We start from the raw sequence: 282,117 nt of genomic DNA, 5'->3' as shown, positions 1-282,117 counted from the left end.
TTTCCTGCTCCTATGAAACATGCTCTAACCTCTCATTTTCTAATAAAGTGTTAAACCTTGGAGCAGCCCACGCTGGCCTCAGAGCTGGAGAGGAGCTTCAGCTCAGCTGAGGAGCTGCTTGCCGCAGGCTGGAGGGCACCGCTACAGGTCAACATGCCTCTGATGAATCTGACCCGGCCAGGACGAGAAGCTCCCACGCCACAGATCCCATCGTCAGTGTGGCCCCACCACACAGCCCATGCTCCTGTCATGTGTGGTGGGCTGAACACCAATTGGCCACAACAACCCCAAGCAGTGCTATAGGCTGGGGACTGAGTGGCTGGAGAGCAGCCAGGAGGAAAGGGACCTGGGGGTACTGATAGATAGTAGCTGAAGATGAGCCAGCAGTGTGCCCAGGTGGGCAGCAGAGCCAATGGCATCCTGGCCTGCATCAGGAACAGTGTGGCCAGCCGGACAAGGGAGGTTATTCTGCCCCTGTACTCAGCACTGGTCAGGCCACACCTTGAGTGCTGTGTCCAGTTCTGGGCCCCTCAATTCAAGAAAGATGTTGAGGTGCTGGAACATGTCCAGAGAAGGGCAACAAAGCTGGTGAGGGGCCTGGAGCACAAATCCTATGAGGAGAGGTTGAGGGAGCTGGGGGTGTTTAGCCTGGAGAAGAGGAGGCTCAGGGGTGATCTTATTACTGTCTACAACTACCTGAAGGGGCATTGTAGCCAGGTGGGGAGTGGCCTCTTCTCCCAGGTAACCAGCAATAGAACAAGGGGACACAGTCTCAAGTTGTGCCAGGGTAGGTATAGGCTGGATGTTAGGAAGAAGTTCTTCACAGAGAGAGTGATTGGCATTGGAATGGGCTGCCCAGGGAGGTGGTGGAGGCACCGTCCCTGGGGGTCTTCAAGAAAAGACTGGATGGGGCACTTAGTGCCATGGTCTAGTTGATTGGTTAGGGCTGGGTGACAGGTTGGACTGGATGATCTTGGAGGTCTCTTCCAACCTGGTTGATTCTATGATTCTATGGAGCTGCAGGGACCCTGAAAGCCCACCGGCAGCACAGCATCCATCATCATCATCGTGATGTTGAGCAGGGTTCTTTCCAGTGGTCTGGCATCACCCCTGCTATCCACAGCCTCTCCCTGCTCTGTGCAGGGCCTTAAGAGAGGCTGATGGAGCATGAAGGGTGGCTGGGTGGCTGGATCATCTGCTGCTGGTCTCGTCACAGCAATGGAAGTGGCCACAACACCAAGTTTCCAGTGGCTGAGCCGCTCAGTGAGTTACGACAAGGTTCTGTGCCGTGGTAATATGATTTTTTCAATATATTCTGTTTGGATTGGCAGGTTGGACTCACTCTTTCTCAACTGACTGATAAAGCACTAGACAGGGGATTAGTCCGCTTGGAAGTTAAAGAAAGAGGTAATTTGGGTTGTTTATAGCCTGCAGGGGTAGAATCAAAATGTACAATACTGAGAGAGTCAAAACTTGCACAGTGTGCGGCACAGCTATAACTCAGAGCAAGTATCAGACATTGCAGTCCCGTGAAATGCATTCCCGTGACAAAAGGCTGGGGAGGCAGAAAGAATGAGAGGAATGAATCTGTTCGTGGGACAAATACTGTAATGAAGATAGGAAATGCCAAGAAAATTAACTCCTGCCTGGGCTGGTTTTGGCACCGGACTGTGCGGCCCCAAAAGCCTCACCTCTGCACCGCGGGTGGGATCGGCAATGACCGAGGCTCGGGTGACGCTGCCCGGTGATGTGCAGGGGCAGCCCCCTAGCCTGACCTTGGCTCCCCTGCGTTCAAGGAACCACAGCTAGCCCTCGACTGGGTTTTGCTGGAATTTTCATAGCTATTAAATCGAATTGCCAAGATAGAGTTATAAAATGATAATTGTAAGCTTGCTGGGGTAAGCGGCCGCCTCTTTCTGTGATTATCTCTGATTATTAAATGAGCAGCTGCCTCCAAATATGTTTGCAACAACCGAATTCCATGAGTGCATGGGCTTCAATATTCATGCCCCTCCCACCCCACCCCGATCCGCGGCACAGACTTTTCAGACTTTGTTCAGTGCAGCTTTGGAAGTCAGTCTCTCCTGGCAATCTCAATCAACGCCCTTCCGCGCTCCACACTCCGTCACCAGGGCTGGCAGCGAGTGGAGGTGTGCCAGCCCCGCTCCGGCGCCTGCCCGCGGCACAGCCTGGCAGCGGGCGCAGACGTCAGGGCTGTCACTCCCAGGCTTTGCCCCGCTCTCGTTGGTGGCTCTGACAGCCTCTCTCCACGCAGCACTAACGAAATGTGACACTCCGCAGTCTGCTCGGTTTAGCTTTGCCACTACATTGTGCAGCCATGCCAAGCAGCTGAGAGAGGACCTGCCCTTCTCAGGCGCTGAAATACGGCTAAGAGTCGAGCTCAGAGCCACGAAGATGCTGAAGGCAGTGGAACATCTCCCTTCTGAGGACAGGCTGAGGGAGCTGGGACTCTTCAGCTTGGAGAAGAGGAGCCTGAGCAGTAACCTTAGTTAGGTCTACATAGATGTGAGCGGCAGTGTCGGGTTCTGCTCAGTGATGTCCAGTGACAGGACAAGAGGCAATGGGTGCCAGCAGGAGCAGAGGGGGTTCCATGGGAACATAAAGAAAAGCTTTGACTGTGAAGGTGACAATCCTGGAGCAGGCTGCCCAGAGAGGTCATGGAATCTCCTTCTCTGGAGACATCCCAAACCTGCCTGGATGGAAGTTCCTGTGTGACTTTCTCTAGGTGATCCTCCCCTGGCAGGGGGGTTGGACTGGATGATCTTTCCAAGTCCCTTCCAAGCCCTGACACTCTTTGTTTCTGGGATTCTGTGAAGGCTGCCCAGCACAGCAGCCAGTAAGCAGCCACGCATGGCTGCATCAAGGGGCAGCCCATGGGCAGCTCTGCAACCATCCTTTCATCCCTAATTCCATTTCCCTGCTTGCACAGAAGGTGTCCTTCCCTTGTTGCCAGCCTGAGTAATGGGTGGAAGAGTTAGGAGCACGTCAAGACTGCAGACATGGTGGCACAGACAACTACTGGATAGACAGCAGCAAGTGACCACCACCCTGGGACTCAGGCACATATAAGAGGACACTGAGCATCCTCCACATGGCCTCTGCCCACTCCCATCCCTGCTGGACAGCAGCAGAGAAATCACACGTGGCCAAAGCTGTGCCAGGATTTGTCTTTGCATGCAACAAATGCCCCACGCCCTGCCAAGGTCTGCAAGAACATCAAATGGAGTTTTTGTGCTCCAATTTCCTTATACTCCTCTGAGCAAGCTGCATTGTCACTGACTGGCAGAACATTTAATAGCATTCATGGCATGATACAGATTGTTAAAAAAGAAATACCCAGGAGCACAAGCAAGCACCCAGGAGCAGCTATTTCACCCAGTGCTACTCAAGTGCAGTGGAGTTCAATGCTCTGGAGTTCACCCGGGGGGCTCCGAGCCTCCCTGGAAGTGCTCAGTCTCTGGAGTCTGGCAGAAAGTGCCTGCCCTTGGGAATGTGCTGGGATTTCCATGCTTACTGGAGAGAAAGAGCTGCTGCTGGGGAAGAGGAAGGACTCCCCGGGTGTATTCTCAGGTACCTGCTACGTAAATAGTGGGAGGTGATGCCTGAGCTCTCCTGGAACCACCCTGCCTCCTGAGGGAGGGAATGCATGCAGCTGCTCAGGGGGCCCAGAGAGCTGAGCCTGGTTTGGGACACTCTCTGGCTGCAGTCTTCCTCCTCCTTACAGGTACCTCTCTTAGCAAGCAATCACCACTGAAAATAAAAGTCTTGTAAAAGCTTTTATTAAAGATCCAAGAAAAGAAGAAGAGAGAAATCTGTTAAAGTATTTGAAATGTAAAGCAGGGCTTTCATTTTATCAGCAGCCCTGATTCCTTTTGTCTCTTCCTGCACAGAGGTTCCACAAGAATACACACAGTTTGACAGACCTTCAGATGATATTAAAGAAGACAACATCTGATTGTGGGGGAAAAGAAACAGTTCAGCTGTGACAGGCTCAAGCTGTTGGACTCTGACCTGAGGCTTTGTAGAACCAGGTGGACAAATGCCAGTACAAAGGAAAGAGAAAGGGTCCCAGCACCATGCTGCAGCCTCTGGCAGAGAGAGACAAATCCATCCCAACCTCCTCTAGAGCCTGCCTCGGCCCCATCCTGTCACTCACCCACCCACGGCAGAGCCTGCACCAGCCCAACGCCCAGTGCTCCTCACTCCTCACCCTTCACCCCACTCAGGCAGGTCCACACAAGGCTGTCCCAGCTCACCATGGTGGCAGTGGGGAGGAATGGAGAGAGGGACACACATTGCCTGCTGCTGCATCCAGACCAGGGCATAGCCATGCTGCCAAGACAAGCAGCAGCCAGAGCCCTCTGCTCCCAAACCTCCAGCTCCTCGCAAGGTGACCTGAGCAGAAGAGCTGGGACTCAAGCAGCCTGTCCCAGCAGAGCCCTGGAGTTTGTGCTGGAGTCAGAAGGGATAAGAGGAACCCAGCACCCCGTGTGACCAAATCACTGGCCATGAAATGGCCCTTGCCAGTGGGGCCAGGCCACCCTTTCTGGCAGATCATGGCAGTGCCACAAGATGGTCGCTGTCAGAATCATTTGAGAGGCAGTTCGTGATGAACTGGGCACAGGAATGGGCACCTGCTGCTGATTGCTGGGCTCTGCTTTTTTTCAGGCATCACCTAAGGGAATTTCCAAAGATCCACATGGAAATTGATCCCTGCATGCCAGTCATCTTGGGAGAAACCAGACCTTCTCCTCAGCCCACACATCACTGCTCTCAGCCCTGTGTCCCTGCTGCCTTCCAGCCTGTGTCACAGCCGTGTGGAAGGGAAACCACCAGCACTGCGGGGGCAAGCTCCCTGCCCTGTGAGCTGTAGTTCTGCAGAGACACTGCTCCCTTGGAGCTGGGTGCACAGAAAGAGGCACCACAAACACTCTCTTGCTGCTGCTCTAACGAGAAGCGATAGATTAAAAAGCTAGTTAAAAATTCATCCAAGAGAGGCAGAGTTTCCCAAGCATATCAGAGTTAATATTTATAAAGGGGATTGTTGCTCAGTCTCAATTATCCTAAAAGCTTGGCACAATTGATGCCTTGGAGAAACCACGAACACAGGCATGTCAGGGGAAAACCATTCCCTGTGACCGCTAACAAAATGCAATCAGATCTGCAACATGTGGAGCCAATTGATTCCCAACAAGTTATACAATGTAAACAAATGATTGATTCTCAGCTCCTTTTATTTCTGAGCAAGCAGCCAGAAATTTCTCCAAGTAGTGGAGCAGGTAAGGCTGGTGGTAAACAAGGGCTGCAGAGGGGCAGCGTGCAGTCCTTTCATCAACCCAGGAACAGCAGGAGCTTTGATTTCTTTTTCCCCCAGCCCCTTAAGCAGCCACTAAATAATCAACAACCCCCTGATCACGCCAAGTCTTGCTGTTGCCAGTGGTCACGTCGGAGCAGCTTCTGCCTTCAGCGAGAGTCAGGAGTTTTTTATTGCTTTTGCATTTTGCCTCCTCGAATGTCTCCAGCCTTCCCCTGCTTTACCCGAGACAGATGAGAGGGGAATATCTCCGAAAGCTTTATCACCTCTCTCTGTCAGCGCTGGCTCAGTCAGCAGAGCGCTGGTGTGTGTCTGCGCCGGCAGTGCGGAGCTGCTCAGATCCTCCTGGCTCCCGGTGAAACCAATAAGCTCTACTCCACTGCACCCCACCCACTCCCACCCCCTGCCCCCCGCCTGTGCCGGATCAAATCTCAGCCCATGGTCCACAGACTGCCAATACCAGCACACATCTCTGGGTATCCCTGGGGCTGGGGAACGGTGATGGGCACTCCAGGAGCTGCAGCTGATAGTGCAGCACCCACACTGATAGGGCTGTGGCACTGGGGTGCCAGCCACTGGCACATCTCACCTCCCAGCCCAGCCACCTTACCAGCACCACAGGGATCTGAGGACACGGATGCTGTCACTGTGTGCATGGCCATGGACTGGCTCTTGCAAAGGCCAAGCAGATTCTCCACACACCCCATAGTGACATCTGCACAACACAGCCCCACCAGCCAAGCGCCACAGTGCAGTAACTGCTCTTGGCACAGGCCTGTCTGCACAGCTATGCCCATCATGTCTGGTGTGCACCTCCCACTGCTGCCCCTGGCTCTGCCCAGGTGCCTCATCCCCACACAAGTACCCAGGGGCAGAACTGGCCCATCCTGTCCAGCCAGTCCTTCTCTCTGCTGAACCGAGGGGCTGAGGGCATTTTGTTCTTCCAAGGACACCACCAAACTTGTGCTGGGACTTGAGTGGATCTGAACTGGGTCCTTCCCTGTACCAACAGCTGTCTCTTCTCAAAGGCCTCTGGGGTGGTCATTTGTAGACACACACATACACCCCCCACCATGGGGATCCCCAGAGTTACAGGTCTCCCCAGCGAGGGGTGTCTGTGGTGGCACACAGCCACTGCAGGGGGCTGAGCGCCTGCAGCATGTCTGGCACAATTCCCTGCATGTGGGCACAAACTCATCCTAAAACACAAACAAGGAGGAGGCAGCAGAGTCATCGCTCATGTGGGTGCTGAGAGACTCCTGCAGGGGGAGACGCTCAGCAAGGGCCAGGGGTATTTCTGTTTAAAATGCTCTTTTAAAAGCAGATTAAAACTTGCTGTGAAAGCAACCACCAACAGCTGCGATCTCACAGCAAAGGCTTTCCTGTCGCATTCCAAAGCTGCCCTGCTCCCGCTGTAACATCAGCACAATTCTTCTCTTTTACTTCAGGCTTGCAAGATATTTGTGTTTCAACTAATTTCAGAGGGCTCAGCTGTTTGGTTTTACTTCCTCCTTGTGCATTAATTGTATGTGCTGTGTCCAGTGCTGAGCCTTTCCTGCCACGCAATTTGTACAGCATAATTAACCATGTAGAAACCATAATACATTGTGTTGGGAAGAGTTGCATCCAGTTAATCTAATTGACTAATAACATGTTTTCATTTAGCAGCACGTACTGTATTTCCAGTGATTGAATTAATGTCATGTTAACGGCTGCTTTTTGCAACAACATTTGGCATAAATTGCATTAAAAATTGATGTTCGTACAAATGTATTTTGAATACAGCTCAGCGTGTGGCCTGGGAAAACACTCCTGGTGTTTATTAAATCAGCTCACTTTGCAAGTGCACTCCGAGGAGCAGCCCTGCTACCGCCCTGCCCTGGCTGCTGGCGGGGTTGGGCTGGGATCCCGTGGAGCACTGCTAACCGCCGGGCTCCAAACCTCCACACACACACCCCCGCTGCACAACAGCCCTCTCTGCTCCCCTGGGCTGGCAGCGCCGGGTTACAGCTTCCCTGCCTGGGCTCCGGGAACAGGGTTTGAATGGAATCCCTGATGATGGAAAGCCCTGTTGGGGAAGGGCAGCCCTGGAGGCACAGTTAGCAAAGTTCCTCGGGGATCTCCTGCTGCTGAGCTCCTCTTGCCTGCCTACCTTTCCCCTGTAGCGGTGAGGACAGGATGAAAAGGGGCTGCACAGCCTTCCTGCCACCCACCCGTACTGCACACGGGCCCGGGCATGCAGCTCGAACCCGTACAGACCGAGTCCCTCTCAACAGCTTCCCATCTCGGGAGGAGGGAGGAGAGCTCAGCGGTGGACCACGGTCAGGGGCCATCGGCACCTGAATCTGCTGCCCCGAGCACAAGGAAGGAGCTCGAAGCTCTGCCTCGCACTCAGGGTGGGTCCAGAAGCTGTGGCGGTGGCGGAGAAAGCAATTAGGACCGAGATAGGCTGCTCTCAGTGGAGTCTCCAGCAGGGGCTGCAGTGGATGCAGGCTGGCTCCCCTGCTATTCACGGGCATCTACGGTCCCCATCCGCAGCCCAAGCCAAAAGCAAAACTACGGAGCAGAGAGGCAAAAGGTAGGTTGGCGGCACCACAGCCCAGCACAGCCTGGAGCTCTCTGGAGCCCACTGGAAAGGGCAGCTGACTGTCAGGAGGGACATACCCGTCACAGCATCACCTGTGCTACCCCAACAGAAGCAGGGGCAGATAAAGGCAGCTCTCTGCTGAGAGGCATAACCACCCCACACAGCCTCACCCACCCCATCCTCAGCCCCAGCGCATCCTGGCTGAGAGGCAGACCCCCCCCCCCCCACCTCCCCAGCCGGCACTCCCCCCAGCAGCAGCCTGCCGAGATGCCTGGGGTCTGGGGGATCTTATGTGTGCATTTCAAAGGCACTTAAATAAAAACCCATCTCCTCAGGCTGGAGCACAGGCTGCGTGCAGGAGAGACAGGCGGAGCTCCCCCGGCTCCCGTCAGAGCCCTCTGGCTGACACGTGAGGATCCCACTCGGCAGTGGGGCTGTGGGCTGCCTCCCACCTCTCCCGCACACATGCACACCCCATGCTCCCCCTTCTTCCTCCTCACAGTGCTTCAGGAGTTCCTTTCTCTCTGCAGTGAATAAATAAGCAGAGCAGGGTTTGATTCTGCCTGGCAAAGCTGCTGCTCTGAGGGCTGCCCGCAACCCTGAGCAGCCTTCTGGCTCTGCCAGCGCTGTGCTTTGTTGCTGGAGAGGGAAGCAATGGCTTGGGAAACTCAAGGTGCAGAGTGGAGCCTGCCAAGGAAGATGATGAGTCCCCACTGGCTTTTTCCTTTGCGGCTTAAATGTATCTAGCATGTCCTGGGCTTCATTATTTACAGGTTGTGTCTCTCCTAATTCCTTTGGCAGGTGCCGGGCCAGTGATAGGAATGTGCTAACCTGTGCAAGACCCGAAAGGTGGCACAAACACAAAGCTAAAGACCTTTTCAGATCCATGTCCCCTCCCTCTGTCCCTCCCTCTACCTTCTACACAGAATCATCTGCAGCACACATATTTGAGACTGTGCTGGTGCCAGTCCCCTCCTCAGGCTGTTGTTACCTGCTGAATGGTGGTGAGGTTTCTGCCCTTGTCATCATCAGAGTGTCTCCTCCTGGGTCACCCCAGCACCCAGCTGTGCACTTCACTCTGCTGCCCCAGCTCATGTCATTTCACCTCTGCTGGACATGCCACCCAGCTCCTCTGTGGGACCTGAGCTGCCAGGGATAAACAGATCAGACATCACTCCCCTGTCTCACAGGGTCAGAGGTTGTTGCAAGTGGGATCAGGAGCGCCTAAGGCATAATGCTGGTCTGCCAACGGATAAGGAGAGCCTTGGGAGTTCCTCTCCCCCCTTTCCCTGCCCTGCTGCTCCTGGCAGACTGATAACAGGTGTTCACACATCTCACCTCCACTCACCCCCCAGATCTTTCTTCACTAATTATCTATGTGCTGTCACCAATAGATGTGGGCAAAGAAGGTGATGTCAGCACTGGGAGTCTGGCCAAGGAGGAGGAGCTCCAAGCACCTCAGAGTCAGAAGAGTGCCCTAAGAGCCAACACATGAACTTCAGATCTCTACAGTGCTGCCAGGGGACTTACTCTAGTGACTGCTCATTAGCTCCTTGGGTGAACACCCCTGAACACAGCCTGCACAGGGGACATTCCGGAGCTTCCAGCCGGCTACAGCGAGCACCACCAGCTTTAGTCCCACAGCAGCCACAGCCTACACGGCAGCTACAAAGCGCTGCCTGCAGCACACGTGCTGCTGCTTCCAGCGCTGCCTGCACACAGTGAGGGAAGGAGGAATCCTACCGATCACGTCCGGACCAGCAGAGACGCAGGGAGAAAGGCAATGCCAAACTGCCAGGCAGAGAACAGCTTTTGCCTCAGTGGGCACAACTGCTGCAAGCAGCCCTCAGTCGAATGGGGAGCCAGCAGCAAGCAAGGAGGCAGAGTCTGGGTGATGCCACCAGCTAGGAATTCTTCTCCCTGAGCATGCTGCAAACAGCCAGTCTCAGGGGGTTGTTCCCCCCGAAAACTGGCACAAGCAGGGCTGGCAGCCCCAACTCTCTGGCACGCGCCACATTCGTCCCCTGTGTGTCACTGCAATCGGCATCCCCCTGAAAGCACTGGGAAACAAAAGCATGCCCAGAAAAGGACTTAAATCACAGAACCATGCAGCAATTAAAAGTCATGTTCATAGCAGAGTCATTAGTGCTAATTCTCACACTCTTTACATAGGAGCAGCACGTAATAATCACTCCCAATTAAGCCGTGCTTCTCCAAGGTGCATTAACCACTTCTAGCCATCCGATTAATTGGGCCCATCTCTGCTGCACGGTGCACTTTCCTCACTCCAGAGGGAGACCAGACAGTTAATGAAGGTCTTGCTGTGGTTCCAGTGCAGGAGCACAGCGCTGCCAACGCTGACACTCAGGTGCCCACTGGCTGCAGGCTGTGGGCTTGGGCACAGCGCATGGCAAAGATGCTCTGCAGCCCAGCACGCGTCTGCACCCAGGAGAAGGAGCTGCTGCAGGCTTGTACATTTCACAGCATCAAACTCTCCAGAGGACGTGGCCTCCAAGCACAGCACTGCCATCCAGTTTTACCAGCTTCCTGAGACTTCACTCCCACCCCCTGCAATCTTCCACTCCACTCTGCAGAGGATAACAGTGCCCAGGGCCCAAATTGGAGCTGCTGGAACCCACATCTCTTCTTCACCATGAGTGCTGCAGCAACTTTGGCCAGCCCTTTCTTCTGCTCTGCTAATGCTTGCTGTGATGGGGACACTGGCCAGTGGCCCAGACCCTACATCAGTGTGACCTGGTCCTGCTGCTCCCCTCCTGCCAGGATACAGCAAGTACCTCAGCTCTGCTGTCAGCAGCAGCTGTGGTGGAGGAAACTGCACAGGGCTCACCTGCTGCCATAGCCTGGGGTAAGGGTTTATTTACTGAAAAGGGATGAATGGTGCCATGCAAATCTTTGAGGCACTCCATCCTTCAGATTCCTCTTGGAAGAAGTGAAGGCCCCTCCCGTGCAGGAGAGGAGACACCAGTGCAGAAGAGCAGCAGTAGAGGGACAGCACAGCAATTGGGACATCTAGATGTGTGCATGGTAGTCAAAAGTGTGTTTGCAGACAGCAGAGACACAATGGCAGCTGCACACAGGATGGAGCCGCAAGGTGCGTTCCCAACAAGAGGTAAGGAGAGACCTTAATGATAGCCGTTTGCTGAGCCTGGGGCTTTGTAACGGAGGACAATGATTCAGTGAGTGCTGTCGCTTCACTGTGACTGCAATTCCTCTGTGGGAGCAACCACCTGGACACCCACTGGGGATTAAAGTAATTCCCTTGTGACAGGAGAATTTCTAAGTGCACCCAGCTGAGCAATGTCTGTGTGGACTCCTGGGAGCTGGGATAGCAAACAGTAAGACTGGGTGGATACTGGAACCTCAGCAGGGTCTCCACACCAGAACGCGTTGGAATGGGGTGGAACGATAGAGACAAAGCCTGTTCCAGAGAGGTAGAGGCCTTTTCCAGGATCCTGTCTGAGGAGCCTGTCTGCTCTGCACCAAAGGGAAGGTGGTGGGGAGGCAGAGGGACACGTGTGGTTGTGTTTCTGCAAGCCCATGCCCGTGTTGAAGGGAGGGAAGCACTCTCATACATCCTCTCCACAGGCACAGATGATGTAGCCTCAGGAGCACGCAGTTATCAAAATGTTATAAATTGGTGCCTTTTAAACAGCCTGGTAATTTGCTAGTCCATTACAGAAGGAGTTGTAGGACACAAGGAGCACGGTATGAAGAATTATCCCTCCTGCGTCACTGCTGACCTCCACAGTGGAGGTGATCTCAAACTGCTCCATTATGTCAGACTGCCCTGAGCACGCAGCCGCCTGTCATCGCTCCTCTGTGTGTCACCGTGCCCCAGGAAACACCGCACGCTCCTGACAGCTCCCTCACTGGGGACATTTGCTGGAGAGATGCCATTCACCATCATGTCAGCGTGACCCAGGGTCACCAGGAGATTGGTCCCAGCAGGGAAACCCCCGTGGCTCTGCAGCCACCCCTGCTTCAGTAACCCAGGTGTTTCTGTAGTCATTGCTGTGAGCTCAGCCAGTTAATTTTAGCCCAGCAGTTTCCTTCTAAGAATTCCTCAGGCTTGGACACCACCCCTTTCTGTGTCCCATAGTGTTTCCAGTGTTGAGCCCTGCCTGTGCAGCAGCCAGCAGGAAGGTATCTGCTCTGCCACCAGTGCTCTCCAGCAGGACATGTTCCTCTGTGGCTGGAGTGCAGGTAGCTGAGCCTCCTGGCTAACTCCCTGTCCAGACATTTCTGACAGTCCTCCATTGCAGCCCTGTCACCATCCATCTCCATGATGCCCAAACTCTACTGTTTCAGTGTCAAAGCAAAATACAGGCTTTCCACACAGTCCATAGCTTTTGTCCAGGTAAAATATAGTCTGTGATACAAACCATCTTCAGTCTCTTTCTCCTGAAGGCTTCTTGAAATCCTGCAGGTATTGAGGACAGGAATATAAAACTTCCCTCTTTTTTCTGCTAATGAAGAAATACACATCAGAGGTCTCCTTTCCCAAGGTCCAAGGCAAATTTCCTTAGAGGGAGCTTCCTAAGCCAGGAAAGATGCACAAACTCTTTGCAGTACCACCTCCATCAGCCCAGAATAGGGCTGCAGGCAGCAGGTAAGGATGGAGCCAGCTACAGTGGCATCTCCCAGGACTTCTGCAAATGAGGCAACATCCCGTGGGTGGTCTCAGCCTTGGGATGAGTCGAGCCATCAGTAGCCTGTGACTACAACAGTCTTCACACATGGTCATAGAAAACAGGCAAACGAAATCCTCCTATCTCCCAGAGCAGCACTCCCCCTTCTTTGCTGTGTCTGCTCCTGGGACCTCTGAGCTCTGTCCTGTACCCTTTCAGGAGACACTTTATATCCCAGCTGGACCAAAAGCCAGGGAGCAACCCCTCACTTGGACCCCCTAAGTGGCCACAGATCCTTCACGCTGCAGAGACTACCCTGGTTTGTGCCATTAAAGGCCACTTCCCATAGCCAAGGCTGCAGGCAAAACTCTCCTAACCCCAAGGTCCAGCCAGCAAGGCTGTTGTTTATCATCTCAGTTTGGAAGGAAGCAGCTCCAGGTCTACACAGCTCACGCCAGGAGAATTATGTCTGCTACACTGGGTTTGCGCAAGGCAAAGGGATATTTCTCCTAACCCATGTTTAATTTCTGCACATAAATCCCTCTGAACTTAAACTTCCCATTTATTTTACGGGCTTAGATATTTCCTCATGAGTTGCAAGCAGAATCCATGTCCTGGCACACACATAAAAGCAAATGCAGAAGGAATGTGTCCCAGCAATATATGCATCATCCCTGGAGATAAATCTCTTCTCACTGGGGAGGAAACCCTCAAGGCTCACACACACAGCAGCTATTCATTTCCCACAAAATATATACATTTCAGGACAAAAATAAACATGTAACTACTGGGAGCGTTACTCTCAGGCTCTCTGTACAGCAGGCAAGGTGACAATTGGCAAGTGGTAGGAAACCAGCTTGCAACTCAGTAACAAACAGCTTATTAAATCCACACCAACACCCAGCACCTGGGGAACAGGCAGCACCCTGGGAACGCGCTGCACTCTGCTCCGTCAGGCACAAACGTGAGCTGCTGCTGCTGCTGCTGCACTGCTCTGGGAAATCACGAAACAGCAAAAGTCCGGAGGGACATCAGCGAGGGGCTGGGGCGACTGGCACAGCCTGGCAGCAGAGTCTCTGCAAGCCGCGTTCCCCACGCATCCGCTCTCCTCTCAGGGATGGACCCCACGGACCCATCGTGGGGACTGTCAGGGTCTCTGACGGCGCAGGACGGCCAAGAGCAGGGCCAGCGCTCCCTGCTTTGCTGCCTCCACACCCACATCTCTGGCAGGAAACACTGTCAGGAGCTCTGTGGGATCGTGAATATGAATTGCTTTGACCTCACTTAGTCTGATATAGTGGAGTATTAAATCTCTATTTTTCAAGCATTAAGCCTGCGTAATAGAAGGATGCTGCGAGCAATTTGCAGTAAGATGAAGGGATATTACTGTCCTGGGAGACAGACAATCCAACCACATCCACAAATTGATAACAGAGATAGTGGCTTAGGTTCATGCTAGCTATTAATTAAGGGCATGTTTTATGTGGAAGACAATACCAGCTTACACAGGCAGGTACTTGTTGGCCTTCCCCTTCCCGCAGTGAGCGGCATCCCTGGAGCTGGAGCGCAGCCAGGTGGGTTAGCGCACACCTCGCTGAACCTCAGCTCACAGGCTCACATCTGAATCTCTGACAGGCAAAATTAATTTCTCAAGCCTTTAGCACAGCAGCTTGAGAGCTGCTGCTCTGCCACTCAGGAGCGCTGCCGGAGCTGCTGCCGCAGGGAGCAGAGCGCCAGACCCTTCTTGCAGGGACAGCAAAGGCTTGGCCAGAGCAAAGTGACTGTGCTGGGAGCTCACACGTCTCTGGCTGCTAATGAGCAGCTAACCATGTCCCAGGCTCTTCCTTTGCCTCAGAACTCACTGCTTCATTATCTGGCTGATCCTCAGCTCTCAGGCAAAGAAATCCAAACATGGGTTTCCTTCCCTCTTGCCTCTTCTTCTCATCTCTGCTGCTGACAGCTTCCCACTCAGCCAAGGGCTGCGATCTCTCTCCCACTCAATGCCCTCCGCAGGCTTTCACTGCCCATCCCCTGCAGTGGGACTCTCAACACATCCATTAATCGACTTGGGCTGATTACAGGGCCACTAACTCCCGTCCTAACTACCAACAGAATATTACCCTTTTAGAACCTCTTTCTTCTCACCCTGGAATTTATCACCAAGCCTGCCTGATGCCCTGAAAGCTGCCCCTCACACTGGTGTGACATACCCACTGCTGCTCCTGCTTCTCTCAACTAAATCTCTCCCAGGTCTCACCTCAGTTGTCTGAGCAGCACCAGCCCATGAAGGGGACACTTGCCCTCAGGGACCCAGCAGCTGCCCACGGCACATCACAAGGTGAAGCAACACAGAGGAACACATCCAGAGGGCAAGAGCCAGGAGGCAGTGTGTGCGGTGGCTCCCGGGAGCAAGAACACCAGCTGGTACCGCTGGGTCTATCTGGCTGATGGAGCCACAGCACACAGCAGACCCGGAGCACTGCAACATCAACATGCCAAAGTCCTCTGATGGAGGGTGTCTGCCCTGTGGTGCGTTGCCCAAAAAGTTGCATAGAGCCAAATAATGCACAGGGCAGCAGCAGAAGTGGGTACAGAATATTACAGGAAATGGCATAAAAGTCCTGAGTGACAAATCATTTAAAGCATCCTTCTTATGGACAGGCACCTACAGAGAGCTGAGGCAAATAAATCAATGGGGTAGGCTAGGGAGACAGAAGAGATTTATTCTTTTCCAGATGGGATCAGAGAACAGCTGGATAATTGATGAAGTGATGAGGACAGATGGCTTCAGAGGGCAAGCTCCTGTTGACACTGCTGCCCACACCAAAGCCCCTCTATTGGGCCCTCCATTCAGGTTTACAAAGGCTTGAGGGGTCCAGGGTGAAGAGCAATGCCAAAGCTGTGGACAGTGCAGGTCATTGTGAAACCTGCAGAAAACAGTCCCACTATGTTTTTCTCTGTTTTAAAGATGATGATGTGATGTAGGTACTGAGAGACAGAGGCTTCAGACAGACCTAGGATATGTCCCTGCCTTGAACAGGATGGGATTTGCTATGTGCATAGGTCCCTCACTGAGCAGAGGCAAGGACAGTAAGGCAGGATCTGGCAGCAAGCTTCTGAAGAACAGCCTGCTCCATGGTGAGGAATAGTAAACTGACAGAGAAAAGGGAAAAGAAAGGACAGACTGGAAGTCAGGGCCCAGAAAACGAAAGGAGCATCCTTTGGTGTCAGTAGAGCACACATCTGCAGCCCGCAGCCCACATCTGGCTGCAGACTCACCCCATCTGCAGTGCCTCCATTAAAAGCCTGTGCAGGCCTGTCTGTGAAGCCAAGACTCACCCCGAGATGGCAATGGTCACCAGCCCAGCAAGTGTAGGAGCTCTGTGCTCCTGCAGGCTCCACAGCTGTGCCCACCCCCTCGCTGCTCTTTGAAGACAGTGCCTGAGCTGCTCCTTGGCACACTGCGGATGGCAGCGTCCCAGGCTGCCTGCTGCAAGCTCAGCTGCGCATCTGATCTTGGGTGAGGAATTTCTCTTTATACCAAACTGTCTATTCAAGTCATAAAAATAGGCTTCTTTTCCTTCTGTAAGTGCAACACTTTTCATATTTTTACTTCCAGCTGTCTAGATAGTATTTCACTTTTTTCATTTCTAGTGCTCGGTCTCAGTTATTTAATGTGAATTTCTAGGGCACGGTGCCCTTAGCAGACATCAGAGCAATATAACACAAGAAATCAGATATACACTGTTCCAGGAGAAGGCAGGAACAAAAAGACAAACTAGGTTGTTAATACATATGGTGCTTTTGATTCATGGAATACAGAAAATTGTATTTGATTATATCTGTAATGGATCCTCGTAACTTTAGATTAGGGTTACGCTGATGGCCCAACTAATGGACAGTTTATTGCAGCAAAAGATTTCATCCTCTCATATTTTTTTTCCCTGGTATCAATTACTTTGAATGTTTCAGTGTCTCATTTCTCTGGATGTTTATTGCTTGATTTTCCTTTCTAACACCCCTACACACACCCAATGCAGCTGGTGTTCCTCTGCTAAGCTGCAGGAACTACAGTTTGTGTGTGCTCCTAGAGTCCAGAAGCTTTCACCATCCACCAGCTGCACGGGTCAGAAGATGCTCATTTGTGGGTTGCAGTTACTGAAGTCATCACAGCATGTAAAGCCATGAGGTAATGGAGTCAAGGCTCTCTTAGCAGACATGTGCATGCTATCGGGGTGTGTGTGAATAATAAATGAAAAGGCTTCTTAAATTAACCTGTCTAAAAAAGGAACACACAGGACTGCTGCCTGTGAGACTAACAGCAAATGTGACGTGAAAAGAGACTGGGAGTAAAGATGGTTTGGTGGAAAGCATCTTATTTTCAGTCAACTTACATAGAATCATTAAATTATCACTCTCTGAAACAGTGCAGAAGGACCTCAAAGGAAACGCTTGTGTGCCACTGAAGAGCTTAGGAGCTTGTGGTGGCACCAGAGATGTCACCTATTGATGTGAGGGCGGGGGGCAGAGAGGCTGGTGGATCTGTTTTTCCCTTTTTTACTTCCCTGGCTGTAACCACATCTGAAATCCTCTCTAGGAAAAGCAAACCCAACGATCTTGCAGAGAAAATCACCACCTGTATCACATGTTAAATACCAGCCAAGCTGCTTGACACCAGTGATTTGGGGATGATCTCTGAATATATTTGCTTTATTGAAGCATGCTCTGCCTTGCTCCAGGTTGGGTACCTGCCAGTCCAGGAGTGCCATGACATCAGTCTCCCTGAAGAGCAATGACCCCCAGTTAGGAACACATTGAGTTTAGAGGACACTTGTCAGGGCTGCTGGCTGGCACATGTCAGAAGGCAGCACATTTCATGGAGTGCCCATCAGTGAGGACTACTTTTGTTTCACCTGCAGCTAAACTCTTTAATTTCTCCAGGGCAGAGGATGAAGAGACTTCATCCCTGACGTGCTCTACTGTCACAGCCCTTATTTCTTGGAGAATGAGAAGAACCTGGCAGCAAGGGACACAAGATACCTCTCCAGCAGGACAAGGCTGCACCCTGCCCACAGGAAGAGGTGGCTTTGATGGCAAGACTGGATCACCACATCCCGCTCCTGCGCTGCCCTGCAGCCTTTCACCCCATGCTTTGGTGGAGACCCACTCAGCATTGCAGGCACAAGGATCCAGACTGACCACAACAGCTTCCCCGGGCACACAGCGGGGCCAGGGGATGTCTCTCACCGGGAGGAATAGCAGCAGCCTCACGGCAGGCCACTCACACGGGGGAAACCCCTGGGACCCAGGAATGTGGCACTGCCTCGCCCTCAGCTCAGGCACACTCAGGCACACACGGGCTGCATGTTATTGCTACTCCAAGAAGAGAGCTGGATCCACTTATTTTTTTCATTAAAATGCAAATTAATTTAATAAAATGTGGAATTGTAAATTAATGAAGCACTTAAAAATTCTACATAATACAAGGCTAATACTTACTCTGTAGAATCTCCTCCAGTTAATATAACCACTAACTCTCCTGAGCGGGACCAGCCTGGCAGCTCCACCGATCTAAACCAGCCCCTCTGACCGGGGATGGGATCAGAGCTCCTGCAGCCGGTACGCTGCCTTTCTACAGCTCCCCAGCCCCAGGGGCAGTGAGAAGCCTGCCTGCCCCATCACGGATGAGTGCAGATGCAGGGACATTTCTCTTCCCTTTAAAACAGCAACGGACCCCTGCCATTGACTGCACCCCGACAGCTCACACGCAGGCTCTGGGGGTTCCTGCCCCGAGCAAAGCTCCAGCCTTGAAGTGCCCTCCCACGATGTTCTGCAGCAACAGCATCGCAGCTGCCTCCAGGCACCGAGTTCCCGTGCAGGCTTTGGGCACAGAGTGTGGAGCCACTAAGATATTTTTCTTTATAGTCTAATGCAAAGTGCCAGATTAGGGTATCGACTCCGAACCCCAAGCGTCCTGCCTGCAGGCGGGGGGGGCTGTCCCTAGTGAAGGGCTGGCAGCCAGCCCCACCTTGTCGTGCGTGCAGACAGATGAGCCGCTGCACATCCTCCTGGCAGCAGCTGGATTCAGAGCAACCCAGTCCCCCTCTCTCCCCTCCATCCTCAACGTCGTGTCCCTTAGTTGCAGAGTAAGAGAAGACAGAGAGGAGAAAGTGCTTTGCCCAAGGCTGGCAGAAGTCAAATATTGCTTAGATGCTACCTTCAGGGCAAATCTGGCTCAAGGAAACAAAAGGTGACCTTGACTGCCCAGGTGTAAGGCTGGTTCTCAGCACCTTCCCTTTCTAACTCATACTTCTATGGAAACACTGCAGAAAACCAATCCTTAGAAAAAATCATCTTTCAAATAAAGCAGAGGCAGCCACACACCGAGAAGATGTTGGGCAAAGTGAGTATCCAACAGGTTCAATCCTTCCTGACTTGCAGGTCCACATCTGAGATCATCACCTTCTGCTATTTTATAACAAAAGAAGAGAAAAGGCAATTCCAAGAACAACTCAGTTCATCCTAAAGGATCCTAAGCAGGTCAGGTAGACCACATCAAAACATTGCCCTTCCCTCCCCGATAGCTATAAAGGCTGTCCGGGCAGACAGCTTTACAGAGATGTGGCAGCAGTACCAGCCCAGAGCGAGGTGACATGAATCCTCCAGCTCACCTCTCTGCCCATACCACATTCCCACACCTCAGCCTTTCCACTTTGGACCTCCTGGTCACACACAGAGACCCATGGCTGCATCCACAGGCCCACAGCCACATGTGGAGCTCCATGGCCACGGGTGCTGCTCTGTGACCACACGTGGAGTCCTGTAACCACGCATGGAGCCCTGTGGCCATATGTGGAGCCACATGGCACCCCCAGGTCACAGCACACAAAGCCCCACTGGACCTATGGAATCTCCCTGCTGACCAGTGCTGTACTCAGCACTGGCCAGGCCACACCTTGAGTACTGTGTCCAGTTCTGGGTGCCTCATTCCAAGAGAGATGTTGAGGTACTGGAACACATGCAGAGAAAGGCAACGAAGCTGGTGAGGGGCCTGGAGCACAGCCTTAAGAGGAGAGGCTGAGGGAGCTGGGGGTGTGCAGCCTGCAGAAGAGGAGGCTCAGGGCAGACCTCATTGCTGCCTACAACTACCTGAAGTGAAGCTGTAGCCAGGTGGGGGTTGGTCTCTTCTCCCAGGTAACCAGCAACAGAACAAGGGGACACAGTCTCAAGATGTGCCAGGGGAGGTATAGGCTGGATGTTAGGAGGAAGTTCTTCACAGAGAGGGTGATTGGCATTGGAATGGGCTGCCCAGGGAGGTGGTGGAGTCATCGTCCCTGGAGGTGTTCAGAAAAGACTGGATGAGGCATTTAGTACCATGGTCTAGTTGATTGGGCTGGGTGCTAGGTTGGACTGGATGATCTTGGAGGTCTCTTCCAACCTGGTTGATTCTATGATTCTATGTGGTTTAGAAGCATAAATACCTTTGCAATCATATAACTCTATGTATCTGTACCTAAAACTACCGAAGGATGAACTGTGAAATAACTGCCCACCCAGAGGCAGAGATAAGGAAACAACGACTCTTACAGAGACCCTGAGAGCCAGAGACATCAAGATAAGGAAGCAAAGACACCTAGGGAGACCCTGAAACTGGCCAGAACCGACCCAGCAGTTTGGGCTCAGTGATAAACTATACAGCTCAGCACATTTTGCAACCGAGAAGGCAGCACAAGGAAGGCTGTCACCTTCACCCCTAGGAGCCCAGAGAACACCACCAGGGTAGAACCGTAAGGAGAAGTACTTTGTCTATGTATAATCTTTCCCTGGACCTTTCATGACTATGTAACAGACAACAACATACAAACGGCAAGGCTGGGACCCGGGGTGTGCACGTTCTTGGGCAGAGAGATGCCCTGTGCCCCAGCACGCTTAACAAACATACCTGCTTTATAACCTTTTGGGTTCTGAGGGGTTTGCTCCCTATGCCACTGCCACTCAGGGACCTACCTGCCAGGCTCCTTTTCCTCTGCCCACTCAACAGGGACCTTGGACCAGGCTGGCTCAGCGCCGGTGCTAATCACCTGCCACACTCATTTATTGCCATGTATACAGCACTGCCAGGAACATTATCCCTTAAATAAAGCTCACCCACCCTATTATTGTAATGTCAACTCTGAACCTCTCAGATAAGCCCTGCAGACAATTTATAATTACACAGAAGTAGCTCTTGTACACTGCACCGAGGGGCCATCAGGAGAGGATTTTGGTCTTTCACAGAGCTGGTGCTTGACAGGTCTTTTTGCTGTTATTTCATCTTGACAGCTTCTTGCCACCCAGCCCCTCCTGTGGCTCCGCACTCCAGCTTCGCTGTGATCTCAGGTGAAGAGAGCACATAATGGGCAATAATTGTGGGCGATTACTGTTTACTTGTTAACTTTGCCTGGCAGTTCTGATGGATGCAGGCCCTGGCATTTTCCCTTTATGCCCTGCAGCACCGAGGGTGAACTGGTGCTTAATTCAAAGGCTGAAATCTAGGGGAAAAAAGCAAGACGACGAAACCCATCATTAAATTTCTCTTAGTGGCTATGTGCATAATTCATCCAAACACCATCAAATATAAATGGCCTTGTGCCAGGACCAGCAGTGCAGGCACTGCAGATCTGGCCTGCTCAGGATCAGCAGCTGAGACCTAGCTCAAACTGCTCCTGAGTGGGACAGCAGCCCCCAGCCTCTGCCCAGTGGGGCTGGCAACAAGACTGAGGCTGCCGTCAGCACCAAAAAGAGGAAAGTGGTCGATTTCAAAGCCCAATCAATATTTACATACAAAGGAGTGGTGAGACATGGAGGGAGAGAGGCAGCAGGTGGGCAGGATGAGCAGAGCAGACAGGGTGAGCAGGCAAGGTCCTGCTCGCAGAGCCCTGTGCTACAGCAGGAGCCCGACCCAGACGATGGATCTCCTCCCTTGATGGTCTCTGCTCCCATCGCAAAGCCAGTCCTCATCCCTTGATGATCTCTGCTTCCATCCCAAAGCCACCCACTCACACTGATTCAGTATTCACTGACTGGGCTTTTCCCCTCAGTTTTCTAACAGCATTTGTCCAGTTCAGGAAACCCAAACATCTTCCTGCTCCCTGCTAGTGCGTGAGCTCCGGGAGCCCAATGGATCAGCTCACACGCAGCACCCATGTGCAAGGACCCATCCCCTTTTCACACACACAGATGTTCACTCACAGTGGTTCAGCAAATGCCTGCAACAAGTTGGGCAGAAAGTTGGGCAGGAAGTTGTGGTTTGAGTTTGGGTTTTTTTTTTCTCCCCAGTTATTTGAAAAACACCAACTTATTTAATAAATCACAGCAAGTTGTTTTGCAGGAGTATCCTTTGAACCATTAGATATTATTGTGAATGCCAATTTTTCTTCCCACCTTATGGCAGGATAAAGATACCCCACTCAATTTTCATCAAAAGCACATGAAAGCAATCAAGGCTCCCGTAGTTTCTATGGAAATAAGGGATGCAAATTGGGATTGCGTGGTGCCTTTTTTCTTGAATTTATCCATAAAAATGCAAATACTCTTCAACAGATACTGAAATATTTGCCTTGTTCTAGGGGAGACAAAATAGAGAGACGAGGCTCTTTTGTCCACTGGCTCTCCTGGCAAAGAGATTTGACAGCTCACAGAGCACAAGCCTGTGGAAGCTGAACCGGCCCCATCAGAGAGGAACGAGGGGCAGAGCTGGCTCCGGCAGCCCCAAGGGCTGCAGCTGGGTCCGTGCAGGGCCCTCAGACGCTAGTGTTAGAACGGAGTTTTCCCTGCCCTTCCCCACAACACAACCTGCCCCATCCACGAGGATCGTGCAGATCTCTGCCCACAACACAAGAACTTGCCAGCCACGCTGGTGCTGAGTTAAAAGTGCAATGTCACCTCTCTGGCATGGAACACAGATGAGCAAAAAGGAGCAGCACAAACAAATCGCATTGGAGATGCACCTGCTTTGCTTTCCTGCCAGCCACTTGAGAAGAGTGCACAATGGAGGATCTCCTGCTCCTCTGCTAGGTCTCATCTTGTCCTGCAGCAGGGACTGATCAAAACCCAGCAGCAGGAGGTTTAATTAATTCCCTTTCAAACCGAAGGATACAGAATAGTTAATGCTAGCAGAGGTCTCTGGGTTATTCCCTGAGGTGCTCTCCCACGCTCTCCTCTTTCTCTGCGAGCTCGATGATGTGCTTCTCACAGCACTTGCCTATAAATAATCAAACAGCTCCAGGAAATGCTGATCCACAGCTCAGCCCCTTGCCCCCAGCAGGGTCCAGGTGCCAAGTGTTGCAGCTCCACTGCCATCAGGAGCCCTCACAGGAGCTGGAGCTCATCCCTGGTGCTCAGTCTGCTTGCAGTCTTAGGGAAACTGAAAAGGTCAAGGAGTGGCATTTTGGATCACTCTTGCTTGCCAGAATGAATGACAAACCCTGGCAACTCACCTAGTGAAACTCTGAGCGTGAATTAGAGCATGCTGCAGCTGCACAGTTATAAACTTGCCATTAATTAATTGTGCTGTCACTGTACGCACCTGAGAACAACAGCTAGATCAGAGAGCTGAGCAGAGATCAAAATGATTAGTAGATCACTTTACTTACAGTTGAAAGCACCAATTAGACACAGCAAAGACGTAGTAGGGCTCAGCTGCTTCCACTAACAGCTCTGGAAGAGACAAGTCACTCGATAGACTGGGAAGCCTGATGTTTGCAGAGGACAGAGAGGAATTGTGATGGTCTGGCTATCAATTTCTCCTCCAAGGGTGCTGAACCCCTCTCTGTGCCTGTTACGCCCTCAGCAGCGTTCACACCTCAGGCTGAAATGAGCTGGATGAGTCCCATTTGCCTGTTTGGCTTTGCAGACCCAAAGGATTTGCTGAAGGAGGGCCTGAGAGTCCCAGGAGAACCTGGAGCAGAAGCCGAGCTGCCTGGTCACTGATGGTGGCTACCTCCTGCCCATCACCTGCCTGCTGGGGCCCGTGGTGGCAGTGTATGGAGCTCCTGCCTGCAGAGGCACCATGCCACCTGCTGCACAGAGATTTCCCAGAGCTTGTGTCCAGCCTGTGCCCAAATCTGTCAGTGGCACTGACACCAGTGCCCAAGCAGTCTGTTCTCCAGTAACTATTTCCCAGAGTGGACAAGGTGTTGGGGTCCTTGAAATGCAGCAGCTTCCACTCCTGCATTACCAGGCACCATCACAAGCTGCTGCAAGCTGACTTAGCCAAGCACAGCTGAATTTATGGTGCTGATTTATTATTTTCTCTGAAGTTATTGGGGAAATACATTCCAGCTGCACCTTGGAAGGCTCCAGAAGGGACCTGTCCTTCTCTCTAGACAGCCTCTGCCTTCCATCAGCAGGCATGAAGCAGCAAAGCACTGGGGAGTGCTGTGGGGGGTTTAGGTTTCCAGTTGTGGATTGTTGTCTTTGGGAGAGAAGTGCTGCAGCTGAACCCAACAGAGGAACTGCTCACTGATTCCTGGCATACAATAAACTGGATGCTATGTTTGTGATTATGAACAGTGGCTCTGGAACTGGTCTGTGTCATCACAGAGCTCCAGATTCAGACCATGCACTAATGTCAGGCTGAGGGACACTGGCCCTGCCAGAGCCAGTGCTGTGAGCCCCTCACATTCCCTGCACTCCTCCCAAGCACCCAGCCAAAGAATCTGCTCTCAAAAAGAAGGCTATACTGGACTCACAGTATCACAGTATCATCAGGGTTGGAAGAGACCTCACAGATCATCAAGTCCAACCCTTTACCACAGAGCTCAAGGCTAGACCATGACTCCAATGACAGTACAGGACAGAAGGCACCAGGAAGAGAGGCCCAAGGAGGTGATGTGTCCCAAGGAATGGGTTCAGAGCAGGTAGAGCTGCCAACCCTAGCCAGGGATGATTCCCACTCTCTGGTGAGACAATGGCACAGATCCTGGGGAAGGCACCGGAGCACTGAGGCCAGACACTAGCTGCTGTACACGTAGTTGGTGTCCTTCCTTAGAGCTACTTCAGCAGTGAGCCTTGTCTCCATTGTCTCCTGTTTGCCACATTGTTTAATTTCTCTTTTTAATTGAGTCAGACATTGTTTAATTTCTCTGTTTAATTGGCTCAGACAGAGAGGCTGCAGGCAATGTCATTCTCACATCATCCCTCAGAACCATCGCGGGCGTGAGGGTGACATTATTGGTCATATGCAGCCAAGTTCTGCAGCATCCCTACAGACCCACACCCAGCTGGGACCGAAGAGGCAGGAGCAGAGGCAGACATAAATCACAGATGTTTTCAGGACAAAGGCTATTAGCAGGGTGCCATCCTGGCTTGTACAGGAACCGCTTTCATTTAACACCCATGCCGAGGAGTGAGACAGCAGGTGGAATGAGAATTCAGCACAGCATACAGATGACACCACTATTTACATCATTTAAATCCAGAAGTGCCTGAAGGGACCTTCTGAGGCATCTCACAAAGTGAGGTGAAAACAGGTAAAGAGAGAGCCACAAAATCATGCCACAAGCCTGCAAGTCTCAGAGCAGCACTGCAAGGTCTGTCTCTGCCCCATGGTCCTCTGCATTGATACAGATTCAGCAGACACTTGAAAAGATGCTGAGCAAATGCTCCTTTGTGCTTTTAAATGTCTCACACCTCACCTGCCCTGTGTTTGTTCAGTCCCATGAATTACTTGACCAGATGTATTTGTCTCTCTAGGTTCAACAGGTACAGTACAACAGCCATGTCCATCAAGCACAGCTTGACAGACCTTAGTGCTTTGGAAAGTTCTTTTCCACACTGTTTTGAGGTGGATGCTGGACAGAACTGGAATGCCTAGAGGTGGAAAAAAGCAAGTTCAGAGAAAATGCAAGTTCAGAGTTTCCCTGGAGAGTTGCCAAGTGTTTGGAGATCTGCAGCACTGCTTGTGGAAAAGATTTGTAATAGCTTTGACCTCCGTGGGACCTGTGCAGTCTCCTTTCTGATAAAAGTGTAGGCAGAAAAGTTCTGGAGGAGAGCTGAAGATGACACCAACGCTCTGCAGGCTGCTGAGGGAATTGCAGAGAGCTCTTCGTGTCCCAGTATTGCTCCAAAGTTAAGGCCGTTAACAAAGCTGCCACGGGGAGGTGGCAGTTTATAATAGGGCAGGGCAAATAATTTCTGGTCAGGAGGCAATATAAATATTTGTTAGTGCAGATGAGTTATAAATAAGTCATTCAAAGCGACAAAATTAATCAGACAATCCATCTGACAAATAAGTGTCTGACCAGCTCTGCCTGAACCACTGTGGCCAACCAGGTACTCCAAGAAGAATCCCAGAAGCTTATGGAAAGACGTATTAATTTGCCTTGGGATAAGCAGGTACAGAGAGAAGTGACCAGATTACAAACTGTCTGGCTCCAGGCTCCAGAAGCTGCCAGAGTGAAGGCAGCCCCAGGCAAAGCAAGAGCAGCTGTGGTCCAGCACAGCCACACACAGGTGGCCTTAGAACAGCTCATCACCTGGCACCTGCAGAGCTGGGTGGTGCCCCACAGCAGGCACTGGCAAGCAGACCCAGGACCTTCTGCCAGCCACGGGGACTGAGATCAGCCAGAGGACTTGCATCCCTTTCAAACTATGCCAGACTAACCTGGTCTGGGGGCTATTTATTCCCCACAGCACCAGCGAGCGTGTGCCAGTCTCACTGCTCTGTGTACATTGCCTCTCATCTGTATGCAGCACGTCACCAGAACGTGGAGAAGAAAATAGCCCCTGAAAATAAAAGTATGAGAGATAGGAGGAGACACAAGCCATGAAGAAAGCAAACAGCTCCCTGCCTGTGCTCTGGCTCCCAGCACCGCTGTCACTCCCACACCCTCTGCACAGCTCTTAGTGGGTTTGGACTCATCAATGTTCAGAAACATTAATATAACCTGCTCTGAGATGTGCACATATTATCCATACTGAAATGTAAAAGAGGCAAAAAGCAGCATTTTTTGGGTGATTTCCCCCCCCCCCCCTTTTGTGCATTTTAGCTCAGAACAATCTAATATAAACCCCACAGTGCTTGCCCCCAGTAGCTTCACTGGCAGCCTGCTATTATTTTTACAGTCTGGTCTCAAGGGATATAAAGGGCACCACATCATGCTCAGCAGTGAGGAATCACAGAGCTTTTCTGTTAGGTGATTCCAGAACGAGAAGCATCATCCCAGATCGCTGAAGTAAATGTCTTTCTCACCCCTTCCCCATGAGCATAGGGCAAAGCAAGAACACAGCTTAGTAAGTGGGACAATGAAGATCCCCCCCAACACACAAGGATGAGGCTCCTCCATCAGAAAGCCTCTTTGCTGAACCAGAGCAGCTGGAGGACCTGTAAATGCCAGGCATGGGGAACGGAGCCACAGCAATGGGGGCAACCTGTTGTGGGAGTGTTACATGTCACACAGGGAGGTGGTGAGCATCCCTGGAGATGCTCAAGGCCAGGTTGGATGAGGCTCTGGCCAGCCTGATCTAGGGTAGGGTGTCCCTGCCCATGGTAGGGGGGTTGGAACTAGATGACCCTTGTGGTCTCTTCCAACCCTGACTGATTTTATGATTCTATGATGGTGGTTAGATTGCAGGCTGGTAGGACCTAGATCCTCATGGCATTGGTGGGTAAGGTGAGCATTGCTGCTGGAGCACTGCAGGACCATAAGACCACGACATTATCACCAAAATACGAGCATTTCCCAGAGGCTACTGCCCCCAGGCAAGGCAGACTCCCAGTGGGGTGACAGCTGGCACCCATTTTGGAGGAGAAGGCCCCATGGCCCTTACAGCCAGCAGATTCCTGCCAAAGAGGGGTGCTGGAAACGGGTCCTGATGTTCATATTTCACACCTCTGGCACCTTTATCAGAAACATTAACTCCAGCAACTCCTCTTGGGCTGAGAGGTCGGCAAGGAAGCGAGGATCCCTTGACAAGAAAAGATGCTAATGCCTCATTTGCATATTTTGGAGGGGAAGCTCCCTATGAAATCACAGAAGAGCAATTTTCCTGCAGTCTCCAAATCCCCAGCCACTTCCAGCTGATGCAAATAAAATCTTGTTATTCAGCTTACAACAGAAGACTCCAACACCTCCCTCTGGGACTGGAGGATTATCTGAAGCCAGGAGGAGAAACTGGCAGGTCAAACTTCCCCTCATATCCAACAATTTCATGGTTTGATTTTTATCAAGAAGGAGTTTTAATGTCACAAACAAAACAGCAACAACCCTGCCAATAAGCATGGTCCCCACAGCTCCCGTGAGAGGGCATGCAGGTGATGATGGAGCTGGGAAAAGATGGCTAATGGCAGTGCTGGGGAGGACCAGAGGTGTGACCCCATCCAGAGGGGACCCTCCACAGCCAGACTCCCTCAGCCAGGGCTGCACCAGGCGCCCAGAAGCTTAGCACAGGCTAGATCTGTAGGCAAGGGTGCTGCTGTGCCCTGGGGTCCTCTCTGGCTGCCAGGGCTGGTCCAGGCTGGCATTCAGTGGAATTTTCCGGGCTGCTGTGAATGTTTTCTACTCTGTCAACCTTTTATTTAAATGACATCTGGCTGCTGTGGTAAAAGTACAATATTGAAAATCAATAAGTGGAAAGTGTTTGAAAGCCAATCTAAATCAAATATTACAATGTACTGAAGTTAATCATCTGAAATTAACCTTATAACTGCTTGAATCACTCTAATCTATAAGGAAGATCAATACAGGCATAGCAGACCCTGCTCCAAGCTGCTGTCGCTACCAGCTGACCATGCAAATGGAAAATAATAGCCACTGGATGTTTATTGCTGCTTATTATAGGTTAGCACTTTGCATGGGGCCGAGATGGTCAGACAAGGATTCCCCGAGGAAACTTGGCCACGAGACACAGGCAAAGGCTGCCACGCCAGAGAGGCTCTGCAGCAGCAAAGCCCCCAGGTCACTCCGGTGGCAGTTGATTCGGGAGCACCCACCGGAGCCATGGGCGACTAACAGCCTGTTTCATGAGGAGAATTGATTGTCCCTGCATGAAACAGCTGCTTGAGCACCGGCAGCCTGCAGGCTGCGCCCTTTCAGGCTCAGTTCCAGGCTGCACCCAAGGAGTCCTGGCATCCTGCTGGCCAGCAGAACCAGCTCTGGGCACCAGACACAGACACACAAGTCCCCACCAGCATTAGCAGCACTGCAGGCACCGTGCCCACATCAATCCACCCAGCTGTACCTCGGGCTGTCTGTACTGCAACATGCCATGCATGTGTCCCAGACCACATCACAGCAGTGGTACTAAACAACCACCACTGATGGGGCAATGGTGCCTCCCAGGGAAGTCCTCCTGACTGAGGCACTGCTGGCTGCATCCTTCTCCCAACAAGCAAGTAGCCCCAAAGCCCAAGGTGTTACTAACCCACTCTGCCAGGAGATGCAGCCCAGCAGCAAGGGGCACAGAGCTGCCACCACCACTCTGTCTGCCACATCTGCAAAGTGGCCATCAGCACAGCAGCTGCTAGAAGGCTCTGGGATGTGACAGTGATAAGTGCTTTGATAGCAGATAGAATCTATAAATAACAACAGCTTCTCTCAAAAAACCTCATTTTAAAATAATGAAGACATTTCCTAAAGTGACAAGTGTCTCCAATGTTGATAGTAAAAGCTGGGGGAGGCTCTTTTTGAAGTCTCAGGAACAGATGCAAGGAATGAGATCTCAGCAGCAACCTGCACAGCCTCCAGAGCCCAGGGTTAGTCAGAGCCAAGCAAAGTGCTCACAGGCCTTTCCAGATGCTCCTCGTGGGCCCCAAATTCAAAGATGGATGAAGGTTCATGAGCAGATGCCGTTGCCCAGGGACACTTTGAACTGGTCCTGCCTGTGCAAGAAGCCACACTTGTCTCTCACTGGCAGATCTCCCCATGCACACCAGCAACCCCAATGTCAAAATATTTTCTGCATTACAGTGAAAGGAGAAACAGTGCCAGTTTCCCAGCTGCCAGTCTGAATCCTAGAATCAACCAGGTTGGAAGAGACCTCCAAGATCATCCAGTCCAACCTAGCACCCAGCCCTAGCCAGTCAACTAGACCATGGCACTAAGTGCCTCATCCAGGCTTTTCTTGAACACCTCCAGGGATGATGACTCCACCACCTCCCTGGGCAGCCCATTCCAATGGCAAATCACTCTCTCTGGGAAGAACTTCCTCCTCTTACCAATTCCTCACCCAGGCCAGACCAGGAGAGTGCAATACCTGCACAGTTTCACCAGCATCAGCAGGATCTCAGTGACCAACTCCAATTCCAGAGTGCTTCTTCCAACAAGGTGGTTGCCAGGACATCTATTTGGTGGTGGATAAGATACAGCAAAGGGAAGGTACCGCTGGCCAGGGCTGGTGGCACCAAACACCTCATTTCCTCTTAGATAGGGTGAAGCGGGAAGGAAAGAGGAATTTTGATTCATCTCCTGGGTGCAGGACTCAAGGCTGGGCTCAGGGTGGCTTTGCTTCTTCTTTTCAGTCTCCTAAAGCTTGTGAGAGCAGTGCTTTGACTTTAGAGGGATGGGGCCTGCATGACAGTTGATGACCCTATCCCTTCCAGGCTGCTGGCACAGCCGCACAACAGCCAAGTGACACAGTCTGGGCCAGATTATCACTACTCCAGGGGCAGACAGTGCTCAGAGGAGTCAGCCTGTACCAGAGATGCCCAAGTCTCACATTTGTTAAGAGTCTTGGAGGAAAGCAGTGGGGACAGACAGACCTCAGCAGCAGGTATGTCCCCTGCACAGCCATGCAGCCTGCAGCAGCAGCAGCTCCCCTTCTACTCACAATTAGCCTTTCACTCGACCTCTGTTTCTACAGCTTTCCCTGCCTTTCATCTCAGGGTGTTAAGTGATATGCTGCCCCAGCAAGAGGCAGGAGTACCACCAGTATGGCACTGGGCAGAAGCCAAGCCAGAAGCAAACACACCTGCTGGGCAGCTGGAGATGATGTTAGAAGCAGCAGGTTGCCACAGAGTGGTTAAGATCAACCCTTTAATGCTGGAGCCATGTTTTAATGAGTTCACTGTAATATAGATATCTCCCAGGCTCCTGTGCAAAGGTCTTGTCCTCACTCAAGGGGGCACAGAGATGTGCAAAAATTGCTTCATTTTTAATACCTTAAGCTGAAAGGGGTTTAAGTATCTGGGAGTTTTCTCAGTGCTTAAGGATCTCTTCTTTCTTTAGATTACCAGGAGGAACAGCATTTCCAGATCAATACTCAGAATTTGCAAACCCTTCTCCAGGTGAGGAGGTGGCAGCAGAACTCAGCTCTCCAGGGATCACCACCAGCAGAAGATTTCAGTCCCAGCTGCAGCAGGGGCAGCCCAAAGCTCTCCACTGCACTGACTCCTGGTATTGGCATTACAACTTATTTGAGACTTTGAGCAAGTGGCTGTGTTTATCTGAGTGTGGGTAGAGCACAGAGCAGCCAGGACAGAAGATCTGTGCCTGCTGAAGCCTCGAGTTCCTACCACAGCACAAGGAGTGCAGGGAGAAAAAGAGTCAGAGAAGTGGCAAACATTAACAGCCAGAGCTGTCCCAGCCGCAGCTCATGGGAGGGAGCCTTTGGGCTAGAAGCAAGGGTGCCACAGCCTGCAGGAGGGTTTTGTTGCTGTGATCCTGGCTTTGACCCACAGCATATCCTTCTCAGACCCTCAGCAAAGGGAACTGGGATAAACCCCCCCCCGGAGCCGGCACTGCGTTGAGCTCCTCATCGCCCACAGAAGCCCCAGTGTCTCCCCTGACCTGCGGAGAAGGGTTAGGCTGGGCAGCCTTTCCTCCAGCACAGCCCAGCGACTCAGAGGCAATGCAGAGATGAACTGGGCGTGCCAGCGATCACACACAGTTGTAAAACAGAAGGCAGGCTGCTGCCCAATGTCACTAAAACCATTTACTGCCTGGTGGAGGGGACACTCGTCCCATTAAGAAACCAAAAGACATTCCGGCTTTCTTCAGCCTCAGGGCTTGGAAGCATGAAGCATTTACTGCCTAATTAAATTTTAATATACTGGCAGAGCACAGCTCTTCTCGTGAATCTGCACTGGCCAGTGTGCCAGATTGCACAGAAAAGGAGCAGGCTGGCACTGCCTGAGGCCACCGGTGCCTGCTCCCAGCTGGCACGGCAGGTCCCCAGTGCAGCACCACGGGGACGCAGCGGCAGCCCCAGCTTCAGCTCCCCAGAGCTGCAGTTTGCTTCCTCACATGTCTGAGCCACCCAGGGAGTTCAAATCTCTCCACAAAAAACAATGCAACGAAGAAGAAAAAACCCCAAGGCACCAGCAGTGTGATGCTAGAGGAGAAGACAGAGACTGTGGCACTGGCCCGCTGCCTGCACGCACACGCAGTTCTGCACTTGAGGTTGTTATTTATTCTTCACACTTGCTAACAGGCTACATCTGAAGCCAAGTAGCTTTTCTCTTCCTAGCAGTGCTGCTCTTTTTCACTTGTTAACTGAGGAATCCCAGGGCTTCTCTGTTTGTTTTTAAGGGGCAGATGGCTGCCAGAAGGGCTACCCCTGCTCCAGGGAGAGGTTGACACCTTTCGCTGGCTTGCAACGTCCTGGGCACATGGTGGGCATTGCTCTTTTCATGCTCCCTTTTCTGCCCCAGCAACATCTGCTATGCAGCATGTGGTCTTCCTGATCCATGACCCTGACCCACAGACCTGGAGTGGTCTCTTGCCTGTCCATGCTTTGTCAGGCCAGAGCTCTGCTCAGGGCTGAGCCTTCCTAAGAAAACCTGCTCCTGCCTCTCCTAGTGTCTGCCCTGCTGCTCCACACACCAGGACACAAAGGGAGAGCCCTATGGGCAAGCTTACTGCTCCTGGCTCCCCTTCTTACTTCTGCCACAACCCCAGCCCATATCAAAATGCCCTTGACTCCTTGTGGAGATCAGGAGCCAAGTGCCATCCCAGCCTGGATGCAGCCCACTGCACTGACATGCCATGGCAAGCACATTGCTGAAGGCATCAAAGGGCCAGTGCCCTCAGCTGTTATTTCCTTGGTCAAAAGATACCTGAGAAGCACTCTGGTGAGAGCAGCCCCTGACAGGTAGCCAGGACCAGGGGCAGACTCTGGTGCTAAAAGCACTGTTTTTCAGATGGGTGACTCACATGTTTTCATTGTGCCACAGCTCTCCCACCATGAAGCTGCTTGCAAGAAACGTTCACACAAGCCTTCCAGAGCACTGTGCTGAAATAGGGTGCTGTCAAAACAGCAGATATTTGTGCAGCTGCCACAAGGAGCTGTTATTATTGTGTTTTTCTTTAACAGAGAGACAAGTGTGCACAGACTGCAGCAATTGGCTGTGGAGGTATTAAGAAGCAAGAGGGAGCTGGGAAAGAACGATGGCCCAAGGCTGCCACAGACTCTAGACAGAAACAAGGGGCTGGGTTTCAGGTTTGAAGCAGAGCTAAGCCAGAGCATTCCTGGTAGCCAGGCCACAGTGCCATTGGGAATGCCTGGCTCTGAATGCAGCAGGTTGCTGTGCTGAGGTACAGACATCCTAGTCCTGCATCTCCCAAACACTGGACACTGCTTCATTTAAGCACATCCATCCCTCTATCCCCCTTCCTGGCCTGCTTGGGGCTCTGCAGGCACAGCCACCAGCCCGGGAGCTTAGGCTGGATGATGGAGAAAGCCTGCTCCACGCAAAGGCATCAGCCATACATCCAGCCCCAGAAAAACACCTGTTGGGAATGCTGGAAGTGAAGCAGAGCTTGCAGTGGCCACTGCTCTCTCACAGGCAGACATAGACATGCATACACAGGCACACACATGTACATACACATGCACACAGACACATGCACAGAGGCACACACACGTATGCACGCGCACAGATGCACATGCACAGACACACATGCATGCACACACACAGAGGCACACAGACACACATGCACAGACAGAGGCACACAGACATAAACAGTCACACATGCACACAGACACACACAGAGGCATACACACAGACACACCCACACATGTCACATGCACACACACAGACACACACAGAATGCCAGGTAACTGAGTAGCAGGATTTCAGTCCAGCCAGGGAGCAGCCAGTGTTGGATCAATATTTTCCACAACAGCCACTTCCATGTGATAAATGCACTTATGGGGAAGAAGAACAAATTAACCTTCTGGTGCAGATGGCAGCTACTGCCAAGGAAAAAAAAAAAATAAAGATAGCTCAATTCAGCAGGGAAGGGCCACGGCCAGGGATTCCTATGAAACTGACCATATGAGGCAGCACTGATGAGAATCAGTCCCAGCAGTGCTCACCACTATGCCCCGGGCAGCTGAAACCAAGCCTGTCACTGGCAGGGTCACCTGTGTCCCAGTAGCAGGAGCAGCTGAGCCAGCAGATAATAAATGTACTTGGGGCAGCTGATGGATGAAGACAAGGCAGGAATTGTGCTGCAGCACCGTGCATGTGGGAAGATAAAAAGGCACCTCAGAAAGTGCTTCCCAACATCAATCCTTCCACTGGTGACAAATGGTTTGGAGCCAGGGTAACTCAGCAGCTGGCCAGATCAGAGACTCCACCAGGGATTTCTCACCCACAGGGCCGCTGGGTGCAAAGGGCAGCAAGCAGAAACCTGCCCAAGGGTCCAGTTATCAGAGGTACCATGTGCAGGAGCAGCACAGACCCAGGAGAACTGAGTGAGGACCCAGGAGACTAGAGAGATGGAAAGGTGATTGCTTTTGCAAGGAAGACCAACAGGCCCAGCAGACAGCAAACCCCTTCTTTGGGCGGGCTGGCTGTAGTCTGGACTTTAGGATTGGAGAAGGCAAGGCAGGCTTCCCAAGCAGCAAAAAAGCCAAAGAAAGCTGGAGAAGAGGATCAGAAATTCCACAGGATGAAGATAGCCATTTCCTTCTGAGTGCAGAACTCTGGCCACTCAGGTTATTTTCACTCTTCTCCCAGTTACAAGCATAGGGTAAAAACAAGCTTTTATTTCACTGCTCTGTAATCCATCATCAACTTGGAACTGTCTGTATCTGAAAGTAACCTTGTGCTGCATCAGCTTCAGCGTCAGGAGCACAGCATACAGGATCCAGACCCTGGTCCATGAGCTGTCCAGGAGCAACATTTTCTTTCTGAATCCCATCCTGCTTCTCTACCTCTGTCAGGTTGCATTCCTTCATGTTCCTGTCACTCTCACTATGGAGACACCACCACAGGATGCTCAGCATCCAGGTCCTATGCAACACTTCCTTGGGCTGTTGCGGCTTTTTTTTCTTCTATAGGATCCAAGCAGATTTTGCCTCCTGGAATTAATGTGGAGTTGTATGCTTACATCCCACAAACACCTCTGTGCTACCAGCAAAGCAATCCCAGGTGCTCCACAAAACACTCAGAACTGTATTCTCTGCATTGTTCTGCTGGGGGAATGCCACCAGCCAGGCAGCCCAGCCCGAGCAGAACAGTTGCTTAGTGCCTCCACCTGCACCTAAGGACAAATCCTGCTCAAGGCAGCCCCGGGGCAGGGCTCTCACTTCTGGGCTGAAACCAGACAGATGCTGCCCAGCTCTAACCTGTCCTGTCAGGACTAAAATCCTGCTCTGAAAGAAAAAGGTGACAAAGAAGAAAATGGAGCAGACATGACCTAGTAATGGTGACCTGCAAGGAAGAGGGGTCCAAAATTCTGTTGAAAGAAGATGAGAGCCTGTTCACATTCTTGTTTCCTGCCAAAACAAATATCAGGGTGTGATTTTGCTGGAAATTCATTAATTTTCCACATATTCCCAGAAAGTTAATTTATCAACTGGTAGCTGCAGAACTAGAACAGGCAAAAAACTGCTGAAAGCAGATTAAACATTGATGTAAGTATGTATTGATTTGAACATTCCTGTGCCTTTGCTTGTGACACATCAATAAAATTAAATAATATCTTAATAAAATGTCTGGGTAATTATGTCCTTTCCCTTGGGTAAATGTGCCCTCCAGCAATGTAATTAAAACCAAAATTACATTAACCCTCCAGTGACCACTTCACACAAATTTGAGAGTGTAGAGAGTGCTCCAAGCTCCCACACCCAAGTTACACTTGGTGCTCTCAACTGAGATTTCACAGGTACCAGTACACTCCACTTCCATTCCAATGGTGGTCTGAAGAAAGATTGTCCAATTCACCACACTCAGGACAGTCTGGAAAAGCAGGGGGAGGAAGAGAGGGGTAGCTCTGAGCCCCATCTGGGCAGTTTCCTTTCTCTGGGAGGGAGTTTGGGTTTCTGTATTATTTCTAATTTGTATGTAATTGTAAATACTTGTAAATGTTGTGGATATATGTTTGTAATTTTTGCTTTGCTTACAGTGTTAGGGGTTAGCCAAGATTAGTGGAGAGATATTAGAGCAGACTGAAGGTGAAGCAAAAGGGAGCAGCATTGCAGACCAGAGTGGGACACATTTTTGGCATTTTAGCATTCTGTCCCTCTCAACAAACCAATGGATGACACAGACTTCATCATTACCCCCACTCTTCACCTATCCATAGCACCTGCTGTTCCCCCCCCAAACCCTTACCTCCCCTAAGCAGCCCCTGCTCTCCCCTTTCACTCTGCCTAAACAGCTCTGCTCTACCAGCACCATTTTCATCCCTGCCCCAGAGCCTGGGGCAAGACTATCAAACAGCTAAAATATCACCCAGAAAAGCTCAGCTCCAACAAGGACACACATCCAGCACCCATGCACGCTACTGCAGTGGCCACTGATGCTAACCCTAACTAAATGATCTTTCAGGATCTCTTCCAGTCCCTAATAATCTGATTCTCCACCACTGCTACCCCATGCCCTTACCTGCTTACCTCTCACTCTGCCCAAAGAGCTTCTCTTCTCCACCACCATTTTTGCAGTCAGCTCAGAGCCCAAGGCAAGAGCCTCAAACAGCTAAAACACCCTACAAAAGAAATCAGCTCCAGCAAGGACACACACCCAGCACCCGTGGATGATGTTGAACGTTGCAATGGTTATTGAGCCTAACCCTAACAGCCGGGGGGCCACCAGGCCCCCCGGCCTTTGAAATCCTCCACCAATTCACCCAGTGCACACCACGGAGACTCACCAGGGACGCCAGGCGGAGGATCCCTTGGCCCACAATGGGCCGAACTTGGAGCTTCTAGCTTTGCTGGGGCAGAATATAAAGGGGAGTGGGCAGGGAGGGCAAAGTGGCCACACCTGGGGTGGGAGGAGACTCCAATAGCCAGCGAATAGCAAACAGCATCACCTGGTGGCAACACAGCTGATGTGTTACAATAGGAAATGAATTAAATGGTGATTAATTAATTACAAGCATAACAGATGATAGCAATATCTGTAATCAAAGGTGATTACATTATGCCCAGATCAAATAGCACAATGAAGATATGTATTTGAACAAATAATGCTGACTAAAGCATTATCTGCTGAAGGGGGCAATGCAGTGACTGATAAAATATCCTCTGTGTTAAAAGAGGAAGTATTCAAATAAAGCCTGGATGAGGCACTTGGTGCCATGGTCTAGTTGATGGGACAGGGCTGGGTGCTAGGTTGGACTGGATGATCTTGGAGGTCTCTTCCAACCTGGTTGATTCTATGATTCTATGTATGGAGCCTTGTTGCCCCCTCTCCCTGTGCCCAGCCTGGCACTCAGGCTGCTGCCTGACTGCTTGTGGCTGGTAAGCACAAGCCTGGGACCCAACAGAAGCTCCCTCCCCACACCAGCACAGGTGCACTTGCCACAGCTCTGGCCCAGGAGCAGCTGTTTGGAAATCTCACCAAGGAACTCTGCAATTCACAGCAGCAGCCGAGGAGCATGCAGGACAGCCTGTCACCACCATGTGAGGTGCTGAAGTCCCTTGTCATTTCCCCTTCAGCAGTGATGAGCTGCCACACTGATGGAGATACTGACAACAGAACCTTTCAGGAACCACCAAGTAATCTGTTTGCTCCAACTGCTGTGTCACACTGTCAGCCTGTCACCCAAACTTGCCATTCACATAACCTATTAGTGGTCCAATTTGTATTTCTGTCATGGACCTTGATGCTCAGCCCAGAGTCTCTCTGCATTTTTAATGCTCTTGTAAGTTAATAAAGCACTACTTGGAATTTGGGGGATTGAGAAGTCATCTCTGTCAGAGCACATCTTTCTCCTCAGCATCCATCATGTTCCACCATGCTAAGACACCTGACCAGAGCTACCCTGCAGGAAAGAAGTGCAGCAGTCACAGCCTGGATGAGGCTGCCATGCAAAATCCTTCTTCCATGCAATCACCATCTCCAAGCATGCTCAAGAGACCTGCTGAGGCCAGACACAAAGGCTTCTGCTCTGCCTGAACCACAGCTGAGCATGGACTCCACCAACCCCAGGGCAGAGAAGAAGACCTGGAGCTTGGCTCTCTCATACCTTTTGCTTCACTTCTGAGCTGCAGAGGGAGGAAGGTTTGCAGGTAAGTCTTGCCTGAGGAACAGAAAAGCAGCTGAGCACTGCCCGCTCGTGGACTGAAGCAGGAGGTGGGGGCATGGATCAGCTGCAGAGAAAGCTTCAGCAGAAGAGTCACACTGCAAATGGGGATTTGGAGGGTGTGTTATGTCTGATCAGAGGCTTCTCCTCCCATCCTGATGTTGTGATAGAAGGTAAAGGTGGTGTTTGTCTCACATGTAGCCACATCCAAGTCCCAGATACCGTGCCCAGGACCTTGGTGCAGCTTCATCAGGTGCTAGACCCATACCTTCCAGGACTGGAAAGCAGAACCTCCCCCCACCCCCAGGAGGTGATCACAGCTCCAGATCTGAGCTGAATCCAACAGAGCAAAGCCTTTATACCTTGGCTTGCATTGTGCAGCACACTTTGAGAACTGACTCTACTCTATGCTCTGCTGCTGTTTCATCTGAAGGCCTCGCAGAACTTTGCAGCCATTCATTAGCAGAGAACTTCCTGGCACCATCAGCTAATGAGAGAAGGGAGCCAGATGAAAAAGCTATTCCTGAAAACCTGTTTCAGTCTTGAACTCACAGCAAAGCTTTTTTTCCTGCTTATTAGGGTTAGAACTAATACAATCTGGCCAACCACTGTGCTGCTTTGCATATGGAATAAACAGGTGTTTGTTCAGATACAAAATGAACCTTTAGGCATAGAAGAGTCTGGAGTCTCTGCTTAACGTCTCACTGAGGTCCTTACAACACTGTCTGCTGGAACTGATCAGGCATTCCAACACTAGGACCCCAGTAGGACACTCCACAGATGACCTAATCAGCTCTGGATTAGCAGCTGCAGGTCTGAAGGTGCATTCTTTTACTACTTGCTTTTCTCTAAACTTGCATTAAGGGGCCCTGGAAGCCTCCTGGGACTGAGAAGCCTCAAGACAGTAGCAATGTAACCTTACAGCTCTTGGCATGCTGGTACAGACCATTAGCTGCAGATGTCCTTCTGAAGATCAAGAGCACTTCAAAGCTTTCTAAATTCCTTCCTAAGCTCCAGAGGCTTGGAACATTTGCACAGCTTATGCCAGCTGACCTTGATTCATAAGGCAGCACTCAGACTCAGACTAAGACTCCTCCTGGAAGTAGTTTAAGCATTTCACATTCTCTGCCACAAAATAATCAGCAGGCCTCATTTGTACCAATTTGCAAAGTTACAGTTTTGAGAGTCTGCTCTGTGGCAAAAGCAAAGCCTTGATGCTTTATCTGTAAAATTGTATGTCCATGAGATGCTGACCACCACAGAATGGAAGCACTGCATGGAGAAGAGTTAAGAACTAAGGATCTATGGGAATTTGCAACACACAGGCTAATTGGACAGTTATAAGTGGCCCAAACGTGCCTGTCCCTTTGCATCTTTAACGCAGTACCTGATAGAAAAAGGTCTAAGGGCTGGAAGGACCTCCCTTGCTCCCAGTTTCAGCTGTCCTTCCTCCTGCTGGCACAGATCCTATGGTCTGACTCTCCAGCCACTGTCCTACGCACATCCAGGAAAGGTCCCAGCAAAAGGCAGAAGCTCAGCTGTGCTGTCAGTGAGAATGGGCTGTGAGAGTGGAGAGGAAGGGGGACTGCTCTGCACTTCATCAAAGGGGTTAGAGGCCAGGAATGGAGATACAGAGTCTGGAAATTTGAGAGCAGTAACACCATAGTCAAAGCTAACAACCTAGTGGCTCCACTGATCTGTCTTCCAGTAGGGAAATTACATGTTATTCCTGCATTTGGAACACTTTTCCAGACCAAACAGATTCCTCCAACTCTCCACCTCTTGAATGACAAGGTTTTTTCTAAGAGAAAAGCAGCAAAGCTAAAGATCCAGAGGTGTTGTTCTGCTTGAAAAAAAATAATTTCTTTGGCAATAATCTTCTGTGTGCTGCAAAACTTTTAAAAACCTCTTATAGCCTCGAAAAACTCACAGCTGCTTCTTTGTGTCAAGGCTGTGATCTCCACCTGCAGAGACAGGAGAGGCACAAGTGTGTTTCATGTGCCAGAACACTGGGCTGGAACGAAGGGATTCTCCTCCTCTGTCACCAGACCATTAATGCAAAGAACAGCAGACAGCATGACAGGCAGAAGCCCTGTCACAGCACTTACTGCCTCAAGGCTTCTTGCAGACCCTTGTCTTTACAACAAATCTATGGGATACTCCCCACTCCTGCTGCCTGTAGAACAGCAGTCAAGACATTTCTGTTCCTCCTGATACTCTTGGGACCAGGCAGCAACTGATGTTGGTACTTGCAAGTTGAGAAAAAAACAACACTGCAAATAATTGCTGATCCCTGAGGACTGCTGTTAGCTAATTTGCAAATGCCCCAGTGAGCAACAAGTGCTTTGGTGTCTGAGCATCCCTGACAGCTCCTTTTGTCAGTGCTTATTGTCATAGCATCAGTAGCAAAATAACTCATAGAATCAGTCAGGGTTGGAAAGGACCACAAGGATCGTCTAGTTATAACCCCCCTGCCATGGGCAGGGACACCCTACCCTAGAGCAGGCTGCACACAGCCTCAGCCAGCCTGGCCTTAAACACTTCCAGCCATGGGGCCTCAACCACCTCTCTGGGCAGGCAACCCATTCCAGCCTCTTACGACTCTCATGCTGAACAACTTCCTCCTCTCATCCACTCTGAATCTCCCCTCCTCCAGTTTTGCTCCATTCCCCCTACTCCTGTCACTGATATCCTAAAAAGTCTCTCCCCAGCTTTTTTGTAGGCCCCCTTCAGATATTGGAAGGCCACAAGAAGGTCACCTGGGAGCCTCCTCTTCTCCAGACCGAACAGCCCCAACTCTTTCAGTCCATCCTCAAAGGAGAAATAACTTAAATGTTTCATGAAAGGAAAAAGCAATCCCATTGCATCTGCACTGTCCAAGGTCCAGAGGTACTGACACTGCCCAGGGAGGCAGACACAATCTGCCAGTGAATACAGAAGGACAGGATGGATCCCTGATGCACCAGAGTCATGCTGCTTCTTCCCACCATGGATCTCCTGGTGTACTGGAGTGACAACAAGGAGAACCCACTCCACTCTTTTTAAGTAAATGAACCATGCCTTGCACTGAGAGGAGAGTGGGAAACCCAAGAAGCTAACATCAGGACAAGAACAGAGAGCAGACGGCCTGGGCAGCACAAGCAGCACCACAGCACCCTGCTTCAGAGCCAGAACATCGGCACAAACAGCAATGAGCTTCCATGCCCTGGCAGCTCCTGCCAGTTACAAGTTCATAGAAGGGCATCGATCTAACATGAGTTTGTTCAGTGTCAGCTGTGATGGTGCTGTATGGGAAATTGATTTCTCCTCTAGTACATTCTCCTCCAGTGGAAGCTGCCTCTCTCCATGGTGATGAGATGTGCCGATCACTTTAACAAGCTGCCAATGGGATTATGCAGAATCATTTCATCGCTTTCCAGGAGCTGTGTGAAATGGCATTTGCCAGAAACAAGTCTGGGTGGACCTCACCGAAAAGGCAATGAGATGTGAGCCCCGAAGCCTCAGGCTCCCCGGGACAGGGAGGGGTTTTTATCAGCATGCATAACAGAAACTAACAGCAACACACCAACGAGCAGCCACTGCAGCAGCAGCTCCGGCAGGCTGGGCAGCCCCCCTGCATCCTCCCACAAAGACGTGTCTGCACCACACCACACGGCGAGGAAAAGCAAAGGAAGGTCACTTCTTGACCTTCACTACTGTCAGGTCCTTAAAAAAAAAGAAAAGAGCTCAGGCCCTCCTAGTGAAAGGTGAACAGCTCACCTAACTTCATTAAAAAAATAGCAACATTAGTTATTTCAGCCTTCCAGGGCAGGCAAAAGATAGATGAGAGGAATAAGGCAAGCTGGGAACATCAATAAATTACGGCAGCCTCTTACTGGCTGCAGTATTCAATAGCTTAAAATGTTTTCTGGTGCCTTAGGCAAGCAGAAGATTTGCAGAAACGCTGAGCCCCTCACCCGTGATGTGTCACTGTCACCCATCAGCTGCTAAGTTGCATTTCCTCCTCCTTCCCAAGCAGTGTGTGTAACTCTGAGTGGCCACAGCAGTGAATTAGAGAGATGATATCTCCAGGCCAGAGCGGGCTGCCTGGTGACTGAGTGTCAGGAGGACAGTCCCGAATCTGCCACTCTGAGACAGCTGGGTGAAAGCAACAGAGATCTGGGTACAGAGAGAGGGAGACACTTCAATTAACCAGCCACTGATTACACGAAGAGAATCAGACCTCTTCAGGGGTGAGCTGACACGTCTGCCCACATACAGACTTCCTCAACCTGCCAGGGGACAAGAGGGTCCCTGATCCCCCCTACCCTCTGTCAAGACTCCTGTCCCCAAGCAATGACATGCCCTGCAGCCGTGCCCAGAGCCCCCTTACTCTGCAGCTGCGTGGGAAAGCAGAAGAGAAGGTTCAGGTCTTCACTACTAATGAGCAGCTGCTAATGAGTCACAGATTGCATTTCCATGACTTGGCTTGCCAAGCTCCTTGAGCAGTTAAGTGCCATGGCCAGGCTGCTGCTTCCAGGTCCTTCAGAAGCATCAGGCTGGGAAGCTTCTTCTGTCCAGGGAACATCCCCCAGCAGCACTCGACACCCAGGGAGGGATGCTGGCCTGTGTCCAGGACCTCCCTCCAGAGGAATGCAAGTGGTAGAACACAGACAATGGGACAGGCTCTGAGAGGAGGACTTCCCCCATGACATGTTATGAATGGGGTTTCTGCTGAGGACAGGATGGCTGAGCCCTCACAGTGGGGCCAAGGAGGAGTCAGGTCCTTGCTGCTGCCACATGAAGACGTGGCTTATTTTTCTGGGGCCATGGAAACCCCAAGCATGGAGAGGATGGTTTGTGAAGGACTTGGTGTGACCCCAGAAGCTCCAGGGGATGTGAGCCTGCTAACACAGCAAGCACTCTAAAGCATTCCTGCAGCAGCCCAGGGAGAACCTGACCCAATTAAAGGTGATTTGGGCTGCTCTTCTCCTGGTGAGTGCCACATGCCTGCCTCCACAGACAATTCTCACAAGCATGGAGGACTACTCTGTGTGGCTCTGACTGCTGCCGAAAGTATTTAATAAACTCTGGAATATGAATTGCTACCAAGGACCCTGGACATTAATTTTAGTCACAGTTGGCCACACTGTACCAGCCTATAAACACCTCTCCAGTTTCAATTAACATTTCTCTATCTCCTGTCTCACTGAATATTATATTTAATTTAAGAGGATTGGTAAAGATAGTTTTCACACTTCACAGGAAAGCATAATGAAATAATTATACCTGTACCTGCAGAACACATGAGGATATTGCATAAAGAGCTTTAAAGTCATCTGAAAACTTCTCCAGGAGACCTTCATTCTAGCTCTGGCTACTGAGGACACCAAGCAGGTGTCTGGCAACCCCTGCTCAACATATGACTGCTTGTGGACATCCCACAGCAGCCACCATGGGCTCAGCCCACAACTTCCCTGGAAGAACAAGGGCCTCCTACCAGCCATGGGACATCTCTGCACCACACCAGCAGTAGAAGTGCGTTGAATCCCTCCACAGCAGACAACTTTTTACAGTAGCTGCTGTGGGATCTTGCTCTGAGATTGGCTTGTCTCATCTGACACATGGTTGTGGCTCTGCGATAGCAGACGCAGATGTCTCTATAGATGAGCAGCTGAGAGCTCTCCTGGGTCACAGCTCCAGAGCTGGGCACTATGGACCAGTGGCCATGGGAGTTGGAGGCTCATTGCTCCTGGCTACACCCTCTGCTCAGAGACTACAAGATGTCCATGCACCTCTGCCTCCTGTATAATTCTTTGGTCACTTTTGGAGCTTGTTGAAAGCAGAACCTTTCTGATCTTCTGTGTCACTTCCCATATCTCCTGCCCTAAGGCAAGCTCTGAACCGTGCATGAGTCAGTGTTTTCTCCTGCAAAAGCTGACCTACAAAGCATAGATCCCAGCCACTGTGGAGGAGGTCAAACACACCCTGAAATGAAGCACAGCCCTGCACCCTGGCCTGGCTGCAGGCAGGCAAAGCAACATTTCCAAGACACTGCCCAGAAGCAGAGTCCCCCAGGGAGCAGAAAAACCTTAGTGAGTCAGAGCAGTTCACCACAGTCTGTCTGTCAGAAACCCAAACACATCATTGGTGTCACATGAAGGAGCTAAAGACATCATCTTAGTGAACAAGACCTGGTAAGGCAGCTATGCACGAGCATCAGTTCCCAAACCTTCATCTTTCACTCCAAGGCCAGGCTTTGAGCTGTGCCTTCCCTAGGAACCACATTCAGAGCAGGGAAACCAAGTCACAGCACTGGATGTGCACACAACTGAATATTCCTCCATTCTCTGCACACCACTAAGGCTTCTCCTGGAACAAACACATGGGACATGTTTTCCAGAGCACAAGTAACAACAGTATGAGGTGACAGAGCAAATGGCAAGCTGCAGTTGCATAAGGCTCTCAGGAGCTCTGGAGAACAATGTAAAGAACCTGGCTGCTGACAGGAAAGTGTAATTCATTACCTAAGCAGCTCCACCTTCCTCAGGAGGGGAGCACTGCCAGAACCACAGCAGCCTTCAGCTAGGTGGGTAAAGAGAGTGCCTCTGTTGATGACAAACTGATGAGGTCCATCCTAGGAACAAAGACCGGAGCTGGAGGAGGTCTGCCAAATGAAGCCAGAACTACAGGGAACTGAGGATTCAGCTTGTAAGTGCAAGGACAGTGGCACCAGCACCTCAGAGCGGTGGTCAGCAACTGGCTGCCGGTTTCATCAGCACCATGGCCAAGGTGGGATCTGTGCCAGGAGAAGGCGAAACAGACACCTGCTGAGCCATCAGGATTGAGGAAGCCAGGGAACCGCAGTCCCAGCAGACAGCTCTCTGAGGAAATCTGGCATCACCACCCTCGACCATCTTGCTGCAGCTCTCCTCCCCCCCAGGGCTGGCTGGACAGAATCTTGAAATAATCAGGAATATCTCTCCCACGCAGGCTGGTGGAGAGGGAGTTAGTGAGGTTTGTGACCAAGGCCACAGATACACTGTAAAGCCTGTATCAGATTAGTCTGCCCTGGCTAACAAGGACAAGAGCAGCCCACACAGATGATGCAGCCCTTGAACCACAGCAAGGAGCAGGGCAGAGCAGCAGAACTCCTCCCAGAGGAATCAGGGCCAGAGCTGCTGCACCATCAGATGCCTGTTTCCAACACACAAGCCTGCTTACTGGTAAACACAGCTGCTCTTGTGCTGTTTGCTTGGGGCAGAGATCTGTAGCCCCAAACTTTGCTGCTCCATTCAAGTATTCACAGTCAAAGCTACTTGCTGTCAGATGTCTGCAAGCCCTGGACATGCCATGAACAAGGACTAGGACAGAAGTTATCCTTTCCACGTGGAGGCTTCTGCCTGGACTCCTGCACATCCCTTTGCTCATCTCTCATATCAAAGCTCAAGTATGCACTGTAGCTGCTGCTTCTGCTGCCTTTGGTCGAAGCAGAGCTCCAGTAGTTGTTCTGTGCATTTCAGCACGGGACAGCAGAATGCTTTTGAAGCAAGTTCCCTCCTCCTCCTAGTCCTGTGCCCTGGCTTGATTTGCAGAACAGCTTTAGCGCAGGAGAAAGTTTCCTTCAGAAGAAACTAAACCAGAAAATTCTCCAGCTGCACATCAAACATTTCCAACCCATAATTATGGCACAATGGACTGAACAAATCACCAGTCAGACTCTAAACACACACCTGGGGAGGTGTGTCCCAAGTAAAACCTCCTCTCAGGAGGTGTAGGGACCACAGCAGCCACCCACTCACACCCTCCTGTCACACAGCTGCTTGCTCATGCACACAGCCCCTGAACACACCAATGTCAAACCTCCTGCTCCAGCTGGCATCCCCATTCTCCAAGTAAGGCATCTCCTGGCAGTCATCTTAGGCCCCCAAGCCAGCTCCAACTTCATCTTGATCTTAGCCCCAGATGTATCTTGCAATCCTCTACAACCATGTCCAGCTTTGGGCCACAGTTCTCCCTAGCTTTGTCCTTCTTGTTTTGGAATAAATCCTATGAGGAGGGCCTGAGGGAGCTGGGGTTGTTCAGCCTGGCTCAGGGGGGACCTTACTACTGCCTACAACTATCTGCAAGGAGGTTGTAGCCACATGGGGGTCGGTCTCTTCCTCAGGCAATGAGTGACAGAACAAGAGGACACAGTCTCAAGCTGCACCAGGGCAGGTTTAGGCTGGATGCTAGGAAAAAATTCTTCACAGAAAGAGTGATTTGCATTGGAAAAAGGAGGTGGTGGAGTCCTCATCCCCAGAAGAGTTTAAAAAGAGACTGGATGTGGCACTTGGTGCCATGATTCAGTCGATTAGATGGTGTTGGGTGATAGGTTGGACTTGATGATCTCAAAGGTAATTTCCAACCTTATTAGTTGTGTGATTCTGTGGATGCTGTAACAGAAGTCTTCAGAGAGAACACTTCCCCACAGCAGACTCAGAAAGACTGATTGTTTGCCTCATCTCTAGCCTCATCCATACCCTAGTTTTTCAAAATCCCAGCAATCTCTAAGACAAAAAAAGGACAGAAGAATGTCCTTTGTGCATTACTCTCCTCTGCATCAGAGGACTGCCACACTCCCCTCTCCTTGCCCCATCTTGGACCCAGGAAATTTAATTCCTCCGTCTTTCTCTCGCGAGCCTTCTCTCGCAATTCTCCAGTGCTTCACCACTTGCACTGGATTTTTTCCCCCTCAGAAGAAACAGATACAGTTCTTTATTTTAAAAATAAAATATTTTTATTCCCACACATGGCATGCAGGGGAACAATTATCCCCAGGCCCACAGAGACAACGCTAATGTTAATGCATCCTAAAGTGACAATGCTTTGCTTTTTGGCAGCAGCAAGGCATTATCACACCCACATCCTTTCCTGCTAGAATGCTGCCTTGCCAGAGATTCCAGATATGTGTAATTCTGCTTTTGATATATCTGTGTATTTCTGCTTTTGATTTCCCCTTCCTCTACAGAAAATGGACCTTTCTGTATCGACTTTCTGCCGGTGCAGGCCCCCTTTTTGACTCTAATTGTGCCCTGAGGACCACTTAGGCTCTCACCTACATGACATGGGCCAGACTTACAAGATTTATCAGTACATAGGCTCTGCCTTCATCCACAGAATTTGGTAGACACACACATGCAGAGTTTCCCTATTAAACAAACCAAATGTTCAGTAATTTTGCTTTTTCTTATCCTTACCTCCACTGGTGTGAAGCAGCCCAGTGGGCAGAGCAGACACAGCATTGTCTCTGCAGGAGCACCGCTTTATATTCACTGCCATGTGGTTGAGTGCCACAGGAAAGCCCACAGCTGCAGGGAGATGTGGAGGTTGGTTCCATGCAGCAACACTTTGATGACAGCATCCATCAGCCTGCTCGCTACAAGTGCTCACCCATTTACTGCTGTGGGTTAGCACCTCCAAAACACAGCCACAGTCCTGCTCTGCAGCTGCACCAGGCCATGCTGGGAAGGCTGCCTAAAAGGAGGTTGTAGTGAGGCTGGGGCTCATCTCTTCTCCCACATTACTGATGATAGAACAAGAGGAAATGACCTCAAGTTGCATCAGGGGAGGTTTAGGTTGGATGTTGGGAGGAAGTTCTTTACTGAGTGCGTGGTCAAGCACTGGAACAGGCTGCCCAGGGAGGTGGTGGAGTCGCCATCCCTGGAGGTGTTTGAGCGGAGAATGGATGTGGCTCTTGAAGCTATGGTCTAGTGATGAAGGAAGCTGGGATGAAGGTTGGACTGGATGATCCTGGTGGTCCTTTCCAACCATAGCAATTCATAGGGATTAGATGCTGTGCTGAGAGATTTGGGTTGGTCAAAGACTTGTCAGTGTGAAACTGATGATTGGACTCGAGGAGTTTGAAGGTCTTTTCCAATCTAAGAAATTCTGTGTGATTCTGTGACCTTGACCATTCAGCCCTGGGGATGCTCCACACCCTGGGCAGTCACACTGGGACTTGTGCCCATCAGAAATCACTCATGAGAACTTCCATAGAGCTGAAGGACCAAGATTAGCAAAAAACTGTCACCATGTCCCTCACTTCTGCCACCACTGTGTGATATTTCCCCTTGTGAGGGTGGCAGTGGACGTACATTACATGCATCAGCACTGCAGCTATTTTTACTGCACAGAAATTAGCCCGGCAGGAATTCAGTTCCATTAAATTCCATTATTCTGAGAAGGGAAACTCAGTGCAGACTCCAGGGAACAGCAGCCACAAAACCTGCAGAAAGGCTCAGAAAGGAGAGCAAAGGGAAGAGTCGCTGGGGAGGGGTAGAAGGGTGCCAGGTGCCCACAGGAGAGCTGCCCCCAGCCACGCCAGGGCAGAGAGGGTACAGGTCCTCAACCCACACAGGAGGATGTGGACAGCACAGGGCTTGTCCATTGTCTCAAACATTCTGCCAGTCTGAACCTGGGGGGGAGATGGGGGTCAGTGGGAATCTGTGCCCTCAACCCCACAGCCATTGTGCTGTACACTGAGACAGGGAGACCTGGTGGTAGCTTCCTGTGCCAGCAGCAGTGAGTCCAGCATGCTGAAACACACAGATCTGAGGCCATCAGCATCAAGAATCACCAAGAGCAGAGGCTCCTCTTGCTCAGCTTCCCAGAGGCTGCACTTCAAGCAGGGCTCTGGAGCTATCTGTGTATACAAACAGCTTGGGGATCCAGACAAGCATCATTTTTACCCCAGTCCAGGTCAAGACTGCAGCCTCGTCATCCACAGAAGTTTGCTTGGTAACTTGGACACCACCAAAGAATAAAACTGCACTTGGCAGCCACTCACTCTCAGTAATCATAGAATCATAGAATCAAGCAGGTTGGAAGAGACCTCCAAGATCATCCAGACCAACCTAGCACCCAGCCCTATCCAATCAACTAGACCATGGCACTAAGTGCCTCAGCCAGGCTTTTCTTGAACACCCCCAGGGACAGTGCCTCCACCACCTCCCTGGGCAGCCCATTCCAATGCCAATCACTCTCTCTGGCAACAACTTCCTCCTAACATCCAGCCTGTATCTCCCCCGGCACAACTTGAGACTGTGTCCCCTTGTTCTGTTGCTGCTTGCCTGAACTTGAACTTGAGTCACTGGCAGGGCAAAGTTATGAGAAGAAAGCTCAGCCACATTATTTTTTGGGCACACAACTTCACTATCCTCATTACTTCCTTCCCCAACACAACCACCCCAGAGAAGTGGAAGTCCTCGCTCTGATGTTTACGGTTCCTCAGCACTGGTCTGAATTTCCCTCTCCTTGAATGAAGGTCACTGAATTTCCACTCTCCATTGCTTGACAGACTCGAGAGTTTTCTTTAAACCCAGTTTCAGAGTGCCAGATTAGAAGTGAGTGTGGTCACCTAGGAGACAAAGGGGATTCCCAAAAATCAGTGCCAAATGCAAGGAGGCAGAGTGTGGCTGAGGCCATGGGGATAGCGTTAGCACATCCTGAAGCCTAAGCAGAGGCATCCTGGCCCTGAGAAGAGCGATGTCACCATTAGGGCTGTCCAAAGGAGAGATGCTGGGCAGGACCATGCTTCACACATCAGATGCTACATCACCACCTCAGTCCTGGGCCCACTGGTCGCAACCTCCCCATGGGGCTGTGGCTTGGGGCCACATGGGCTCTTGGAAAGCAAGGGAATTTCTGTGCTCGCTGGAAGACACTGCCAACAGCAACCCACTCCTGCCTTCTGGAGATAGCCAACTTCCCCTCGCTGTGACAGGCTGCCCAGCACAGACATCTTGCACCTAGCAGAAGGACAGAATTCCTTTCACATCCCTCAGTGCTATCGACCTGCTTCTGCAGCCCTGTCACCTACATGTCCCCAAGCCAGGATTTAGAAACAGCAATCACAAGGCCTTGTACTTTTTCTTGCTCTTGCACTGAGTGTCCCCAGGCTGTGCACACAGATCCCTGTGTCTCCTGCCATAGGAAATTGTGATGAAGACATTTTGCATCTACTCTGTACACAGCCCTGACCCCAGGCTGGTGACAGCTGGGCTGCTCTTAAGACACCCCATGGCATGGTTTAGTTTTTTTCTGGCAGCACAACTACAACTGTTTCAGGCAAAGGTGGGCACTGATGGCACATTTGTCTGCAGAGACTGGCCAGGCTCTCTCCAGCTCTTGTAGAGCTATAGCACAGCAATGCTCACAGATGTGCACACCAGGCATTGCTCTGTTGACAGCCATCAGCTTCTCCAGTACAGCTCAGGAGTGTCCCAATCCCACCTCGACCAAAGCTCTTCCCCAAACTTCTGACGGCCTGATCCTTGTGCAGTGTGAGCTGCATCCACAGGTGGACATCCATCCCCACTCAAGTGCTGACTCCTCACTCCTTGTCCCTGTCATCTCCCCAGAATCTCCCCAGCCATTTCCAAAGGATGCTTTTGGCTTGTTTGTGGTCACTAGAGGGTGACTGCAACACCCCTGCTAACAAATCCCAAGGGGCAATAACTACATAGGTTTGGATCTCTACAGACAGTCTCACACCAGCAGGGCTCATGAGGGCTTTTGCCCTGTCCTTCCCTGAGCCCTGCCTGTAGGAGCCAAGAGTTTCATGCTGCCATTTCTTTGTGATTGTAATGTTCTCATTTTAGCAAAGCAACTTGTTTTTAATGGAGTTTGGGAAGACTTTTTTGTGTGCCTTCACTTGTGCTCCAAGGATGTTTGCTCTCAATTTATTTCCATTCTTATCTTCTCAACAACTGCATCTCTTGTTCCAAGTCCTGCTCATTTTCTGCTCCTTATTGTGATTTTTCTTTAATTTCATCTTGTTCCCACACTTCCCAATCACACATTTCATCACTTCTGCTTCCCTATTGCCAACAATATGTGATTTCTTTATCTTAATTGTATCACCCAGTCATCTGGTTCCAGGATGGCATCTCTTTACCTCACAGTGCAGTCCCTTTAATCATTACTGCTTCTGGCATGTATAATAATAGCTGAGACAAGCTGTTAGCTTTCACCTCCCAGTTACAGTCACAAGGTTTGGGGTTTGGGTTTTTTTTTTCACATAAGTCCTAATGACAGTGCAAACTGAAAACCCTCCAGACATCGTTTCATACAGCCTGCAGAAGAAACCCACCACTCCATGGGCTCCTTTCCTAAGCACCCAGCTGAGCAGCAGGGTGCTCTGCAAGACCAGCCCCTGAGGAAGAAAAACCTTTGTGAAGGATCAGACACAAGCCCTTGCAAGGAGCCTGTGAGCAGAAGTCCCTGCATACCATCCTGGCTGGCCACAATGCTTTCTGCTGCCACTCTCAGGGTTGTCTCTTTCTCATGGAACCTGGGATCTACTTGGTCCCCTGCCAGGTGGTCTGGTGATGGGCAGAGCTCTCTGTGTGTGAGGGAAGTGCAGTCTTCCCTAATAGATGGGACACTCTTTCTCCTCCAATCTGCCAAGCTGATGCCCCCCTACCCAGAGAGACAAAGGCCCATGTACTTTGCAGCCAGCCCTTCACCCAGCAGAGAGGGCTCTTCTTCCCTTATCTGGAGGGTCCTTCTCCCACCTGACTCTGGGACACGGTGCCCAGCATCTTTGCTTGGTGTGTGGCAGAAGTTCCTGACTAGCTGAACTGCCTGGGGTGAGATGCCTTCATCTGGTTGTCTATGACTACTCAGGTGCTCTGATAACTGGCTACACAAGGCTTTACACAGGCAGTGCCCTCCCTGTCTCAGCTCCCCACCCAGCTCATCTAGTTTGTAGCACCCAGAGCTTCCCACCAAGTTTTTAAGTGGCTTCTTCATGTTTAGAGCATCTTCATCATTAGGGGAGCAGGGAAATGGTCCTGCTCAGCACAAAGAGCAACAGTTTCTCTGTGGGGAGGCAGCAGGGTCCCCAGCCTCACCAAAGCTTTGCCAGGTCACCCAGCAGTCTAGGAGGAGGCAGCATTACATGAGTCTGATAGCTGTGTGCTTGCTCCAGTCCCATAGTAGCAGGTTTTCTGGATCAAAACTTTGCTGTCTGGATCCACTCCTCTGGCCTTAGCAGCTCCAGAAAAAGGCAGGACTGTGACTACGTTGCAATTTATCAGCAATAAGAGTTGCAAGTGAGGGTAGGAACAGTACTGATACTCAGAAGAGCTTAAATGCCACTGCAGAAGTAAGCACAGCGCAGGAGCTGCTGCTGCAGGTCAGACTCAGCACCTCTGTTTGTATTCCAATCTGCGAGCACTGCTTAGAAGGTTAGCAAGATCCTGGCTCAAACAGAGAGGAGCATTTTACATATGTCAGAGGGTATTGTGCTGCTAGCTATGAATCAGCAGAGGAGCTGATCTGGCCATCTGATTTGCACAATGGTAGAATTGAACTGGAGCTTGAATAATATAGGTCAAACAAAAAGAGAAGGAGGGGGGAAAGGTATACAGTAGGAAAACCTGACAAAAGGAGTTATTTCTTCTGCAGAAAAGCCATTTACACAAGGCACCACATTTTGTGTTTGTCAATGCAAAGGGATCCTTGCTGATCTATCAGAGGCCTCTAGACAGGTCCATGTTAAAGGTCAGCAGCTCAAGTGGAGGAGGGATGTGCCCCATCAGCTCCCTGGGGCTGGGAGCAGTGCTCTTGTCCTACTCTGTGAGGCTATAGCCACAGCATCCAGGCACTATGCTGCTGCAGGTCAACACAACTAACAGCTACATTACAGCAAGAGAAGCAGTCAGGAAAGAGCTGCTCTGTCCCTTGGCATTGCCATCGGGCTGATTTATCCTCTGCAGCAACTGTGCTGTTAGGGTTCAAAAGTTTAACACATCCTAGGTGTAACCACTGAGAGAGGCGGGCAAAGGCAGGGCACAGAGCAGGCGCCAAGTGCTGCCAGAGCTAACATGTCCATGAGCTGCTTCAGGATAAAGAGCTGCACGTAGGAGACAAAAGGAGAGGAAGTTTTTATTAAGTGGTCAGAAATCAAGCTGAAGCTGTGCAGTAGCTGGAACAGAAGGACAGCACTGGCTGACCCAGATGTCTGTGCATTCATGTACAGGGAAGGAAAAGGCACTAAGAACTAAACAAGCCTCTAGAGTAGTGGCAAATTTATTTAACAGCCCTGTAAGCCTCACTGCCTCCACTCCTGCCAAAGCAAGAGAAGCATCAGCAGGATGCACAGGTTGGGAGGACAGATGCAAAGCTATTGGCAAGAGACCTCTTGCTGTGGTATCCCCACCATATGAACCTGGACTCTACTTTCCCCTACATTAGAGAAGCCCCTCTGGCTTTAGAGAAGCCTCCTGTGCTTCCTCTGCTGGGGCCTGCCACAGCAAAACCTCAGGGCTCTGGCAAATGCAGGGATCAGGCAACAGGCAGCAAGAGCACACATGGGATCCTTTCATCCCAAAGTCCCTAAGTCCCTGCGGAAAGCACCTGGAGGAGATGGGTAGCCATAATGTCCCTTTCCTTCCTCCCTGTTCCCATACATTGAACCTGCACACCCCTGTGGTTTAAATCTTACACATTGGAGGCATGCTGATGTATTCAAACATTGCTTCCATGCAAATAAGACTCTATATAACCCATTCTAGGCAACCATAGCTTTAGCTGACAGCTACTGAAAACTGGAGGAGACTGTCACGGGCATGACAAACAGAAGACTTAAATGCAAAGTGAAATGCACCAACAGCTGGCCCTGGAAACAGGTGGGAAAGGTTCTGCTGGGTACCTTAAGATAAATGGAACAGTGGTTCACCTGCACAGCTCTAGGGCTCAGGGAACAGGTCAGAGCCTTGGCACTTTAGTTTCTTCTCTTAAAAAGGAGTTGCCAGAGAAATAAAATCCAGGGATGGCATCTGAAATGGATTCTTCTCAGAGAGGAGCACTTTAAGGGCACTTGTTCCCCAAGGAGGAGCTGTCTCCCCAGCAGGCATTGCACAGCCAGACATGATGTCCTGTGCATCACCCTGAGAGCACAGCTCTGCACCCTGAGATGAGCTCCTTCCCCCCTCAGCACTGCTTAAAGACTCTCACACTGTCCTCTGCCCTCCAGAGCCCCCTCCATCTCTGCTAGCCACCTCACCAGGGCTGCAGCATCTCTTTGCCACGGCCCTTGAACCATTTCATTCCAACACAGCTCTATTCCAGCTCCTACGTGGAGCTTCCCCATGGCCAAGCTGATTTTTTATCACAGGATCACAGAAACATCCCTGTTGGAAAGGACCCCCAGGATCATCAAGTCCAACAGTTATCCCTACTCTACAAGGTTCACCCTTAAACCAAATCCTCAAGCACCACATCCAAATGACTCCTAAACACATCCAGGGCTGCTGACTCCACCACCTCCCTGGGCAGCCCATTCCAGTGCCTGATCACTCTTGCTGGGGAAAAGTGTTTCCTAATGTCCAGGCTAAACCCACTCAGCTTGAGGTCAGTCTCTCTTGTTCTTTCACTTAAAGAACCACCTGTATCCTATCTGCAATGTATTCGTGGGTAACAAGGCCAGAAGGGACATGAAAATCACTCAGCCTGACCTCATGCCAAGCACAGGCCAGCAGAGTGCTCTGGACTGCTCCCTCTTTGAACAACCACAAGTCGTTTTAGGGAGGACACCTTCTATCCTCACTGCAATGCTTCTAGCAAGCAGGAGATCCTGGGTGCATTGCTCCAGTGCTTAATTACACCACAGCTCCCTCATCTGCCTTCCCTCTAATCTGAACTTGTCTGTCCTCAGCTGCACCCACGCAGACACACCTTTGTCTGCCAGATCACAGAGCTGTGGGCTGCCAGAGCAGCCCAGTACTGGTGGGCAGAAGTAAGTTGTTTCTGCAGCCTGTCCCTGATAGAAAGCAAAACATCTGTCCTGCAGTCCCCACAGACCCCCCTTTATGCCAGGATTTCATTCACTGCAGCCATGGGACAGCTCCTACTAACCCTTCAACATCTGCTCCCAACTTGGCACAGCAAACAGACCTGGGCACTCTGCTCCAGCCACCACCCAGAGGGAGATGACAGCTGACTTGAACCCATTCTCTACTGCACCCATGAAAGGAGGTGACCCTTATTCCCCCAAGGGATCACCAGGTCCCAGCAAAGCTTCCTCCTGCCTTTAACCACCATTCTGCAAGACTTCTCATTTACATTCTCTGTACATTTTCATCTTTACTCCCTTGTTTACATCTTTCTCCTGAAATGCTTTCTCCCAAATGATACGTTTCATAATCAAGTTCAGCAGCCTGGTGAAATTAGCCCTTCTCAAACACCAAGTGTTCATCCACACACAGATTTGGATTTCGTTGTGCCCCAATGATAAGAATCACAGCTGAGGCATCCACCCCCCTGCATCAAAGCTACTTCAAAGGTTCAGCTGCAAGACCAGTCCCTCTCTGGTCAAGCCAGGGCTAATGCAGGGCTCCTGGATGCAGCTCCTGGGTCAGGGTGGCTTAGGAAACGTCAAGGCCATTTCAGTCTCAGCAGCATGGGACCTCCAGCATGCATCAGTCCAAGCAGAACACCCCATGCAAACCTGCTCTTCCCTCCCTCTTCCTGTAGGTTCGTCCTGCTCTGTCACACCTTTTGTTTGTCACAGCAAACAGTTGCCAGCATGCTCTGTGCATGCCCATCACCAGGGCTCTCAGGTCAACTGCTGCCAAACTGCCAGCAGCAGAAGCACCACTGGTGGTGGAGCCTCACCTGCCACCACCTTTGCCTCCCAGCCTGCCCCAGAGAGGTGCAGCCCAACAGTTTGCTGGTTAGAGGTTTTTCCACTGTTAGCTTTCCAGTTAACTTTCCCAGCAGGTCTCAGGCACAACAAATTGTTCAAATGGGCTCTCATAAACAAGCAATTCTCAATCTTCTTGTTTATCACCCAAGCTCTTGGCACTGATGCACAACAATTAAATAACTTTGTTAATGCAGCTCTCCCAGTTCCTCCCTGCACAGACAGGAGTGCCTCAAGATCTTATCACCCCTGCTCACAGCCAGGGATTTATAAACACAGGCAGTGACTCAGATAAAGATATTCCAACTGGTGCATGAAATCATACCAAAGCTTTCCTCAGTCCCCTCACAACAGTCTACTACAGCCTTTGGGATAAAAAAAAATGATGCTGCTGAGAGAGATGTTGCCCCCAGCTAGATCTCTTTGAGAACCAAAGTTCCCTTCTAATCAAATTATCATGCCAATGACTGTCTTTACCATCATTGCAATTAACCTCCCCATGCATAAAATGCAAACAATCAAAACATTTCTCTTGTGCATGGCCCTGAGAGGAGCAGTGGCTGCTCCATCTCTACTCTAGGATGTTTCTTTACCTCCTCCTGCCTCTAGCAGAAGTCTTTTCACATTTGCCTTCTGCCCAGGTGCACTGGTTGATCATCAGCACCATCTAGGCTAAACCTTTCCTGTCCTCCCTTTTATATCTTCTATAGAAGGAATAAAGAAAAAGTTCTTTAAAAAAATTAAAAATCACACACACTCACAATTGGCTTTTGGCCCTTAGAGGGGTGGGGAGAGCACAGGAGTGAGGCTGATGACCAGCACCAGAGCAGCATCACTTGCCTCCAGAGAAGGCTGCAGAATAGGCACAGGCCAGGTGCAGACTCGGGTGCAAAGGGATAAGTTTATCCAGATATCCCAAAGACTTTGTGGCTGATGCTGCTCTGCTTTCCCCTAGGAACCTTTGGGGGCACAGTGGACAGCCCCAGAGAGGACCACTGAGGAAGAGACAGAAACATCCTGGTTTTTCCTGCCAGACCAAGGCAGCAACACTGCCACATGACACAGAGAAAGTTCCCACTCAATCTGCCCAGTGAAAGTTGTTTGTTTCAGGTGAGGTCAGCCTAGGTGGTCAGCTCTCACTTTTGGTGTCTGGAAAGAAAACAGACACAGCCCTGATGCTTTTTCCTGGCACCTAGCAACGGTGCTGAGTGCTGCCAGTGAAACCTGCCTGCAGCTCTGTGGGAGCACAGGAGGAGGACAAGCCCTTGGGCTAATTTACAGGAATGAAAACACTTTCTACACAATGTCCTGACACTGTGGCAGCCATTTTCTCTACACAAAACAAATCCAATATTTGTTGTTCTTTCAGCCATGCTTTTCCTGCCCTAGAAAGAGTTCTGAAGTGCTTTTAAGCACCCCCTGTGCTGCTAAATTACTTGCAGCTACTAAAGCATCCCCTCCACAGGGACATTTAAGTGCAGGTCTCTGCTGGTCCCAGCTAGGTGGGCAGAGGCTGTTCAGACCATGCAGTAGAATCCTCTGAGATGCGACTTCAGCATCCTGGGCAGAATCACAACCAGGAGGATACCAGGCTCTGCTGGCTCCTCTTGTAGCCAGGGCCCCTCAGGGACTGAGCAGAGCATGAAGCCACATCTGCAGGAGGCAGCTGCCCTGGAAAGCCAAGAGAGCTGCTGAAGTATCCATTCAGACATGGTGCTGGTGACTTGGTAAGACAGGGTCCAAAAGGTCCTTTCCCCCAGGCACCAGCTGGCAGCAGTTGCCCTCTCTGCAGCACGGAGTTCTCACCAGCCTAGCCTCAACAGCATCCCCCTGCTTACCACAGCTGGCAGCTCTTGTGCCACCCCTAAGGAGCCCAGCACTGCCTGGGCCCCGGCGCTGCCTGTGCACGGGGTTGTCAGAGGCTGCAGGCCCCAGCTCAGCAAGCTGACATCATGTGCCTGATGTTGCCAAACAGGAGCGAGCTGCTGCTAGAACAATCAATTTTTAAACATCTCTCTGCCTGTTGCCCTCAGCCCCGCAGTAGCCATAGTAACGCTGCTCCCAGGTGCTGCAGCTCAGCCTGGGGCCAGGGGTTTGGAGAGGCTGCAGGGGCTGAGGACTCCCGGGCTCTGCCCCAGAAGGTAGGGTGGGGCACCTCAGAGCACCCCACCCTACATCGTGGTGGCATCCCCAGTGCCTGCACAGGGACTCTGCAGATGCCTGCCAGCTGCAGCCTCCTTGGCTGCAGAGGAAGCGCTCCCACGCTGCCCCTTAGGAACGGGGATCCCTCAGGATGGGCTAAGCTGCCCACCCAGGGGGCTTCTGCTGGGCCCTACACAAACATGGGGAGCCAGTACGGCCCTGCAAAGCAGAGCCCATGTTCCTCAGCCTCTGAGCTGACAGGCAGGTTCTGAGTGCCCCATCCACCCCCAGCACAGGTGCTCAAGGAGAGAGTGTAAGAGAGCAGAGTAAACCGCTCTTAGCTTGTTTGCTGAGCTGAGTTAAAGATTCAAGCAATGAGCACCAGGACCAGACACACGAAAAGAAGGAACAGCCATGTGCATGGCCAGCATCAGGCACTGCCCACTGGCAGCTGACCTCTGGGCTCCCCTTGCAGGGCATAAAGCCCTTTCCAGAGGGGTGAAGACATAACTCTCAGGGTGCATTCTTGCCCATTAAAAGCCTAGTTGGGGTAGCAATCTCATCCTCATGGCACAGCTTGCCCACAGCCTGGCCCCAAGCACAGCTTCCCACCAGCTGTACAGTAGGATGGCATTGGAAAGCTGGGGGTCGGGGTGGAGGGATCCCACTCGAGGAACCCCCCAGCCCACTGCAGGAGAGCACATCACACTATAGTCTGGGTTGCCTGGCACATATGTGGAAGTACTGAAGGCATCCTTAGAGTTCTGAGGGGACGTTTACCTTGCTTCTCCCCCTATCCACTTTCAGCTCAGTAAAAATGCAAATGAAGTGTTGCCATTAAGTTCCTCCTTTCTGCAATGCAAATGATGTGTGAGTTCCCTCTGTACCTGCCTGCCTCCCAGATTTAGCAGGTGGAGAACAAGGAGGGAGGTGGGTTGGCTGAATAGCAGCCCTAATTGGGCTCCTCCCCCAACAACATATACTGTGGATTTGTCAAACCGTATCAGTCATGTGGTATCAATTATTCAATCATTCAGCTAATCTCAAGGCTTCCAGAAGACCTCTAGCTTCGTATGAAAGCTACAGATGAAGGATCAGCTATGGGCAGCCTTCCACCAGAGGAGCAATACCCAAGAACACATCTCCTCTGAGCACAAGCTGAGCATGCAGTGCTCCTCAGGGAGGTGTTACCTCTGCTCGTCAAAGTGCTCTTGGAGAGGCTCCATCACCCCAAATGCTATCGCAGCATTTTATCAGCCCTGTGCTATCAGATGCACCTGTCTTGCAAACAACTTTGCAGCACAGCTCCCAGGCTTTGCTCCTGACACCAGTGATGTGTGCAAGCAGTGTTTGGAGTGTCCCAAAGGATTGGCCTCTGCATACACACCCCATAGAAGGGTCACACCTTTGGCATGCAGCAGATATTAAGAGGGGACACATCAAACATGGAGGTAACCATGTACTCTACCAGCTTCTTTTATCCCTTTCCCCCCGCCCAAAACTGGACATTCGCATTCTCCTTTGGAGCAGAGCAGAGTCAAGCTTTAGTCTTCTCCCACAAACCAGGTTTTCCTGCACCACCATGCCCACACAACGCTGGGCACCCTGCTCACGCAGGGGGACCTGTCTGGCACTGCTCCGCTAGCCAGAGACGCTGCCCTGCGGGACGGGGCACCGCCGAGGCAGCCCCACAGCTGGGCAGGGGGAGAGGGCACGGCAGACATCGCTCACTTCAAGCTCTGGAAGCATTTGATGCAGCCGCTGCAGGTTGTGAAGGGGCAGGAGCCTGCCGGCAGCATGCAGAGGGTTTGGATGCCTGCCACAGGCAGGAGGGGCAGAGGGAGTTAATTAAAACGCACCGAGCAAGTGCAAAGTTTTATTGCAAGCCACAGAGGCAGGTCGGTTGCTTTCTCCAACAGACGCATCTGCATAATCCAGGCTGGGCTCCTGCCGCTGCGCAGTGCTGGGCACGCTGTTGCCGCCGGAGTGTTTTCATCTCTTTGATTGCAAAAACAGCGTCCAAGGTGGAAGCTGCACAAGCAGCCCTGCTGCGCCGTAATGTCTCTGCTCGCTCTCTGCAGACAAATCTAACCGGAAAGTCCCAGGTAGTAAGTGACGGTCCTGCAGGCAGTCCTGCAGGCAGTCCTGCAGGCATGCCCATCTTCTGCCACCACCTCTTCTGCAATGCTTGGAAACCTCAGGCACAGGCACCGTGAGGGCAGGAAGGGAATCCCAGCTCCATAGCAAGCTGCACCCCATGCTCCCAGGCCAGTGCCGTATATGCTAGGCAGAGCAGAGTCACCAGGAGGAGCAAGGTGGGTACAACTTTCCTCCTCAGGTGACTAGTGCCTTGTGGCAAGCACCTGTTCCCACAGAGAAATGTGCTGCACGTGTGTCCAGGTGAGAAGGGGCTGAGGAAATGCCAGCACCAGCAGGCAACCCAGCCAGGCAGAGTGTACACCCAAGGGCTGGGAGCCCCAGCACCATGGTGGGGCAGCTGCTGGTTCCTCTGCCCTGGCCAGGGCAGGTGAGGCAGGATTTTCCAGCAGATGCCAGGTGGGAATTTCAAAAGACACTGTCATGAGCAAGGAGCAGCTCAAGCCCTTGGTATATAAGCAGTGTGGAGCTTGGGGCAAGGCTCAGCCCTACACTCTGCTTGCACTGTTACTGTCAAGCAGGAAGGAGAGAAGCAGCAGGATGCAGGACTGTGGACCCCAGTTTGGCAGGACAGAAGAGTGAATAAAGGGGGAAGGTGCTGCCTCGTTAATCAAGGTAAAGAATAGGCTTAAAGAAAGTCTGGCTTTCAGCTTAGTAATTAATGAGCTCTTTAATTTTAGGCTGTAACATCCAAGTACCCCATTAGGCAAACAGCAGCTCAAAGTGTCCTTCCATGCGATGTCAGGGAGATGCATGAGGAGCTTTGGAGTACAGGACACAAGGGCTTTCCCTTGAAGTACCAGAGGTGCACTGGGTCACGGTGTCAGCACGCTGAAGATTTAAACTCAACACTTCAGCTGGCCTGGAAGAAGCCAGGGATGCCCCACACCTTCCTGCACCAAGCTGTCAGCCTGTCCTGTGCTTCTGCAGGGGCTCTGACAGTCAGAGCCCATGGGGGTGCCAGGCTTCAGGGAGCAAGACAGGAGTGTTGGGGCAAGGAGGCAACTGTCACCTCTGCCTCTGATTTCCAAGCAGAGCTCTATGGTGTCTGCAGCCCTCAGAAGGAAGGATGCCAGCCTCATGTCTGAGGGCAGCCCAGAAGACATGCACAGGACACTGAGCACCTATGCATACAAACTGTGTGTCAGCTGCAGGCACGGCTGAGCCCATGAAAACTCAGGTGGTGCCAGGGCCTGCAGCAGACTGGAGGGCATCCAGGATCAGAGCTCCCACTGCGGCTCATTCCCTGAAAAAAGCATTCACTAGAACATTTCTGGTTCCCTGCTTTAAACCCAGCCCAGCCTGCCCTGATCTGGAGCAGGGATATAGCGTCTGTGTGAACTGCAGGTTTGTCCCACAGCTTCTCCTCACAGATTGTATGTCTTGTCTTCTTTTTTTTTTGGTTAAATAATGCCAGTCATAACTGTCACGTGTTGGAGCCCAGATCTCATTATCGTGAGCAGAGAAATGTATGCTATGCAATAAATTCTTTTGTGGGAAATAACCCTGGTGACTAGAGGAATTTATGAATTTATTACTCTTTGTAGGAGCCTTTCCTCCTATGACTTAAGGAGAGATCCATCATCCTACAGGAGCCCTTGCTGCTTCTTTGTTTGGAAACCTTTACAAGGTTTTATGTCACATTCTCTGCCTGCACGGCCTAAGGATCCATTCCACACCAATCACAGATGGCACTCCGAAGCCCAGCATCAGGCTGGCAGCACGGCCAGGGCCAGCTGTGCTGACATCGGTCACACATGGACCTCCTGCCATGGCCACGGTGGGATGACTTGGTTCTCCACCACCTGGAATGGGCCTGGGCAAGGCACGGCCCATGCAGCCCCACCACTCTCCAGCAGCAGTCCAGGCAGCACAGAGCAGATTTTCAAGGTGAGCACAGCTCTGTGTGCCCAAGACCATGCATGAGTCTCTCTCTCAGAGAGAGAGAGACAAAGCCCAAAAGCAGAGAAAACCTTACTTCTAGCTGTAAGGAGTTTTTGGCAATGGCCATGGGAAAGGGTTACACAACCCCTGTTTTGTCATATGGCCAGCTGAAGGCAGATAGAGCTGCCACACATCACCATTCATCACACTCACACAGCCTGAGGAGAGGAGCTCAGCCACAGCCACTCATGAGGAAGGCCCTGGGGTAATGGAATCAGCATCACCTGTACCCCCTTTTCCTAAAACCTCCCTGGCCTGCACCCTGCCTCTCCCTATAGCTCTCTCCACCACCATCCCTTGGTCATTCCACAGATTCCTCTCTCTCCAAAGTCAGCACTGTAGCATGGCAGGATGCAGCTGGCTTCCCACCCCAGCTCAGGAGTGATCTGGCACCCTTGAAATGGGTGCTGTAAGGCTCCTGTGCCTCCTTAAGGAGCTGCCCTGGGGGCTGCACTATGAAACCCCTCCCTCAACCCAGCATTACTGTTCTGCCAGCTCTGCGGTGAGAGCAGTGGTAAGGTGGAACTGGCAAAGGTGGGGGGCATCAGAGAAGCAAACTGCATCAGTTCAGCTGCAGGCAGCAGAGTGGAGGGAGAACACCTGCGGCAGGCACCGCTCGGCGCAGAGGTCGGGTGCACGGCTGCCTAATGACGGAGCCGTGGCAAAACGCTGCCTTGTTATCTCGTTGCCAGCTTCACTCTAATATCCAACTGAAACACTCAGAACACAAAACCTTGTCTGTAAGATTACAAAACGCTCGAGCACTCCTGCAATTTGGATGGCAGGGGATCAATTATTTGGGCATGGCTTTGCATATAATGGCCTGCAACAGATTGTAAAGTTTCCCAGTTAGCGAAGCGGTTATGAATGCTGAAGAGAAAGCCATGGCTGGAGAGTGGTGGAACGAGGCCATCTGGACCTGAAGACACACTGCTGACTGTAGGGGGAAAGAGTGCAGGGAGGGGACTCCTTCAGCTGAATGCCAGAAGTGCTTGGGTGAATGAGTGATGTTCACAGAGCCTGCTGTAGCTGAAAGAGGTGGTGTAAGAAACAGCATCCAAGAACAGAAACAAACAGAAACACAAACACAAATGTGAAAAGAGAGAGAGAGAGAGAAGTGGTCCGAGAACAAAATAAACACAAATACAGAAACAAACAGAATCACAAACACAAATGTGAAAAGAGAGAGAGAGAGAAGTGGTCCAAGAACAAAATAAACACAAATACAGAAACAAACAGAATCACAAACACAAATGTGAAAAGAGAGAGAGAGAGAAGTGGTCCAAGAACAAAATAAACACAAATACAAATACAAATGGAAAAATAAGAGAGAGAAGTACTGGAAATTGCTTTGCTGAGACAGAAGTTGAGAGTTCACTTCTGCGTGATCCCTGTTAATTCCAGCAGTCCAAATTGCTGCTTTCATTTAATGGTTCCAAACAGATTATTTTTAAAAGTCCTCGAAAGCTTTCCCAAACAGACTCCCAGCCAGCCAAAACCCAGCTGGCAAAGCTCCTGATTGCGAAGACAGACTTACTTGTCACTTCTCAGCAACGAATACTTGGGTTTATTTTGTTGCAAAGAGAAATAGGTCAGTGGGTTTGACCATCCAAAGGGACAGAACCAAGAGTCATTGCCATGGAGAGCTCCACGAACCACCTCCTTTACAGAATGTTCCCAAACACAGGGCTCGGGCGTGCCATTCCCAGGCTCTCTCCAGCTGATCAGTTCCAAGCTCCCCCCAGCTCATCCTAGAATCATACAATCAGTCAGGGTTGGAAGGGACCACAAGGATCATTTAGTTCCAAACCCCCTGCCACGGGCAGGGATACCCTATCCTAGATCACGCTGGCCACAGCCTCATCCAGCCTGGCCTTAAACACCTCCAGCCATGGGGCCTCAACAACCTCCCTGAGCAACCCGTTCCAGGCTCTCACCACTCCCATGCAGAACTTCCTCCTCTCATCCAGTCTGAACCTACCCATCTCCAGCTTTGCTCCATTCCCCCCAGTCCTGTCACTATCTGATAGCCTAAAAAGTCCCTCCCCAGCTTTCTTGTAGACCCCCTTCAGATACTGGAAGGCCACAAGAAGGTCACCATCCTGTTTTCTGCCCTGCTCCCCAGTACCATGCCCAGGGCATCGTGTCAGCTGCGCCCCTCCATGTCAGGCAGACCCCAGCCTTGTGCCTCCCTGCAGCATTTCACCACCATCATCCCCGCAGGAGGCGTCTGGGCTCGGGAGCCCCTCAGAGAGCCGTGCAGCCCTGCGCAGGGCAGCGCCTGCTCCCCGGCTCCCCGGGCCGGGCTCTGCACACACACACACACACACACATACATACACATACACACACACATGCACACACACATACACATGCACACGCACGCACATACACACACACGCACATACACACACACACATGCACACGCACACACATACACACACATACATACACATACACACACACACACATACATACACATACACACACACATGCACACACACATACACATGCACACGCACGCACATACACACACACGCACATACACACACACACATGCACATGCACACACATACACACACATACATACACATACACACACACATGCACACACACATACATACACATACACACACACATGCACACACACATACACATGCACACGCACACACACACACATGCACACGCACACACATACACACACGCACATACACACACATACATACACATACACACACATGCATGCACACGCACACACATACACACACACGCACACGCACACACATACACACACGCACATACACACACATACATACACATACACACACATGCATGCACACGCACACACATACACACACACGCACACACACTCATACATACACATACACACACATGTGTGCGCGCACACGCATACATACACATACACACACGCACACACACACACATGCACATACACACACCTACACACACACGTGCACACACACGTACACATGCACATGCACACACATACACACACATACACATACACACACATACACACATACACACACATGCACACATACACACACACACATACACACACACACACATACACACATACACACACACGTACACACATACACATACACACACAGACACATACACACATACACATGCACACATACACATACACACATACACACATACACACACACATACACACATACACACACACGCACACATATACACACATACACACACATGCACACATACACACACACACACGTACACACATACACATACACACACACACACATACACACACACACACACATACACGCACACACACACGTACACACACACGTACACACACACACACACAGAGGCGTTTGCCCATGGGCTCGCTGAGGCTGCGGCGGCTGAGAGGTTTCCACAGCAGACGGAGCGCAGAGCCCGTAAGGCAGCTCGGCTCAGGGCGGTGGCCAGAAGCGTGAGCCGGGGGATGGGGCCACCGCACTCCCCCGAATAAATGAAAATGACATCGGGAGTTATTTCTCTCCTACTTCTGGAGAATCAGCCTAGCAAGAACATCAAAGTAATCCATGAGCCTGGTCATTCCTGTAACACGTCGGTATAAATCAAAAACCAAGCCCATGGTGGAGTCAGGTAGAAAATCATCTCCCAGAGACATCCAACTGAGCTCAGCAAAGGAGAAAAGGCTGACACAACATCTTTAAACATTTTTAATTACCTTGTCAGGATGACAATTAGGGAGCTAATTATTAGGAAGACAATACCAGATATACTGAATAGCAGCACATCAACAGTGTTTTTATGTAATTATGCAATTTAATGAATTGAAGGCTACAGTAATGGGCTATATCTGGTTAATTAGAGACTCCCTTTCTGCTAATAATGCCATTTATTTTCAGTTCACTATATTTGCTTTTCCTGTAAAACTGGGCCTGTTTCCACAGCTGATGAAGGGCTCTTCCCCACAGCTCATGTGCCCCTTCTGTTGTTAATAGGATGTAGGCTTTTTCCTGAGGTGGGCAGTGAACTCCAGCTGGCTTCACTTCCATTTCCAGCTCGGCCCTATACCCTAACGGTGGGTGACATCCTGGAGCTGCTGTTGGCATCCAGCCTGCCTAAAGCTACCTGTGAGGACAGGACCCTCACAGAATCACAAGATGGCAGGGTTTTAAAGGACATCATCTACACCAACCCCTCTGCTAATACAGATACACCTAGATCCTCCTCCCCCAAGAGCTCCACTCCAAGCCCAAATCCAGCCCATGCAAAGAAGTGGGCAGAAAGACCCTTCCCAGGCCAGGAAGTACCCAGTGGCATGTGTGCCCATCTCTGCAGCTTCAGCAGATGAAGGCTGGCCAGCAGTACCCATCAGACCCTGCATCCACACCTCAGCCAGCCCCAGCCCCACTCCCAGGGCTGGTGGGTGATGTCCACAAGTGCAGGGGGCTGGCTGGTGGCTGCTCCCCTGGCACAATCCACAGGAAGGGAAAATAAGTAATTTAAGCATTTTTTGCTTCCAGATAAAATTTTTGGGAGGATTTGAAGCTTCTCAATGCCTCATTGTGGAATGAAAATTGTCTGATGAATTATTGAATGTATTTTAAATGTACTCCTAGGAACCATTTTAAATCTTCTTCTTTCTTTTTGGAAATAATAAACCTGCTTAATTTTTTTAATCACTTGAAGATATTTCCTGCTAACTGTTACCTGGAGATGAGGGCCCTGCCTGCCATGCAAGCCCAGCAGCTTCAGAAGCCTCCAAAGGGAAGAACCAGCTGCAGGGAACCTCGTGGCCACACTCCACACTGATATAGCTCTCACATTTCAGCTTCTCACACATTCCTCCGGTGGGCTCTGCCCCACCAGCCTATCCCTGAGGAGCAGAGGCTCTGAAGAACAGGACTAGTCCCATTATTCGCAACTCAGCTTGTACTCCTGTCTCTCCCCACTTTCCTTGTCACTTGGGCTGCTCTGTGTTAGCTTGCATCCTGTTTTCCTCCTCTAAAAAAAAACGTGGCCAGGAAAAGACAAAGGTGGTGGAGGGCAGGACCAGGAAAAAGTGAGATCTACAGAAGGTAGTCCTTAAGGACAACAGAAGGTAACTTAGACACAAAGAATGAAAAACTTCATCTAGGACAGCAGCTCCTTCTGGACAGGAAACAGCTTAGAAATTCCACTGGCCCCATCACTTCTGCAGGGAATGTTGTGGAGCCACAACTGCTGCCCCTTGCTCTCCTGCACAGGCACAGCAGTGGAGCTGCAGTTCACACAATGCCCATGACCGAGGAGCAGCTGGGACTCAGCAGTCTCCTGGATGGGCACAGAGGAAAGACCCATCACAGCTGAGGGGCCATAGAGGAACACAGATACAAGCTAAATGTGGGCAATATTGTTGCCCACTCTGATTAAGAGGGCAATAGAAAGAAACTCACTTAAGGGGCTGCCCAAAGCTGGTAGAAAAGGGACTCTTGGATCACAGGCACAACCTGCAGTGCTGCTTCCCCACCAAAGGTGGGTTTGGGAATGTGGGTGGTGAAGCTTCTGGTGTCTCTTTGAATCAGACGGAGCCACTGCCACCACAGGTTCTTATAGGCACTGCTTAAAGTGCTGCCCACCTCTAGGGGGAAAGCTCAGCTCCTGGCTTTTCACATCTCCTTAGGCAGAGGTACCCTGCCCAGACAAGGACTGCAGACCTGCCAGCCAGCCCACACACACCATCTGCTAGCCTCAAACACCCCTGCTCTTTTGCTTTGGTCTCAGTAGCTCGTTCAGCTCTTTTTATGGAATGGGTCAGCAGGTCACAGACAAAACCAGCAGCATCACCCCAGAAGCAGTGGGAAATGTACTGACACATCAGCTTGCTCAGGATTTGGGACACCTGGGTCCCACCATCCATTTGAGCTGGAAAAGGCACAGATGCCAAATTAATTTCTCTAGTGCCCAGAAACACAAAGAACTTACAGAGAAGAGGATGAAGGAAGTGCCTGGTTTTGCACCAAGCATCGGTGGGACTTGCAGACTACGAGAGTCTCATGCTGCACAAGCCAGTGGCATGGACCAGCTCCCCAAGCAGGACCAGGTGTCCCTAGGGCATGGAGGAGCCAGGCAGGTCACCTGCCAGGAAACACAGCAAGATCTGACAAACAAAAGCTCCAAATCCCTCTTACCACATCTGCAGTTTGCTGGCATTAGTGGCACAAATATCTGGCAGGTGAGCTCCCTGCAGAGTGTTACAAGCTTTTCCTACTGTGCACACTCAGGCACACTAAAGGGTTCCCCAGCTAAGTTAAAGCTGCTGCAAGGAAGGGGGAAAAAAATCTATAATCTACTAGTAAATTAATAAAATCATGGCAATTGTGAAAACATCCTGGACTTTTGTTGGCCTGGAGATTTATTCAGTCCTGCTGGCTTCCCAGCTGAGGCAGAAAAGATTATAAAGCTGCCAAGAGAAATGCCTCTGCAAAATGTTCCAGGCACAACCATAACATTCCTCTACCTGCTGGCACAACAGCCAAGGTATCCCAAAAAGGCCAAGAGCTGAACCTGCAAACCTCATGCCCTCAGTCCATGTCAGCAGCTGCTCAGTGGCATTAACCCTGACAAGAGTTGACTTTTGATTTGATTCGGGAGGATCTTTCAAAGCTTTATTCTTTCTAGGAACAGAAAAAAGCCTCAAACTGTGTAACATGCCCATCAAAAGCATCATGGTCCACAAGGGAGTGATGGGAAAGCTGTTACTGAAATCTGGGCTGGGCACCAGCTCCTGTTTGCAGCCAGTCCAGGTTCCTCACTGTGCTGGTTCACCACTCACTCAGGCACTGGAAGCCTTTGTCAGGCACTTCCAGGATGCACCTACCTGACCCCTGAGCTGCCACTTGAGGTTGCACCTTCAGAAAGAAAGACTACTGTGCCAGCTAGGACTGCTGGCAGGTCCCACTTCTCTATCATCAGAAACAAGGAACATGGAGAGCTGGCCAGCCAAAGCTTCTTCTCTGAGCTGCCCCATCCCAGCTGAGTCAGAATTCTTCACAGTTTGGTAGAACCAAAGCATTTTATCTCTGAAGACAGATCAGCATGACAGACCATGAGGTGGTTGATGGCACCAGGCTCTCTGCATGGCAGTGGGGGACAGGGGCCAAACCTGCATCCAGCCACCCTGCAGCAGCAACAACATTGAGTTTGCCCGAGAAGAGCTCTTGCTGAGTTGCAGTGGCACAGCACAGACATCAGCCATGCCATATGCCCCATTATGAACAGGACACACAGGGCATGAGCCCCAGTTTGGCCCCACAGCATTGAGTGCTCACAGTTAGGCCAGGGATGCAAGTAGCAGTCATGCTCTGTGTGGGGAACAGTGGCAGCAGCTGCAACAGGTGTCTGAAGTGATGGCCATGCTCCTGCTCCTGTCCATTCACCAGGCCAGACACAGCTCTCCTGCCCTGCTCTCACAGTTCTGCTTTGAGACAGCAGATCTCCTGCGGTATGAGCTCAAGGCATCAGCTCCAACCCTTCAGGCAATCTCTGAGCTCTGTAGCTACCTCTGCGCTTTCCAGGGCCAGCCACTGGTACAAAACCTCTCTGTCTCTCTCGTGGCAGCAGAATTCACAGCATTCTTGCTGGGTTTATAAGTGCTCCAGCACAGGAGATCCACTCTCTATCAGTAACATCATTACATGATAGGCTGTCAAGGTGACAGGGACACTGCTGAGATCTCTGCTGTCATCTGGACTGAGAGACCTCAGTGGGCAATGAGAACCCTGCTGCCCTGTCCCTGCCCTGCAGGCTCATTGCTTTGATGAAACAACACCCAGCTCTGGCCTTGCAAAGCCAAACACACCCACCAGCACAAATTCACACTGCCCAGCTCTAGTGGCAACAAAGAGGAACCAAGAGCTGGCACACAGACCTCTAGCATGGGAGGTTTTGTCTGCAGAGGCACAGGGAGGAGGCTGCACCCAGGGACTGGCACAGTCTGAGCACAAGAGGAGGGCGAGGGCTGCAGTCAGACCTTGCCAAAGATTTAATAGGAGAATGATCCAGAACCAGCACTTCGTCTCAGGAGCAGCAGCATTTAATTTTCACTGGGGAATGCTCAGCTAGCTGATTTTATGACAGTCTGTCTTTTTTATATATATATAAAATTTGTGAGTGAATTTAGTGCTTGTGAAACCAAAAGAGTAATAGCACTAGCAAGAGCCAGGGATAAGGTGGAAAGATGGACATGAGGCAACACAGCGCAGTGTGCAGCATCCCTTGGGCCACACTCAGGAGAGCAGCCCTCCTCTGCCAGCTCCCCAGACCAGATTCCAGGCTCTTCCTGGGACACTCTTCCTGCTCTGTCCCTCCACAGAAAAACCTCCACCAGGCCCAGTGTTATACTCATGAAAGCAGAAGTTGCTGATGTCTGTCCTTGTGTGGTGCAAGTGATGTCAATGAAGATTTATGCAGCTCTGAGTGGCAAAGACTCCATTGTTTGGAGACAGGGCCTTTCCAGAGTGATTAACCAAACCATCCCAAGAGGCAACAACAGGGAAAGGAGCATCTCATTCACTTTCCCTCCACACTAGGCGTAAGAAGAACTCAGCTTCCCCTGCTTGCACCGCAGAGCCCCAGCTCTCCTGCCACAGTTTTTGTCCTCCTGCTGCTCCTCGTTTTGGGAAAGTCCTGTACTGGAAACTGCATCTGCTGGGCTTTTAAAGCATCTGGAATGAACTCAAAGAACCAGCTGCACTTTACCTTCTAGCTTTTGCTGCTGCAGGTCCTCCTGGGCCCCTGCCTGCTCCTGCCCCTCCTGCTCTGGCAGGTCTTTGGCAGGCAGTCAGACTGGATATGCAGAGTCATACCCCTCTAGTCTGGGACCCATGAACAGCCAAATTTTGTACCTGAGCTTGATTTCTGTCTAGTGATCAATCATTCATAGCCAGCAGTACAGGCTGAGTGAGCAGCAAGAGTGGAGAGATGGGCATGGCACAGCAAGGCAGGAACTGTGCAGGCACAACAGGCACAAAGGTAGCACCAGCCTACAGCAAGCATCCATTCTTCTTCTGATGCCACCATCCCATTATCCCTGGAGCACAAGCCCCTGATGCCAGAAACTGGTGTGCTAGAGTGCACTAGCAAAAAGAAGGAGGGGGAGCACTGTTACTGAGGAGCTGACCCCGAGCATAGCACAAGTCAGTTCCCTGCCTTTTCTGCAAGCTGAGGGGACGCAGAAAGCAGAATAGTACCACAGGCTTCGGGGACACAGCCCCCGCACTAAGGAACAGGACAAGAGCTGAGGCATGGCCAGAGCACAGTATGCAGCAGTAGCCCACGGGGATGGGTCCACTGGGCTAGCACAACCCAGTCCTTTTTGGGCTTCTCATTGCTGAAGCCACTCAGCAGCATGTGCCACCCAGCCATCACCCGTGGAAGCAGCTGACATCCATGGATGTAGCTGTCACCCAAAGACACCATAGTTGTCCTGGAACTCCCACCCAGATCTCACCCCCACCGAGGGGCCTGGATGGCTCATCCCACTCTCAACTGCTGACCGTGGATGGAATCAGCTCCTTCCCACCCCAGCACAAAGATATTTCTGATGCTCGGGGTAGGAGGCTGCAGGGCAAGAGTAAACTTCTTCTTTCCTGCTTCCAAATGCTTTTGCAGAGCTCCATCTAGGGGGAATGTTGCTGGACAAGGTTGCAGAGCAAGACAGGTACCAGTAAACAAGTAAATGGCTCCTTCCCCTGGCCCGAGGCCTCTTGTCACACATTTACTGCGCTAATTAAAAAGGGAGGGAACAGCCCATAAATTTTACAGTTTATTCTAACTTCAGTTCCATCTGGTTTTAAAAGAGCTGATGAAGGTAAGTGCATCTCTGCAGACCACTGGAGCATCGCAGACAGAAAGCCAGAGTGTTTAATTAAATGTTATTCTAGGAATAAAACCCAGCCTCATCGGACGAGACTGAATATGAAAGCAGCAGTTTCCAGCTGGAAACACAGCCTCCTGCTACAGGAAAGCAAAAATAATCCCAGCTGCTGACACCAACATCCCTCAGAAAAGGGCAGAAAAAAGGCCATGAAAAGGCAAATAACTGCCCCATGGGGATAGTTGTGCTGGAGGAGTTCTAGGCTGGATGTTAGGAGGAAGTTCTTGACATTGGAATGGGCTGCCCAGGGAGGTGGTAGAGTCACCATCCCTGGAGGTGTTGAAGAAAAGCCTGGATGAGGCACTTAGTGTCATGGTCTGGTTGACTGGATAGGGCTGGGTGCTAGGTTGGACTGGATGATCTTGGAGGTCTCTTCCAACCTGGTTGATTCTAGGATTCTATGATTCTGTGATCTCCTAGGACAGGCAGGCTGCCATTGCTGCCAATTCTCCATTCTTCCTTTCCATTCCTGCCTGAGGAACGCTGGGCATTGGCTGGGATTCCACTTCTGTTTTGGGCCAGGCTGCCACTGCCTGCTCCAGCCTAACAGAGCACAGGGCAGAGGCTCTGCCTGCAGCGCCAGCCTCCTCCAGTGGTCCTCACCATGTCCCCACTCTGAGCCTTGACAAATCTCTGATCTTAACAAGATTAGCCAAGGGGGCTGGCAGCTGAGGTGCCCTTTGCTGGTACTGTCAGATCAAATAGTTGCTAATTGACCAATGTGTCTCTTTTTGCTGAGCTATTAGCAGCGGCACCAGGGCAGCTCTCTGACATTAATTATCTGTGAGTTAGCAGTGTCTGAAAGCATAAATAATAGTTTGCCATGACGTCAGGGTGGGCTCAAGCATTGCAGGCACACTAGGGCAGCCAATGTGGCTCCCGAGCTGTGGGGGCCACCAATGGGCCCTGCAGCCAGGAAGGTGCTGGGCAGCACACTGAGCAGCCTCAAAAACACTCAGCTTGGTCAGCTCACTGGCAGGGCCCACAAAGGATGTTCCTCCAGCAGATCACCACCAAGAGAGAGAATCAAACACAGCAAACCTCAGCACACCTTCCCCTTCCTGGCAGCTCTGAGAGGTTCCCATTAACTCGATCAGGGTCTGACTGTCCTCACAACAGCCACCTCTGGGATGAGCAGAGCTCAGCAGTCGGTAAGCAAAGGAACTGCGGCAATGCAATGAGGCTCCAGGCAGTCCTCGTTGCTGAGAGGGTCGGGACGGCTTTAACACAAAACTTATCTGCATTTCACACACGCATTTGCATTGAGCAAACACTCATCTGAAAGACTGAGTCCTTGTGGCCTCGTTGTTACACGGCTCCTGGACCCTAGGAGGTTGGACTAGCTGATCTCTAGAGGTCCCTTCCAACCACTGCATTCTGAGAACGGTCCTTCTGGCTCCTCTCAAGGGCTCAGACACTTGAACTGCTGCCTCCCCTGGCACCTTTGGATGAGATTTCCTTCTGCCTGGCTGCTGGGAAAGGATATGACCCCAATCAGTGCTGCTCAACACAGACTCTATGCTCTGAGGGGAGACAGACCATGTCCTGTTATGTGGAGCAGCACCTACCAGCTCCCACATCCTAGAGAAGGGCTGGAGCACAGCACAAGCCCATAGGGATGAGGGACAGTGGCTGTCTCTGAGAACATCTCCCTGAGCCAGGAGGAGCCAGGTTGCCTCCCTTCCTCCAGAAGTGATTTGAGACTATGTCACCATATCATAATTGATACAAGGGCTGAGATTAGGTGAGAATTAGTTACTTACTTTTTACAGGTTAATTCAAAGTCTGGCCCCAAATTGTACGCCTGCAATGATGATTGTGGGCATTGCACAAGAGCCAGCCAGGGGGACTCCAGAAATGTGCTTAGTGGAGACTCTTTCTGTCCCTTGGAAGCTTGTTTGTGTAAGAGCAGCTCAGAATCAGCTGGCATTTCTGCCAAAGTCAATTTTTTATGGAATAGGACAGTGCCACACAGCACAGGCTCATCTGCAAGGGAAGCAAACCACCTGCCCGGGCGTCACCAGTGTGTCCTACACTGACCCCCTGTCCCCACCAGAACTCCCATCTGGGACCATCAGCACCACCTCACTGTGCCTCTCTCCTCTGCCTCAAGCAGACTCAGCCCAGCCCCTCGGCACCAGCCAGCCCAACCTGTGCCCACCAATGCTGCCAGCCTGGGGCTGCCATTGTCCCTAACTTCTCCCATCTCAGCTCAGCTCTGTGCCAAGCCACATGGCAGGCACTTTGGGAAGTGATATCCAGGAGGAAATGCAGGCAGTTTCAAACCCACACTTCACTCCTGCCAGTGCCAAGCTCATACATGGGAAGGATCTGGCTGTCATCAAGCTCGTTGCCTGCATCTGCTTGGTCCCAGGGAGCCTGGAGGTTCCTCAGCCTGCTGAGGACAGATGGGGCTGCCAGCAGCATCCACAATTTTTCTCCTGCTTTCCTGTGGGTGCTGGCACCTTTGGTGTCACTGTAGCTGCCTCAGGTGGCTTTTCTCTAGCAGCTTTGTCTAATTTCCACAGCACTGAACCAGTGTCACCTCCTAAGGGGCTGGCTCTGTTCCTGGGTGACAGGCAGGGAAGAGCAGCCCTTTGCCACGCACCCTCTCACCCTGCCCATGGGCTTCTGTCTCTTTCTGGCTTTTCTGACAGAGAGGATGAGTGTCTCTGGTCCATGACATCAGACCTGCCAGGAGCCTGCTCCTCCAGCCATGGCCATGGTCAAGGCTTGCAAACTGGAAGTAATCTCAGATTTCTTCCTGGGAACATTCAAAACAGCATTTCTCTGGGAAAGAATCAAGGCCACCCACTTTCTGTCTTGCTCAAGCCATGGTAGAAGCAACTAGTCCTTTACACAGCCACTACCATGAGCTAGGCAGCTCATGGTTCTGGCTAGCTAAAACCACCTGGGTTCTCCCTAGTGCCATCAGCCACCAGCAAGACAAGGACATTGCTAAAGAAAATGGAGAGGTGGAGAAGAATTCCCTTTCAACTCTAGAAGCAGCTCTTGGGAAGCCTATCTGGGCTGTGAAATTACAAGTATGGATGGCTGCTCTGGTGCAAGCCACAGCAGCATAGGGTCCAGAGCTGGTACTCTGCCCTGGGGACAGTCTGCAGGAGACTTCTGCAGGTTTCCACTAACGTGGAATGAATCAGCCCAGCCACAAAGCCACAGGCACTTCCCCTGTCCTCACTCATCCTCCTGTGCTTAACCTTGGGAGCCATTAAATTCTTGTTCTGTCAAAACAACCTGTGGGTTCAGTCACAAGAAAATGCAGTGTGATTGGTTTCTGTCCCCTCAGGGCAAGATGATGCCAAATTGCCAATGGCTACTACCATGAAACACAAGGTCCTACCTGGTATTTCACCAACTACCCATCCAGGCAAGATGTGCAGCAGTCAAACACGCTGGGCTCATCTTGGTCTGTATGTTGGGTGCTTTGAGGGAATTCAGACCCTTAGCCACAGGTAGATGGATCTGACCTTCTGGAGTGTAATTGTAACAATCTTGGCATTTTTATTCCTTAGGAGTTGAAATATTTCAAAAACTAAATGACCCAAGGTCATTAAACTTTGTGAAGAGATTGCTGCAGGTATTTCCAGACATCTATCAAAGGCTAAGTCACCACAACTGCCTGTGGCTGGGGGAGAGCACAAGTTGGCAAACAGTAAATTGTCCTGGTTTATATCCCTTCAGAATTTCTGCTGAGGCTTCCTAATTTTTCATATCCAATTTGATGACCATATTAATTAACATTTCAGTTGAATAAGAGGTACTTTTATTCTCTTATCACTTCATCTGATATGAAGAATGAGCCTAGCATGAAGACAGAAACCTAATGCAGGGGTTTAAAACCAGTTTCTGATTTAAGGCAGGTCACTTCTGGGGGCTGCTTCTGCTTGCCTGTGATATTTGAAAGAGACATGCAAAAAGTTTTCATGGTTTTGCTTTCTCTGTCTGCAGCTGCACATGCTGTGGCTACACAAACATGTGGAGAGGCAGGTCTGGGATACCTTCCTCTCATTTCTGGTCTTATTATCTGTCTCAAAAGCAATGCAAACAAAGTTACTGAGGAACCGCCTTCAAGCTGGGGACATCCCACTGTCACCTGCCCCTGGGCAGGCCCACCAATGTTCTGCTCAGGTCCTGCCAGCACCATACTGGGCCGTTCCTGCCCTGCCTCTGGCAGGGTTAGACCAGGCCACTACCTCTGTCTCCCTCTCTGGAGATATTCAAGACCTGCCTGGATGTGTTTCAGTGTGAACTGATATAGGTGATCCTGCTCTTGCAGGGCGCTTGGACTAGATGATCTTTTAAGGTCCTTTCCAGCCCCTAACATTCTGTGATGCTGTGACCCAGTGGCATCCCCACCTCATCCCAGGCAGCTGCTGCTGGCCAACAGAAGCCCAGACTGTTTTGAGGTGTGCATTGCACCAGCACAACATCATTCACAGCTCCATACATCCCTGCATGTCCCCTCTGGACAGCAGCAGCGTGATGGTCATGCTCTGAGAGACGGGCACAGTGCAAGCACTAAAGTTCTCACTGGCCACCAGCCAGCAGCCCCCTCCTGGGGGCTTCCCAAGACAGAGGCGCTGCAATGCAGCATCTGCTCCCAGGAGAACCCTGTCTGCAGAACCCTGCTCTGCTGCTCATCTTAGAGGTGTGACACAAACTTCTATCACAAGATGAGGCTGGGGGGGAGGAGGTGTGGGGGGGAGGTGTTTTGCCATTCTTTCTGCTTTGTCTCTGTGGAGGAGAGAAAAAAAGCAATCGAGCCACAGCTAACATGATCAGGGTGTGCACAGTGAGGAGGCCAGAATGCTGTGAAATCACATAAAAGATTTGATCAGAGTCAATATCAGCTGCTGAGCTGTAATAGCTTTTGTGATTCTCCTAACAGGATTTTAATTTTATGTTTATTATTTGGGGACTAGCAGAGCACAGAAAAATGCCTGCGTGGTGGTGCGAGCCCCCTTCCCTCTGCTCTCTGGAAGGCTGGAAGACTCCAACACAAAGCAAGCTGACTTTCTGTATTTTTAATTTTTGCTGGTGTTCCCCAGGCTTGGCAGGAGAGTGTGAACTTAATTAAAATCAATGGAGAAAAAGATGGGATAAATCACACTTGGAACGTTCTCTGTGCCTGCATGCAAGCGCAGCGCAGGGCAACCGCAGGCACCCCAACGGCAGCTCCCTCGGGCCTCCCTTCTGCCCTCCTCCACTGTCTCCAATACCCACAGTTCTTCCCAGCATTGCAGATTATCTTGCTCCTTCTTTTCCAGGATGGGATGGCTGGAAGCAGCTGTGAAGATGCCTCCACAGAGTCTGCTGGTAGGGGCTGTGCTGGACAAGCAGAACGTTCCCCAGGGTAGCCTCTCGGGGCAGCCCAGCCAGACCCCCTGTCCTTGTGCAGAGGGCTACCACCCCTAGCCAACAGACCCCAGCTCCACTTCAAAGCCATTTTCCTTTTTGCTCTGTTTTTTGCATTTTCCAGGGGTGGAGAAGAGTTGTTTGATTATTTTCCTCAATCAGGAAGCTTGCTTTAGAAGCACTTCATTGTGCTTCCCACAGCAACACACAGCATCACCCTTCATTCCCCTGCAACACCTTCTGCAGAGCAAGAGCTGGAACACAGATGGCGACGGCAGAAGTGAGGCTTCTCCCTATGCCAGTTCAGCTTTTGAGAGGCCTATCATAGACCATGAACCATCACAGGCCCGAAAATGGGAGCAAAGGAACAAGAGGAGAGGAGCAGCCTGAAAGAGGGGATGCCAAGACAGAAGCTGCTGGAGCAAGCTCATGTCCAAATGTGCTGTTCAGGGCAATTTCTGATTGCTTTTCCCAAGCACTATCAGCCTCTTACAGCCACTCACCAGCAGATGCTGATGGACTTCAGAGCTTTTACCACAGCTGGCAGAATTTAATTGCCATTTGCAGTGTGTGCTTGATGGGCTCTGGAGCCCTGCACTGGTGGCAGCAGCACCCACCAGCCCTTGTGCCCTCCAGGCTGTTGCCAGTGGTGTGACTGCCCCAGCATGTGGCAGGGACAGCCTGGACAGCTCTGATCCCATGTCCAGAGCCACCTTTGATCCCATGCCAAGGGCAGCTCTGATCTCCTGCCCAGGTCAGCCATGATGCCCAGGAGCAGCACTACGCAGATGATTTGATGGAGGCACCCATATGTTCCTCCTCTGAGATCAGATATTGCAGCCCTGCTCTGCAGCTCCTGCAGTGCCACTTTCTTCAAGCCTCTCTGGATGGTATAAGCATTTTATGGGGCTGCAAAGCAGAGAGGTGACCTGCTGGTGACCTGAGCCTGCAAAACTAGAAGTGAGTAGATTCAGATTGGATGTCAGGAAGAAGTTCTTCACCATGCGGAACAGGTTGCCTAGGGAGGTGGTAGAAGCTCCATCCCTGAAAGTTTCTAAGGCCAGGCTGAATGAGGCTCGGAGCAACTTGATCTACTGTGAGGTGTCCCTGCCCATGGCAAGGGCTTGGAGGTAGATGACCCTTTGGGTCCCTTCCAGCCCTGACAATTCCATGACTCTGACTCTATGATTTAGCTGCTGCTATGGACGTTATGCAAGAGCCACAGGGCTTCCTCTCTCCACGCAGCCAGAGGTTCAGCCTTAATAAAAAATATCATTATTCCTTTGTTTAGCACCACATGCCAATCCCTTCCAGATGAATTAATTTCTTAATCACACTTTTAATGGGGGAGCCTTAGAGCCCATGCGGGAGTGGTTAATATTAGTGCTATTTAACTGTCAAAAGCTTTTCATATCGTAAACCGCGCTCACGGCGGGCGATAAAGCTCACCGTGTAATTGGTGGCTAAGAGGCCTCCAGGCACTCGTAGCTCCTGAGGGCTGATGGCAGCAAGGCTGTGTGCCAGCCTGGGCAGCAGCAGCACCCTGCTCTTGCTGGGAGGGCACAGCATGGGGCCTCTGGAATGGCTGAGGGGGTTTTGCTCCTCCAGGCTGGGTCACGGTGAGGGATGTACAGCACAAGGGGGCCCTTGGTGTGGATGTGGGCTGCTCGTGGCTGCATTTCCCTTCCAGTCAATCTTCCACAGATTTATGCTGGAGAAATGGGAGCATTAAGCATCCCCTTGCTGTAATTCAGCATGCAGCAAGAGATACAGATTTAAATATTTAGTAGCACATAACTGGCTAAAAGCCTCAGCAACATTTTTAAAAATCACTTCTTAATAAAACTGGACTGAAATATTCCCCACAGTTAGAATTTATGGTTGGTAATTGGTGTTCTTGTGATAAATAGGAGTGAATATATATTTATGAACAACAAATATTAATGAAGAAATAATACAGGAGCCCAACTCCAGGCTATGCGGCTTGCTCCACAGTATTCCCCGAGGAAAGCAGGCATTAAGCAAACACAAAGGCCAGACCAACACTGCTGTTTGACTGAAAAAGAAATCCAGGAGAAAGGGAGGGTGGTCCTGGGGCACAGAGACTGGCTCAGAGGTGGCTGGATTCAATGCCAGCCTCTGCCTGCGGCTGAGCAGCCACAAGGGCACCCACTGTAAATGCTGCTCCTTTGCTGCACATCAGATACACCCCATCACGGCCCCCCAGCACTCCTCAGGGGTGAGACAGTAAGCTGCATGTGTTCCCCCGTGGTGAAACTTGGAGGAAAGCCACAGAATCTCCTCCTCTTCTGTGTATGGCAGGAAGAGATTTATCTCCAGGTGATGATCCTGATTACTGCTTAGGCACAGCAGAGGCGGGAGCAGCATGTTGATTTCTCTTCATTTTTCACCCAGCAGCAGCGGCTTTAATGCCTGCTGCCTTCCACACAGAATCATGAATTAGTACCTGGGCCAGAGAGAGGGATCCTAGGAAAAGCATCCCCCAGCAGACAGGGACTGGCCTGGCCACAGCCCAGAGCCAGAGGGGCTCTGCTGAGCCAGGCAGGGAAGGAGAGGGAAGCCTGGCTGGCACTTGCCATGTGCTGGGCACCACCAACACACCTGCTGCAGCCGAGCAGAGAGAGACATCAGGCTTCACAAAGTCTGCAGAGGGTAGCAGAGCCCACAGGCAAAGCAGGCAGAAATCTAACGCTTGACACAATCCCTGGGAGCAGCTCCAGGAGCTGACTCTGCAGCAGGAGCAACTGGAGCAGTCTTCATAGCCTGAACCTGGCTGCTCCCATGCCTGCAGCCCTAAATACCCTCCTGTGAGGCTGGCACCCACCCTGCTCTGGCACTGAGGAGGAGCCACACGATCTGTGAAAGCCCTACCAGCCAAAGAAAACATTCTAACGTTAAACAAAAGAGACATTTTCATTCTGCAACAGAAGCTCTGTGATCTTGGAACACAATTTGCATAAAGAGACAATTCGGCTATAAACAATTCCAACATTAACTGGTATTTACATGTAGAGCAACTCACTCAAAATACAATTAAAGGCCTTGATGGATGGGAAAATGTCAAAACGTTTAAAAGGCTTCAGCACACGTGTTTGATTTACATCTCCTTGGTCAGACACAAAGCTGGAGTTTGTTTATATTTTCTCTGCCAGAGCCCAGAGCACATGGAGATCCTGGCTCCCGGCAGCAGCAAACACAGGGATCGATTTCCTGGTTATCCCTCCCCACCAGGAGCCAGCTCTATTTCCTCTGAGAACAGATTTCAAGTAAGAAGGGCTACTGCTCGGCTCCCCAGGCTCACCTCACAGCTGTCTCTGCCTGCTCATTACTCTTAACAGAATCTGCAGGGCCACTGTTTTCCAATATCATCCTAAAACAGAGGCTGGAAAGATGTCATTCCTCCCTTAGGAAGACTGAGCTATTTCAGCAGAAGACAAGACCTGAGTCCTTCCCCAGGTTCTCTGAAAACAGAAGTATCTCAAATTAGGAGCTGCTCTTGCCAGTTTGACCTACAACTTCTGCTGGTCTGGAGAAGGCATCAGACTCCTCAGCATGCACTGAAACAAACCCCACCTCTCCCCACTCCTGACCAAGTCACCTTCTCACAAGCTCTTTCTTCCTCCAAAAGCTTCCTTCAGCTTCCTAAAGCTGACTACTCCACACCAAGTGGAACAGCTGCACTAAGTGAAGAAAGCCCATCTCACCCCAAGCAGGCTGCTGCAGTCAGAACACCTTGCAAGAGATGGGTGACCCATGTTTAACCACCCTTGGAGGGGAGGCACAGCACCACCCAGGCCCCGTACCCTAAAGATGCCCTAGCAGAAGGAGGCACAAAGGTAAGAGCCTGACTGGCACTGCAGAGCCCACAGCAGAGCCTTCCAGGCAAGAGCTCTGCAGCAGGCCAGGTCTGGGTGAGGTGGTGGAACCAGCCTGCATGCTTCTGTCTGGTTCAGCTTCACACCACCAGAGCTTGTCTGCCCAGGACCGCCAAGCCCATCCTGACTGCCAGGAGATAAGGATTCCTGCAAACCCCAGCAGACACTTGCTATTTCTACCCCCAAGTTCTCTGCCTCTGACTGCAAATGGAGTTTACCTGATATCGAGAGGAGAGCTGGAGCTTGAGCTGCTTCCCCAAACCACGCCAGCCTAACAAGGCTCCCCTACTGCGAATCAATAAGCAAGAGCACTTGCCCAGTCTGTTGGCTCCCAGAGCATTTCCAAAGCTGCTCACAGCTGTATTTTCTCTCTTCAAGGTCAGATTCCTTAAGGGCTACAGGCTGAACAATTCCACATGCATCCTAAAAATACAGAGTTGGGTTTTTTTATAAGCCACCTAACACATTTTAAAGGGCAAGGATCCGCATTTTACTTTTTATTGCCACTTATCTTCCATCTCTGCCACTGTGTTTATCCTCTGCTGCACGAAGGGGCACAGCTGCAGCTCTCTCCTGCTGCAAGGCTGACAGGGCAGCAAACAGGAGCTCAGCCAAGTGCAGCCCCTGTGATCTGTCAGAGCTCAGGCAGGAGACCCACTGAGCACACAGAGTAAAGCAAGCCCATAGCGATCATTAACCATGGGGCTCAATGGGGCTCGAAGGTGGCATAGCTGAGAGCTGTGCTCCTGAACACCACAGAATTAGTCTGCAGAAGCAGCTCCAGAAGTGAACAGCTCTGCTGCTGACAGAGCAATGCCCTTGACACTTGGAGCTTGCTCAGCTTACAAGGAGCTCCCTGTGCTGCCTGTGGGGATGAGCGCCTGCTGCCCACTTGCAGAGATCCCCGAGTTCACTCAGCTGTGCTCAGGGGAGGAGGCAGCAAGCAGTGCCCAACAGCCACACAGAAGCTCTGGGATGGGATGGAAAGCGAAGAGCTGCTTGCTGCACAGAGGTCTGTGCAAGGGCTGCCTGCTCCAGATGCTGCCCATGGGCCCACACCAGCTCCTGCCAGCACTGGGACTGCCTTTGCACCGCAGCACCAACACTCAGCCGCCTGTGGGTGGTGTGGGGCTGGCCACAGGATGAAGCACTCATTTACTCCACCAAGGCCATCAGCATTTTGTTAATGGGGCTCACCTCATCTCTCCTTGGTCTGCCATTTGACATCCATCAGCTCCTGGCTGAGCCTTCCCTTAGCTCTTCTACCCTGAGCCCTTCTTCCCAGGCTTTGCTGGAGCCCTTCCTTAATGCTGATGCTGCCACTGCCCAACAAGTTGCAAGCTGTAATTTACTCCAGTACTGGATATGGATGCTCTCTTTTTCCATTTGTCTGCATTAAATAATTATTTAAGCTATGTTAGGTATTTATCAAGTAAACTATCAGCATCTCAAGTTTCCTTATTGTAGCCAGAGATTTAGAGCAGCAATTTGTATGCACCCTGGCCCCTGCATGAAAAGGGCTTTCTGCAGGCTGAAATTATGATATGAACATAATTTTTTATGAGACACTAGAACCTACCCTCAAGAGTTTGGGAGGGGAAAGAAAGCAGGTGAGAGAAAGCTCACTTGCCAGGTTGCCTGGCACAGCAAGAAGCTCCCAGTTGTGCATCTCTGGGAAACTCAGGGCCAGCAGCTGGTGATGGGGCAGCAGCAGACAAACCAGCATGGCTGCCACCCCAGGATAAGGGCAGTGGAAGCAATTCCACAGTGCTCCTCCATTTCCAGAGAGATCATCCCCACAGTAATCCCAGTCCAATTGTTCTCCACCTCTCCCGGGATCTCAGAGGTCTCCATGAGAGCACTGCAGCAGTAACTCGAAGCCCACTGCAAGTCCAGCACTTCCTCCAGTGGTGTGCCCACAGCTCCCAGCCACAGGGACTGGGAGGTCCTGGGTCTGCAGACTCCCATGGGCAGAGATGCCTCCAGCCCCACACAGGGAGTACCACAGGACTTCACCATTCCCATGGGGCTCTCCAAGGAAGAGCAATGGAAGGGGCCTGTGCACAGTGGTGGCCACTCCTTCCCCCTCCCCGAGGGTTCCAGTGCCCCAGGAATGCTGATGAAGAGGCCAGGGCTCAAAGAAGTGCTGGCACAGCTCCTCTTCCTCACCTCCAGCTTCAGCACTTCTCTCTCTCATCCCAGCTCTGACAATTGCCACAGAAGGAACCCTGTGTGCTGGAAGCTGAATCCTTTCATTTCCTGCTGCTCCTTTCCCTCTTTCCCACATCTCTCTGCTGAGCTTCCTTTATGTTTTGTCCAACCTGGACATCCACATGGGGAAACTGAGGGACTTAGCAGCATTATTTGAGCAGCAACTGTAGCAATCCCAGCCACATTCCAGACATCACTATAACTACAGCTTATGTCAGCCTCTCACTTCAGGTCTTTCCACAAATTAAGAGGTTTCAGCTGAGCTGCTTGCATCTGATTTGCCTTGAACCACTGTTTAGGATGCTGTGGCAGAGCTGTAGCTCTTGTCCTGGCAGTCTCCTTCATCAGATGGCTGACTTGGCAATTGCAGATCAACTGAAGAGGTTCAACACACAGGGTGCACACCAGATGAGCCCCAGAAGATGGCACAGTGCTCCTTCCCATCCTTACATGACATTTTGGTCTCTATGGAAGCAGTCAGGGAGCTCTGGACAGCACCTGAGACCCTGACCAGGCTTGGCAGAGCCATGATGTCAGCTGTTCAGGAGGTAGTTGTTCTGGGACCAGAGAGGCACAGGGAGCCCAGAAGAGGGCAAGAAGAATGGGCCCCACCATTCCACCACTACCTGGTGGGAAGGGAAATGTGCCAGGGTGCAATGGAGCCAAGCAGCAGAAGTCCTGGTGCTCTGCATGCATCCTTCTGGCTGGCATCAGCACTGGGGCGGGGTCCATGCTTGGGCCTCCTGAAGGTGCCAGCTGTCCCTTTGCTGTAGGACAGCCTGCACAGGCAAGGGCAGTCAGCCTGAATTTTGCTTGCCATGTTCCATCTGGTTTGTGCCTGAGCACAGCATCCAAACAGTCATACAAGTTTTCCACCAACAGCTTCAGCCCAGGGGAAAACAGAAACTGAGGAACAAGATACTTCTGACACAGAGAGTGTAGCACAGGCACCAGCCCTTGGTGTGTTTGGAGAGGACCTCACTGTAAGATGGTCAGCACAGAGATGGAAACCCATCCAGTTTCCAGCCCCTTCAAAGAGGAACATAAGACATATTTTTTTCCTTTATAGATTCTTGACACTTAACCTACTCAATGCTTTTTATTTGCATTGATCACATTTTATAGTATGATTAAATTTGTGTGGAATAGAACCAATTAGTTTTGGTTTACATTTATTGAATCCACTTTATGGTCAGACAAATTAACTCTCAGCAGTTAGTTTGATTTATCCAATGGCATAAAGCTTGACAATCTGTACTTTTAGATAACCAGGTTTAAAAGAATTATTGCTGTTTTTCTTGCTGGGGACACATCACTAAATCTGGAGGCAGGTATGAAGAGGAGGCAAACAGCAGACTGGGCTTGTCTGGAGATTTTCATAGATTTATAGAATGGTTTGGGTTCAAAGGGGCTTTAAAGATCAACCAGTTCCAATCCTGTGCCATGGGCAGGGACACCTCCCACTAGCCCAGATTGTTCAAGGCCTCATCCAACTTAGCCTTGAACTTCTCCAGGAGTGAGGCATCCACAACCTCTCTGGGTAACCTCTTTCAGTGCCTCATCACCCTCACTGTCAGGAATTTCTCCCTAATCTCCAGTCTCAATCTCCCTTCTTCCAGCTCAAAGCCATTGCCCCTCATCCTTTCACTACAAACTCTTCTAAAACTTCCCTCCCCCACACACCCCAGATTTCTTGTATCCCACTTCAGGTACTGGAAGGCTGCTCTAAGGTCTCCCTGGAGCCTTCTCTTCAGAACTGAACAGCCCCAGTGGGGCTGGTAGGGGTTTGAAGGGACCTCCAGAGATCAAGTTCAATCCCCTTATCAAAGCAGGGTCACCTAGGGCAGGTCACACAGGAACACATCCAGATGGGTTTTGAAAGTCTCCAAAGGAGACTCCCCAACCTCTCTGGGCAACCTCTCTGTCCTTCCCCCTAACTCCTGCCCCTAATGTGTGCCCTACCATCCCTTCTGTAAAGCCCCTTTGACTGAACAGACTCATCCACCTCCCAACAAAGCCTTTGCCCATTCTAAGGCTGTCCCTTCTCTTTCTGCCACTTGGACAGGGCACATGGTCTGGAAGAACTGATTGGCAGTGCTGGCAACGTGCTCCTCTGAGCTGGAACAGACCATGTCCAGCTCAGCACAGAGAGAGGAGGCTCCCACTAAGTCTGGTGCTCCTCCTTTGTATCCATTCATTAGGCTGAGCTCTGCAACACGATCATGTCCAGCAGGGCCCATCAGAAGAGAGGTGTGTCACTGGCAGTGCCATTGACACAAGGACAAATGGGCCAAGGAAGCTGCCTGGCACCTGGGCAGGTCTGAAGCCCAACCTCATTTGTATTCAGCAGCCACATTTGTTCCCAGTTAGTAAATGAGATTTAGTTAATAAATTGGCTCATGTGAGCAGACTGCCAGTTGTTGTCATGCACTGCAGTAAGTGAAGAATAATGAAAGCTTTCTATTTCATAAGAAGGAGCTGTTTTCTTACAGGACTAGATGCTGGAGAGCTGCTGGCTTTTGGCAGGCAGTGGCTGTTTGATGACCAAGCATTTCAGGGATCTTTGCAAGGCAGTCAGGATGCTTCCCAAGTCCACTGACCTGTCGAGGTGGAGCCACTTGCTGACAGCCCTGTCCCCACCACAACCTCCTCACCATCTCAGCATCTTCAGCCAGGAGGACATGGAGGGCTCCTGTCACTGGTGGAGTGCTCCTGTCACTGGTGTAAGCCCCACATATGGTAGGGACAGAAGCAGCCCAGTCAAGTTACTCTGTACAGTAAACAGAGATCCACTTAGGGTCCAACACAGATAGATATGAAAACTTGACATGGTAGAACTGAAAACTGTCCCAGGAGGAAATATCTGGGTTAATAGAGAGAGTAAATCCATTATCATGCCTCTGCAGGCTCCTCATTCCTTTGTCCTTTTGCTCACAACCTCGAATCAAGTTTAGTCCCCTGCTAAATTTATACAGACACACAGCAACATAGTTGGCATGATTCTTTGCCTTGTGACAGAAAGAGATCTCCTCATCTGGTTCTTACAAAGATCATGCAGTTGTCCATTCTTCACCTATACAGCATCTTGATCCGATACCATACATCTGAGAGGAGCATCTCTTATCAGACATGACGCTATTTGTTCTCTAAAATACTGAGCCTAAATATGGTGCTGACAGCCATCAGCAACAGACTTACAAGCTGGTGAACAAAGCTGCAGCTTGGAGGATTGCATCCAACAAACAAGCCCTGTACTCCTCTGAAGTGGATACCAACTCTGCAGGGCCCCTAGAGGACACAGGCGCTCCTCTCCCTTTGCAAGGATCCCCTTGAGAAGCTTCACATGTGCAGTCTACACAACTGCCATTTGGCCAAGCCATGAAGCACTATGAAAGTCAAAGCTTGCACTGGGAGTAGCATGCCATCTGTTTGGGCTTGAAAGGCAGGAAACAACCATCAAAACTCCAGTCTAATCATCATCAGCTGGCTGGCAGCTAACAAGCACGTGCTGTCTGGTGAAGAGATAAGACGCTTATCAGCCAAGCATCTTGCAAGAGAGAAATTAAGTATCTGATGGGCTGAGGGAGATATACAGCAAGAGCAAGCAGCTCAAACAAGGCTAATTAAAGAGGGGAGTCACGTGGCCCAGTGAAAACTAGGGAGCATTTACCCAAGGTTCCTCTGCTTGCACCTGAACACCTCAGGTTAACTTCACATCCACCACTAAACAGCAGGAAATTGTGTAGGCAGGAAGCCAGCACATCTGCATGGACAAAAACAAAGCCTGCAGCAGAGACAGCAACCGAGTAGCACATGTGAGCCACGAAGCACAGAAACCAGATGTGCACTGGATAGAAAAGCTTTATCTGTGGCAGGGTAGGTGAAACGTTCTGTGAAGAGGCCTGACCATTCACTATCAGCGATGCTGGGTTGCTGGTCTGCTTGACCCCAAGAGGGGGGCAACGAATGTGCCATTGCCTGGGGAAGTGACCAATCCATTATGGAGCTCAACCTTTGCTCACAGAAAGAGAACTGCTCTGAGACCAGTTCCCCAGTATGTCTGAAGCATCTACACCACTCATGGCTCAGAGATGAACAGATGCTCTTGTGCTAACAAGGTCCTGGAAAGCGGCAAAAGCAGCGAATGCATTTGAACCCAAGGAGATGGCAACTTGAAGTCAGTCAGCAATGAATGACAGCCTCATCCTCATCAACACCTACTCCATCCCACCAGCCCACTGACAGTCACCATGGAGCACACACCTATTCACGTACCAAACCAGCAGTCCATAGTTGTCTGTATGGAAGAAATATCATAGGATTTTGAATGGACAAAACACTGAGCAGCCTGAAAAGAAAGCAAAGACCACCAGCCTCACCCACAAAGCACCCTCTGGGGCAGGCAGTAAATCATCAGAAAGATGATTTACTCCTCCAGCTTTCCCTATGACCTCCAGCAAGCCACCACTATCAGCCAGGAGAAAGGGGACCAGGCAGGACTTTTGGTACATGTCCAGCCCACCAACATGGAGGCAGAAGGAAGAGGAAGAGAGATGTGATTGCTACAAAGAAAAAAAAGAAACAAATGGGGACTCGTGACTAGTACCCATGAACAGGGTTGTTGTAGAAAGGAGAATGATAAATTGATCTGCTGCAGAGCTGTCCTCTTTCAACACCTTGTGGAAAGCCCCACCTGAATAACACCAATATTTAATTTTGGGCAAACTGGAAGAATAAAGGAGATGAAAAACTTAAGAGAGACATATTCACTGTAACAGCTGTGACAGCTATTCCTCAAGCACCACAAAGCACAGCCCTGCCTGTGCTCAGCTCTGCAGAGTAAACGGTAATTAGAGTTTGCCAATCATTGTTGCTTCCTTATTGATGACAATGAGGAGATGAAGGATCTGTGATAGACACAAATTCTCCTGAAGCTTCTCTCTCCCATTTGTCATTTCAAGCTTGCAATTTGAATCAAAGGATTTGCTCAAAATGCACTTCAAGAATGTTTCAACATTTCTGTTCCCCATATAAAAAGCTCAAATCTTCTGAACCAGCCCTGTTGCAGTCGTCTTCAGCACACAGCAAAGTGCAGCAACTCAGATGCCATAAAATAATTGGTTCTGGATCACACCTACGGCATTCTACCAGCAAACTTATGAATCCCCTGCACTGGTCTTGATTAAGGCCTGCTTTTAGGCACAGTCTAACACAGCCTGTCCTTACAGGGACAGAGAGCATGTTGTACTTGATGAAGGGCTAACTCCAGGATCACAGAACATCCTGCATGAAGCCACAGTAAATGGGAAAGTGGCAGGGAGAACAAGCAGGGAAAATCTTTCTCCATCTGGCCCAGACCCATGGCCTGCTAGATCTGCTGCTCCTGCAGACTGCACGTGTGCCTGGGGTCTGAAATACAAGACAATATTGATCACCCTGTCACCAGTTAATCGAAACAACTCAGCAAGCCAAAGGTGGCTGCACGCAGACAGGGCTCTGTGTGCGGGAGAACACAGCACAAGGAGCAAGGGTCTGGGCCAGGGGCAGGATTAACTCCCACTCCCTATCTCCTGCAGGCACATGGAAGGGGCAGCACAGCCTGCAGCTCCACCACCCCAGAGAAGACCTTCTTTGAGGTGAAGGGAGCCCATCTCAAAGGAAGAACTAAATTCAGGCAGTTTTCAGGCTGCTATGATAGAGCCAGTTTTGCTTTTTCATAGAATCATAGAATCAGAGTTGGAAGGAACAATAAGGATCATCTAGTTCCAACCCCCCTGCCATGGGCAGGGACACCCTACCCTAGAGCAGGCTGCCCACAGCCTCATCCAGCCTGGCCTTAAGCACCTCCAGCCATGGGGCCTCAACCACCTCCCTGGGCAACCCATTCCAGCCTCTCACCGCTCTCATGCTGAAGAACTTCCTCCTCACATCCAGTCTGAACCTACCCATCTCCAGCTTTGCTCCATTCCCCCTAGTCCTGTCACTCCCTGATATCCTACAAAGTTCCTCCCCATCTGTTTTGTAGCCCCCTTCAGATCCTGGAAGGCCACAAGAAGGTCACCTGGGAGCCTCCTCTTCTGCAGACTGAACAGCCCCAACTCTTTCAGTCTGTCCTCACGGCAGAGCTGCTCCAGCCCTCTGAGCATCCTGGTGGCCCTTCTCTGGACACACTCCAGCATCTCCACATCCTTCTTGTAATAGGAGCTCCAGAACTGGACGCAGTACTCCAGGTGAGGTCTCACCAGAGCAGAGTAGAGGGGGAGAATCACCTCCCTCGACCTGCTGGCCACACTTCTCCTGATGCAGTTTTTAACACTTGCTTTTCTTTTTCTCCTCTCTCTGGTCTTTCATTTCTTTCTGGAACAACAGCAGGAGCAGATAAGCATGCTTTAATCTGCTCCCAGTGAAAAGGTGGGAATGGTGATTGCTTGTTCTACCTTTTGGCCAAGCATTTTTATTGTGCATTGCTATGGGCAAAGGCCTTGGCTCTCCAGGCTCCAAGCTTTTGTCTTTTTGTGAGCTAAAGACCTTTTCCCAAAGTGAGCACTGAAATGCTTCAATGGTCTTTAAAAAAAAAAGAAAAAGTTGTGCAGATTTTGGGAGATTTTGGGCTGCACTAAAAGAAAAACCTAACAAGCCAAATGTCATTTTTTTTAGGAGATAAGAAAAAGGCTACTGGAGCTGTCAGAGTTTAAGCTTCAACCTTTATGTTTACAAAGCAAAAAGGGCAATTAAATGTGGAAAAAATAAACCTTTCCAGGAGTTCTGGTTTGCATTCAGGCTGTTGAATGACAGCCTAGTTTAATGCCTTAGGCAGGGACTCAGAATAGAGCAGCCCTGACATTTCTTTGATGCTAAGTAGTGTACCCTAATAAAGATGTTCCTTAAAACTATCCCCTTCTGCCTGGCAACTGGGTGTTACAGAGCATCCCTGCTGCCATGGGACTGCCCTCCTGCTCCAAGCCTCCCTGCATCTGGCACTCTTCTTCCCTCCCTGCAGACCTGCAGCTGCCACAGCTCTGCTGCTGTCCACCTTTGCCACTGAATTTGAGGAAGAAGTTGTCAGAATAAACCAAGGATACAGTTAATAGGCAAACTCTATGCTTTCACCTCCTGAATATTTCACAAAGCTTATTTTCACCGAAGTGCTGATGGACAGCAAACATCACGGTCCTGCAAGAGCAGAGTCAATAAACAAGCACAGACCACTACGTGGCAAGGACCCCTGCCCATGCTTGAAACAAGCCACTGCCCTCCGAGCATCTAAAAGAGCAGCTGAAGAAAGATGTTTTCTCAATACATAGAGTAAGCTCCTCTCAGATTTCTGCCCTTACACCCTGTCAGTTATGAGCCCGTGGGCACATCAGCACAGCTCCCTGGTGCAGGGCAGTGCAAAGGCTGCAGACAGGAGCTCTCTTGATGCCAGCTGTGAGGTGCTGGCTGCCATCCAGAGAATAACTGTATTCCCTTCCCATAAGCCTCCGGCTCTTCACGCTTTTTTTTTCTCTCTGCAAAGACCAAGATGCAAAAAGAGAGATGAACAGAAGTGGGGGAAAGGCACTGGGAAGCCCATCTCCAAGTTTAAAGTCACAGCAGATGGCAGAGGCACTGCTCTATGACAGATGAAGAAATTGGTGATGTATGTGTCAAAGGCAATGTCATTATCAACAGCCTGTCTGCCTGCCTTAGCTCCAAGAGTTGCCAGCCCTCCTTGGACTTGGATCTCCTGGGGAGGACAGCATGTCCTTGCACCTTCTCACACAAAGCTGCCTGCACTGGCACTGACACAGCTTGCAAGGGCAGCTCCTCACCTCCTTAGGAAGCACATACCAGCGGGGTCTGATGCTGACTCCACAGCACAGGTTCGTTCAGCATTGCCTAGATGTGAAATGTTCTTGATGCACTCAGCTAAGTAACATCATTCCCTCTGCCATTTAGAATCACAGAATGGCTGAAGTTGGAAGGGAACTCAAAGATCATCCAGTTTCAACCCCTCACAATAAGCAGGGACACCTCCCACTAGAACAGGTCTTCTAGGCCTCATCCAAGCCTTCTCTCCTCCAGGCTGAAGAGTACCAACTCTCATAGCCTGTCCTCACAGCAGAGCTGCTGCAGCCCCCTGAGCATCTTCGTGGCCTCCTCTGGACTGGCTCAAACAGTTCCATGTCCTTCTTGTGTTAGGGGCTCCAAAACTGCACACAGGACTCCAGGTGGGGTCTCAGGAGAGCAAAGGGACAGAATCCTCTCCCTTACCCTGCTGGCTGCACTTCTCTTCATGCAGCCCAGCACAGGGTTGCTGTCTGGGCTGCACTCACACTGCAGGCTCATGTTGAGCTTTTCATCAACCCAGACCCCCAGGTCCTCTTCCTCAGGGCTGCTCTCAGCCATTCACCACCCAGTCTGGAGTTGTGCTTGGGATTGTGCCAACCCAGGTGCAGGACCTTATACTTGGCCTTGCTGAATTTCATGAAGTTGGCCTGGGCCCTCCTCTCCAGCCTATCTAGGTCCCTCTGGATGGCATCCCTGCCCTCTAGCAAATCAACTGTGCCATACAGCGTGGTGTCATCTGAAAACTTGCTGAGGGTGCACTCAATTCCTCTGTCCATATCACTGACAAAGATGTTAAACAGCACTGACCCCTGAGGGACACCACTTGTCACTGGTCTCCAGGTGGACATTGTGCCATTGATCACCACTCTCTGTGTGCGATCATCCAGCCAATTCCTCATCCAGCAGTGCTCCATCTATCAGCTCCATGTTTTCCATGTTTGGTGACTAAGATGTCAAGTGAGACAGAGTCAAATACCTTACTCAGGTCCAGATGCCTTACCATCCAGAAGATCAGCGACGAAAGGCAAGAATGGCTTCTGGCACGCCTCCATATACAATCACCTGGCACCTGTGCTTGCAATGCTGGGAGGGAGCCAGTGAGAGCAATGGCAGTGCACAGCTTCCAGATGAACAAAAGGCCAAGGTCCTACCTCCAGAGCTGGAGTAGGGCACCTGCGTGCGCTGCTTTGCAGAGAGCTGTAGTGCTACACATCAGGACTGATGCAATGCATAGCAAGAAAGGGGGAAGATGATCACAGTCAACTGGGAAAGGAGCAGGGCAGGCAGTAAAATCCTGGGAGATTCCAAACTTCCTGCTCATTTAGAGCTAGGTTCTTATTCCTTGGTTTTGTGCCTGTGCACTCAGACGGCAGGCAGTGGTGATACAACACAGCCATGGTGTTCTTCCTCTAAAGCTGTTTCCTTACAAGGACACCCCAAGCCTCACCTCCCTGCATCTCCTGCCCTGCCTGCCACACCAGCCCACTGAGGGTTGGCTGTGATTAGCACTTTCCCTGATGCCACTACAGACGACTTTCACACTTGCAGCACTTGTGAGGAGGTCTCCAGCAGTGACAAATCCTGTGTCATCACAGAATCACAGAACAGTAGGGGTTGGAAGGGACCACTAAAGAACTAAAGATCATCCAGTGCAACCCCTGCCAGGTACCCCAGGGTAAGTCACAAAGCAACACATCCAGTCAGGTTTTCAAAGTCTCCAGAGAAGGAGAATCCAATCTTTCTGGGCAGCCTGCTTCAGGGCTCTGTCACACTCACAGTGAAAAAGCTTTTCCTTATGTTCACATGGAACCTCCTCTGCTCCACCTTGCACCCATTGCCCTTTGTCCTATCACTGGACATCACTGACCAGAGCCTGACACTTTCCCTCATGTCTTTCTAAACATGAATAAGGTTACCCCTCAGTCTCCCCTTCTCCAAGCTAAAGAGACCCAGCTCCCTCAGCCATTCCTCAGAAGGGAGATCTTCCTCTCCCTCCAGCATCTCTGTGGCTCTAGCATCTTTGTGGCTCACCTCTCCATCATCTTCATAAGCCTGGGAAGAAGAATGCCTTCTGCTTACTGACCCAGAGTGTTATAGACAGTGCAGGAACATACATCTGGGAGACAGAATTCAAATTGAATTGACTTGCTGAACAAGCATGGGAAATCCTGTTCTCATTATTTAACCAAATAAATATAGAGGCCAGAGAAATTTCTATCTGCTAATAAACAGAGTTAGTTTCACATCCCCCTGCTCTTCTGCAGAGCAGGATTCCACTGAGGTTGCAGTGTCCTTGTTGGAAGAGGTTGTGTGGGAAACCCACACACCAGGAAAACTCATTGGATTCTGCAGGAAATACCAGGCCTATGCAGAAGACAAAGGGATAGTAACACACCAGCTTTTTAGTGGCTAGCAAGTTATCTACTCTGCTGTTTAACACATGATAAGAAAGTGGAGAAGTCATTCTAAGTGTAACACAGGAACTGCTGAATCGGTTTTGAGCTCCACAGATTTGACTGGACAAAGAAAATTAGAAAGATGAAAGGCAGCTTTTAATTCTTTGCAGCATTTATTGGTCACAGGGGGTGATTTGGATCTCTTATTGCACTTCACTGGACATAAATAAAGAGGTCATAATAGCTCCTAGCTGTTGCTTCAGCCTTTTTGAGCAGTGGTCCTCAGGAAATAAATGGATTAAAGGGTTTCACATGCTGCAGAGCTGCACTGAAACCACTGCAGCTAAACGACACCCAAGTGTAGGACCCACGTGGGCCCTTCTTAACAGCTGCCACAGACAGCTAAAAGAGACAAATGAGATAGCAACTGCTATTTGCATGTTGGTAGCACAAGGTGTGTGTACATTATGTGCTGTTGACTGCATCCAGCAATAATCCTCAGTCCTCCATGCTCAAAGAGCTCAGGTATGCACTCAAACCACTCTAGGATGGGAGTGACCAGCTCCCAACTGCCAGCAGCAACACAATAAGGCCAGGAAACCTGAAGTTTCCAACCTCAGCTTCACCATCAGCCTGACTGTTCTGTGGCCATGCCCATGTCAAGCAGGCTCTAGGCAGTCTGTCTCCATCTGTGTCCCCATAAGACAGGGACAGTCACAGCCCTCCCCACCACTGTCTCTGGTGGGACCCCCCATACCATTCACTGCCATGGAGCTTGTAAGCCAGGATGCAAAACTGGGAAAGGAAATGCTTGGGGGGTGGAGGGGTAGCCCATGGTGAATCTCACAAACAATGAAAACTTCATTAATAACAACACTTAGCACCACCATGCTGCCTTTATATTTACAAAGCAGTGTGTAAACATTAGCTAATTCATCTACTTATAGAGTGCTTTATATTTCCCAGGCCCCATGCAAACATTAGTTAATTAATCTACTTAATTGTTTCCATGGTTGGTATTCCAGGGCACTGCATACAGCAGCATAAGGAGGAGGCCCAAGCAGGGATACACCAAAGAGGTTCTTCTGCTCTCTTGGTGTCTGCAGTGCCTGCCTCATTCTGGGGAACACCTCCAGCCAGTGTCAGCTGGGCTGAGGGCACTGAAAGCTTCCAGGCAGCAGAGGCAGAGCCTCCTCCAAGTAGTGAGAAATGAAAGGGGTTCAGTGAGCAGCAAGAATGACTTCACACCTACAGAACCTGCTGTGCAGTGAAAGACTGAAGATACTCTGCAGATTCAGCAGATCAAAAGGAAACTTAAGAGGGAACTCCATCACAGCCCATAAGCCCCCACACAGGGACAGCACAAGAGGTATTCAAATGATGTCTAACCAGATTTGACACCTGAAGAGACAGGTAGGAAAAGGGAAGATCAAATTCACTTTTCTAACAGCAACTGTGAGCAAGGTGGAGTCAGGAAAGCCCACACTGAGGGCAGTGAGAAGGCCTTTTGGGCATCATGACTGGGTGTATCTGACTGGTTTGTGAGGGCTCTCCTGCTACCCCAGGACTGGCTGTTACAGAACACACCCCACTAAGGCAAAGCGCCTGGACTCCAGGCTCATGTGCAGCCAGGGCCAAGCTCCGGCTGCAGAGCAGAGTGCAGGTGGCAGCAGCTACTGCCTATCCTCCTGCACTGACCAAAGAGACCATAGAATCATTTAAGGTTGGAAAAGACCTCTTAGATCAAGTCCAACTATAACCCAACTACCACGACCACTAAACCATATCCCAGAAGCACCACATCTACAGTGTCTTGAAAACTTCCAGGGATGGTGACTCCACCACCTTCCTGGGCAGCCTGCTACAATGCCTGACCACTCTCTCAGTAAAGAAGTTTTTCTTAATGTCCAATCTAAATCTCCCCTGGCACAACTTAAACCCATGTCCCCTCACCCTATCCCTAGTTACTTGGGAGAAGAGACAAACACCAGCCTCACTGCAACCTTTCAGGTAATTGTAGATGGTCCTGCCAGCAAGTTAGACAAACCACCACTGCAACCAAACTACAGAAATATGAAGCCTTTTCCATAAGAAAGATCCTGAAAGAACTAGGCCTGCCAATCAAACACCCTCTAAACAAGTATTAATGTACACCCACTCATGCAGAGCTGCATCTCTCTGCTGTTTATTGCATTTTAACATTGTCAACAGAGCTTGCTGAAGCACTCACAGTGCTCTGCTGACCTCCATTATTTATTATGGCATGTGAAATTGATTGTGGTTGAAAGATCCTTACTGGAATAAAATGAGCTTCTCAATTATTGCCAGACAAATAAATCTCTGTTTTCCAGTGATTCCCCTCTGGGGAGCACTTGCATAACCCTGAGTTCATGACAACAGACATCTCCAGCTGGCAGACACAGGTGACTGCGCTGCGATCACTGCCGAGGCAGAGGTCAAGCGGTCCTCCGCGTGGCCACGGGGAAGGGCAGTGGTGGGGACAATGCAGGGCTCAGTGATGCTTCTGGATGGATAAATCATAAACTCTGCAGCAAAGCAAGCTGTGACCACTTTTGATGCTTTCTGTCAACTGCAGTGCAGGAAATAGTCACTAATTATTAATGGGATTATGACCAGATGAACAAGACCAATAAGCCTTTCACAGACCCAACCTCCTACCTGCCTTTCCTTGCTCAGAAAATCCTCAGCTAGATGTAATAAAAGAGCTTAAGCTGTGAAACTAATCCTAAGAGAAATCTGACCACTGTTTTTTCCCTCTCTTCCCTAAGAAATGCAGATCTCCATATGTGAGCCCTTCCAGCAGGCCCACAGTGAAGCAAGGACCTCTTTTGTGTTCTTCGACTTCTTTTCAGTCCCTTGTTCCAAGCATCCTGAGGGATCTGCTTCTCAGAGCTGTTCATTGGTGACCTCTAACACAAAGGGACATTATTAATTCTTGATTCATTTAAAACAGTCTATTCTGACAAGACTGCAGCAGACACCTCTCTGCTGAAGGATTAGAGACTAGTAATTAAATGCCAATGACAGAGCACTGAAAGCTTACTAAACATTCACTAAGAAATCTCTGTCCCTGCTCCCTTCTCCTTATTCTTGTTAGAAACATTTCTAAGAGATCTATAAACCTGCCACACTCAAAGGACACAGGAGCCTTCTCCTCCCTGTGTTGACCTCCCAGAGCTTTCACTCTCTGGTTTACTGGGCACTGAGCAGCCTTTCACTACATGCTCACCTACACTCACCTGCAAAAGGACAAAGTCTGCTTTCAGTCTCAAAACTGCCTTCACAAGGACCAGATCTGCCCAATTCCTGTCTCTGCCCATCAGTTTGGACACTGCAGGGTGCACACTCCTCACAACTCCTTTTTCCTCTTCTTCCCCCTGCTCAATGATCCTCCCCCAGACACCGAAGCACTACTCCTGGGTGCAAGAACAGAGACAGCATAGAAATCCTACTTAACTCTCATGCATATTGACAGGGTAGCTCTGCCTGCTGGGAGCACACATGTCACAGCCGCTCAAGAACTGGTAGTTCCCAAACTGTGCTTCTCTATGGCACTGTCACACAGGCACATCTGCACAACTGTTAAAAAATGTAATTTAGCCAGAAAAAAAACATTGTTTCTCCATAAAAAAAAAAAGAGCATGCAGTGCAAATGAACTTCAAGTCTTCTGCAGAATTACCCTGAAGAGGCTCATGTACACATTTACTGCTAGCACGACACATCTTGTACTGCGACAGAGGTAACTTTACGTTTGTCATTAGCTGTTGGAAACACACCTACACTCTGAGTATGTGACCCAACAGAGTACTGCAGTGACAATATCTACTGTCAGCATCCACGAGTGGGAAGGGAAACAATGAGGTTCCCCTCCCTAATCAAGATGTGCCTGGCATTCTCACTGGGAAGAAGATTAGGACTCTACCAGCCTTTCGGAAAGGGATTTCTTTCGTGTTCATCATGCAAGACGGAGAACAAAAGAGTGCAATGTTTTGCTGGTGAGGACATAAAAATGACTTATGATACTGAAAATGAGGCATCTTGCTGTGGCAAACTAAATGTCAACAACTTTCTACAAGTCTGGTCTTGAATGGGATATTATAATTTGCTCCTATTTTCTTGGAGGAATCATGAGCTCCATGTAAAAGGAAGTGTTGGTGCATTTTGCCTTGGCTATGAGAAGTTTTGAGTCTGGTAGCAGAGAATGAAGAGCATCAGATGAACTGGCAACATGTCACAATGGATGAGACAGTATTTGGACAGCAGTTTGCAAAGGCTTTACATTTCTAGAGCATATTTCATTGCTAGAAATAACCAGTTCCTCCTCTCCAGACAGGAAAAAGCCTGCTAAATACACCATCCAGATCTGTGTGTTTGCAATGTTAGGACATCATATCCTCTGAACAGAGAAGCTTGTCTCTTCTCTCACACCCCTGTTTATACCTGTCCCTGTCCAAGTCAGCCAAAATGCATTTATCTTGCACCAGTTTTGATGTCCTTCTCTCCTCCTTCACTCTACCTGCAGTGCCTTTTGGAGAGGGACATGCCCAAGGACTCAGGCACGATGCAAAACAAGCGTGGAAGAGCTATTTACAAGAGGTTGTGATGCACCAAATATTGTTTCTTATCACATTTCATACACAGTGGTTTGTGTTTTGACTGCTGGTACTCATGGAACAGAGAGTTTTCTTGGCTTGCTTGCAACAGTGCTGCACTGAATTCAGAACCTGTCAGAGACATGAATAATTCAGGCTGCCAGTGCCAGCGTGCCTTGCTCTACATTTGTCAGCAGTGGATAACTCTCCACTCCACACTGCTCTCAGCTGCTGGTGTTGGGAAGAGGCAGCACTGAGGGCTGGGTACTGCTGCAGCTCACGAGGCAGGCTTGTAGGGGTTCACAGCTGGGGTTCACAGCTCTCCATGAGACAGGCATTGCTCTGAGAATGGCTTGATATTGCCCTTACTAACTCCAGGATCCGCTAACCACAATAACTGGAGGGCCAGAATGTAGTGGCATAAATCAGCATTGTGCCCCCCCAGTAGAGTTCACCAGCTGACAGTGAAACTATTGCACATATCTTGCAAGCAGGGCTGCAGGTCCAGGATCAGTTACTAGAGACTGGGGACAAGAGGGGTTGTAAAGATGAGGATGCAGATTGTATAGACGAGGGCAAAGAGACATACTCTTTGCCAAGGCCTCCTGAGCCTTCACTGCAGCTAGATATACTCAGCACAAGATTTGAAGGAGTCCACAGGTTCTCCACCCTGAGCAGTGCCAGCACAAGCAGCAGAAAATGACTGTGTGGTTCTGAGCAGAAGCAGGAGGATCCAGGCTGCAGCACCTGCCAAGGACGGATGCTCACAGCAGCACATCATCAGCATCCCTCTGCTGCTGAATATGCTGCATCATCCCAGCCTGCTTGCCTGCAGCAGCCCCCCACGGCCCTGCACAGTCCTGCAGCAAGCCCAGGGTTAAAACCCTGCTCAGCAGCTGCTCCCTGCCCTCTGTTCTTGGGGCTTCCCTTTCTGCCCGTGCCAAGTAGAAAGCAGAGCAAGTGAGCACAGCTGGATGAGAGATAAGCAACCCATGGTGCTGTGACTGTTGCTCTTGGGGGAGTTGGGGGTGAATCATAACTTCATCAGCCTACAAGGAAAAGAAGCAATTATCTGGCAATTGTATGCAGTCCATTTCAGTGGGAGGCTCATAACCTAAGCAGCCCTTGTAGTCAAGGGGAATAAAGTATATGCTGACATCAGTAGACAGAGGTTCCCATTGGAAGCCACTTGCACTGCAGTGTCGTGAATCTTTTCAGAAACAGCTTGAGAAGATCCATTCTGTGTATCAATCTTCCTGGGTAGCAGAGCTGATGCTGGCTGTACATAATAATGCTTCAGTCAATTCACATGCACAGGCAGTGACTGTCTGCAAGTCTTGGTGCTAATCAGTACATTAAATAGAAACTTATGACTAATAACTCTAAAAGGGCCTCTCCAGGGGCAGGAAATGTTCCACTTTGGCCACCGTCAGCTCCTCAGGCATGTGCTGTAGTGCTACACTCTCCCCTTGGCTACAGGAAAAGAGAATGCAAAGTCATAACTCTTCTTCTGTTTGTGTGGGTGACAGATTTTTTTATGAGCCAAATTATTTACTTTAGGTTTTGACAGTGATTCTGTGACTTTATGTTTGTCCTGTAATCACAGTACTGCTCTGGAGCAGGAAGAGAGCCTGTAAAGGCTGCTGGCTTAGCCAGCTCCACGTTGGAGGGAAGCAGACGCCCCACCACACCCACTCAAAGCTGCTCCTATGCTCAGGCACTTCATATGCCAGGGCTAGGTGGCTCTTGAACAGCAACTGCTGCCCTCTGGCAGCAGCCCAGCACTGTGCTCCTGATGCCACCAGCACCCTGGGGAAGGAGTGGGCTGTCAGGAAGTGGGGGACATTGATTTCCTCAGGCACTTGAAGCAGCCCCTGCACCCACAGCTCTGCAGGGAGAGCACCACACAGCTGTGCTGCTGCCAACAGTCTGCTGGAGGAGCTAAGCCTTCCTCCACAGGCAGAGGCAACGTGGCACCACCAAGGCACTGAGGAAGCACAGAGTGATGTTTAGCAGAAAATGGCTGTTTTCAGGCCCCTCCCCAGCCCCTAAGTCTCTAGGTGATCCCCTAAAAGATGAGTTCAAGTGCAGCTAGATAATGGCAGGTCTGAAAAGAAAACCAAATAGTTCTTGCCTGCTTTTCCACAATGCTCCTTCCTATCTAGCATTTCACTTCCCACCTCATCTGTGACATCTCATCCCTTTCTCTCACACTGGAGGTGCAGCAAGAACAGACTTACATTTACTCTTCCTTCACCTATCTTTCCACAAGCGTTTTTTCTGCTCCTCAAGGTGCAGGGATGAGGCAGAAATGGGCACTGAGATTGCAATGTAAGGCAAACTACAGTGAACTACAGTGAACACCCCAGCACTGCCCTGAGAACCACAGCACCTTCTTGGGTCTCCTGATGGGTGGCATGCTCTGTAACAGCACCCTGATCCCTGTCCACCCTCCAGCACAACAACCACCCACACAAGAATATCCCATTTTCCCAGGCAGTACCTGGGCAGCCCTGGAGTGCACAAGGGCAAGGCACAGCTCACTAGCAGGACATCTCTCCTTTGGAAGACTTTCCCCAGGAAGGCTCTCTCCCCACTCTCCCATGGCTGCAGTGCAGCTCCTAGAGCAGGCACACAGGGGATCACTAACCATGCCCAGATACTGACACCGGCTCTGAGCTAGGAGCCTTTGTGACACTGCAGCAAGGACAGGAGAGCGCAGAGGGTTGTCTAGCCTAGACTATGTCCAATGCCAGTGGTAAGAGCTCTCTATATGTTTTTTTTCTACAACAGCTGAACCACAGATGGTGCTTCATTAAGCTCGAGGTTCGTCAGCCACGGTTAGTGCTGCGCTCTAATAAAACAATCACTTAAAGAAAACACTCCTCACAGCTATGCTGCTGCTGGGTCTGCCTGCCCCAGCAAGGCCTGGCAGAGAGCCTGCTGCCTGCCAGTGCTGACATGACAGGGCAGTGGGGGGAAAGCCCCAGATGGCTCTTTTTATTGTGAAAGCACTATATGAAGCTGCAAACGTATCTGTCACCTTCCAGCACATTGTTTACCAGCTCTCCTCAATATTCCCCAAACAATATTTTCTAGTGACTGTAATTCAATACCCCACACCCCAGAGCTGCAGCACCAGCCCAAAGAGCAACATGATGAATGGATCACCTTCCTCCAGGGCTTGGGCTAGGAACTGCTTTGTGGTGCTCCAGCTGCTAATTACCCCTCTGCGTTTTGCTGTTCTCATCCCAGCTGTGCCTCTTTATTTATCACATGGGCCTGCACGCACTAAAAACATTGTGAGTGCTCTAAAGTACCAGGAGCAATTTGCCCCTCCTCTGCAACGCCAGGCAGCTCAGGGGATCACATGGCAGACCTTGATCAATAAGGCACTTGCTGGATCAGAGGCACCAGGGCCCAGACCTCAAAGTGCTTGTTTAGAAGAAACGCAGCGAGCACACAGTACGACTGCTGAGCACAGACACAAATACGATTCCCATCACTCTCCCTTCCCCACCCCTCCACCAGCCTGAGTCCCAGAAACATCTTCTGATTAATCCCTGTGCTGAGATGAATGCTGAGGAGACCACCCAGAGCCAGGCCAGCCCTGCAGGCTTCACTGGCAGCTGGCACGGAGGCGATGCCTGGGCAGCACTCGCACTGCCCTGCTGTCAGCGCAACAGCAGCGCCAATCTGCTCCAGCTCCCAGGCAGCTGCATGGCATGGCACAGTGCACCTCCTGCCCTGCCACCACACCGTCCCTGGGCCACCCTGACTTTCCCAGGGGAACTGTGGCAGCAGCCCCTTGCTCTGCCGCCACGGCTCACCAGGGATGCTCAGTCACTCACTCTGCAGCCCCACCTCTGCTCACCTACACTCCCAAACCTCCCATTGGTGCAAAGGGTAGAAGCCAAGGGCTGCAGGCATTTTCACAGCCTGCACTCCAGCTGGCTAACCAGCAGCCCTGGCACATCACTCAAAGATGCAAACACCAACCCAGGTATTTCTAGTGAGTGCCTGACACCTTCCCAAGCACTGTAACACACTTTGCCCCTGCTTGCCTATCGCTGCTGCAGAGCTTTTCACACCTGCACTGAGGTCATTTTTCTTCTTTATAATGACATCTTGGGCTGCCAGTGAAACTGCCAGAACAGCCATGAGGTACTCAGTTCAGGTTCCTTGATAGGGAGGGTCTCTGTCCTGCTGTCCACCAGTGGCCAGGAGGTACCTCTTGCAGAGATGCTACACAACACCTTGCTCCTTCTGCAGGCTCCTCATGCTCTTAGCATTGCAGAAGCTGCTCCTCGCACACACACCCCCAGGAAACAGCAAAGCAAATACTATTGTCCCCACTTCACTTCCAAGGACCTCATACAGGTAATTAAGACTCATGCTGCCACTTCTTGAGCTGTGAATTACTGATATTTAATGACATTTTCCAAATATTTTTAATAGAAATTTCAGGTCTTGTTCCTAATCTGACATTTATCTTCTATTAGCATGAAAACAAATAGAAGGGCCTGAGAATCATTGCCTATATTATAAATGACTTTATTGTTGGTTTTATTACCTTCCCCATTAAGCTGTCACAATGCCTCTTCCCATTTTTGTGATGACCAGCCAGAGAAATCTGTCATCTTCTCCATGTGATTTATACAGGACCCTAGTGATAACTTTATTCATGTGGAGGATAATTATCAGCTATATTATTAAGGTTTCTCAGTTGCCCTAGGGGATAATGTGCCAGAAAGGTTAAAATATTGACAAGCAATAAAGCATGCATGATAATTATACAAGGGCCAGGATAGGTAGCTGGCTGTGAGCTAGGAGCTGAGCTACAGCTTTGCATTTGGATGTTAGGAAGAAGTTTTTCACCATGAAGGTGGTGAGACACTGGAACAGGTTGCCCAGGGAGGTGGGTAGAAGCTCCATCCCTGGAAGATTTTAAGGCCAGGCTGGATGGGGTTCTGAACAACCTGATTTAGTGTGAGGGGTCCCTGCTCATGGAAGGGGAGTTGGAACTAGATGATCCTTGAGGTCCCTTCTAGCCCTGACAATTCTGCAGTTCAATGATGTGCTCAGAAAAGGCACTAATGACATAGTCACATCTTACACCTCCCACCAGGACTGCAGAAGTCTGCACCACATATTTGAAGGAGACTCCAGCAAAGAGTATGTCCTATCCCTTTCACAGAATCACAGAAAACATCTGGTTGGAAGAGGCTTCCAAGATCATCCAGTCCAACCCTCAACCCAGCACCAAAGGGTCACCACTAAATTAGGTACCTGAGCACCAGGTGCACACAGTGATTAAACACCTCCAGAGATGGTGACTCCAGCACTGCCCTGGGCAGCCTTCTCCAATGTTTGAGAACCCTCTCTGTAAAGAAATATTTTCTAGCACCCAGCACAAACCTGCCCTGGTGCAGCATGAAACCATTTCCTCTGGTCCTGTAGCTAGTCACCAAGAAAAGGCTGTCCCCTCCTCGGTCCAACCTCCCTTCAGATAGTTGTAGAGAGTGATAAGTTCTCCCCTCAGCCTCCTCTTCTCCAGACTGAACACCCCCAGCTTCCTCAGTCCCTTCTCATAGCCCTGGTGTTCTACCCCTTCTCCAGCCTCGTTGCTCTTCCCTAGACACACTCCAGCCCCTAAATATATTTCCTATAGTGAGGGGCCCAGAACTGAACACAGTACTCAAGGTGTGGACTCACCAGTGCTCAGTACAGGGGTATGATCACCTCCTTGCTCCTGCTGGCCACAGTGTTTCTGATCCAAGCCAGGATGCCATTGTCTATCTTGGCCACTTGGGCACACTGCTGATTCACATTTCATCACCTATCAACCAATACCCCCAGGTACCTAACACTTTCATACATATGGATCACCTAAACCTAGATGACCACGCCCTGCATGAGCTGCTCTATCACTCACAAGTGAGCAGGATGTGGCAGCTTCTATAGACAAAGGTTTTTCCACAATTCTTCTGTATTTCCTCCCACGCCCCCTAAAAAAAGTTTGTCTTCACGAGAATGGTGAAAGGAGAGAGAGCAAAGAATGGGCATCTCTGAAATGAAACATTGATTTCTTCTGGGACTGGAGCAGCAGGTGCATGCCTTATTGGTAAAATGGTATATAGGTATAATCTAAAGGACATTTCTGAGATAAATTGCCCTTTGGTTCAGGCACTAACAAAACGAAGCACTGAATAACTTGGCACTACATCTGAAGTGAGACTATAAACCTAACCTTGGTCATTCCTCCAGATCTACTATTGTTACATCAAGAGGAGTAGACAAGAGACTGAGGAGCTCATAAATAATTTCTCATGGAAAGCACGTACACCAGCCAGACAACATCTCTCTCCGAGAAAATGTGGGAAAGTAGTAGATTTAACCTACTTCAAAATGTCATTTTTTGAAGGGAGAAACCCCGATCCACATCTCTTTCTTGATGCTTAAAGGATGTGTCTGTACTGCAGCAGCATGTTAAGCGCCAAACCCTAGACTGGGCTTTGAGAAGCTGAAGGAATTTGCTGCACAAACCCTGCCAGTTCCCTCCACAGAATCACAGAAACATTCCGGTTGGAAAAGACCCCCAGGATCATCGAGTCCAACCATTATCCCTACTTTATGAAGTTCACTCTTAAACCATATCCCCAAGCACCACATCCAAATGACTTTTGGTGGCCACCACCTCCCTGGGCAGCCCATTCCGATGCCTGACCACTCTTGCTGGGAAAAAATGTTCCCTAATGTCCAGTCTAAACCTCCCCAGTCACAGCTTGAGGCCATTTCCTCTTGTTCTATCACTATCTGCCTGTGAGAAGAGACCAGCACCAACCTCTCCACAAAGTCCTTTCAGGTAGCTGTAGACAGAGATGAGGTCCCCCCTCAGCCTGCTCTTTGTCAAACTAAACAGCCCCAGCTCCCTCCAGTATAACCATACTAAAACTAGATGGTCACCTATGGATAAACATGACCAAACAAGAGCTGTAAGGCATGGCCTAAACTACACAGGTTCCCTTCCTTCTGCCAAGAAAGTGTCAAGGAGATGACCAAGATTTTCCTCAGGTGATGGCTTTGGGTAACTGGCCTGAAATATCTGGTTCCCTCAAGGAAAGACAGCAGTCCATGAAGAGGCTCCACTTGGCTGCAGATCACAGAATCACAGAATTGTTTCAGTTGGAAGTGACCTCAAAGATCATCTAGCTCCAACCCCCTGCCATAAGCAGGGACACTTCCCACTAGAACAGGTCCTCAAGGCCTCATCCAACCTGGCCTTGAACACCTCCAGGGAGGGAGCATCCACAATCTCCCCGGGCAACCTGTGCCAGTGTCTCACCACCCTCACTGTAAAGAACTCCTTCCTAACATCCAGTCTCAATCTCCCCTCTGCCAGTTTAAACCCATTACTCCTCATCCTGTCATTACAAGACCTTGTCAATTGTCTCTCCCCAGCCCTCCTGTGGGCCCCCTTCAGATACTGGAAGGCCACTATAAGGTCTCCTCAAAGCCTTCTCCAGGCTGAAGAGCCCCAACACTTGTAGCCTGTCCTCATAGCAGAGGTGTTCCAGCCCTCTGAGCATCTTTGTGGCCCTCCTCTGGACTGGCTCAAACAGTTCCATGTCCTTCTTGTGCTGGGGGCTCCAGAACTGCACACAGTACTCCAGATGGTGCTGCCCAACACATTGTAAAAGGATGAGCAGGACACAAGCAGCAAGAGCAGGAACAGGAACTCTTTTAGTCCATAGGCACCTTGGAAGCAGGACAAGTTTTGCAGTGCCACACCAGCACACAGGCAGCAGATGACATAAATGGAGGTGAATTAAAACCCAGCATCTCAAGAGGGCAATGGCTGTGGCATGCAGCATCTGCTCAGCCTCCAGCTTCAAATCAGCAGGAATTTTAAGAGTTGCTATTTCCAAAAGATCCATCTCCACTTTTTTTTTCGACTGAGATCTCTGAAGCTCACTTTGTTAAGGAAAGGTGGAGACGGCAGTAGGAGTATTGTACCTCTGACACACCTTTCAGATAGCTCCCCTCTGATGCATTATAGATTACTTCCATGAGAGAACCCAGCCACACTCCAGAGCACTCCTTTCAAAGAAGTGACAGGCATGTGTCCACTACATGTGTGTGACAAGGTTCTTTCTTGGCAGTCACCTGCTCCAACCACATTTGCCCTGCAGTCTGCCTTCATGGTCTGCAAAGCTCCAGGGGGCAGCCAGTACTGAGCAGCTCTGGATGGGCTCACCCTGCACTGTGGGTAAAGCTGTGCTGCAGCAAAGGCAGAGACAATGCCTGCCACAGTGCCCTACCTGCCTGTGCTTGGCTGGTTGCCTCCTTCCTCTCCAGCCTAATCAGTCTAACCAGTCTTGATAGCAGAGTGTTTGGTTTCTAGTCTGAATGGGGCAGGTGTCTCCTGAATTCCTATCCTGGATTTGCTTTGGATTGGGTTGTCCTTGATCAGGTTCGTGGACCTGGGGTAGTGCCTCAGGCAGGACAAAGCCCAGAGGCTGGATGGACCACAGTCAGCTTAAAGCCAGTGAGAAAAGATGGCTCTTTAAGAAATGCACAAGCAATCACAAACACTATGTGAAGAGGCTGTTCCCACAGCTCGTGGAATGGCACATTCACACCTCACAGATCCACATGAACTCCTGGCAGTGCCAGTGCTGGCTGCCCATGTGAGGTTGGGCAACCACAGGCTCCCAGCCCACAGCGCCTGTGGGGCTGAAGGGAGGTCTCAGGGCAGCTGCTCAGGAGAATGAGACACAGAAGCTGCTTGCTAGGTGTGCTACAGGAAGCAAGAGTGCAAGGCATGGTCCTTGGTGATTGTTTTCATCCTGTTATTAAATGTCCAGACAAAATAAGGAGATAGATTGGCGTCAGCAGGCACAGGGAGATGGTTTCTATATCCTCTCTCCTACCAGAAACACTGAAGGGTGGACTCCTCATTTGGAAAAAAACCCTTCTGCAACACGTATTTACTGGCAGGGAATTAGAGAATAGAGAGCCTTAGAAGAAAGCATGTTTAAGTAACACCATTCCTTGCATGAGGCATACAAATGCCTCCTCTGGCTCTTTGAACATCTAGCATCCCAGCACTCTGCAGAGCACCAGAAGGCTGACTATTCCCCCTGACTTTTGAGAAAGCCTCTCCTGCAGTATTTTCTTTCCACTGTTCCTTGCAGATATTCCCTTTTTCATGAGACAAGCAACTGCACCTCTGAAAACAACACCCTTCAATAACGTTCTGTTTACTGACAGATCTCCTGCCTCAGCTAGTACTGGTTGTGTTTATCCTTGTTTATCAGAAGGGCAAACTACAGTCCAGACCCATGGTTTAGGTTAATCTCACAAATATGTTCAAATAAAAATTGACTTTGCACTATTGAAAGCTCTGTAACTGTGAAACGATGGGAAGCATGATGTCATATTTTAGCTGTGCATTCAGCTGTGTGTTGAGGCCCCATCCCTGGAGGTGTTTAAGGCCAGGCTGGATGAAGCTCTGGCCAGCTTGTTTTAAGGCAGGGTATCCCTACCCATGGCAGGGGGCTTGGAAGTAGATGATCCTTGTGGTCCCTTCCAAAACTGACTGATTCTATGATTCTATGATCATCTCTGAGCACACTGGAGTTTGGGGTTTTGTTTTGCTCCTTACCAACAAAAAACAGGTGACACCAATTTTGATTGCCACCTTCTCAGAGCTAAGAATGCTTTTGTGCCTTTGTTGTGCTGGAAGGTAAGCTGGTTAGCTTCAGAAGTAATCAGGTATTTAGCATACCAGCAATTCAACCTGAAGAGCCTGGGATGAATGCTGCAAGGAGAGCTTGTTAGTTGTCAGCTGCTCAATTCAAAAGCAGTGTGAGGAGCTAGTTATGAGAAGTCTGGACATGTGGGGGCAGAAAGTCTTTGCCAGAGTCAGGGTCCTGTCCCAATCTCTTCAGCCTGCTATCACTGCTGAAGCCACCCCACCCTGTGCAGTCACTCCATGAAGCAGGGCTGCTTGTTGGGCCCCGCACGTGGCAACGGTGCCTGCAAGGACACCTGCCTCCTACCTCCCAGAAGGCAGGAATCATTCCATGTCAGCCCTTCATCAGAGAACTGGGAATGCTGTGAAAGCTTGAGGGCTACAAGAGGGGAAAACTAAAGCACACTGATGGTATAAAGCTGCTTTCCCAGCCAGCTTCTGCCATAGAAACTGCAGCCAGGATGTATCTGATGGCATATGTGTCACACAAATCACTTAACATCTTCAGGGAACCCAAAAGGGCAGGGGTAGGAAATTCCTCCTACCAGTTGCTGTCCATTTTTGTTCTTGACAGCACAGCCCAAGGAATCAATATTCCTGCTCACAGAAATTACAAGCATTAAGGACGTTAGATAGAATGTGAGCTTCTCCTTTCTTAGAACTAAATGTCTTTTAATGGCATTTGAAGTAGCTGAGATGTAATCTGCCTTTATTGGACTGCAGTGGTTCCTCCAGCATGCTGTACATGGAGAGCAGTGCTTCAGGAGGCACCACAGCAGCAGAGCACGTTGCAGATGTGACCAAAGGAACCCTGAGAAAAGAATCTCCTTGAGCCCAACACAGAGCCAGGCTTCACAGGGACACAGCAAAGCAGAGGTGGTGCTAAGCCATATCAGAGGAGATGCAGTTTGCTGTGTCACCACCTAGCACCTGCAGCTTCTCCAGAGACTACATGGACAAAGAGAAACTTCACGGCAGGACCAGGAAGGGATGAGCTATGACAGCTCTTATCTCTACCAGCATGGTTGGGCTGCAGCTGCATTACTGAATGAAGATTCCCATCTCAGTTTGCTGTGTACCCAGGACAGAATCTTTCCACAAGAGAAAGCTATCTCAAAGGCTTAGTTAGAACACTCCAGATGGAGGCCCTTAGTTCCTCCTCTTCCTGACTGCACACCAAATCCCCATCTACAGGATCCAGAGGGTTACAGCAAAGTCTTCTTCAAACCCCTTTCTCAGATTCCCATATCCAGGTCATTTCCCCATCTCATACCAGTCCCTTCTGGTACACATTCCTGCATCCCTCATTTGCCAGCTCCACTCCTGCTCTCTTGACTCAAGGTGGGCAATGTTCAGGAACTACTGCTCTATGCTGTCTGCCTCACACCTGAATCACTCCTGCTACAAACCCTCCTGCCAAAAACTGCTTTCCTGCACATCCCCCCCCTCAGACCCAACTCCTGCTTCCATCCCATAGCCTATGGGCTGTTGCCCAGAGAGGACTTCTACAGCTCCAGAGGAGACTAAATGCAGCATTCCCCTGAAATGCAGCCTAAGCACACAAGGCAGTTGTTCTTAACACACAATCTGTGAGGAAGCAACTTCTTTTGCTGCATTTTTTTCCTGGGAACGCTATCAGCCTCACCAGCCCACAGCTCCTGGCCCCCTTTACCTTTCAGATATGCTGCTGCAGTCTCTGCTACTGGCCCTTCAAACTTCTCTAGTGCTGCACATTTCCTTTGAAAACAACATTAATGGTTCAAAGAACTCTTTCATACCATCTTCCAAATTTACACATTTAACAGTCCCAGTTTATCACCCCCTCTAGTTTCTAGCAGAATAAAGCATTCTGTCTTTACTGCAGGATGTGAGTGGCTCTGCCATTTATTTTCAGATACAGACAAGGAATACTTCAGCCTTTTCTAGGCTGTGACTGCAGTCAGAATGCAGTCCTCAGCCTAGTTATAGCTAACAATCTATTTGTTCCTGCTATGTTTAACCCTGGGCTCTAGCCCAAAGCCTCTCCATTGACACCAGTGCCTTCCCTCAGATGAATGGCCAAACTGGTTTAATTGACTGAAGTTCTAATTTTCCCCATGAGATACATATTTCTGTCTGGTTTAATTGCTACTTTCATAAGCTTTCTCTTGATCAAGAGAGTTCTTAACTGGAAACGCCTTTTTCATGACTATGAGATGATGAATGTTTGGGGGTATCAGCTCAAGCACCATAAGCAATGCCAGTGTTCAGCCCTGGTTTTGTTTACATTCTGCCTTTCTCACAGTTTTCTGTGACAGCATTCACCTCATGGAACTGCTCCTGCTGCGTGTGCAGCAGGACAGTAGTCTTAGTAAAAAGGCCCTGAGCTGCTTCTTCCTACCTGGGCAGGGCTCTGGTGTTATTATGAAAAACTTGTTTCCTTTAGGCCACTTTGCCCTTTTAGGGCCTTGGAGAGGTCAGTGTTCCACATCCCCTTCCCTCTGCCTGCGTGCTGACTGAGTTGGACCCAGAAGCCTAATTAAATCTCTCCCACTATCACTCCCTCCAGCCAAGTCCCTTTGACAATCGAACAGCAGAACCTCAGATCTCTTCAAAGGGAGATGCGCAGCTGTAGCCGCCAGACAGCTCTGCTCTTCCCACGCTCCCTGCCGCAGCTGCTCTTCCCTCTTTGAACCCAGACATCACCTTCGTCCCCCTCCTCACCTCCCTCATTCTGTGCCTGAACTTTTGCCTTCCCAATGCAGCAAGTGCTAATGTTTGATGACTCAGAATAGGGTGAGGAGACAGGGAGGCACCAGGCAGAAAGCTAATAAACCCCATACTCAGCATGGCTTGTTATTTACTTTGGGAACATGAAGTTCAGGAGAGAGTATCTTGTGTCTCCTGCTAATAACAACTTTGAGAATCCACCAGGGATCTGTTTAATGCTTTGGAAAAGGTTAATGTTGTTAGGGATTTACAGCTATATTTGAAGCGGTTTAAACTATTATTTTTATTTCCTTGAGTAAAATGGAATCTCAGTGAATCGTGCACAGTTAGATGGTCAGTTTGTGTCTGAAAGAGGTCATTAAAAGCTTGGGTGGTTTTACATAGCACCTAATCCTGTTGGGCAGGCAAGGAGTTGAGAACTGCCATCAGCTCTGGATTAGCTTCTGCAAGGTGCTCCAACCATGTTCATAAAGTGCTTTCCTGCACTCCCAGAGCAATGAAGCTGAGCACAACCGTTGTACTGCTGCAGAGCACAGCCACTCCTGTTCCTGTGGCAGGACAACTGGTCTTCTCCCAGCCACAGAAAGGGGCTGTGGGGAAGCAGGAGCTGCCCCCCACCCTCACCACTGTCCCAACATGGGGGGGAGCTCAGCATATTTGTGGCCAGCCCCACCACAAGTCCCCTGCAGCTCTGGAGCATCTCGTGCCCTGCTGAGCATCCCTGCCAGCTGCATTCTGCATCTCAGCACCAGAGCCAGCATTCACTATCCTGTGAGCCTCTTGTATCCTGGAGCTGTGCACTCCAAGGAGACGAAATTCCAATCCCAATGCCATGTTTTGGGCCCTGGAAGTGTCCCATGTACCCACGTCACAAGTGAGCAGAGGCATCCCCAACATCTCCACTACTCTTTCCACTGCTTAACTCTCTACAAGGTATCTGTTCTCCCTGAACAGCACCTGAGGTGCTGCCACTTCTCTTCATAGAGATATGTGAGTGCCCTAGAGCCTGCCCCTGCCTACAACGAACACCGGGGCAGCCACGGCTTTCCTTTTCCTCTGCAGAGCCTGGCCTTAGCTGCTGGGCCAGGCCCTAGTTCCTCACCCTCTGCACCCCACAGCAGCTCTGATATCAGGGGGCATAGCAGAGGCAAAGCACTTTGTGCACTCCTCAGCTATCTCAAACTGACACCTATGGCCAATGCTCTCCATTGGCTGCAGGAGGTGTCTTCAGGCTGGCCAAAAATACTGACAGGGTAAGTCTATGTGCAGGCTGTGCAAGAGTGGAGCAGTAATACTGCTACTTGCACACAACCAGCAGAGAAGTGTTGCTTTAAAAATGTGACATTAGCCACAACACCCTGAGAGCCAGTGACTTTTCAGTGCAGGAAGTTTAGGCCAGTGATGTCTCCTGCTGCACATTTCAGGGGTCATCTGCTAGCCTGCAATTGAAGGCATTTGTGCAAAACACTGTGACAATGTCAGCTGTAATTGCATCAGTCATGCCATCCAACAAGACAAATGTGACTGGAGATGGCGTGTCAACCTCAGAAATTGCTTAAGACTGAAAAGCAAGTGGAGGAAACAGCAAGTGTTCAGAAACAATTATTTCACTATAGGAGGAGTAATAACAGCTCTCATTTCCTACACACAGTTCTCCTGGGAGATGGTGCAGAATGCTGCCAGAGTCTCTTCCCTTCCCCACGGGATGCTATCAGCCTGAAATAAAAACTGTAGTGTAAAGGTGTCTCATTTTCTTAAAGGAGACTGAAGCTGCAAGATTCACCTACTCTGGACACAGAAGCATCCATGTGGCTGTCTCCAGCCTTCACAGCACACAGATATCTACACAGAAAGTCTAGTTCTTCTAAGACATGTAATAAGGCATGTTGCTAAACTCCTCTGTAAGAGAAGAAAATTATCTGTCCCTGTTTCCCTCAGTGAGCTGTTGACACATTTCTGATACAGCTCTGTGACAATGGCATCCCAGCTGTGCAGGAGACTGGCAAGCCCGTGCTAAAATGACCTCATATTACCCCCATGGGAAAGGACAGGGCAGGTTTCCACCTCCACAGACACTTAACCTTGTACTAGTGCCACCTAGACCACGCAGGTGGTGTGGGAGGAATTCTTCCTCCTAAAACTAAATAAACCTACGTGGAAAATGCCATTTTCAATGTCTTGAGCTGTCAGTTGCAGGAGAAAGTGATATTGATTTCTACAGAAACTTTATTTAAGTGAGTGACCTATTAAATGAAACTTATTTGACACCAGATGACTCTTGCAATTTAATTCCTGAATGAAGTGATGTCTCCGAGGCTTTGTGATGTTCTTTATCTTGAACAATGAAAGGCATTTTCTCCTTATAACTACCTGCTCATGTCTCCCAGGGTCTTTGCAAACAAAGCCTTCCAAAGAATCCAAACTGCTTATACCTTCATTAGCAAACTAGCTGATGAACAGATCAGTCCTTGGGAGCAAAGCCAAAGGTGCAAAGAAGCCCAAGAAGAACCACCAGACTCTAGCCTGCCACTTGAACCAAGGTGCTAAGACACACAGAGCATCCAAGAGCTCAGCTGCCACAGGCTCTGCAGTCCTGGCCCTGGCCAACCCACACGCCAGGGTTAGGGTTACTCCAGCTTGGTGCCGAAGCGCCAGAGTGCCCTCTCAGCCCAGGGCACAGAGCTCTTTCGGTCATTAGCACCCTGAGGGGACAGAGCCTGCTGCTCTCACCACAGGCACTTCTGAGGCCTATGCAAGGAGCAGTGGCTCCATCAAGCTCCCTCCTCCCAGCCTGTAGGAACATGCAGCCCTCTGAGCCCTGTGCTGACTGACACAGTCCTTATCATCACTGTTTCAGATGCAACCCCTGCACCTTCTGCCAGCATGTTCAATGTCAGGGCAATTGCTCTCCTGGCTCTTCTGTCTGTGCCAAGGTTAATTCTTTGGGAATGGTCTGTCAGGAAGCAGTTCCCGGGGATGTGCACCAAACTCTTTCCTCGCCACAGACTGTGACTGAGGGCCTGGCAGTCATCCTGTCCTTCCTCAGTACCCACTGCCAGCACCAGCTTGGGCACAGCATCCCCCATCACCACCCCAGGCTTGGCAGTCTGCAGAGGCTACCGGTCCTGCAGTGGCAATGTCAGCAGGATGCTGCCTGGAGGGTGATGACAGGGCCATGATTTATGAAAGCAGCAGATAAAGCTCCTAAGCCAGCAGTTCCCTTTGAATTCAAACTGAGCAGATCACAGTACCTGTGGATGTGCCTTGCAGCAGACTCTCTGAAAAGCAGTCTCACAAAGGAGGCATCCAATCTGACCTACTCTGCCATCAAGTCCAGCCCCTGGAAAAAGTAAGCCTGCCACAGGTAGCCCCAGAAATGCCAGCACCCACCAACAGCTCCTTCAAAGACTCTCAGGTCCCCATGCCTGCTCTTGAGAGAGACAGCAATAAAGAACTCACTCTTGGAAGGGCCAAGGACTTCATCCCTCTCACACAGGCAAGGCCACTGCCTTTTTGCCTGCTCCTTGCACTCTCATCCCAAGTTTGGCATCCCTGCAGGGCTGAAACCATGTCTCCTAGAATGTCTGGCCTCTTACACCCGCTGCAATAGAAAAGGCACACAGAGCCTCTGCCAGGCTTACACAGCTTTTCAATGCTTCTTCTGCAAGAATCACCCTGCCGCTGGGGCTGGGAGACACTGGCAGGAGCTCAGCAGTGTCTGCAATGTTGTTGTGATGGTTTGGGGGAGAGTTCAGGCTCTAAAACCTTTTCCCCTTCCTCCTGCAAGTTTCTTTTCCCAGGTGCCTCAAAGCAAAGCTAGAGCTGAGAAGAGACATTTGCTTTTCAGTCCAGTCTTCTCTGCCTTGAAGAGCTTGTTAGCTGGCTGTGGATCCAGAGCTGTCTGCCATGCTTCAGAGACCACTCACACTTCTGCTTACAAAAGCTTTTCCACTGTTTGTTCTTTTAAAAGAAGCCAATTTATTTTTATTTGAAATCTATAAGAAACGATTGAATAGTAAAACTGTCAGATTCCATCTCCTTCATCAAAATGGCTTAGTCATGTCTAGAATGTCAGTACTGAGTAACAGCCCAGGTCTGCTGCACACTCACACCCCAAGTACTCTTGCTACAGGCATTCGGCAAGCCTCACAGAGCCACTGGCTCTGGAGCACAACTTGTGCAGCACACTCTGTGCAGAGAGCTGAGTCCCACAGCTCTTTTCCACTCAGGAGCTCTTCCCAAGGACACTTCATGCGTTAAGACTCACAGTTACTTTGCAATTTTAACCTCCATGTTCCAAAAACTAGGAGCTAAGACTGTCACAAGTTTCAGGAAGCCTTTCTCAAGTTGTGCCATGCAGCATTCACAAAAGGAAGCAGAGCACTTGACCAGTGTACAGGAGAGTCCCTCTTGGTGTTCTGAATTGTGTGTAGCAGGGGAAAAGTAACAGCTTGGTTGTGCATATGCTCATGGGACTGCTCCAAGAAGTTCTGAGGCTCAACAAATACCTCAATCAAGGAGAGGGACTAGGTCTGGGCTAGATGGCAAAATCTCTTACTGAACTTCCTTCCTTCTGGGAGATCACAGACCACAGCATTGGATGCTGAGGAGCCCTAGCAAGATAAAGTTGCCATCAGCAAGCCACCATCACGTTTAAAACAAGAACCAGGCTCCAAGCAAATAGCCACCTTATGATGATCTGTTCCCTACCAGTAGCTCTCAGCAAACAGTCCAGGAAAAGGAAGAGGAAGAAGAGGCCACTGAGCACTCAGATCCCTCAGTCCCATCAATGAATCATTATGGTCTGAAGAGCATTCAGCTGTCCCTGCTTCTCCCTACAAGCCTGCTGTCATCCCACCTCTGTTCTGTTCCAAGCACAGTGCAGGCCAGACACCAGGTGCTTCCCAGAAGGCAGCCATCCAAACAGTTTCTATACAACTGCTTTGTATATTTCTCTTAATTTCAGCTCACTCACAGCAGAGTAGCCTATAGGAAAGCAATTTGGAATGCAATTTTCTCATTGAGCAGCACTAAATCCTTAGAGGAAGGAGTCAGAATTATGTAGAACCCATAAAAACTAAAGTAACATTTCCACTCTGTGTTTTAACTTTTTATTATTATTTAGAGTTAACCTTTTCTACTTTTCAATCATAAAAACCTTTTACAATCCACTATCAGATATGGACCATAAGCTACAGGAAACATGAGATGAGTGTTCCATACACACATGAGCTAAAAAATAATGGGGCATCCAGTGGTCATTCCTCCTCAGAACGAGAGCAACGAATCCACTCTGACACTAAACTATAGTTTGCTTGTTAAAAAAATTATGAAATTATGCAAATGAGACAGGGATTACAGTGCAGCTCACTCAGCTCAGCTCAGAGTGCTTCACCGACAGCAGACAGCCAAAGCAGCTTCACCTCAGCAGAGATTCTCTCTCTGCTCCCAGGGTCATCTCCAAAAGATTTAAACACAAAAGATGGAATTCTCAGACATAAGAACTTGGACAGTGAATACTACAGTATATAAAAGCCATATTTAAAACATATCTGCTATGATGAACTGGGTAACACTGCCTACAGGCTGGCGGGAACTGCTCTTACACAGCATCAGGTGCAAATTGTGATTCCAGGGATGGAAACTGAGCTTGGCAGATGGGTGGAGAGTTAAATTAATTATGACCCTTTCCATGTTAGCTGCCTGCAGGGCCAAGTTCCTGAAGTCTGGGAAGCAACTGCCAGGGTCACCGCTCTGATACTCAGCCTGTCCAATGGAGAGAAGCATGGTAGCCCAGCCAGCCCCAGCACCACTGCTGCAGAACATTGCACCCATCCAGCTCCAGGTCTGTGCTCCTGAGACAGTCCACACCACAAGAGTTAATGGAAGATCATTCCAACATTCTGGAGGGAGGAAGCAAAATTCTAACTAGAAGCAACGATGGGGACTCTAGAAGCAACGATGGGGACTCTAGAAGCAACGATGGGGACTCTAGAAGCAACGATGGGGACTCTTTAGCAGGCAGGATGGTTGCTTGATGTTCCCAGGAACTGCAGCCTGGCCTGGTCTGCTCACAGTGCACCTGCACAGGCAGTGCAGGACCCTTTGCAGTTAAGCTCCCAGGGTATCAGTATCTAAAATGCTCTGAAGCAGAACAAGGTTCTCCTGGCAGTGCACAGGGTATGAGAAGCAACCAGTTAATCACTCTGTCAGCTCAAAGCAGCAGCTCGTGCAACAGCCCAGCAATTTGCCACTAAAACCAATTTCTGCCAGAGGCATTGGTTTGCTTTACACTCTCCACACAGAGCTGATGGGCTGCCAGGTTGATCCCCTGCAACTGTCTGCTAAGAGCTCAGGACATCTTTAGAGACAAGTTTCCTTCATCTAGTATGTTTGGTTTCTATTCCTGCTGCCTTTCCAAATGCCAAGCCTTCTTTAAAAAGAAAGCACACAAAGCAGAGTTTAATTTATAAAACACTACTTTCTTTCTGAAATTTCAGCAGAGCTGAAACTTGACTTGAAAATTAACATCAGCTGCATTTGCTCTACAAGCAATTAATTCTCTTCCTGCCAAGTGCTACCTTGGGAAAGAGAACAAGTCATAAACCTATTCACCTGTCATTAAAGAAAAAAAAAAAAACAGGCAGAGTAAATAATTCAACAGATTTAAGAATAAATTCTCACTTTCATAGAAACAGACTTCCAAGGTTCTTTTCATCTCCTCTCTGCACCTTGCTGCAACAGAACAGCAGTACAAATATAACGCGAGAGAACAGAGCAGGGCCTGAGCTTGCCTAGCATGAAAACCAAAGCAGTCTGTGAAACACACACAAAGGCCTCTTGGATTTGTAGCCAGGTCCAAAGAAACCAAACCCTTGATATTTTGGAAAAGAATCCTGGCTTTCAAAGCCAACAGGCTGCTTTGAATGGAAGGGGAGAGGGAATCTGCTGTGCCTCCTCAGAGCTCTATGAAATGGGTTATATAGAGGAGATCCTCAACAGAGCACCATATCAGCCTTGCTGCTGCATTTATGATGCAATTTTGTTGCTCTCTGGGCTCCTACCAGCCCTTTCAAGCCCTGCATTTATTAACAGCATCCTTACTGGAATGTGATAGTACCACAGGTGCAGGACACTTCCAGCATCAGAGCCTGGCTTCCTCAGAAGAAGGTCAGGAAAGACACTTGCCAAGTTCCACTGCTACAGACCTCTGTTCATGTGGGCAGAATGAGTGCCAGGGTGCACACCAGCAGCTGGCCCAGGCCTGCAGCTGTGTGCCCCTAACACAGAGATGGGGGGTACCACATGTATGCTGTAAAACACTAATTAATCCCCACCAACAGTCAGGCAAAGAGAACATTTGCTGGATGTGCATATGGTGCCCTCCCTGCTGAGTTCCACTAACCGGTGTCAGACTGCAATGGCAGGGGCAGCCCAAATGCTGTGCCAGACACATCTCCCAAGGCAGGATGGTCCAGTGCCAAAGATGACACATACTTCATGTCCTTCTGGCTAGATGTAAAAGCAAGTGGCTGGCTTGTGTGGCCATTAAAACCTCCCCCAGCCATGGCACTGTGAGCAATTGCCACAGAGGCCCAGACCAAGTTATTGGTTAGTGCCCAGGTCTGTCTGGAGAGTGGGTGTTGGCAGAGTTCATGACAGCCCAGTGCTCAGGAACCTGTCCTAGACAGAACTGGCCCTTCAACAGCCAAAAGGCATTCCAGAAATCATGGGCTCAGAGATAATCTATGCCCCTAAAAAGAATATCAAGAGTCTTTCCTGACTGCACAGCCCAAGATATGCCCATGATACTCTCAATCAAGGCACTAAGGCCACATAGGTCACCTACTGGGATTGAGGGAACAGGATTCCCATATCTCAGCTCAGCTTGTCTGCCCAGTAGCTGCTGCTCCTCTGCTTGGGAGGAGGGAGAAGAGCTTTTCTTTGACAGAATTTCATTTGTTCTCTTTTGCAATCTCAACAGCAGGATAGAGGCAGGTAATGTGCAATTTGTTTTAATTCAGCTTTATCTTGTCAGTCCTGGCTATGCTATTGTACCAAATGTCGTTCTGTAGAATAAAGATGCAACAGTTCAGGGTGAGATTCTGCAAACTCTATTGATTACATCACAAGTCATCACTATAAATATGTGAAGGAGAGAAAAACCCTTGTTCTATCTAAACATGTTTGTGTAACAAAATGTGCAATTGAGAATGAGAGATGGCTCTAAGAGGACAGAGATGCTAGAAAGCAGAGCATTTAAGCTGCTCACCTTTCAACCTAAATAATATCCATTAAACAGAGCATCGTGGGAATCTTACTGTGAAGAGAGAAATACAAAGGGCTCAGCTTGTAGGAGCCTCAGAAGCACAGGCAGTATGTCATGAAGGAAGCATTTTGGTCCTAATCACCACAGAGAAATTAAAGCACATTCTGCAGCTTCTTTTGGGACCAAGACCTGCTGCAAAAATGGGACAATGAAGCCTAAAATCTCTGGGTGCATCTACACTGAGTGGAGAAGAGAACTGACAGCATTTATGGGCACGAAGACAATGCAGCAGAGCAGCTCCTTTACACCCTGTTCATTATTCCAGGTTTGTCATTCTGCCAAGACTGTTCTCACTGTGGAGGAAGCAGAGAGAAGAGGGTTGTCGGGCAGTCCCTGGCCTGTCAGCTCTCAGGAAGGACCCTGAGCTCCTGCTCTTTTCCAAAATAAAAGTAAAATTCTGGGAGAAGGGCATGTAGAGCTAAGGGCAAGCCTGTCAGGGTGATTTGCACATCCAGCAGGCTGTCCTCCCAAGGCCAGCACCTGTGGTCACAAACCCTACTTCTCTCTTTGTCTATAGGAGGCAGCCCTGATCCATTTGTTCAGCTTGAATCGATCCTCCTTTCTTTACTCTTATGAGAAATTAATTGAGGAGCTTTTCCTCTGTTTAAACTTGAGGAGATATTGTTCAAGGACTTGCTATGATGTTTCTCTATCTGACAGCTTTATTGGGTAATAGCCACTGATGGTATGTGTGTGCACAGACAGTCAGACCTTTCACACTTTGTGTGCTCCCATAAAAATGATTGGTTTTAAGGTGTTATTCTAGCATTGTTGTGACTGTACCACAGGGCCAAGCAGCCTAAAAGGCAGATGTGAACTGAAGGCAGATTAGTGTGCCTTCTACTGTCCTCTATGCCCCAGCAGGGAGAAGCCAGGCTGCTACCTGCCTGCTAAAGACAAACAGCATGGAAGGAAGGTCAAAGCATGGCTCTGCTGAAGTTCAGTAAGCAAACAATATTTGGCTATCCCAGGTTCCCTGAGGAACGAGCACGTTTCTGCTGCCCTCAACCATGCAAGCTGGAGGAATTGCTTTGAGCCTAATGAGCCAAGCACAGCTCTTGTGTCACCAGAGGCATATTGTGCCATAACAGTCTCCCTGGCAGCGCCCAGTCAGACAGCACTGGGGCTGCTCTTCAGCGGGGAAACAATCAGAGTTCACACCTATCTCTTTCCCTGGCCCTCTCAAAACAGCATTGGAGCTGCCCGTGCAGTGCTTGTGCAGGCAGCTAGCTCTTGGTGGGGTTTGCTGGAAGTCACAGCAAGCTCTCAGATTTATTAAGCACGTTTTAAAAGACTATCCACTGTACTCAGATGGGTGGAGGAGTTTCCATCCTACTGTGCCCAAAGCAACAAGACAGCCCCCTTAGATGCAAAACTGAGGTTTAATTGATGTTACTAGCACTCTCATTACTCTAATTACAAAAGAGAAACTCTGCTTTGGTTAATTCATTAGCCAGTGCCATTAACTACCATTAGTTAATTATCATACATTAATTGTAACTGAGATTTCAAATGATTTATAGTTTTGATTGCTCATTTCTTGTCAGTAGTTCCAAAACTCCATCCATCCAGAAGCAAAGAAAGTTTAAATGCTATCCCAGGGCTGGCTGGCTCACTTTGGCACTGGTGAGTGAAGGTAATGAGGAAGAGTCACTGATTATTTCAGAAATAAAGAACAGATGTTCCACATATTTAGGACCTATTATGCTAAGTGTCATTCCAATAGCTTGTGGGAGTGGCACACTCATTTGACTAAGATTAGCTGTTGCAACAAGGTCATTTATGCTTTAATGTAATTAGTCATGCCAGTATTGATAAAGAAGAAAAAAGCTGCAACCTGGCAATGAAGCATTATTACCCCATTGCAAGTCTGTCTCCTTGAGTTTAAGCTTCCTGAAAGATCCCAGTAGAATCCAGTTCATATGCCACACTTACAGGGTTTTGTTCTTTCCTGTTCTGTGCTGCAGCACAGAAGGGGATGAGTCTCCTGAACCCAAGCAAAGGGCAAGAAAGCTTCTGTCTGTCTCACCCTGATCCACATAGAGACAGTGACCTTTAGGATCTTGCCCTGGAAAGGTTTCTTGTCCTAAAAACAGGTGGGGAAAAATCCCAGCACCTTCTGGCTGCAGTGGGAAGAGTCAGTCCTGTACCTGGGGGAAGCAAGGGGCAGGCAGGACCTCATCTGGGATGTGGCATCCTAGTCCTGCAGGCAACAACTGCTGGAGCAGGATGCAGGCACTGGCAAGGAGCATGGTCCTCCTCTCACTCTCAAGGTGCCACATCATGGGAAGGAGAAATGAGACTAAGTGCATGCAGATAGCTTGCAAAATCTACAGGAAGCCCATTTGAGAAGCCTGCAATGTATTCAAATAGTCTGGGGTAAGTTTCCAAACAAACAGCTGTTTCAAGAAGCCCATCTCGAGTCCGCCCTCTCCTCTCCGCAGCCTGTCAAATCTCCATCACACACTTGCCACCTGTTTCCATTTTGCAGGCAACCAATCCTTGCTCGTCAAGGTAACAAATCTGCTTCCAATTTGAAAGCAACAAATCAAAGTTTAATTATTTTGCCCTTCAGAGCTTTATGCTATCTCTTAGAAAAGCTTTTTCAGATAGGAAGACCTATCATTGGCTGGCTTAAAAAGGGAATAATTGACTGACAGCTGAAAAAACACTTCTAAGGACAATAGTATTTGTCAGTCTGGTATTTTTCACTCCAAAGAAAACACATTTTATCAACACCCTGAAATTATTTTGTCAACAAAATTCATTTCGTAGCATTACCTTCATCTGTCATGCTGATAGAATTCTTCAGAGTATTTTAAAAACCATTTTGCTAACAATTAATTTCTGAAAAATTAAGTTTTGCCATTTCATTATAGCTACAGGAAGGTGTGAACAGCACAGTCAGGAGCCCCTGCATCAACACACACTGCTGAAAGACCACAGTGGCCCAGGGCGAGGGGAACAGAGGAGCTGCAAGTGACCAGCTACACGTAGAAAGCAGAATCACGCTCCAGTAGACCATACTTTCACAAGTTTTTTACCTCCCTGAAAACATTTCAAAGAGCTCTGTACAATACTGCACAGCAATCTGAGGAATGCTTGTGTGCATACACAGAACAAAGCACTATCACCCTAAACCAAGCAGAACCCAAGGGACAGCTCTACCACCCCATGGCACAAGCAGCACAGAAGATGTTCCATGTCCAGAGAAGGGCAGCAAAGCTGGTGAAGGGCCCGGAACACAAACCCTATGAGGAGAGGCTGAGGGAGCTGGGGGTGTGCAGCCTGCAGAAGAGGAGGCTCAGGGGTGTTCTTATTACTGTACAACTACCTGAAGGGACACTGTAGCCAGGTGGGGGGTGGCCTCTTCTCCCAGGCAACCAGCAATAGAACAAGGGGACACAGTCTCAAGTTGTGCCGGGGGAGATACAGGCTGGATGTTAGAAGGAAGTTCTTCACAGAGAGAGTGATTGTCATTGGAATGGGCTGCCCAGGGAGGTGGTGGAGGCACCGTCCCTGGGGGTCTTCAAGAAAAGACTGGATGAGGCACTTAGTGCCATGGTCTGGTTGATTGGATAGGGCTGGGTGCTAGGTTGGACTGCATGATCTTGGAGGTCTCTTCCAACCTGCTTGATTCTATGATTCTATGATTCCAGCTCCCCATGCAGCTAGCAGAGAAGCACCTTTCATACACTCCATGCACTAATGCCAGTGGCAAAACAGTGCTGTGGTTCTCTGCCATGCAGGGGATTTTCCATCTCTTGATTGCCTTTGTACCTGAACTTAAATTTCTAGTGGAAAGACATGGACATGCTGGAGCATGTCCAGAGAAGGGCCACGAGGATGATCAGAGGGCTGGAGCACCTCTGCTATGGAGACAGACTGAAAGAGTTGGGGCTGTTCAGTTTGGAGAAAGCTCCAAGAAGACCTTATTGTGGCCTTCTAGTATCTTAAGGCAGCCTACACGAAAGCTGGGGAGGGACTTTTTAGGATGTCAGATAGTGACAGGACTGGGGGGAATGGAGAAAAACTAGAAGATGGTAGATTCAGATTGCATGTTAGGAAAAAGTTCTTCACCGTGAGAGTGGCAAGATGCTGGAATAGGTTGCTGAGGGAGGTGGTGGAGATCCCATCCCTGGAGGTTCTTAGGGTCAGACTGGATGGAGCTCTGGACAACCTGAGTTAGCATGAGCTGTCCCTGACCATGGCAAGGGGGTTGGAACTGGATGATCTTTGAGGTCACTTCCAACTCTGACAATTCGGTGGTTCTGTGATTAGTACAACACAACCCCCATTCCTTGTCCTTCACACCACTCACAGGGAGGAGAGAGGAGCTGAGAGTGAAGATGAGCCTGGGAAGAGGGGAGGGTGAAGGGAAGATGTTTTCAGTGTTTTCTTCTCCCTATCCTATTCTACTTTTAATTTAAAATAAATCAATCTTCCCCAAGCTGAGTCTGCTTTGCCTGTATTAGCAATTGGCAAGTGATAAGCACTGCCACTCAGCCCCTCTCCCATTGCCATCTTCTCCTTATGCTCCTGACAGCATAAGGCTTTTACAGTTACATGCTTTCAATAGACTTGCTCCCCCTGGGCTCCTTTATGAAGCTGAATCATTAATTCATTAATCTGTTTTTCATACTTCTAAATAGGAACAGACACAACTGGTGTGGATGATCAATACTGTGCTCGCTCATTCCTCCGTTGCCATCACTTCAGAATCTACTCTGCCTTTAATCTTAGGTCTTTTCAATAGGAATTGGTTTTGTGAAGAATCTGACACTTCATTATGGCAGCCCCACGCTAATAGATTTAATAATTCATGTCTGCATTGGTCACTTTTAACTCACATCATCCATTCCAGGACTTCTTCCTAGCTCTGTGCTCTTGTGAGCCAGCAACAGTTTTGGTGTTGATCTCCCACTGCATTACTAACACACACAGACTGCATCTGGCAAAGCCAAACATTGCAAACATGGCCTATAGAAAGAGAACAACTTACTCTGACCACGAGAGCACTAGAAAACAGACTGTAGATAAAGGATAAGATGCAGCAGACTGCTAGAGCAAGACATCTGACCTCTCAAGACAGCCAGGAGACAAGGTACACAGACATCTTGGGAACACAGATGGTGCAGTGCCAGGGCAGCATGGCTGTGACACATCTGCTGAGGCTTTAGAGGAGTCCAGCATGGCACACTGCACTGTAATCCTGAGAACAGCTAGTCACAGAGGGACAAGAAGTAAAGGCAAGTCCCACCTTTAGAAGAGACTGAGGGTCTTTGACCCTCATATCTTACTGAAGGAGGCATTTTTCCTGACTATCAGGCTAATTCTTGCACAGATCCTCAGCACAACAGCTTTAAGTTTTACCCCTTATAACTGCAGAAAGCTCTGTCTTACCCCTGAACCCTGATTTCTCTTGAAACTAATTGTCCTTTCTGTTAGCATTATGTGCCTCAGGGAAGACTTCTACTAGAAAATAGTTTGTGTTGCTCAAAACATGGAAGTTCACAACATTGACTTCAAACAGCCCAGACTAAAAAGGCAGCAGATATATCTACTGCAAATTCCAAAGACAGAAAACCACATCTTTTGCTCTTATAGTAACAGGAAAACCTGAAAAAGACATAAACAGCTGCTTTAATCACGATTACAGAAGATGTCCTTCTCTTTTGCCAAAATGAATGAACATACTGGGTCCTTAAACCCTCCTTAACTGAATTACTGGTTTTCAAACCAGTTGTTGCTATAGTGAAAGCCTAATGAGTCATGGAAAAACTATTCCATTTCTGTGAGCAAAATGGCAGAGCACTATGTAACTGCCATTTACCCACTCCTGCCTGTGTTTGCAGGGAGTACCTGCATGGGCTGCTGAGGTACAATCTGTCTCACCATGGTGTTCACCACTGGCCGCAGGGGAATCTGCTCCAGCACCTGGAGCAGCTCCTTCTTCACAAACCTTGGTGTCTACAGAGTTGTTGCTCTCACATTTTCTTGTTCCCTTCTCCCAGCTGCTGTTGCACAGCATTTTTTAACCTCTTCCTAAATAGATCATCACAGAGGTGCTACCACCACTACCAAAAGGCTAAGCTTTGGCCAGAGGCAGGTCCATCTTAGAGCCAGATGGAACTGTATCTATACAACATCAGGGCATCTTCTCAGAGGCCACCCTCACAGCCCAGCACTACCAAAACCTCACCATGTAAACTCAATACACATATCTGCAGAGCAGCACAGCCAAAGTCATCTGCTCCTTTTCTCCTTCTGACCCCACCAGCTCCACAGCAGATCACGGAGGAGAATATGGGATCCTTCAAGTAAACAAAGGGGCTGAGAGGTGGATCACCCAGGTTAAGCACCTTCAGCTGATGGACACACCTCTGGCACTAGCTCCCTTGTCATCTAAGCCCAGCAAGTATTTATTACTGAAAGTCTCTCGATTGTTGATTCATTTGATTGTTAAAGCTTGTGGAACTCACACAGTTATTATTCATTGTTATTAATGTTCACAGCTCAGCCTCTCTCTTTCCAATCTGCTCCGTAGAGGAAATCGAAGGCTGAAGCCAGTCGTTATGGGCAATGAGTGATGGAGCCGCTTGCAGACAGGAGTAAGCCTGCTGCTCTGGGACTGGTGCAGCTTACTGGGAGCAAGTTCATCTACACACACAAGGATTGCAAATGAGAGGCTGTTTCAGGTGGGTTCTCTGCTCTGTGCACTGCTTCCTCAGTCAAATGACCTGTGAGCATCACCACTACAAAGCTGCCTGTGCACCAGTGAGCAGAAACAGGAGCACAGGTCCTGCTAGGCAGGCTCAACAGAAAGACACAATGCTAAAGACAACTTGGCACAGCCTTGCAGAAAATACATCTCCATAAAACTGCACACACAGAAGAAAAGCAGAGCTAGCTATCTTGTGAGAAAATTTTCTCATCTCCACTCCTCTGCAACTGCTCATTCCCCAGGAAAGCACCAGCAGGACACGGCAAATATTAGAGCTCAGGATTGCAACATCCAAACCGCTGGGTAGAGGGGGAACAGCACACTGCTTGCTTTGGTGCTTTTTCTCTCTTCCCCTTCTCTATCCTTCCATAGCCTCTTTGCCACATGCTGGCCAATTCTTGCACCACACAAACTCCTCAGAACAGAATGGTGGTGCTCCTACCTGTCTGGTAGCTGAGATGTGTCTGAATCATCAGCAGCACTTCTGTGCCAACTTTCCAGAGCAGTGTCTTTGGTCATGTTAGATCTTCGGAGTCCACAGAGCCGTCACATACCATATTCAGCCTATTATTCATCTCAAACAGAGAACTCTGCAAAGCAAGAAGAAATAAAAGAGAGCTTAATACAGTTTTAGTAAAATGGAATTTGCCAAAGACTCATAGAAAAATGGATTTAATTAGGGCTGCTAATGGGGAACAGTTTGTTCCCGTGATTTAAAGCAGAAGTTAGATAGTGTCTATAATTTCAACACTTTAAATTATATATAGGGGGTTATTTCTCATTTCTACCTTAATTATAAAAATCCATCTTTATGAATCACAATTTTGAAGCAAATAAAGCAAAGGCAGCAAAAGTGATGTTTTATTTAATAAAACTTCTAAGAACTCACAGAAAGAAGCAGGAGACATCTCAGTGTGGATAATCCAGACCACAGCAAATAGTTGCAGGCATTCTCCATACGCTACTGAGGAGAGCACAGCAAAGTTCACAGTATCACAGAACACAGAGCACAGAAAAGGTGCATTCTGCTATGAAAAATTAAACTGGGCATGGTTTCCATCCAGTAAAAGGGGAATGTCTCTGTTTAATTTTGCAGCTAAGCAGCCAATTAGAGTTGCAGGTATTAATTGGCCCAACACGCTCCAGCTAGTAATCTCAGCTTTTGGAAGCCTCTGCTACCACTTCTTGTATTGGTTACTGTCAGAATCTCTGAATTGCCTGAAGATTGCTTCTGCAGATAAAAAGGCCAATATATCTTGTTAGAACCACTCCTTCCAAGCCTCCTCTGTAGCCTTTGATCTTATTTAAAACTAACAAGTGTCACTTTTGTGAAATTCCTCCTGTTAGCAGGCTCTGACCAGATGACCTAAGTAAATGAGTCCCAGCATCGTGGAACACTGATTAATTTAATAACAAATAGCCCAGACAACTGCCCAGCAATCTAGGCCTAGCTGCTGTCACTGCAGCAGATTCTGCACCCACTGTAATGCATTTTAATACTGCACCTCAGATCAGAACAGAATCAATGAGTGAAGTTCAAATGTGGCACATTTCCTATTTCCCTGACAGCTTATTTCATGGATCACAGGGACCAAAGTACAGCTGCTTATTCAACAGAGGAAAGAATGAATCAATTTTCATTCCTTAATACACTGTGTGACCTATTCTCTGATGCTCTATCCTTTACAATGGCTCTAGTCTTTTTCAAGGCCTTCAATTTTTTCAGATAGAGAAAATTTAAAATAATGACAAAATGCCCTGCCCTGGGTCTGCTTCCAGCTCTCTAAGTGCTCCACTGGTAATAAGTCCAAATGAAAGATATTTTGTCACTCAGGTTGAATTAAACAGACAAACTATGATCCTATGTCATTAAAAAAGAACCAATCTCCTGGAAGATTTCTCTGATTTCACTCCAGGTTTCCCAAAAGAGGATCAAAATCCTTGTGGCATCCAGCACGTTCATCTGCTCTGTTTTTTAACCCTACTTCAAAACATGAAGCAATAACAAAATGGCAGGAACAGGAGCAGGCTGATCGAGCAGCCCCTGGGAAGGCAGAGGCTTTGTGCTGGGAGCTGCAGGCAGGCAAGGAAGCACAGATTACCCATCTTTAGTACAAACGGTATCTGCTCTTGCTCCTCATGAATGGAGCAGCTCTGAACATTAATCCATTCTCTCCATCATCAGCTGCCCTTGAACCTAACAGTCCTCTGGCCTGTGAGGACAGGAGTTGACAGATCTGATGCTGCTGCCTGTCTCCAAACTGTGCAAGAAACCACCTCTGCACAGGTACAGCTCACCTTCCCCTCAGCCTTTGCACATGCAGATTGAGATGGATGGCATCTCTGCAAGAATATCACTGCAGAAGTTCTTTGCCCCAGCACTCCATAGGATGAACCTCATAGCTGGCATGAAATGGTCTCCCCTTCTCACCACAGACCTAGATCACCACACCAGCCTGCATACTTGTGGCCACCTTCACCTTTTTCCATACAAAAAAGATCAGCTTTTTCTTTCCAGTTTTAACAGACTGTCTAATTTTAGCTCGTATCAGGGGCTAAACTACAGCAGTTGCTCTATCACTCACTGAGCTCTCCCCAGCAGAGAAAAGGAAGCAGGAAAATGAGACCAAAAGGTTCATTTAAACAGCCTAATTAATATCAGCATCAATATAAAGTATACAAAGTTATACTCAGCCCAGAAAAAGAGCAAGAAACAGGTGAGGAAGAAGCAGAAGTCTCAAGCAGGAGCAAGACTCCAAAAGCAGTCTTCCTTCCCCTCAGTAGATTTCCCCCTTTATACTGAGTGTGATGCTCATGGGATGGGCTACACCTGTGAGCCAGCTCGAGTCAGCTCTGCAGGCTGGCTCAGACTGTGGTTCTGTCCCAGCAAAATCCCGACACAGGCTTAGCTCTCTTACCTCCCATCTCTCTCCTGAGAAGACCAGCTGCCCATGGACTGACTGCTGAGTGCCCAGTCCACCACTCAGTGGTACTAGCCTGGTGCTTTTCTCACCTTGCCAAGGTTGTACTGAAGCTAAACAAAATATCTGAACACCTCATTGATCACAGTTTGGCAGACAGCTCTGGAGAACAGTGATGAGGGATGAAGGCTGAGCAGCCAGCAGCTATTGTACAGTCAGCTGCTGAACAAGTGGATTTTGATGAGGTTCACCTGATTGGCTTTGGGTGCTTACATGAGAACCAGGAATGTGGCACTTGGCACGCTCTGCCGTGCATCCCTTTCACTGGCACCCACTTGTCACCAAGCTGTCAGAGAGGAGGCAAAAACTGCCTACAATGCTCTGTCAAAGTAATGTTCAAAATGGAGTTCTAACAAGACCTTTTCCCTTCAAACAATGTACAAATTAACAGTCAGCAGCATTTGAAAAATGGCCCTAATCCCTGCCTGCATGGGGAGTTTTCTCCCAGTGCAACGTGCCGTATTATGACAACGATATATTCTTCCAGTGAGTGAAAACTAATGAATAACTAACCCCCTGACAGGCTGGCTATTACTGAGTGCTTAGGAGTTGGCTAAAACTGACAGTGCAAGATGAATATGGCACTGAGAAGAGATGTTACTTCCCATGCCTGGTCAGGGGGATCCAGACTTAATGGACATTACAGATGGGTTAATTCTAAAGGCTGGATTTGATTCTGAGTCATAGTCACTCTCTGCTTTATCACTGGGACAACTGAGTGGCAGGTGGTAGCCTCATTTATGACAGAAGCATTGGGAATGGGGTCCTGGGAACAACAGATGCAAGTTGGCAGGTTGGCTCTGCCCCTTCAAGAGCAGGCAGAGCCCTCTGCCTACCTCAGGAGGATCTGGCAAAACTCAGGCAGAGAAAACATGTACTCAGGAAGGCTGAGTGTAATCATGCCATCTATGCTCTGGCTGCTATGGGCTTTTCATGAGCATCTGCTATTGGCTTTGGCAAAGGACCTGCCCTAAGCTAGCCAGGCCCCCATGCCACACTGAGCTTTCCATTGGCCTGCCTTCATGGTGGTGCTGCAGGTTGTTCAATGGCCTGTCACTAAAAACGGTATGCAGCACTTCCCAGACTCTGCAGAGGACCATGGCGGGGATTTCTTGTGTTCTAGTTAGCTCTGCCCATCCCCAGTGTAAGCCAAACTCCAGTGATGTGGGATCTCCCCTACACCTGCAGCACCACACAGACTGACACCAAGAAAGGTTTGGCTTACAGCAGCAGGCACATATCATGCATTCCTTGAGACCTGACATGGTTGCATCTTGTTTCTACTCTCATTCCCTTCATTAAAAATCAATCAAAGGCAGATTTTCCCTGTCCTCAGAAGACAGGAAGTAAGTCTCAGTCTGTACCTCTTTCCACAAGCAGAGATTTCAGATGATGACCTTGCAGTGCATCTGCCTCATGAAATTGTGGTCACAGTTAGGTCAGGAACATCTCTGAGCCTCTTACCCCAGGCACAAGACAGGAGGAGCCGGTTCCTGTAATTACAAAGTTGGACAATTTGAGAGAGAAACTAATCAGCTTGCTGGATGCCAGTAAATTAAATATTAAACTAACTATTGTGAACACAAAAATGTTCATCTTCAGATACTTCCTGGCACAAGTGTCAAAATCAGAATGGAACTAAGGCTTTATTCGTTTTCCATTATCAACTTAAATAGAAACACTCAGAAAAAAAGGGCAATGATGTGCAGAAGCCACTCAGCACAGATAATTACAGTGTAAGTACAGGCAGCTAATCACTCCTAGGTTGTGCTTCAGATGGAGGTAACTTTGACTGGCTTGTTTCCCTGCTTTGTTACATTAGCACAGCTTTGCCTGACAGGCTAATGCTCCCAGGGCCAGTTCCGTAAATAACAATAGGGCTGGCTGGCAGGCATGGCAGCAGGGTGGACAAAGGGCCTCTACACCAGGAAAGCAAAGCACAAGGTGGAGGAACACACTGCAGAGGGTAGTAAGCAAGGAGGATGTGGGAACAGAAGCGCAGCGAGCCATAGGCAAGGACATGCCAGAGCCTGAGGAGCCAGGATGGGGAAGGATGGCCATGGGAAGGCACAGCCAGCTTCTCCCTGCAGGCCAGCAGCTCAGGCCTTCCTGACGCTCCACCAGAGGCTTTCCCTCCCACACAGTGCTAGAAAGCAGCAGCTCCTGACCACCACACACAGCTCTTGCCCTTGGCCTCCCTGGCACTGTGCCCCACCATGGCACTGCCCATTCCCCAGCTGTGCCCCAGACACAGCACTGCCCATTCCCCAGCTGTGCCCTGACCATGGCACTGCCCATTCCCCAGCTGTGCCCCAGACACAGCACTGCCCATTCCCCAGCTGTGCCCTGACCATGGCACTGCCCATTCCCCAGCTGTGCCCCAGACACAGCACTGCCCATTCCCCAGCTGTGCCCTGACCATGGTGCTGCCCATTCCCCAGCTGTGCCCCAGACACAGCACTGCCCATTCCCCAGCTGTGCCCTGACCATGGTGCTGCCCATTCCCCCGTTGAGCCCTGACGTCGCACTCTCTGTTCCCCCCTGAGTACCCCCAAGGCGCTGCCCACCCCCCAGCTGATCCCCAGCAAGGCCCAGGCTGCAGGACAGAGATGCAGCCATCAAGAAACAATAATGCCAAAACCAAAGGATTCTCCTGCAAGGGAACTCACTTCTTGGCACAGTGGGCAAGAGGTCATTTCCCATAATCCTTTCTCTGGCACATTAGGCCTCACCTTCCCAGTGAGTGCCAGTCCATGTGCTTTACACCTCAGTTCCAGCACAGGCCTGACTCTGCTGCCACTGCTCAGAGCAGCCAGCAGCAATGGTGAGCAGATGCAACAAGTGCAGTTCAGGGACTGAGGGATGCTGCAAGGAACACTCCACCTGAGGCAGGACACAACCTGCACCATTCTGCACTCGCCAGTGTCTGACCATTGCATTTACTTTATCCAGAGCAGAAAAAAAATGAACTGCCCCTTTATAGTTCTAATGGATCACCCTTAATGTTCTCCACTGCTAACTTCTGTGGGCTTTTGCCTTGCAATTAGGGCAAGAATTATTTTTACATTACTATAACAGCACTCACAGATATTCTCTCTGCTGCTTAATTATTAACCTTGCTGTAGTAAATAATGGGTGTTTGTGAATCCCATCAATCCCAACAAACCTTTTGCATGTAAAGCACTGGAACGTTTGTAATGAAGAAGCAGCATTCACTTGTGCTTTATTTAAAGGAATGAAATTATAAACACAGTTCTGTGGATGCTCTTGTGCAGTTTCTTACATTCAAATGCCTGCCAGCAATTATGCCAGACTCTTACTAGCTGCTTCATTATAACAACCTAAAAGATAGGAGGAGACTGAAATAAATTGGGACTTTAAAGAGCTTGTAAGCCCCTCAGCAGCACGCAGGTTTCCAGGCACAGCAGAAGCTCTATTAGTTAACACAGTGCTCAGCTTTCTGTTTTGAAACCACAGTGTCTCTCCAAGCCAGGAACTGTTCATCAGCCAAACTCTTCAGCTATGTCTGTGGATGCTGCTTCTCACAGGCTCTGCTCACAGCAATGCCAGGGGACTGCTCTGGAGGGAAATGCAGAAATTCTGTGCTTACTTCTGTGGCACAGTCCAGCTTTTCTTTAGCCATATCGAGGGACTTGCATTCTGTGGAATGCTCGGTTGCACTATTTCTTGTCCTTAAGATCCCCACCACATAGGATGCACAGGGGAAGTGCCAGCCACTGAATTATTCAGCGTGGTCTCCAAAATTGGCCTCAACATTGAAAATGCATCTCTCTAGAGGTCCACGAAGTAAAGCAGCAGCTGTTCTTGGGTGTTACACATCCAAAGACACCTCTCTCAGCTATTTGTTCATCATACTCCTAAACAGGCATTGCCAGGGTTTCTTCTTCTGATCCAGTCTGACCCTGACAGGCCGCAGTTTCTCTGAATCAGATTATGTTCTCTTGCTTTCTAAATAATCATCAGTCTTTTTTTCCCCTCTTGATTTAAGAAAGCCATGATCTATGGGTATATGCTACTTAGGATCCCAGAAGCTCAGCCCAAGCAACTGACAGAGAGGCCAGTAAATGATTCCAGCTGAGCAGCATCAACATCTCCAGCATTTGTGGATACGAAATCAAAATGACCATGCTCTCATTCTGGAAGAAACTGTGGCATTAGACAGTATAGGTTTGACAAGCTAAAACCTACACTCTTTAGATTCCAGTAGGCTTGTGCCATATTAATTATTTATCAAGATGTTTCCTTAAAGTAGTGTCTTTGTGCCTTTAATTTTCAATTCCCTTAATGCTATAAGGATCTCTGCTGGCAACACATCAATTATTAATAGAGTTAAAACAATATTTGTTTTCCCCAAATACATTTCTGAATGCTGCCCACATACCAGTTAGATTTCTCTGAAACTTTAATGAGGGTCTCTGATTTCCTCCAGACTCTGAGCTGAGGCATAGACTTGGCTGGGCCTTTGATTCGGCTGTCGGAGCATGGCACTGCATCCTGCACGCAGCTCGTCCCACTGGGGCTGGAGGGGTGATCAAGCTAAACAACTGTGGTGAGGCAGGAGAAACAGCAGCACGTCTGTAATTAGGAACTGCAGTTGCTGAGTTCAGAGGTTCTGTTGTTCCAGTGACTGCTTTGCATTTCCTTGTTCCAGCAGCTGTCCCCAGGCTCAGAGGAGAGCCTGCGCTCTTCTCTCTTTGGAAGGATGTTCTCCTGGAAAAGGAAACTACAGTGCAGTTCCCTTAATCTATACCATTTCAATGCAGCAAAAGGATACCTGACATATCATGGTCTTAAGAATTTTATGCAATCTCAGCCACTTCTCTCCCTGCCAGGAAGCATATAAAAAATTAAAACCCCAAATACTGCTTCATGCTTTCCTAGGCCCTAATTATAAATACATATTCACAAGGAGGAGTCAACTTAAGCCTAATACTGTGTGAAACCTCATAATTTCAATGCAGTCTTCACTTGGTATGTATTGGTAATTGGAGCCATGGAATCAATTTTTCCCATACTTGAAACACCCAAATGAGTATGAAATGTGTTGCATTTGTTCCATGCACGTCTACAGCTCTGCACTTTGCTTGGAGTGCAATGATCATTCTGATGTATTTTTTATAACAGAGCAACGTTTCCTCAGACTTTGATGTCTCACGTATGGAGCTATTATAACCACTTGCCATTTAGATGCATGATCCGTGGCTAATCTCCAAAGCTTTGATGCATGCAATAATTATTACTATTGATGTCATTGCACCATATTTAAAATCACAGAATCTCAGAACCTTAGAGGTCGGAAGGGACCTCCAGAGATCATCCAGTCCAACCCACCTGACAAGGCAGGATCCCCTAGGGTAGTTCACAAAGGAGTGTATCCAGGTGGGTTCTGAAAGTCTCCAGAGGAGGAGACTCCACAACCTCTCTGGGCAGGCTGTTCCAGGGCTCTGCCACCCTCACTATAAAGAAGTTCTCCTCGTGTTGAGGTGAAACCTTCTATGCTCCAGTTTGTAGCTGTTGTTCCTTGTCTTATTGCTGCACACCACCAAAAAGAGATTTGCCCCAGCCACTTGACACCCAGCCCTCAGTTATTTGTAGACACTGATCAGATCTCCTTTCAGTCTTCTCCTCTCCAGACAAAACAGCCCCGAGGGCTCTCAGTTTCTCTTCGTAGGGGAGACCCTTGAGTCCCCCAGTCATCCTCGTGGCTCTCCACTGGACTCCAGTATGTCCCTGTCTCTCTTGAACTGGGGAGCCCAAAATTGGACACAGTATTCCAGGTGTGGTCTCACTAGGGCAGAGTAGAGGGGGAGGAGAACCTCCCTAGACCTGCTGGACACACTTTCCTTGATGCACTCCAGGATGCCTTCGGCTCTCTTGGCCACAAGGACACATTGCTGTCCCAGATATGAACATCTCTTTCTAAGTCTACAGCTAACAGAAGAAGGAAGCCAAGGTTGGGTATTTCCTGTTGGTAAACCTCTGGAACAGTACAAGATGATATCCTGTACCCTTCAGTGAGGCACTGCCCTCCAGACCAGGAAAGTGATGCGATGTCTGCTCTGGTCTCTGAGCTTGGAGAGCCGCACAAAGCTGAGAATCTGCAGACATGTGGACCTGTATTAACTCTTCCAACTTGCATTGTAGGCTAAGGGAAATTAAGAGTCAGTTGGCATAACTAGAGAGAAAAATCCTCCAGAGAGACTAGAAAGTCTTGGGGGAGGACAGAGGACACTGTAACTGTTTATTCTATTCTCTTTTCCTGTGTCTCCCTATATGAGGGAGTTCACAGCCAATTCTCTCTTTCTCCTCTCTTCTCTGAGTGCATCCAGCAGCTCTTATCTCTTGGTCTGTGGGGGGGAGCAGCCTTAGCTGGCAAGCTAATTATTGCTACACCCCTGGGCCTTCTAGGCCTGGGCCTGGGGGTTTGGCCTAGATGGGGCATGTTAAGGCTGAGGCTGGGGGGGGAGGTTTTGGAAGGCTCTGGAAGGTTTTCATCTGGTAAGCCCAGGTGGAGAACTGGGCCGAGGCAGACTGAACTGTGTGTATATATGTTTCCTTTATGCTTTTCTGTCTTTTGTATTTTTGGTTACTTTTGTAAAACAGCATTTTCTGTTGAACTTGCAGTTCTGTGTGAGTGTTTTTATTTCACCTTCCTGACTTTTGCTCTGAGCCAGCTCCTGCTGCAAACACAGGACGACTTGCTAAAACACACCTAAGAGGTCCTACACCATAGAATCACAGAATCAACCAAGTTGGAAGAGACCTCCAAGCTCAGCCAGTCCAACCTAGCACCCAGCCCTGTCCAATCAACCAGACCACGGCACTAAGTCTCCATCCAGGCTATTCTTGAACACCTCCAGGGATGGTGACTCCACCACCTCCCTGGGCAGCCCATTCCAATGCCAATCACCCTCTCTGGTAACAACTTCCTCCTAACATCCAGCCTAGACCTCCCCTGGCACAACTTGAGACTGTGTCCCCTTGTTCTGTTGCTGCTTGCCTGGCAGAAGAGCCCAACCCCACCTGGCTACAACCTCCCTTCAGGTAGTTGTAGACAGCAATGAGGTCTGCCCTGAGCCTCCTCTTCTGCAGGCTGCACACCCCCAGCTCCCTCAGCCTCCTCTCACAGGGCTCTGCTCCAGGCCCCTCACCAGCTTCATCGCCCTTCTCTGGACATGTTCCAGTGAACTGCATTAACATATTTAGTTAACTGTCCCATTATGGTACTGGCAACCATTTCTGGGAAGTCAAATGTAACAATTCTGAACATCTAACTAGTGGGATTTTTTTTTAAAAGTAATGTTTTGATTGCATGTGAATGTTAATGGTTAAATTCTCCAAGCTTCTGTATCAGAGCAGTTTTTGTGTGCAAAGACTCACTTCTGTATCAAGAACCAATATTTAATTATCACAGCATAATGCTGTATCTACAGAGGAAAAAAAACTTAGAAGATAATAACAACAGATGGAAAACAGACCAAGGCCTCCACAGGGGTCTGAAGAGACTGAGCAGAAACAGCCTGGAGATGCAGGACAAGACTGGATTGATCCCCAAGAGTGGATGGTTTAGACTGCTAAGATCAGCCTCTTCCCAAGGACACCTGGAAGCAGTATGCACCAAATTCTGTCCCACAACAGCCAGCTCACACCAAGCTCAAGTCATTACCCAGCATCTTACAAAGACAGACATTCAGACAACAAGACCGTCTCCTGCAAACCAAGCCAAGTGCTAGGGAGCCAGCCTGTCTGGACAGGGCATGCCCCTGTGCCTCTGTGCAGCGAGACAACCTTCCTGTACACCCACAAGAGGTGTTTATTGGCTGCCTGTGCCCTGCTCAGGCTCCACAGGTTGGTCTAACGTGTCATGTCCATGTAGAAATGTCATTGATTTTATTAGGTACAGCCAGGAGACAGTGAATGCTTAGCTGAAAAAATGAACGAAAGCAGAAGGCCAATAAGGGCAGATACAAGGATCAGGGGTTGAGGGCAGAAGAGAGCATCAGCAGGTAGTGAAAACAAGAGGCACTTCGAAGCCACAAGCCAATTACACATAGCAAAGACATACACTGCTCACTGGCTGGACAATCTCCTCTTTCCTCCCAGCTTTACTCAGCCACTTTGATCAGAGCCATGGCCTTCATCTCTGCCCCTTAGCAGATGCAGGTGATTGCCCTGCTTATGCAGCCCTGACCTTCTCTGCTGGCTCCCTGGGCCCCCAGTGACTTAGCTCCTGGTTACTCAGGAGCTGGAGCCCTGCCATGCAAACAGGTTAAAAAAAATGCACCCAAAGTTATTGGATGTAGTCAACTATCTGGAAGAAAATGTGAATCCATGCAGAGGAGCATAGCCAGAGCTCTATACAAGAAGTTTCCCTGACTGAGGAAAACATCTTCCCTGGTACGCAGACGTTCCTTGGTTGACCTCCAAATGCAGAGCTCTGCACACACCCTGGAAACCACCAGGGACACTCTGGTGCTCCCAATATCCATCATCTCCACCTCAGCTGCTTTTAAGATGATCACTGTACAAGCCTTGCCTTTCCTCTTCTCTAACCTACCAAGCTAGAAAGATTGCCAGTGTCACAGCTAGCCCCACTGGGCTGTCATTTCATGGCAGGGGCACAAACCAGGGACAGAGAAGTGTAACTCACTCCTTTATGAGCACTGTCTAATGTCCACGCCTGACAAACTGACAGCACAGAAGATAGGCATGACAAAAGCTTGCTTCACAGATGACTTTATTCCCTTTCTAGTTAATGGGGTTCTCGTGGCAACATTACTGAACTCTCTAGTTCTGCCTTTTCAGCAGCACTGCTGCTCTCTTGATTCAAGACTGAGCAAAATTAGCAAGTCTGACATACTCCCTAGCAAAAGCTCCACTACTCATCTTACCAATGTGCAGAGCACATGAAAAAAAAGAAGAGATAGCAGAGAACTATGTTCACTGCTGGTGTAAAATCTACTGACTCCACTATTGTCCATGGGATTGCTCACTCTGGAGCTAGTTCAGCAGCAGAGAAAAGTCCCAGCAGCATTCATGTGTTCTGATGAAACTAATAAGCTGAATGCAGCATCCTGACCTTCAACTGCTGACAAGAGGCCTAACATGCTTCAGCAGGATGGTACAAAGAGTTCCCAGATTATCACCACCAGGGCACTCCATTTTAGAGAAATCCTTAGTAAATCCACACCATGAAGAAGAGACCAAGTTAATCTCTTCCAAGTTAGTTTCTTCCAACCAGATATCCTCTGTGATTCTGTGAACTAGACATCTCATTCTGCAGCACAGTAATACAGATCAGAAAGCACTAGGAAGGAGGCTAAGCAAAGGCAGAATGCCTCTGGAAGGGCAATACCAAGCCCAAAGCCTGGCAGGACCAAGCACTGCCTACCCGCAGCACCCTGCGGTCATAGTTGGAACAATTCTCCTGGCAACAACCACCTTGCAGAAGCTCTCCTTAGGCAGATTATTACTTCCCAGCCTGACATTTGCACATCAGAGAGATATCTGCAAAGTCTAATCACACTTCTAAAACAGATGAATTCAGGCATCAGATAGAGTAAGTTCAGGTAATGCAGGTAATTAGTAATTGGCTCTGGTCTGCATTCCCTCCCATACTGGACCTGGCCAAGAGACTCTCAGAGCTGCACAGAAAAATAACACAGGCACCTGAGCAAATCTGCAAAAGAACCTCAGGGGTATTTAAGCATTCAAGTGGCAACATAGCACAGCCTTGCTTTATTATGGATTGCCTGCTGCCCTTCATGATTTGGGTTGTTTAAAATAAAGCAGAAGTCCTGAGGAGGGGCACTTCTTACAAAAATATGTTTGTGTACCTAAGCAAGCAGCATGTAACAATGGCCTCTGGTGTAGCACTGCAACACAGGAACCCCGGGTTGTGTGCCATGGGATACACACATCTCCACATAGATCACTCTGCATTCACTGCAGTAAGCACAACCTGGGCAGGGGCACACCCATGCCATCCTCTCACATGCAGTCCTTCTGCCTCTACCATCAGTTCTCAGATGGAGGGTGGGTGGGCAAACAGCACTGGCTCAGGACACTGCCTCTCTGCCAGACTAAAACCTGCACACTGCATGTGTCCTGGACAAAGCTCTAACAAGCCACAACTGTCACTTGAAATCTGAGGATTATGGTGATGGGGTGAAGGAATTACAGCATTTCCAAAGAAATAGGAGACTATTAACCCGCTGCAGAGCACAGAAACTCCTTCCTGTGGCAGAGTGCTGTCCCTGCTTAGAAATCACCAAAAGAAAAAAGATGGAAAAGGTCCAGAATTTCTTCCTGTCTGCTTTCAGCTGGAAACAAGTCATTTCTCAATGTAAAAACAAAAGGTCACACGGGACTTTATTGCCTAAAAGATGGTGCCTCGGATCTCTTTCTACCCCAAAACAAGTATAGTTGAAACACTTGACAGTTTCTAGGCAGCACTGTCAGCCTTGGCTTGTTAACTCCCTGTTCAACCTCAACCTGCTGCAGGAATAAGAATGAACCAGGCTTGCTCAGGTCTGTGGCACTCTCCCACTCATTAGCTGGCCAGTTCTTACTGTGCAAAGCACACAGCAGAGAAATAGATGAACAATCCTCACTGAGAAGGAAGCAGCTGAAACATAATTAACATAAAATGCTGAAAATGCCCTGAACTTTCTTTCCTTTCTCACAGGCTTACATTGAAAATCATTACTTTACAAAAAATCGTTTTAAAATCATGATTTTACCAAATCATCAAAGAGTAAGTAGAAACCTGAGAATAAAGATGATAATGTGTTACCTTTCTCAAGGTAGGCATCAAAGGTAGAAAGTTGTGCATTTAACTAATGATGTTGCAGATGGGACACATAGTTTCTAAAGTCCAAAACAGAACCCAAGTATCCCTCATTTGAGAGGAGAAAAAAGAATTTCAGCTCTTTGCTGCCCTGGCCACTGTCAACAAATCAATAAAAGAGCTTCAATATCTACCACGAGAGCTTCAAATGCTGCATCATTTCTTCCTCCTCAACAAGCTACTAGGAAGCTTCCCTGTCCTCTGGTGTCAGTTCCAGAGAAGAAGAAATTTCATCTGAACTATTTGACAGCACACTGGCAGGAAAGGCTTTGTACAAGAAGACCACAACTTCTTATCTCTTGCTAGCCTACAGAGATGGTAGAAAGTCCATGGGAAAGTGAATGCATCCTATCTGGCAACAACTACAGTCAGTACTTAGCAAAGACACAGGAAAAAATGGTGAGGGATGAAATGTTGTGCATGGAAAATGGCAACTACCTTTTCTTACTGCCCCAGATTCCTCACTTCTCCTGCACAACCACTATGACACAACAGTGACTCCTGGCACATTTAGATCATACCTTCTGCAGCCAAACACTCTACAGAGACTCTCTGTGAAACTGTTTTTTCCACTGAAGTTTACACTTCACTGGATATATGTCTTCTAAATACCAGAGCAGAAAACAGCAGCTGATGCCTATATAGCAGAAAGGTAGAGCTTGTGATAAAACAGCAGCCAGACCTTCTTCACTCTACTGCCTACGAGCACTTTGGTGCTTGTAAAACTCTGCCTGCATCACATCTCCAGACAGAGTCCTCATTTTTCCAGCAAGGCCAAAAATGTCTCAGTGCTAGGCTCACAATAATTCTCTCCAACCAGTTAAGCAATGAAACACCAGCATCCTTTTTGTGTACTGAGCTCTTCCTTCCTCCCTTTTTGTCCAGGATCTTTCTGGACCACTAACTAGCTAGAACAGAGCCACATTTGGGGCAACTTCAGGAATAGGGATAAGTCTCAACTTTCTGCAGCAAAGTGCCAGAGCTGCTTACCATCTGGGCACACAGAAGAAATACCTGTACAGTATATAAATCACCTGTCACCATCTTCCCTGGAAAGCCCATTATTATAATAGTCTAATCATTGTGATATCCACTGGCATTACTCCCACTAGCATTAATCCCGATTAGTTCATCTGGTATTAATGTGGATGTCACAAGTACTTCCACGTGATTTTCCAGCCTTGTTGTGCACTTAAGAGCCTTCTGGTTTCTGCTTCAAGGGAAAAAAAAAGGCTCTTCATTCATCACTCATAAGGCAGACAGGCACCAAAGCCCCAGGACTCATTAACTAAGTTGATCCCTTCCCTCAGGTCTTCCAGTGTCTTCCTCTTAGTGAAAAAAGTACTTCATAACCCACTGCTGCACAGGCTCCCTGGAGTAAGGGGGTTGTGTTTGCACTTTATTAGCACCACAGAGCTGAGTGTAACAGCAGTGCTCAGCACTGAGCAGTGACCTGTCCACAACTGGAGCCTCAAAATCCATCAACCTGTAGGGTCAGACTTTCAAGGGAAGAGATGCAGCTGAGGGTTCCTTCCTGAGCTCTGCTGCATCTGCCCTCAACCTGGACAGTGAAGCAGGACCAGCCTGCAGGCAGGTTCCACAAGCACCCAGCATTTCATGCCAGCCTGTGCTGAGAAGAGGCACATTCTGCTGTGGTAACAGGAATGGGGAGAGCTCTGTTCAGCCCAGGCACCTTATCACAGAGCCAACTGTTTTACTACCAATTCCTTCAACGCTCTTTTACATTTCACTAGCTCTGCCTTAGACATGGCTGGAATTTGAAGTGCAATTCCACCGAAGGAGCATCAGCTAACCCATGCTGCCCTCTTCAGGGGCTGCTCTTAAACCATCACCAGGACACGGCACAGCCCTGCTGGGCAGGGAACAATTTGAAGGGATTTTCATAAACAGCCACATCAAGGACTTGATTTTAGCAAAGCGTTTCTGAAAAGGAAGGGCTTCTCCTGCGACACTAAGTGTGCTCACCTTCAGCTCATGCTCACAGAAGCAAGAATCAGCTCATGTTCAGAAAGGATGTGCACCCAGGAGACACAAAGGAAGAAGAGCAGGGCAGTGCTGGAAGCAGCTACACCCACTGCCTGTAACTGGGGGTGCAAAGAGATGGAAGATGAGAAAGGGTATCAAAAGCTCTACTCCCTGCATCATGTCCTGCTGCGGTGGGTAGGACACACATGGGGTTCATGCCACCACACCCACACCACAGTGAGTTCAGCTGCTTGACTACAGTCAAAGCTTTGAAATGCTGGTGCTGTCCTACTTCAGCAGAGGACATTACAGCTCGGGAAGCAAAGCATTCAGTGACAAAAGAGCTGCTCCACCCAGTGACAGGAATATGTTGCCCCAGAACCAAAAGCAAAGGAAGAATGCCAGGAGCCAGAGTGCATACCTCTCTGGGGCTTTTCCAGTCACAAACGCCTGTGGCAGGTGAGTATCCAACACCAGGGACAGAGGCATCAAAGCACAAAAGTTAACAGATTGCATGAAGCAGGAACAGGGGAGGATTTTAGAAGTACATCAATATGGGGAAACACCAAAACCTAAGTCACTGAGAGAATCTCAACTAATTATGTAAGACCAGAATTCAGCACAATGAAAACTATGCTTGAAAGGGGCAGCTCCACCTGGGAAGGTCATGGTCTAGCATGTGCTGCAAAGGTCTGCAGTAGTACTAAGTGAAGGGCTTTTAGGTCCTTCCCCTTACACAAAAGGACCCATCATACCAAAAGCAGCATCTGGAGGCAAGCTATGGCACATTTCAGAGACTGTGTGTTTATAGTCCAATCATGTTTAAATCTTTTGCTCCCATCTGCCACCCAGGGACATCTTTGCATTTTGCTTCTATTTATCACCAAAGTCTATTCTCATTGCAGCCCACAGAGGCTGGTGAACAGTGTTCCTTTATTTTTCATTCCAGAAGATTATTATTTATGTTCAACCCATTTGTCCCTAACAGAGATGTAAGATGTAGTTCCCTAGGAATTCAGATGTTATTTAAAGCTCTTTTCCAATATCCAATTTACCTTTTATTTATTTAGGGAGCTACTTGAGCAGGAACCTCACTGTTGAGAGACACCATGACTGGTTTACAGCACTGGTCCTGGAGGCAGCCAAGAGCTGGGGGAGTCAGGCAGATTACTACATTACAGATTAAAGAAGTAATTACAACAGAGAATACAACATTAAATAAAAGCAAAAATAGCTATGGCAAGGGAGAAGGAAGCATTAGTTGGGAAAAAACACTAGTGCTTAAGGATAGTCACAGTGCAGGGACTGGAACAGGCTCCTGACAAGCACTTTCCAGCCAGACATCACCTCATTTCAGAGCAGCTCTCCCCTGTGTTTTGTGTTGATGCCTGTGATTGTTGGTCAGGCTGGCATGGCACCTCCCCAGGGGCCACCAGCCAGGCCTGCACTTCCAGGACAGCTTCAGGACCAGGGTTTAGAAGGGCCTGTCTGGCTGCAGCAGAGCATAGGGCTGGCAGCTCCCAGAAACAGAAACATGAAGTTCTGACTCTGCCTGGCTCCACTCTGCCACAGACACTGCAGCCCTGGGCAAGCCTTTTCACCTTCTCCTCTGCCAAGGGTACTGCATGACAATGACACTCCTCACTGCCTCACAAGACAGTGATGTATCTGTGACCATCTGGAGCCACTCTGAGTCTGTCTGACAGGGGAAGAGGGACAAAACAAAGTCCTGCAGTCAGGCACTCCCAAGCCCCTTGCAGTACAGCTCACAGCCAGACATGCAGCCAGAAATGGATCTGGGCTTGGGCAGGTACCAGAGGCTGAGCAGCCTCATTCACACGGAACTTCTCTGGGAACAAGACTGTTTGGGTGGAGAACTAACAAGCACCCTGTGCTCAGCACCATGCTGACAAAAAGCCTGCATTCTTCTTAGCTGCAGGGCCTTCTAAACAAACACTAGGAAGGTATCTCTGTGCCTCAAACACAAACGGGTTGTCAGTTCCTCCTGCTGCTGTTGGCTTCCTTCGCTCTCACTCTCTGTTTAATAGGAAGTAGATTATGCAATAATTGAATGCTGAACCAGCAGAACCCACCCCCAGCAGGGGATACACATTATTTACTCATAAAAAATATTCCAAAGGTCATTACCATGTAAACTGTGATTAATTCCATTCACAAAAATTCTTTCTGAGGCATGTAAATGGGAAGATTCCTGCAGAGGAAGAGCTGAGAAGCTGGACCCATGCTGACAGCAATGCAGCCACGGAGTGAAAGGAAGCTCTGAACTCACTCCCAAGACTCTTGTGCTACATAGTGAGCAACAAGGAATGCAAAGGAATGGGAATGGTGGTGAATGGAGTCAGTGTCTGTTTAACCCATTCAAAACTTCCACCTACAAAAGCCACAACCTCCCAACCTTCTGGGTTACTCCATGCTAGCAGACTGTATCTCCTTGCAGAGGCATTAAAAATGCTCACCAAAACATGCATAGCCTTAGGTCACCAACCACTGCAGCAAAGTCTACATGAACATTCCCAAGGCCTCAATGACTGTCTCACAGGCAACCCAGAATTTACTCTATAGGCTGAGCATCTTCTTCCTCCTTCTCCCTCCACCCTTATCAATCCCCTAAACATCACCAGACCAGGGGTTCACCCACTTAATTTCCATTGGAATCTGACTTCCACATAAGGCAATTGGTTCCTGTCTTCATATCTAACTCCCACTGCTGGCAACACAACTACTGCTGCAAGAACCAAACACAGGTTAAGGTTGAGAAGCCAGAGGCAAATTTTAGAGGTATCTAAAAACCCAGTACAAAATATTTACCCTAAGTGTAAGACTACACCATATGCAATTTCTTACCTAAAAGGTGTCAAGTTCAGGATAACAGCTATCTAAGAGCAACCACGAGTCCAAACCTAAATTCAGCATGTCCCCAGCCCCTAGCAATGGGAAACTTCCTGAGTCAGAGTGGGGTAGGACTCTGGTATTTAATATCCACAGCTGGACTTTTCTTCCACAATCTTACGCTTTCATCTTTTGAAACTTTTAGGACCTATAACATCCAAGCACAAGAAACTCCACAGCTCCAGCAGGTGCAGGTTCAATAAACATCCTCTTTTGTTGGTTTGGAGTTTGACATAAGTATTGCCATGTCCTTCCTTCCAGCCTCAGCTCCTTCATGAACAGGGTCTGTGAATAACCATTCCTTCCTCATCCTTCCTACCCCACATGATTTTGAACACATATATTCCACTTAATTGTCTCTTTCCCAAGGCAAAGCTCACCTCATAAAGAAGCCATTCCAGATCTTTGATCATCTTTCTTGTCTAACATTTTCTAGTTCAATTCCTTGCTCGCTGAGATGGGGGAACAGCAGTGCATAGAGTATTCAAGGTGCACACCACCAGGAATTTATGCAAGGACATAACCCTGTTGCCTGTTTTGTTCCTTCTCTAAGAACTCCTAAAACGTTCTTTACTTTTATGGCTGTGTGCTGTGCCAGCATTTCCATCGAAGTATTTACTACAACCCTGGGTCTCATTCATGACTTAACAATCACCTCTGCACTCATCACTGTATACACAGAATGAGGATAGTTCCCCCTCCTGCTCACCACTGAATTACACCGGGTCAGTTACTCGCTCTGCAGAAGTTTCCACAGCACTCCATTTACTCCTATACTCATTTTTAAGTTGTGTGTTTATCTGGGGACCTGTCCTCTCATCCCACAGCTGCTTACTTTATCAATAAGTCTTTCAGAAGGGACCTTGCTGAATTCTTTCTGGAAATCCAAGCAGCATATATCCATCCAGTTCCTCTGTCCCACATTTGCTGCCTCCTCCAGAGAGCTCCCAGGAGAAGTGTGAGATGTGCCTTTCTCCACAGAAGTCCTGAGCTGCTGTGTCACATTGACTCACATGCTACTTACCCAGCATTTCTAAAAGAACGAGACTCTGATTCCTCCCCCAGTCTGGGCTGTCTCCAGGTTTGTCCTGATGAAGTTGTGGTGACTGGTGCCCAGGGAGTTTTTCCAAGTGCCAGCTTTGACAGATCCCAGCCAAAGGTTCCCATGAAATCCTGCCTGAAGATGCATTCCCTGCACAGGACAGCTGGGAGAGATGTTCCTGCTCCTCTCTGCAGGGGTGTGTCAGGAAGATCAGAGAGGGTGCAGGGAGGGCAAAGGGAGCACTGCTGATGCTCTCCAAGGGCACAGGGAAACTCCCTGGCTCTAAGGTGCCAGTCTGCAGCTCTGCCATTGGCAAAGGGCTGCTCACATGTGTCTGCTCTCAACTCTCCACATCTCCTGCGCTGGGACTCCCAAACCCCTTTAAAACCTGGGGTCAGTTCCACCCCTAACAGCACAGCAGAGCTGCAGCAGACAGCAGAGTGAAATAGCAGGTGCAGCCTGGGAGTCATTTGTCACAGACTTTGTTTAATTTCTTAGAGTGAAGAAGACAGAAGAATACAGGATTCATCACTTTAAATTCTATACAGTGACAAACCAGCAAGCGCATTTAACAACTGAAATGCACTTTATAGACAGTAATGGATCCTGTTAACGTGTAACCTGGTATTTGGATTATCAAAGGCAGAGTGTATCAATTTTGGGGGCTGTATTAAAGTTGTTTTTTTCCATCTGTTGAAAGTGGCTCTTTGTGATTTCACAGGGCATTACACTTTATGTGTCTCATTTGCTGTACCCAAGGGAATTTCATTCTGCTACCTTGGGATGCTGGCTAAGCTTTTAACTTTCCAGAAAACACTGTTCGGTGTCTGCCTCCATCACAGCAGCTGCCTCTCTGGATGTCTAACTTGGACATACACACATATTATGTAATGTAGCTCACGTGTCATCTTGGCTTTGTCACACCGAGGATTCTGTCTCTACCCCTTTGTACCAAGCCCATGGTCACCAGCCCAGCCACACTCATCTGGAAGCCAACCTCTGAAGCACACTTAGATCCAGTCAGTGCTGCTGCTCTGCCAAGCACCACACCCGGGTGAAATCACAGCAAACTGCACCATGGTTCATTTTGCTGCAGATGTCACACATGCACACTGCACACAGATACAGGTGGGTGTGTTTCTGCTTTCCTGGCAATCCTCCTTCTTTTAAGGTGAAGCACAGGCCATTCTAGCTGAGCCATGCCAAAGCAGGGCCACTTCTTACAGGACCTGATCCTGTCGCTGTCGCTACCACCCTTCACAAGAGCCAGCACAAAACCCACTGACAAAAGCATCATCCCTCCTTCCTTTAGAATCACAGCAGTCAAACATCAGTAGTTTTGCCTTAGTGGTCAGCCTGGTCTCACTTTTGTCCCAAGCTCACTTGCCTTTCCTATTACTGTCACTATCGCACTGGCTCAGACCTTGCTGTCATTAGATTCATACTCTGAACACTCTTGATACAAAATACATCTGGGGATGGCTTAGAGTATAGATGAACCTGAAGCTTCCAGCTGAGCCTTGCCCATCTGCATTATTGCTTCACAAAGCTGCTAACAGGAGCTGATGGTTTCGTTTGTCTGGTGACATAAAACTGCTGCGCCACTCACAGTGGCAAACACAGAAGGGATGCCAGGTCTTGCATGGTTGTGAGACTGGTGGGCTACCTTCTAGAGAAGCACTACAGCTCCCAGTTTCCAAACATAAGCTGTGTGTAAGGCACAGCTAAGTGACTCATTGTGAAATGCACCCACTCCCATGATGATGCACATTGCACTCCTTTTAAAATCATTAGAGAAAGAATTCCCAGGGCAGAGGAAGGTGAGCAGCACTTTAATGGAACTGTTACAACATGCAGAGGGTTCCCTGCTGCTTCTCTGATCCTCACTGCAACAACCCAGAAAGTTCTCTTCCCCAAGAGCTCTGGCTTGACTGAACTAGAGACTTGCTCACAAATAAAGAGAAGATGTTCCTTCTCAGAATATACACTAAACCATCCCAATTTCTATTCATTCTCCTCACCATGGCACACAGCTGCTTCTTTCCAGAGCACAACCAGAGCATGACCTGATTTTGACCAGGGTGGGAGTGCTTACCATCCTGCAGATTCTCAGCCTGCTCTCTGACAACCTTTGCTGCCACTGGCACCATATAAGGTGAGTATGCAGCTGCTCGAGCAGGGCCAGGCCCCAAATGGCACTCTATATCAAGTGCAACATCTTGGAACACGCTAGGAGGAGGCAGCAGAACTGCAGGGCTTCTGGTCCTGCAGCAAGTGTCCATATGGAGATGTCCAGTGACAGAAGAACCACAGAGAACCATGCTCAGACACAGCTCAATTCCTGCTGGGCACACAGAGAGCCACAGCAGAGAGCAGCTTTGGTTCTTCTGCCATGATCCAAGAAGTGACAGCAAGCAACACAGAAACCAGAGAAATGCTGGGCATCACAGGCAAAGCTGGGAAGCCTGAGCTTGCTGTGCTCCTTTCCTGCATTTTCTCACAACCTCCAATGTTATTACAGTGACGCACAACACCCGAGAATATAATTGCTGTGGTGATTACTTACAGCCATTACATTAAGCTTTAAAATGCTCCTTTCGAATTGAACAATGTTTTTTTTTCAAAGTCAACAGCTGGTTCACAGCTTGAAAGCACCAGTTAAGATAAATTAAATAAAAAGGGTAATAAAATTACAGACTAAATTTAATTTCTGAAGCACACGTAAAGCCCAGCAAGGCTTTTAAAAGGCCTTTCTGAAACATCCACAGAAACAGAAGTCAATGCAACAAACAATTATCCTGTGCTCATTAATAAGAACGTGACGTCTGCACACCAGTAACCACGTACTCTTCCAAACAGACTTAAAACAAAACACACAAACAAATCCATGCAGCACTTGTGGCCCTAGTCCGAGGGAGAAATCAAACAGAAGATTCAAATGGGATTTGTAAATCTTGGGAGGAAGAGTGGGAAAGAAAAAAAGGATTACATATATATTCTTCCTCTTAAGGTACATGCATATATATATGAAGTGTGGTGAATGAAAATGACACATATCCACCCTTTGGATAAAAAAAGAGGTGGTCTGTTGCCTGCTCAAGATCAGTACTGTGTCAGAAGCCTTTGTCAGCTCCTGAAGAGCGCTCCTGGAATGACAGGCAGGGCTCACATTTCTAGAACGTATGACTTCATTCAAATGCCAAGAGACTTTTCTCTGGCCTCCTCTTTCATTTGCCATTGGGAGCAGACTGTTCACAACTCACACGCACCCTGCTTGGCTAGCGGTGACGTGCGGAAGCCACACTTCCACTGGGATGAAGCAAAAGCCATGCTTTGGCTCTCTTCCACACGCCTGTGAGGAAAGCTTCCCACCTGCAGCACCACTCCAAGAGACTGGCAAGCAAGCAGGCGGTCTTTGTGCTTCCATCCTTTACACTGCAAGCAGGCTGCCTCTGTGCCTCCATCCTCTACCATGCGGCTCAGCTGCTCAGCACTTCACATCCCAGTGAAAAGGATGTGAGAAGCAAGAACCCATATCCCACTCTCCTTATCACAACTGAACTTCTGCCACAGCAGAAAAGCTGCTTCCCATCAGTGCTCATTAGCAAGAAACATTCCAGATCGGTCTTCCTTGTAAATCTTCCCAGATTTGGTGCAGTTTTATAACATCCACATATGAGACAGGTACACGGCAAAAGGCAGAGATATTGTGAGAGAAGTGAGGCTGTTTAGTCTTGATACAGTCATAGAATGGCTTAGCTTGGAAGGGACCATCTACTCCAACCTCCCTGCCATGGGCAGGGGTGCCTCTCAACTTACTACAGTCTATAGATATCTGAGTGTCTGTTAAGATGAAGGTGCCACTTTCTTTTCAATGGTGCCCAGTGATAGGACAACGAACAACAGGTACAAGCTAGAGCCCAGGAGGTTCCACCTCAACAAGAGGAAGCACTTCTTTATGGTGAGGGTTACAGAGCACTGAAACAGGTTGCCCAGAGAGGTTGTGGAGTTGCCTTCTCTGAAGACTCTCAAAACCAGCCTGGATGCATTCCTGTGTGACCTGGCCTATGTGATCCTGCTTTAACAGGGGTGTGGGACAAGATGATCTCTGGAGGTTCCTTCCAGCCCCCATTATTCTGTGATTCTAAGGTACACACCACTGCCCTTCCTCCCTCCCTCCTCAGCCCTTGCATGAAGAGATTAGCCAGCCACTTGCTCTAGAAATCACTGGGACTACCTGTGTAGTAAAAACTGCACCAAGCACACACCTGAAAGAATATTGTGTAAAAAGGGCTGTATTTGATATATTTGGTGCTCAAGCAAGATTCTGGCAGGCATTCAGAAAGAGGAGGTGTTGGCACATATTCAGTATGGGAATCACCCCACCTACATTGATCTGCTGAGAACACAAGGTCATCTGTCCTAGTTCTCTGCAGAATAAGAAGAGAAACAGACACTCACAGAAAGCAGTCTACACCACTTGCTTGCCCACCCTAAGTATCCAACCCCAGGGCTAGGATGGATCTCCTTCTTTCCAATGACTCAAAAGATCCAAAAGGATGAGCTTAGGCTGGACACTGAATGCAATCTGGCCTGGTCTAAAATGAAATCTCCTACTTAGAGTCCAGCTGAGATAGCACAAAGAGTACTGCTTGCCATAAAGATTTTTTTTAAGATCTGTTGTAAAGAGTTTTTTCCTTCTTTTAATGTTGAAGGAGCATCTTTGTTTATATGAAAGATTCAAGTTGATACAAGGGGAAAAAAAAAATCAAAAAAAGAAATTGCTACATTTAAAAAACAGCCTAACTTACCAAATTTCCATCCAGCACAGGGCAACACTAAATACTACGCCTGAGATGCCTCTTAGCACTGACACATAGATCCCAGATGGCTGTTATATAATGCTTGGGGGGGGGAAGAAAAAGCTTCTTCCAGGGATTTCTGAAAGCAGAACTGGGTGTGCAGTTCAGGCTGCTCCTGAAAGAACACTGTGTGCCCTACACAGGCGGCGAGGAAACGCGCCCCGAAGCGCCACGCGGAATGTCACCTTCTCTCACTCAGCGTTATTCCATCTAGTAATATCAGAGAAATTATGGCAATATGTTGTTCTGGAGGAAAGTACATGGCAGGGCTATTTGTGAGAGCTGGCAGCTGCCACTCGCAGCGGCGCAGATGGCAGTGATAAAAACACGGCACAGGAGCAGGCTGATGAAGACATCTCCTCGTTACACTCTTGCTGCACAACTGCACTCGGCTCGGGGTGCGATCCACGCGTGTGGCTGTGTCAGTCTCAAGCAGCAGGACCTTGCTCGTCTGAAGAAAACAACTCTTGTGGAACAATCAATTCTGCACATATTATTAACGGGCATCACAGAATGTTAGGGGTTGGAAGGGATCTTAAAGGATCATCCAGTCCAACCCCCCTGCCAGAGAAGGATCACCAAGAGTGGTCACATAGTAACTCATTCAGGTAGGTTTTGAATGTCTCCAGAGAAGAAGACTCCATAGCCTCTCTGGACAGCCTGCTCCAGGGCTCTGTTACACTCAGAGTGACAAGGCTTTTCCTTATGTTCACATAGAACCTTCTCTATTCCAGTTGGCTCCCACTGGCCCTTGTCCTATCACTGGACATCACTGAGCAGAGCCTGGCTCCTTCCTCCCAACACTGCCCTTCATATCTCCATAAACAGGACTGAGGTTATCCTTCAGTCTCTTCTCCTCCAAGCTAGGGAGCCCCAGCTCTCTCAGTCTGTCTTCACAAGGGAGATGTTCCACCCTGTCAGCATCTTTGCAGCTCTGCACTGGACTCTTTCAAGCAGTTCCCTGAGGTCCTACTTGAGCTGAGGAGCCCAGAACTGGATATGGTATTCCAGATGCAGCCTCACCAGGGTAGGGGGAGAAAAACCATCCATCTCTTGTCTATAAAAGTAGCCAGGAAAGACTCTCCATGTCTTCATCTGTCCATACTGTTGTTCTTGCACAAGGAGAGACAACCATTCATTACTGGTAATGCCAAATCACCAAACACCATCGTGGTCATCATCAGTCTGCACTACAATCTACTCTCCCATTTACACTTTTTCAAACACTGTGGGGGCTGTTAAATGCGTACATTGCTCATGGAAGGCACCAGCCAGCCACTCCTGGAAGTAGAAACTCACCCTAATGCACCCATGGCAGGGCAGCAGCAGCACCAGCCTTTCCTCCCCTTCCCTGCCCTAGGCAGAGGACCACTGCTGGCACTGGCAGGCACTTCTCATCCTCACCTCAATGGTCACTAAAAGCACAGACTGCCCAGGACAACCAGGACAGCATTGTCCTGGCACAGACAGATGGAGGGGAACTGATAGCCATCACCTGATGGAAGCACAACTGTAAGCAGCAGTCACTACCAGCATGGAGCCAGGGACCCTGGTGTGGTAGAGCCTCGGGTGCCCTCAGCAGCACCTCAGCTGGACACCAGCCCTGCAGGAAGACATCAGAGTGCTAACACCCAACTCAACAGCTTCTGCTCACTCTGCAGAGTGAACAATCTACAGATGTCAGTTCAGCTTAGATCAAACACTGGAAACATTACTCAGAGAACAAGGACACTGAGCAATGCTCTTGGCCTATGAACTCCACTCAGAGGCTTGGTCATAGCAAGGCTTTCTTTCTCAAAGGGCAAACTAATAAAATCAGCTGGAATATTAAACTGCAGCTGAAAGTCTGTTAGCTTTTGTAACAGAGAATCCGGACCTGAACCACTAATGTAAAAGGCAAGTATGTTTATCTTAATGTACAACCCCCAATCATGATACTTCTTAAATGTTGGTTCCATCCTTGCTTATTAAGTAATCAGAGCAATTAACCTTGCAGTAGTTCTGAAAGGTCTGTAAAATAAACAGTAAAAATGTCTCAAACACTATCTCTGTTCTTACAGGACATTACTGGAGATCACTTTTATCTTCCAAGATAAACAAAAATTAATCTCTACCAACACAATAATTAATGATATGCAATGCACTGGTAATTAATATGATAAAATACAACTTTGCTGATACTCAAGCAAGAGATACAGCTAAATGTACATACAATTGAAACAGAAAGAAAGATTAGAAGGTTTTAAATCTTTGTGTAGTCAAAAAGCTGCTTTCCTAGGAAAACAACACAGGTATTTCCTCACAGACTTCCTGAGGAGCTGAGGAGCAGCCTGAAGTCCTGAAGACATGGGAAATCTTTTATGCTGCTGTTGTGTTCCTGTGGTGACTGTCCTAGAAATTATTCAGCATGGTGGCACAACTTAGAAAGAGCAGCAGAGGACCTGAGTCACAGTGCACCTAGAATGTGAGACAAGGTGGTCCAACAGAGGAGCCCTCTCACACTCAGACCCCTTTATGCCCATCCTGTGAGTACACTGGGAAGACAGCAGCCAGAAGCCACCAAAGAGAGCTGCCCTGCTCATTGGTGAGGCAGGCCAAGCACAGCAGAGAGATGGAATCAGACCCTCTGACACCACGGAGGAGAGGGCTCCGTCTTTAATCAAATCTGCAGGCAAAGCCAGCCCATTGGACACTCTCCTGCCCATCAGCAGTGCAAGTAATTTACACCTTCCTGCTAGGGCTTATGCATCTGGGGCATCTGTTTAGTTTTTATCACTTCTGGCCTTGGCTCCCACACTCCTTCACAGATCAAATAACTGCTTTCCCTGTTTGCTAATTCCAACAGCTGGTTATTACTCACCAGGCTCTGCTACACTCGCCTGGGGGAGAACCATAAATAAATGTGTACAAGAAAGCAGATGCTGTCATTTAAAAAAATGGATCCACCTAGTAAAAATGTCCTAACGTCCTACTGAGGGCTCCAGTGGTCAATCACTGAGCATGTGTCCTGGTGCCAGTTTAATGAAATCAAAAAACAGGAGCAGGTCTTTGCTCATTAATTCAAATTAGTAAATGACAAAAGAGTGTTATAAAAGATATAGGTTGCTCTGGGCAACCTGGCCTAGCTGAGGATGTCCCTGCTGACTGTAGGGGGGTTGGGCTACATGACCTTTGGAGTTCCCCTCCAGCCTAAATCATTCTGTGATTCTATGATATTGCTACAAACAAAGGATTAAATTCTGAGCAGGATAAATACCTGCTCTTTCCAAAGGAGACAAAGGCAGTATGAGATACAGAACTTATACAGATATATAGATACATATAAAAAAATATATACATATATGTGGTGTAAATAATCACTTTTCCACCAATGGTAGACATGGTAACCTCAAGTAACCATGGGTCCCAGAGTCTATGACTGTAAACAGAAGAAAGAAATACAGACTGGTTTATCAGACTTTGTTATCATTCTCGTGTGCCTGATTGGGGGTTGTTTGTTTGTTTGTTTGCTGATTTTTGTTTGTCTGATTGGTTTTTAATAGGTAACATCTTTCTGAATGTCAGGCCCAGGAGAAAGTGAGCTGCCTGATGCACACTTAGAAAATATACAGAACACAAATGAGAACCAAAAAGATCTTTGCAGTCTACACCACAGGAAGCAGCAGGGGGGGAAATCCTGGTATCAACACTTCCTCCCTGTTTGAAAAGTGACATCTTTCTGCTGGATTAGGCAGTTTGGTTTCCATGACCTTAAATCAAACGTACTTCTGGTAAAAACAGCCCAAATTTCAGTGATGGAGGCACAATCCACAAGGAAACAGAACTCTGTTTCGCATCCACTTGTGCAGGTCACACAGATACCAATGATTTTTGTTAGCCGGCAACAGGAATTCAATTACCTCTTGCTGGCTTACGATGGAAATGTCTAGCACTGAAGTCGCCCACTTCCTTGGTCACACTGCTCATCAAAAATGTAGTTTACAGGGACTTACAAACCAGCACACACATACTACAAGGCTCATTTCACTGGTAGCAAAACTTCCCAGTTCAGCTTCTGGAAATGTTTCAGAGTTTTCCCCAATAAAGCCAATTCCAACCAAAGTGTGAATACACAGTAGGATATTATGAGCTTTTTGTGGATTTTCCTCTCAAAGGGCAAACCTACTACAGTAAGACTTAATACACACTTGAAATCCATTTTTATCAGCTCAGCAGATACACAGCTCAGGCCCTTCAGACTATTAGTACTGTATCAGCATTCAAACCACTATACCAAAATATGGCTGACTAGAAATAAATGTCTTCCAGTGCAAACTCACTGAGAGACACTGAACCTCTCTGAATGCCCACAAACTAAAATCCACTCCCAACTAGTTCATCTACAGCAAAACTGATAAAGCTCATCGTGGCCTTAACGCCTCACTGTTAAACAGGAGATTCTGCATGTAGATCTTGGTGTTACTTAACAGAACAGAGAGAAAATCCAAACCTTCAAAACTTCACTTGTGAAAATATTCCTACTGGCCAAACTGTGATTTAGTGAGAATTGTATTAACCGACTTAAAGGGGAATAAAGATTAATATAAATGGCAATAAATGCTGGACCGTCCCCAAGTACAAGACTTGCAACACTTGCCAGCATCACAAACTACAAATACTGAGCACAAGGCCTAAGGAGAGGTTCTCCTTGCCAGTTAAATATTCTCTCCTGTAGCAGCATATATTAACATTTAGCAATCAAGGAGGAGAAAGTTCTAAATGAAGGTGCTAAAATTGCACAGTCACAGGACAAATTTAAGGTGCCAAGAGAAAGGCACTTAGAAGGCAGAGAACAGACAGGCCAGAATGATGAGCCAATGCAGCAATGTGACAGCAGGAGAGGAAGCCATTCAAACCAGACAGCTGGGGAAAGCCACCAGCAGCAGTAACAGGAGGACTCAAATCAACTCTTTTTCTTTGAAAGCATTAGCAACCGAGCATGGGGCAGGAGAGTCAAGTGTTCTTGCAGTAGGAAAGGTGACAATTTCAACTTTCCCTGTAAATGTGAGATTTTGGCACCAAGTTTGAAGATTTCAGCACCATATAAGCAACACTTTTTTGTGAGCTACAAATTCCTTGCTTTAGATTTTGGGTTGTGATGAGAAGACATTTCTCAGAGACACTGAATTTTAAGCAAAATACCGTTTCCTTCACAGTCATGTTTTAAGTATGGAGAGTATGTTCAGGGCACACTAGCAAAGCAAGATGGGGCTGAAGGATGCCATGCAAAGTGTATTATAGGATTGAGAGGCATATTCCACACAGGAAACATGCAGCGTTAACTTCCCAAAAGACACTGCCCCACAGCAGCCGCTGTCCCTGGTGCTTCAAGGCTCCTCTCAGGTTACTCAGATCGGCATGCAAGGTGCCAAGGGTTTTCTAATGCTTAAGATCAACACTGATCAGAGTATCTCCCTGTCATCCAGCAGTCATCTACTTGTTAATGGCTATTCCACTTTGCAAACAGAGAGATTTCCAGAGCGGCAACAATGACCTACCTCACACCATTCATTACTCCAGGGTTAACACATAAGCTACAACTGAAATAAAGCTACACTGGAGTTGTGTTTCCCTTCAGGGCAAACAACTGTGTCAAACACGCTATTGCTGAACTCCATCAAAGTTCATCCAGGGTATCATCTAAGCCGAGTCTGGGCACTGAGACGGTGCTCATCAACACCCGGCCTGCAGCTCTCAAAGGGTCACCGAAAAGAGGGTTCTGCGTCCTTCGTCCCTCCCGCCCTTGCTCCGCACCTGCACAGGCATTCAGCGCTAAGGGCGGGCTGGGCGGTGGAGCTCCTGTGAGCTAAAACTGACCTGAGAAAATGAGCAACTTTTAATCGAGGTTTCCATGGGGGTTCGTTACCTGGCTGCAGGGAGATTAGCAGCAGCACAAGGGCACAAACGCAGGAACGGGAGCGGGGCTGCTGCTTCCCGCCGCGCCGCGGCATCCGGAGCAGCTGAGGACCAGCCTGGGCAAACACGGTCAACAGAGCGCGCCTGCACCAAGGCGGCAGCACCCGGGAGGTGCTGACAGCCGAGCCCAGCCGAGCTGGGACGGCTGAGGGCCGGCCACAGCGACAGCCACCGGAGAACTCACAGAAGCAGCGCTCCGGCGCCGCAAACCGGCGCCGCCCTCACCAGGGCCCGCCCCCGGGCCCGCGCAGAACCGGCAGCGCTGCGCGGCTATGGCGGCGCCCGGTGGCGTTCAGGGCCCGGTCGCTAACCCCGCGCTGTGGGCAGAGGTGCGGGCGCTGCTGCCCGCCGCCGAGGAGGGGATGACGTTGGCGCTGAGCGGCGAGGTGGAGGACGGGATCCTGCAGCTCCTGCGGCGGGCCCGCGGGCTGCTCTACGCCCAGCCCTGCGAGGCGGCAGCGCTGGGGCGCCTGGGCGAGATCCTGCGCGATTACTCCTGGGAACGGCTAAACGCGGGGCCGTGGCGGGAGATCAGCAAGGCCTGGCGGCAAGTTTACACCTACGGCTGCCTCTTCGCAGCGCTGGCCGAGGTCGCCGCCGGCCGCCCGCTGGCGCCCGCCGTCCGCCTCTGCGACATGGGGCTGCTCATGGGCGCCTCCGTGCTGGACAACGTCCTCGCCCGCCTCGTCCGCGTCCTGCAGGCGCAGCTGCCCCGCGCGGAGCCTTGGGCCCACGGCAGCGTCAAGGTAATAGACCCTCGGGCTCCCCTCGGGACCCTCCTGCCCTCGCAGCCCGGCTCCTGTGTGCTCCCGCCGCCGGGACAGGCTGCTTGCCCCCGCCCTCTTTATCGCCCCTGACCCGGGAACTCCCCCTGGCAGCAACTGCAGGAGCAGCGTCTGTTGCAGAAGGTCCGGATCGCCTCCGCTCCAGCCCCGCTTGTGCAGCCAGAAGATGCGGTTCCACACCTTCGCTGCCCTTCGCTGGAGCGCTTCCGAGAAAACTATCTGATCCCAGGGAAGCCTGTTGTCTTAGAGGGGATTACTGACCACTGGCCGTGCATGAAGAAGTGGAGGTGAGACATGAGAGCTTCTTTTCTGTCCTAGTGAGAGAGTGGATCGTTTTCTGTCAGGTATCGTGATGCTCGGTGGAGCAGTAGAGACCTCCACAGAAGATGGATGTCATCGGGAGTGCCTTTTGTTGTCAGCACCTTCCTGCTGCGCTGCTGACTTTATTCTGTAGCAGCTGCTCCACGGAGGAGGAAGCACATCCCGGGACCTGCAGGGTGAGCGCTCACTCCAGAGGGCAGTGCCCAGCCCTGACCCCAGCTGCTCTGGGCGACATACAGTTGCAGAGGGAACGTGCAGCATCGCCAGCAGCTCAGCGAGCTGCTTATAGCTTAATGGGGGCTGTGTCAGTGCTTTTCATTTGTTGGAACTTGCTGGTAGTGCAGCAGAACGTGAATTTTGGGGGTGCATGAGCAAGCGTGGTTGGCTGTTTCCTTCCTGAGTACTTCACTGGTTAGACCACACCTTGAGTACTGTGTCCAGTTCTGGGCCCCCCAGTTTAGGAGGGACATTGAGATGCTTGAGCATGTCCAGAGAAGGGCGACAAGGCTGGTGAGAGGCCTTGAGCACAGCCCTACGAGGAGAGGCTGAGGGAACTGGGATTGGTTAGCCTGGAGAAGAGGAGGCTCAGGGGTGACCTTATTGCTGTCTACAACTACCTGAGGGGTGGTTGTGGCCAGGGGGAGGTTGCTCTCTTCTCTCAGGTGGCCAGCGCCAGAACGAGAGGACACAGCCTCAGGCTGCGCCAGGGGAAATTTAGGCTGGAGGTGAGGAGAAAGTTCTTCACTGAGAGAGTCATTGGACACTGGAATGGGCTGCCCGGGGAGGTGGTGGAGTCGCCGTCCCTGGGGCTGCTCAAGGCAGGATTGGACGTGGCACTTGGTGCCATGGTCTAGCCTTGAGCTCTGTGGTAAAGGATTGGACTTGATGATCTGTGAGGTCTCTTCCAGCCCTGATGATACTGTGATACTGTGAAACAAGAATCGATGTTTGTGCAGCTCAAGTAAGTGATGGAGCCAGTGCTTCCAGTACTGAGAACCATGTCTTTGTGAGACTGAGCTCATGATTCCTTAGAAAACAGGCAAAATGCCTGGTTTGAATAATTGCTTTTGTGCCACAAGCAAGGAGGAAACTGACTTCAGCTGAACACATTTGTTATTTCACAGTAGTTTTATTCTTTTTTGAGAGAAGGTTCTCCACTGCATAGCTTCAGTTAACAAGATTTAGTTAGTGCCATTGGAAAGGTGTGCACCTCCCACCAGTCATTTCTCCGACTGCAGCTGGTGATGCCCATTACTGGCACCTCTGTACAGAGTGTGGCACTGGCAGAGGGTTGATCTAGTGTTAAGAATGGAAAGCCACCTTGTGTCTATCAAGTGTGGCAGCAGAAGGGTGAGGCATCCTCCCTAGGCAAGAAAGACTAATAGCTTGCATCTTCCTTGTTTCTGAGGAAGCAACAATTAGGTGAACAAGGTTTTGATCCAAAACAAAACAGTTGTGACATCATGTGCACACAAACTTATTTCCTGGTCCTTTCATCCTTTTCTGTCTTTGTCGCTGGTTGGTTGGTTTTAGAAGAAACTCCTGGTTGTAGAGTTTTATTACTCTAAAAGGTTGATTTGGATGGACTGCCTTGCATTCAGCATCTGTAAGAGGAGCAGAAGAGAAGGGTAATGGAACTTTCTTTATTTCAGTGTGGACTATTTTTGTCAAGTCGCAGGGTGCCGCACAGTCCCTGTGGAGCTGGGTTCCCGATACACAGATGAGGAATGGTCCCAGAAGCTCATGACTGTGGGTGACTTCATCAGCGAATACATTGTGAATGAGGTCTGTTACCCTCACGGTGCTCCTCCAAGTACGGCAGTGTGGTACGGGAAGAGAACTTCTGCTTAGAACAAACTTGCTTAGAAGTGATGTCAGGGCAGGGGCTATGCCATCAGCACAGGTCTGAATTAAAAGGTTTGATTTATTTTCACCATCCGAAGCTACAAATAGTTACTGCAGCAGCTGGGTTTGTTCTGTATATATATCCAAATGTACAGCAGCTGGAGTTTGACAGATACTTCTGCAGCAACAGTGTGACAGACTGTGGGTTCCTTAGCCCATAGTTCTGTTCCTCTTGGTTGTTAAACTGATAAGTCAGATCAAGGATCAAGATCCAAATTCACGTGCCACCAGGTAAAAAGAAAATTGATCAGCAGTTGAATGTCTTTCACAGCTGAGGATCTGAAGGCCTTGTTTCTGTTTCGTAGTCTTTTGGCTGTAATGACCGTGTACCTTTGGAGATTGGTCTGTGGTGCAGCCTGGAATAGTATCAAAGTCCTTACAGGGGGCGAAGGTGGACAAGCCTGTAACCAGCAGGGTCAGGCTGTAAGGATGCAAGAGTGGTGTTTCCACAAGGTTAACAGAACTGTTAAGGCCCTGTAGGATCATAGCTTGGCTTCTTCCAGCAACTTCAGACAGATGAGTTAGTTGTGGGGATATATCTGCACTCTTAAAATTCCAGTGTAGCTGTAAATAGTCAACTGCTGAAACAAATGTTAGTGCTCTGAGACAGGACATTGGGGATTGATGTTACCTGAAAGCAAATTAACTGACTGAGAAGTTTCCCCTTCTGCATCGTTACAACTTTATCTGCTGTAATTTCAGAACAGCATTGGATACCTTGCCCAGCACCAGCTTTTTGATCAGGTAAAATTAAGTTTTTTATCTTTTTGCAGTCAGGTGTTCATTTTGTAGCACCAATCAGTTAATGTTTACTAAGCTTCTGTTCCCACAGTTTGAGTGAAGAGAGAGGAGTTGGCTGAAAGACCTGGAAACAGAACCCTTGGAGAAGTGAAGGCAGTGGATCTTGCTGCTTTTCCAGAACAATGTGGCATATATTTACAGGGATGCCACCTGGAAAGCATCATTTGCCTGAAGAGTATCTAAGTCAGGGAAGAGATCAGGACAGGAAACAGGCTTCAGTGGTGTTCAGCGTACTCTGAAATGTCGTTCCAATTAACTAGAGGTCAAGTTGTTGGAAGACCTATTAGAGGAATCTCACAGAGAAGCAAGTTTAATGTGTCAAAAATTACCTGCTCCTTTTCCATGAACAGCAAGCTGTTTATTTGTGTGGGTTTCTCTAGTTTCTGCTAAAGCAAAGGGTCTGAAGAAGAAAAAGGCCCTTCTTCCTACCTGTCCTTCCAATTGAATCTGCTTGCTAGAACAGGTGTGAGAACATTGCCTGCAGATCCCTAGCAGTTTAGCTACATCTCTCCAGCCTTTGCTGGATGAGCAGGTTACTTGTTTCATGTCAAGCCTTGTTCCTCTGCTGTATGAATTGCATACCTGTATCAAGTCAGAACATAACCATTTTGAATTCTTTCTGTGAGTAGATCCCAGAATTGAAAGAGGATATCAGGATCCCTGACTACTGCTGCCTGGGTGAAGGGGAAGATGACGACATCACCATTAACGCTTGGTTTGGTCCAGCAGGCACTGTCTCACCTCTTCATCAAGATCCCCAGCAAAATTTTTTAGCCCAGGTTTGTCCTCTACTTACTCAACACATGTCATTAGTGCTATACCTAGAGAAAGTGCTCCCTGTGTGTAAGTGTTGGAGAACAAGGTAGCAGGCAACTTGATGAACAAGCAAAGGATTGAGAATATGCAGATGTTTTGCTATTCTGTGGTGTTTGTCACAACTGCAACTTGATCCTCAGTGTAATCTCATAGGCCATGTCATCTCCTCGTTGAAACAGACCACTACTTACCCTCATTTTAGAGGTGATAAATAGGAGTCATGAGAAGCAGCTTTTCCAAGATCACACAGGGAATTAGTGACAGAGTTGTAGTGTCCTGGCACGAGCAGCACAGAAGTTTACCCTCTGCCTACTGCAGGCATTCCTGTGGTTCAGTGCAGGAATCAGCTTTGGGTCCCATGTAAAGGAATGGGAATAAAGGAATTTCCTGGTATTTAAAATTCTTACCTGCTCCAAGGGAAGAGGTACTTGGAGCTCAAATAGTTTAACTCTTTATTATAGTTTATTACTAGCAAAGATGATGTTTCCTGCAATCAGATATATTCTATGTTAAATGTCAACTGTAGCCCTCAGTTTCCAGTAATGTGCAAGTTAATGACAGATTACAAAGCCCGACTGTGATCTGTACAGGTGTTTGGAAGGAAGTACATCTGCCTGTGCCCACCACAGGAGTCAGAAAACCTCTACCCACATGAAAGCCAAATTCTTCACAACACTAGTCAGGTAAGGGGCTGCCTAAAATGTTAATGTCAGTAATGTGACTTCATTGTATTAGAGCAAAGATGTTCTGATGATGATTGGTTTGGGCTTCTTACAGGTGGATGTGGAAGATCCTGACTTAGTGAAGTTTCCCAACTTCAGAAAGGCTGCACTTCAGTCCTGTGTTCTGATGCCTGGACAAGTCCTCTTTATTCCAGTACAATATTGGCACTATGTACGATCCCTCGATATCAGCTTCTCTGTCAGCTTCTGGTGGTCATAGTTCTGAAGCCTGCATAAACTCTACTGGTATTATAAAAGGAACTAAAGATCAGAAAGAAAGTAGCATCTGGCATCTTCTCAGAAGGAAACTATTTTTAAGCATGAGAATGTCCCTCCCTGTTCAGGTGTTACAGGTGGATTGGAAAAAAGACAAAAGCCAAAGAACCAACAAACTCTTGCTTCAGAATGGTGGAAGAATCTGGATGAGGAAGTGGAAACAGTTGCTACAGGCACTCTGTTTTCCAATGCAAACTCCTCATAAAGAGCATCTCTTAAGTCATCATTTGAATGCTGTAACAGCTCTAGGGTACTGCTACAACTGTGCTTCAGGCTTTTTGGGACATGAGGTCGGCATCATCTGCGCAGAATCAGATAAACAGTGAGGAATGGTGCAGCCCAAAGGTTCAATAAACAAAAAAGCTAACACAAAGCAGGATAGGTACTGACCTGTGTGTGAAAAGTGACTAGTGTCATGGCCTGGGAACATAGGTAATTTCAGTTAACCCATGGTTTAATGGAATTTAGCTAATACTTCAATTAATCATCAGCTGGACTGCTGATGCTGCCTTCTACAGTGCCATCTATTTCTGCCATGGAAGGAGCTGCTGCCATTCCCCTCTGGTACCTGGCCATAGCTAGTCCTTCTCTGTTTTTTTCAAGTCACTCTAAAGGAAAAAGCATTCTTGCATAACACTGGAGAGGGAATTGCTAAAAAAGCATCTCAGGGTGATAATTTTTCAACACTTTGCAGACATAAGCTGGCATTGCCCCAAATCTTGTCCTCCTTTTTCCCAATGGTTTTGGCTGTGATGTTCCCTCTTAGTAAGCACAGCTGCTCATTACCTGGCCATGTGTCAGATGAACTCTTCTGTGCCTAAAGGGACAAGAAACAGGCAGCAGTGCCAACTGGAAGTGTTCATACTCTAGCCCTAGTTGGATATTCAGCCAGCTTTTCAGTGAGGACACCAAGTACTGCACTGATCTTTCACCTGCTGGAAGCCCTGGTTCCTTTTCAATTGTTAACTGAAGCTGTACAAAACAGGGCTGCTGCTGCCTGGAACAGCTGGTGACTGTTACCCTGTATGGATCAGCTTGCAGGGGTGGCTTAATACTACCTTCATCTTTCATTCCTAAACATGGCACTGCAAGTCCCAGCCTTGGAGCATGGATAACTGGGTACACAAAGCAACTCCAAGTGCTGTGCAGATGGAACTGCAGGAGAACAGGAAGGTATTGACAGTTTTATTGTAAGATTTTGAACACTTCATGAAACACCAGGCACACTGAACAGTGCCCTGTTACTAGTGAATGCTACCTCATGGTCTGGCTGGGCTGCAGGAGTGGGGAAAAAAGATGTCACTGCAGTGAAGTTTTAGTAGCATCATCTTGGGCCAAAAGTGAAGCTCTTTTCTGCTCTCCCCATTTTGGATGGTGATGGGGAGTCTATTGGACTTGTACCTGGTAAAGAAACAAAAAGATTAGTTAATGACACACAAAAAAGGATGATCATGGTTTATATATTTACATTGCTTTATATATTGAGTTCTTGTTGAGAATGTCCCATTTCCCTGGCTAAAGAGAGGAATTCTGAAGAGACTCAGATAGTCTCTCATGGGAGCTCCCTATTTCCACAAGTTTAGTGTCACGTGTTGTGTCTCTCCAGTACCTCCCTACCCCCTGCCTTCCCCCTTCCCCCAGTCTTTAAGGTGTTTTTGTAACAATGTGCTCAGGACCTTCTTCTGCCCCTAAGGCACAGTTGTGCACTTCAGGGCTCAGTGCAGCCTCTGGATGTTTTACTGTCTGAAACACACAAATGAAGTAAGAAATACCTGGTGTCCAACAACAGTTACAAATAACAGAGGCACTGCTGATGAATCACATCCCATTCTCCAATAATATTACACTCAGTATTTTGTTTGTTTGGTTTTCATGGGTTGTTTGGTACCTGAGGTGTCAAAAGGCCAGCAATCGTTGCACTGAGGACAGCGTGGTTCAGTCTGAGCTCTGAAGTACTTTCTGACACAAGGCAAATGCATTACAATCCCACAGGACTCACACATTTGGCTCTGAAATCAGAAGTGCCTATTAAAAAAGAGTCTAACCTGCCCCTCTCTCCATTCAACATAAAGCTGCTACAAAGAGTGGCAGCTGCTACATGATGTTTATTCCACAGAAAGGTGTTTGCAGAGCAGCTGGTACCCACCACAAGTCAAAGCTGAAGATAAAAGGAGCTGTTTTCCTAGAAATGAGGAACTGCTATTTCATTTCCCTATATGAACAAAATTTAGCTTCAAAGACAACAGTGACCTATTTGGGTGCAAAAAAGGAGACCAATGGGGATGGAAAAAGTAACCTGGCAGCATGGGTGCAAAGTGATTAAAGAGTAACCCTGAGTGTGTTGATTGATGAGAAGTTTGCCATGGCTGGCAGTGCACTCATGGAGCCCACAATGCAAACTGTGCTGGGCTACTGTATGAGGGAGGTGAGACTCTGAAATAGGCTGCCCTGGGAGGCTGTGGATGCCTCCTCCCTGGGAATGTTCAAGGCCAAGTTGGATGAGCAGCTCAGTCTAGTTGAGAGGCATCCCTGTCCATGGCAGGGAAGTTGATCTCCAAGGTCCTTTCCAACATGAACTACTCTGTTAGTTGGGAAGATGCAGGTCAAGGAGCAAGGGAATGCACTAGTTTTGGAATAGGACTTCAGGCTGTAACCACTTGCACAAGACTGAACTGGTAACTTGCCAGCTTTCAAAATCCAGTGCTTTAGCGTGCTGTATCTAAGCATACCTGTTCTTTCTCAAGTCCAAGATACCATTCCTGAGCCAAAACCCCAGGACCAAAGATGAACATGTGTCATGTATTTGTAAGGTTCAACCATAAAAGAGCTAATTCCACATTTTTAAGGCTAAGGGACTAAGGGATTGTCTCTAGCCTGCTAGCTTTGGAAAGCAAGAATCACAATAATGTTCCTCATTGGTTAAGTTCACTTCCTCAAAGTTTATGCTTGCAGCTGCTGCTCCAAGAAAAGTTACTTTCTTTATATACATGGCACCAGATTCCAGGGCCAGAATTTTTTGCTGCCTGGTCCTCAAAGTATTGTAGACCTCAGCTACAACCACCTAAGTTGCAGGAGATGGCTGCTGAAGCAATAAAACAATCATTACCTGGATGGCAAGGCTGTGACAGATGTTACACTTCCTTGCCACATCTTGGTAGTTGCTGAGAATGTACTGTTCCATCTCAATGATGCAGCGAGTATGCAGAGTATATTCTCCATCTCTCTAAGGAAACAAGTGACAAGACAAATATTTTCATTCCTTTTACCTTTTTTGACCTCTCTAACCACCTGCTACCAAGCCTTTGACATCCCTGAGTTTTCTGCCATTGTCAAACAAACGTGCTGACACTGTTACAATGCAAAGCTGAAATGATTCTGGAGTAGCAGAGTTCATGTGTTTAGATGATCAGAATAAAGGCTTCAGACCTTTAAAAGAGATCTAGTCCTTGGAAGTTACAGAGGAGCAAGCATGATCTCCTTAAAGACAGGCAGTTTTGGAAGCCTCCATTTTCATGTTAGCAGAAAATCTACTGGCTTTCAGCAAAATCTAGGCATTTACTGAGGTATCATTGAAAAAATCTCTGCTACATCACTCCAATGTAAGTAAATGTGTGGCAGCAGGTTGCTGACCTACCATGTGGTAAATCCAGAAGACGAAGGACTGAGGTCTCACTTGTGTTGGCAAGTAACTGCAGTGCTCACATGGTTAAGCTCATCTCAATTTCTCCCTCACCAAGAAAAGGATTTAAAACCATGCACAATCACTCATGCACTTCTGGTATTCACATGTTTGGCCTCTCTGCTTTTCAGAGTGACAGCACTGATCACCCTGCTTTCCCCAGCTCTTCCTCCAAGTTAGGTATGTTATGATGCTGTGTGCAAAGGATATCTGTGTGCTGCAGTGTGGGGCTCTACACAAACCCACTCAGCTCAGGTACAGGAAACCAAACTCATGCTGTCCTACATAGACCTTTACAAGGAATTTTTTCCTTGTCAGTGTACTGCCTTTTCTGCAAAACTCACCGCAGCAGCAAGAAGCATGGGCCCCACAAAGGCATTTTTGCTGACAGTGATTAAAGAGCAGCTCCAGTTTCAGCCACCACATCAACAAGAAAATGACAGCTGAACCTAGTACAAAATAAAACACTCGAAAAGATGCAGCAGTCACCTCAGAGAGCCACTTATCCTCCACAAAAACTTTCAGCAGTTGTTCTGCTTCCTTTTTCTTCATTTTCTTAGTCTGAAGTTGGTCGGCCAAGTTTAAAATATCTGTAGAAGAGGCAAAGCCATTTTCTGAAAAAATGATAAGGTCCATCTACAGAAAGAAACAAATTCAGCCATTAAGAACCATGCAGTTAGAAAAGACACACCTTAATGTGCACTATTTTTAGCATCCACACACATGAAGGGATCCATCCAGAAAGATCTTGACAGGATTGAGAAGTAGGTCCAGTGCCAGCTGTGTGAGATTCAGCAAGTCTAAGTGCAAGGTCCTGCACTTAGGATGGGCCAGTCCCAGGCACAAATCCAGGCTGGGTGCAGAGTGGATTGAGAACAGCTCTGAAGAAAAAGACTTGGGGGTGTTGGTTGCTGAGAAGCTCACCATGAGCCAGCAGTGCCCTCATGCAGCCCATAAGGCACCTGTGTGCTGGGCTGCAGCAAGAGGAGTGTGGGCAGCAGGGCAAGGAAGGGGATTCTGCCCCTTTGTTCTTTTGAGACCCCATCTCAAACACTGTGTCCAGTTCTGGTGTCCCCAGTGTAAGGACACAGAGCTCTTGGAGCATCTAGAGGAGAGCCACAAATGTGATCCAAAGGCTGGTGCACCTCTGCTATGAGGACAGGCTGAGGAAGCTGGGGTTGTTCAGCCTGGGGAAGAGAACACTCCAGAGGGACCTTAGAGCTGCCTTCCAATACATGAAGGGATCCCACAGCACAACTGAAGAGTGACTTTTCACAAGGGTGTCTAGAGACAGGACAAGGGGGAGTGGTTTTAAGCTGAGGGAAAACTTAGGGTTAGACTGGATCTTAAGAGGTTGTTCTCTGGTACAGGGGTGGTGAGACTCTGGAATAGGCTGCCCAGGGATGCTGTGGATGTCTCTTCCCTGGGGGTGTTCAAGGCCAGGCTGGATGAAGCCTTGAGCAGACAAGTCTAGTTGAGAGGCATCCCTGCCCATGGCAGGGAGGTTGGAGTAGATGATCTCTGAGGTGACATCCAACTTTGTTATTCACTTTGTTCACTATGGCCACAACAAAGTGAGCTGCAACAGGGAATCATGACTTGCATGTACTCCCATCCCTGTCCCACATACAGTTTGGTAAGATGGCAACCAATTTCTCAATCACTCATTTCCATTTCTGTTCATTTTGAGATGGTACCTCCACAAACAGTACAATTTACTAATTAAGAACTGACATACTTACTGTTTTTCTGAACAGTTCCAATTCATTTTCTGCATAGTCAGATGCCATTTTAGTTATTTCAGTTTCTGCCAAGTTCACCTGCCAAAAAATAAACACCCTTAAACTGAAAGCAAAGGGCCTGTGTGAAAGATCCTCTGGGGTAAAGAATGCATCACCTTACAACTGACAGAAGCCTCTTTAAATTCTTTAAATGCCCAAAGATGACAATTGGGGCAGCCTTATCTACAAGCTTTGGCCCATTTACCATGGAGAGGCATGCAGACCCCTGCTCTCTATCATTAGCCATGTGACAGCAGCACGTCAGCAACTCACCAAAGCATAATGTGCTCTCCCGTCGCTCTCTGACAGCCCCTTCCGGACCTGCATGAACAGAGGCTGCAGGTGGCTGTTGATAGTTCTGATGAAATCATCCAGCTTGTCATGAGCATAGTAAACTGTAAGTAAATAAGGTTGAAAAGGACTTTAGAGAGCATCTACTCAAACCCACCTGCCGCAGGCAGGGACACCTCTCAACTAGACTCAGCTGCTCAAGGCCTCATCCCGCTTGGCCTGGAGAATCCCTGGGGAAGAAGCATTCACAGCCTCTCTAGGTAGCCTGTTCCAGTCTCACCAGCCTTGTACTGAAGAACTTCTTCCTAAGGCCCAGTCTAAACCTGCTCTCCCTCAGCTTAGTAACATTCCCCCTTGTCCTATTACTAGACATTCTTATGAAAAGCCTCTCTCTGGCCTTCCTGTAGGATTCCTCCAGTTACAGGAAGGCAGCTCTAAGGACCCCCTGGTGTCTTCTCTAGAAAGGGTTTTAATGACAGACAGTGGTGGTGAATGGAGCCACATCCAGTTGGCAGCCAGTCACTAGTGGTGTGCCCCAGGGATCAGTGCTGGGCACAGTCCTGTTTAGTATCTTCACTGGTGATCTGAATGAGAGGATTGAGTCCACCATCTCTATGTTTGCAAACACCAAGTTGGGAGCATGTGCTGATCTATTAGAGGGCAGGAGGGCTCTGCAGAGGGACCTCAACGGGCTGGATAGATGGGTGCAGTCCAACACCATGAGTTTCAACAAGGCCAAGTGCCAGGTTCTGCACTTTGGCCACAACAACCCCAAGCAGTGCTACAGGCTGGGGACAGAGTGGCTGGAGAGCAGCCAGGCAGAGAGAGACCTGGGGGTACTGGTTGACAGTTAACTGAACATGAGCCAGCAGTGTGCCCAGGTGGCCAAGCAGGCCAGTGGCATCCTGGCCTGTATCAGGAATTGTGTGGTCAGGAGGACCAGAGAGGTCATTCTGCCCCTGTACTCAGTGCTGGTTAGGCCACACCTTGAGTCCTGTGTCCAGTTCTGGGCCCCTCAATTCAATAAAGATGTTGAGGTGCTTGAACGTGTCCAGAGAAGGGCAATAAGGGTGGTGAGAGAGCTGGAGCACAGCCCTACAAGAAGCGGCTGAGGGAGCTGGGGTTGCTCGGCCTGGAGAAGAGGAGGCTCAGGGGAGACCTCATTGCTGTCTACAACTATCTGAAAGGAGCCTGTGGCCAGGTGTGGTTGGTCTCTTCTCCCAGGCACCAAGTGACAGAACAAAAGGACGCAGCCTCAAACTGCACCAGGGCAGGTTTAGGCTAGACATTACGAAGAAATTCTTCATGGGAAGAGTGACTGCCCATTGGAATGGGCTGCTTGGGGAAGGTGGTGGAGTCACCATCCCTGGAGGGGTTTAAAAGGAGGCTGGATGAGGCACTTAGTGCCACGGCTTAGTTAATTAGAAGGGTTAGGGAGATAGGTTGGACTCGATGATCCTTTTCCAACCTGGTTAATTCTGTGAAATCTAATTATCTGTAAGCTGCATCAGGAAAAGACAAATAACAGTTCTCCCATCTCCCTACTTTTCCTTTAAAAGAGAGACACACCTTTATGGATCTCACAGCAGCGCCGGTACAATTTCCTCGCCACTGATCCTTCCATTATCCCATGGGACATCAGGACCTGCAGGAATCGTCGATGTGCGTCGGTCATCTGAGCTGCCATTGCAGACTTCCACCAGGCTGCCAATGCTGCAGGAGGTGTAACCTGGAGTTAATGCACACGGTCAAACAAATGAAAAATACAAATCCAGGCACAAAATCAGGTCCCCACATTGCTCTCTCCGAGTACAGGCGGTGGTTAACCCCGGGGGGCTGAGATGACGATGCAAAAGGTAAAGTCTAACTAACTTTAGCCGCAGAATAAAACAGACGTTGTGCTGTGAAGCCCCCCAAGCAAAGAGCAGTGCTGTGTGTGTCGCCACCCACACCACACCTTGGCCCGTTCCGTGTGAGGTGCTCCTGCTCACTACACACCCTGGTAACTTCTGGAACTGCAGCGTAAGTTACTTCGGACAAAAAATCCTCCAAACACTCCGAATAATATCAGAATATTCCTCGGCCACTGCCGCCAAACTGTAGGCAGGTCACACGTGAAAAAAAGCCGCTCCCGGGCTCCTCCAAAGAACGGAGCAAAGCGAGCCGCGCACCGCCCCCCCCGCCCCCGGCACACCAACCGTCTGCGGCCAGCAGCTCCCGGGCGGGCAGCCCGAGAGCACCCCGGCCGCGGGGCACGCTGCTGGGCCGGGGCGCGACAGAAGCGGCTCAAGAACAACGCGGGAGAACTCTCCCTGGGGAACCCACAGAGCGCCGGCAGCCGCCGGCCGACCTCCGGCCTGCTCCGCCTGCCGCCGCTTCACCGCACGGCCTAGCGCCTCGGAATCGCCGCCCGCCGCAGCCCACGAGTGGAGCCACGGGCACAAGCGCCCGAGAAGCGTCCCCGAGAGCCGCCTTCCCCCTGGGCCCGGACCCCGACCCGAACCAGCTCGCCCCCCGTCACCCGCCGCCGCCGCCTCCCTGGCGCTCGATAGCTCGGTAATCGCTGGGGCCGCCTGCCATCGATCGGCTCTGGATAGCGCCTGCCTGGCTGTGCGGCTTGGTGCCAGCCTCCGCTAGCGTGCTCAGTGGGTGCGGGAGTGGGAGGTGAGCTGGGTTCAGGGCACCCACTGTTCACTCCAGCCGCTTCAGCCTGCGGTGCAGTATCCGATCTGTGTCCAGGCGAGCCGGCTCGGTGCCCAGAACAGCTCGGTCAGTGCCCGGAAGCGCCCCTCGATGTTACAGATGTCGTTTCCAGTGATGCTCTGGAGATGGCACAGTGCCACCTCTTGGAACCGGAGAGACTTGCAAGGGAGCCGCACAAGGTGGTGTGAGCACAGATCGCCGTGCCGGGTTCCTTGTGATGCTGCTGACTCCCAGTCCAACCCATAACGCCAAGCGCCCCTCAGGCACAGGTCGGGCTGTGCCCGCTCCACACTCCGAGCACCCAGCTCCTCCTCCTCCAGCCGCCGCAGCAGCAAGGGGCCAGGATGAGCCATTGGTCCTGGTGCCAGGGTCAGGCCACCCCACAGGTCAGCAGCAAGGAGCAGGCTGAGGGTCAGCACCGTCTCCTTTCTGCCGTTGCCGCACGCTTTCTGCCCGCACGGCAGGGCCAGCACTGGTTCCTGCGGTGCTGCTCTGACACGGCCTCCACCGTGAGATCTGCGGTTGCCACGGGCCTAGCCCAGCACAGGGACTGCCAACCCTGCAGCCGCGGGCCAGGCACTCTGCGAGGGTAGCTGTCTCTAGCCCAGGAGCTCCCGGAGACTCTAGCTACCCGAGTCAGGGGCCAGGAAAGAAAAACGGAACTGTGTGTGCAGGGGAGGAGGCGGACACCACGGTGCGTGGCCCTGCTGGGCCAAGCCTTGTGGAGCAGCCGCCAGAGGGCAGCATCGTGGAGAGACTGACATTCTGGCCGCAGAGATGGCAAATCACAGAGAGAGTGATTTGCCAGTGGAATGGGCTGCCCAGGGAGGTGGTGGAGTCACCGTCCCTGGAGGTGTTCAAGACTGGATGAGGCACTTGGTACCATGGTCTACATGACTGGATAGGGCTGGGTGCTAGGCTGGACCTTGGAGGTCTCTTCCAACCTGGTTGATTCTATGATTCTAAGGGCAGACGGGACAGTGCTGGCAGGACAGCAAGGCAAGGCAAGGCAAGGCAGGGCAGGGCAGAGCAGGGCGGGACACTGTAAGCAGCATAGAGCACAGTCCCCGCAGGCGGCGCACACCGCACGCAGCACAGGCAGGGCAATGCGCACAGCGCAGCACCGGCCACAGGGCGGCAGCACTCGCGCACTGCGGACCGAGCCGGGGGCGGTGCCGCGGGGGCGGGGCGGTGCCGTCGGCCAAGGCCCCGCCCCGTAGCCGTACCCTTGATCCGGCGACGGAAGATGGCGGCGGCGCTGGTGGTGCCCACCCTCGGCCGCTGGATCGCCCGGTCAGGTGCGCCCGGCCCCGCAGCGGGGGGGACTTGCGTTCCTCCGCCTCCCTTCTCTGCGTCAGCGTATTCCCCCCGTGTCTCCCCCGCGCGACTTGCGTGTCCCTACCGCCTTTCCCTGTGTCCCCCTGCCCTGGTCAGGGTGTCCTACGATCTCCCTTAAGTGAGTCAACGTGTCCCGGTTGTGCGTCGAGGTGCCTGAATGGCCTCTCTCAGTGGGTCAGGGTGTCCCCCGTAACCTGCTGTGTCCCCATATCCTGTGCTGTGCTCTGACCTGCTCTGCCTGTCGCTGTCTCCCCCAGGTGTGCTGCCCCTCTGCCGCCAGCCACCGGCATGGGGCAGAGCAGCCCGGCGGTCCTCCGGCCTCTCGCTTGCCCCATGTCGTGCCTTCAGCAACAACAAGATACTGGTGGAGCTGAATGAGAGTTCAGGTACGACATGTGATACCTCTGCAATGCCACCTCTGTGGGACACAGAAAGGGCCCGTTCTGTGCTTGTCCAACAGCCTGTGTGGCCCTGGGCATGGAAAGCTCCAGCTTTTAGGACCATCACAGAGGTGCTGTTTGGGATGATAGCCTCACTAGTCATGAGCTTTTCAAGTGGCTGTGTACTACTTTGCTGCCACAAGCAAACTATCTGTCTGTGTGGGCAGACCTCATACCCTACCCTGTCTCCTGCCCACGTCACATCCCTTCTGGAGGGTCTCTCTTCTAGGGACCTGGTAGAGTGACAGAAAGCAGCTGTTAGAGTTTGCTGTGCCAGGACCACATCCCTGCACCAAATAAAGGATGCCTCTTCTTGAGGGCATGACTGCACTAAGCATTCAGTGAGGACCTTTCTGGGTAGAGTAGTGCAGTTTGGAAGGGCACAAGGCGTTGGAGCCTTCATGCTGTGCTGGCCAGGGTGACAGTGTTGGTAGCAGGCTTAGAACGATTTATGATCCCCTGGGTAGAACCTAAGGGCTTAACCTTTTCCAGTGAGCCCAAAGGGAAGGGAACTGGGTTTGGGAAGTAGCAAATCTTTGAGACACACAGTGACACACAGTGTGCCACCACACACATGCTTGTTCATGCTCCAGGTGGCTCAGTGAGCCTAGCTTGTAGATACATCTGGGCAAAGACAGAGCCTTGCTCTTGGCCTTGCTGCTATGGGCTTTCTGGGGAGCCAGGAGTGGAAAGACACCTTCTGGGTGAGCAGGGAAACAGGCAAGTAAAGCTCCCTTGGGCAAGGCAGTTCATGCTGCTATGGTGGGGGGGTTCTGATGTCTTTGTGTTTACCATGGAACAGGTGTTGCCATGATGAAGTTCAAGAGCCCTCCAGTAAACAGCCTCAGCCTGGACTTCCTCACCGAGTTTTGCATAAGCCTGGAGAAGCTGGAGAATGACAGGGCCTGCCGTGGTGTGATCTTCACATCTGTACGTGCTGGCCTGGGCTCGGGGTGCAAGCTGAGGCGGGGGCAGTTTGGCAGGCATGGGTGCTGTTCCCTTGCTCATGTTTGATCTCTTGGCTCCCTGAGCACTGGCACAAGACAGCAGGGAGGTAGCTTTGATCAGCCGCAGAGGGAGGGAAGTGAGTTTCTGGGAAGGCTGTGCTCTTTCTTCTGTGCCCTTTTCTAGCAGAACAATAACAGCTGAGTATTGTCATTTGTCGTTAGACCCAAACCTGATTATCTGCAAATCTGACACATCCTTTGAGATCTCCTGAACTGCCCAGAGCGAGCTGCTAGAAGGTGCCAGTGTTTATTCTCAGATGTGATGTGGGTACAAGATGGTGCCTGGGAATGGGACAGGACAGGTGTCGGGGTCCAGAGGCTGGCAAGACGCGGACTGGGGCACTGAAGAGTCGACTCTGTAGCTTCTGTGCATCAGTATGCTTTATTAAGGCAATACAGCAGCTTACATGCTGCTTGGAAGAGGCGTGCACAACTAACTTAGTTTGAGATTGGTACAAGTGGAAGGTACAGATTGGCTCAAAGATATGTGTAAGGCACAGATAGGTTATTCCTTATCAAAACAGCCCGTGGTTCCACCTCAGGGGGCTGGCAGGGTCAGCCCCCTGGAGCTGTGTCCGCCCCAGGGGCCAGCAGATTCCAGCCCCCAGCAGGTGTGCGTGGGTTGCTCAGTACACAGCCTAGCTTCCTTGGAGCCTGCGAGACTCCAAGGACATCTCCCATCACAAGGTCTCGTGTTTACAGCTCATGCCCCGCTGCGGGAGAAATTCTCCCACAGACAGGTTTTGTGCTATGTGGCCAATGCACCTACACAGGGGCCCTGATTATGAGTAATTGTGCTCAAGCCAAGTCCCAGCCTTGCAGGCCATGGTGATTGGATGATCCAAGCTGTGGGAGAACTGAGGACGTTGTTCCAGAACCCTGAAAGACCCTGGCTTGTGTCACATTTAATTATCACTTTTCTCAGGCTGCCAGGCTGAGCATGTTAGAGGGCTGAAGGGTCACATGAATCTAAGAAACGTTTGTACTTCCCCAACTCCAGAATGTTCCCAAAATCTTCTCATCTGGCCTGGACATCACCGAGATGTACGGGAAGAGCACGGAGCACTACGCTGAGTTCTGGAGAGCCGTGCAGGAGATGTGGCTCCGAGTGTACAGCTCCAACATGGTGACAATTGCTGCAATCAATGTATGTCCAGAGTCACCTTCCTGCTGCACTCTGTCACTTGCTTGCGTCATGTGAGCAGGGGCAGCCAGAAAATCAGGCTTGTCAGTACTGGAATGAGTACAGGGTTGTATTTGTGGGGATGCCTGGGCAATGTGTCTGTGGTTCAGTGCATTTGGGATGTGGGCAGGTGTGGACCCATGGGATGTTGCAGGCTCTGTGAAAGCTGCTGGGCTACAGGAGCATTTTGGCTGTGAGGGAGAGCCTCCACACAACTCACATCCTGCTCATGGGGGCTGAGGTTCCCTTAGCAGTGTTTCCTACAGCAAGAGCCATGCACTGCCCTGAGAACTCAACTGGGAGTCTGTCCTCCAGGCTGAAGAACCAGCAGGAGGCTGTAATCCAGTGATAAAACCCAGAGAGCAATTGATGGCAGACTCAGAGAAGCTGAGCAGTTGGCTTAGGACGGGTCCACAGAACACCTGTCGTACCTACCAGCTGCTTTGTCCCTGACAAAATTTGTAGGAGTCACCCAAGGTCACTTACTTGGCCACTGCAGGGCTTGACTAGAGGGGAGGAGGTGGAAGGCAGCCGGGCTCTGCCACAAGTTTCAGGAAGCACAATTTATGTTAAGCCCTTTTATCACTGGATTTTGCCTCTCCAACCTTAGTTCTTAGCCATCAGGGAAGTGCCTTCTGAATCTCAGTGTCTGTAGGTGGGTTGCTACCTACCCAGTGTCTTGTTTTCATTTTCCAGGGCAGTGCTGCTTCAGCAGTTTATGGTTCTGTGTCTGTAGGTTGGCTTTAAAAGCAGCTGGGTCTCTGAACAGCTTCCCAGAGACATCCTCTGCAGGAGTAAGCAAGCACTGAGATGTGCAAAGACAGTTGCAAAAGGAAGGGTTTACAAAGCCTCAGATCAGGTCTTTCTGTGGCAATTAGAGTTACAAACTTAAGTAGAGTTAAAAACTCCTGTAGGGTTGCAAGAAAGTACCACAGCAAATCTCTGCTGCGAGGTTTGCAACCTGAGTAGCACAGATTAATTCACCAGAATTCCAGGCTGCCAAATGCCAGAAACAAAGAGCATTGAAAAATGAAAGGAGAAACCCTACCATAAATCTGCAGGGCTGTTTTGGATCAGAAACATGAGGGAAACCTGCTCTGTTAGCCTGCATCTTCCCTGCTCTGGAGGAAACAGTGGAGCTGGTGCCATAGGCACATGTGTAACTATGACCTAGACTCACTCCCTCCTTCTCTTTGCCAGGGAGCCAGCCCAGCAGGAGGCTGCCTTGTTGCCTTGTCGTGTGACTACAGGATCATGGTGGAAAACCCCAAATTCAGCATTGGCCTGAACGAAGCCCAGCTGGGCATTGTGGCTCCCTTCTGGTAGGGAAGTGGCTCCCACTTCTAGTTTCACATGTAGGTCTCTAAAAAGAATTCATCTTCAAGGAGTTTACTGATCCATTTAACTGGTTAATGAGTTGTACTTTGTATGTCAGCAATCAGGCAGTTGCAGCTACAGGACACAGAGCCTCATTTCTCTGTCCTCTCCTGCCGGTATCTGAAAAGCTTTCAGGATGCAGAGTGTCCTCACATTCTTCATCAGCAGAAACCTCAGTTCTGACTCTACAGTCAGCTCCAAAATTAATGCTGGAAAATCTCCTTGGTCAGACTCAGCTTGGGAATAGGCTTCTCTCTGGAAGCACTTCAAAATCCCATAGATGTGGAGATCTCTGGGAGCATAGGGACACTATTACACTGAGACATAGGCTCTAATAGTTGCTCTGAGAAGGTGTCAACTTGCTTTTGGAGATGAGCTTTTATCTCACAGCAAGGAGGAACAGCTGGGATCTGGGCACTGAGAGTAAAGCAGATCTCAAAGAGAGGAGGGAAAACTCTTGGGGTAGTACCCACAATGACTGCTCACCTGACTTAGCACAGCGTGGCTGAGCCCCTAGCTACTGTGTAGAGACCCATAGATGGGGAGTGGGACCACACCTGCATAGCTCTCACATCTGCATGCAGCTGCTGCCGAGTGTTTCTTTCCCTGACTGTGGCTTTTCCTCCTATCTCTTGTAGGTTTAAGGACACATTTGTGAATGTCGTGGGATACCGAGTCGCTGAACGCTCCCTTCAGCTGGGCACCCTTTACCCTGCACCTGAGGCCCACAAGATTGGCCTCGTGGATGAGCTGGTGCCAGAGGAGAAGCTCCAGGAGAGGGCTCTAGCTGTCATGGCACAGTGGCTGGCCCTTCCCGGTAAGGCTAGCAGCTCTGGCAGAGAGAGAGCGGATCTGATCTGGGTGGGAAGGGCCAGTACTGGGGCTGGTGCCTGGGAGATATGTAGCAGTGGTGATTTAAAGGGAAGGTGTGGATGACTGGGAGGTAGGAAAGCTCAACACAGGCAGCCTTGGGCTAGCAGAGATAGGCTTGCCAGTGCCCCCGCACAAGAGGGCACCAAGCTGGTTCTGCAGGGCATGTGGCTCCAGCTTGGCTAGCCCTGCCAGCCCTGTTGAGTCAATCCAGATGTGCCTGAGCTCTAGATACAAGCTGAATCTCCATGTCTGGCAGTGGAGGTGTTACCCCGGGAAAGCTGCCATGGAGTTGAGGGAAGAGGCTGAGTGGCTGCCAGATCTCTGTGGTCTGGATTGGCTCTGCTGAGCTGCGGATGGCAATGGGGGCGTGAGGACAGACAGCAAGTGCAGGCATCACATCCATGTTTGGGCTGCTTCAGGACTGGCAACATGTGGTTCCTGGGCTGGGAGAGAGCTCTCCACTGGCCAGGGCTGGATCTGGAGCTGTCCCATCCCACATCACCTGAGTGCCACAGGGAGGTGCAATCAGGTGGCACTCTTTGGCTGCTTCTGGTGGACACGCAGAGAAAGAGCTGCAGAACATTTGTCCCCTGTCCTAGCAGATCAGTTGTCTCCCTGATGAGTGGTACAGATCATAATTTATTGTGTCAGAATTCATCCAGTTCAGCTTCCAGCCAGTGGGTTTTTCTTTCACCTTTCCCTGATGGTTCAAAGAGGCCTTTGTTGGTGGTACCTCCCCGTTTGAAGACACCTGCACATGGTGGCAGTGTCTGAGAGCTGGTCAGGGCTGAGGACTGTGTGTGTTCCCCATCCTCGCTCTCTTCCCTGCAGACCATGCCCGTCAGCTCACCAAGTCCATGATGAGGAAGGCAGTGTTGGACCGCCTGGTAGCTCACCGAGAGGAAGACATTCAGAACTTTACCACCTTCATTTCCAAAGAGTCCATCCAGAAATCACTTCGCATGTATATGGAGATGCTGAAGAAGAAGCGCTAAGGAGCCAGCGGCCTGGGGCCTGGTTCCAGGAGCTCTAGTGACCCTCCAAAATGCTGCAGTAGCTGTAGACTTTCACAGTGAAGCCATCTACAGTGTCAGCATTGGGTGATGTGATCCTGCTCCCATGGCCGAACCAAATGTCCCTTCCCCTTAGTTCCTGTAGAGTGCCTGTCACCACTGCTGCCTTTCCTGAGAGCAAGGAGAGCTGCCTGCTCAGCTCCTCTGAGGAACAGACAAGGAGAGGGTCCTCACACCATTGTGGCCCAAGCCTTCTGGTCCTTGGATCTCATCCCTCCTGTACAACAGCTAATTGCAAAATGAGATTTGTCAATAAAGTCTTCGATGAGGCAGGAGATGGATGCTTCATTCCCCAGCTACTTTCTGGCTGGTGGTTTGTCCTCAGGTGCTGGTTCGTGGTGGATTGGTGTGCTGGGCACAGCCAGCAGTGACTCTTCTCCAAACTGGGACCCAGAGCAGCCCATGTGGAGGGCTCCTGGATGGGATGGTGGTGGGAACTGGAGCTGAATTGCGGTCTGTGGCAGCAGTGGGAGTTCAAGCTGCCAGTTTCACCTCGACTGGGTAGTGATCGCTGACTGCCAGGGCCTGGAGAACAAGAAGTGGGGAGGTGTAACTCAGGGGTTTGGTGAGCCCTGAGTCATGGCAGGGCACTGCCAGAACCTTCTGCCTGCTGGTGGGGGACATGATATCCCCAGCCCAAATATAGTCAATACACAGGGCTCCAGCTTTGCCACCTCTTACGAAGAGATGACCAGGTATGACCTAGGGTGCCTGCCATGCAAGACTCCTATGTCTCACTTGGGATCTCTGTGCCAGTTGTGGGTGGTTGAAGATTGGCTTGGACTGACCTAAGCCCTTGAGAACTGCCTGTGAAAGGCCTCCAAAAAACCCTATGTATTTCATTTCTTCCTTACAGGATCAGGCAGTGATCCCAAATCACCTCTCTTATTTCCACCCACAGGTCCTTTGTCACCCCCAGCTTGTTTAGATGGCTGCAACTCCACTTTTGTACTGATGCTTAAATGTGGCAGCTACTGCTTAACCCCCAGCAGACTCACCTCCTCCTGGTTCAGCTGGAAAGCACGCTGGAAATCATAGATAGCAGCTGAGTTTGGTACAATGCTTCTCTTCAGCTTGGCACCACACACCACGATCCTGCCAGGGAGATAGGGGTGCTGGGTCCCTCTCCAGCCCCAGCTGCTGGTGGTGCAGGATAGGCAGGGAGTTGCAGGGTGCTGAGGAGGGGGACAGTGGTACTGTGGTGTTGCTTACCTGTCATAGGCACAGTTGGACCTGCCCACGGTGGTGTCTGTGTCGTCAGGGAGCAGCCACTTGAAGAGGTCACTGGTGCGCAGGCGGATGGATGACCAATCGCTCTGCTGCACGTAGCTGCAGTCAGCATTGAAGTCTCCCAGGAACATGATGTTCTGTGGTGGGGAGATGGGGGGAGCTCACAGTGGCTGGGGAACAGGTCACCCCAACACCAGTCCTCCTCCGGAGGTCAGCCCTGGGGCCTGGGGCATCACCCCTGGCAGGAGCGGGGCTCCCACCTCGTCACCCTTGCACTGGCCTCAGAGTGGGGGCTCAGTATGGGTTGAATGGTCTCTGGGCCTTAGCACCCACCCTTGGTGCTACCCCCAATGCTGGTGGCACTCACATCTGTCCCCCACTTCCTGATGATGGCCAAGTAGACATCATAGAGAGCATCGATCTCAGCGACGGCATCATGCGGGGCTGAGTGAAGTGGCACCAGCACAAACTCCTCCACCTCTGCCAGGAGAGAAGGAAGTCAGCCCCATGGTCACCCTGTGCCACCACCCAGGATCACTCATCCCCTAGCTTACTGGTGCGGTGTGCTGAGACCCTCAGGATGAATGGCTCCCGGCTGAAGGTATCTTGGGGGTCTTCATATTGGTAGGTGTCCACCACAGACACAACATCTGTCCTGTGGGACCAGGGAGATGGTGACCCTGGGCTAGACATAGCCCCTGTGGCCCCTCCATGGTGTTGGTGGCACCGTGGTGACAGGTGGCAGCACACCCAGCCCTGTTACCTGTAGATGAAGAGGTACATCTCCTTGTAGTTCTCCCGTCCCAGCGGGCCACTGATCTCGTAGTCATATGAGGACTTGGACACGCTGCAGAGACACAAAAGCAGGATGATGACATGGTTGGTACCATCCTGGAGTGGCCTCAGTATGGCCAGAGACTGGTCCAACCATGGGGATGGCACCAGCCAGTCCTGTTCTGCTGTGTCTGCAGCCCAGTGTGTCCCAGCAGTGGGGTGACATGGGCTGCAGTGCTCCAAGCCACACTGCTGTCACTACTACCCCAGGGTGGTTCCTTGGGCACACCTGGCTGCAGGCAGGTTGCAGGTTCCTGTCACCCTCTTCTTTGCAGGGATGCTCCTCACCTTCATTTGCAGCAAAGCTAAATTAGGTTAATGAGCACCCTGGGAGCCTGGCATCATCCTCCCTGCCTTGGCTGCTTTGTGACCCCGCTGAAGGGGACACCAAAGGGGTGAGGACATGGGCTGGATGTACCTGCTCAGTAGCAGTCACTGCCCTTCTGCCCAGCTCCATCTTGTGTCCTCACTCAAAACAGGGGCAGCACCCAGCTGGCCGAGGGTCTGACACCCTGTGATACCAAGTTTTAGCCCATCCCAGCAGCTCCTTTTCCTCCTGGAGTGCCTAAGCTGCTTACTTTGGAGCACCTACTGCTGATGGGTCCACCCTGTGGTCTCCCTGCTGTACCCAGGGTCTGTCTGCCCCCTTCCCCTTCATAGCCTCTGCCACTTCCTGATAGGTTTTGCAGCTGGAGCTCTCCAGAACTGTATTTCCTTCCCACCCTTCCCACTCAGCTTTCAGAGGTGGATTTTGATTCTTGTATGCCACTTCCCCTCCCTGGATTATTCCTGGTGGTGCTTCAGCGCCTGCTCAAAGCTTCAGCCCTGCATTTTTCTCCTATACCCCTTCCCATAAATAAACCCTCTGCTGATGGATGACTTTTTTTGACCTTTATTGCTCAGCCAGTTTGACTGCCCCTGCTAATGCTGGTGTCTGAGTCTGGGCACTCTTGGCCCTGTCTCCACTCGTACCTGTTGAGCTCCTCCATGAGCTGGGTGACAGCACTGAGGTCAGAGTCACGCACCTCCTGCACCAGCACCAGGTCATAGCGGCGCAGGATCTGTGAGGCCAAGAGGGATGGTGATGGCGAGAGGGAACCTGTGACCAGCTCGGGGTCACTGTCTTCCACCCATCTCCTGACCAAGCACCTTGACGTGGTGTTGAATGCAGTACCTCTGTATCTATCAGTGCCAGGGCAAACGCCCCCATGGAGAGCTCAGAGGGACCGTGGGGTGTGCCTGACACCCCATCTTGGACCCCACCAAGCCTTCATTTACCCAGGGCACTGGGTTGCCATCACATCCATGTCCATTCCCTGGCACAGGAGCCACATTTCAGGTCAAGTCCAGCACACAGCCTGTCCCACCATAGCACTGGTTGCACTCACATTGACGATGATGTTTGTCACTCCCTCGTTGGACATCTTGCTGTCACCAAATGCCTGAATGTTGAAGGCACCGATGCGCAGCGTGGCAGTGGCTGGGCACAGGAGAGCCAAAGCCAGCAGGGACAGTGCCAGTGTTACAGTCCCCATCCTGCTGTGAGCAATGTTGAATCTCAGAGATGCAGCAATAGGAGCCAGACTTGGAAAACTGCTTTGGATTTGGGGATAGAGAAAAAAAAGCACCATGTAGGTCATTCCTAAGTACTGGTGTGTGACAAGGTACCATAATGGGCCCTGCCTGAAGCAGCCCACCGAGCCAACACGGGATGTCTGCTGTCTCACTGGTCCCAGGGGAAGTTAAACCCCATCCTGCTGTGGTGAATGCACTCAGCGCTCCCGGGATCATCCAGCTCTACTCCCTGTCACCATGTCTCCAGCACCTGCTAGTCCCAGCCACCACCAGCACCCTGGGCTGCTCCACGTCCCTGATCAGTCCCCATTGCTGGGCTAAGGGAGCAGCTCCTCATCCCAACTCATCCTAACTCACCCCAGCTCATCTCAGTCCCTCCTGGTTCACGGCTGAAGCCGCAGAGCCCAGATCCACCCTTACCTTGCCGAGTGCGCAGCGCGTCTGCCGCGCCAGGGGCGGGATGGGCGGCTTTATTCCCAGTGGATGTGCCGGCAAAGCAGGATGAGTCGGACACCCCCGTGGGGGTTTTGTCATGGCTTCGGGTTCATTCCTACATTGGGAAACAAAAAGCCACGGGGTGGCAGGGCGGGGCTGGCATAGCCACCCCTGTGCCGAGGGGATAAGGGGTGGCCGCGGAGGTGTGGCAGTGCTGGGACATCCCAGCGGGGCTGGGTGGTAGTGTGGCACTCGGGCTGCTGCAGCTAGGGTGGCCCCCTAGGGCGTGGGTGACTCAGACGGGGTAATTAGAGGGGAGAGAAGGAAACGATGGGGTGTCCAGTGTCTGGGGCCGGCACTGCCAGCCTTGGCGAGAAGGGACAGCTGACAGCCCCTCCAGCAGCCCCAGCAGTCACCCAGAAAAGCCACTGGTGACACAAGGCAGCCCCAGCTGTCACCTAAAGCAGCCGTACTGGTGTCCTAAAGCAGCCCGAGCTGTCACCCAAAGTATTCCCACTAGCGACCCAAAGCAGCCCCGGCAAGGCTGGTGTCCCTCAGCCCAGCACATGAGGTCACGCCAGGACGTGGTGCCACCCCAGCTGAGTGATCGGTGGCTCTGGCGGGGAGCTGGCGGCAGGGCGGATGGGGAGGCGACGGCAGCTCGTGTCAGCACTCGCCAGGCTCCGGCGTGCGCTGCCGGGTTTGGCATGCCCGCACCAGTCACGGGATGACGCCGGTGTCCCTCAGTGCCCCGTCAGCACCGAAACCCCTCACAAGAGGCACGAACCCCCTGGAGCTGACTCACGTCCTCCAGCTCCCCCCACCCTCACCCTCAGCACCCTGTCAGCCACCCCGCAGGTAGGCAGGCTACGGCAGGATGCGGCCCCGTGAGCCACGGTCCTGCACCACAGAGAGGCAGCCAAATCCTGATCACAGATTCCTGGGCCCTTCTTAGTGTTCCTGCTTTTGCCACCGGCAGCTCAGGGGAGACCTGCCCTTTCCACCCCATGCGTCTGGTTCTCTTGGTGGAAGGGGACCTCTGGCCCCGGGGAATTCCCTGGTTCCAGCCCCAGTGGGACTGCCTCTGGTAGGGAAATCGGCGGCTTGGATGCAAGAGGTTGAAGGGACTCTCACTCCAGAGCTGCAAGGGCTGAAAGGGCTCGTTTTTAATGGAAGCAGAGGGCATGCCATGCCCACAGGACCCCAGAAAGAGGCTTCTTGCAGGAATGGCAGGCAGCTTGGCTGGCACTGGTAGTCTGTGGGCTCCCTGAAGGGATGCTGGTGTGTGCTGGGGTGTCCTGGTAGCCAGCAATACAGGGATGGGCTCAGCGGGCTTTCAGGGTCACTTCCACTGGGAAATGGTCACTGACGGCCAAAGCCTGAGTGTGAGGGAAAGCAGAGAAGTGGCTGAACTTGTCTGGATCCACCATCACTGTCATGGACCCCAATGCCTCACTCCCCAGAATTCACAAAGTGCCCCAAAATGCTCAAGCAGAAGGTTGCATCAGTGCAGGGGGTGAGGTCATGCCACCCTTGGGTACACTCTGGAGAGGAGGGAGCCCGCCCACACTCCCAGGAGAATAGTGCACTGGATCCCAGTGCCAATGGGCTCGTGTGCCCCAGCCCCTCACTCACATCCTTGTGCTGGAGGTGGAAAGTCTTCTGGAAGTTGTTGACGGTGGCAGAGCCGGGCACGATGTCCTGGAGCAGCGCCGTGCCACAGGCGACGATGCTGCCAGGGCATCACAGTGGTGTTAGTGTCCATCAGCGCCCCCCATGCCAGCCGCTGTGCCACCTCTGCAGTACCCACCGGTCATAGGCACAGTCGGTGGTGTCGGCGACGGTGGTGTCGGCGCTGTCGGGGATGAGCCACCTGCAGGCGTCCAGGGAGCGCAGGCGGATGGACGGCCACTGGGCGCTGGTCACGTAGGAGCAGTCGGCGTTGAAGTCTCCCAGGAGGATGATGTTCTGTGGAGCAGCACACACTGTGTCCCTGCCCATGGACCTTACAGGGCACCAAGGGTTCCCTAAAACTTTAGAGGGCAGCAGAACTGTCCGTCCCCCCCCCCCCCCCCCGGGGGCTCCTCAGCACAGGGATACAAGCCCCCAGTAATGGCAGAGGAGCCACCCAACAGCTCCCACCTGGACATTGCCGAGTTGGCAGCTACTCTGATGGGTACAAGAGGTTTTCTGTGGGTCATGTCCATGCGTGGTGGCCATACCCCACCCACCCAGCTTCCCTGGGGAGCAGTTGAGCTCTTCATCACCCCTTACATTAGTTGCCCACTTGTCGATGACATCGGTGTAGACATCGTAGAGCGCATCGATCTCTTCCACAGCATGGCTGGGCTCGGAGTGCAGGGGCACCAGCACAAACTCCTCCACCTCTGTCAAAGAGCTGGCTGTCAGCCCCTGGCTTGGGTGCAGGGCACTCAAAGGGAGCAGAAAGCCCAGGGAACCACCCCAGGCCAAGGCCTGCCTAGCAGCCAGGAAAAGCTACTGAAGGTGAAGGGTGAATTGATTTTCTGTGGTCTGCCTGTCCTCTGGGTTGGAATTTCTATCAGGGACCTGTGTCCCTCTGTGTGTGGTTTGGGGTTTGCTGCTTGTTTCCCATCAGTTTTTCCAAGCCACTGTGGTTTCAGAAAGGAGATAGGAGTGGGAGTGTGTGTGGCCTTAGGAGGTTCATAGGAGGTGATGGCATGGGGCAGGAGATGGAACAGGGTGGGAAATGGCAGGTGATGGGGGATGGTAGGTGATGAGAAGTGGCATGCAATGGGGTACAGCAGATGATGGAAGACTGTATATGAGAGGAGATGGAATATGATGTGACAGCAACCAACTGGAGGAAGCAGATAGTGGGATGTGGCACAAGAAGGTTGGTAGTAGGTGATAGGAAATGGGACACGATGGGAAACAGCTGGGAGTATGCCACTGGAGAGAACACATGGTGGGAGATGATAGAAGATGGGAGGCAATGGGAGAGGGTGGCAGATGTTACATGGTGGGAAACAGCAGGTGGCGCTGGCCACACTGGGCAGGTACACAGGACCCTCAGGAACCCATGGGTGGGAGAAGCCCTCACAGCAGTGAAGGACCCTGGTGGAGCCCCTGAGCTGGGTTCCAGGGTGTAACTTCCTCCCTATCAGGCACAGATCCAGGCTCAGCCCTGTGCAAAGGGGACCCTGTGCCAGATCTAGGCAGCTCCCGACACCAGCTCTGCTCACGTGTGGTGGGTGAGGAGAACTTCACAATGAAGGGCTCCCTGCTGAAGGTGTCAGTCCCACAGGGCTCACAGCCATCATCGTAGTAGTAGCTTCCCAGCACAGAGACCATGTCTGACCTGAGGGAGGAGAGCAGAGCAGCCCCACCACAGCCAGGGCCCTGACGGTACCCACCACCCTTTGGGAGCTACTAGGGTGACAGTAGGTGACACAGTGGATGATGGACCCTGGCAGAATCCCTTACCTGTAGATGAAGAGGTACTGCTCCTTGTAGCTGGTCCGACCCAGGGGGACACTGACCAAATAGTCGTATGGATGCGGGGATGCACTGGGAGTGAGATGCAGAAGGGCTGAGAGGAGGCTCCCTGTGCTCCCCAGCACCCATCAGGCTCTCTTTGGTGTCCCAGCCATGGCAAGATGCCAGCTGGGATTTGTCCCAACCTCCCATCTGAAGGTGCCTTGTGTCATAAAGGTCACCTGTTGAGCTTGGCCATGAGGTCCTTCACAGAGCTCAGGTCAGCATCCCGGACCTCCTGCACCAGGGCAATGTCATATCCTGACAGGATCTGGGGGAACAAGCTCAGAGCTGCTCACCTTTGGCCAGGAGCTGCTCACAGAGGTACACGCAGGTGCCTGGACTGTGAAGGCTCCCAAGGTGGCAACAGAAGGGCAGTAGGGACCTGAGAGCCCAGGGAGTTCCTCTGCTGATTCCAGTGCCCTCTGTCTTGAAAGGACCTTGGGGTGACACAGTGCCCTTTAACACCCATCTGTCTACCACCCACCATCCTAGCATCTCCTTACTTGCAGGCTGCTCTGAGTGAGGAACCTGGGCAGCACCAAGCATCACCCATCCTCAGCTGGGGATCAGCAAGAATGAAGGAGGTCCAGGTTAGAGATGGGGGAAGAGAGGATGGATGGATGGATAGGTGGGTGGGTGGAGGACAAGCAGGCATAGGTGGGTGGATGGGGTTGTGTGGACAAGTAGATTAATGGGTGGGTGGATGCGTGGATGGATAGAGGTCTGCAGAAAGTTAGTGTCCAACTACCCCAAGCTGGCTACATCCCAGAGACCAGAGTGACTGGGACTGCCCCTCAACCCCCAGCACTCACAGAGACGATGATATTTGCGATCGTCTGGTTGGACATCTTGGCATCTCCAAACGCCTTGATGTTGAAGGCACTGATCTTCAGTGTGGTGGCCACATGCAGCAGGAGAGCTGCAACCAGCACTGACAGCACAAGCTTCGAGGACACCATCCTGCACGCAGAGGGGCAGGGATGGACTCAGCACCCCCGGCTGGGGGTGGAATTCGGTGCAGAGGAGAAGGGTGACCAGTGTATTCCCACTGGCTGTACTGGTTTCACTGGAAGTCTGCATTTTCCAGCAAACGTCCAGGTCACAGGGATGGTGCTCTCCCATCCAGCCACCCAGCTCCTGCTGCCACAGGGCCTCATCACGCCTGCCCCTCCTGGAGGGAGGCCAGCCTGCCCGTGAGGCTGGAGCAGGTAGCTTGCTGGCAAAGGGTGACACAGAGCAGCTGCTTCCTCCTTCACCACGCTCAGCCCAGACACCTCTCCTGGCTCTGGCAGCAAGAACTAGCAGTGTGTCTCTCCCATGCTTCCCTGGGTCTGTGCCAGAGACCCAAAAGTCCCCACAACAGCCATACTGGGACAAAGCATGAACCCCTCTGATACCTGTCCCCACCTCCTTCCCTGCCTGAAGCATCCTCACCTGGGGCATCCTGCCCACCTATGCATACTCCAACCCCCCCCAGCACGATCCTTGCCCCATCCTCACCCAAGCTGGAGTCTCCTAGAGCTCCTCACCGAGGCAGCACAGCAGCTTCCACCACGGGGAAAGGCATTTGGGAAGTATTTCCCATGGCACTCAGCTGCCCGAGGTAATGTTTCACCAGCCGATGGGATCTGAGCCCTGCCCACACTAAACTCCTCTGAGTGTCCTGCCCCACTGTAAGCCAGGATGGGCTGAGAGGATCAGCAGACACACAGCTTTTGGCAACCCTGGAGCCTGGCCAGAGGAAGGACCTGCTGCCCCCAGGCTTACTTTTTCTCCGGGGACAGCTGCTCTAGATAAGTCCTTACCTTTTCCTACTTGCATCCTTGCTTCGGCTGCAAATGCTACCATCCAGAGTGCTGCTGCCCCTCCAGTGGGTGACATAGCAATTTGGTAATGTGATGATTTGGACATGCCAAAGATTGCCCAAAGCTCCACAGATCTTCCCTGTTCCCAGGACACAGCAGCCTAGAGGCTCCTATATCCACTATATCCTGGGTGATGTTCTGAGCTGCACCCTGAGCTAGCATAATGGCAAAATTAAGCCCAGATGGAGAAGGTAACATGGGAAAGGGGGGCTGCTGGGGTGCAGGAGGGGAAAGGGACGTACCTTTGTGTTGTCCAAGGTCTGTGGAAGGAGAGGGACGTGCACCTGCATTTATGGGGAGGGACAGACTCACCTTGCCAAGTGCTTGCGCAGCCAAGGACTGTGTGAGGCCGCAGGCTCCATATGGCATTTTTCACGGAAATAAAGGTCTGCTCAGTGCAAGAACCAACCCTTTCAGCCAGAGCAAACACCTCCTGCCACAGGTAAGGCCCAGAGGGTGCCTGAAGTAATGCAAATGCCAAGAGAGATCCGCGAGGTGCGGGGAATCCCAGAGACCGTGCGTGGGGAACAGCAGCTCTGCAGTCCGGGGCATGGGCAGCTCTCATACACCACCAGCTACTGTTTCTCTTAATAAGTCTTTATTTCACTGACAGATCATCCAGCACCCTGCAAATCCAACAAGCTGGGAGTGGTGGATGCCCAGTGCTGGGGACTGAGTGCAGTCTGTGAGTCCTGCTGCAGCCCCACCGGCTCTGAGCCTTGGATATGATGAGTCCTTGTCATGCTGCCTGTCCCTAGATCCTCCTCAGGAGGTCACCTGAGGCAGAACCCATCTGCAAGGGTGCTGAGGTGTGCTGCACCCCACACACACCCTACCTCTGCCCTGTGGCCTTTGCTGATGTCCTGCTGCTCTCCGAAGGCAGCTGCCGCGTTTCCCAGGAGGGCCATGCCAGGCCCCTGCAGTGTCAGCCGCAACTTAGGGGCTGAGTGGAACACGACCCTGGCAGCCCCCGCCCCGGGGCCAGGCGCCCCCTAGAGCAGAGCAAGGGCATTTACCGTACTCTGCACAGTGGGATCAGGACTGGGCCCAGACTCGCCGCTATAAAAGGGCTGAGGCTCTCCAGGTCAGACCCAGGGCTACGCTCCCCAAGATCCTGCCAACAGGCAGGTCCAGGCACCCCTTCCAAGGCCAAGATCCCCACAGGCCAGACTCCCACATCAGGTCGAGATGCACCCGGGCGCCTGGACCGCACTCTGCTCAGCCTCAGGGCCAGGCTTGCCCCAGGCCAAGACCCGCTATGTCAACCCCTAGACTAGCTCCCCAGGGACAATACCCCTCAGGGCCGGACTCCTTCCAGGCCAAGACCCTTTACGGCCCAACCCCCAGCTCCAAGCCATCGTCCTCCTCCCTCTCCGCCGTTGGATGTCCGCCAGGGGGCGCTGCCGGCAACGGAAGCGAGTGGATGTTTTTTGTCCTAGCGGGGCCGCTGTAGCGCAACCTCTTTCTGTGCCGCGGCGGCTGGGGGAGGCCGCGCCGAGCGTGGCCAGGCCGGGCCGGGCCGGCGGGGAGCGGAGAGGTCTCTTCTGGGTGGGTTTCGGAGCCATGAGCGATATCCGGCACTCGCTGCTGCGGCGAGACGCGCTGAGCGCCGCCAAGGAGGTGTTGTACCACTTAGACATCTACTTCAGCAGCCAGCTGCAGAACGCTCCGCTGCCCCTCGTCGATAAGGGCCCCACGGAGCTACTGGAGGAGTTCCTCTTCCAGGTGCCAAAAGAGCGTGGCGCTCCGCCCAAGGTGAGCCCCGGAGGCCGGGCGGTTGGAGGGGTGAGGCCTGGTGGGGCCCTCAGAGGCCGGAAAGTCCCCGCCGGGGATGGTGGAGGCCCAGGCCCGGGGAAAGCAGGGCAGGCCCTGGAGGCTACCTTAGACCAGCTGTGTAAGGCGCTGAGAGGCCGGGCGTAGCATCGGGGAGTGGCTATGGAAGTTGAGGCCCCAAGGGCTCAGGACAGGATCCCTGAGGGGGCTGTTGTTGGAGACCTTAGAACAGGATAGGATCCTTAGAATGCTGCTGGAGACTGAGAGAGAGCACAGAAGGGATGGGATGAGGTTCCTCGGGGAGCTGCTGCTGGAGACCGAGGCTCTAAGAGGACAGGATGAGATAGCTGGGCTGCTGGTTACTGAGGGTTTTTTTTGGCGAGAAGACTGGTTGGCAAGACCTCGATGGACTAACCAGAGCTCGGGAAGACGTAACAGGGTGCTGGGAAGTTGTGGTGGACTGCCAGCTGCCTCACAGTATTGTGTCTGTGCCCTGCCAGTGTTATTAGAGGGCTGTGTGTGGGTTGAAGCTGGAATGGAACCTCACCATGGCTGCTGATGAATGTCAGGGTGCATGGGCTTGGAGTCTACTGAGCTCAGCTGTGACCCACCTTAGCAACTCAACAGCAGTCCTAGGACCTCAAGGGTATCTGGTCCAACCTTTCTGGGTAATAGAGGGAGGAAATATTTTTCACCCTAGTATTACTGTTGATCTCATCTCAGTCCATGGGCAGCATGCACAGGTGCAGTAAGCACCCATCTTGGGTATCCAAGTATTCAAATACAACTTAGAGCTTTTCAGTTGTTCAGGAAGCTTTGAATATGTGTGCTGGGCAAAAAATCTGAGTTTCTAACACCTGAGGAAAACTTTCAGCCTTTCCTGTTCCTGTTTTTCACCAAAGCAGCTCTCAGTTCTTCAAAAGCCCCACTGTATTTTGCAGCTATACTTTTGTTTTCTTTCAGAGACTGAATTCATTTCAGGAACTTCAGCTCCTTGAGATCATGTGCAATTATTTCCAAGAGCAAACCAAGGATTCAGTCCGGCAGATCATTTTCTCATCTCTCTTCAGCCCTCAAGGAAACAAAGCAGATGACAGCAGGATGGCTTTGCTGGGAAAGCTGGTTTCCATGGCAGTGGCTGTGTGCAGGGTTCCTGTTCTGGAGTGTGCTGCCTTCTGGCTGCAGGTACAGCTTCTGTGCAGGCAGGGAGGAAGCAGGGGAGGGTGCCTTGATGGGTGAACGGGGGCGTAGTGTCACCTACTGGTTGGTGACAGCTGGTTGCAGTCAGCTGCTCTTTCCTGGCAGTTTCAGCTGATATAACACCTGGTTGCTGCAGCCAAGTTCACCTTGCTTTTGTGCTCAGGTCTTTTCCTTTATCACGAAGGAGAGCTTTTGCCAGTCCATTTACGTGCTGCACTGGCAAAAGAAAGTCTGGGGTTTCTCACCGTGGGTGAAGGGTGGTTTTTTACTTCTTATTTTAACATTTTTCCACCCAATCCCAACACAATGAAAGTTTGAAGTTTGAGGGGGATCACCAAGGTAGGGAACAAAACCAGGCTCGTTCATTGTCACATTACCCAGAGACGCCAACTTTGGAGTTTGGCAAATAACTTGTGTGCAAGTTTGGGCATGGCAGAAGAGACAAACCTCTTTTCTGAGATAGAGACATGAAATACCTGTGTCTGGTCTTCATAACTGTGGATGTGTATCAGGAGTCTTCTTTATCTCCTCCTTCCCCATTGAAATTCTCTACCTGGGAAGTACATCTTTGTCCTACTGCCTTGTGGGCTGTGCAGAAGGCACTTGCTTTACAGAAAGGGAAGAGCAGAAAGACTGCTGGGAGAAGAGTGGGAGAAGGCAGACCAGTATTGTTTCTGTGGGTTCCCTCTTTTCTCACCTGGTGGAGGAGGAAAGGATGTTACCTGAACAGCAGAAGATGATGCATATTTTTTTTTAGATCACAGCTTTTAAGTGTCATGAGGATTGCATAGAAATTTTCCCACACTAAAAATGTCAAGCACAGCTGAGAAGTTACTGAACTGATTGTTCTGATACTGAACTGGTTGAACTACTGAATGATGTTGCTGAAGTAGTACAAAAAAAGTAATCTGAGTAAGAATACTGATATGAAAGGTTTTAATATAAAATTACAGCTACTGTAAACACAAAATAATCAACATTTCCTCTAATACTATGAAATAGGAGTTGTGTTTCTGTCTGAGTGGGTCTTTGAGAGAGAGAAAACACGTGGTACTTTGAGAATACCTTTAAACAGCAAAGTAGGTGGGTGATACGGGCAGGCATGGTGCTTAGGCCATGCAAACTTTAAAGTCTGCTCTGTACAATTTTCTATGGCTGAGTTTAATCCACTTTTCCCTCTGTGCACCCCTGCAGCGAACCCCTGCTGTGTACTGCGTGAGGCTGGCCCAAGCCTTGGTGGATGACTACTGCAATTTGGTGCCAGGCTCCATCCAGACTCTGAAGCAGATATTCAGTGCCAGTCCTCGCTTCTGCTGCCAGTTCATTACATCTGTCACAGCTCTCTATGACCTCTCTTCAGGTAGGTGTTTCCAAGCCCTGTCTTTTGAAGTAAGAAGTGCAGTGTAATGCAGCACAAATTAACTGTGGCAAGCAGATTAACTGCTGAAATCCTGAAGGTGCTTGTTGCCCTGTAATTATGGCCAGAAGCAGCTAAGGGGTGTGGCAGTTGCTTCATCTGTCACCGTGAGGAGAATAAAAATAACCACTCAATGGCTGAATATTTGGTGGAGAAGCAGCATGGTAATGCCTGGCACAAAGGGTAGCATCCTCCACAGAGGGCATCTCCTATGAGGAGGTGATGCACCGTGACTGTGAAGTCAGTGTTTTAATTTGTCTGTGGCCAAGCTGCAGTTCATGGCTACCTTTTCACTTCTCACTTGAACCTTTAGAGAATCTTATACACCTTTACCTGTCATGCAAGTGTGTTGTGGCACTGGTTTTTTCCACTTGTTTAGGTAAGTGACAAAGAAAATGAGCTGAAGGATTAGGGTGAAGAGAAGAAAAGGGCCAACAGGTTTTTCCTGTTCCCTCACTTGTTGTACTGCCTCTGGCAAGGGATAAATGAAGACTGGAGAAAAAGTGAGGAGATAGTGGGTGGGAGAGAAGAAAATCAAAAGAAGCTTTACTGAGAAAGGGAATAAATGTTGGCATTTGGTGGTATATTTGTAGAATCATAGAATGGTTTAGGTTGGAAGGGACCTCAAAGATCATCTAATTCTGACAGCTGCCATAGGCAGGAACACCTCCCACCAAAACAGGTTGCTCAAGGCCTCATCCATCTTGGCCTTGAACACCTTCAGGGAGGGAGCATCCACAGCCTCCCTGGGCAACCTGTTCCAGTGTCTCACCACCTTCACTGTAAAGAAAGCATAGGAGGAGAAAGTGAAGTCAACAAAAACATGGTTGTGCCCTTCCTGGGACAAAGGAGTGTTTGCTGTGGTGTCTTGTGAGAACCAGCAGTGTTGGGAAAGTTCTGGAATCATGACAGTGCAGGAGGGGTGTGTGTGAGAGATCATAAAGATTAATCCCGTGCTGTGGTGCAAAGCTCAGCATACCCAGCAATAACTTTTCCTATCTTCAGATGACCTCATCCCTCCTTCAGATCTGCTGGAGTTGATTGTTTCCTGGATCTTTGAAGACCCTCGCTTGATCCTCATCACCTTCCTGAACACTCCTATTGCAGCCAACCTGCCAATAGGCTTTCTGGAGCTCACCCCACTGACTGGACTGATCCGTTGGTGCGTGAAGGCTCCCTTGGCTTACAAAAGGAAGAAGAAAGCCTCTCTCTCAAATGGACATCCCCCTGGCAAAACTGCCAAGGACTCTGCTGCAGGAGAAGACAGAGATTACCACCAGCTGTACTCAAAACTGCATCTAAGTGTCCTGCAGGTTCTCATGATGCTTCAGGGGCACTTAACGGAAAAGAACCTTTATGGGCGCCTGGGGCTAGTACCCTTTGACCACATAGTTCCACTCGTTGAGGAAATTAACAGACTATCTGATGAACTCAACCCTCTCAATGCATCCAAAGAGATTGAACTGGCTCTAGACAGACTGGCTCAGGCTTTGCAGGTGGCCATGGCATCAGGAGCACTCTTGTGCACCAGAGGTAAGTTGTCTATAGGGCGGGTGGAGTCCTTGGCATAGGATTCCTTTCTTCCAGCATATGGATGTCCTATGAGGGAGTTTTGAGGTAGGGAGAAAAAAATATCAATGTGTGGACTGCAGAAGTGGTAGTTTGCTGCTCTTAGGAAGTGATAGTGCAGGAAATAGCTCAGGGCAAATACCTGGATGGGGAGTAAGAAAGGAGAGATCACTGATGCAGAGCTGAAGATCTAATCCTGCAGCTATATCACATATATATGTAACAAGGGGGTTCTAACTGGTTATCTGACATGCAGACAAATGTGACCCCCTCAGAGCTGCTTGTAGCCATTGAAAAATCCCTGTTTAGTTGTGTTTCTCTGAGGCTGCCTGCTGGAGGAGAGTCCATGAAGCACATGAACATACAGCGTGGGTGTGCTAGACAAGGAATTTGAAAACAAACAAAAAATCTTCATCTGGAACTTCTGGGCCTTCAGATCTCCTATAATGAGACCTCATTTCAGTGTGTGCAGTTTCAGTTATACTTAGAAAAGGAGCTGTCTAACATGTCTTTTGTCTGTATTGTCTGTCTCTAAAAGTGGTCCTTGAAAAAAGAACTGCAGAGATGAAAAAGGGAAGTGCCTCACCAGCACAGTGTCAGCCAACCAGACTTTTCTCTTGAAAACAGGCCTAATTTTTAGGCAACAAGGTTTAAAGCTTCCTAACAGGTACAGAGTGGCCTCTGCCCAGACAGGCACCTGAGGCTTTTGCCCTGGTTAAACCGGTGCTGCTGGTCAAATCTCGGTGTTGTTCTTTCTGATCTTTCATAAAGTAGCTCTGGTTGTAACAAGAACAGGCAGAAAAGTGGAGTTCTTTGAGCTGCTGGCTGATTTGAGATGTGGTTTTTATTGATTTACCTGGTACTTTCTGAACACTTGTTCATCCTGTAGAAGTGGAAGGTAATTCAGTGCAAGCAGCTGCTGAAATACAGTTATTTCACTGTTTGGGGAGTGCATTTATCCACAAGTCAGGAATTTATTCTCAAGCTCTTCCCAAAAGGACTCTAGCAACAGAGTATGAAATACCTTGGTATTGCACATTCTACACTGAGGCTTGGTCTGCCTTGAAACAAAGCAGCACAGGTTCAATGAGGAACATACAGTAACATGGCTGGTGTGGAAAGCTCAGGTAGTGGCTGATCAGATGGATGAACATTTTTCTCTCCTGTGGAAGTTTTTGGCCTGAGAATGAGATTGGAGCTTTTTCAGTAGTCTCCTTTTCCTCGGAAGCAGAAGGAGAAGGTTCTGGGGAGACCTTATAGCTGCATTTTGTTATCTGAAGGGCACCTACAGTAAGGCTGGGGAGGAACTGTTTCCAGGAGCATAGGGCAGTGATTTGTAGATATAGGTAGAGTAGATGTAGACCGGACATGAGGAGGAAGTTCTTTACAATGAGGATATACTGGAACAGGTTGCCCAGATATGTGGAGGCTCCATCCTTGACCATAAAGGTCAAATCTAATGGGGCCCTGAGCAACCTGATCTAGTTGGAGGTATCCCTGCTGACTGCAGGGTGGGTTGCACAAGGTGACCTTTGAGGGTTCATTCCAACCAAATGCATTCTATAATTCTAAGGAGAGCAAAATTTCTCTAATTTTGGATTTACCCTTATTGTTATGTTTCCTGTCCTCTTTCAGATGACCTGAGAACTGTCTGCTCCAGGCTGCCACATAACAAGTAAGAGACCTTTCTGCTTCTGTGTGGGCTTTGAAGCATGTTGCAAGACACACACCTGAGGGCTGTTGAGATAACATCTCTAAAAGATTGTGTTTGCTTTTTGGAAATTTGCCCTCGTTCATTGCCATACTTCAGCACAAGGGTAATGGTGACAGTGCTGGCTATTCCTTCTCTTGCAAGCTGAAGTTCTGACTTCAGTGTCTCCCACATTAGAGGTCGTTTTGCCCAGCCTGTGTTAGAGCAAATGTACAGAAAGGGAAAGAGAAACCAGAAAGGCAGGGGAGAGGGAGAAGTGTTCCATAAGGCCAGATTGGATGAGGTGTTGAGCAGCTGAGCTGAGGCTAGTTGAGTGGCATCCCTGCCAGGGAGGTTGGTGTAGATGATCTCTAATGTCCCTTCCAACCTAAGCCAATCTGTGACTCAGAATTCAATCCCTTCCCTCTTGCCGCTCAGCAGTGCCATGTGTTGGTCATGAACTATCCTTGAAGCCAACCCCTCGTGGGCTGGCAAGAGCCACAACAAAAGCCTTCTCTAATCCTTACCCCTCTCTGAATTTCTCTCCACAGCCTGCTCCAGCTGGTGATTTCAGGTCCAGTGCAGCAACCAACTCACAGTGCTCTGCCACCAGGATTTTACCCTCACATCCATACCCCTCCTCTGGGTTACCCTGCTCACGCCGCACACCCGGCACTCCCAGCTCATCCGTCGCTCCCGGCTCACCCCGTACAGACGTTTATACCAGGAATGACATTCCCATACCGACCCATTCGCTGAAGTGCTAGGACTGTAGAGTGTCTCCAGTTCCCCCTTAGTTCAAGGAAGCCTTGCAGATGAAACCAAATGTCTCGGGAACCACATTTTCCTCTTTGGTGTAGAGCTGAGCAGTGCTTGCGTGAGGGATTGTCCCTTCAGCAGCAGAGAGGACACGGATGAGGACGAGCAGGCTGCAGCCAGTTTGGATGTGGGATGCAGATCCTAAGGCAGATGACAGGGACTAAAGGAGGGGCTGGGAAGAGGCAACAGAAACATGAAACCTCTGCAGCGTGTTGAAATCTTTTGGATCTGCGTTGTTTCATATCATCACCAAGGGTGTGCTCTTAGTCATGTTTTTTCAGCAGCCCTGATCTGTTTACAGCACAGGGATCCCAGCTGCTCTTGCTCCAGGAGGGTCAGAAAGAAAAGTGTGAGATTTCTCAAGCTACTCCACTCCAGCCTGCTCATTTCTTTGTAAATGTTTGTATCTATAGCTACAGAGTATGTGTACACTGTATATTTTTGGAACACAAATGTTCGTTTCAGAAGCACAAGGTAGAGTAAAAGCAGCACTTCCTATTAAAGGAAACAATTTAAGACACATAAAATATTCTGCCATTTTGTCTCAGAAAGTCCAACCTGTTAGGCCTCTGCCAGGGAGGGAACAAAACCCTTCATGGCTGTGCTGACTCACCATCCTCCAGGATGGGGAAATGCCCTCTTTATTTCCCTCAGTCAGTGATTCTTGAAAGATCTGGTGTGCTTAATTAATGCTCAGTGGAAACCTGGCCAGAAGCTGGCTGTGGTGTGCTGGCCCAGCTCTGTGGTGCAGGCCAGGTGCTGCTGATGCTACAGCAAAATAGTTCTTCTGCCTCCTTCAGCTGAGCTCTTCTCTGTCATCATCATGCAGTGATGCTCTGAGCCCCTGCTGCTGGGTGAAAAAAAAAAAAAAACAAGAAAAAAGTTCCTGCCTATATCTTAGTGAGTTTATTGAAGGCTTACACTGCTGGTGACTGTGGTTACCTGCCTGCCAAAATAGTGCAGATTAAGTGGAAGCTGGGCAAGTCTGATTTGAATGAAACAGCTAAGAAGGAAATGGTGCTTTCCCTTCTTGGAAAAGGAAGGTAAATAAAGCATATTACTACAATATCATTACTATCTTTTGGCCAGCCCTGAAGCAGTCAGGCAATTAGTTTGATGATCACTGTAGGTCCTTTCCAGATGAATTTTTCTTCTCTCTTGCTGTCGTCATCTCTATCACCTTTCTTCTCTTCTTCCTTTCTTCTTATTGTCCTCTCTTCTCTCCCTTCCTCTCTCTATGGCTCTGTACAGGTTCAGCAAGGCCAAATGCTTTAAAAAGCTAACTAGAGTCATTGCCAGCAGCGCGCCCCAGCAGTCCCACCAGCTGTCCCAGTGCCCTTGCAGTGCAGGACTAGGGGACGCTGCAGCAGAGGTGAGTGACCAGACAGCGCCCTCTCTCCGGAGCCCTTGCTGCCCAGGGGCGCCTGGTTAATTAGAGCTCCCGTTCATCAGCCGCGGCGATGCCCTGCGCTGCCCTGCCCCGGGCTGCCCGCCTGGCCCGGCGCTGGGCCGTGTGCGCCTGTGCGGCCCCGGTGACGTGCCCCCGGCTAGCCTATGAGACGGCTCCTTACTGCGGGGTGCCCGGGGAGCGGAAGCGGCCGCAGGTGTCCGTGCGCAGCCGGCCCGCCGCCCGCTCCCGCCGCCCGCTCCCGCCGCTCGGGATGCGCTGAGCCGACCCCGTCCGCCCCGCGGCGCGCCCGCCCGGCGCCCGCCGCCACTCCGAGGTGAGCGGAGAAGCGCGCTGGGACCTTCCGAGCTGAGCAGGGGCTCGGCATTGCCGTGGCCACTCCGGCCCCCCGGTTCTTAGGCCCGTCCCCTCGGGCTGCCCTGTCCCTTCGCCTAGTACGCTCCGAGCTGCGTTCGGTGGCTCAGCCCGAGCGCAGGAGAGGCTGCAGCGTTAGCTAATGCGCCCCTCTGTAGCAGAATGTCCCTCGGCGGGGCGGGAATGTGGCATACGCCGCGAGATGCAGCTCCTGGTCTTGCACAGGAGCTCTCCTGGCTGCTCTCCGGCCCCTGCCGGGCTGGGTCACGGCTCACAAACACCTTTGGCCTCCCCACCTTGGCTTTTCTGTGCTGTACAGAAGTCTCTGAACCAGCCTGTAGGGTTTTAGTGAAGAGAAAGTGGTTGCTCGACTTAGTATGGAAGTAACACAGGAGCTGAATCTCCGTCCAGCATGTGTCTTGGAATTTCTGATGGCTTTTGATCAAACTGGGCCTTAAATGTTGTCCCAGAAGCTTCATGGCACAGTGAATCTTGCTTGGCACGGTGGGAGCTGACTGTGCCAAAAGTGCTCCAGTTGGCTGTGCTCAGTTCCTTGGGCTGTGCAGTGTCTGTTTATGGTGTATCTATATGGTGAAAATAACATTTTCATTTCAGAGGCTGGTGAAGCTGCATGCTGAAATTGCTGCTTTTGTTTCCTCTCATGATAACTAGGGCTGGTGTCCTTGCCACAGGAATTACTGGGTCCAGCCATGAGCTCTTAGACATTCACCCTCGATTATAGGCATCAAGTTATTGTCAAGCTGTTTAAATATTTATGTTTACTCTGGAATTTGACCTCTGTTGGCCTCCTCTGTTGTAGTTTGTCCTGCCTTTGTTATGCTGTAGCACCTCCCAGTATCAGCCAGCCCCTGCTAGGTGACCATGGTGAGCTCCCCTGAACCTTGACCGTGAATTGCATTATTCTCTCCTCTCTTGAGAGCTGCCTGAATGCAGCTGAGTGTCTGACCTTTTATTGACAGATAAACAGAGGCATTAAATATCCAGAACTAGCTTAGAGCAAAGGCTTTTTAGATGTGTGTTTTTCCCCCTCTCTGTTTGTTCTGTTAATTCCCAGTATCCTGTTTTGACTGCAGCTGAGCAAATTGATGTTCTCAGGGAACTTGCTCTGAGAGTATCTTGGGTTTGGTTTTGTTTTGTGTTGCAGTGGGTAACACAAATGAGAAGTGGTTGCCTTTATCCAGCCTGCATTCCCTTTTTGTCTACCAACTTACAGACTTCCTCTGCCATTTTATTGGTCTTTTGGTATTGTTTGAGCTTTCTACAACTGTGAACAGCTTTAGATTTTCCTGTCTTGGAAATCTATGCCCTGTCCTAATGGATCAGCAGCCAATTTTGTTGCATATCTATTTCTCTTGTTTTCTATCTAGTTTTTGTGAATCTGATGAATGGTTTATAGCTGGAATCTCTTCTTACTATGGATTCATCCTAGACTTGCTTCCTCTTAGCTGCCATAGGCTGTCCTTAGTTCATCCTAGTTTCCCACAACAGCCTTTACTGGGAGAATAGTTCTAGTAGCTTTTGGGAGTCCTAGTGCCTGATGTTTTCCAACTAAACCAACTCCTTGTGTGAATTAAGCTCTCACAGCCCATAGCTCTCTCCCAAGCTCTTATAATTAGTGTGGACTCTTTGCTTACAAGATAACACTGGAGCAGCCTCCCATCAGCAGTGGTACTGGGTACTGCCTGATGCCAGGGTTTTGAGTAGATGGGTTTAACTTGCAGGTTATAAGAAGCAGTTCTGTTCTGCCTAGTAAAGTGGGCCTTGAATTAATCTTTGTATACCTGGTAGCAAATAAAGACCCATGCAGTACCAAGTATGCCTTGTTCTGACAGGCCTGTGAAGTTGCTGCTGCTGCTGTTCCTCTCAGCTGCTTGCTTGATGTGTTTAAAGCAAAACAACGTCTGAGTGATCACTGAGGGGCTGTCCTGTGACTACCCCTCAGAGCCTGTTGCATTCTTCATTTTCCTTTCTTTTCCTAAACCACAGTGGCCTCACATGTAACAAAACCTTGTGGGAACTGCCAGCAGAATGCAGAAAAATAGTCGTTTGTAGTCAGGAGCTCAAAGAGCCTTTAACACTCTGTATTTCTTTAGCTAAACATAGTCTGGTACTTCTTTGCTTTCTGTTACTTCTTTCCCAGTAAGGGTGGTCTTTATTTGCACGTGGGGGTATTTATTAATATTTACAAATGTCTGAAGGGTAGGGAACAAGAAGAAGGGAACAAGGTCTTTTCAGTGGTGCCCTGTGATAGGGCAGGGGGCAACTGACACGAGTGGAAACACAGAGGGTTCAGCTCAACATGAGGAAAAACTTCTTTGCTGTGCCGGTACAAAGCTCTGGAACAGGCTGCCCAGAGAGGATGAGGAGTCTGTTTCTCTCTTAGCTTTCAGAACTTGACTGGATGTGTTCCTGTATGGCCTGCTCTGGCTGGGGGGGGTTGGATTGGATGATCTCCAGAGGACCCTTCAAACTCCTACCATTTTATGTTTTCTTCTTGGATAGTTTGGTTTTTTTTAGTGGGGAGAGGGATGTATTGTGAATATGAGTGTTGGGTCAGTATAGTCTGATAAGTTAGTGTTAGTATCTTAGCCTGTCAGCTGGTGTGAAATGGTCTTCCTGCCCAGGAAGCCACCCCCTCTCTTCCTGTTTATTTTCCACCTCCCTATCCCCAACCCCAGCCACTCCTTCCATAATTCATGGAATGAGCAGGAACAGGTGAAACTGTGGTTGCAAAGGCTGACTCTAGATGACAGATACGTAAGGAGTTACAGGTACAACCCCGGTGACTTCCTCATGAGTGGCGTGCAGAGATGAATCAGAGCTCTTACAGCTCTGCCCCCCTGCTCATCACAGGCTTCTGGCCTGGAGGCAGTCTTTGATGATGAACAGTTCCCTTGGGTGAGTTGGTGCTATCCCTCTGCTGCTGTTAGTGCTTTGTTCCTCCGGTGTGAAAATGCTTTTAAAGGAACAGTTAGGCTAAGCTGGTCAGTGTAACCTCAAGGAAAGGTCTTAGCTGAGCATCTCTTCTACAAACTTGAGAGTTGAGCACTGTCTAAAATCTGTTTTAGAGAGGCATTGTCCTGCCTTCCTGTGTCTTTAACCAGTCGCAGCCTGTCTGATGGCTTCAGTGCAGGGTGTTGCCAAAAGCCCTAGAGTTTCTTGTCTCTTGCCTGGTCCTCCTACCAACACTTCCCTCCACGCACCGAGGTGGGAATGGGAGCTGCTCAGTTTGGCAGTTTCTCCTTTTCAGCGTACTGTTGTGGGTGCAAGAGCAGACATCTATACCAGAATCCATGTGAGGCGTTAGTAGCTTGAAACAGTAGCAGTGGAGGGGGGCAGGTGTTGAATGGAGCCTGCTGGAAAACACCATTCAGAAAGAAAATGAGAAGGAGCTATGTTGGCTCACAGTTTGAATTCAGCGCCTTGGAGAGGTGCAAGTTTGGGGCACTTCCCTGCCAAGGAAGGAAAGAAAGTTTGGGTTGGTTTTTTTTCAAGCTTTGTGTTTTTAAAGCACCTCATTTGCAACAGCCTCTAAAAAGTTGCTTGTCTCCCGTAGTGGTGTAGGTGGAGGCTTTATCAAGCTCGGTAATGAGGACAGTGTCTGGGAAATGGAGGCAGGGTGGATTCCCCCCTCCCGCTGTTTGTGCTACACAAAGCTGAATTCCTGGCAGGTTTTTTTTTAAGTCACTACATACATTTTCTGCGTAGCTGTTTGTTCTGACTCAGAAATGGCAGTGAGCCTGCATGTATGATGAGTCGTTTGGGGTGCTTTTGTTGTTTTCTGGAGGAGCAGCTGCCTATTGGAATCTTGCTGTATAAGGTACTGGAGCTCTCCTCTGACCGGCTCCTGGTTGTTAAATGTGCCTCTATTGTGACCCTTGGGTTTTAACTCCCTGCAGTGCTCCTGTCTCAAAGCAGATTTTCTCTTCTGCGTCTTAACAAGAAAAGATTTAACAGCGAAACCCTCTTAGAGATTCCTGTTGGCCATTCCCGGAGGAATCGCTGTATCTGGGGCAGCAGGAAGCTTCCTGCAGCCTGCTTGAGAGACGCTTCATTCTGGTACCGACTACCGACTCTTGCAAAAGCCACGGCTCCAGTGATGTATCAGGAGCTGTAGGGTAAAAGAACAGCTCAGGCGGCATCTCTTATGCAAAACATTGACATTCCGGCTGCTGGAAGGCTGACAAGACAAAGCCGAAGTGTGCAGAGGCTCAGGGATACCAGTATCAAAGGATTTCACTAACAGTAAGTGTTCTCATTTCAAGTAAATAAGCACTGCTTGCCGTGCAGGTAGAACTACATTTTGCCTTTTTAATATCCTTTTGGGGTCGGTTTCAAATCCTGATCCTTTGTGGCAGGTGGCCAAAGTGTTAATGGCTGTGATTCTGTGGTTTTTGCCTTCCAGGCTTTTAGTCCTGTGATGTTCATGAGTCGGTCTGGGTGTAATGGAAAGTGAATTGCAGAGCTGGGGATGAGGCTCGAGTGCGTTTCTTAGAATGATGTCAGGATTTCAGAGCTGAGGACAAATTGGCTGAGCAGCATGGGACGAGCCTTTTGGAGGTGGGCTCAGTGCCAGGATCGGTTTTCCCAGGTTGTGTGCCACAGTGTTGCCTTCTTGGCTGCCTGAGTCCAGTGTGCCCTGGCCAAGCTCTGAGGTAGTCCTCACAAGAAAGATTTACTATCAGATGGACTTGTTTGGTGTATTTGGTGTTCCATGGGGTTCGGATTTAGCAGGATGGTACACAACCCGCTGAAACCACAGCACAAGCATAACAAAGCAATTGCAGTGCACAGTGGAATCCAGACGTAGATGTGATGTCTGTTACTGGTCTCTACATGCTCAGCAGAATGGTGCTCAGCATGTGCAGTCACCAGAAAGGAACATGCAGGCTGAAGCCAGCTCAGACCCTTTCCTTTCTTCAAAGATTTATGCTTTATTTTTATACTTTGAGCTCAGCTTTCTCCATGTGGGCCTGGCTTGCTCAGAAAGACATTGTTCTTTGCTAATTGTCTGGGAGCACCTGACAGATCACTGCTGCAGCTGTTTTAGCTAAACTTAAGGTTACTCGTGAGCCTCCCTGCTATTGACATAAATTCAGCTTTCTTTGCACCACTTTCTTTCCCAAACTCAATGGTTTTTGCACTTCTCCACTGCAGAGGTGTACTGGTTTGGCACACTATCCTGGATTGATTTACTGGAAAAGAAAGTTCAGGCACTGTAAAAGTCCTTTCTCCAGAGCAGTGTCCTGGAGGGAAGTTTATTAAAGCTTGAGAGCTGTTTTGGAAGCAGAGGGGATGTACAGAGCAGGGCTGGGCTACTGTCACATCTTCAAGGTGTGGCAGCCTGGGAGATCATTAAGGAGGAAGGTGGTTGGAGAAGGCACTTTTTTTTGCACAGAAGTAACCTGCTGCTGAAGGAGTTTAAATAATGAGGAGCTCAGCCTTGTGCTAGTGCATGTCCCTGAGTGACCAGGAGACTGCGAGGGGCTCTGAGGTGCTGGTAAACATGACCAAAAAACCCACAGTGCCTGCCTCAAAAGGTGTGGTGGACTGTTGTGAAATGGCGTAGTCTAGTGTCAGACCCTGTTTCCAGCCATATTAGTACATTAGTTTCAGACCAAGACACAGAATCAGGCATTTTATCCTAGACTGCTCCTTAAGAGTCTCATTCACTCCAAACATCTGCTAATGCAGGGAATGAAGTGATGGCAGTGCTGGGCTACACTCCCGTGGGACGTGATTAATGGTACAGAAAGGGAGGTGAAACAATCTCCATTCTGCTCTGCACTCTGAACTCCAGGCTCTGCTGGTTTGAATGACACACAATGAATGAGGAGAATCATCTTCTGGGCTTTGTGTGTTGCTTTGTTGTCCGAAAGGAACCTCCATGGGATTCCTAGAAGGAGCAGGAGCATTACATGGGTTAACTGGAGTATAACAAATAGCACCTAGCGGTAAGCTTGTATCGCACACAGAGCAGAGATTGTGCCGGTGTAGGCAGCACATCTAGCACTCCAGCTTTACAGTTGCACTTTTGCACGCAAAAGAATTAGTCTGAGTCCAGGGGCAGTGCAGAGATTTGCTCCTCGCTGATGTTATGTGGGACTGTGGACCTGAGCAACCTGACCTAAGCTGTGGTGAACCCTGAAAGAGCTTTCCAACCTCTTTTTTTTTATCAGACCTTAAGTACTACCTAGGAGGTATCAAAGCAAGCATGTAAATACTTAAAAAACTGGCTCCTTTTGCTTTGATAGTGGTGCCCTAAGTCCTAGAAGCACCTCTCTGAGATTCTTAGTAATAAATTCATGATGTTTACAAATCCAGTGAAAATTTTGTTGTGTGAAATGAAAAGAACTTGCTAAAGGGTGTCTGTATGGAACATTCCCTGTGAGACCAGTAACCTAAAAACATAGTAAGCTCAAAATGAAGTGCAGAAGGGAAATCTTTACTGCTCTGTTGGAATTAGACCTTTGGCTGGTTCAGATTGAATGGTTTAATATAAATCAAATCCCCAGTGCCAGACAGCACAAGGTAGAGAGAGTCAGTGATGTGAAAACTCCTGCTGGCACTCCTGAAGTAACACGTCCCCTAGGCAATAACAGAGTTTGTGTCAGTTTTGGGGATGGTGGTGCTCAGTCACAGCCAATGTGTGCCTGTCCTGCATTTTGAGTAGCTCTGAAAATTCTCTCTAGGCTTTGTTTAATCTTATTTATTTACAAGTGGGAAAGAAGTCAGTAATTGTTGTGCTTTTTTTTTCCCTAGAAGCCTTGTTTTGCTGGGGTTTGAGAACTGTCTGGACAGAAGTCACAAACAAGGGTTTGGTGCTGACAGTGGAGCATTACCTTTGGTGAGGGTACCAGGAACATTGAAATCAGCCCTGGCCCACTCTGTGTGTGTGCAAATCTTCAGGGAATATCTGGCAGTCTGTGTTTGTGCTGGGCAGATGGGCTGCTCACGTCGAGTGAAATGCAGCCAGCTCCTCTGCATTGGTCCTTTGCTGGGCTGATGGGTACAAAGGTGTGGCCATAGGCAGAGGGATGTGGCCTGACAGCCAGAGGAAGGGTCAGCTCACATACTGCCTTTGTGCACTTGCTTAGCACCACTGCAGCTCCCCAGGCCTGCCCCACGTGCGGTGAGTTCTTGGGAGCTGTCTGGAAGAACTTAATCTTTTCCTTCTGTGGAATGGCAGCAGATAATCCTTAATAATCGAGCTGGAGTGTGCTTGAGGAAAATGCTTTCAGTTCCAGAAGGTGAAAATCTTCAGCCCAAGCAAATTAGGGTCTGCACAGTTGAATAGTGCTGGTGTCTGCCGTAGTGGGGTGGTTGGCACTGAATCTTTTGGGACAGTGCTTCATGAGTAGTAGGATCCAGGATCCAGCAGTGTGCCAGTGCTTGGTTTCCTTCATTCTTTCCTGCAGGCTTCTTTCTGTTCAGGGGAACTTGACTTTGATTAGCTCTGCAATTAGAAAGTGGAAGATTTTTATGAGCTTCCATCTAGCTTTGGTTCTGCAGGTGAAGAATATTCTTTCACAGTGGTTTTTGTGTGTGAACACTCAATTTGAAGCCCATACACCTGTTACTGGGAGTTATACATGTACATAATTCTAGTTAGTTCTCATTTAGCTTTAGTTTTAGATTAACTCTACCAGAAAACTCAGTGATATTGGTTGCTAGATTATACCTTTTTTACCTTTGAGATTTTCATTAGCTGGATGGAAATTGAAGTCCAAATAAAAATCCATAAATCCAGCATCTTGTGATGGTCCATTGCTGAAAACCAGCTCACTTTCACAGGATGCACAAGGCAGAAACATTGTCAGAATGTGTTTAAGAGTGCTAAACAAGGGAAATCTTAACTTGCTGAACTACTTGGCCAAGCTTTTCTATGTATGGAAGCACTCAAGAGATTTTCAAACACATTGAAGCAGCTGCCTGCCAAATTCTAGCAAGCATCAGGCTTTATATCTTGCAGTTGAACATCCTGTTGGGCTAAGAGTGCTGATTCTGTGTGGTGGACACAGTTTCTCTAGAAATAGGTCATTATGCAGATTGTATCTCTCTTTTTTATTACTAATTTTCTCTTTCTCAAATACAAGAGCTCTAAGAAAGAAAGAGAACTTCCTGCTCTTGAGAAAATCCCAAGTTGAGGTAGTTTTGGCTCTGAGACATCTAGATCAAGTAGAGGAACTGTCCCTGCGTCTGGTAGGTACCCTAAACTCGGAGCAAGAGCTGCTTTTGCACAGTAGGGCCTGGGAGTGCTGGTGGTAGGAGTGTGTCAGTAGCTGTACTGGGCTCACTGAGCTGAGTGAAGGCTGATCATTCATGGAGGCACAACCATTGCTTGGCCTCCTCTGCCTTCTAGACACAATTGTGAATTCATAGAATTGTTTAGGCTGGAAAAGACCTTTAAGATGGAGTCCAGACATTAACCCAGCACTGCCAAGTCCACTGCTAAACTATGTCCTTCAGTACCACATCTGGATGTCTTTTAAATACCTCCAGGGTGATGATTCCACCACTTCCCTGGGCTTAATCACTCTTTCAGTAAAGAGATTTTTCCTAATATCCAGCCTAAGCCTTCTTTCATACAACTTGAGGCCATTACCTCTTGTCCTATCACTTTTTCCCTGGGAGAAGAAACCAGCCTCCACCTGGCTCCAGCCTTCTTTCAGGGAATTGTAGAGGGCCAAAAGGTTTCCTCTCAGCCTCCTTTTCTGCAGGCTAAACAACTCCATTCCCTCAGCTGCTCCTCTCAAAACTTGTGCACTAGACCCTTCACAGTTTCACTGTATTTCTCTGAACCTGCTTCAGCACCTCAGTGTCCTTCTTAGAGTGAGAGCCCCCAAACTGATTATTTCTTTATGCCTCAAGACATTTATTGTGCCCTTCAAACCCAAGCTGACTGTAAAAGTGATGTTCTTGTCATTGTGCTACCTGGGACTTCTGTTCAGGACTCTGGCTCTGCTGATTGCAGCATTTCACAGGCTGTGCAGAGGACCCAAATCTTGGCTGTTCACCCAGATATCTGAAGAGCCAGAGGCTCTCACCTGGAAATGAAAAGAACTGACTTTTGTCTGGGATTTCTTTTCTCTTGGTCATAGCAGCCACCTTCTGCAGATGCTGCAGCAGCAGCTGCACCTAGCCAGGGAGGAAGATACACAGGGCTGCTCTCCTGAAACTTTGTGGCAGGACACAGTGGCAGAGGGGTGTCCTAAACGTTCTTTAGATGTGTAGCAGCACTCAGATTGGGTCACATAATGCAAAGCGAATGGAACAAGTCCCTGCAAACACAGCCCGTGCTGGGAAACTGCTGTCTGGATTTGAGGGGTGGGGAATTGTCCTGCTGAACAAAGCAATCATGGATTGCTTTTTTTAAGGCTGGCCTCAGCTGCAGGATAATGCATAATGCTTGCCTAGCTCTTTGAGAATATAGTGTTAAATAAACACGAGCTAATCCTCACAAGAATGCATCCAGTGCTGGCTCTGCCTCTCCTGCAGCAGCCGCTGGTTAAGTCTGTTCCTGGGCCTCTGCCTTTTCTACTCATTAGCAAAACCATGGCTCTGTAGTGGTCGTTTCATTTCCTGCTGATGTATTGATGCCTGGAGGAATGCTGTTGCCTTACAGGAGCATTGAAACTTCTGCAAAAGACTCAAATGTGTGAGAAAGAGCACTGCTGCTGCAAACCTGAGTGCTGCCTACTGCCCACTAATGAAGTGATGCAGCAGGACTTGGAGCTCTGCCATGACCAGAGCAGCTCTGGCTTCATGTGTCTGCTCCTCCCTCCTTTCCTCTCCCTGAAGCTGATCTTAGGCTACTCAAGGTTTTGACTCTGATCTGGAAACAATTTTGCCTTCATCTCATGAACTAGTGGGTCACTGCTCTGAAGTAGCTCAGCAAAGGGGCCAGCAAGGGTGGGAGGAGTGGGTGGGTGAGACTATGTATCAGCTAGCTCAGCCAGGAGCAGATCAGCTGCAGCAAGTGAAGGTTCTCTTGCTTCAGGGCCCCATGGGGTAAAGCTGAGGCATGATAAAAGGTCGCCAGGGGATGTTTGTGGGAAGCAGGCTCACTGCTGCCACTCAAAGTGTAGCCTCAGAGGGCTTGAGCCAGTTCTGAGAGCATAAAATTAGTTTTAAAAGCAGCAAGGAGCACTGACTGGTGGTGGGATTTCCAGGTGCTTAGGTTGTTTTGAAACCAGTGTCTGAACCAGCTGTGGGAGTTGTGGGCTGCTTGGTAGACATGCAGCCTCTGTCCTAGAACAGACTGAAATAGCTGTGGAACTTCTTTGGAGAAGAACAAGCAATTCAGTTCAATGTAAGGATCCCCTTGGGTGCCCTTCTCAGGAAAATGTGTAGGACCAGTCGCTGGGAGGGAGGTTGTGTCCAGGAAGGATCCCTTGCTTGACAAAACCCCTAGAACTGTTGGATGACATCCTTGGACCTCTGCTCTGTTAAAGCATTTTGCCATTCTTTCTGCCTGTGTGGGAGAAGGGCTGGCAAAAATTCTTCTAGATAATAGTGAGTCTTAGTTGTATCCCTTCTCCTGTTGGTCCATGGGCTGTTTGATGTGTTCCAAGTCACACAGACCAGTGGAAGAGTTCCTCTTTCCTCCCTGGGAGATCCAGGCTGATGAGCCTAGAGGCTTTATGCTGCTGTTCCTGTTAGCAGTGCTAATTTCTTCTCTTTCAGCCCTGATGTGGAGTTCCAACACCTGGGGACTCTGCTCTTTGACTATCACCATGGTGTGCCAACTGGGAGTTGCTCTCTACCACTTCATCATAGAGTGGTTTGGTTTAGAAAGGACCCTAAAAGATCACCTAGTTCCAGTGCTGCTGCTGCTGTCTGGGACACCTCCTAGACCAGGTTCCTCAAGGCCCCATTCAGCCTGACTTAGAACACTTCCAGGCTTGAAGCCTCCACAGCATCTCTGAGCAACCTGTTCCAGTGCCTGACCACCCTCCTGGGAAGAGTTTCTTCCTAATGTCTAATCTAAATCTGGCTTCTTCCAGTTTGAAGTCATTACCTCCTGTCCTATCACTCCATGTCCACCTAAAAACTCCCTCCCCAGCTGTCTTGTAGCCCCTTCAGGTACTGGAAAGCTGCTTTAAGTTCTCTCTGGAGCCGTCTCCAGGCTGAACAGCTCCAGCTCTCTCAGCCTGTCAAGGAACTGCAGAAAGAAGCTGGCTTATGGACTTGAAAAGAGGAGTTTAGAGGTGGAAAGTGGATTTGGTAGCTTAACCTGTTTTTTCCTTTGGGGTGCAGTGGGAGAAGATGTTTTCATATCCTTGGAACAGTCACACATGGCTGTGTACTGTCATGTGCCAAACTGTGATCTTCCTCCTTGTATGTGTCTGCCAGTCAGTGTATTAGAAAGGTGATAGGATTTCTACATTGAAACTGCTCAAATGGCACATCTGGCCCCAGAGACAGTGTCTTTAAATCTCTTGCTTGAGCTTCAAAGCCAGAGCAGTGGAGAGCTGAGCATCCCTTCCAGCAGGAGGGTGCATACAAGCACTGCTGCCTGCAGCTGGCCCTTGTCACTCAGAATTTCCAAGCCAAGGGTTTGGCCTCTTAAAACAGGGGAAATAAAGTACAAACATTTTTTTCTTCTTTTATTTTTGGAAGCCAAACACCTTTTTTATTTTGCATCTTTCTGTGGTTCTTTTACCTGGGATCAGGAGGGCTGGGGTGAGAGAGACACATCTGTGGACAGAGAACTGCAGGTACCCTCTGAAAGACAGAGGAGGCCTGCAGCTGACCTGTCTCTGGCTGCTTTGTTTGCTCTCTGAGTGCAGTCTCACAGGGACTTTGTTTTGCCTAAAGCCTGTTCTTCATTCATACCTCTGGGCTGCAAATGTTTTTACAACCACTTTAGTTATTGCTTGCTTCTTTCCTTCTGGTACCTTGTTAAAAGAGGCCAAAGAGATCAGGGTAAGCATCCTGTACATGGGTTATTTCCATCCTGCTTCAAAACTCGTCCTGCCAGTTTTGAGAAGAGATACTGATACTGGGAACCTGCTACTGCCTTTGTGCAGATGCCTGGTTGAATCTGAGAGTCAGGGTCTGTGCCTCATCATTCCTAATGTGTTCCAAATTCTTCTCTTGCAGGCGTGAATGACAGAGGAGGTGCCCCCGACTGCACTGACAGACGTAAACCTGCGTCTTCTCTGCCACGATGACATAGACAGGGTGAAACAGCTCTGTGGCGACTGGTTCCCAATAGAGTATGTAACTGGTGTTCTTTCAAGTCTTTATCAATGATCTGGATGAGTGCACCCTCAGCAAGTTTGCAGACAACACTAAGCTGGGAGGGAATATTGATTTGCTGGAGAGTCAGGAGGCTCTGCGGAGTGATCAGTGGGCTGAGGCTATTGGGATGAGATTCAACAAGGCCAAGTGCCAGATCCTGCACTTGGGTCACAACATCCCCATTAATGTTCCAGGCTTGGGGCAGAGTGGCTGGAAACTGCCCAGCAAAGACCTGGAAATGAGCCAGTGTGTGCCTAGATGGCCAAGAAGGCCAACAACATTCTGGCTTGGGTCAGCAGGAGTAGAGAAGTGACCATGTTTCTGTGCTCAACACTGGTAAGGTCACACTCTGAACAATAGGTTCAGTTTGGGGCCCTCACTCCCAAGAAGGACATTGAAGGGCTGGAGCAGGTCCAGAGAAGGGCAACAATTCTGTTGAAGGGTCTGGAGAACAGGGCTGGTGAAGAGCAGTTTAGGGAACTGGGGTTGTTCAGCCTGGAGAAGGGAAGGCTGAGGGAAGACCTCATTGCTCTATACAGGTCCCTGAAAAGAGATTGGAGCCAGGAGGGGGTTGATCTCTTCTCCCTAGTTACAACTGATAGGATGAGTGGAAATGGCCTCAAGTGGCACCAGGGGAGGTTTAGGTTGAGTATCAGAAAAAATTTCCTCACTGAAGAGGTTCTCAGTTACTGGACCAGGCTCCCCAGGGAAGTGGTTGAATTGCCCTTGGAGGTGTTCAAAAGCCACAGAGGTGTGATGCTGAGGGACATGGTTTAGCACCAGGGTGACATTAGGTAATGGTTGGACTCAATGATCTTAAAGGTCTTTTTGTGCAACCAAAACAATTTTATGGTGTGGAGTGTGAGGTGATGGGGATCTAGAAACAAGCAGTGTGTACCTGCACTGTGCTCCAGTTCAGAGCTGACACCAAAGGCTCTGCAATCATTGGTTCTGTTACTAAGATGGCTTGAAGATCCAAATTTTCTGTGCACCGTGGTGGTGTTCCTGGTAATGGCCCATTGCTGCCTGTCCTGCAGGGTCCTGAAGTCATCACAAAGTTCCTGTGTGCAGATTTTGGCAAGAAAATGGGCTTTGTAGTTAAGGGGTGGATCAGCTTTTTGGGAATGACTGTGTATGAGCTGGGGAAAGGAGCACAGCTCCAGGAGAAAGGACAAGAGCACTGTACTCTTGAAAGAAAGTGGTGAGAAAGCACCCTCAGAGCTGAGCCAAATGACCTCTGTCTGTCCCACATCAGTCCCCCAGACCCCCATTTGTGTCTGCACAGGACTAAGGAGCTTTCCTGAGGGACAGCCAGAGCCTTCTGCCTTAAAGCAGCCAGGGAAGCTACAGCTGTATCCTTAAAGGCCTTTTTTTCCCCCTTTCAGTTTTGTTGAGAGGTTTATAGAGGAGTTTAGTAGACAGTAATTAATATTGCATAAAATGTAATAAACCAGTAAAAAGCAGTCATAATATTTTGAATTTCTTTTGAACACAAGGTGTGCTGGAGTCTCATGTGGAAACAAATCAGTGTACCCTCATTTTCTTTTCACAGAAGAGGGAGGAGGGCTGAAGGCTGGCAATGTGATTTTTGGGTACAAACATGCAGCACAGAGTTGTTTTCACATACATATATCAGATTAATGAGATCCTCTTAGATGAGGGCAGATTGATCTTGCATTTAAAAATAACTTGCTAAAGATGGAAGTGGGAGCTCTGGGCAATGAGTGTAAAAGGGAAGGGTGGCTGTCTCAGCAAGGCAGGAGGCCTGCGTTGCTGATGGGATGCAGTTGAGAGAAACCCTGCTACCAGATGGGGTGCAGCAGCTGTTTGGTGTTCACTGGTGCCATTCAGGCAGGAAAGGGGTCGACTTCTTAACTTAGATTTCATGGAATAAGCTAAATTAGTAGCACAGAAAGAGCTTCAAATTGACCTGTGGCTGACCTCCTTGTCTGTGTGTCTTTGCCAAGACAGCCCTTCCAACTTCCCTCCCTTAGTCTTGGCTATGTTACATTGGGCTGTGGTTCCAATGGCTGAGATTTAAAGGCATTGCTGCCCGTTTCCAGTTGAACAGCACCTCAGCACAACGTTGACTGTGGCACTACCTGCTTCTGTGGGCTCTGTCCCACTAAATATCCTTGCTTTTTCTTCTCCCAGGTACCCTGACTCATGGTACCGAGATATCACTTCCAACAAGAAGTTCTTTTCCCTCGCGGCTACCTACAGAGGCTCCATTGTGGGCATGATAGTGGCAGAGATCAAGAGCAGAACAAAGGTGCATAAAGAGGTAATGCTACTAACCTGTGCTTCAGCAGGGGACAGGCCACCTTCTGGCATGGTTAGCTGTGATGAAACTTGTTCAGGGTGGTTTTCCCTCCTCCATCCAGACACTTGTAAGAGCAATCCTGAGTTAATTTTAGGACACCAAGAAGATTCTGATTTCCAGCTGATGGAGCGTGGGTGGTGGGAGGTCTGAACACAGGGCCTGCTCAGCAGCCTGGTACTAGAGTCTCTTGCTGCTGGAGCTAGGCAGCCATGCACTGATGGGAGCGATCAAATCATGCAGGCAGAATCCAGAAGTGACAGCATAGCAGGTCATTTAGCTGCTGCCTGGCTGGTTTTGTGTGCCTGGCTGTGGCTGAGGTATGTGAAGGTGTGGAAGAACCAACCTCTTCCTCTCTTAGGTAAGGCTTGAACTTCCTTAGCTGTGCTGGGCCTTCCTGCAGAAACTCCTTCATTTACAGGGTCACTGTCTCGACCACAAAGCAGAGGTAACTGGGCTGCAGAAAGCTCAAGCTGCAGGGATAGCAGAGCTTGGAGGCCAGGAGAGGCAACACAGTGCAGCAGAGAGGTGAGGAAGAGATGGTCACTGGAGACAGTAAGGGAAGAGAGAGCTGGGTCAGTGTAAGGAAAACAGCAGAGGCAAGGGGATGAAGAAAAGGAGGGGCAATGCCATGAGTGCAGGATTTGGAGAAGGTCGACAGCAATCAACTGAACGCTGGTAGGAACCAAGAGCTCTGGCTCTCTTCACTCTGTCTGCCTTCACCCCAGAGCTAGTCCAAGTCAGAAACTGCACCTTCAGCAGCTCTAACAAAGGGCTCTTGTTCCAGTCAAGCTGAAAGCCAGGGGCTCCTTCAGACACTGCTCCAGGCAACAGAGCCTGCAGAACATGCTCCTTGTCCTCTGCAGCACTGCAGAGATCTTGATCTGACTCTAAACTCAGCTGGAGCATGCAGGCAATGAATACTGTTGCTGGATTGGTCTAGGCACTGTTGGGTTACTCCAGAATAGACACTTTGAATCCTTCCTGGTAAAGAATGCAAACATATTCTCTGCCTAAGTCCACAAATAATGTATGTAGTAAGGAAGCTGAGTGGTTGAAGGGAACTGGGGTTGTTTAGCCTGGAGCAAAGGAGGCTCAGGGGAGACTTTTTGGCTCTCTAATTCTCTGAAATGAGGTTGGAGACAGGTAGGGGTTGGTCTCTTCTCCCTAGTAGTAAGAATGAGAAAAGATGGCCTGAAGTTGCAGCAGAGAAGGTTTAGGTTGAACATTAGAAGAAACTTCCTCACTGAAAGGGTTCTCAAACACTGGGACAGGTTCCCCAGGGAGGTGGTTGAATCCCTATCCTTAGGGGTGTTTAAAAGCCACGGAGATGGGATGCTGAGGGGCATGATTTAACACCAGGCTTGGTAGAGTTAAGTAATGGTTGGACTGGATGATCTTAGAAGTCGTTTCCAACCAAAACAACTCTATGATTCCATGAAACATCATGATTTGTGTTTGTGCCTGGGAAGGCAACTTGAAAGCAGGAGAAACCCCTGAGGCACTATGCTTGGATTTTTTTTTAACTCCCTGCATCCTTTCCAGAAGCTTCAACTGAGACTGTTCAGTGATGAAGTTTTCCTGCTGTATCCTTGCTTTCATATGTTCCACTCCAGGACTCCTACTTCCCCCTTTGCCTCCCCTACTAAATATCTTATATCTCTACTCAGGATGGAGACATCCTAGCTTCCAATTTTCCTGTGGACACTCAAGTTGCTTACATCCTAAGTCTTGGAGTGGTGAAGGAGTTCAGGAAACATGGAATAGGTAAGATGCTGCTTAAGGGATCTCTTTTGCTGTTGTTTGCCACATGTGGGTGGTGGGCATGCATGAAGGAGCTTCACTGTCTCACCACAGTGCCCTTTGAAACAAGCTTGTTGGTGACTTGTACGAGCAAGTGGGAAGGTGATGCCCTTGCATCCCCTTCTTGGTGTCCATGCAGCTGCACTGAGATGTTTTTACTGGTGTAGGCACAGTACAAGGTGAAGGTGTTTCTGAAGAGTGTGATGAGGTTTTGTCCATCTTGTCCCCAGGGGCCACCTGAGCACACCAAAACCTTTCACTCCTGCTGGTCAGGCTTACTGAGAGTGCTGGGACTTCACACTAGGAAATACTGCAGTCAGGAGGGCTGATCTTCCCTTAGAGCAGGATGGGCTTTGTCATCACATAAGTGCTCTCCTGCTGCAGTTTCAAGCCTGATCTATATCTTTGATCTGCAAAAGGAAACAACAGGTTTGGCAGCATGACACAGTGTGGCACAGATACAGGCATAACTCATCTTTTTCTAGTCCTCCCTTCTCCCCAAGGCACGTTTAGAGTGGTACAAGCTGGTAGGATCCCTAAAGACATGACCAGAAGGGTCCTCAGGGAGAGCTTAAAACTTGCATTGAAATTCTGCTGGGGAGATATTTCGTGTAGAGAGAAGATACCAGCACAGGTTGATGTTCAGAGAAGGTGGTAAAGAGGACTTCTCTCAAACTGTGGTGGTTTTGAGCCTTCTTTCAGTTTCCAAATCCTACTTTTTTCCCAGCTCCATCTTTCAGAGTCAGTGTTTCCTGTATCTGTTACATCTCTACAGCATGTTGCTGTGCTCTCTTAGAGTCTTTGGGCTTGTACCTGCAGCAAAATAACCTAAAAAGCTGCTGTCACTTTTGCTGCTTCTTTTTTTCATTTGAGACCTTTTCTCCTGAGAGTTTTGAGAGTTCTTCTGCTTTTGTTTGAAGCTGAAGTCTTTCATGCAGGAAGCCTTTCACTCCAGGCATACTTCTGAGCACTAAAGCTCTCATTTTTCTCTGGCAGACATAAAAGACTTTGGTTTCTAGATCTCTGCTATTCTTAAACCAGAGGGCAGCTGGGTTTCTGTGAGATGGAGGAGTGGAATATCTCATAGCAGAATTAAACTGCTCTCCTGTTGATGTCTCTCAGTGTCTTTTCATGCTTGGCTGATAGAAATTCTCACTAAATATCAAGGCACCATGAAGTCAGTGCTGGTGATTTCTGCTCCAAACTTCTGTGGGTCCTGCTGAGAGCTCTGTGTGCTCTGGGGACTGTGAAACAGCGGCAGAAATCTCGTCTGGGTGTTTGTGTTAACTGAGCTATTGTTACCACACCCGAGGGAAGAAGTTTCTCTGCAGGTTCTGCTGGGTCCTTCCTGCCATCCTGTGGTGGTTTGGATGAACCTTCAGGTCTTGTCTCTTCGAACTGCAGTACTCTCTCTGTCCTTCTCAGGTTTCTCCTGCTGAAAATCCGGGTTGCGTGAGAGACTATCTCAGCTCTCCTCCTTAGAAGGGACCGAAATCCTCCCAGATCTTAGATTTTCATTGGAGCTCAGGAGGCACAGTGCAGCAACCTGCTCCTGAACTCCTGTTTTGACATTGGGCTGTGCATAATGGCTTTGAAATAGAGAAATATGATGGAACTGATAGCACTGAAAATGAGTCACTGACCTCCCCCAGAGCCGAGAGCTGCTTGACTGCTATTGTCACAGTCTCCTGTCTGGCTCGTCACTGTGGTGACTGATCAAGAGTTTGTGTCTGGCTAGGATCTGTGTTGTGAAGCTGTGTTCACAGTGTAAAACCATGCAGTGTGAGCCTTTGAAGTCCCTCCAGAGGGTCTGTGAGAACTAGTGGGCTCTGGGGTCTTCGAGCATGTACAGCAATTGCTGCTTAGACCCTGAGGGCAAGAGATCTCAACTGGGACCTGCACACCCTTGTGCTGTCCCTAGAGGCAGCCGCAGCCCCCGAGCAGGCAGCTGCACTCCCCGAGCAGGCAGCTGCACTCCCCGAGCAGGCAGCTGCACTGTGTGATTCTTGCTCTTGCCTCCCACAGGTTCGCTCTTGCTTGAGAGTTTGAAAGACCACATATCAACGACTGCCCAAGACCACTGCAAAGCCATCTACCTGCACGTCCTCACCACTAACAACACAGCAATAAACTTCTATGAAAACAGAGACTTTAAACAGCACCACTATCTGCCCTATTATTATTCCATCAGAGGAGTCCTCAAAGATGGCTTCACCTACGTCCTGTACATCAACGGCGGCCACCCACCTTGGACAATCTTATATCCTTTACCTGCAGTCTGGTTAGGCATGGAGCACACTAAGCAGATACCAAGTGATGATTTGGCTTAGCAACAGCAACCCAGCAAAGCAGGACCTGGTTGGGTGTGGGGACTAATGCCTGCCTGGATGCAAGTTTAATCTGAGGCTGTAAGGAAGGCAGTGCTAGAGGGATGTGGCCCCATTCGTGCCCAGTGTCCCAGGAGGAGCTGAGAGAGGCAGTGTGGGGTGGTACATTGAATTCTAAGTTGGAGCAGGGTTGATGCCAGTGTTAGTGAGCGCTGGTGTTCAGCCAAAGTGTGAGATGTGCTGTGACTTGTGGAGTGCAGGCTGTGACAGGAGTGACAGGCTAACTGTGGGAGTTTGTCTCAGGTGGCTGGATCATGGAGAAGACGCTTGACCTATCCCAGCATAGCCAGTCAGCCCAGACACCTCCAGGCAGATGGGTAGATTGCTGTCCCCACAGGAACTGCTGTGCATGCCAAGGGAGCTAGCAGCTGCTTAGAGGAAGCATTTTCCACCTAAGCTGGAGCAGTGTTCCCAAACTGCCATCCTCTGCAGTGCAAAGCAGGCCTGCCTCTAGTAGAGGGGAGCAGGCAGTGGATAGAGGGAGCGGATCAGAGCAGATCTGGGCAGACAGTGTGTCCTGAGATCTCTTTGGGCAGTGCCAGTACACAGGGTATCTTTGGTTAGTTCTGAAGCTGCAGTGTGAATGGTGCTGCCCTTAACTGATGGCCACTGACTACCTGCAGCACATTGGGTCAACGCTGGCCAGCCTGAGTCCCTGCTCCATCCCCCAGCGGATCTACCGGCAAGCCCAGAGCCTCCTCTGCAGCCTCCTGCCCTGGTCTGGCATCTCTGCCAAGAGTGGCATCGAGTACAGCCGGACCATGTGACTGGGCCCAGGATGTACAAAGAGCAAAGGTGGGTACCTGAGGAGCTCCCTTTGCTACCTCCTTGACCATGCCCTACAGCCACTGTCCTGGGGCAGCAGCTGAGAGTGTTCTGCAGCACAGGCTGCTGAAGCTGCAGCTCTGCTGCTGTGTAAGGTGTCTGGGGCATTGCTCTGCTCTGGTCTCGGTGGTGACCAGGCTCCTACTGGTTCCATTTGAAGGGTATCTGAACTCTGTTCTTGTTTACTTGAGCCTGACAGCAGTTGAAATGTGCCTTTGCTGTCTCTCCTCTCCCCAGCTCTGTTAAAAGAGCTTGCAAGGGCCAGAACTACTGGCTCCTCCCACTTCCCCCAGCTCAGTGTCCCGGCACACTAACTGGTAGCACATTTGTCAGCAGCTGCATTGCATCCATCTGACAACAAGGTCTGCAGGACAGTGGCTTGAGGTGACCTGTGACACCTGGCTACCCCAAGACAGCTGCCTTCTTCTTTCCCTAGGATTGTTCTTCCTCCCATCTCCTGAACCATCCGGCTCTGCACGGATCCCACTGATGACAGCTCTTGGTCAGTGACCCAGCCCCAGGAAGAGACTCCTCGTGCCACAGGTTGACCAAGATTTGGCAGGCTCCACACCTGCAGGGCAGCAGCCCTGACTTACCCATGTGTCCTGGAGCCTACAAGCTGCCTGAGAAGGCCTGGCTGGTGTGCAAGGTGCCAGGCTGTGCCCTGGCTGAAGGCCCTTTGCCTCACCCCTCTGTGTGCATGTCGCACTGTCCTTGCCACGTCCCTCGCCTCCAGTTTGCTCCTACTTGCATATGTGACAGAGAGAGGTTCAGTTGCTGCTCCCACCCCACAGCTGCCGGAAGCAGTGCTGATGAGGTTAATGAATGTGCACTGACCGAGCATGAACACAAGCCCTGAGCGTCCTGACAGGCCACTGGCAGAATATTCAGCCTTGCCCTTGGTGCCAGGGAGGTGGGGAGCAAGGATCACATCTGGGTCCTGCCAGGTCAGCTGCTGGTGCTCCTTGCAGTTGCCTTCCAGAGAGGACAACTGCCTCGCATGAGAACCCACCCAGCCCACCAGCCCTCTGGAGTCACCTAAAAAGAAGCATCTAATTCAGGATGTATCAAGTAGAAGGCAGGGAATGAAATTGCTATTTCATAGTGAAATATATATCTATATTATACTGTATAGAGCTTTCTGCTTTTCTTCCAAGTTGGAATACAGCAGAGGAGGGAAGCTGAGGGGTGTAGAGCTGCTGCTGCAGCCAGATCCTTCTCCAGTGGGCTAGCCTCCTGCAGGAGTTTTAGGGATGCACAAATCATTGCAGCTTTTCCTTTGCAAAGGAAGGAAAAGCCTGTCAGGACTGTGCAGCCCAGGTGAGTGCATAGTGGGTCAGTGGCTCTCAGCCCTGAAGTGGGAGCTAAATAAAGGGTGCAAGAGGTGAGTGTGCTGTGGTACCATGCTGGCACCTCAGGACAGTCCCTGGGACTAGCCTCCCTTCTCTGCCTACTGCTGTGCAGGGCTGGCATTGCATGCCCTGGCACGAAAAGCTCTGGTGAGCACAGCACCTCCACAGCCCCACCTGCTGCAGCAGATTGCTCCAGCCCCAGGAACTGGCACAGGACATGCTGTGAACCAGCAGAAGGCTGTTCTGTGGCGAGCTGCTGGTCCCTCTTCCAGAGTTCAAAGGGCTCTGTCTAGCTCCATAACTATTTGCCACGAGGTACAAAGGTGTCTCCATGAGGATGGTCTGAAGCTGATGGAGTCTCTCCTTGGAGACCTGCAAAGCCAGAAGCATCTGGGGCTGTCCTCAGTGTTAGCCTTGCACTGAGGCTGTTGGAGCAGCGTGCTCCAGGGTCTCTTCCAACTAGCCTCTATGGCTTCTCTCCCCTCCATGCAGCAGGCTGGGTAAGGCTCAGGGCACACAGCCGGGTGACCAAGGCTGTGTTGAGGCAGGGAGCAGCAGGTTGAGCTGGTGCTGATGCTTGCAACCTAAGTGCCCCTTGGGATTTTAGCTGGCTCCAGAGCTGGGCACTGGGGTAGCCTGGTGAGTGTGCAAGCTGCTACCACCAAGTCCTCTCTGGGGGATGTGGTGGAGTCACGTGCACAAGAGCAGGGCAAGGCTGCTGAGCCTGGGGGCTCCCTGTGCATCCCCCTCCTGTGCTGTGCAGCCAACTGTGGCTTTTGGCCAGGCTCTGGCTGCTACCACCTCACCGAGATGACTCATCTGCCTCCATCCTGGCCTTGCTGGCTCAGCCACTGCCCTCGTGTGCTCCTCTGCCCACTGCAAACCCATGCCTGTTTGCTGAGCCACTGATGGGGAGGACATCATCCCTGATGCTCCTCTCAGCCCAGCTGGCCCTCACTGTCAGGGAGGGTAGGCCAGGACCGTGACGCTTTTCTATCCCCAGCACTTTGCCAGGGGAGACCTGAAGCACCATTCCAGCTTCCTGAGTTAACACGTTCTGGGTTGGGGTTTCCTTTGCTTACCCAGTTTTTCACTTAACGTTTGCTGGTTGATTTGAGCTTCTTCGGTACCTCCAGCCCTTGGGTTTCCGCAGCACCTGCTGTCCTTGGACCAGAGCGAATCCCTCTTGCTCTCCTGATTGCCTGGGACTGATGTTCCCCCCACTTCCCATCCTGGCCGTTATACAACCAAACTCCACTGCTGCAGCACTTGAGCATGTCCAGAGGGCAGCTGTCTTCTGAGGTGGCCCCACCTCACAGGCTGTTACTTATTGCAGAGCCTTGTGCTGCTGCCATCAGCCTTCCTCTAAACATCTTCAATTAAACCAGACCTCTTCCCCGAGTTGTCACTGCACAGCAGATTGCCTTCAGCACCTTTACCTGACCTTCTGCTCTGGGAGGTGGGGTGACTGCAGGCCCCCTGCACCAGGGCAAGGGGTGGCCCTGGTTGCAAACAGCTTGGAGCAGGGCGGAGGGAGGCACAGGGTAGGGCCAGAGTCTGTGGAGCCATTCTTCCAGTACAGAACCTGCCCTGTTCCAGTAGGGCTGCTGAAGGAAAAGAATTTTATGGATGGTTAGCTGAAATGTTTCCCCCTAGCAGTGACCTGGGGTAGAAGCTGCAGCTGTGCAGGCTTCAGGAGGGCTCCACAGCCAGGACTCAGGGGGTGCTCTGGCACCCACAGCAGTGCAGCTTCTCCACACAGCCCTGCCTGATCCACTTGGGTGCAGGCGCTGTTCTGCAGTAACTCGCCAATAAAGGCTGTGGTGGTGCTGTCCTCTGTGCCAGCTCCTTCTGCCCCAGTTACCCCCAGCCAAGAGGGGCTGCCAGCATCAGCTCTGGGCCCTGCCCTTTCCTTCTAGTTTCTCACCCTGCCACAGTCCTATAAGGAACAGGGTAGGGGGCAAAGCTCTGAGGCAAAAGGAACTTCCGCCCAACCCCCTGCCACCCCCTCAAAGCTGCGGTCACCACAGGCTCTGCACCAGTGGTCAAGAACAACCCCCAACTGCAGAGCGGTCAGCAAAGCCATTTATTCCACTTTCCTGCTCTCCCAGATCTCCAAGTAGAAACCCACACAAGCGCTCCCCAACACCTCAGAGGGAGTTCACGGCACACCCAGAGCAGGAGCCTGGCTGCCCTGGCACCACCAGCAGAGGTGCCTGAACAGCAGCCCTGTCCCTCAGCTGCATCACTACAGACACAGCCGCGTCCAAGTCGCCGGGGGGCATTTACAACAAAAACAAAAGACATTTTGTTCCTTAAAAATGGAATCCAGGGACCTGGCGGCAGCGGCGCATCCCTGAACTCCAAAGGTAACTCTAAGGCTTGGGCGCCTTGCCGTAAGCACATGAACTCTCTGCAGGGGGCTGTGCAGGTAGATCTGGGAAGCTCGCTAGAGTTTAATGGCCATAAAAATACATCACTTTCCCCTGCTTCAAACCCGCACCCCGGGCTGGGCAGTGGGATCGCGTGGGCAGCGACTGCAGCCAGCCACGGGTCGGAAAGTTAGAAGAAAGTCTCTAGACTCACCCACTGTTACTCAAGCGCAAAGGCCGCGGCGTCACTCCATCGCCTCAGCCACCACGTGCTCTGCCACCGCGTTTGCCCCCAGCCCTGCTGGCTGCTCCACTGCCTCGGCCACCAGCTGCTCTGCCATGACCCCGCTCTCCAGCCCGACCACTGCCTGCTCGGCTGCCTGGTTCTCTGCCCTATCTGCCAACTCATCACCCGTTTTGGTCGATGCCATCAGCTCGTTCCCCTGCCTAGCTGCAGCTGGGTTTCCCATCACCCCAGCTGCGTGATCGATGGGCGGCTTCTTCGGCTTCTGCGTGGCAGCCACTGCCTCGGCCAGCTTCTCTTCCGGCACCATGTTCAAGATTTTCAGGGCAAAGAGCAGCTGGAATTTGGCGGTCCCAACAAAGGAGTTAGCCAGGAAGTTGGGCAGCCCACCCATGCGGTCCTTCTGGGTGTAGAGTGGGACACGAACCATGCCCATCACCTGCAACAGCATAGAGCACAGCTTAGCATAGGTCAGTGGCACTGGCCCCCCCGCCACCACCCTCTGCCCTCACACCCTTACCCCAGCACCCCTCCAGCCCACGTCCCAGACCCATCCTGCCAGATCCTGCTCCTCCCTCCCACACCAAACCCGGCCCTCACCTCCTGCCCTCGCCTGCCTGCCCTCAGCCCGGCTGAAGCCCCTGTACTGCCCCTGCCCAAGCTCACCCTTGCTCTCTCTTCCCAGTACAGCCCAGTCCAGTTCAGCCCTGGCTCTGTTCCCCCTCCTGCCCCTTTGAGGGGATCCCACTGCCCCAGGCCACTACAGGGCACCCACTTCCCACACACACACACCCTGCCCTATGCGCCCCTCAACGACGCCACAACCCAGGGCCAAATGCCCTCTTGTTTGTACAGCTGCTGGAACCTGCCGAGCGCCCGGGGGGCGCCCGGGGGAGACCCTCGTCCTCACTCTTCACCCTGGGGCGTCAGCCGGACTCAGCTACCCAGGAGGAAGGCTGCCTCCTCCCGCCCTGCCTCCGTGCAAGCTGGGGAAAACTCGGGTTAAAGCATCACATCAGCACACCAAGGGTCGCGATTCCGGTCCAGGTTGCCCAGCCTAGGGTAGGGGGAGATGCCCCCCCAGATGTGAAACGGCTCTCACCCACACCGTGAGGCTGAGCAGGTCAGTGGGGCTCCTCCCTACGCAAGCAGTCACCAGAAAAGGCCTGAGCTTGAGCTCGCTACGTTCTGGAGCTGGAGACACGACCCCAGCCAAGTGCCAGAGCTCCTAACGCCGGCGCTACGAGGCGGTGCAGGGCACTCGCCGTTGGTAGCTCTACATGCGGTGCATTCCCCCGCTGGGCTGCGGCAGCCCAGCAGACACTTAAGCAGGGAAGCAGTATCTTCCCTGGGCCTAACCGATAGAGCTCTACACACACCCTCCCTGGATATCCCACCTCCAGCCCGTGGTCTCGGGAATGCACCGCGCTGATCTCGATGGTATGCAGCTCCTCCAGGGTCAGCTGCCTGGCGTAGAAGTGTGCCACCACGCGATGTGGCCCCTCTGTCAGGTGCGAGCACAGATAGTCAGCTTCCGTCAGGCGCACACAGCCCAAACCCAAGCCCAGCACCCGATTCAGACCGTCCTCCAAGGACCAGTAACGGCGATCCACGAACCCCCCGGGAAAGCCCAGTAGTCCGTCAAATCGCATCTGCATCTGCAATAGAGGCGCATGGTGTTAATGGGGCACCGCGGAGCCCCCCGGCGGGGGGAGAGGGGAGGCGCGGGCGCCCGAGCCCGGCGCCACGGAAGCCTCCGCAGCGGCGGAGTAGAGCGGGGAAGGCTCCTGGCTGCTTCAGCACGGCCCTACCATCTCCAGCGCATCCAGAACCGTTCACCGACACCATCTCCGAGAGCTCGCCGCGGCTCTGGGCCGGGGCGCCGAAGCGTTCCCGCCCCGGCGCACATCCGGGGGTCCCGGGGCCTTTGCCCCGGGCTCGGGCCCGCCGCTGCCCCGGTCAAGCCCGATTATAACATCAGTTACTCTGCACAGTAACTACCGGGCAGACGGAGCCGCCGCACCGCCCGGCCAGGACCACCCGCCTGCCCGCAGCCCGCCTCCCACAGATCCCGCGGCCCGACCCAGCCTGAGCGCCCGCCCGCCCCGCCCCACAGCCCCATCCCTGGCTGGTCCCCGTCTCGTTGCCGGTCCCGATCCCGATCCCGATCCCGGTCCCTCACCTCCCGCGCCCGGTCCCCCTCCCCCGCCCGCCCCCTCACCAGCACGGCGTAGCGCAGCGGGATGCGGCCGAAGAGCATGCCCGGATTGGGCGCGTACAGCATGGCGTGGCACGAGTGGCTCCAGCCCGGGCCCAGCCGCATCGCCTCGTACCGCGTCAGCGGCTTCAGCTCGGGTACGCCCGGCACCCCCAGCGTCGGCAGCGGCGGCAACGCGCCCGCCGGCAGGGCCCCCATGGCCGCCATCGCCCCCATGGCCGCCATCGTCTCGCCGCCCGCCCCGTGAGCCCGCTCTGCGCACGCGCGGCCGCGACGAAGACGAAGGGGCTGGATCAGTCCCTGCAGGAGCCAGTGGGAGCAGGGCGCTCTCCGCGGAGCCAACGGGGGCTCGGTGTTCCCCGCCAATCCCCGCGCCCTCCGCGGGCGGGGCGGCCGCTGGCGACAAGCCGCCAATGGGCTGGGGCGGCGCTGCCCGCGGCGCTCGCCATGTTAGGCAGGCGGCGGCAGGGGCCGGCGGGAGTGCGCCAATGAGACGCACGCCGAGGGGCGGGCGCCGCGCAGTGCGCGCCGGGAAGGCTGCGGGCGCGGGCAGAGGCACCCGGCCCCGCCCCCCCGCTCGCCCGGCACGCGGAGCCAGCCCAGGCCCCGCCCCCCCGCTGGCCCCGCCCCTCAAGCCTCGCCGCCGGGAGCGGTCCCCGCTCCGAGCCCCCGTTCGCCCCAGCTCGCCCCCTTCCTCCCTCCCGAAGCACGGACTCGCGTGACTGCTCCACGGGTTTATTCCTACAAACATAGAGAGGGAAGAGAGAGGGGCTCGCCCCAGGACCCGCCGCAGAAGCAGAACAAGGCACACGGCGTGGGCAGCGCCGAGTTCCGCGGAGAGGGGAAGGAGGCGTGGTGCTCAGCCCGGGCCCGTTAGGCGTGGGCTGAGGCTGAACCCCCGCCTTCCCCTAACTCGGCGGAGCCCCGTGCCCCGGCAAGGCTCACCCCAGCACCCAGGGCAGGCAGCTATGTACAGGGGCAGTGACAGCAAAGGGCTGTGCTTGGTGTGTACAAAATATACAACTGTAGTGTCCTTCATCTGCTGATTTTAACCCCAAAAATCCCCCTTCATACCCCCCCAGGTGAAAACGGGACGCTGGCCCCTACCCGCCGTCAGGAAGCATGCAGTCTTTAAAAACCACTGGGCTGTGCCGAAAGCGTGCCAATGGGACACGCCAACCATGCTGGTGGGACACGCTGCATCCCCGGGGTGGTGAGCTTGGGCCAGCCCCACTGGGGAGGGGGAGAAGAGGTTGTGCGTGGGGTCTGGGGTCCAGCGGCTGGGGCAGTGGGTGGTCCAGCCCCGCTCACAAGAGGCTCTGCTCGTCCTCCAGGTGAAGACGTGTCTGCTTGAAGAGAAGGGGCTGCGTAGGACTGCCAGTGCCGCGGCTGGGGAGCATCTTGGTGAAGTCGGATGAGCCTGAGTGAGGAAAAGGGGAGTTCAGTCCCGATAATGCCAGCTTTGGGGTCAGAAGAAGTATCCAGGCAGGGTGCTCGACCCCGGGGAAAGGACAGTGTGGATCAAGGAGACCATCGCTCCCACCCTCTCCTACCCTGCACTGACCACAGGAGACAAGGTTGGAACCCACCAGCTCCATGGCTTCTGCCCCTGCTAAGCACCCAGGGGTGAGACACGGGACATTAAGGGAACACACTATCTGCCACCAGCCTGGGAGACGCTCATAAATATTCATGGTGCCCATTAGGCAGCAGAGTCCTCACCCAGGCGCCTAGCAGAACCCAGTGGGGAAAACTAGAGTCCTGGCACTGGGGGACAGCCAGTGTCAGGAATGGAAATGGAGCCAAATCAGGGCCAGCAGCACAGCCTGGTCTGTTTGCTGCTCCCTCCTTCCCTACCCCAATGGCCAAGATCAGCCCCATTCCCGCTCTTGCCCAGCTGCCAGCTGTCCCAGGAGGGCTCCTGCTGCCCCACACAACAGCAATGCGTAAGAAGAACAAGACGACGTACCAGCTTACTCCTCTATACCAATAGAGCAGGAATCGGGACCCAGTGCTGCCCAAGACAGGAGGGAGGAAGGCAGACAGAGAGGGAAGGAGACATTAGAGAGGTACTCAGAACAGATTGCCGCTCTGCAGAAGAAAACAGGCTGCAACAAGAAGTCGGGAGGCCAGCAAAACACGGCCCCACTGCCACACCACCCTGCAGCAGAGGGGTGTCTGCTGCCCCCCACACCAGCTCAATCTTCCAGAAGCTGGCCCAGATGGTTCCCCTCCTTCAGCCGAATATGAGAGCATGGTTTGGCGCAGGCACAGGAAGCCACTGCCACCAACTGTGCCACTGAGCGGCCATAGCCCAGAGAGGAAAAAAAGGAGGGGACGGACAGAGACAAAAGGGCGAGGGAGGAAGAAAAAGAAGGGGGAGACAATTTACCTCTGCACTACCCCCCCTCGCCCCAGGCAGGTGCATTCCTGTCCCATACCGAGGCTGCAGCCCTCTACCCCAGCTGGGGAGGCTGCCTGTGGTCAGGCACACCAGCCACAGACCCCCAGGCCCCTTGGTGACTTGAATCCCAAGAGTGCAGAAGGTCCAACCCCAACAGCAGGGCCATTACCTGGCAGGTAGACATCTACCGGAGGGTCACTCTCTGACTGTGTCAGGCTTCTGTGCTCACTGCAGCTGCCATCCTGCAGGACATCTTCAACTGAGGGAGGGCGGCTACCTAGAACCAGCCAAGAGCACAGCTACTCAGAACCAGCCCAGCTCTGCAAAGCACTTGGCCAGGAGGATGAGTTGAGATCTTCCACTTGAGGAAACTCTCTGCCCTCCTCAGCCTCACTGAGGTCACAGCAGAGCCAGGCAGACTGGCCCAGGTCACAGTGGAAAAGGGCCAGCTCTGTTCACATGCCCTCTCAAGCCCCAAAATGCACCCAGCACTCTCCTTCCACCCTGTCTTTGTGCCTTCTGGATGCTGACTGTGGACCAGAGACCCACCCCAAAGACATGGGGTGTATCTTGTATGGCTGGTACTGCAGCCACGGTCTCATCAAGACCACACTGGGGCAGACAGACATCTCCTCCCTCAGCCATGTGAGGAGACAGCCCACTGTGTGGACATTCTGCTTGTGCAGAGCTCACAGCAATGAGAGATGCTCAGAAACAAACCAGGGAGCTCTGCTGACTTTTCCCCCATGCTTTCCATCAGAGATGGGTGAAGTACAGAGACCTGGTGAAGCACAGCAGCTAGGAGATGAGATTTCAGGGACTGGATATCTCTGAACAGATGTCTGCTCCCCAGCTGTTCCTGCCCCACCACAGCGGAGCTGCACACCACGATGAGGTCTGGCTGCCCCCAGGGCTGAGCGCACACTCACCCTGCTGCAAGGACGAGGCCTCCTCGATCTCCTCCCCTGTCACACTCTGTAAAGAGGAAAAGGCAGGAGTTACTTCTGCAGACTGCAGGCCCTCATTGTACTTGTCTCCTGCTCTGGTGGCTCTCCACAGAGCTGCACTCGGGGCCAGGACTTGTTTCCCAGAAGGAACAAGGGGCCACCCACCAGGGCTTAAAGGCAAGAGCAGTGAGTGTCGAAAGCCCAGCAGGGTCCAACTCCCACCTCAAATACTGCTGGGCCCCTCCAGGAAGCTGAGGGAAGGTCAGCCCTGACATGCCTGTAGCCAAGAGGCTTTTCAACTCTCCCAGCTCCCAGAGATGTGTTAGGGGCACACGGAGCAGCTATGTCCTTCCCTATGGGTAAATAAATGCATCCAAGACTGGTGGCTCCACACTATGCTAAGATCATCTTTACCCTGTCACTGAGAAAGCTGATGGTCCTTCACAAGGCACCACTCATATTCCAGAAGCAGCACCCTCTAGAAGAGCTCTGAGTCACAGCAGCTCCCCAGTAGAGGAGACTTACTTCTGGAGGGCTGGTCTCTCCCAGGACCAGCTCACCACCACTCAGTGCTGGCGGCGCGTCAGAGTCCTCAGAGAGCTTCTCTTCATCCTCCTCGTGGATTGGAGATGAGGGAGACCGTAGTGTGCTGCAACAAGAGCAACTCAATTTGCAAGCAGCCACAGTGCTGCCAGCACCATGGGCAATGGCAGATTTGTTGGCAGCAGCTTAAGTTGTCACCACCCCTGCCCCGTCCCTCCACCAGCAACATAAGCCAATGTGCCTGAGCAGGAGCTCAAATTATTGAGCTGAATTCACCAGTGCCCTCCAGTACCAGCTTCAAGGAGAGCAGCAGCAGCAGCAGCATTGCTGGGGCAGAACCTGGCAATGCAGAGCTCCAACAGAGTCACACAACTCAGACAAATCTGTCTTTCACAGAAAGAGCAGCAGACCCCAGGCTGCTCCTCACACTTTTTCAGAGCTCTCTTCCAAAGGGGAAATTTGGGATGGAGCACAATGAGAAGTGCCAGGAACAAACCCCATCGGACCCAATCTGTATGGCCCTGCAAGGGACACATGAAGGACACCTGCAGTGGGCTGCCTGCTCCATACCTACATCTTCTACCACAATGCCACTAGAGGAGGCTTCAGACAACAGCTAAAGAATCTTGTTCAGCATTTTGTGCTCTGAAATTCAAGCCACTCCTCTCCCCATTCTTTTGCTCCACAGAAAGCTGAAATCCAAGAAAGCTTTTGAATGTCTAATGCAAATTGAGGGACTAAGTGCTTTGGAAAGGAGATGTTTCCATCCAAAGTCTGGACTCAATTCTCCTTGATAAAAATCCTCTTTCTTTTGGTGATAAAGTCAGTCTCCCTTAGGAGACATAAGTTGGTCATCTCGGGCTGAATGCAGGGGTGATGTCCCAGCTCTCTCACTGGCAGGAGTACCTTCTGGCCTCCTAAAATTCTGGGTTAGCAGTGCTACCAGTGCTGGGAGCAGGCAGAGCCCTCTCCTGGTCCCAGTGCATGTGGCCACAAGCCCCAGGGCCTGCCAGAGGCGTGGACCCCTCCATCCCCATGCTGACCTATCTGGAGACTTGCTCCTCTTGCCCTTTTGGTGACTGCTCTCCACAGCTCTGTCCATCCCAACGAGGGGTCGGCTCGCTGGTGGCATCCCATCCACCACTCCAGAGTAGCTGATTTCCTCATACAGAGGAGCTGAGGGGATGGAGGGGGAAACTGAGCGGAGGCCGTTCAAAGCTTCCAGCAAGGAAATGGGCTCATAGCCTGGAGGGATGTTATCAGAGCTCTGTAGGTGAGAAAGAGAGGGGCACCATTAAGAAACCCTCATCAGGCTGAAAGCTCCCCTAGAAAGGGAAGGGAGGCTTCCCCAGTGCAGCTCGGCCCAGCCCTGCACCTCCCACCCTGTGCTCCCACAGCCAACTCTCCAGAGAGCCTCAGCTTCCTTCCCCTACAACAGCCACACACTTCCCTTTGGGCTGTGATGGTGATGATGCTCCAGGAAACTTTCAGGAGCAATGCTGGAGGGTATCTCAGAAAGCCTGAACATGGCTGAACACCCCCTCTGCCAGATTTTCAAGAGCTGGACGAGGAGGGTGAGAAAGCAGGTTCCTAACAAAGCTGCTATGAAATGCAGGTGCATTTTTTTTCCCCCAGAATTTCCTCCAATGTTTCAGAGACCCTTCCAGCTCAATAACCACCCTACTTGTGCTTCCAGCCCAATAACCACCTTACTTGTGCTTCCAGCCCTACTACATGCAGCTGTTTCACAGCAGCACCAGTTAGAAAGAGTCAGAGGAAAGGAGCATGTGTGCACTAGATGAAAGCTCGTCTTTGGAGCCTACTTGTGCACTCTTGGTCCTCTCAACTGCTAGCATTGCCTCCCTGCACAGTCACCTCTGCTAAAAGGTAGGAAAGGGATCACAGAACCGCTGGCCCCAAAAAGGGAGGAGGGTGAAACTCATTAAGCTGGCAGCCAAAGGGAGCTTTGCAAAGTCATCAAATCAACATTGGTTTAACTCCAAAAATCGTCTTGATTATAAAGATCTTGTGGACTCAGAGGCAAATAGGGTTTATGCTGAATCCCAGCAGGCCATAGGCAGCTCAGCCCACACCACTGCAAACAAAGAGACACGACTGCAGCAGTCTAGACTTAGAATAAATTGAGCTGTTTCACCTCTGTATCCTCAGGGAGGTGGCTCTGTGTTGCACCTAAAATGGTGTGTTGCTGCTAAGCCTGGCCATAAACTCCTGTAGCTTCTCTGTGCCTGATCTCAGCACACAGCTACAGATGAACTTGCCCAGCAACTTGTCCACACACAGCCATCGACTTGGTGTGAGCCTGTTGCTGAATCGACTCATATGTGGTCACACAAGGAGACAGATCTGATGGGAAGGAAACAATCAGTGGCACCTGGGGTCAAGCATCAACACACATCCCCTAAGTATCGGTCCTATTATGGGCTTTCTCTGAAGACCACAGCTGGTAACTGCAGATAACCAAGTCAAACAGGAATCGCTGCAGAGCTGCTGCCACCTGTAGGTGTGGAGCCAAAAGCCACCTCCACAAAAGCATTTTATTTCCAGACACCAGCTTGGAGGTGCTATTTTGTGGACAGGCAGACAAACCTCTCTGGCTAGTCCCTCTGGGACATTTTCTGCTGACTGTAGATCAAGGCGTGAGGGTTCACAGGCTGCTCACTTTAGTCTGCTGTGGTGAGACCTCGAAAGCTATGGCTTAGCTCAGAGGCTGGAGGAGGATTTCTCAACGGCAACAACACCCTCATTGCAACCTACTGAGTTTTCATACAACCCTAGGAGACTCTGCTCTCTCCTGGGACACTACCCCAACCACAGAGCACCCAGCTCCAGCAGCAGTACTGCTAGTTGCTATAAGAGGCCTGCAGACAGCCAGGGTCATGGCAAGCTTCCAACAGTCCCATCACCCAAACCCAGCCTCAGGTGTTCTCCAGGCTCAAGCAAATCAAAGCCACATCCCTCCTAAGGCTAAGCACCCAGGCCTACTTGAGCAAAAGAAAAGGGCAGCCTCCCTGACACCACTGAGAGCTGCAGCTGCATTTGATGGGAATACAGAGACCCCTGCTGGCCTGGAGAACTCCCTTGCCTTTCCCCTTCCTACCTCCTGGTCCCCCACAGTTCCATTCATGCTGACCCCAGCACAGCATTGCAGTTACACACCCTCACACCAGCTCAGACAGTCCCCAACAAAACAAGCTCCAGCCTCCCTGTTTCTGCAAAAGCTAGTGCTCCTGAATGCAAGACCTGGTCCAGCAGTGCCTGTTTGTCCCCCTCTACATCACAGCACCAAGGTGGAAACCACAACAAGATATGCCCACAGCAAAATGCCAAAGGGATGAGACAAATGCAAGGAAGCTTTTGAGTGAGCCAAGGGGACAGCAGCTTGCCCGCAGACTTAAAAGCTACTAAAACATCCTGACCAGAAACTACCAAGCAGCCAGACTCAGGACCTGAGGACAGTCCCTGAGTGTCAGCAGGAGACCTCTGTGGCAAGCTGCTTCCATCTTGTTTACTCCTTTGCAGGCAACCCAGAGGTTAGTGACTGTCTGTGCAGAGTGTGAGTGTCTCACCGCTGACGTGGAGTGTGGCAGCCTGTGCCAAGGCACAACTCAAACCAGCTTGTTAGCAAAGCCTTCACATGTGGGACACTTCCATGTGCTAGTGACATAGAACTGCCACGGGAGCCAAACACAATCAGATCCACTTACTGTTTCCCTTCTAGGTTTCCTGCTGGGCAGGGAGACAGTGCTGACTTTAAGGACTTTAAAGGAACACTGTCAAGAGAAAATCACGTTTTAAAGAAGTTGTTTCTTGAGGTTAGTGACACAAACAGACACACAGCACGTCCTCACCTGGCTCCAGGTGACAGCACCTGCTTCCTCTACACACTCTGCTCTGCTTCACAACAGCCCACAGGGTTTCCCCCCTGTCCTATTTCTTAGCCCCAGCTGAAGGTGGCAGGGCTACAGCGTTGCAGAGGACAGATGGATAAACCCAGGCTTTTCCAGTGATAGTATCTTTCTGTTCCCATGAAAGCTTGTAAGATGGCCTAGATGCAGATCTTCTCCTCACTCTGATCTCATATGTCTCACCAGAGCCAGCTGTGCAACAGCAGTGCTTAGTCAATGAGCTGCTGCCCTCACTGCACTGGGGACATAAGACCAGGCCCTGAGGCCACCAACACCACACTTTTCATCCCATGCTCCATCAGCTGCATGCCAAGACTCTGATCATTCAGGGACGCTGGCACTAAGAGGCCTTCCTGCTATCACACAAAGGGCATTTCATCAAAGCATGCTGCCACACAGACGTGCATGTAAGTCAGACTGAACCCTTCACTACCTCCCAGTTCCCATCCTGGCATGGGCCAGAGTGTGCTACAGGCCCCATCCTGGCTTCTCATACTGAGCTTTCTGTGGATCTGTTTCCTTCAAAGGAGAGGAAGGCACCTGGCTAGAACCAGCCGTACTACTAATCCATGAGAAGAGAGATCCTGGCTGTCTAGCAGGGTTGACAAGAGAGCTTCATTTGTTAACTGCTCAGAAAGGCCTCACTCCAAGGCCTGAGCACACCTCCTGAGGTCCCAGGGACACCAGCCACTAGGCCGAGCAACTTGTGAACACACGAGCTGCCCACTCAGGCTGAGACCAGCACCCAGGCTCAGCAGATGTGGCTGTGAGGTACTTACAGAGTGCTCGTCATGGTCAACACTCTGCGCCAAGACAGGGCTGAACGACACTGGTGACAGAGCTCCTGGCTTCTTCCTCACAGCACGGATCTGCAGCAGGGCACGGAAGGCTAGGAGAGAACAGCAGGCAGGTGACTGCATGGTCAAACAGGATCAGGTCATGCCAGATGCCTGCCAGAGCTCCTTGGCTTACTGCAAACACGGTCCGCACGAGGGAGCTCCCCATGCCCATGGGGAGCAGGGCCATGGAGCACATCAAAGCCAAGTGCTGTGGCTTCTGGTCAGTTGATCTAGTGAGGAAAGAGATCTGCTGACTGAAAACATCTGGGTATAAGCAGCCCTTGCAGAGAGCAGGCGCTGCCTGTCCTACTACAGTCACATACAGAGGTACTTCAAGTCTGACACTGCAACACGGTAAGCAAACCAGGAGCTTGGTCTTGGGACAGTGCACTGCAAGCTACAAGATGGGGGGGGCTCATGTAAAACCATTTTGGGATCATTCAGACCCCACAAGGCTCAGCTCTGGGGTCCAGTTGGCACTAGAAGCATTGTTCCTGCTCATCAGCTGCCTGATCAGCCACCACAGCCAGTGCTATGGTGATGACACGCTCTGCAATAGCTGCAGACGCAGTGGGAGGGTGCGTGGATACACTGCTGTCTCCAGCACAGCCATTCCTTGGTCTTAACCATCACTAAAGCTTTGATCTCCACTCCCTGCCCACAGTCCTAATTTTCATCTGCAGATCTTTAATATCATTAGTTCCTCTGTGCCAAGGGTGCCTATGAACGAGCGAGACCTCTGTTCTGATGCAGCTGTAAGAGCTTGCTGGTACTGAAGGAAAAGCCCAGTCATTTCCCTAGCTCTTGCTGCTTCCACCTGTTTGCAAGACCAGCCTAGAGATAGAGGACAGAGGTGCAGATCTGTCCTTGCTGCCTCTGCAGCAGATTCCCAGGAAGCTGGATGTGGGGACACTTTCCAAATAAACAGAACCTTCTCTGCTGTGGCACGCAGATGAGATAAGGCAGTTCCTGTGTCCTGTGTTGTGCTATTCACAGTCAAGGCTGTCTGGCCCTTCCTCTGATAAGATCTTGCTTTCAGTTACTGCATCTTTGCCAAGTTTGAACTGTTTAGACTTAATTTCTCAGGCCAAACGTCTCTCTTAGGCTCTTTTTTCTCTTTCTGAGAAGTATCAAATATAAACAATCAAACCCCTCAGAGCTCAAGCACAGAGGAAAACATGAGCTGTGTGTCCAGGACAAACACCAGCCCTTTCTCAAGAGCCTGCATGCCTCTGGAATGCTGTGAGTGCTGCTCGGTGCCAGGAGCGGTATTTCAGTTCTCCCTTCTTTTGGGAAATGCAAGGGTTAAGCAGACAAAAGTAAAAGACTCCAAACTGATCCTTATCTCATCTCCACCTCCCTGGTGAAGTCAAAGGAAGGTTGTCAAGGGAAAAGAAGTACTTGGACAGCTCTCTGGTGGGGCTGGCTGCTGTCTCGGACAGATAATTTCAGGATAATACTTCTATGTCCCCGTCTTTGGGCGATTTTTCCATCACCTTCACCAAAACACAAGAACTGCCTAAATGGCATGGTTCGGGGCACCTGCACCTTCAGATCCATTCCTGGGAGAGGGCAAGTGGCAAAGAAGGTTTGGACAAAGGGCCATTCTCTCATATGCTCCTCCTTCCCTGTTCAAGAACAGTACGTTTAGGTGCCAGGAACCTCCAGGAGCCAGGGGAGCAGCAGTGTGTTTGACGCTGAGCCTTAGGGTGGTATGTGTAAATCATGCTCCCTCTCACAGCCTGTACTGGCTGAGCAGGAGCCCGTGAAGGAGAAGATGCCCTGGGTTCCTGGGCACAGACTCACGCAGCCTGCAGATGGGGCAGTTGTTGGCCTGGTAGCGCAGGGTGTCGGCGCAGGAATTGCAGAGGCAGAGGTGTCTGCAGGGCAGAATGAGGGTGTCACGGAGGTCAGACAGGCAAACCACACACTCGTTGCTGTTGTCACTGTTCTCATCATCTGAAGGCTGCAATGAAAGGCAAGATGCTGTGAATGGAAAGGGCCACGCTGGAGTGCCAAGGAACTCTGAAGCCTGGGGAGATTTCCCACCCAAAAGCCTGTGAGACAGCTGGCATCCAAGCTCCAACCCACCCAGCCTGCCACAGACACTCCTTCCTCTCGGCCTGTGCTCAGAGCTCACAACATGCCAGAGACTAGGGCACTGTCTTGGGAATTCAGGTGTAGCTGTCCCTCCTAGAGCCAGGCTGTGTGCAGAGGGGAGCTCCTCTGGGCTAGGGACTTCCTTAGCTAAAGGGGACCAAGAATAAGTTCCTGCATGCCAGCCTGGTGGCTCCCAGGGTCCACAGAGAAGCAGTCTCTTCAGCAGTCCAACCCTTCTGCCCCACAGCCACAGAGAGAGAGCAGCCCCAAAATATGCTGTATGCTGACCATGGCACTTAGTGCCACGGTCTAGTTGACTGGATAGGGCTGCGTGCTAGGTTGGACTGGACCATCTTGGAGGTCTCTTCCAACCTCGTTGATTCTATGATTCTATGATTGGCAGGCAGTAGGTCAGGCTGCACCTGGGCTGGACAAAAGGAGGCATTCCAGCCATGTCTAGCCCAGTTTCCATAGGTCCTCTGACATGATGAAGTGAGTGGTTCTCCTGCCACAGCATCTTCACCAGCCTCCTGTGTTGACACAAGCTTTGATGGAGCTGCGGAACACTCAGCCTGGGATGCTCACTTGCTTACAGCCACCCTGGTAAAAAGGTCGGTGTGGACCCATTCAACAGGAATGTGTGATACACTCATCTTTCAGTCCCTTGGAGCTCCACAGACCGGATTACAGGGATAGAGCAAGCTGTTGCTGGCAGGAGAAACCCACCCTCCAACCACAACTCTCTCCACTGACCCCTGAGAACCCAACCACAGAAGTTATGCTGAAGGCCACCAAATTGATGACCCAGCATAGGCCACCATTTGCGGGGTCCAACGTCATGAGGCCTTTGTGGTCAGCTGGGTTAACACAGGCCAGGCCAAGGGCAACCTTGGTGTAAAGAGCAATACGCAGCATCTGCTGGCGCTGCATCCACACCCAGCCCACTGACTGTGACAGCAAAGGGCTGCAAGCCTGTCTGTTCTGTCACATGCACTTCTCCTCTATTTTGGGAGGTAAGAAGGGCAGGCTTTTGCCTTTCTCATTCATACAGTTTGCTAAGCATACTGGGAAGAACAAAAATGGCCCCAGGCCACTTGTCTGATGGCTCACAAATGCATGATTGCTGGATGAAGAGAATCATCACAAGACCCTGGAGGACCCAAACAAAAGCCTTCAATCCTCTGTGCAAGAAAAAACCTTTGAAAAGACTTCTCCTTCCTGCCTTTGCAGGAGCTGCCTCTTGGAACAGGCAGATAGAGATCACAGAATGCTTTGGGCAGGACACTGTAGATGCTTGGAGACGAAATCCTGCTTGTCTTGCTCTGTGACTACTCCTTTGTTTGCAAATCGCGCAGTGCGAGGTCAGGCCTTGGTGCGCTCTGCAGCCCAGGTGGCAGCAAAGGGCAGCTTTACATCGGGCTGAGTGCACAGAGCAGTCACACAATCTGCGTGGCGCTGTGCAGAGAGCTGGGATTCAGCAGCAGCTCCTGCCTAAAGATGGGCAATGTTTCTGGTTTTGGCATTTGCACATACATCCTTTTGTGATGCTCTGCTCCCTCTTGCTGGGGAACGCAGGCTGCTCTCTGCATGCTGGCAAGCCCTAGAGAGCTCAGCTCCCTGCAGAACTACAGGAACGTGCAGTCTCATAAAGAAGCCAGAGGAGCAAAGCACAGACACCAGCCATGACTGCCTTGACTATGGAGAGGCAGCAACGCTGACCCATGGCTATCTCTACAGCCCTAAAAATCAGTGCTCTGATCCACGAGGCTCTTCCAGCAATGCCATTCCATGGGAACATCCTCAAGAGTTTCAAGCTATCAAAATTATCTCAGCACAACTCCACTGCCTGTCTGAATCTTACAGTGACTTACAGAAATCTGAATCTTACAGGACTCAGGTCTTCTTGAGTGCCTGCAGAAATGACACAGGCTTGACAGTCATTCTGTGAAGCCTCTCTGCATTGCCCTGGCAAGCCCCATAGTTACATTCAAAAGCAGAAAGTGCAGGCTGGAGAGCCACACCTGAGGGAGCAGAAGCCTGCTGAGTACCTTTACCTTGGTCTCTTGGTTGTTTTTGTTCTCAATGCCATAGATCTCCTGAAGCAGATAGCTCACCCGGTCCACCTAGGGAAGAAGACAACAGGTGAGTGCCAGCTGCTCTGTCATTGCTGTTTTGTGACCACCCTCCCTCCCTGCCTGTGTCAAAATGTCCGTGTTACATCCACCACATCCAGCTCCCCTATAGCTACAAGAAAAAAACAACAAAACAAGTATCACAAAGGACAGCTGGGAGAATAAGCCTCTCCTTGCTCCAAAAGTGGTGCCCATCCTGTCTGGTCTGAGCAGGGTGTCCAAAAGGACACTTCTGTCTCTGCCAAAACCATCTAAGAAACAAGAACTCTACTTGTCTCAGAGATCAGGAGGGAACATACTCCCATAGCTCAAACAAGCCTGAGGCAATTGGCCTTCTACTGTCCTTCCCTTCCCTGAAGGGCTGCTTAACTTGAATCAAGACGAACTTCCCCCCATCTTTGTAAACCTCAGCAAGGTGCTGTGCCCACAGCTTGTTACTGGCAGCTTATTACAGCCACCAACAGCTGCACATCACTACCCTGCCCATCACCTAGGAGCACAACATCAAGCTACTGCAGATAGACAAACCATGAGAAGCACCTGAAGGACAAGCCTACATTAGTGCAGTGTCCTTTACCATCATCCTCAGGCCCTGGTGGCACCTCGAAATTGGAATGCATGGTGGCAGAAAGTGCCCTAAGGCAAGGCAGCAGTTACTCACAGTCCCAGTCCTGGGGCACACTTTAATGCAAACGCTGGCAGCTGCCTGCAAACTGTCCCAAGAAGCAAAGCAGTGAGGCAAGAAAAGCTGATGGTTCAAGTCCTAGCAAGACAAGCCCCTCTGCACTGGAGGGTGCTCTCCCCATGGCCCTAGATATTAGCCAGCAAGCACAGCAACAAGGCTTACAGCTGGGAGAGGCCTTTACAAGAATGCACAAAGATAGCAGTCCCCTGATATATGCTGCTACACAGCAGCTTCTCCAGAGCAGGGTGTGCTCCTCTGCTCCAAACCCCACCACAGACAAAACACTGAAGAGGCTGCAAAGTATCAAACTGACACATCTCACAGAGGGGTGGAAATGCTTCTTTGCCATCTCCACTAACTGGTCAGTTATCATCATGCAGTGAAGCCAAGCCACTGGGAACCCAAGGCTTCAACAGCTCACTAATCACAGGGCTTTTCACCTTGTCATTGGACATTCTCCCCTCCTCTTACCAATCCAGGTTCCCTGAACAGCAATGACTTAGCCATGGGATTTCAGTGCTGCAGAGGATGGGGCAGGAGCTTGCCAAGAGAGCCAGTGGCATCCTGGCCTGGCTCAGGAACAGTGTGGCCAGTAGAACAAGGGAAGTTACTCTTCCCCTGTACTCAGCACTGGCCAGGCCACACCTTGAGTACTGTGTTCAGCTCTGGGCTCCTCAATTCAAGAGAGATGCTGACATACTGGAACGTGTCCAGAGAAGGGTGATGAAGCTGGTGAGGGGCCTGGAGCACAGCCCTGTGAGGAGAGGCTGAGGGAGCTGGGGGTGTTTAACCTAGAGAAGAGGAGGCTCAGGGGTGACCTCATTGCTCTCTACAACTACCTGAAGGGAGGCTGTAGCCAGGTGGGGTTGGGCTCTCCTGCCAAGCAACCAGCAACAGAACAAGGGGACACAGTCTCAAGATGTGCCAGGGTAGGTCTAGGCTGGATGTTAGGAGGAAGTTGTTGCCAGAGAGAGTGATTGGCATTGGAATGGGCTGCCCAGGGAAGTGGTGGAGTCACTGTCCCTGGAGGTGTTCAAAAAAGACTGGATGAGGCATTTAGTGCCATGGTCTAGTTGATTTGATAGGGCTGGGTGCTAGGTTGGACTGGATGATCTTGGAGGTCTCTTCCAACCTGGTTGATTCTATGATTCTATATCCAGCCTGTTTGCCAGTTCAGAGATGCTCTGAGCTGGGACACAGCAGCTTTAACAAACCAGTTCCAGAGTCTCCCTGTCAAACTCAGCATGCAGCTTACAGTATGCTCTGGGCCTGCATTTCACAGCAATGAGGTCAGTAGTTAGGCTGCTGAGCAAAATCCTCTGCAGCTGCTCACAACTCACCCAGGAAGTTTGGGAACAATTATGTGGGAGATGTCCTTTTGGAACTTGATATTACAAAGAGAGTCTTGTTACAGCATCCTGAATCCTTGGAGAATCACGATGAGCAACACTGAGTGCAGAATTGGTCAGCTCAAAGCAAAGAAGAGGTCAGGAAGGAGGAGATGAAAGCCTCTGCAGGAGTCTGCATTCATTTTAACTGCTTGCCTCTGAAAACCCTGAGAAGCTCCTGTATCAGTAGAAAGGTAAGCAGTGTAATATGCCTCTTACTACAAAGATCTCTAGGGTTTAAAAGAGTAGGAATAAATAAGAAGTAGGAGACTGTACACAATGCAGTCCTTCACACTGATGCTTCTCCAACCCATCCTGTACCATGTCATCCTTTCAACAGCTTCTGTTGCTATATACAGCCTCAGCTAATGCACACAGGAGTCACCAGCCAAGTCCAGGTCATGTTTTTCTGCTGATCCATCTGTTTGTATCCATCCAGGCTGAATTTCTTTGAACAGGTTGGTACATACATTATAACTGATCTCAGCCAGAGAACAAAGCAGGGAACAAAGCAGTTCAGCTCATTAGCTACTGCTTCCTGCTCCTAAAGAGCTTTAGAGATCACTGCACACAAAAGGAACCTGGCAATAGCATGGAGAAGGCAGAAGAAAAGCAGTGATGAGGAAGAATGTACAATGTTATATAGATGGTTTACTCCAGACTTACACTCTACACCTCTGCACTAAGCTTTTGTGGGTGCAGATGCTAGCTCAGTTTCAGTGGTACTGTGTGTTCTTCTAGCAAGAGCCTCCTTCTTTTCTAAAAGCCATAGGAGAGAACATACAAGCATTGCACTTCACAATCTGCCAAGGGAAAAAAAAGGACCCACAACCAAAGGCTGAGTGGGAAGGTTACATGCTCTGCCAGTAAAGGCAGACAAGCACACACTGTTTCACTGCAGGAGCTGGCTGTGGCAAGGTGGAAACTTCCCTGGAGAGCACTTCCAGCACGCAGCCCTCCTTTTAGGGTGCCCAGAGTGGTAAATGGAGAACGGCACACACGCTGTGTCAGTGTGCACAGCAACTCAACAGCAGATGGGAGAGCTCGTGGTCCTGTAAGCACTGTTTAAAACAGGTGGGAAAAAAAAGTAATAAAATCTCTCCCCCAGCACCCATAAGGAAGATAAATGAGCAGCTTTTAATCAACTCAGAAATGGTCTTCTCCCATCAGAAGAATAGATGAGGAAGAGGCACCCCTGGCATCGCACTGCTCTGCTCCCTCAGCACCTGGGCAGCCTCTTCCATCACAGCACACACATGCTCTCTCTTCAGGGCATGGCTTTTCTCTATGTTCCCACTACAAACCTGCTTTTGCAAGCTCCATAGACTCCCTTCTAAAACAGTCTTCAGCTCTCTGTTTTAAAAATACTTGTGGGACCTAGATCAAGCACCTGGTCAGGAGGTCAGGCTGCAACACAGCCAGGGGAAGCACCAAGGAAGGGAGGGGAGCCAGGCTGGGACACACAAGACACAGAACAAATGTCAGGCTGGAGCAGCAACTCACTCACCACTAACAGTGGGATAAAGCTCTGGAAGTGAGGACTAACATTGCTGTCACTAGGCATGAGTAAGTCTGAAGGACAGGCCATGAGTCTCTGCACAGCACTGGTGAAGCAGACAGGGAATTACCAAATGCCATTTTGATCTGTGATTAACTGATACTATTTAGTGGCTTTTGTCCTTTTGGAAGGAACATCATGGAACAAGATGAGTCTAATCAAGTAAATCAGATCAGAAAACTGTATCCATCAATCACAAGCAAAACCAAAGCAGGAATACAGCACACATGTAAAGGTGAAGGGGTCAACAACCAAATCTCTCTCTTTGTCTAAGACACTTCACACTGAGCCTTGCAAGAGGACCCCTACCAGATTTCCCTTCAGAGGCTGAAATTCTCACCAATCTTAGCAGGGTGCAGTTGTTTGTTTATTTCTCTCTACACAAGATTGGATATAATTACAATGTCATTAAGGAGCTACACAGCTTTGCCTCATCACAGCACACTGGGATGGGCTAAAAAAGGGCTACGGACCCCTGATGACTCCCTGTTTGCCACTCTCCCTCCTTCCCTTCCTCTTATATTCTGTACAGTCTGGTATATAAAAACAGCTTCAAAGCAAGGCCACATCTGTGACTGCCCAAGCCAGGGTACTTATAGGGGATAGGCAAAATGAGTCAAAATGTATCAGGCTCTGGGGCTGCTCCTGAGATACCATGAGCACAAGGAAGTCTGTGGAGGAAGAAAACAATCTCCTGATAGCTTCGCACACACGTGGAAAGCAAACAGTTTTCAGCCTCCAAACACAACACTTGGAGTCTGCAAAGAGATCCTTCCACACCACAAAAGACAGAACCCAGGGAGATCAGGCAGTGACAAAGAACAGATGTGCTCCACATCCTGAACACAGAGAGCACTGGGGCTCACTGATGCACACCTGATGTACTTATACCTATACAGACATGGAAGCATTCAGCACTGTGCTTCGACAGTGTTGTATCCAAGCTCCAGTGACACAGGAACACACAGGATATAACTGGATCTATACAAAGTGCTTGCATCCCAGAGGAGCACTGAGGCCTGCACCATTGCTCTGGCAGTCCAACGCTGCTGTCTTTGTCGCCCCACCACACATCTGTCTGTGCAATAACCAACCCAATGTTCAGGGCTGCCAGGAGCTTGCTGCCTTTGCTTGCGACACCTGAGCTAAGCAAGGGAGATCTCAGGATCTTAGTGAATTAAGAAACTTCCCAGTGGGGACAGTCAAGCTCCTGAGGGATACCAGCAGATGTCTAACCAAGCAGTAGACAGAAAATGGGTACTCACGATCTGCTTCTGCTTTAACGGCTTCACGGAATAACTGCCATCGACGTGCTAGGAAGAAAGGAAATGCATTAGACAGCTGTGGTGTATAAATGAAGAGTAAAACAGGCTGAAGATCAGGGCTGGTGTCTGTTACCTAAGGGGAGACAGACATGGGTATAAGTGTGCCAGCCTCAATGGCAGCAAATCCCAGCAGAGTCAGCAGAACAGGTCACTGGAGTGCTCCCTGTCTGCTCTAGTGCAGAGATGAATGGGCTTGGATCAAGTGAGTCAGAGCACACACAAAAAATGCCCTGGTATGCTGGATGTCTTCAGCTTGCAAGCATTCCAAGCAAGTGCAAACACTTCAGCCAGTCCAGCAAGACTTGGTAGGGGCTATTTAAAATCAGAATCATAGAATTGCTCTGGTTGGAAAAGACCTTTAACATCATTGAGTCCAACCATTCCCTAACTTTACCAGGTCTGCTGCTAAGTCATATCCCTCAGCACCACATCTCTGCCTCTTTTAATCATCTCCACAGGGATTCAATCACCTCTCTGGGAAGCCTTGTTATAGTGAAGAAGTTTCTTCTAATATCCAACCTAAACTTCCCCTGGTTCAACTTGAGGCCATTTCCTCTCACCCTATCACTTGTTACTGAGGTGAAGAGACTGATCCCCAGCTGGCTCCAACCTCGTTTTAGTCGTAACCTCCTTTATTTGTTAACAACCTAAATAACATCTGGTTACAGAGCCACTCAAGAGAGCAGGAGACTGGCATGAAGGTGAGGGCAAGGCCTGTCCACTGGATGGAATCAGGAACAACTCACACATGCTCCACATTGCCATCTTCAGAGCTGCGTGGCCACCTCCAGGCTTTCATTTGCTCAGTGGCAGCAGGCATGGCTACAACACTTCTGTGCACACCCAGTGTCAGAACTCCTGGAGGGAATTAGTGTGCTACTCCTATTTTCTCCATCATGCACAAAGGCCAGTAAAACCAAAAGAAACCAATTCTGCCACACTCTAGACAGCTGGAAAGGAGACTCTGGGGATGCTCAGCAGGCTCTGCTGCTGCAAACAGCTGCAGACATGCAGCTGTTTGCTGAAGGAGTTTAAGGAGGGAGGGTGAACAACAGGGCACCAAGAGACAAAGCAGTCCTAGTTTCCAGGCAAACACTAAGTGCCAAGTTTCTGCCTTTGCCTTCTGCTATGCCTTCTGCTTAGGCATAGCATCAAGGTTACTATTCTGATCTTAAAGATGCACAGAAATATGAAGTTACCAAGGCCTGATGCCCTCTGAGCATTCTCTGGTGATCAGCAGCATTGCTCATTAGCAAGGACCTCCTCTGGATTTATGGACCTACATTTCAAAAGCTCCAATTATTCTAAGGATAGGCAGCGTATTTTAATCAAACAGGTAGGAGAAAGAACTCCACCAGCATTTTGCCCTGTGACCTTTTAATAAAAAAAAGGTTTTGATCTTGCTTTAAAGCATTCAGTGGAAGATGAGAAGTAAAGAAGTGGCTCCACCAGACAGTATCTCCCTCTCACAGCACATATGGAATAGAAAAAGAAGGGAAGCACTTGGAATTCTTGAGGTCAGACCTGGACACAGGACACAATCCAGCCTTGATGGAACAGCCTGACCAGCTTCAGTTGGTTCCCAGTTTTGCCGCACACCTCGCTCCCCTCGCTGAATATTCCAGGGCCTTTTGCCATTACCTTTGTACACCCAAAGAACTCAGAGATTCTGCACAGGGGGTGGAATTAACCTACAGCCCTTGAAAACCTCCTTCCAAAGCTGCTGCAGTTGAAGCCACTTTCCAGTCTCATGAGACAGAAATTTCCAAAGCTTCACTCCTGCCCTCATGCTTACACCTACCCAATATGTATTTCCATGTATTTTCTAGAAGGACATGCTGGACATGGTATGCTAGACCAGGAAGCTGGGACAAATCTAGCTCCAAGCACGAGCTCTGTTCCCTGACCACAGAGGCTGGGCTCCCTTCAACAGCACTGTTTGAACACTTGGAGGAAAGCAGCTCCTTTTTAATTAAAACTCATACTCACGTTATCAGATCCAAAGCCTAAACTGAACCTAGCTACAACCAAACAGCCATGAAGGCAATAGCCAGCAGAGTACAGGAGAGGCTTGAAGATGGGAAGGGCAAATGTTTCAAGTACTTCAAAACCAGGCTGTAATGTGCAGGAAGCTGATGGCCTCATCTTTTTTTCTCTCCTCACAAATGGCTGAAGAACCACTTTGCAAGGCTAAGGGGTCTTCACCTCCATCACTTGGCCACCAAGATGACAGCTCCAAACACGACAGCCTTCCCCAAGGACCCACTGCCCACACTCTCCCAGTTCTACTGAACCATGACTGAGGGATTCCAGTGCGGTTTGTTTTTTCAGATCAGCTGGAAGAGAACACTAGAAGAGAAGCCCTGCCCTGGTTCCAGGGGTGCTGCAGCTGTTCACCTCTCTTCTGAAAGATGGGAGTAGTGAACTACCTATAGAGCCAGTGCTCAGGAACACTGTGCTTCTAACACAGGAAAACTCATTTTCTTCATATACTAAATCCAACAAAAAAGCAACCTAGTACACTTAGAGCATCTTCCAGCCACAGAGCTTCCTTTGGACTGACTCTACTTCCCATGCCCTCTGGCTCAGCTTGTCACCATCCACATTATCCACCTAGGAGGAACAGAGTAAGACCTGGCAACTTTGAAAACAGAAGTCAGCCATGTGCCAACCTGAAAGTGAGGAATTCCAACAGCACAGCACTGATGCTGCTCCCCTCTAAGTATCCAGCTTTGCTCCAGCATCTCTCGCCTTGTCTTAGCATGTCACTTACACAGGCTATGTGTCTGCAGTATTACCACAATCAGACACAAACGTGGATCTTGCAACTGGTTTCAGGGCCCAGTTATTGTAGGAAGAGACTTTGTTATCAAGGCTTGTGCACACAGCTTGGTTTAGCCTTTTGCTGTAGGCAGTAGTCAGCTACATCAAACATACCACTGAGAGGTAGTGGAGCTCAAGGTCTTTCCACAGGATGTATCCTAATTCCTTCAAAGGGTTTGGTCCCACTTGTAAACTAAGGCAAACCAGTGGTGCAACAAGGTCTGGACACAGCAGATCCTCAAAGATCATTGCCACCAAGACACACCTTCTCTCCACACAGGAAGCACCAGCTACAATTAGCTGAGTGACCAGCTTGGGTACAAATGATAATTAAAGGCTGCAGGGTAGTTGCTGCTGCGAGCAATTATTTGTACTACGATAGCACCCAGGAGCCCCATCCACAGGCCAGGACTCCAATGTACTAAGTGTTATATAAGTACAAACTAATGACCCATGGAAATATTCACATATACACAAGGATAGGGACAGAGGGGGAAAAAAAGAACTCACCTTTTCAAATGCAGCCAGAAGAACATGGGCATGACCTGTCACCTCAACCACCACTGTAAAAAGAGAAAGAGCAGTCCTGGTTAAACCTTGAAAACAACCCAAGCATAAAACTGCCTGCAGCTGAATTTGAGTCCATTCACAGTTCCTAAAGTGCCACCACTTCTATTTTCACCCTCTTTTGCAGTTTAAGCATTCTAGAATACATTGTCCTCAGGCTGGTTCATCTCATACTCCTGCAGAGCTAGTACAACACACTGCTGGGCTCTGTGGTGGACCCTACACAGACATGCCTTCAAATAGTGTGGGTGCCCTAAACTATCCCACTTTGTTTTCAGACGTTGGAAAGAGAAAATAAAACAAAGTGTTCGGTGTGGTTCTGCTTCCCCCCTCAAACTCCTGCTTTTAATTACCTGAATTTATCACAGAGATTAATAAATCCATCTGGTTTAACAGCAATTGGCAGCACTTCCAGCCCTCCCACAGGGTTTCTGTACCTTAGCCTGAGAGTAATCTTACTGGCAGGAATGGGAAAGGGCTAACTGCAAGCTCACATTCCTCAAGGCAGGCAAACATCTCCTGGCAGAATTCATTCCTGACTGCTAGTTTAATTTGCCATTTCATTTTATTTAACACCAGCAGTTACAGGCCAGCTGTAATTTTCCAGGTGCTCCAAACACACCAGGCCAGCTCCTTCCAGTCCCATCAGTTAAAGAAGAACCAAAACACACAACAATTTCCTCACATTTTGCTCAAGTGCTGCATATTTTTGTGCTGGTGTTCTTGCCAGGAGAGGATTTAAAAGCAGTTGTCTTTCCAGATTATTAAAATAGATGACAGTACACTATTGGCCTAGACAGGGCATGGTATGTGCATAAATGTATGCTTCCCATGCTGCCTGCTGTTCTATTTTTGGTCATTCTAGGCATGCCCAACATCAGAAAGTACAAATGTTTTGCCAAAAGCTCCATAAACAGAGGAAGGTGTTTTATATTTATGGTCAAGAAACAGACATAAAAGTCACTCTTACTAACAGTGCCTGTAATCACTAAAAATAGATGCACTTTAGAAGTAGTCTCCTTCATGTTGCACTGTGCTTGGTTAGTCAGACTTTCAATTGGTTCATCCAGTTCTATTTCAATTCTTTCAGTTCTATTTCAGTTTTATTTCAATTCTTTCAACTGAGCCCTCAATATAGGAAGGATATGCACCTAGTGGAGTGGGTCCAGAGGAGGGCCATGAAATGACTGGGGGGTTGAAGCATCTCTGCTATGAGGACAGGCTGAGAGAGCGGGGGTTGTTCAGCCTGGAAAAGAGAAGGCTTCAGGGAGACCTAACAGCAGCCTGCCAGTACCTGAAGGGGGCTACAAGAAGGATGAAGAGGGACTGTTTACAAAGGCCTGTGGTGATAGGACAAGGGGCAAAGGCTTCAGACTAGAGAAAAGCAGATTTAGACTGGATGTTAGGAACTGGTTCTTTACTATGAGGGTGGTGGAACAGGTTGCCCAAGGAGATGGTTGGGGCCCCACCCCTAAAGGCATTCAAAGTGAAGCTCGACAGGGCAGTCTGCTCTAGCTGAGGATGTTCCTGCTTGCTGCAGAGGGAGCTGGACTAGATGACCTTTGGAGGATCCTTGGATTTTCCTCTTCCAAATGGCCAGAGGATTTGGAAATAATCAATACTATTTCTCAAAGAGAAGTAACTGTTCAGCACCTTTCAGAAAAAGCAGGAGAACGTGACACTGCTGAATGAACCTGTGTTTCATGAACAGTGGCCTGAGCATCTCAAAGCCATTTTCTCTGACCACTCCTGGGAGAAGGTCCACCCTACAGCTTAGCTATAGATTTTGTGAAGACAACTTAGCCCTCCAAGAAGGGGAAAAAACAACTCTTCCCCCTTACTTCACATATTTTAAATGCAAAACACAAAGAGAAAGGAATTTTGTTCCAGTTTGTACCTGGCACTGGTGGCAAAGGCAGGAGTTCTCCCAAACACTGTTGCAGTACTAAACACCTAGCCATTTTTCCTGTTTAAAAATGGAGGCTGCTTTTAAAAGGGTGCTGTTATGCAAGAACCCACAGCTAGCTGGGCCCTTTACATACAGGCAAGTCGAGGTGAACTCATGAAACATTTTTACTTTGGAAAGGCTTCCCAGGGCTTTTCTACAAGTAAAATATTTTCATCATTGCAAAAGGAGGCTTGCCCTGAAGGAGTCACACAAACTCAGAGAGAGTTAAAGGAAGACCAAGGGAGCAGAGCACCATGCTTACCATCCCCTTCATCCACCACCGCCCGGATGACCACAGGGAACACACCACGATCCAAGTCAAAGTTCAGCTGAGGGAAAGAAAACGAGATGAGGTTAGACAGTTCACACCAGCCCTGCCTGGAGACAACACTCAAGACAGTGTTAACATCAGAGCAATGAAGGTCCTTCTGACAGGCCTCCAGCCCCTTGTCTCAAAAGGACACAACAGAGCAGAAAGACTGAAAACCTGAGACACCAACTTTCAAAGGGAGTCAGCCAGAATAACGGCAACATAGACACGTTGCCATGGCACTGAACACCAGCTATGGCCAGCAAAGCAAAGCAAAGCACCTCCCTTCCAATTTCATGTGGCATTTAATTCTCACTAATCCTGAGTGCTTTGCAGTAGGAAAAGTCTCTCAAAATATATCTAGTGCCATAGTGTTGGTTGCATGTGGTAGGATATACTGCTTATAGCACAGCAGTAGGCATTGTGCTCCCTATATCACCAAAGAAAACCAAACTCACTCTTCTATGGAACTCCAGAGGATGGAGAAAAAACTGTAAGCTCACACAAGACTGTAAGGAAACAGCAGACTGATTTCCATCTCTTGGCATGTTATGAAATTCAGGTCCTTGACCTTCTAATTGGTGAGAGTGAAATTTTAATATCTTGCTTGAGTGCAAGGAAAACAGACTGAATTTCTTCCTTCACCCTGCACTTCATTACAGCACTTCAAAAGCTCCACCATCTTACAAACACAAGAAAAATGCAACCTTACAAACACTGCCTTATGCCAGGAACGGAACTGGCTCAGAGACTGGATTTCTGGTGGGTTTTGTTAATTACTGATGGGGATTTTTGTCTTATCTCTTGCCAAAGGAGAAAAAGATGTCACTTCACCATGGTGCTCCAGGTAGCCTGTTTTCAGTTTTCTGCTGAAAACTGAGACCTCTTTTAAAGAGCTGCAGCATCATTCATAGAGTGCTTTGGGGCTTCTTTCACTTCTCTGCAGCCCCAAAATCATTTGCAGCATAATTTTCTCCAGCCAGTCCCCCAAAAGATAAACTATCAAGACAGCTATCAGCATCAGCACACATGGCAACCCAAAACATCCAGGGTGGAGGGCAAGTGGCTGTCACTGGGAGCCTTAACATGGCTGAAACTGGTTTCTCCTCAAATGAATTGCAACCTAAATTTTATAATCCTAGAATAGTTTGGGTTGGAAGGGATATTAAAGATGATCTAGTTTCAACCCTGCTGCAACAGGCTGGGACACCTTCCACCAGACCAGGTTGTTCAAAGCCTCATCCAGCCTGGCCTTGATGTTCACCCTGATAAACATCACGATGACTGATGTTTGTACAGATCATACCTGGTCAGCCACTAGCCAGCTGTGCTGTAGCCCATTAGCCACACTGCTCTGGCTCTGCCAAGAGCTGCAGGCACAAACCTCAGGCTGCAACAGCTCACTAAGCTTCCAATGGAAGGGTGTGGAGGGAAAAAGGAACTGCAAGTCTGCTGCCTTATTCGTCCCTAGCTGCACTCTCCTCATGCAGGCTCTGCATGCCTTTGGGGCTGCTCAGCTTCACAAAGACTTTCTGGAAGCAACTCTTAGCAGCATAATAAAGCTTCAGGCACACACATATGTCCATACCTGATTCCAAATAGAAAGCATGTGCTGGAAGACCTTATGATTTGACCTGGTCTGCAGACCTGAAGGATACTGATTTTCAACCTCTGTATGATGGTTTTACACTTTTATCATACCTTTAAACTATCAGAATTTGGTCTTTTTTCCAAAACAGCAGAGTAACAGAGTGAACACAAAAATCTCATTTAGCCTCTCAGTGTCTGTTGTAGAAGAGACTCATTCAGTCACTACTACTCCAGCTTGCAGTTTTGAACCATGATGGTATGCCACAGAGGGAAACTTCATCCAGGACAATTGATTAAAATTGCTGAAAGAACCTTAATGGTTTTGCTCTGCTTCCTGCTCTGATTTATTACTGTATGACAATTATTATGGTTTGTTCATCTGAAAGGAAAGCCATATCACAGAATTGTGGCTGCTTTTATGACACAAACCTCAGGGTTTTCTGAAAGGGGCCTACAGGAAAGCTGGGGAGGGACTTTTTATAAGGGGTTGTAGTGATAGGACAAGAGGGAATAGATTGAAGCTGGAAGAGGGGAGATTTAAGCTGGATATTAGGAAGAAATTCTTTGCAGTGAGGGTGGTGAGACACTGGAACAGGTTGCCCAGGGAGGTTGTGGATGCCCCCTTCCTGGAGGTTGGATGAGGCACTGAACAACCTGGTCTAGTGGGGGGTGTTCCTGCCCATAGCAGGGGCTTGGAACTGAGTGATCTTTAAGGTCCCTCCCAACGCAAACCATTCTATAATTCTATCTCAAAATGCCTCTTTAAGGGTCCATTCCACGATCATTTTAGGGAGCTGAAAGCAGCTGACCCAACAGAAGCCACACTGCAACGTGCCAGCAAACCAGCATGTTACAAAGACAAAGGAAAGTTTCTTGAAGCTTTCCACATAACAACCTGCCATAACATTCTTTTCTCTTCTGCTGGACAGCCAAGAACCACATCAGATGTGAGTGTTAGGCTGAGCATAAACATGAAGTAAATTAGGAGGGTTAGGACAGCTTCAATGGTGCACAGCTGAGTGGTAACACTGCTAGCTGACCCAGACAACCACAGAATTGGTTTGGTTGGAAAAGACCTCTAAGATCATTGAGTCCAACCATCAACCTAAGACCACCATGGGCATGAAATCATGTCCTGAAATGTCATGTCCACATGTTTCTTGAACAACTCTGGGGACAATGGTGCTGCATTTTGGTGGTCAGTTAAGGTTTAGCCACATTATTTTTACTGGACATGAGAGGATAAGGACCAATGTATACAAAGAGCTGAAACAGAAGGGACTTCCAAACCACAGTGCATGTTCCACTTTTGCTCTACTGACAGAGCTCCCAGCAACATCAATGACAACAGAGATGTATCAGAATCAAGCAAAAGCAGCTAGAAGATCATTTTTCCACAGCACCTCTCCTTTTAAGCTATGGAAGGAACATGACTTTAGTACTCAAGTTGGAACCTTGCTGGCAGGAACAAACGTGAAAATTAAGCTTCTCAATTCTTGAAGAAGAAAGCGACCTGAGCTCCTACTTCCCAGATCCCTCAGACAACAGAAGGGACTGAAAAGCAGCTCTTCCAGGCTTTTGTAGGCTGAACTTGTGAAATCATATCTTGGCAGAGAAGCCAAGACATCAGGAGACCAGACTGCAGGCTCTTGGAAACCACCAAGGCATTTGCTAAGGCACAAGACTGATTATAACAGTAACTTCAAGACAATAGCTATTCAATCTTTTCAAGATACAAGAGAGATTACTTCTCCCCCCTCTTTCTTTCTTTTTTTTTTTCCTTCTCTCCTTTGTTTCTTTTAGTTTTTAAAAAAGGTTCTACAAAGGTTCACATACACTACACTCATAGACAACTTGTGGTGAGGAAATGAGCACTGCCTAAGTGCAGACCTGGGAAAGGAGTGCACAAGATCAATTAGTAGTAGTTACAGACCAACTCCTCTGCATCACAAATCTCTTAAGGCAGCTCCGAACAGAGCAGAGGAAAGACCAAGGACTCCCTGCCTTGCACCACATGCAAGAGATGCCCTTGGGCCAAAGCTCAGAGGCTTAAGAAGCAGAGAACTACCCCCTGGGTTGGAATTTTGCAAAGAATCCACAATCAATGGGACTCTACAGATCTTGTCATGTAGGAAAATCCACAGAGCTTAATTAAAACCAGCCCCTCGTCTGGCTGCAGATAGGTGTTAAACTAAAAGAAGCAAGGCATCCCCTTATCCAGCATTAATGCACCAGCATGAATCTGCCCCAGGGAGGAGAGTATCTCCCCACAACATTGTGCTGCTGCAGTTAATAATGCATGATGTGGCCTTTAAATAGGACTCTTCTAGAGCAGAGGTCTCCAAAACATTTTGACCATTCAACTCATCAGTAAACAATCTTGAGCATGCACTGCCAACACAAGTACAGTTACTATTTACACAAGTACTACTGAAGTTTTTCCCACATCCCAGTGAGTTGTCCTGCATGTACCTCGATGTTGGAGACCACCGTTCTAGAGGAACAGCCAAAAAATCAAACACGAGACACACAAAAAACTTCAAACCAAAAAGATCAAGAGACATCTGCTCCCACAAGCTCGTTGGCTGGCAGGAAGCAGAAGGCTGAGGTGTGGCAGGTTCTTCCAGGAAGATCTCCAGTGCCAATCTCTGCACTCTCCCTCCTACACCAGATGAGATACTAGCTGAGAGACAGCAGAAGTTGCCTCTTCGGGTTTCTTGTCTGTCTGATCTACCTGCCAAGCTCCCAGGTAGTGTTCATACCTGCTCCTCCCAGGGCCCCATTCATCTCACACCCACAAAACATGCCATGGCAGCTGGGAGAGGGCACCTTCCAACCATAAGCTCATAGCACTAAATGTGAGTCCAGTGCTTCTCGGACAACAGGGCAGTGGAAAGAAGGGGACACTGAGGAGACACTTACCTCATCATCCTTCCAGTCTGAGAAATCAATCTTGAAGGAAGGCAGAGAGAACTGCTGGCTTACCCCTCTCTTGTAATGAACTGTCTCTGACTGCAGAGAGGGGTTCTTTGTGCTGTATCTGAAGACAAAGGGAGGAAAAGAAAACTTGCTGTGACAAATGATGGCGTTTTGCTAGGCTCTTGTTCATTCACACCTCTTCACCCTTCTGGAATCACAAGTGGCAGCTCTACAGGGCAGAGCTGAAGCTGGCACGGGGTGGCAGCCATTCAAAGGGGATGCAAAAAAGGAAAGGAAAGGTCAAGGTGAAAAGGTGAGCACAGGGAAGGGAAGGGAAAGCAGCACAGACAGGCAAGGTCTGATTGAATCCATACTGACCTGCCTGGAAACACTGAGTGTCAGAGGAGTACAATGGGGTGGATCAGCCTGGCAAAGGCCAGATCACTAAATCCAGGGCCTAGGCAATGTTTTCAAGCTTGGCACACAGTCTGCTTTTCTGCAGGAAACCCAGGAAGAACAAGCAATAATCTAACAGTGCTACACACAACCCAATGCAGCACTGGAACCTCCCTCATGCCTCCCCAGCACAGCTCTGCAGTGAGGAACACTGCTTGGCTACCATAATCCTGGTAAACAAGAGTCATTCCCATTCACATCTCTGTTCCATATGTGCTTCCCCAGACATGTTGCAGGAACACCCCAACACCACTGCAGAGACATCAACCACTCCTCCATGTCAGTCTCCTTCTTCCACTGTTCAAGGTCCAGCACTTGAAGCATGAGGAAGAATTTTTTCACTCTGAGGGTGACAGAACACTGGAACAGGCTGCCCAGGGGTGTTGTGGAGCCTCTCTGGAGATATGCAAAACCCAGTTGTGTGCATTCCTGTGTGATCTGGTATAGGTGATCCTGCTCTGCAGGCAGGTTGGACTGGATGATCTTTTCAGGTCCCTTCCAGCCCCTAACATCCTGTGATTCTGTAAAATGTCAGCACTGCCACACTGGGTTGAACATCTCTGGGACAGGACCACAGCTACCACCCACCATCCCCTGCACCCAGAGCCCACGCAGACTATCTGCCCACTGACTGTCACTATGGATGCTGTGATTCACAGTGAGCTTCAGTGGCAAAGCAGGACTGAATTTTCACCCCTTTCTGAAGAGTGGTATCTGAGTTGGATGTGCACAGCCTCTTGCAGTGCCAACTCTGGCACAGGAGAGAAGGCAAGGTGGGAACATCTGAAGCTGTTTTTACTACCAAAGCCTTCATTGTTGAGCTACCAACTGCATGTTCAGAGCACACTGACAAACTGGAGAGAAAGTGAGAGATCCCTTGCCCACGAGGCTTACACTACAGAAACAGCAACCTCCCCTGGCACAAGGACGAGCCAGATCAGCTCCAGCTCTACAAGAAAGACTTTAGCAGCTGGTCACAGCAATGGGATGTTCTCTCTCGTGCACACTAACCATCACTTCCTAAGTGGAGCTTCACATGGTGAAGAAAGTGCTGGCCTCCAGCCACTGCACAATGAACTTGAAGAAGCTTGAAGCCTTGTTGAAAGTTGATTGTCACTCCTCTTGATCAACCAGACAGCCTGGGGATAGGCTTCAGGGACAGATGTCACATTAGCACCAGGAATTCTAGTCTGAGTTCTTCCTTAATTCAGCCTGGGATATCACACAGGATGCTCTGACAAGCAGCTCCTCAGATTTTGCTGATTCTGTTTCTCAAAGAATAATATGAGTGGCACTGCTGCCAGCCCCAAGGAGACACCACCAGAGGACATGGAGGCATCTGTTGTGGCTGACTGAGTTCAGAGTCCTGTCAAGCAGAGCAGTTAACAGAGTGCACAGTGGCAAAATAAAGAGCATCCTTGCTCCAAAACCCCAGGACTCTGTCCTTTTGAGGACATTCTGCTGCTCTGGAGCATAGACAAAAGCTACAAATCATTAAGTACAGAAGCAAAAGTTGGAAAGCTCCAAGTTCCTTCAGTCTAACTACACCTTGTGAAGGAGCAGAGCACATCAGAAGGAGATGGCAACACAAAGCTTTTCTACACCCAAAGTAATGTCTTCTGGCTTCTGCAAGCAAGAGACTAGAGAAGGTCAGGCAGCTCCCTTCCAGAGGGAGTCAAAACAAAAGAACGTGGGAAAATCCCCTGGGGCCGAGTCGACCAGGAACTGCAAAACTGAATGTCACACCAGAGATAGGAAAACTGGGCTGGACGATGGCAGAGGTGATTAGAGGGGACACACCTGAACCTTAGAAATTTGCATTAAGCAATGCTTTGGAAACTTTACACTCAAAATCTGCAGCTCTGGCAGGTACCTGCTGCCTGAGTGCAGGAGTCCACAGACACAGCAGGCAGCAGGCTGCCCTCCAGGGCCAGGCCAGCCAGCACTGTAACACAGAGCCAGAAAACACCATCATTAGGATGCATTTTGCAGCCAAGGGTATAAGGACCTGGATGCCAGAAGATGATGAGAAATTCTCAATTCCTCTCAAACCCAAGGAGAAAAAGTCAGGCTCCCCACTGCTGCTGCTTTTGTCTGGAAAGCCAGCATAGCTCCTGCACCCTCTGAGGAACCAGAAAGCTTATCGAGTGGCACAACATCCATGCTGAATTCTGGAAGGCCATGACAAAGACCAAGCAGACCACACGCACTCCGCTCTTCCTACTAAGGCAGGTGCACTGTGTTACTTATGACAACAGCTTACCCTCAAAGACCATTCTGTACTGTGCTGAAATTGTGCTGCTTTACTAGAAGGTCCCACTCCATCCTTTGCATTTAAAGCACAGTGTGGGAAGAGATCAGAATGACAGGTCTTTTATGTGTGAATTACAGAGCGAGCAAGTGAGTGAGGTTTTATTTACTGAGTTGTCAAGCACAATGAATAGAGCAAGCCTGTATCTAGCTCCTTTTGTGGTGCTCTTGAAGCTTCCCAGCTCTGCAGCTCTACAGCTGGGAAAGCTGGGGATGGAAGAGTGACTTATCCAAGGTGACAGCAAGTCAGGAACCTATGAGAAATAAAGTGCAAAGAGTGGAAGGTCAGAGTCTGCCTGGATGGCATGCACCACAGCAGCACTGGGGAAGGGGTGTAAACATGCTGATGATGAGTGTCAGAAAGGCTGGAGGACCTGCACTTACAGCACCAGAAGCCCAAACCAGTCTACAACAGGAAAACAAGTAACGTTGTTCCAAGGAGGACAGGCTTGCAGCTCTCACTGCCCCTGAGAAAAGAAATAAACCAGGTACAAAGATTTTCTGAGCTGAAGAGCACGACAAAAAACTCAGGGAGGCTTTTCCAAGAGAGCTTTATGCCTTGAGCTGTGTGACCCTGACTGTCCTCATTGCAAAATGCCTGTAAGACTTGGATCTGGACATCCTGACAACACTGGAGACCTCCAGTCAGCAGCCAGCACTGAGGCTGCAGCGCACCAGGAGGCCAGACCCTGGTGAATGCCCTCGCAAGTGCTGGTGACCCCAGACTGTCACAAAGATCGATCATCCTCCTAAGGTGATGCACAGGATCCACAGCACAAGTAGAGACTCCTTGTGTTGCTCGGGAGGACAACCTGACAAGCATGCTGCATATTAGTGTCTGAGTGATTTCTGCCCAAGCCCAGCCCTTTTGGTTGGCATCTGCTGCATTCATTAAGTCTTGCATTCCCTGCCTGTGGTGCTGTGGGCTTACAGCAACAGTAGTGGAGAAGCTCTAAGAATGAGAACCAATTCTGCCAGTGCTGCAGGTTGTGTATGCCTGGCAAAGCCCCATGTCCTCTCACAGCAGGGAGTGAGCCAGTCATGGAAGCAGAAAGGTTTGGATTGGAAGGGCCCTTAAAGATCATTGAGATCTAACCCTCCTGCCATGGGCAGGGACACCTCCCACTAGACCAGGTTGCTCAAGGCCCTGTTCAACCGGGCCCTGAACACTTGCAGGGATTGAGGGCATCCACAGCCTCTCTGGGCAACCTGTTCCAGTGTCTCACCACCCTTACTGTAAAGAATTTCTTCCTAATCTCCAGTCTAAATCTCCCATCTTCCAGCATAAAGCCATTTCCCCTTGTCCTGTCACTACAAGTCCTTGTAAAAAGTCCCTCCCCAGCTTTCTTGAATGTTTCATGTTCTTGTTCTGCTAGTGTTCAAAGGGGACAGTATTTGATGTGGAGCAAGCACACTGGCCACCTCTCTCATCCGCATACTCACCCCCCTTTCATTTTGGGACAGATCAAACAGCTCCTGAGGAAGAGAGAAGCTCAACAAGTGCTTCAACTTAAGTGATTTTCTTTAATAAAAGATACATTACTCAAATGTAAGAAGGCCCAAGCCCTGGGAGTCAGTCACAGTTAGGCAAGACCCAGCCCTAAGACACTTCCATACAGAGTTTGGAGAATATCTGGGTGCTAACCTGGTGCACTGCAGTCCTGCCAGTCTTCTCCTCACAAGACTGAATTTCCACTTCAGGCCAGCAGAAAACAAACACCTTACCCTGGAAGCTGAAACCCGGCTGCCCATATCCTGCTCCAGCACCTGCAGAGTCTGCCTTCAGCTGCTGAACCTACTGGTGAGAGTATCACACTCACAACACTAACCAGGCTTCAAAGCTGGTGGCTTACACAACAGCTACAGAGAGAGGCACAAAGGCCAGAGCTCCCATTAAAGACAGAGGGTTTTTCTGCTTGCTGCAAACTACAGAATTCAGCTCTCCAGCCTCTGAACTCTGCACGTTGCAGCATTCCCTTGGGGGACTGCTGTCTGCCTGGATCAAAGCAGGCTTCAGCTGGAGAGGCTTGTGCCTAGCAAAGACCAGCACTCACCTCTGATTTCTTCACACAGACAAAATCTCTCTGCACAAAGAATTCCTATTAATCACCACAGCTCACAGCCAAAAGCAGCCAGAGCACCTTTCAGAGGCCGTGAATAGACAGAGGTTATTAACTAACCAAAGGAATCTCTGAGTGTCTCTGGCTCTCCTAGGCAAGCTTGAGTGAGAACAGCCATGCGCCGAGCTGCTCATTCCAGCTGGATTTCATTTTGTGAACCAACTCTACCCCAAGCTCCACACGCAGACAGAACAGCTCATCGCTGCAGTGGCACGTCCGCCGGCAGCTCACGGCACCGCGCCAGGCCGCCTGCCACGAGTGGAGCAGGCATTGCACAACTAACAAGGAAATGAGATGGGGGAAAAAAATAAATACATATACCCACTACACCCCTGTGTGCATCAGCAACACAACCAGCACAGCCTTGGGAAAGGGCAAAGACTGCAGAGCTGGACTGGCCTATTTTTGTGGTGTTTTCTCTTTCTAACAAGAAAACACAGATCAGCAACACTACCAGGATACAGAAGAGAATCTTTTCTGCCAAAGGAGAAGATTCATAGAATGGAAGGGACCTTAAAGATCATCTAGTATCCCCTCCTGCCAGGGGCACCTTCCGCTAGACCAGGCTACTCAAGGCCTCATACAATCTAGCCAGGGAAGGGGCATCCACAATAAATGGGTTGCAAAACTCAAACCTCTCATGTCATAGTTAACACCAGCTCCTGATCTGCATGCTTTGCTCATGTCTTTGGAGTTGGCTGTTTTAAGTGCTTCCAGCTACGGGGCTGGTTTGACTCCTTACCCTGAGGAAACAACTGCTGCTGTTGTGTTTTAACTACACAATCCTTCCTGCCAGTCAGCAGGATAGCTACATCTGGAAAAGTCCCGGGGGCCCTCCCAGGAACAGGCTAATACTGTGCACATCAAGGCTTTTGCCTGAAAAGGAAAGGATGCATTCACAGAGCACACATAAAAAGAGAGTATGAAGATCTCTACAGGCTGTTCCAAATAGCATAGCTGTCTCCTAAATCAAAGACATCTAAGGGTACGAATACCTGAGCCAGTTCCTGCAGGAGAAAGCAGGCTACAAACTGGGTGTTCTTCAGCTATTCATAGAATCACAGAATCATAGAACTGTTTCAGATGGAAAAGAACTCTAAGATCATTGAGTCCAACCACTGACCTAACACTACCATGGCCACTAAACCATGTCCCAGAGTGGCACACCTACATGTTTTTTGAACACCTCCAGGAACTGAGACTCCACCAACTCCCTAGGCAGCCAGTTTCAATGCCTGACCACTCTTGCAGGAAAGAATTTTTTTCCTAATCTCCAGCCTAAACCTCCCCCAGCACAGTTTGAGGCCATTTCCTCTTGTCCTATCACTTGTTTCTGCACTTTCACTACACATTTCCTCTTGTCCTATCACCCGTTACTACATCTACACCACCATGAGGAAGTGCTGGGTACCATCCCCAGGGGATGGGGCTGCAGAGGTGATGAAACCTCTGCTGCCCCATGAACCACACATTTGCCTTCTCCAGACTTTGCTGGTCAGCTGAAGACCCACAGAGGTGAAGATGGCAGCTCCTCATGAAACTCAAGAGTTCAACAGTTCAGGACAAGAGGTAGGCAGCAGTCAGGAACTATGTGTTCCCAAGATCTTGGCTGGGAAATGGTATAGCTGAGTGCAATGGTACAGCTGAGCACGTCTCCCAGCAGAATTACATGGGAAAGTCTGTTGAATGCTTCTCTGAGACAGGTTAGGACAGGCAGCACACACTGATAGAGCCACTGGCTTTTAAACGCAGCCCAAACAACTCCAGGAGGAAGCTTCCTGGCTTGCAGAGAGCAATGGCTGCCTTTGGTCATGGAGATCAGCTAATCCTGAAGGCAGGCCCGTGACACACCAAGCACTGTGGCTCTCAGGCGAGCAGAGGCTCTATGACAAGCTATGCCTCTGCTCATAGCCAGCCAGCCAGCTACCCTCCCTCTTTCCTCTCACCCCAATCTGTATGAACACAACCACCTTCCTAGCAGGAGCTTCGCAGTAGCAGAAGCAGCGATACTATCAGGCTCAGTGGCTGTGTCAGCAGAGAAGCCAGAATAACCTGTTTAGCACTTCTAGGGAGCCATGCTGCAAGCTGGAGACCAGAAGAAAATTCCTGCCTTTGACAAGGGTCCAGAAAGTTTCTCCCATTTTAGGATTTTAGGAGAGTGAAGGGAAAAAAGTGTTAAGTTTTAAAGAGCATCCTCTTCCCAATCAAATGCTGGCTACAGCAAGAGACATGTTTTGGATTTATACAGAATGCAGTTTTTGCAGGTACTTGTTCCTCGAATGCAGCTGTTAGAAGGAAAGGAATAGCAAAAAAAGGCAAAGCTAGCCCCACCCAGGCAGGGGGAAGCTGCGTTCCTAATGGTGCACTAAACATGCACTGGCTCCTTCAGAGCTCTAAGAATGCAGCCCCAATTCTTTTCTGCTTTTTTTTCCCCCACTAGAATTTCAAAAGAATAAATCAAAGTAATTATAGCACTGCCCTTTCAGAATTGCTTTGTAAAGCAGAAATCAGAGCTTCAAAAGGTTTTACTAGCAGCCAGGAAATCCAGAGAAGCAGAGATGCCTACTTTGGGCAGCTGCACTAGCCCCAAGACGTGCTTTGTGAGCCACTTCCACGTGGAAGAATAGCCTGGGTTGAATTAAAGCAGCTTATACAGTCTATATTTGTACCTCACTTCCCTCAGATTTTATTACCTACACATCGGCACGAAATCAGAGTCTTGCCTTCCAAGATGCTCCCTGGCTTCTGGTGCAGCCCTCTCTTCCCCACACTTCCATAACATTTACTGTCCAGGAACTCCAGAGACAGACAGTTCATCACTCCTATACTACAGGGAAATTAAAGGATCATTTATTAACTAAAAGGCCAGCAGTGGACACAAGATCTGGATCTGAGTGCTTTGGATTTTGACGTAAAGCTTTAGTTCAGAGGGACCTGCTGCCGCCCTAGCAGGGCAGCACTGTATCAGCAGCTGCATTTTGTTGACGAGGTAATGACTGCTGACTGCTGGTTTCATGCAGAGGCAGGTAGGGCTCGTGAACAAAGGCTTCTCCTCTGCCAGCTGAACAGAGACCTGTGTCTCAGTGAACCATAGACAGGGTGGATTAAAAATATCTTTTTTTTCCCCTTTGAAGTTGACAGTTGTGATAACTTTTAGAAACTCTACCTAGGAATTGTTCACAGGCAATTTAAAAAGCAGTTAAGTGGTTCAAATTTGCTGCATAAGCTATAAAGAACAGACAGCAGCACTGGTGACAGTCACTCGCTTAGTGCACAGCACTGAATTTCACTAAATTTCAGCTCTTCTCCCAGACAACTTGTGAGCAGACAAGAGGCCATGGCCTGAAGATGCACCAGGGGAAGTTTAGGTTGGATTTTAGGAAGCACTTTCTCATGGAAAGGTAATTAGACACTGGAACAGATAGCCCAAGAAGGTGGTGAAGTCACTGTCCCTGGAGGAGTTTAAGGAAAGACTGGATGTGGCACTTAGTGACACAGTCTAGTTGATGTGGTGGTGTTAGGTCATAGGCTGGACTTGTTGATCTCATAAGTCTATTCCACCCTCAGTAATTCTGTGATTCTGTGAAAATGTGTTCTTAAGCAAACCAGAAACTGCATTTTCCTCCTCCAACCAACCAAGAGAGTTCTGAAAGGAAAGCTGCCAGATACATAAGACTGAAACACTGCCCAAAGACACTCTGCCCAGAAACAGTTGGTTATATTCAGTAACTATAAGACTTCCATTAAGCAATTAATATTCAAGGCAGAACTTGACAAGACAGTCCCTGAAGAGTCCCAGGTGGAGCAGTTTAAGCAACAAGAATGCTACACTCTGAGTCTCAGGGGATTCAGTTGCACTTCCAGCGCAATGCAGCTTGGTTCAAGACAGAGGTTAAATGAAAAGTGCAGGATTTTTTGTTACAGAATGACTTTCTTTTTGCCACTTTGTCACAACAAAGTGCCAAATGGTAAGTCTGCAAAAGAACATTTTAAACTCTAGGTATATCCTTCACAGGCTTAAGCTCTTTGTACAACACAGCACAAAATTTGATAGGAAGCTTACACTGAGCTGTAAGTGCAGATGACTTATTGCTCCTGACCAGTGACAAATTCTTCTTTGAGGTAAACCAACAAGTTTCAAAATCAAGAGGTAAATCAAGATCTGCTGACTTAACCAATGGCTGAAGTCTGAAAACGTAAATACATCCACCCTGGACACAGAGGCTCTCAGCTCTCCTCATTAGCCCATAGATGGTTTCCTTCTTAGGTCAAAACCCAAAGAACACTGCAGGGCAGTACAAGGGACACTGGCCACGTCTCCACCTTGTACCTGTGATGTGAGAAGAGGACTTCAGTCTCCAAGACTGCCATTCCAGCACCTTCACTAGTACTAAACTCACAGGAAACCTAATTGCCTAAGAGACAGAACAGGGAAACTTTATCAGGATTTCTAAGGCATCCCTCACTTCTGTGTTGTAGGGAAAAGACTGTAGCAAACTAGCACAGCAACCTGGGCCAGTGTCTCATCACCCTCACTGCAAAAATTCCTTCCTTGTATCCAGTCTGAATCTCCCTCTTTTAGTTTCAAACTATCACCCCTAGTACTGTCACAACAGGCCCTGCTAAAAACTCTATCCCTATCTTTCTTATCAGCCCCTTTAAGCGCTGAAAGGCTGCAATAAGGCCTTCCTGGATCCTTCTCTTCTCCAGGCTGAACAACCTTAACACTCTCAGCCTGTCCTCACAGCAAAGGTCCTTTGACCCTCAAGTCATTTTTGTGGCCTACTCTGGACCCACCCTGACAAGTTAATGTCCTTCTTGTGCTGAGGGCTCCAGACCTAGACACAGCACTCCAGCTCATTTAGACAAAAGCATTTTGAAACCTGTAGGGCTGCTCTACCGGGATACGAGGAAGACACCATAGAGGATGTTTTGGCCATCCCTTTGACAGCTAGCCAAAGACCAATACATCTGCCTGGCAGGAGACACACAGGGATTCAGGTGGTAAATCCTCCTGACAAACAGTTTCACATCAGTCTGTGTATAAGTGGTCACTTATTCCAAAAGGGACTTTAGGTGGGCCTCCATTCCATGGAGGTTAAGTGTCAGATTTAACTTTACTTTGGTGGCCCAGGTGTTCCTGTCATGGGGAACACAGAAGTCCAGAGGGTTAGGTGATCTGGAAAAAGAACAGGTAGTAATTGAAGGGAAGGGTGGCTGTTTTAAATTCCTAGAACATCCTGTTGATAAAGGATACAGCTTTAGGTTCCTCTCCCTTGTTCCTCACAGAATGGTTTCCCCACACCCCAAAAAACAAACCAAAAGGGTAAGAAGAGAAGGTATTTGCTACATGGGGGAAGGAAGTGAAAGTAATATTCAACACTATCAGAATAAACAAAACAAACAAACAAAAGATGATATTTCCCTCCCCACCGCCCACGGTAGCACTGCCCTTGGAGGTGATTAACGGGACATGTTTGACAGGCTCATCACCCAGCAGCTCCTGTCTCACTCCACACACCCACAAACCCAGGACTTACACTGCCATCCCACCAACAAACTCTTCTGTAGCCTGGCAGTAGATTGTGATGGCAACACGAGCATCTGCATCAAAGGTGAACTCCAGGCTGTACAGGACTTTCTGCTTCCCATTCTCCTCGGTAGGGCTGTCAACATCATCTTTATACCTGAAAGACAACGCCGGAGGATTAGAATGTGTGTTTAGGAGATAACATCAAGATCACTCTGAAGATCAGGACATGAGTACTCCAGTCTAGGTGCTCTGGGCAGTCAAGCACCATGGGCTTCCACCTGGGACTTTTTAGGGGATTTCCATTCTTTTTTCCATGGTTCTTCCAAGAGCTGACTGAAGTTATTGAAGTTGTTAATGGTGTTGAGGGATCTCACCCAGCCTTACAGTGCCAAGACACAGAATGAGACAGAAAAGTGAACTCTTGCACATGAAACCCTTAGGAGAACATTCCCTTTCCTTTTAAGTCTTCACATTAGATGCAGTAATTGGGCTAAAGAAATTCTGTGTGGGCCTGAGAGGTCTAAACTCTAATTCTTTTAATTCTGCAAATTAAATGGTTCATGACAGCAAAAAAACCAAAGTTTGTGACACAGACAACTTCCAAAACTCAAAAGTACCTCAAGTATCACAGAGAAGAGGATATTCAGATCAGAAACTTTAAAGATCTTTAAATGTACAACTCATCAGCCAGACCTTGGATGCTGCTAATGACTGAAGTTTATACATACTGCTTGCATTAAAAAAAATTGAACACACTTAACTGCATAAGAGATGCAGGATAACCAATATGCATTTAGAATTTAATTCAATTAGCATAAAGATGATTAATAACTTAGCTATAGGTTACCCTATAGTTGCGCTGCACTATGTGATCACCATTGCCCAGTACTACTCCTCCTCCCTGCTGCTGGAAAACGCAGGTAACAAACCCAGTGAAGACAGTGGTATGAAGCAAGCTCCAGAGCAGCAAGCTATGATCATGGAAGAACAGTGAGTTACGATGTGCCAGGAGTGGCCAGGAGAGAGAAACATGGAATCACAGAATGGCTGGAAGGGGCTTTTAAAGGCCACATAGTCCAACCCCTTCTGCAGTGAGCAGAAGCATCTTCAACTAGATCAGGTTTCTCAGAGCTCCAAACAACCTGACCTGGAACGTTTCCAGGGATGGGGCATCTACCACCTCTCTAGGCAACCCAGGCCAGGGTCTCACCACCTCAGTATAAAAATTAGCTTCCTTATATCTAGCCTTAAATCTACCCTCTTTTACAGAATCACAGACCAGTGAGGGTTGAAAGGGACCTCTGGGGATCAGCTGGTCCAACTCCCATGCTAAAGCAAGGTCACCCACAGCAGCTTGCTCAGGATCACAATGTCCATGCAAGTTTGGAAGCTCTCCAAAGAAAGAGACTCCACAATCTCTCTCTCAGCAGCCTGTTCCAGGGCTCCAGCACCCTCACACCAAACAAGTTTTTCCTTATGTTTAGGTGGGAATTCCTGGGTTCCGGTTTGTGTTAATTGCACTATCACTGGGCCCCACTGAAAAGAGTCTGGCCCCATCTTCTTGACACTCACCCTTTAGATACTCCACAAATTGATAAGATCACTGATAAGATGGTTTCAAATCAAGACCTTACCCTTGGTCCTGTCACAATAGGAGCTGCTAAGACGTCTGTTCACATCTTTCTGTTTAGCCCCTTTAAGTACTGAAAGAACCCAATACAACCTACCGCGAAGATCTCCCCTACTTTGAAGCACAACGTGACAGACAGAAGGGAGGAGACTCATTGGCAGAGCAGAAGCAGATTCTCACCCGCAAATTCCCATCCCACTGTAACCCCAGGACTGCAAGCACCACCCTTAGCTCAGGCACTGAGTAGGACTGGTGAGTGCAAGCAGGCTGCCTTTGGGAGGTGCATAGCCTCACTTGTCTATCACAGTGTTACCTTAACTGCCAGGGTGCCTGGGTTAAAGCCAGCATCTAAACCATTCAGGAAAAGCTTGGCTCTAACTTCACACCATCAGTTGGCCTCTTCCTTCATGAAAGAGCCTCGATGAATACACTGCAGTGTGGAAAACACTCAGGAATGGGCTCGGCAAACCTCCATAATTCAAGCTAAAAATGTCAAGGGGAATCCTTATTTACTGAGTACACTGGGATGCAGTAACTGCTGCCTAATTAAGAGGGTTCCACTACATTGAACAAGAATGGAATGTTCAGTTTCAGTATTTCAATACAGAAGGTGTAAAACAAAACTTAAGAGCAGTATAATCAAATACCTCACACACATCCTAATGGAATCCTAATGAATCACTACAGCATACACTTGCATTCTTCTCTGAAGGACTTTAAGAGCTCCAAACAAGACTAGGCCAGAGCAGCAATTCAAACTAGAATCCACCCAAAATGTTAGTATAAAAAAAGACAGATCCCAGGAACTGAGAGCCTGGACATTTACAGCAGCCTGCATACAACATCCTGGATGGGATTTTCACACAAGCTGGTTGTAGTCAAAGAATAAAATCATGGCACTTGAAGACTGTAAACAAGAAACACCTTAGTCAGCAGGGCAGGTTTGCCTGAAAACACAGGGGTAGTACCAACATTCTGTGCTGGACTGACCCAAAACCACAAATGGCAACCATCTGCTCACACAAGTGAGCTGCGTGTGGGCAACACACAGAGCACAGCTTCTGCAAATTGTCCCTCACTGCATAGCCTTCCACTGATCCAAGGTCAGCAGGCTGATATCCTTGCCACTTCTAGAACTAGGCTTGAGAAAAACCATTATCCCTTCCTGACAAGCGCTGATGTGAAGGCTACTTCACAGATCTATACTCACTGCATATACAGGTAGGTATTAAAACAGAGATGCTTGGTACATACATGAGTTACAGGTGGCAACACCAATCTAAGTACCTCTGGCAGCCCCAAGTAACAGGGTGGGAGACCTGGGCTGGGAGCAGATCACACAAAAGCAACCTATCATTAGTAAAACCATTGCATGTTTTGTCTCCTCAGTGAAGTCACACAAAGCACAGGGGTTCCCAGATCACCCTTCTGCTCCCAGCTCCGTCCCTGCACCTCACTGTCAGGAGTCAGAAATGTGCTTCCAATCTTTCAAGAAGAAAAGGAGTTAAACCCAGAACAGAATAGAGCTGTTGCTCTGGGAAACCACTGAAGGGCCACTACCAACTGCAGTGCCTGGAGAAAAGGTTTCTGGAGGATGTATCTGCTGGGAGACTTAAAGCCCTGCCTGCCTGGAACAGCATCACTGGAGAAGAGAGTGAGGGATACGTACCAAAGGGATACAGTCACAGCAAGGCACTATACACAGCTTGCAGTTGCAACATACCTGGTGCTGGAGGTTAAGAAAACCATCTGCCACAAAGTAAGGAGCTCAGATGAGAAAGGACTGCAGAACCAGCTATGGCAGCTGATGGATAGATCAAAGAACAAGCAAGGACAGTGGTGGTAGAGGCTTTGAGAGATAGAGACACCTCATGTTCCACCCTAAGGTGCAGGAATGGGCTGTAACTTCAAGGAAATAACAAGACAAAGGGACATTCCTTTGCGTTCCGTGGCAGACAAGGAGGTGGTTCAGGAGTGCTTCAGGTGGTTCACAAGCTCTTCTGTCTCCACCTGCACTTGAAGTTTACAGCGTACATTTAAGTAAAGCACTACAGACAGTGCAGGTATGAGGTGGCCACAGATGCATGCAGAGATTTCTAAAGCAGTGACATAGCCTTCGTGACCATGGGGATGGAGCAGAAGAGACTGACCACCGTTGAGAACAAAGAGCTGATCCAACTTTAGGATGAAAAAGGCAAAACAGGATGACCAAGGAATCTGAGGCCACCTGGTCTGACATCCCTTCAGGATAAAACAATGGAAATGCTGGAACCTTTTGTTTGTCTGTTAAAGAATTAAAAGACAAAAACATAATGAAGAGCAGCCATGATAATTTTGTAGAAACAGGCTGAGTTGAACCCAGTTTCATCCCTTGAGGAGACTGAAACGTTTGACTAACAACTTAGTAGACACACAGGACAAATCGCTATTGCTCGACTCAGTACTGTGAAATGAGCAATACAACAGTGTTAGAGCAGGCCTGAAATGAAGGTGACACCTCTGTCAGCATTTGCTTTCCTGTTCAGGGTTCTGCAGGGATCTGCACACAGTTTAACACTACCCAGGGCTGCAGAGCAAGCAGTTCCAGCACCTTCACCATCACCATCTCCACCCTGGGATGAACAGCTCCGTGGATCGAGGTTAGACACTGTCATAGGATGCAACTTCTCCATGAAAAACATTGCCTCATGAGGTGATCTTCCTCCTGCTTTCAAGGTAAGACTAAGCAGCCAATACCAGCCCATCAGGTACTTCAGCTCTCAAATACAACTACTGCAGCACCAAAACAGGGACACAAGACAGACATGAGCCAATCTTTTTCTCTTAGTGTTTTACAGCAAAACTGATGCTACCTTTCTCTGAGGTTCACCAAGTCTCATCCTGCTAGAAATAAAGCACTCACACAAGATGTCAGACTCAGGACTTCAACACCAATAATCCACAGATTTACTGTTTCTCCTCAGAGCTGCTGTAGATAGCCAGGATTTAGCAAAGCTCAGAATTTTGTCTGGTCAGTGCTAGGCAGGAAGCCCAGAGTGGACATTTCCTCCTATTCCAAATTTTGGATCAACGTTGTCTTCACAGGTGAACAATGAACTGTCAACTCAATACAAGGAAAAGGAAGAAGCTTGTGAGGACTTTACCATCAGAACCTACTTTACACCTAAACACTCGGCTCAATAGCATTTTATTTGGTGGAGGAGGTGATAAATTAAGCTTCCCTAGTTCTGGAAAAAATGTGAAAGCCTTAACCACTGGTTGTGAATAAGCCAAGCTTGAGAGGGCACAAAGTGTCCTTACATGTAGAGAGGGAGGGAAAAAAAGCCTCTATTCCAGAATAGTAGAGAAGCACAAGACAGAATGTGCCCTTGGAGAGCAGCAATTAAAACCTCATTTGGGGTCTACATCAGTACAAAATTACACAGAGTAACGCTGGTGGTGGTGTTGCCAGCACTAACACAGCAGCAGCAGCAGCACAAAGCCTGTGAGAGAGCTCACGAGGCAGAGAAAGAACTGATGGCACCAGGAATTAGATGCAAACCACTGTCAAGATGCACAGACACCTCTTTTCAAATAGTCCAGAGCTGTAGCTCTGCTTGTGGAGACAGGACCTGCAACTAGAGAAAGCAGAATGACAGAAGTACACACACAAAACCCTAACAAGTCTTCCACTCACAGCAAGACCTCTCCCAGTGGAAAAGCCACTTCCTATTTGGCTTCTGAGGGATATTATGCTGTTCAGTTTACAATGGATGCCTGCAAGGAGAACAAAATACCCTTTCCACAGCAAGTGTGACAGGAAAGCAAGACTTTTGCCTAGAGAAGTACTTCACCTTTTAGCTGAAAAAAACAATCAGCATTCAGAGCAATTTACCAATGGCTGCTTATCCACAAATTCTTCCCTCTTTTCCTGCTCAATCAGCTTGAAAATCACAGGTATTGCTCATTTAAAAGCAAAATAAAACCAAACCAAGAACAAAACAAACAAAATACAAACACACACAAATCCAAGCAAACAAATTTTGGATTTCACAGAAAAACAAACTGGGTTGTGTGGTTAGGACACAAATTACTCAGGTTACGCCACGCTCTCAGAACCACCTTGGCTGAGAGCTGAAGCTGGCCCCCAGCCAGTCCTCCTGCCCTGCGCCTGAAATGCACAGTTCAGAGCAACTCCAGGATCTCTGAGAAATGCTCTGCCTGGACATCTGCCCAGTGGCTCAGACCAAAACAAAGCACTGAATGCTGGGCCCCTGTACTTCAGCCATCTGTTTTAAAGAGGGCAGCTGCAGGCCAAAGTGTTGGCTAGTGTGTTTAATCCAGCTAGTGGTAGTTTAGATGCCAGTGTAGAGCAGTTATAGGTAACAGATTTCTGATTATCCAGATCTCCTTCCACCCTGCATGGGACACAAGCCATCTAAACAAATAGATAACACTAGGACCAATCTTTGTCTTGGCAGCAGAAGAAACCTGAGGAAGTTTCACTCAAGATCATTCAGCCTTCTTAGCCTGTGACTTGCACCAGAATCAGCTGCTTTCTGGCTTCTCCTTGCACAAGAATGCAGAAAGGAATCTGTCTGCATGGTTTATTGACCTGACTAATATCTTCCATTCGTGTTAATGATTTCATATTTTTGTTTATCACTCTGGCCTGTCCTGTAGAGACACTGCATATTGCTGTGTCTAGAGATATTGCTAAGTCTAGAGATAAGAAGCATAAAAACCACATAAAAGCTCTGATCACAAGGAAATAATAGAACCATTTCAGTTGGCAAAGAGCTTTAAGATCACTGACTCCAACCTTTATCTAAATCCACCAAGTCTGTTGCTAAACCATGTCCCTCAGCACCACATCTCTGCCTCTTTGAAACACTTCCAGGGATGGGGATTCAACCATCTCCCTGGGCAGGCTGTTTCAGTGGCAGAGAACCCTTTCAGTGAAGAAGTTTCTTCTAATACCCAACCTAAACCTCCCTTGGTGCAACTTGAGGCCATTTGCTCTCATCCTATCACTTGTTACTAGGGAGAAGAGATCAACCCCTACCTGGCTCCAACCTTCTTTGAGTTGTAGAAAGCAAAAAGCAACACAGAAACCTCTGGACATACCTAGCAAGAAGGATGTAGAACCCAGCTGTTTCTCCAAAACTTTAGCATATGCAGTGTGGCTCTGGACATCACAGATCACTGGGCTGAATAAATGAAAGTTTTATCCAAGTACCTGACAAGACGGAGAGAGTCTTTGCGGATATTCACCAAACTTCTCAGTGTCTTCACTGGCTCATGTGGAGCTGGAGTTACATATGGAAACTGAAATACAAAAGCAAATAATTCTCCTGTTATTATACTGTAAAAGGTAGCAGCATGTTACCTGCCATACAGTTTACCCAAAGCAAGAATCACCTACTTCTAAGGATACTCAGTACAACAGCCATAAAGAACACTAAGAGAAAATTCTATTTACAGATAAATCAAGCATGTTTCAGGGTGAAAATCCTGCTCAGCAGGATAGCTCATTTTGGGAGTACATGCTTTAAGAAAGGGCATTTTCACAAGCTGTTTTTCTGCACCCTGAATTCTCAGTTTGGAAAGCCTTGCTGTCATGAGCCTTTCTTTCCATTAAAGAAACCACCTCCAGCTTGAGCAAAAGAAATGCAGCTCTTTCATGTGTGTTACAGCATGCAAACAGTGACTTGACTGCTAATCAGCCTGCTGAAACCCTGGATTACTAGAGGAAACTCTTTTTTACTCTGAAACAATGGGGCAAATGTTCTGGAAAACACAAGGAGACAGGGATAGGGGGCCTCATTCTACTCTCCAGTCAAGAAACCTTCTCTCATAGATTGGCCCTTAAATAAAGGGATAAAGTTTCAAAATGGATTTCTCCTTACTGGTCACAGAATCCCCAGCAGGAAATGCAAAAAAACCTGCTTGCTATGGTGAACACAACCTGTACTGCTGCAGACCTGCCTGCTGGATCTTCATCTGCTCAGCAAAGCCTGATCTACTCACACAGTTGCTGACTTTGAAAGGTGCTCAGAGTGGAGATACAGCCATGCTCCAAGTAACAGCAACAGCACAACACAACACAGAGAGCTACAGAACAGGCTTTGAGGCAGAAGGGGTACTCTGAACATACCCAAAACAGTGTCACCACACAGCCTCTTTAGAGTTGGGATCCCTCACACACACATGCTGCTCTGTGCTCAAGTGGTTTTTGCCTTGAAGATTAATCGGAGCTGCCAAAGGGCATTAACTTTACATAGGCAAAATATATACCACGACAACCTCCCTCTCTTAAACCTATTTGGCAAACATCCCACTGTGTTAGCAGCACTCTCACCCACCCCTCTGAAGAAGTGATGAAATTCAGTGCTGGGATGTCTGCAAGGAAACCCAAGCTGAGACATGCAGGCAATTTAACTCTGCCAGGTTAGTCCCTACAGCCACAGGCATAGGAGATGCTTAGTTAACAGTTGTGTCTTCTGCTTCATTTGGAGCAGCGTGCAGCTGATAGCCACAGAGCAAAGGAGAATCCACTGCCCTGCAGAGGTTCCCTGTGCAGATATGGTGTAGAGTATGTGGTCAGCATCCTCCTGTGCATTGCACTGTTATATCCAGAACAATTTCCATCTAAAGTCTCACTTTCCTCATTGTGTTGCTCGTCAAGCCCTTTCTGCTGGAATGAGGGCTTTCCAGACACTCCCTTGTCCTACCCTGCAGAGTCCTGTTAAGTAACTGTGGTGCTGAGAAGACCAACAGGCAGCTCAGAAAGCAGAATGTCCTTGTCACTGCTCCAAATCAAACACTGAGTCATCTTGCCTCAGTTTCCCCCACTTACAAAACATGAGTGATCCTGAACTGCTTCTGAGGGTGAATTAACAATAGTCACAGCTTTTATGAGGATGACAACCACATCAATTTTTCATTTCCAGGTTTTGAAGCTGCAGAAACAACTAGGAAAATAGCTGGCAAAGCAAACAGTTCTTCTCCATTTCCTCTGCAGCACTTTGAAACCATCTCTAAATGGGTCCTATGCTGTTATCTTTTGATTCTTTGTAAGCAGTTTTGAGATGGAAGAGAAATCCAAACCATAACACTTGCACAAAATTCCCTCACAGCAGTGCTATACCCTGGTCACAACAAAAGAAGAAACCAATCACTCAAGCAGGTAGCTTTTCATAGTCTCAGGAAACACCCAGAAAGAACTCCTTGTTCCAGTTGGGAAAATTTAAGGAGAGACTTTCCGGGCAGCCTATCTAATTTAAAAAGCAAACAAAAATCACCAAGTATCAAGACCTGTCTCAACACTGAGCAGTCAGACCTCTCCTTTACACAGAAAACCATGTGCTGAACAGTGGCTGGAATCCATCCTAGGTGTCCAGGAGCCCTGTAAAGTTAAGGCTCTGCAAGTGGACCTGCTTCCCAAAGGAAGAGAGAAGTGGGGCTGTTTAGTCTGGAGAAGAGAAGGCTGAGGTGGGATCTTATTAATATCTATAAACATCTGAGGAGTGAGGAGCAAGACAAAGATGTCAGGGCTCTTTTCAGTGGGGCCCAGTAATGGGATAAGAAACATCAGGTGTATGTAAGCTAGAACACAACAGGTTCCACCTCAACACAAGCAGAAACTTCTCTACTGTGAAGGTGATGGAGCACTGGATCAGGCTGCCCAGAGAATCACAGAATCAACCAGGTTGGGAGAGACCTCCAAGATCATACAGGCCAACCTAGCACCCAGCCCTAGCCAATCAATTAGACTATGGCACTAAGTGCCTCATCCAATCTTTTCTCGAACACCTCCAGGGACAGCAACTCCACCACCTCCCTGGGCAGCCCATTCCAATGCCAATCACTCTCTCTGCCAACAACTTCCTCCTAACATCCAGCCTAGACCTCCCCCAGCACAACTTGAGACTGCATCCCCTTGTTCTGTTGCTGGTTGCTTGGGAGAAGAGACCAACCCCCAGCTGGCTACAGCCTCCCTTCAAGTAATTGTAGACAGTAATGAGATCACCCTCAAGCCTCCTCTTCTCCAGGCTAAAAGGTTGTGAAGTCTCTTTCTCTGGACACTTTCAAACCTTCCTGGATGTGCTCCTGTATGACCTGCCACAGGTGATCCTGCTTTGGCAGGGGAGTTGGAATGGATGATCTCTGGAGGTCACTTCCAACCCCTAACATTCTATGATTCTCCTCTCTGTGACATGCTTTACATTCACTCAGGCAGGCAGGCAGAATTAGCCCCAATATTTGCACTCCTGAGTCCCTGTCCTTCACTCACTACTTCTTCCTTCTGTTCTCTGTGAAAATAACCCTAGAAGGTGAACATTGCTTCTTTGAGAAACTCTACATCTCAACAGCTATGACAGTTGGCAGGCTGGAGGAATGTACTTGCAACCCAGACTGGCATGACACTCCCCAAGCAGCAAGGGTCTCTGGTATCTGTTCTGTCCTACTCTACACAAAGATGCAGAAAACAAAAGGGTACAAAACAGACAGCAAACAGGAACTTGCCTGAACAGGTCTGTTCCCGAGGAAGTTTAAATCCATGTTCTCGCCAAAAAGGTAGCCCTCGGGGTGAGGGGTGTCGAACTTCTCACCTCCCATAAAGAAGTGACTTGCAAAGTAGTTTCCTAGGACAAAAAAAAAAAAAAAACAGCATAAGGGAATAAAAAACTAACTCTAAACAAGTGCCTCCCTGAGACCAGCTGGTCTGTGCAGTTTTGAATTCAGCACTATAAAAGAACATAGACTCAGACAGCAAGGCACAGAAATACTTACTGGTTCACTCCTTCCCTGGACCACTGATGGCCACTGCCAACGGTAGAAGCAGGAAAGGGGGAAAACCAAACCAGAATAAATCCTTACAGTGGAGATAATTCCATTTTAACTTGTTTTCCAGAGAAGGTATAGAGAGCAGTAAGTCAGCTCTTTCCAATATTGCTCAATTTTGATGGATTCCTCCTCTCTTCTCCACATTCCAGTGTAGAGTCCCACAAACACCATAGATCTGCTTAGAAAAGAAAGAGGCTTCCTCATCTGCAAAGCCCTGCATGGCAGATGTGTTCCTGCTGAGCAAAGTCTGCCTTTCATCTCCTCTTTCATCACCAAGCTCCAGGGTGAGCGCCATACAAAACCCTTACTGTTCTAGAGACTATATCCCTGGATGCTGAATGTCATTATTAACAGAGAGAGTTCTAAATGCAGAAACATGGATGTCTGGAGGAGATACACCCTGGGCCTGACCCAACTGAACTTCAGCTCTGAAAGCTTCACCACAGAGTTGTTTTATCCTTCTGTATGGTGAGGCACTACAATAACAACGTCAGGAGATGATGCATGACAGAGGTCAGTGAGATTCTGGAACACTGCGTTAACTGCAACCAAAGCAATTCACGTGTGTGAGAGCATCACAAATGCCACCTCCTCCTAGAAAGACACTCTCAAGTATGAACTTCACTGAGTTACAATTTCAGAGAACTAAGTATCAGGAGAATTATGGCTCCACCCAAGCCATTTCCCTTGAAGTTTCAGAGTGGGGGCTTTTCATGCGTGTGATGAAAGGACTGAGTCAAAGCCATATTTGCTTCCCTAGAAGCAATGCACAGACAGCATAAAATTTGTTTTAAAATGAGTCATTACTGAAGCAGTAACATCTGAATGGTTATGGAGGCATTATGGAAGGCTTTGCAATCCCTCCAGCTAGAAGCAAGCATGATTTACTCTGAAATGGAAGGGTTTTCCTGAATGGTTCTGGTTTTTCCATTAAGGCTTTTTTCCTTTATGCTTCAAGAACGGCTCTTCATTCTCTGCACAGATGGCAGAGCTTTAATGATGATGGCAGTGCTCAGCTATTGCTCAGCTTACAAGCATCCTTCTTTCCAGATATAACACTCAGCTCTACCACAGGTCCACAGAAGCAGCAAAACAAAATGTAAGTGCTCCAAATGACAAGCAACCTTCGCCCATAAGCTAATTTGCTTATAACCTCCAAGCACAGTAAGCTTGATACAGCCTCTCCAACTCCAACACTCTGTGGTGGTTTATGCTTACACTAAGGTTCAGAAAAGCATGACCAACACTGGGCTTTGCATTCCAGGTGCATGGAGCAGGATTGTGGGTTTGGAGTCTTTTAACTAACAGTGAAGACAACCCTCGTGCAGTAGCACAGCAGCTGATTATCTGAGATCAGTCACACGGCTGCCTTGCATCTCATGGACAAAACATACTGGGCCTTGACTCAGCTCTGTGGATCTGTACTCCACAAATTCAGAGCAGGGATTTTTTTCAGAAGTCCTGCATCCCACATGGACTGCTCACCATCAGTGAAATGCCACGGCTCTGAGCACCAGCTGCCAGGCAACCTTTCACAGCATCCCAGCACAGTGAGGGTTGGAAGGGCCCTCTGGATATCACCTAGTCCAATCCCCCTGCTAAAGCAGGCTCACCTAAATCAGGTTGCACAGGAACACATCCAGGTGGGTTTTGAAATTCACCAGAGAAAGACTCCACAACCTCTGGTCCAGTGTTCCAGCACCCTCACAGCAAAGAAATCGTTCCTTATGTTTAAGTGAAACTTCCTGGGTTCCAGTTTGTGCCTGTTGCCCCTTGTCCTTGTCACTGGGCACCACTGAAAAGAGCCCTGCTGCATCCCCTTGACTGCCCTCTTCTAGCTATTGATCAGCATTGAGAAGATGCCCTCTCAGGCTGCTCTTCTCCAGGCCAAACAGCCCCAGGTCTCAGTCCCTCCTCATACAACAGATGCTCCAGGCCCCTCAGCATTTCTCTGATCCTGTTGGACTCTCTCCAGCAGTTGTCTGTCTCTCTTGAACTGGGAAGCCCAGAACTGGACACTTTGGGATGAACAAGCACACCTGGAACAACGCTGAGCATAACTACCATGTTCAAGGCACCTGCTATGCTGTCTTTGCTTCATTAAGAACTATTTTAGAGATCTCTTAACAAATTGTTAGAGTTTCTCACAAACACACACTATCCTCTGCACCAGCACTGATCTAACTGGAAAGCACAGCTTTCAATTCCACATTCAGGCTGAAGGCTCCCTTCATCTTCCTGCCAAGTGAGGCACCTTCTGTAAGGCGAAGGAGAGTAGTTTTCACCCAGAGGCACCTCCTTCAGAAACAAACAAAAAGCACAGATAGTGCCAGTCACAAAGAGCACGAGGAAAATGACCTTGAGGATGTCAGAGGAGAATACACCAGTGTGCAGAGCACTCCTTGGGTTCTGCCAGCGCTGCTATAGAGAGGCTGCCACACAGGGAAGGTCTCAACAGCCAACCCAGCAAACAAGGATGGAAGCAAACTGTCCTCACGTATTTGTAACACAGCAGCTAAAAATAAAAGATATTCTGCTGGAAGCTTTCAGAAACCAGTTGCTACAACAACACATGAAGTTCAAAGCTCTCAAGGTAAGACCAGAGTCTTGTACTATTCCTCTCAACCACTGTCACAAGCAGCTCAAGAGTTTTCCCACATTGGAGACAAAATACTATAAGAAAAAACTAAGACAACTAAAAAATCACTAGAAGGAAAAAATCAGATATCCTCTTTGCTGGTCACTGTGATGTCCACAAATCCAGCACAAGACTAAGCAGGGGTTTGCGTCCTTAAAAGGCCTGTAGATATGTTCAATGCATTAAAATCCTGTTGCAGCTCTACCTTTAGGTTGTATTTCCAAGTCCATTACAAGGACAGTGTTAGGCTTTTGGCCAGACCACCATGTCTCTTAAACCCTGTTCCTGCATGTCCCCTCAACCTATAAACCAACCTTGACCCACCTTACATAGATGTTGCAAGGCCAGGTCTACCCAGAGCTCCATAGCTACAGACACAAGAGGCATGCCAAGCACCATCCTCTTTGGCAGGCAAAGTCAAAAAAAGTCTTTGGGTTGACCATCTATGAACTGTTACAAACAGAGACCCTTCACTAAAATGCAGCATCAAGGGAAGAATCATACACAGCCAGCATCCTCTCTTGGAGCAGCAACAGTGTGCTCAGCAGGACTAGGGTGAGGATCATCACCTTGGACGGGGTACTGGTGAGACTGGGTTCAGTTTTGGGCCACTCACTCCAAGAAGGACATTGAAGGGCTGGAGCAGGGTCAGAGAAGGGAAATGAAGCTGGTGAAGGGTCTGGAGAAAAGGGCTGGTGAGGAATAGCTGAGGGAACTGCAGTTGTTCAGCGTGGAGAAAAGGAGGCTGAGGGGAGACCTTCTGGCTCTCCCTGAAAGGAGGTTGGAGCCAGGTGGGAGTTGGTCTCTTCTCCCAAGGAACAAGTGACAAGAGGAAATGGCCTCAAGTTGCACTAGGGAAGGTTTTTCCCCAAAAGGATGGTCAAGGCCTAGAACAAGCTGCCCAGGGCCGTGGTGGAGTCCTCGTTCCTGAAGGGATTTAAAGACTATGCAGACATGATGCTAAGGGACATGGTGGTGGGCTTGGCAATGCTGGGTTAAAAATTGGATTTTATGACCTGAAGGTCTTTTCCAACCTTCATGATTTTGTGATTCTACGAAATAATCAGGGATAGAATCTGAGAAAAAAGTCAGAGGAAAGAAAAACTGCGGCTTCAGATCCTCAGAGTAAATCAGCACAAAACACAGAAGAGCATTAGATAAAAGAGAGTACAGATGTGTGACACTATTAAAGTAGATGAAGGACAAGCAATGGTTGGAAGAGAAAATGTTGAAGTGAACAGCTTTACAGTGGCTGGAAAAACAACACTGGGACACCCAGAAAGACCAAGTCTGACTCATTAGTTTGTCTCACAAAAAACAAACCGGAACTCAAGGCTTCTCCAAGGCATCAAGTGACAAAATAACATCATTCACATTTAGTCCAACCCAGTGGACGTAATTACTTCTAAGTAAGCCCAATGCAGTGTCCTAATGCCATGACCAAACAAACCCAGCATATGGATGTGATGCATGAGTGCCATGCTGGCAGGGGACACAATCCCAGGAACAAAGAGCCAACATCACAACTGTAGCTCCATCAGAACAAGAGCTGTGTCATACAGTGTTCATTAACAGAAAGTAATTGGATGCCATTAGGACTGATGGTGAAGTGATAGAAATTGAGTCATTTTTAATTACTCAACCAGACACTCACCACCACAGCCTGCCAAAGGATGGACTGAGAGCATAGTCCTAGACACAGCCTGAGCCTGAACCAGCACCATGGCTGCATGAGGCCATCTTGCCTCCCTCATCACTCATCCCTGCTGGGCCACCAAAAGCAGTTATGTGGCAAACAGGAATGTGGCTCTGAGCTGAGTTAAATATAATCCACAAACAAACAAGTAACAAAAGCAACCCTGTGAGTGCTTCAGTCTGGTGCCCACAAGTAGCTGGGGAGAAGGCAGGAACGGAATGCTCTGGTCAATAGCAGAGGGTGGTGACTATCACCAACAGGGCTGGGCTGAAACCCCTGCAGAACTACAGCAGCAGTAAGGGAGACAACCACTCCATTGTGCTTTGCAGAGCAGGTGAGGAACAAAAGCTCAGTGTGAAATACAAGAACGTATATCTGCCTTGACGCTGTCACAGTACACATGGCTTGAGAGCTGAGAACGAGGTGATGGATTGGGTACAACTCTGGGTACTCTTCTCTCGAAAATTGCTCTTCCTTTGATTAAAGCATCATTTCTCAAACAACAAAGCAGCTCGGTTTCAGAGAGAAGTAATCTGCCTCTTTTTTTTTTTTCCCTTCAAAAAACGTCCAGGGAAATCTTTCAAGAGCCTAGTCCAGAGGAGAGAAGCCATCTCAAGGGCATGTGCTCCCTGCCCTGCTCGGCACTGCAAATGAGCTCATTGGAATAAGACAGGAGCTGACGAAGGAGCTGCAGAAAACACTGGTGCGTTGCTCACTGGTTGCTAAAGCAATAGGGGCATCGTAAGACTGCATGCAACAACACAGCTTGCTGGACTGCTTCAAGCACAGAAGCACACCGATGGTCATGACTGTTCCTTGCAAAGACCCATTTTTAGCCCCTTTCATGGGGGCACCAATCCTGCAGTGCAAGGTGGGTCCTTCTCCAGCCTTGCTCCAGCTGGTGAGGCATCTGCAACACCAGCAGGTCCCCAGAATGCAAGCAAGAAAAGGTACTAGCAAAGAGAGATCAGAGAAGGGAATCAGGTGTCAGCTTACAGCATTTCGGCAGTCTCAGCCCCCCACATGCAGGAGGGGAAATGCAGATGATCCATACCCAGAGCCCTGCAGGAATAAGCAGGGCATTCCCAGTAGATTTTTAACTATGAACTAAACATCAGTTGCAACAAACCATCTGTGGATGCTTCATTAGGGACTCTGGCATATAAAGACTAAGGTGGATTCCACAGCAACCTGCTCAGTCCCTGTCAGTGAGCCAGCAATCACCACATCAAAAGTCAATCATGAGAACTGAATATTCACCACTGCATTTGTGGCCAGTGGTGACTTCACAAAGGCTGTCACTGAGTAGGACCAGGCAAAGTAATCAAGTCCCTTTTCACTGACAAACTGCTGAAATTGCATTCAGAACACTTGCACTTTGCTTTTATTTCCTCACATAACATATCTCTCTTGTGAGGTAGTGTATTTGCTCCAGAAGGTAAACCTGCATTCTTCAAATCAATGCTGAGAAGGGGCAACAGCTGCCAAGAGCCACAGCAGCTTGTCCAGACACTTGCAGTGAGTCAAGATCTGCTTAAGCTGGAGACTGGGAGGGAAAGAATCTAAAAGGTGATGGACAGCCCTCAGTGCTGCATAAGACTCCAGTGGATGGGTGACCTCAGGGGACACTCCCTAACCACATCTCCCAGCCTTTCGGGGCAATCTCTGAGCAGCCAAGAGACTGCCTGTGTGCCAAGCTAACACTCCAGTGCACACATCCAAACAGCTAACACAGATAATGGAAAATGGGCTTCTCCCAGGAAGGCAGGAGCAGTACAGGACTCACAGGGACAGCATCAAGTTGGAAATAATTAGGAATCATTTAGCCCAAGAACTTTCTGTACTACTTCCACTGCACTTCCTGAAATCAAATAAAACCACATACACTCACTTCCACTCATCTTCACTGTCAGCTGTTCTACCATCAATCTTTCCAGCCCTACGACAAACACACTCAGGATTGTAGGACCAGAAGAAGCAACATCCTTCTAAGCATGCTCCACCTGAAGAAGGAAGGAGGGGTTGCCATCCTAGCAGCCCTTACTGTCCTGATGTTTAATAACCACCTTTCAGTCTCCAACATTGAAGTATTCGTGACCTCTTCTTCTGCCTAGAATGATATTGAGCTCGAACAGCTCTTTTCCCTTCCTTAAGTCAAAATGATCCCTGTTAGATAAACCTGAAGAAGGCAGAGAAAGGTCTATCCCAAAGCAACTATGGTTTAAAAAACATCACAAGTATAACAGAAAATAGCAAGCATCTAATTGTATCCAAAACCTTTAAGGAAATGCCAATATTTTCCTTTAATCAGCTGCCTGAAGGGACTAGCTCTTCAGTTTTACAAGGGAGGTACCAGGTAAAGAACAGAAGAACAGTCTTTGGCAACATACTGGTCAACAGTCCCCTCCCAGGGTATGTGTGAACATACAAACTCAACCCCATGTGTGGTATGGTAGTTACCTTGCTGAGCATGCTGGCTGAAACATACCACAGCTAAATTCTGCTCCAGGTAATTATAACAGTAGAGAAACAACAAGATGAAGGTTTGAAAGAAGCAGTTTAATGTTCATTGCATATGGTGGTTATAATTAATCCAATCCCTATCTAAAATCCTATCTAAGCATCAGCAGAAATCAGGTGCAACCTCTAGGCAGTAAGAAAACTGACAGTACAATCCATAGAACCATTGCTACAGCTTAGGAGGCATCTCACATCCTCACTGGAAAAGCCCTCCAACCACTCAAGGGACATGCAGAACCCTGCTGTAACCTAATAGTGACATTTACCTTTCCCAGCAGTCCAGGAAACTAGATCCTCTCTAAAAAAACAGGTTTTCTAAGAGAACTAACAAAGATGACGATTTTTCTCTGGAAAAGTCTCCCCCTTCCACCTCCTCCCCACCACCCTTCCTGCTGAAGGTCAACCTGCAACAAGACAAGATGCAATGATGGCAGGATCTATTTGAGAAGACCTTGTGTCCCCTCCAAACAAAATGAGACCAAGCTCCCTCCATCAGAGAGCCCTGAGGATGTCACAACCAGCAAGTCATTAGGCACAGGCAGAACTCATGTCTGAACAAAAAGGCTACGTTGTACCTGTACTTGAGTGAGGGAACCCAAACTGCAGCTCTGCAAACTCTTTACCCTGCCTGGAAAAGCGCCAGCAGAACAGAAACTTAGAAGGGACGCTGCACAGAAAAGAGCATCTGGATTTCCCTGATGACTTGGTTTGTGAGAATAAACAAAACTCTTTAAACAAGTTAAACCAGGCCAATCTCAACAGCCCAAGACAAGGTGAGTCACCAGCTCATCCCAACTTTACAGAAGTGGCACTGCTGACAACACTCTGAGTTGTCAGAACATTTCCCTTTGGAAGACAAACGTGCAGGTAGGCCATGTCAGTCCAACAGCTCCTAGCTGGGAACCACTGCCATTTTAAGGAGTTAAAGAAGGTTGTCATGGGAGAATTTTTCCATCCTACTTTCCACCAGATGAGGTTTCCCTTCCGCATCCCCACAAAACACCATCATCGCTTCTTCTTTACCAGCAGGAGATGTCCCGCTTGCCACACACTCACGACTTGCTGCATTCACGTTTCCAGAACCAAGAAGCAAAGCCCTGCTCACCTTCCGGGACCAGTCCGCAACGACTGAGCTGGGTGGCCGTGGTAACTGACAGAGGAACGGACCAGCGCCTTGAGCGTCAGCTTCCGGACATACATCCTCCTGCACCCTGACACTTAAGCCAAACAGGGCACCGAGACGGTTTTCTGCTATTGATCTGGTCCAAGAAGGCACCTCCATCGGCTCTCTACACCAGGGAGGCTCCGAGGCCGGGCAAGCAGGGCCCGAACAGAGCCAAAGCCCGGCCGATGACAGGCGCTCCTTCAGCCCCTTCCCCCGAGGAGCCCACGGCCCATTCGCACCCCGCTACGCCGGTCCCCCTCGGAGCACGCCAGTGAACAGCGGGCCCGGCCGAGGCCCGTCCTCGTCCCCCTCCCCCGCCCCCGCCGCTGAGGGGAGCGGCCCCGCGGCCCTCACCGGACTTAGGCGGGTAGCGGTAGGCTGAGTTGGCCTGGATGTCGATGTCCTCCACGCCCGCGATACGCCGGCTGAGCAGGGAGCCCATGGCGGCAGGGCGGGCGGGCCGGGGGACGCAGCAGAGCGCGGCTGCAGCAGCGGCGAGCGGCCCGCACCGGCACCCACGGCGGCGGCGGCGCGGGGCACGCCGGGAAAGCGAGTCCGGCCGCCCCGCGACTGCAGCTCCCGGCAAGCACCGCGGCGGCGGCGACCGACCGGGGCGGGGGAGGGAGGGGAGGGGGCTCTGCCGGCGACGGAGCCTGACAGGCGGGGGCGGGACCGAGCCCCGGCACCGGGAGAGGGCGGCGGGCGCGGGCATGGGGCTGCTCCCTGCTAAGCGGTGGGGGGGGCACCCTGAATTGGTAGGGAACACTGTACCGGGAGGGAGCAGCCTGCACCGGCAAGGAGCACTCTGCACGAGGCTGATGACCGAGGATGCCCAAGGGATGTGCACGGAGGATATTCAGGGACACACTTTGGGTGGGGAAGTCCTTAGGAGCTGACACAGGGATGCCCAGGGACATCTTCTCCACAGGAGATATGCCCAGGGGCACACGATGCACAGGGAGGGTGCACAGGGGCATACTCTGCACAGGAGATATGCCCAGGGGCACACGATGCACAGGGAGGGTGCACAGGGGCATACTCTGCACAGGGATGCTCAGAAGGCATGCCCAAGGACATCTGCAAAAAGATGCACCTTGCAAAAGGTGCAAAGGCAAAGCAGGGAGAAGGAATTCCACGGAGGGTGCCTGGCCAGGCTGTTTTGTTTAGTCCAGGCAACGATTAACCCGTTGGTAGCTGTTCTGCAGGGAAGCTTCGTACAGCAACACTGAAATCGTGCCCACCAGCCTCTTTTCCCATGCTGGTGGAGATTGAGATGTGGCACTCTGGCAGGGCTGGTCCATGCAGGGATAGAGGTTGGCGGGGGGGGTGGGAGGGGAAACCTGCAGACCATCTGGGGTAGCCATGCAAATCCTGGGTAGTTTGGCATGGGGATTTTGTTATCTGAGTCAGTTCTCAGCTCCTGGCTCCAAGGCTCACTACTAGCAGGAGAGAAACACAACTGGTCTCGTCAGCTGCAGGCATGTGTGATGTCTATATAGGGAAACCTCTCTTGGCAGATAGTCACAAGGTCACAGGATGTTAGGAGTTGGAAATGACCTCTGGAGATTTTCCAAGTCCAACTCCCCTGCCAGAGGACTACATAATCTAGTGCAGGCCACACAGGAATGCATACAGACAGGAAAGTGAACAGAGATGTCTGAGGTTCACACATCAGAGCAGAGAATAACTGAGGGCTGTCTTGCACACATAACACAACAGCCAGGAAGATGGCTTGAAAGAGGAAGCACAAAAGAGCCCCCACCAATGTCCCAACACTAAGTCCTACCCCTTCTGGCCCCAAGACCTTGCAACGACTCAGGGAAGAGTGGAGGCATCTTCCTGCACACATGCTACAGACAGGCCCATGCTGCAAAAGACTCAAATCTCCATCGGTGGGAGCTGGAGATCCCCAGCAGACATGAGGGAGCTGAGGTGGAACATCCAAAATCTCTTAAATTGCCCTCAGGAGTAGAGGACTGGCAAGCAAAGAGGGCTGGGGCACAGGGAGTCAGGACATGGCAGAGAGCTGAGCCTGCCAGCACAGGAGGGTTTTGTGA

The 282,117-nt window shown here is 49.8% G+C and overlaps 9 protein-coding genes and 1 long non-coding RNA gene across 24 annotated transcripts; 4 read left to right on the top strand and 6 right to left on the bottom strand.

Annotated features, from left to right (window-relative positions):
- Positions 1 to 115,750: 115,750 nt before the first annotated feature.
- Positions 115,751 to 128,457, bottom strand: LOC135180737 (uncharacterized). The gene is made up of 4 exons (XR_010304546.1): positions 128,005 to 128,457; positions 126,596 to 126,937; positions 126,149 to 126,296; positions 115,751 to 116,556 (listed from the first exon to the last, which is right to left on the bottom strand). It is a non-coding gene; the product is annotated as an uncharacterized LOC135180737 (long non-coding RNA).
- A 28,097-nt stretch (positions 128,458 to 156,554) lies between these two features.
- On the top strand, positions 156,555 to 162,323 carry KDM8 (lysine demethylase 8). 2 transcript variants are annotated; one of them, XM_064153431.1, is made up of 7 exons: positions 156,555 to 157,058; positions 157,218 to 157,384; positions 159,071 to 159,203; positions 160,026 to 160,067; positions 160,754 to 160,903; positions 161,531 to 161,623; positions 161,718 to 162,323. In XM_064153431.1, the coding sequence occupies exons 1-7, from the start codon at positions 156,585 to 156,587 to the stop codon at positions 161,880 to 161,882; spliced, it is 1,224 nt and encodes a 407-aa protein (XP_064009501.1). In that variant the 5' UTR covers positions 156,555 to 156,584; the 3' UTR covers positions 161,883 to 162,323. The 2 variants fall into 2 exon arrangements, with proteins under 2 accessions (XP_064009501.1, XP_064009500.1); XM_064153430.1 differs by having other exon boundaries at positions 157,191 to 157,384.
- A 786-nt stretch (positions 162,324 to 163,109) lies between these two features.
- Positions 163,110 to 170,505, bottom strand: NSMCE1 (NSE1 homolog, SMC5-SMC6 complex component). Of its 8 annotated transcripts, none has more exons than XM_064153432.1 (8): positions 170,378 to 170,505; positions 169,259 to 169,418; positions 167,672 to 167,793; positions 167,360 to 167,437; positions 166,107 to 166,253; positions 165,045 to 165,161; positions 163,827 to 163,947; positions 163,110 to 163,339 (listed from the first exon to the last, which is right to left on the bottom strand). In XM_064153432.1, the coding sequence occupies exons 2-8, from the start codon at positions 169,374 to 169,376 to the stop codon at positions 163,263 to 163,265; spliced, it is 780 nt and encodes a 259-aa protein (XP_064009502.1). In that variant the 5' UTR covers positions 169,377 to 169,418; positions 170,378 to 170,505; the 3' UTR covers positions 163,110 to 163,262. The 8 variants fall into 8 exon arrangements, with proteins under 8 accessions (XP_064009502.1, XP_064009508.1, XP_064009507.1 ...); XM_064153438.1 differs by having other exon boundaries at positions 169,259 to 169,402; XM_064153437.1 differs by lacking the exon at positions 170,378 to 170,505 and adding an exon at positions 170,211 to 170,343.
- A 1,097-nt stretch (positions 170,506 to 171,602) lies between these two features.
- On the top strand, positions 171,603 to 177,955 carry ECI1 (enoyl-CoA delta isomerase 1). The gene is made up of 7 exons (XM_064153427.1): positions 171,603 to 171,690; positions 171,988 to 172,116; positions 172,973 to 173,100; positions 174,178 to 174,324; positions 175,561 to 175,682; positions 176,376 to 176,554; positions 177,442 to 177,955. The coding sequence occupies exons 1-7, from the start codon at positions 171,639 to 171,641 to the stop codon at positions 177,603 to 177,605; spliced, it is 921 nt and encodes a 306-aa protein (XP_064009497.1). The 5' UTR covers positions 171,603 to 171,638; the 3' UTR covers positions 177,606 to 177,955.
- Positions 177,237 to 181,282, bottom strand: LOC135180724 (deoxyribonuclease-1-like 2). The gene is made up of 8 exons (XM_064153428.1): positions 181,136 to 181,282; positions 180,720 to 180,808; positions 179,677 to 179,760; positions 179,468 to 179,568; positions 179,281 to 179,393; positions 178,896 to 179,050; positions 178,682 to 178,778; positions 177,237 to 178,208 (listed from the first exon to the last, which is right to left on the bottom strand). The coding sequence occupies exons 1-8, from the start codon at positions 181,280 to 181,282 to the stop codon at positions 178,158 to 178,160; spliced, it is 837 nt and encodes a 278-aa protein (XP_064009498.1). The 3' UTR covers positions 177,237 to 178,157.
- A 1,800-nt stretch (positions 181,283 to 183,082) lies between these two features.
- On the bottom strand, positions 183,083 to 186,235 carry LOC135180725 (deoxyribonuclease-1-like). Its single transcript, XM_064153429.1, has 8 exons — positions 186,089 to 186,235; positions 185,456 to 185,544; positions 185,223 to 185,306; positions 184,982 to 185,097; positions 184,032 to 184,144; positions 183,568 to 183,725; positions 183,393 to 183,489; positions 183,083 to 183,136 (listed from the first exon to the last, which is right to left on the bottom strand). Exons 1-8 carry the CDS (start codon positions 186,233 to 186,235, stop codon positions 183,083 to 183,085), a joined length of 858 nt encoding a protein of 285 aa, XP_064009499.1.
- Positions 186,236 to 188,554: 2,319 nt separating this feature from the next.
- On the top strand, positions 188,555 to 196,136 carry INTS15 (integrator complex subunit 15). The gene is made up of 6 exons (XM_064153420.1): positions 188,555 to 188,896; positions 189,878 to 190,099; positions 191,309 to 191,474; positions 192,537 to 193,064; positions 194,736 to 194,775; positions 195,342 to 196,136. The coding sequence occupies exons 1-6, from the start codon at positions 188,705 to 188,707 to the stop codon at positions 195,547 to 195,549; spliced, it is 1,356 nt and encodes a 451-aa protein (XP_064009490.1). The 5' UTR covers positions 188,555 to 188,704; the 3' UTR covers positions 195,550 to 196,136.
- Positions 196,137 to 196,478: 342 nt separating this feature from the next.
- Positions 196,479 to 218,105, top strand: NAA60 (N-alpha-acetyltransferase 60, NatF catalytic subunit). 3 transcript variants are annotated; one of them, XM_064153425.1, is made up of 7 exons: positions 196,479 to 196,981; positions 209,498 to 209,613; positions 211,793 to 211,922; positions 213,629 to 213,725; positions 215,787 to 216,021; positions 216,759 to 216,943; positions 217,410 to 218,105. In XM_064153425.1, exons 2-6 carry the CDS (start codon positions 209,504 to 209,506, stop codon positions 216,913 to 216,915), a joined length of 729 nt encoding a protein of 242 aa, XP_064009495.1. In that variant the 5' UTR covers positions 196,479 to 196,981; positions 209,498 to 209,503; the 3' UTR covers positions 216,916 to 216,943; positions 217,410 to 218,105. The 3 variants fall into 3 exon arrangements, with proteins under 3 accessions (XP_064009495.1, XP_064009493.1, XP_064009494.1); XM_064153423.1 differs by lacking the exons at positions 196,479 to 196,981; positions 216,759 to 216,943; positions 217,410 to 218,105 and adding an exon at positions 197,226 to 197,333 and having other exon boundaries at positions 215,787 to 216,106; XM_064153424.1 differs by lacking the exons at positions 196,479 to 196,981; positions 216,759 to 216,943; positions 217,410 to 218,105 and adding an exon at positions 201,619 to 201,637 and having other exon boundaries at positions 215,787 to 216,106.
- A 2,283-nt stretch (positions 218,106 to 220,388) lies between these two features.
- NUDT16L1 (nudix hydrolase 16 like 1) lies at positions 220,389 to 223,431 on the bottom strand. Of its 2 annotated transcripts, XM_064153422.1 has the most exons (3): positions 223,163 to 223,431; positions 222,339 to 222,599; positions 220,389 to 221,380 (listed from the first exon to the last, which is right to left on the bottom strand). In XM_064153422.1, the coding sequence occupies exons 1-3, from the start codon at positions 223,382 to 223,384 to the stop codon at positions 220,943 to 220,945; spliced, it is 921 nt and encodes a 306-aa protein (XP_064009492.1). In that variant the 5' UTR covers positions 223,385 to 223,431; the 3' UTR covers positions 220,389 to 220,942. The 2 variants fall into 2 exon arrangements, with proteins under 2 accessions (XP_064009492.1, XP_064009491.1); XM_064153421.1 differs by lacking the exon at positions 222,339 to 222,599.
- Positions 223,432 to 223,880: 449 nt separating this feature from the next.
- Positions 223,881 to 280,590, bottom strand: MGRN1 (mahogunin ring finger 1). Of its 4 annotated transcripts, XM_064153418.1 has the most exons (18): positions 280,415 to 280,590; positions 271,721 to 271,839; positions 268,431 to 268,519; positions 261,590 to 261,736; positions 251,167 to 251,284; positions 246,607 to 246,673; positions 244,340 to 244,392; positions 240,947 to 240,994; positions 235,973 to 236,041; positions 233,625 to 233,784; positions 231,759 to 231,868; positions 230,779 to 230,844; positions 228,097 to 228,320; positions 227,036 to 227,159; positions 226,493 to 226,538; positions 225,733 to 225,840; positions 225,129 to 225,173; positions 224,489 to 224,579 (listed from the first exon to the last, which is right to left on the bottom strand). In XM_064153418.1, the coding sequence occupies exons 1-17, from the start codon at positions 280,500 to 280,502 to the stop codon at positions 225,133 to 225,135; spliced, it is 1,677 nt and encodes a 558-aa protein (XP_064009488.1). In that variant the 5' UTR covers positions 280,503 to 280,590; the 3' UTR covers positions 224,489 to 224,579; positions 225,129 to 225,132. The 4 variants fall into 4 exon arrangements, with proteins under 4 accessions (XP_064009486.1, XP_064009487.1, XP_064009488.1 ...); XM_064153416.1 differs by lacking the exon at positions 225,129 to 225,173 and having other exon boundaries at positions 223,881 to 224,579; XM_064153419.1 differs by lacking the exon at positions 230,779 to 230,844.
- Between the last annotated feature and the right edge of the window lie 1,527 nt (positions 280,591 to 282,117).

The sequence above is a fragment of the Pogoniulus pusillus genome, chromosome 13 (genome assembly GCF_015220805.1).
Source record: "Pogoniulus pusillus isolate bPogPus1 chromosome 13, bPogPus1.pri, whole genome shotgun sequence".
Classification (NCBI taxonomy): domain Eukaryota; kingdom Metazoa; phylum Chordata; class Aves; order Piciformes; family Lybiidae; genus Pogoniulus; species Pogoniulus pusillus.
This window is presented reverse-complemented; position numbering and strand designations above follow the sequence as displayed.

What these genes read in the sequence shown, in the direction of transcription:
- NAA60 (XM_064153425.1), top strand. Translation starts at nt 209,504, where the DNA reads ATGACAGAGGAGGTGCCCCCGACTGCACTGACAGACGTAAACCTGCGT. An exon ending in GAACAAAGGTGCATAAAGAG is followed by an intron (nt 211,923 to 213,628) that starts GTAATGCTACTA and finishes ATCTCTACTCAG; the next exon opens with GATGGAGACATCCTAGCTTC. An exon ending in CACCCACCTTGGACAATCTT is followed by an intron (nt 216,022 to 216,758) that starts ATATCCTTTACC and finishes ACTGATGGCCAC; the next exon opens with TGACTACCTGCAGCACATTG.
- LOC135180725 (XM_064153429.1), bottom strand. Translation starts at nt 186,235, where the DNA reads ATGGTGTCCTCGAAGCTTGTGCTGTCAGTGCTGGTTGCAGCTCTCCTG. An exon ending in TCGACAAGTGGGCAACTAAT is followed by an intron (nt 183,726 to 184,031) that starts GTAAGGGGTGAT and finishes GCTGCTCCACAG; the next exon opens with AACATCATCCTCCTGGGAGA. An exon ending in TCCACCTCCAGCACAAGGAT is followed by an intron (nt 183,137 to 183,392) that starts GTGAGTGAGGGG and finishes CCTCACACTCAG; the next exon opens with GCTTTGGCCGTCAGTGACCA.
- KDM8 (XM_064153430.1), top strand. Translation starts at nt 156,585, where the DNA reads ATGGCGGCGCCCGGTGGCGTTCAGGGCCCGGTCGCTAACCCCGCGCTG. An exon ending in AGCACCAGCTTTTTGATCAG is followed by an intron (nt 160,068 to 160,753) that starts GTAAAATTAAGT and finishes TTCTGTGAGTAG; the next exon opens with ATCCCAGAATTGAAAGAGGA. An exon ending in TTCTTCACAACACTAGTCAG is followed by an intron (nt 161,624 to 161,717) that starts GTAAGGGGCTGC and finishes GGCTTCTTACAG; the next exon opens with GTGGATGTGGAAGATCCTGA.
- ECI1 (XM_064153427.1), top strand. Translation starts at nt 171,639, where the DNA reads ATGGCGGCGGCGCTGGTGGTGCCCACCCTCGGCCGCTGGATCGCCCGG. An exon ending in TGACAATTGCTGCAATCAAT is followed by an intron (nt 174,325 to 175,560) that starts GTATGTCCAGAG and finishes TCTCTTTGCCAG; the next exon opens with GGAGCCAGCCCAGCAGGAGG. An exon ending in GGCATTGTGGCTCCCTTCTG is followed by an intron (nt 175,683 to 176,375) that starts GTAGGGAAGTGG and finishes TATCTCTTGTAG; the next exon opens with GTTTAAGGACACATTTGTGA.
- LOC135180724 (XM_064153428.1), bottom strand. Translation starts at nt 181,282, where the DNA reads ATGGGGACTGTAACACTGGCACTGTCCCTGCTGGCTTTGGCTCTCCTG. An exon ending in TCCAACTGTGCCTATGACAG is followed by an intron (nt 178,779 to 178,895) that starts GTAAGCAACACC and finishes TCTCCCTGGCAG; the next exon opens with GATCGTGGTGTGTGGTGCCA. An exon ending in TCCAGCTGAACCAGGAGGAG is followed by an intron (nt 178,209 to 178,681) that starts GTGAGTCTGCTG and finishes CTTGTTCTCCAG; the next exon opens with GCCCTGGCAGTCAGCGATCA.
- NUDT16L1 (XM_064153422.1), bottom strand. Translation starts at nt 223,384, where the DNA reads ATGGCGGCCATGGGGGCGATGGCGGCCATGGGGGCCCTGCCGGCGGGC. An exon ending in CGCTGCGCTACGCCGTGCTG is followed by an intron (nt 222,600 to 223,162) that starts GTGAGGGGGCGG and finishes CCTCTATTGCAG; the next exon opens with ATGCAGATGCGATTTGACGG. An exon ending in CCCGAGACCACGGGCTGGAG is followed by an intron (nt 221,381 to 222,338) that starts GTGGGATATCCA and finishes ATGCTGTTGCAG; the next exon opens with GTGATGGGCATGGTTCGTGT.
- MGRN1 (XM_064153416.1), bottom strand. Translation starts at nt 280,502, where the DNA reads ATGGGCTCCCTGCTCAGCCGGCGTATCGCGGGCGTGGAGGACATCGAC. An exon ending in TTCTGGCTGCATTTGAAAAG is followed by an intron (nt 240,995 to 244,339) that starts GTGAGTTCTTTT and finishes CTTTCTTCCTAG; the next exon opens with CACGTCGATGGCAGTTATTC. An exon ending in GAGAGACCAGCCCTCCAGAA is followed by an intron (nt 226,539 to 227,035) that starts GTAAGTCTCCTC and finishes TCCTCTTTACAG; the next exon opens with AGTGTGACAGGGGAGGAGAT.
- INTS15 (XM_064153420.1), top strand. Translation starts at nt 188,705, where the DNA reads ATGAGCGATATCCGGCACTCGCTGCTGCGGCGAGACGCGCTGAGCGCC. An exon ending in AGCGTGGCGCTCCGCCCAAG is followed by an intron (nt 188,897 to 189,877) that starts GTGAGCCCCGGA and finishes GTTTTCTTTCAG; the next exon opens with AGACTGAATTCATTTCAGGA. An exon ending in AGCACTCTTGTGCACCAGAG is followed by an intron (nt 193,065 to 194,735) that starts GTAAGTTGTCTA and finishes GTCCTCTTTCAG; the next exon opens with ATGACCTGAGAACTGTCTGC.
- NSMCE1 (XM_064153432.1), bottom strand. Translation starts at nt 169,376, where the DNA reads ATGGCAGCTCAGATGACCGACGCACATCGACGATTCCTGCAGGTCCTG. An exon ending in TGGAACTGTTCAGAAAAACA is followed by an intron (nt 166,254 to 167,359) that starts GTAAGTATGTCA and finishes TTCTTTCTGTAG; the next exon opens with ATGGACCTTATCATTTTTTC. An exon ending in GTCACAGCCTTGCCATCCAG is followed by an intron (nt 163,948 to 165,044) that starts GTAATGATTGTT and finishes TTCTGATTTCAG; the next exon opens with AGCCAAATGTGTGAGTCCTG.